Source organism: Oryzias latipes, chromosome 15 (assembly GCF_002234675.1).
Source record: "Oryzias latipes chromosome 15, ASM223467v1".
NCBI lineage: Eukaryota > Metazoa > Chordata > Actinopteri > Beloniformes > Adrianichthyidae > Oryzias > Oryzias latipes.
Window position 1 is genome coordinate 7,707,380 of NC_019873.2, and position 288,358 is coordinate 7,995,737.

At 39.7% G+C, this 288,358-nt stretch overlaps 2 protein-coding genes and 2 long non-coding RNA genes across 14 annotated transcripts; 2 read left to right on the plus strand and 2 right to left on the minus strand.

Moving 5' to 3' along the window:
* The first annotated feature begins 47,279 nt into the window (after positions 1-47,279).
* Positions 47,280-68,912, plus strand: LOC101158472 (serine/threonine-protein kinase VRK1). Of its 6 annotated transcripts, none has more exons than XM_004076968.4 (14): positions 47,280-47,402; positions 47,952-48,090; positions 48,380-48,435; positions 49,280-49,349; positions 50,147-50,234; positions 53,840-53,948; positions 54,121-54,213; positions 54,291-54,423; positions 60,845-60,965; positions 61,957-62,015; positions 62,938-63,098; positions 66,067-66,198; positions 68,022-68,153; positions 68,311-68,912. In XM_004076968.4, the coding sequence occupies exons 2-14, from the start codon at positions 47,964-47,966 to the stop codon at positions 68,629-68,631; spliced, it is 1,602 nt and encodes a 533-aa protein (XP_004077016.1). In that variant the 5' UTR covers positions 47,280-47,402; positions 47,952-47,963; the 3' UTR covers positions 68,632-68,912. The 6 variants fall into 6 exon arrangements, with proteins under 6 accessions (XP_004077016.1, XP_020564960.1, XP_011482407.1 ...); XM_020709301.2 differs by having other exon boundaries at positions 68,022-68,138; XM_011484105.3 differs by having other exon boundaries at positions 66,070-66,198.
* On the minus strand, positions 67,820-98,612 carry fancl (Fanconi anemia complementation group L). Of its 2 annotated transcripts, XM_004076940.4 has the most exons (14): positions 98,356-98,612; positions 96,767-96,825; positions 96,629-96,689; positions 96,094-96,150; positions 95,777-95,874; positions 87,880-87,976; positions 85,207-85,275; positions 79,672-79,822; positions 79,487-79,570; positions 78,173-78,218; positions 76,285-76,366; positions 75,478-75,594; positions 73,735-73,806; positions 67,820-68,747 (listed from the first exon to the last, which is right to left on the minus strand). In XM_004076940.4, the coding sequence occupies exons 1-14, from the start codon at positions 98,452-98,454 to the stop codon at positions 68,706-68,708; spliced, it is 1,134 nt and encodes a 377-aa protein (XP_004076988.1). In that variant the 5' UTR covers positions 98,455-98,612; the 3' UTR covers positions 67,820-68,705. The 2 variants fall into 2 exon arrangements, with proteins under 2 accessions (XP_004076988.1, XP_011482406.1); XM_011484104.3 differs by lacking the exon at positions 76,285-76,366.
* Positions 98,613-101,500: 2,888 nt separating this feature from the next.
* LOC110016489 lies at positions 101,501-231,619 on the plus strand. 2 transcript variants are annotated; one of them, XR_002874789.1, is made up of 5 exons: positions 101,501-101,841; positions 144,533-144,625; positions 223,915-223,996; positions 231,055-231,173; positions 231,252-231,619. It is a non-coding gene; the product is annotated as an uncharacterized LOC110016489 (long non-coding RNA). The 2 variants fall into 2 exon arrangements; XR_002874790.1 differs by lacking the exon at positions 231,055-231,173 and having other exon boundaries at positions 101,503-101,841.
* Positions 140,221-143,308, minus strand: LOC110016488. 4 transcript variants are annotated; one of them, XR_002874787.1, is made up of 5 exons: positions 143,022-143,308; positions 142,466-142,500; positions 141,808-141,897; positions 141,474-141,569; positions 140,221-140,455 (listed from the first exon to the last, which is right to left on the minus strand). It is a non-coding gene; the product is annotated as an uncharacterized LOC110016488 (long non-coding RNA). The 4 variants fall into 4 exon arrangements; XR_002874788.1 differs by having other exon boundaries at positions 141,808-141,965; XR_002874786.1 differs by lacking the exon at positions 143,022-143,308 and having other exon boundaries at positions 141,808-141,965; positions 142,466-142,980.
* Positions 231,620-288,358: the final 56,739 nt, after the last annotated feature.

Here is a 288,358-nt window from a genome sequence, read left to right on the forward strand (position 1 = left end):
TCGCAGGCAGGGAAGGTTGTTTTGTTACAGTGTGCGGTCCGGAGAATGGTGGGGCTGTAATGCACTAAATAATAATCGTGATGATAAAAGCAGGTTTAGAAGATAATCTCACTCTATGTCAGAGCTCTGTTTGTTTCTTCTATGGTAGTATCGTAATTTGTCCAGACCAATTACTACCTGACAGGTCATCAGACCAACGGACAGCCAATCACATAATGTGGCGTCAGCACTAGTCGTAGGACCCCGGACAGTTGTTGCTGGCTGGATGGTTATGGTACCTACAATGGTCGTTAACACGCTAATACAGTTCTCCTGAGCCAGAGCAGAAGGGAAATGTAAAATGAAAAAATATATAAAGAGAGCCCGAGCAGATATCAACACTAGGTGCATGTCCTAATTCCTTCACTACTCACTTCGCCATTTTTCTGCGTTCGCCATTTTGTAGTGGTGCCCAAATCCAGTGCCCTAGAAATTTCCCAGAAGTCTTGGTGAAAAACCAGTCTCCATCAATGCTCACTAGATTGGCGAATATAGAGCACAATGCATTGCGTTTGAACATTGAAGCGTAAAAAATGCTTTTAAATTTATTTTTTAATAAACCATCAATTTTTTCATCATCACAACACAGTGATTTCATAAATAGCTGTTTTAAAATACTCATATCCATTAGATTTTCACTTTGTGGAGACTGTGACGTCATTTTAGCCATTTAAACAAAAGAAAAGTAGTGAACATGGGGTCCGAATTTTTTTTTAAATCCAGGGCACTAGATATTTTTTAGTAGTTAGGGATTGGGGTGGGAATTCGGACACAGCCCAAGAAGTTTGTCTAAGTGGTGTTACTGTAGTGTGACGCCATCATTTGTTGCAAGCCCCCGTACAAATCTGGCAAGCCAAACACATATTGTACTTACACCGGTGTTTTAAAAAAAGGCTGACATTTTGTCATGGTTTCTGTCTGCTCTCTATTTCTCTAGCTGGTGAAGTTTGTGTAATAATATTGTCCCCTTTTTAATGGAAACTCTTCTAGGCAATCTAAAAATAAATGGTGAGCTGACAAGCCTCATAGCTGGACATGGGCTAAAATCATGTTAAAGGTGTACAAATCTTGGCTGGTCTAAGGTTAGTGCCAGAAAAAATGTTTTTGTTAATTGAATTGAATTAATTGAAAAATTCAATTCAATTAATTGAAAAAGCAAATTTACATGATTATTCCTGTCGTTGACACTAATGTAAGAATGTTATCATTTATCACCAAACAATTTTGAATAAGATGTTCTATATTGAGAGAATCATATGCACCACCTGATACCAGTAGACAAAGTAATTAATTCCCAGCCAAACGCTTTTTGTCCATTTTGCTACATCAACTTTTTCTTTCTTTTCATAATGTTTCTTGCAGAAGCCCCCTCCTCCACAGTCACACAAGACACCACACATACATCCAGATGAGGAGGTAACTTTTTTTTCGCAGGTTCTAGCTGTGAAAAGAGCCGTCTAATTAAAAAGGCCATGAATATTCATGGGACACTTGTACTGGCGCAGCTAATTACATATTCAGAGCGGCTCAGTCGCCGGAGCTGGTGTGAGTGGCCTGATTGGATTCAGACACACTGACAACTCAATAAAACACAAATAGTGATGTTCCACCGTGTTACATGTCATCAGTGTGTGGACCAAAATAGAAAAAAGATCTACTTTCTTCAGTTTTTACAAAAGCAGCAGTGACTCAGATCTCTTTATTGTATGCACAAAAACAGCTTCCTTTCTGTTCTGCAGCGCAGTAGAACAGGTGGACATTCTGCTTAGGGTTACATTTAAGTCACTTTTAAATGTGGGTTCATACAAAGCTAAAAAAAAAATCTATTTTTCATGTCTTAGTCGCCATAGTCATCTCTACCAGCTTAGGCCTCATGCCGGTTTATACTTCCCAGTGATCAGCCATTGCAATAGTATCTCCAATCGCACAGTCTAGTTCATACTTATGTTGGCTGGTTTTGCTTGTGACTGTTCGCAAGAACTGTGATAGACTTCTGAGTGGCGTTTGCACTTTTCATGCGATACGATTGGCCTCAGCGTTTGTTGTTAACACGAAGGACATCTTCATTATACACTTGCTGCGTCTGCATAAGCGCAGGTAGGTGATGAGGCAGAGGAGGAAGTGGTTTGTTCGTCCACTAAACAGAAGCAGGCAATACAGAAGCGAAAATGTAAAAAGCAGGTAAATTGCATTCTCTAGCGCTGCAATTTATGAGATGTATGACATATCTTTTCAGTACTTTGCTCTTTTTTGAAAATAGTTATCTGCCCTCTCTGTCTCTGTGTGTTTGTGTGTGAAGTTAGGTATTTCCTTTAAATTCTCGATTAAGTGTTAAAGAGCTTGCTCTGTCGTCACTCAAAATAAATTAATATAAAAAACAAAAAACAAAAGGGGTTTATACAAAATTACACCCGGGTTATCTGAAGATTCATAACCCCTTTTTGTAATAGTAAAACCTCTCCAACACAAAAGGCCGTCAGCTCTCATCTGTTCCTCAGTTGTTGGACAGAACAAGTCAAAAAAGAGAGAGTGTCATTTAATGACACGATTTGCACTGCATTGCACTACGGTTGTAGAATTCCAGTCGCCGTTGACGTAATCAGCAGGTGTCACATTTCCCAGTGATCGGGGCGATGCTGGTGCCCTTGCGACCAATGTGACTCAAGCGATCACTCTTTAACCCTTGTGCTATCTTAGATGACCCCACCCTTACATTGACGTGTTCTCCCTACCATGACAAAGGTGGATAAAGGTGGAAAGATTTCATGTAATTCATGGACACCAGTGAGGTTCACAAATCATTGGAGAAAAAAGGTTCAGCGCACTGTATAGTGAGTCTAGATGACCCAACTCCCAATATTAAAGTGCCTAGGATAGCACAAGGGTTAAATCACTTTAAAGAATAAACCAGGCCTTAATCACAACTGCCTCTGAAACGGAGAAAAACTGGGCATACATGCAGGTGCCCTGCATGAAATTTTAAGATCGTAAACCACCTGGTAACCCCGTAGAGCAAAAATATTCATGCACAACCTTTTTCTATGGGCGTGCTGCGGGCGTTAGGACATGGTGAACACTTAAACAACAGGTAAGAGTCTCGAAGGTTGAAGTATGTGAGACACAGGCACATTGTATAGATTTTTTTTTTTTTTCTTAACCTCCCCAAATCCTCCACATTGTGCTTTGGGGCGCCGAATTGTGGTAAAGTTGTCACATAATTTTCACGAGGTGAATTTTTACATTCGGCGTCCCATACACTGCGCTGGTTGCACACACACAACACGCTCTACGCATGCAGCAGGACATGCACATTAGACAACAAGAGTGCTGTTTGGGTAGTCATCCTACCTACAGGCGTCCTACGGCCACATACGTATAACTATAACGTACGCCCGTGCCTGCATGCAGCATTTGTGCGCAGTCAGTAAGAAACCAGTACTCGTACCTTACTAACGACTAGAATGCTGCGTAAAGACATCATCCAATAGCACCGCACAACATTAGTGCATGTAACTTATATTATCCGTACAAGTACTTCACAAAACACTTACCACATGCACAACATCACGTAGATTTAATTTTCAGAAAGTCTCTTATGATGCGTCCACACTTCTCTACGACCCTCCATGGGGCAGGACAACCAGAAAACTTGCAGCGCCCGTACAGGTGCATGTGACTAAGGCATTACTAAAGTCAACAATATGTTTAGCAATACACAATTTAGATTTAATCTGATATTCTTCATCAAACATCATAAAATGTTGATGCAAAAAACAAATATTGATGCAGATTAAGACTGAAAAGCATTTTCTTTATGTCTGAGACGTTCTTGGATTAATGCCCCTCCCCCCCAAAATTTTTTTAGTTAACAGTTCTGATTCAAAAAACTTAATGACATTTTGCATAGAACAATGTTCTTCTGGCCTTTTAAGCATTCATAGTTCATTGATGCTTTGTGTTTAGAAATATATAGTGGTGATGTTTGTTTTTCTAACAAAGAGATCAGGTTTTATCAGATCAGATGGACAACGAAGTAGAAAAATATTTTGTTAAAAATATATTTTCTTAAATCCAAAAGAGAACCTTTTTTATTCTTATTTTGTAAGATAGTTTTGCTAAATGATAACTGTGAAGATGTTTCCATCACACCCGTGTTGTGCTTTCTGTGAGCTGTTAGTGAGTGTGGACTGGGTTGTGGTAAATTAGTGAATAAAACATGTTCTGTTGCCATAGGGGCTCCACATTAGGCAGGGCAAAGTGGTGATTAGCCGACCCATCAGACTCCGATTTGTAATTCCCAACACCATATATTCCATGTTTCCTGTTTTATACACTCTGGATCATTTTGCCTACAGCCTAATAGTCACTTCCAAATCATTCAAAGATAAGATTTCAGATTTACCGTTATTTACCGTCTACTTTTGTGTTTTTTTTCTGACACCAGTTATCAGAAAGTTTTTAGCACAACTAATGCTTTGGGATTTTTTTTTTTAACTTAAATATCCCACTTCTATCATCCTTTGATCTTCAGTTAAAGTATTCCCATTACTCTTTTAATTATGATTTTGCAGTTTTTAGGCAAAAATAAAAAAATCTGTAATTTTTAGGCCCATGTTTCTGCAGAGTAGTTGATTAAAAATTTGCCTCCATCCTTTTATACCCTCTCCCACTAGCTTACAGCCCCTCAAACCATCAACCTGACATTAAAAAACTACAAAAAATATGATGAGCAATATTGATGCTATCCAGCAATGCAGGTTTGAACCAGATGCCAGCTCAGACAAGGAAAACAAAAACGTGCATGGATCTATTTGTCTGCAAGTGGATGCATCGGAATAAAGTGGAGCAGGGAGCCTATGGCTCGCCCAAAGTATTTCCTAACTGACAAATATGATCTTCTTCCGATGCCATTTTTTCATTTGATTCACAACTATTTGAATAAAGAAATTCTTAGAAACCAAAATTTGAGTTTACTTTTCTTGATATACATCCTCTGTCATGAAAAAAAAGCAGCAAACACAATTTTTTTGGAGCGGGTATTTAAAAGCTTTATACTTTAGTATTAAAAATCTCGAGTATAAAATGCCATTGCTTGACTTGTTTTCCCTCCCTGTAGCTTTAGCTGAAACTATGACAGCCATGTAACTATTATATTTCTTCAACAGACTTTGAACAAAAGAATGAAATCTACAAAGCTAAAAACAAATATTTGTCTACAACTGTGAGCTGCATCACATTTAATCTCTAACAAAAGCTTTCTGTGGTAATTTAATCCATGCAGTGTGAGTAGGTCTTACTCCTCCAGAGTTAACTTGATGTAAATGTTGGTTTCCCATTCCTTTCTGTTGCAAATGTTTGGTATTAGGCTTTTTTGCAAAGCAGTTATGAGAATGCAAAATCTCCATGACCTGAAGTGATGACGGCAGACTGAAAAGAAGAAAAAATGTTTCTTGGTAACCAATCTAAACTGATCTGATTTAAAAAAATAAACCACATCAATGGCTGAAGCGAGACTGTCTGCCCTGAGAGTGGCTGAGTGTGTGGATTTGAATCTGCTGTTGACATTTTAACACTCAACAGATCTAGCTAATTCAGCTAATTCTTCTCTAGTTCTGGTACATCGCCTGTCCATCCCGGCAGAGGATCCCTCATTCATGAGGACATCCTTGAGGTTCCTTCTTTTTTTTTTCCTGCCCACAATTTGGACGTGAATTTCTTAAGAACTACTGTAACTCTGCAGAAACTATGTCCTATTTTTTTTTATTTCAGCTAAAAACGACCATGACCACTGGAAACTCCGTGATAAGAGATCAAAAGATGATCAGAAGGAGACTTTTAAGGGTTAACTGATATTTCATGACAAAGAAAGTATTCAGTATATTTACTACCATTTCCAACTGTTGTTGGCATAAGATAGTTGCCCTGATGAGGCTCAGCAAATGAAATGAAGTTATTTTCTATGTCAGAATAATGAACTTTGATGGTCCAGGCATTTTTTTTGGGGGGGGTCAATTTCAGGGTTTGTTTTTAAACCCTCCTTTCTTAGGAGGACTAGTGTCTTTAATGTTTTTTTCTGTTGTAGCTAATCTTTAATACAATTGAATGATGGTCCTTTTCTGGACTAATTGCTTCTCAGAGATCATTGCTGATTTCCTTCTTGCTGAGCTGTTCTAACACAGACGTGAAAACTGCAGACATGGAAACTGCTCAAAATTCAGCTTTTATAGAATTGGTCACACCAGGTGATGACGAATTAATGAAGTGCATTTGATTAGCAGCACCTGCCTGACACTTAAACTCTTAATTCTAAAAGAAGCTGTAATGATGTGCTTAGTTTTTTTACACACTGCCTCAGAAATGTGCTCCAGCTTTTATTAAATTCTGACACATATGTAATATGTCATGTCTGACTATTCATCTGAGGTTATATTAACAACTAGAAAATTTTTTATTAAGCCGACACGTAAAGCCCTAAAACTGAGGGAGCGTGTTCTTTCTTTTTCACTTGACTTTATGTGAAAACACTCTAATTATTTTTGCTGTTAATGGTGATGTTTAAGTGTGGGTATGTCAGAGACTGCATGTCTTTGTGCTCACTGGGCATTTTGAGGGGGACATGCTGGCCATATGGAACCGACAATGAAGCAGAATAATTAAAACAGAACAAAGAAGAGAAGCGCCGGCACCATAATTAGAACAGTGATTAATCAGCTGATAATTTTATCTTGATTAATGTGACTGATTTTCTCTTGATTTTGACCCCAGCCAGTCAGGCCCGGTCCAATTAAATTTAAATTATGCGTCGGAATCTGTCCAGTCCACCTCCCCCTCTTCAATCTCCAAACACACAAACACCTCAATGCAAAACGACATGGAGGAGATTCAAATGAGCATATTAGCATACGTTTTTCCTTGTCTTTCCTCAACATCATCTGCTTGTCTCTTATGATGTTTCCAGCTCTTCTATTTTATTAGGAAACTTTAGTTAGAAAAAATAGTAATGGGCATCTTGACTGTTGCTTACATTTACTCATCAATCTATAGTGGTAATATGTCATTGAGTAACATGTTTTTTTGTTTTTCAAAAATAGATGTAAGGATGGGTTTATATACAGACTGATGGCAGCTCTGGTACCAAGAGTCAACCTGTAAGCATCATGACCACATACAGCAGATTTGGGCAGGCAAAGTGGGAGCTAAATCTGCAACCTTCCCATCAACCTCTTCTCCACTGCTGCTCACATTAGATCAAAGAACAGGATAAGTAGCCAACTGACCATGTTTTATTTATATTTTTGCTTTATTCTACCTTCTTAATGCTCATCTATCCATCTATCTTCTTCCGCTCATCCGGGACCGAGTCGCTGGGGCAGCAGTCTAATCAAAGATGCCCAGACTTCCCTCACCCCTGCCCCTTCCTCCAGCTCCTCTGGGGTGGGCCCAAGACGTTCCCAGGCCAGGTGAGAGACAAAGTCTCTCCAGCATGTTCTGGGTCTTCCCCAGGGCCTCCGCCAAGTGGGAAATGCCCAGAGCACCTCCCCAGGGAGACGTCCAGGAGGCATCCTGAGCCACCTCAACTGGCTGGATGTGGAGAAGAAGCGGTTCTACTCCTAGCCCTCTCTGGATGACATAGCTTCTCACCCTATCTCTAAGGGAGCGCCCAGCCACCCTACGGAGGAAGCTCATTTCAGCCGTTTGTATTCGGGACCTCGTTCTTTCGATCATGACCCAGAACTCATGACCATATGTGAGAATTGGAACAAAGATCTACCGGTAAATTTAGAGCATTGCCTTCTGGCTCAGCTATCTCTTCCCAACAATGGACCCGTACAGCAACCGCATAACTACAGACGCTGCTGCGCCAATCCACCTGTCAATCTCATGTTCCAATCTTCCCTCACTCGTGACCAAGACACCAATACATTTAAACTCCTTCACCTGGAGCTGGGGCACTCCACCCACCCAGAGAGGGCAAACTACCTTTTTCTGGTCAAGAATCATAGCCTTAGACTTAGCGGTGCTGACCCTGATCCCATCCACTTCAAACTGCCCCAATGCACGCTGGAGGTCCTGGCTCTATGAAACCAACAGGACAACATCATCTGCAAAGAGCAGAGGGGAAATCCTGCGGTCCCCAAACCAGACCCTCTCCGGCCCCTGGCTGCGCAGAGAAATTCTGTCCATAAAGATTATGAACAGAACCGGTGATAAAGGACAGCTCTGCCAGAGATGGACTCTGGCAGATACAGTTCAGACTATATGGTCCAAATGCGTTGCGTCTCTCTCGCGCTGCATAGGGAGTCTGTTTCACGGGTGTCAGCTAAGTTATACTGTCTCTGTTGCGTCTTTGGTCCGCCCCCTCCTCCTCCTCTGGTTTCCAGAGGAGGGGTTTGTCCTGCTATATCCGTGTCAAGTAGTTCATCCAAAACTATGGAAATCTGTCCCCTCTCCTTCCTCACTAAGTCTTTGTAAATTGCATGTTTCGTCTCATAAATGATTTTATGTTTATGCAAAATGTCATCGTCCATGCTCTCAAACAATTGGGTTATTTCTGCAACACAATTCTTGGGTTATTCATCATGTTGTATCAGTTTGGGTTACTTTTTGGAGCAATACAAATGTTTTGGGTTCTTGTGGTTTTCATTTTGACCCAATTTTTTAACCCAGTTTTTTTTCCTGAGTCAGAAAAAAAGTTACCGGTAGTCCCTTTTATCCTCAGAGTTGGTTTAAACAAACTACCCAACTTGGGTTGTTTTTAACAATGGAGTTTTAGTGTGTGGTGTTAATGTGCATTATGTGTGGGCATGTTACTTAAATATGAACTTTTTGATTTTTTTTTTAAGTATAACAAAAGTTTTTATTTAGAAATCTGATCCTATTTCCAGTTTCTCCATTTTGTTTGCTGCGAAATTGACGCGTCGACAGACTAAAAATACAACTCTGCGTAAAGCTTGCATTGCCCGATGTGAACACCGTGGCCTGAATATGCGCTCATGAAATCGTGCATTGTGTGTTCTTGAACATGCCTGGTGTGAATGTAGCAAAAAAGTGAACGAGCCTGAAATTCAACACAATATCAAAAGGGTTTGTTAGTACCTCAAAGATTTATTTTAATCAGAAAAAACACATTTAAGATTATCTGACATTTATTTTTTTTCCATATTACATTCTTATTGTATAAACTGCGACATAGTTCTTTCTGAATTCTACAGGAAACTCATTGTGATTCACTCTGAAGCAGCTGTTTGTAGTTGTTATGAGGCGTTAATGGGGAAGAAATGGGATGCAGTGGAGCAGTTGACCCTTAGTTTGTGCTCCTAAAGCCAACTTTTTTTTCCTCTGGCGTCTCTGCTGGCTCCACAACTCATTTCTGTGATGCTCTGTGATGGCAGGTGCATTTACTCTGTCAATTAAGCGAAGAGGGAAAAAAACAGTTGGAAGGTAAATGAAAGAGGAAATGTTCCTCTCCTCTCCTCCATCTTTATCCATCCCCCATTCCCTCACCTCCTCTCTGGCTTTCTTCTTATTTTTGGCCTGTGTTTAACTGACTGGATCTTTACCAGGGAGGGCCTGCCGAGCGTCTTTGGGCAATGCTGCCAACCTGCGTGGGGCGCTGCACCGCGCATCCTCATGTGTGAGGTTTGGCAGGTGAATGGTGGTTGGAGGGCAGAGCTGCTGTTGCCCATGGCTCGGGTCCCATGGGAGAGTATGCAGGGTGAGGGAGTTAATGCTGTTGGATCTTGTGAAAAGCAGGGTGACAGCTCTGTTACCTGGGCTGGAGGAAGAGGAGGACACATGATAGCAAAGATACGTGCACCCCCTTCACACACAACTAGCACTGACAGAGTCTGGCACACACATTTACTTACCATGGTGAGAAAATTTGTGTTTTATTTAAAAATTTAGTAGCATACACTGGTAAAAAAAACCCCAGTGTGACTGCACAAAGGAGTCAAATAATTTTAAACTTTCCAAAACTAAAGTATTGTCTTGTTTCCAAGTAAGGAAACTCATCATTCATGCATATGTGGTGACACTTAATGTCATTTTTTAAAACACCATCCAACCAAAGTATGGTTAACATCTTATTGGGCAAAAACGCACAACAATATGCAAATGATCAACTAATTTACTTTGAATCAAAATCAATTGATGTGGAAAGAAGATACTAAGTGAATTCTGGAGTAATCCTCCTCCAGAGTTTTCACATATATCCTGCAACACTTGTGAAGACATTCACAGAGCCTGAATGTCAAGTTATCAACCCATCCCTAAGTCATCCCCAATTTCTTACTGATAGAAAATAACTTAAGATGGATTTCTGATATCAAAGTGACATAAAACATTGGCTAAACTTTACATTTGCACATTTTTGACAAAATCAAAACTTTCAGGAATTCAAGAAAGAATGACATTAGCCAAAAAGGGAATTGTAATCCTTAAGGGAAGTCTTTAGTTTCTACTGTTGCAGAATTTGGAACATGTTTTTTATACCAAAAGGGAAATCAAAAAGCTTTGTTGCTCTCTAGGAAAGTTTCTGTAAAACGGCAGGAGTTCAGTGGAAATTGGCCTCCAAGTTGTGGGTGGGACTGTTGGCTAAAGCAAGTCTTACCCCACTCCCCATCATCCATTTTTTTACAGGCCCCCACAATCCCAACATCACTGGAGCAACAAAAATGGCAAGCAAAATTATAGCTACAGTTTTGAGCCAGATTCCAGTTCAGATGAGGAAAGCAAAGTACATAGATGCATTAGGGAGCTTGTGCCCCTAGTTGTATTGTTCGTGTCACAGCAGATGAAATATCTTTTCATCTCCTCCTGATTCAAGACAATTTGAATACAGAAATAGAGATAACAAATATTATATCCGTCCATCATTGGAAAAGTGCCACAAGAACATTTTAAAAACACCAAAAAACAATTTTTAACAAAGTGTTCTTTAATTGTTATTTTTCAGACCACATGGTCACATATGAAGTATTTAAAGACAAGGTGCAAATTTGTTTATTACAATGTGGTTTGTGACCTGAGGCCCACTCACAATACACCAGTTGGCTAATGCCACAATCCAACTTGCCTGGACATGCAACCCTTGGTCCCTCTGAGGAAGTTCCTAGGCTTTGGCCTCTGGGCCACCCAGCAGAGGTCATCCACAGCACCGGACGCAGGGCTCAAGAACAGGACAGTGGACAGAGCTATTACAGATCTTGCAGCTAATAAAACATCGCCTACTCTGTTGGCGTACATGTTAGCCATGCCTGGGCACTGATGGTAAACAGAGTTTGCGTGGCGTCAGGAACAGTCATCAATCAACCCCCTGTGACGCTGTTGGCCCCACAGGGCCTGACTGGTGTGGTGCGAGTGGGCCTTGAATAGACTCTTTTATCCCTGTTCTTCACAGCACTCTTGCGGCTGTGGCTTCCAGCACCTACCGTGTCTTTGCTCAGCATGTCAGTAAATAGAAATAACAGCTTTCAGTCACAAACTAAAAGCTCAAACCTAAAGTTTATGATAGAATTACAAAAAACGAAAACTGTAAAAATAACATGTGTATACATAGGAAAGGACATTGTTATTCAATCAATCAATCAAACTGTATTTATAAAGCACATTTCATATACTTGCTTTATATTAAAACAAAATGAATAGTATAAAAACAAGCATGAAAATAAAATAAAAGAAAATAATAATATGATGATAAATATATGTTTATTTATTTTATTATTTTAAATTATTTTTTAACATTTTTTTTCTTCTGTTCCTTATTTAGTCTTTTGAACATATTGGAAGCATCATGATTTTGTTGTACTTGCAATGACAATAAAGGAAATTCAGTTCTGATAACTATCGGATTTAATTGGAGACATGATGACATCATACAGTAATTGTAGATCTTGTTTTTATTTTTGAACTTTTTCAAGGACAGAAACCTTCCTAATGAGTTAAGCCTAATCTGTGAGCGCTGCCTCTGCTGTTGGTGCTCAGCAGGCATTTTTCTATGAACCAAACCACTGTCCTCTGTCAGTCTTTGGATACTTTGTGCTTGAGGTCCCGGTGTTAGTGCTCCAGACAGGCCGGGAGATAAATAAATGATGAAATGTGAAATGAATAAAAACATGAATGACTGTGGCAATGACACTGTGTGACAGCGCAGAGATGGGAATTAGGAGCCAAAGCAGCGCTAAAGCTGGGTTATTGGGCAGAGGCCCCGCTAATGAGGCGTGAGATTGAGTTTGACACGTCGAAGAACAGGTGCTCGTTTATTTTCACAAATAAAAGAAGCCAGCCAAACCTTGCCCGTCCAAAACAACCGAACAGAATCTAAGCTATACAGTAGAAAAACGAAAAAGCACTGGTTTTGCTTCAAAACCTATTGAGCGGAGATTGTTGTCTAGTGTGGTTAATTTAGTTTGGTCTTGTCTTTAGTTGTGTCATTTGCCTTATAGCGCAGCAACGGCATTTTGCCGGGCACAGGTGTGGCAATGTGAGCAATAACAAGCAATGAGTAATTACCATAGCCATTTCCATAACAGCCCTAAACCCCCAAAGTGTGCTCAGGGTACCTCTTCCTCCCTCCCTTCATCCTCTTTTCCCCGCTATCGCTCCTTCCAGCTAAATCATAGATCTGGGCTTGGGTCCAGGGGCATCTCTGCTGCTGCCCGCTTTCTGTCGGCGAGGAAAATGAAGCCGGACGGGTCTCTCGGGATGCTCTAATGTCTGCGTTAATTGTGAGTTATGGGGAAACATGGGGAAGGCGCAAGGGTCAGGTCTGACAGCAATCACACTCTTCAGGCAGAATTTGCAACAACGCTTTCTGTTTATCCTCCCATCATTGGGAAAACAAATTTTCCCCGGCTGAATGTTCCGTTTCTTTCACCTCCGGAACGTCACTCTCCACCTACTCCTCTGTTTATTTCTGCACTTCTCATTGGAATCCTTGCTGGCTGTCTGTCACCCCCACTGTTAGAATAGAGGTGTGAGCAGAACACATTTTGACAGCGGGCTCTCTTAGTTTAGGCAGTTTGGGAGATATTTAAGACTTCCTTTACCTGTAAACAGTTATTTAGACATATATGTATATTTGACTTGTCACAAAGATCTTATTTTGGTGTCTCATGAATAGGTTAGATAGACCATAAGAACAACCCTTAAAGCTCATCACAGTTTTTTAAATTAATAATTTTCTTGTTCTTTTTTATTTTTCTTAATTTAGCTACATCTTTGTCACCATTTTCTTGTTCTCTCTGTCCAGATGTGCTGAGTTCCAAAACTCTTCGACTTTGAACCCCCCCAAAAATGAAAAAAGCTGCGCAAAATGTGGGCTAACTTGGGCACCATTGTTCATTTAGGTTTATATTTTTAGATATGTGTAATAATTTATTTATGAAGATTGTATTTTATACTAAGCTGACATGGCAACATGTTTTACCACGATCAAAATCTAAGCATGTAAATATACACAGAATGCAAACCAGTTAGAAGTTTTGTTTGCAGTAATTGGTGTTACTTATAAGAACCCAGAACTATTTTTCCGTCAAAATAAAATTATGTGTAATATGCCGCAGACCAAGTGGACCATAAAGCACAAAATGTTCTGTGGTTCTGTATTTTAGGCCAGTTTCATAGATGAAAAGAATCCCAAACATTTGGAGATTAAAATGTTTTATTCTGCTTTTACGCAGATGATACAATCATTTACTGCTCAATGATCTCATAGTTTGATCAACAGCGTTTTTATGCTCTATGCTTGGAATTTTGTTTAGACTCATTGATAGACTTGTTTAGACTCACTCATTTATAGCGATCCCACGTGTTAACAATCCCACTTGTGTTAGAGAACCCTTTTTTTCCTGGGATTATAATTGGTGAGTAAATTGAGCTTGACACAGTCAGACATGTGTTGCTATTTGGTGTCATAACTGAACTGAGTTTTGTACCTTACAATAATGTACAGACAGATCAAAAATCAAACTGCAAATAACATTGTCTTCTGCAATCGTAACCCTTATGCCTTGGATTGGTACCATTCCGTGAGACTGTGCTGCAGAGGAAAAAAAACACAACCTATGTTTTTTTTCCATATTATTTATAATCTTATTCTGAAGGACATTTTGTTTTGGAGAACTACTGAATCACGTGTGAGTCACGTGTCAAACGTCCATCCGCTACTTTCTTAAAGCGGCTTTGAAAACTGCTAAATTAAATCCCCCAAGCTTGCAAAAGTAAAAAAATAAAATAACATTTTGGAAGATTTATTTGTGCAGAAAGAATCATTGAGGAAACAGAAGACTTAAAAGAAAAAGAACATCTGCATGTAAAACACAAAAACCAGGATTCTTTACTCCAAATATGGATTTATTGCTACAGCTCCCCATAATAATAATGGATAATGTTCAGCAACTGGCTGTCTAATGTTTCCAGGATGCTAATAATTTGCTCAAACGGTGGATTCACGTTTATTATTATATTAAGAAAATACCAGTTTTAGTGACTATATTTATCCATCGCACCTTGAAAATTGGACAAGACAAAAGTTGGCGTCTGATTTATTTAGCTTCCACCTTGACTGTTATTGGTTAGAGAAGACTTATATCCCCTTTTAATGGTTCCTCCACGAAATCTAGTGAACAAAAAAGTTTAAAACAGCTGCAGATATTTTATTTAGGATGGAACTTTACCTTCAATAGGCAAGGGAAACTGGAGGCTAAAGAAAATCAGTCCAAACTTCAACCTCGTACAGACTGGTCCGTGATAAATATTTTCAGTAAAACCGCTCTGTTACTTTAAAAAGGTAGACTGCTACAAGATTAACAGAAAAGAAAGATAAAAACAAGCATTTCCTTGCTTTTATTATATATAAACCATTTTTCTTTTAATTTTTGTGAACGGTACATTATATAAACCAAAAAAAAGTGAGTTCCACCTTCTTTTGTGTGGGGTCTATGAACCAGAAGGATCAGGCCCACAGACTTATGGGAAATTTATGAGCAGGCATTGAGAAAAAACTGCTCAGGCACGGTTTGGGAAGGACATTTTACTGACTTATGATCGTGAAAAATATCTATCAGCTGCTGCCTGGTGGTTTATCATAAAACAACATTATCCATCTATCCATTCGTCCTTTTTCCTTTGCTCATTCGGGACTACATCACGGGGGCTTTTCATCCTTTATCTAAGGGAGTATCCAACCTCCCTGCAGAGGAAAATCATTTCAGCCGTTTGTATTCTGGACCTCCCTATTTTGGTCATGACCCAGATCATGACCATAGGTGAGTATTGGAACAATGATCGTTTTGTAAATTTACAAAATTATCCATCGGGAAAAGTTTCTGAAATGTTCTGCTGTCTTTTTGCTGAAAGTGAAGGTTTAACAGTCTGTAACGGTTTTACAGCAACCAATGACCCAAATGTGAAGGAAACACTTGTGATATTCACCTAAAGAACAAGAAATATTTAGTATTAAACATCGCCATTTTAGAGGAAACACTGACATGTTTTTCATGGAGGACACTCATCTAGCCATTAGGAAATCAAACCTTACTATCGAGCTTCTCAGTTGCTTAAATGACCTCTTTTGTCATTTTTGACCACATTTTTTACCGTCTGTTCTTTATTTTAAAGACTTATGTTTCCAAAACTCATCATCTAAAGGTTGTAATTTGGCATTTGTGAGCCAGAAGACTTGGAAATAACCTTGTAATGCAGGACCAAAAACAGGATTATTTTTCTCAAGAAGAGTTGATTATTTGTTTTTCCCTTTTTTTTCATGGAGACACCTGCTCCATTTTTCTGTCCTCACCCATCAGTGCTGCCTGCAATCTCAGATAACTTTGTATGACTCTGTTTCTTCAGCTATTGCTAAACTAGACAGGCTTTGTTCAGTCATCTGGATTCCCTTGTAGCTGCTTTCCTGTGTTTTAATGAAAAACACAGTCACAGCTTTGTCTGACAGATTGAAAAAATAAATAATCTTTCTCAAAGTGAGAGATGTACGATTCTAAGAGAATGACTTTTAGATGATTTATACTTGAAATTATCAATCTATTTGGACAGTTTGTGCTTTGTATTCCCATAATAAAACTAAAGCCTATTTGCTTCCCAAACATTAATAGTTTTCAAAGGTCATCACATGAGCTGCCCCATGGGGGGCATAAAGCTACAATTGTCCCTTCCACATAACCAAGGTTGAAATAAAAGTGATTTTCTAAAATTGTGACACATAGCTGTTGTGACATGAGATGAAATAATTTTAGAATTTTGGATTCATAGAAAAATATGAAGCAAAGTCAGACTCTCACCTGCAGGGGGCTTAAGTGAAGGCTGTGTGACCCCCATTAGTCTAAAAGTCCCTGGCTCCTCGTCTGTCTTTCTGACTCTTCCTCACTGGTCACTTAAAGGCCTTGTCACACAGCCATTATGAACATTTTGAGCACAATGCACGGAGGAAAATTTGTCATATGTGAATGTGAGGATTTGTGACCGCATCCTTCCTAAATTGAGGTGAAAAGTGTCCATGTGACATTTTCTTTTGTTTTCTTTCCATTAATTCCTCTGTTTGGAGTTGTCCACCAGAGGAGATTGTTTGCATGAAGCTCATGGAGGCCGCCTTGGGACCCCAGCTGGGGTCCATCCTGCCATCAATCAGCTTGCCTGGAGGAACCACCAGCTAAAACTGAGAGGCGTTGATGTGGAGGCTTTTTTGTTTTGTTTTGTTCATTATTATTGTGGTTATCATTCATTTTGTTCTTATTAGTTTGTAGTTTTGTTAGTGACTTTATGGTTAGTTAAACATTTCATTTGACATTTTTTTTTTTTACACTTTTTGCAGTTAGTGAGGAACCCCCCTACTTAGTTTATAGTATGGTTCTAATTCCATAAGTGGTTGGTGTTTATTGTGGGAATTGTGGCTTGAGGGAGGGAGCGGGGGTCAAATGTTTGTACTTCTGTGCTGGGCTGCCATGTCATTCTGTCTGCATTTATAAGAAAATGAATAAACAGAAAAAGATCGGAAGTTCGGAAGAGTTCGGAAGATGCCCGTCTCTCCGTGGGTTTTTGGTCCACCATCAGCCTTCCACATGTTTTGAGAGTTCCCTTTTGGCCAACCTTCACAGTGAATATATAAGGAAAAAATGAGAAAAGTTCTGGTCTTTACGTAAAATTTTCACAGATGTATGACGAATGAACCACGTCAACCCTTGTGCTGTCTTAGAAGACCCCACCCTTACATTGACGTGTTCTCCCTACCATGACAAAGGTGGAGAAAGGTGGAAGGATTTCATGTAATCCATGGACACCAGTGAAGATCACAAATCATTGAAGAAAAAAGGTTCAGAGCACTGTCTAGTGGGTCTAGATGACCCAACTCCCAATGTTAAAGTGCCTATGATAGCACAAGGGTTAAAACCACAGAAGTATGAATAAAGCATTCAAAGAACATGTAAATCAACGTAGAGCATGAACCGTGTGTGATTTATATGCAAATTATTAGTGATTCGTGTGGCAATTACAAAATTTATTACATGGGCGGAATACCCGATACAAAAGTTATACATCAGTGGAAAGCCACAAATTTGCATATGCATCTTGTATATTTGTATTTTATGCAAAGGCATAAAATATACAAAATTATAGTAAATAAACTATGCAAAATACGCGTTATACTGCGTAATTCGCAATCAACCAAAAATTTTGAACAATTTAAAACCGAATCCATCCTGTCGACTAAAACCCTCGACTGATATCTGTGCACATCGATGTATGACGAACACAAGAAACACATACTAGGCATGATTCACAAAAGACCAAAATTTCATATGTGGAAAATGTGCAAAATATCCGTAGTGGCTGTGTGACACGTCCTTCACTCCTGAAGCCCGGAGCTGTCCAGTGCTGAACAGAATCTGTTTTCTTTATTTTTTTTAGATTCAAAACCTCTCTAATCTTCCTGCTAAGACCTCCTTTCTTGGTTTCTATCTATTTTTCTTTCAGTTCAAAGTTCACAGAAACACGAACGGATGTTTCACGTAAAACTATAAAAAAAAACAACAAAAAAAACCCCACAAACAATGAGACACAAGTCAAAAATAGAGTATGTGGATTCAGCCAATTCTTTTTCTGTGAAAAATTATTTTTCCATGGATTCTTTTTTCTTTTATCCCCTACTCATCTCCCCTACAGAGCAGAGGACATCAGTCCAGGTGACATGGCATTCCTTGTTTTGAATTTTTCCACAAAGGGGTTTGAACCGCACTAAGTCATTCCCTAGGATCTGATGTGTGCCTTGCCAGACCCTTCCCGGGGCAATTGCTCCAATCACTGAAGCTAAAGTCTATACGTGGTGTGTTACAGGCATTTGTTAATGTCTAACTTTAGCTTGCATGTTTAAAAATCAGGTAACGGTCCTCTCATGAAAAGAAATCTGCTAAATTTGGTATTTTTTTGCAGCTTCTTTCTATTTCCACCTTTCACTTTTTGAGGAACTAACACTAAAAAAAAGACATCTGCTAAAATAAATAATGTGAATCTAAAATTCTGAACATGAAACAGGGGGTGCATTTTAATTAACATGAAAGTAAAATCCAAGTTTAGTCAGGATTTATTGAAGATTTTGATCATCAGAAAAACATCAATTCAGTGAGTTTCAAGTTCATTAAGAGATCCACGAAAATACACAAAGTTACTACATAACACAAACTTAGTTCAGGCATAACCTTGTCCAACTTTCAGAACTCATACAAACAAATAAAACGGCTGGCTCTGACAGCACATCCTAACACACATTGTTGTTTTGTTCCAGCTTATTTTATCCTATTTTCTCTGATTTTTATTATTTCTTCCACTCCCCACCCTTTTCTCTTCTTTTACTCCTTCATCTACCCTTCTATCTCTCCCTCCCCCCTCTTATTACCTTAATTAGATCCAGCAGATGAACATCGTCTAGTCTGTTGGGGAGAAGGCGAGGCCTTGGTGATGCAATAAGGCTCATTTGCATTGCCAAAGTTAATTGCAGGAGCGGAGCAGGTGTATGGCAATAATTATCATCACACATGACACTCACCTGTGACCGGCGGCATACGTGACAAGAACACACACACACACACACACACAGAGTGGGGTTTCAAATGTTCACACTTACACCCAGATAAGATGATAAAAAAAAAATGAGTCCACACAGAAACACACACCAACGGATCTGTTTTCACCAAGTTCTGGTTTGACTATAAATTTCAGGACTTCTTCTGGTCATGTGAATGAAACTAAAGCCACAGACAGACCACAACAAGTCAGCTAATGACCAAAGCACTTTGACACAAAACTAAGTCATCTAGCAAGTTGTATGGCATATTGTTTCCTATGTTTGAATACTTTGAAATTTTGTGGAATGAACTAGCTCTCTTTAACTTCCAGATTGAAAGACCTTTGAAAACAAAAGCAACTAAAGCTGGTTGCTTCAAAAATCACCAAAATGCCATGATGTCCCTGTTCATCGTGTTAAAAACAATATCACTTTATAACAGAAAAAACACGTTTTCTGTCCTGACGTTACTCTTTTGACTTCAGTAGTAACCTTTGAAAATCATTGTGTAAAATCTAAAGTAAGCTAAATTTTCCTTTAACCCTTAGCTTTAGCTTTAGCTACAGTGTTGACATTAATTCATCAACCGTAAAACCAATTCATGTAATTCCAGGGGATTCTGAAGGGGAGAAAAGTAGCCTTGCTCCAATATTAAACACTATACAGTAGTAAAGTGTTTACGCTAGGGGTGTCAAACTTCAGGCCTCGAGGGCCGGCCACCTGCTGGTTTTCCAAAAACCCTGCCTTATCTCCTGCTGATTACTTGAATCAGGTGTGGACACCGGCCTTCGAGGCCTGGATTCTGCCACTCCTGGTTTACACAATCTAGGTGAATTGGCTGATTCTGCTGCAAATAAAAGTGGCTTTGCGATGTTATGTCAATGTGTTGAAAATCAGTGCAAAACCGATCTGAAAAGCCTTCTTCCTGCGCATCAGAATTAGCTGATTCACGATGATCGCATAAACGATTGAAGAGTTACGGTAAGTCATTGAGCGTGTTATATTTATGTGTCGCTGGCTACATCATGCGCTGTTACACTCAAACTGTTGTTAAATTGCATCTACTACAAATCCACTGAACCTTTATGCTCCGTCTGGGTTGGATCATGTGATCTACTTCCACATATCACACTTATAAATACTTTTATTTAACCCTTGTGCTATCTTAGATGACCCCCCCACCCTTACATTGACTTGTTCTCCCTACCATGACAAAGGTGGATAAAGGTGGAAAGATTTCATGTAATCCATGGACACCAGTGAAGATCACAAATCATTGAAGAAAAAAGGTTCAGTGCACTGTCTAGTGGGTCTAGATGACCCAACTCCCAATGTTAAAGTGCCTAGGATAGCACAAGGGTTAAAAACCACCTTTGTAGAGAAGGAAAACAATAGATGGAAGAAAATGAAGAAGAAAAAAGACAAAAGGACAAGCTCCCAAACTTGGTGTCATAATGGACTCAAGTTTCAGCATTCACAATAACAACTAAATCTGCTTTTTGCAATCAAACAGTAAAACTGAGAAGCCATGTTCAAACCAGATCAAGAGAAACTGATGTCTCCTGCAGACCACATCAGTGTTATTTCTGTTCCTCTAAAGGGGATGATTAGAGCTGCAGCCCCTTCAGAACATTACAGTCAGAGTTTTACCCAGATCCATGAGAACTAATCACATCACTCCTGTTCTCAAGTCCGTACACTGGCTACCACGGAGACATAGACTTGATTAAGCACTGCTTCTGGTTTATAAATCACCCAATGGTGTGGAGCCTAAACACTTGTCAGATTTCCTTGTAGTACACGACTGCAGGAAACAATCAGCTGGTAGCACCAAGAATCACAACCAAACAGCATGAACCTGCGTTTGCTGCCATGCAGATGGAACCACCTCCCTGATGCGCTCCAATGATTAGCTTGAAAGCCTGGTGTTGAACCTATTTAGTGAATTTGCTTGACATGCTGCAACTATCCTTACCTGCTACATTTGTCCTTTTTTTATATATACATATACGATATCTTTGTTTTTTTATGCTGCCAAAGATTTTTGCATTTGTCAGACAAATCTCTCTGGGTGTGAAATTTGCCAAACAAATAAAAATACCTTACTTCCGACATCTTCCTGCTATCTTATGTGACACATTCCCTTTTGCAATCAAGGTGCCTCTGTTTTCAATGTGCTACCCATATTTAACCCAATTCTTTTATTTCCCTGTTTTCTTTCAACTAAAGTTTTGACTTCTTAGAAAAAACAGGGAACTGATGTTGACCCCAGACCAACTCTCTTGATGGTGGACCCTCACTTCACCATCACGCAAAGCAAACTCACTGGTTTTGTCATTAAACCCCATGACCTGAATAATTCACAGAGCTCAAAGTGAGGATCACACCTTAGTGATGCCAGATTGAGGGCTTGGCGATGCGGCTCACACTCCAGGACTGCCAGGTTGAGTGGACAGGTTGGTGTTGGTTGCACCTACATTAACAGTGTAAGATGGCGTTCGCTGTGCATATTTCTCACAGCTAAGTTCAACACCGTTCTAAGCCATATTTAGATTCGCTGAGGTGTGGCATCACATGCACTTCAGAAGCTGATTTTATGCTTTAACAGGAACTGTGGGTAAAGAGAACACATGAACTGCTTTTTCTTCCTGCTTGTCGACATACCATTTTCCTTTGGGATGAAATTCTCTGGGGTTTGGACTCCAATCAACACTTTAGGTGGTCACATAAAAACACTTTTGAAATCATGGTTATTTATCTTTTTCAGCATTACGACTTGTTTTACTATAGAGATAAGGATAGTTTACCAATACTTTATTTAATGTCTAATTTGAGACAACAAATGGTCAATAGTGTAGCCTTTCTAACCTGCAACTGACGGTTTCTAATTAAGTTGGGATGTGTCTCTTGAGGGATCTTAGCCCATTCTTCCATGAAAAACTGTTTCACCTCATCAAATAGTGTGCTTTTCAAGAGTGGACATTAACCTTGAGATTTCCACACAGACTCTCTCAGATCAGGCGCACACTGGGACACTCCAAGACCTTTTTTTTTGGTTCCCTACCAACGGTCTCAGACCTGGGGGGGATATGCTTTAGATTTTAATGAAAGACCAGCTGTCTGAAGTCAAACTGCCAGTTTATTTAAACACGTTAGTCTTTGAAATTTGAACATAAAGGTTTTTAGTTGCTATCCGAAGGATGGTTCCATGAAAAAAACACAACAAAATGAAAGTTAATTAGAACACATTTTCAAAATGCAGTGTAATATTCTTTACATTTGCAGGTAAATCTTAAGCAAAATAGCTTTTTCTTGAAATTCCATACATCCATCCGTCCATCCATTTTCTGAACCAACTGAATCCCTTTTGGATTCATGGGGTTGCTGGACCCTATCCCAGCTGCTTTTGGGAAAAGGCAGGGTACACCCTGAACAGGATGCCAGTCTGTTGCAGGGACGCACAATCTCACACAAACACACTCAGGGATGTTTTAGAAAATCTTGAATAAACCTATGAAGCATGTTTTTGGACTGTGGAAGGAAGCTGGAGAAAACCCAGACATGCACGAGGAGAACAAGGAAACTCCACACCAGAAGAACCTAGCCAGGAGTCGAACCTTCTCACTGTGAGGTGAGAGCGCCAACCACACCAATCTTGCAACTGTTTAGGATATCTTGTCCTTTTTTGTTGTTGTTGTTTCAAAAAGTGGAATGCAAAAATTTGAAGAAGTAGAGACTCTGTCTTCAGAAGGTCAACCACTACTAACATACTAAGTTCCAGGATGGTTTTCTTTACTTTCTTGGTAAAATAAGTTCTTACCAATATTGTGGAATTGTTGTTTTTCAATAAAACATCTAAGAAGAAAAGTAATAATTGAGGTAGATAATGTAAGTCTTTTAGTTTAATGCTGCTTTGCTTAGTATTCAAATGATATATTAAGAGACTAAAAAGGTGTTTTTTTTATTTTCTTTGGGGTCAAAGGCTACTTTTTGCAAATTAATCTAAATAAAGATTCAAATTTTAGTAAAATTCAAACGTTTTTCTGCTATTTTGATTTAATTTAGAGATGCTGCACAAAATGACAACAGCATAAATGTTTCTGCAAAAGAGCCCATGTATTGTGTTGCTTTAGGCAACAAGCTCAGAAATCCTTACAGTCAAAGCCTGCGCAGTGTTTTAGACAGAGGGGAGGCTGAGGCAGAGCAGAGATGCTGCATGTGTTCAATTTAAGAGGGAGAATTCAAGGATTGTCAAAGTGAAAATGTGATGATTGTGCCAGATGGCAAGTTTTCAGCCACTTCAAAGAGGCAGGGACGCCGCTTTGTAGGCACTCTTCCGTTTGCGCCTCTTTTCATGTGCGGGTCAGAGAGGTTCAGCAGCGCTCTGTCTGAGCCTCTTCATTAGACTCCAATTCCCTTCATTATACTCTACGGTTTTAATTGTCTCACTACTGTACACATATTGCAGTTTTGGCAAAGTTGCGTTTTACTTTGCTGCAACACTTTTGCTTAAAAAAACAGATTGTAACATTTCCTTTAAACAGTCTTTAGATATTGTCCTCAGTAAGTTGAAAACACTTGAGTAAGAACAGACAAAGCTGTCAATTGCCCATTGTGGTTGAATGGGTGGGTTGTGGACCATCATTGACACTAGTGCCTAGTCATCAGAAATGCTTCGACCAGCAGTTCTGCCTTGGACTCTGTACTGGGGTCCGCCTAGCTGTTTTTAGAATTTACAAATGAGACATATTGTCATGAATCAAAATGAAAAAAAACACCTTGGTGTCTTACTTATATCTGAGAATGTGCAGCATAATGTCTTCTGAGAACCCTTTTATGAGAGCTGTAGAATTCCTGTTTGGATAGATTCCTGTTTTAGATCTCCACATGTAAATCTACTGCAACTGCTCACCATAAAAAGGAATCAAGTGAGTCAACTGGGCAAGAAATTACCAAAAAAGTACATATTCACTCGGTTGGGTCAGCTTTTACAATGCACTTTGGAAAGTAGATTTAAGAATCTAAATTTAAAAATTAAATTATGGCAATGCCACTCCAAAAGAAGCGGCTGCTGTCACAACTTGACATTTCCAGATGGTTTGGTCTATTTAGTGTAAAAGCGAACCACAATGAACTTTTGCCAGACTATCCTGTTTTAAAAGCCAACACCTCCACATAAGATTAGAATCAATAAAAGCACCTTCTGTTTTATCATCATAAAGCCTAGAACTGGGATTGTTTATATATTATATATATTTTTAACTTATACTAGTAAATTAATACTTGGTCTTTAGTTAATGGCTGTAACCAAAATCAATTTCATAAAAATTGTTTATTTCTACTAATGTCTGCCTTAATCATATGTGTCTATACAGCGGGTTGACCAGTACAGGTGCTGCAGGTTGTTGGTAGACCGGGTCCATGGAGGGAACGCAGGTGTGTCTTGCAGTTCTCTTGAGTTTGTATGGCCACCTGAGGGGACACCATGACAATGGAACGTACCATTGTCGTTGGTGATAAATGTATCATGAAGTATTTGTAAGCACAATGTAAGTTACTCGCACTTATGGCAATAAGGTGATGCTGTCATGGCTATAGAACACTTTTCGACCCAGACGCTGAAACCCGGAAGAAACACAGAGGAGGACGAGAGTGGCAGGTAAGAGGATTTAATAGGGAGGTCTGCAATGGAGGGCTTACAGAGTGAGTTGTCGTCTGCAGAGGTCCGGAGGGAGAGAGGAAATGGCAGAGGCTCGAGGTGTAACCGAGGAGTGAAGGCAGGAGAAGGCTCTCGGCTGAGACAGCTTCAGGCGACCACTTGTGGCAATGGTTTCCTGAGGGTAAGTACAAATAGGTATTAGGCGTAGAACAAACGTAGCGTGAGAACATGAACTAGACTTGAGGACCAACTATGCACCATCAGGGGTAACGGACTGGCGAGGAATGATGATCCTGGAGCTACTTAAGAAGGCAGAAGAGGCGATGAGGTAAGTTGTCGCTGCTGGGCTGAATCAGGAACCAAGCGGAGAGGAAGGGGGGAGGAGTCCGACAGAGGCACCATTTCAGATGCTGTCATACAGTGTCGTTACGACGCACTCTACTTGTTAGTAGGGTGTGCATACTGAATCCTTACTAACCACGCGCAAATGCTGCACGCACAGTGTTTGCAGGTGATACGTAAGTGGCCGTAGGATGCTCACATAAACTACACTCTGTCTAATTTCTAACAGTCAGGCACTAACAGGCCCCTTGGACAGTGCACGAGATTTACGCAGGTTGAAAAAAATGAAAAATCCATACGACACTTTTGGGTCTCACCTACTTCAACCTTACTTACTCTGACATCACATTTTGGTTAAGTGTTCACTAAGACCTGTTGCAGCCTCCCTGAAGAAAAAAATGGGCATGAACATTTTCTTTCTACAGGCTCACCGAGTGATCTGTGATCTTAAAATGTTGTGTGGGACACCTATGTGTCCGCACAAGTTTGCCCATTTTTCTCCCAGGCAGCCCATATCCACCCACATGGGCAGTTGTGACTAAGGTATGAAGGGGTTGGAGAAAACTTCAAAGCCTTTTGCCTTTTTAGCTTTGTTTTGTTGTTTTAAGTCACATTCCTTCATTCATTCATTCATTCATCTTGTTCCGTTTATTCCCCTTTCGGGGTCACGGGGCTGCCTGAGCCTATCCCAGCCACTGGACCTGCAGGCAAAGGCAGGGGACATCCTGGACAGGTCACCAGTCTGTCGCAGGGCCACAATCTCACACCCATTCATATTTACATTCACCTAGGGACAGTTTAGAGTAAACCATAAACCTGTGAAGCGTTTTTTTGGACGGTGGGAGGAAGCCAGAGTCCCCGCAGAAAACCCATGTATGCACGGGGAGAACATGCAAACTCCAAACAGTAAGGTCCCCCATTGGTGTTCTGTTTCAGGTCCCACAACAGGGACTTGAACCGGGGGCCTTTGAGGCAAGAACGCTAACCACTACGCCACCGTGCAGCCCTAAGAGTTTGATAAAGTACCCACTGTTCTTCTTTATTCCTCTCTTGTATTTAGGTCCAAGGCTTTTCAGATAGTAGTGAATCTTTGCCCCCTTTAGCCATATTTCCAATTCTTTATTCTTTCCTATCATATATTACTTACTTTTAAAAAATTAAGTTTATGTCACAGAGCCACATCGTAAAACTTCGGGCGGATCTTACATGACTACCATTCCTGAAAAAACCACCGGACGGTGCAAATTATCTGTTGGTAGACTTTCATTTACTGGCAAACACATTATAGATTGGCCCAAGCAACAAGAGAGATACTTACTGAGTGAATGGTAGCATTAAATAATGAGAGTTTTTTTCTGTATGTCTTCTTCCTCAAATAATTCAGGTTTTTTTGGTGCCTCCAACATGGGCCAACCTCTCCATCCATTTGGACTTGTATTGTGTTTGGAAATCTTTAAACCTTATTAATTGATGAAGTTTTTTCTTATGGAACTAAAATAAAGTCATTTTAAACCTAAAAAACAACAACAGATGTTGTCATCAGAGTCACAAAACAGACCAGAAATCTGATGTTTTCTGGAAGCAAAACGCTGTCTCCCACCTACAGCATCACAAACATGTCTTGAACCACTGGAGGCAGTCTGATGTATTTCTGTCAATATTTCACTAAAACGACACCCGTGCAAACAATATTTTGCTTTGTTGGCTATCACCTCCTGTTTTCACTTTTCAAGAAAATGATTTCCTGCTGAACACACTGAGCTCTTGTCCAATTCTGACAGATTTACTCGCATCGTTTTTCTTCACTCGTGGTTGCCAGATATGTTCTCGTTTTATCATCGTCTTTGCTGCCTCACCTAATACGCTCTGCGGTGTTATCATCAACCACTGCAGAGCGTGTTTCACCAGGTGGGGGTCTCATCACTCATCCAGTAAACAGGACCAAAAGCTCCTGCAGTTGCAGAAGATATCAGCGAGCATGCCACGCGAATTCGTGTTAAACATAGAAATATTCAAAAGGAGTATTATTTTTGGCCGTGTCTCCTTGCCGCAGCAGTCCTCTCCTACGGTTCATCCTCTGCTGGCTTTAATCTGACTAGCCGCTGCGGTGACTGATTGACCAGTGAATGAGCTGTTTATTGGATGCAAGGAAAACAAATTGCAGTTTGACGTGTTCCCCGAGTTGCTTAATGAGAGTCAGGATGAAGTATATCACCCTCTACTTCTACTATTCTCTCACAGCGTGTGCTAAACCCAAAACAAGGTTTGGATCTGTGCCAGGGCAATCTCAATCATTCAAATGAAACAAAACAGAATCAACCAAACAGAAGCCACTGCTGTGTGTGTGGGTGTGTGTGTATGTGTGTGTGTGCTGAGGAAAAATTGGAAAAATGGTCTGCAAGTCCTTTGGTTTTCCTTGCTCATGTGTTTAAGTCATATCACTATTGAAATGCGATTGATAGGCTGTGCATTCACTTCAGTCCTAAACCAAACCCAGTTTGATTGTTTCTGTTCATATATATTCAAACACTGACATGGAATTTGACATCATTTTTAAATTAAGAAACCCTTTAGCAAAAATTATTCAGCAGAGTAATTTTTTTTGTGTGTTGGCACTTATCCAGACAAATGTAAAGTGTTGTTTTTAACTGACACCTACAAAGGGTTGCATTCAAGAAAATGTAAGTGCTGGAATTCCAGCCATTGAGTGTTCGTAGTGATTTTTTTGTCATGGAAGATGTCTTTGAGTTAAAAAAAATAAAATAACCCAACAAAGACGGAAAAGATAAAAGACAGACAGAAAACAACTAAAGAATAAAAAAAAATCTCTATTTCATACGTGTTTTATTCAATTGTCAATAGTGAATTATGAGCATTTCATAGGTTTCCTCATGAGAGCTGTGGTGCTTAAAAATCAAAAACTCACTTCCTAATCATCGCTTTCAATATATTTTCTATAAATTAGAGAGAGTTGGACATATAAACCAGCTTTGTGAGAGGCTGACCTGGTGACCTTTAAGAGTAAACAACCAGTGGTACTCTTGTGAGCTGTCTCCACCGACTCAGGATTAAGGGATTTCAACCTAAACAGGGGGCTGTGCAACATTCCAATTACAACACTTCATTTTCATTTCTTGGTATTTTCCGCACTAAGGGGCGCTCGGTCAGTAAATGGTCTATTTTCTAACTTGTGTCATATTCACGACGCACCAAACTACAAGGCACATCAGGTGGTAAGGCACTCTGGACTGTAAAACACACTTTGAAGTGCTCCTTGTAGTGCTGAGAATAAAAAGAAATAATATTCCAAGAGAATTTGTGCTTATTTATGTCATGTTTCTACACACATTGGGTCAGTGGCTGTTCCAAACTAAGTTTACACAAATAACATAAACACAGAAAAAAAATTAAAAATATCTGAAACCAAAAGTTCTATAGATAAAAAGCAATGAAATAATCTGCTTTACAAAAGACACACGTGACTGAAAACTTAAGGTTATGTATGTAAAAGCACAAAAAATGGTTGAATTGATGTAGACATTTTAATCAAAATCTGCCATCTTGCCTGAATTATTTTTGCACCATGGTAAATTTAGTTGCTTTACCAGCAATAAATGCCCAAGATGCACTGCAAAACCTGCATTTTAAGAGAGTAAAAAGATCCTTGGTTCAAGGAAAATTGTCTTATTTTCTGTCTTGCAAGAAAAAAAAATCAGTTTTTCAATGGCAAAATGATCTTCATTTGAGAAAGCATTTCTTCGTGACTAAAATGTGTTCTTTTGCTCTTGGGAAGACCATTTTTCTTACCCCATTGGTAGATTTTAATTTTTTTTTTTGCTTGTAAAGAAAATCTGCCACTGCAGTACGAGTTTTTGACCTGTTTCTAAGGGGCTTGCTTTTGCGCTGAGCAACTATGATAAGAACCTAAAAAATATAGAAATTTTCATGGACAGTCACTTTTTAGAGTGATATCTTTGACATATACACTTTTACTAAACTAGGCTTCAATGACATCATTAGCAGCTGGAGCCATTTTACAATTTTCAAGAAAATGTGGTGGACTGAGTGTATGCACTTACCCATCGCCGTCTTAGCTGTTCTTCCATTGCCGCAGCCTGCTTCAGTCATGGTTGTTATTGAGCTCCTTAACAGTAAAGATTTAGTATGCATGCGGTGTGTGGCGGGATCGCAGCCCTCTCATAAAAAGCTCAGCGGAGTCCATCACCAAACAAATGGGAGCTGCATTTTATTTATTTTTTTCTGATGTATTAGTGGAGCTCTCTCTTTTTATTCTCCTCCTCTTAATCTGTCATTATTTTCTTTTCCCTTTCTCCTTGTGTATTGCGGCATGGGGCAGCCGCACAGCCATTGTGATGGTTGTGCGCGGCGTGAGGTGCAAACATGACGGGCGTGTGCGAGTGCCGCACATGACGTTCTTAATGACAATCTGTCTGTGATCTCACATTTCTCCCGTTAGCTTCTTCTGTTGATGAAGTATGATACTTTCCTTTTGTTGGCCTTAATGGAGGCTTAACGTCTCTACTCACAGATCAATATGACTTTATGAATTATTTGTTCCGCGGTTGTTTTCTCTTTTTCGGTGCTTCTATTTTTTTTTTGTTTCATGTCAGGGCTGTACTTGCTCATTAACATGCCATCTTTATTAGCCAGGGCCACCACTCTTGTCAACTTCTGCTCACGTGTGTGGGAACAAGAAATGTGTGCTTTAGGTGCTGTGTGTGTGTGTGTAAATTGTGGTGTAATTAATCTGCTGGCCCTCAGCTCTGATTAAGCTCAGATTCTTCCACACAGCTGAACACTCTCTACCTCCTGTCCTTTTGGCTTGTGCTCATCAACATGCTGTGAAATACTCAGTCAGATACGATGATTTATGTTTCTGTGTGGCAGAAAAATTGCGCACGGACAAAAAAAGCAAAAAACGGACGGGAAACTAGATATTGTTTAAGTTGGCGAATCTCCAGTTCCTTCATGTTTCACAAGTTCAAACACAGCGGCTAAAAGTCCATGAAAGTTGCACTGAATGAAAGATTTTTTGTTGTGTCCAAATTCCTTCACTTCTAACTACTTAGTGCATTATATATTGTGTTTGTTATTTTGGTGAGCTCTCCCAATCTACAATTCCAAAATCCAGTGCTCTAGAAATTTCCCAGAAGTCTATGTGATAAACCAGTGTGCATTTATGCTCGCTTTATTGACAAATATAGACCTCAATCCAATTTACATACACAAAAAATGTATTCTAACATGTTTTTTTAATAAACCATTTAAGTTGTCATTATCGGAATATAGTAGTTTCATAAATAGTCTTCATAAAATGCTTATATTTATTCTGTTTTTACTTGGGAAAATCAGTGACTTTATAATTGGCATTAAAAAACAACAACATGCTATATAGAGTTTTTAGTGGTTAGGAAGTGGGGGGGGGGGTTGAACATAGTCTATATTTATTTTCTGAAGGAAATTTTATAAAACTGTAGGTCTAACAAAAAAACAACCTTTGCCTGCACATGAAACAGACGAAATGAAGAAAAAAAAACCTTAGAAATGTAGTTCCTCCATTTCAAGGGTGTTGCCCTTTAGGTGAAATGAGAAGTCAATAAGCGCGATTGAACAGATCTAATAAAAAGCTGCTTTATATGAATGTGTGCATGCACAAGAACGCACACGCTCCTCTTCTCTCTGTGTAATCTGCAATAATTGTAGCTGTAATAATCTTGCAAACAGAGGAAAAGGTCAAGTCTGATGGGTGAATAAGAGAGGAATGTGGGGGGAAAAAGGAGAGCGATGAAGATGGAGAGGTAAACAAAAAAAAAAAAAAAAAAGAACTCCTCTGCATGCATTTCTGCCTTTTGTCACTAGTCTCTGCTCTTGTATCATAGATGAGGCATCCAGACAGGCCTCTCTTCCCACTCATTCCTTACTTTCCGCCTTGAAAGCCCAAGGTCTCTAAAGCGGAGCAGAATCCCCAACGAAGCACCGACACTGACAGCTGTATTGTTCCCTTGCAGGCGAATCAGCGTGTCGCTCAGAACCACTGAACGTCACTTACCGTGTTTCCAGTGGAGAACGCAGGTGCCACTCCACTTAAGGCATTATGTGGAGTATTATACACCGTAAAGTGTTGCATAATGTTGCAATACACTCATTATGTTCTCATAGTGAGATGGATAAGTGTGGATGGTGTGGGAGGATAAGTAAAGATGTCACTCACTCCATAAACACACGATTATTTAAACACTTTAATATAGCTTTTTTAAAGTGTTTACAAAATCCTGCTGTAAAATAGTTGCACTTGTCTTTATTAAACATTTTTCCCGACATTAAACCTTAAAAAATTGAATTTTGATCTGAAGTAAAGCGTCAAAACAATTGGTTGTTTTAAACAACAGAGACGTTTTCCATTTAACTCCTTGACGCCTGAATATATTTCCAGCTAAGAAAAACAAAATTCACTTGCTTTCAAATAAATACTAGATTAAGGTACTTATGGAGAGGAAGTGTTTTGATGCATATTTGCATCAAAACACCTGCCGCCATGCAGGAGTGGACATGAAACAGTAGGGAAGGCTTGGTGCTGTTGGGCTCTGATGCAACACAAAAGCCGGCCTTCTAGATTGCCTTTAAATAATGGTTTTAACACAGAACTACAAACTAGACACAGAACTAGAACCGATTTTGTTTCATCAAAACATTTGTTTTATTCACACAGGTGAGGAAGCTCATCTGAGCTCATTTTTGAATAAAACAGGCAAACATAGGGGCACTTGCAAGTGAACTCTGGTGAAATTTAATGTGTTTTCAATGCAAACAGAAGCACTGTTTATAGAAAAATAGGGAAAAAGTAGATATAAGCGGTAAAAGCACATATTTGACTAAAAATAAAATAGAAATCTTGTGTGGGTTATTGGACGAGGAGATCTAAATAGGTCTTAAGACACTTTTTAATGTCAACGTTCATTTAGGCAATTCCACCCTCAAACAACCACATGTACTGTAGTAACTGTATGACTTTGATCAGATGATTTAATCTGCACTCAAAAGTGTAATGTGAAAAAAAAAACAGGTTCACCAGATCAAAACCCACAGGATACTAAGATCTCCATTTCATCATTTGACCTTTTGAGCTGATTTTGAAGAAATCCAAACAAAGCAGTCGCTAGGTATTATTCTAAAGTGATCATGTATTACCCCCCAGTAAGTGCACATGTCCATGCATTTTTTTGTGTGTTAAATATGAACATTTTACATGTCACACAGGGCTTAAACCCAGGTAGGACCTCTGTTTTGTGTCAGAAAGGGTCAAGTGATCACACAATTACTTTGCTATGACAACCCTGTGACTTTAGAGCTACCAAAATGAAAGAAAAAAAAGTTAAAAATATATTGTTTTAGACTGATATCCTCAGATGATATTCATGTGAGGTAGACTTTTTTCATATGAAGTTGTATTTCATGAATTATTGATTCTCCTTTATGCAACAAATTCTGTAGCATAATGTCCTATTATTAGAAATAAGCAACAACTACATCGGTGAAAATCCGCATATTTAAAGCTTAAAACTTCTTTTTAAAATCAGTAGCAGTGGATATTGAAAGAAAGCAGTATTTGCTGGACTACAGCTACATTAACCTCTTTTTGCTTCACCAGAAATGGTTGCCATTCATCGCTCTTTTTGGCATGAACGTGCAGAAACTCTGCAACATCAGGATTCAGAAAAACACTGCAGCAAGTTTTCAAAGTGTTTCCTGTTCCAACTTTCCAAAAAAAAGTTGACTCCGACTAGATTTTTTATTTTTTTGGAAGTTTCCTTGTGTAGAGGAAGAGTCTGAAAACGGAAAAGTCATGGAAGGCAAATATCACACTGCGCTGATTCACTGTGTGACCAAACGCTGAGCCCAAGTTGAGACTAATGAAGTCTTTAATTTGGTTATAGTTTATTAATGTCAGAGACACTCCGCCATTAATCATATTATAACGCCCCTGAGTGTGTGTGTGTGTGTGTGTGTGTGTACAGCCTGCATGTGAGTATCACTATGTGCGGGCATGTCCTCAGATATGTCAGCCTGTGTGTGCGAGCGACTCTCCAGCAGCAATAATATCGCATACATTTTAGAGGGCCGTCATTATCGCCATGGGTTACCCCGCGGCCCCCCGTCACAAACCCCACAAACCATTTTCATTCCAAACTCATTAATATGCAAACTTATTCAAATGAGATTGTAATTAAGCATCTACTGAGTGGGAACCCTTTTCATGATAATTTATGATAAACTCCGCGCCACCTTTGATTGAGATTGATTTTTGGTGCAGGGAAGCCGACCTGAATACAAAGCTACACCTGAGAGACCTGAGAGAACACTTTTAAAACAGCAAACTTATTTCATGGCTGATTGTGCCACAATCATCTCGAAGGAGTTACAAAGATCTATTTGAATAATGCCATCCCACTGTGCACAGCCTAAAAACAAGACAAAAAACAGAATGAAAAGAAAAAGGCAGAAACATGACGAAGTGTCTGAAAGTTATGATGGCAGAAAAACCAGACTTTTATAATCATTAGAATCTAAAACCTGTTCGATTCAATTCACCTGCAGCGCTGTTTATCATTCATGCCGTGTACAATTCTGCATGTTCATCCACTATACAAACAGGAAAAGTAAAGTGTCTACTTTAAAGCTGCACTGCAGCGTTTCGTAATGTTTCCATTAAAACCTCAGTGACGTGCACTCACACAGGGGGTTGACCTGTGCGGGTGCTGCAGGTTTTTTGGATGTCAGGGCCCTAAGAGGGCCGTAGAAAGGAGCGGCTGCATCTTAAGGAGAGCGCAGGTGTGTCTTGCAGTTCGCTTGAGGCTTGTCCGGCCACCTTAAGGGACCTCATGAAAATGGAACGTACCATTATCATGTGCAGTAAGTGCATCTTAAAGTATTTGTAAGGATAATGTTAGTTACATGCACTGTAGACGTATGGATCATGCTGCTGTACCTTACACCCACTCCAGTCATTAGTGAGGCGCAAGTAAATTGGCTTCTTAATGTCTGTAGACAAATGCTGACTTATGGAGTGTGCAGGTGATACGTAAATTGCCCATAAGACTACTACAGAAACTACACTCTGAATGTTTAATCTCCTAATTTATAAAAGTCAGGCTTCAGACTGCACACTTACCACGTGAACAGCACTAAGGGGCGTCTTGCACAGTGTGCAAGAAGTGTTCCCTACGACCTGTCACCCACAGCATGCCCGTAGTAAAAAATGGGCATGACCATTTTTGCTCTACCGCTCACAACGTGGTCTTTTGTCTTATTTCATACAGGCCACCTGTGTGCTTCGTACAGGGTTGCCAATTTTTCACCCACTATCAAAAGAAACACTAGAACCTACCTTGCCCTCCATCAGTGACTCCATGAGTGTGGGAGTACTTGTGAAAACAGCAAAACACTGTTTCAGTGTAAATTTCGTGTTAAAAATAGTTTTGCTTCAGCTCTCTTCAGTTAACCTTGTTGACATTGTTTTTTGTCGTGATTAGGATTCTGCTTCTGTTTCCTGTTTTATTTTGAAAGTTCTCCCTACCTGTCTTAGTTTTGAGTTTGACTTCCCTTGTCCCAATCTCCCCTGATCGTTTTTGACCTGTGTCTTGTCAGCCCTGTTTGCATACATGTCTTGTCACTGCCTTCCTCTGGGCTGGTCCATACTGTCTGCTTCCATGTTTGCATGTTAACCCTGACATTTGGAGTTTTTTGGTTTCCCTGCTCGGCAGCGTCTTTTGTTTGGAAATAAACCCCTTGCCTTGGAACCGGGTGCCTTGGAATCATTTCTTCATCACTTTTTATTTCGATAAAGAACAATGTTTTTTTAGGCGTGGCTGGAAAAGTAATGGAGAGAAGATGTTAAAGGATGGAAACAAGACATGCACTAAAGTACTCCACACACATTTAATAAAACTCTTAAGAAATTTCAAACTATGTTCAGTTAGCAAAAATCATCCAAATTTGCCGAATATCATTCATTTCGGTTAAGGATGAAAACATCGTATTATTTTTATTGGATTGCGGCGATGACAGCTGTCCAAAGGGAGACAGTGTTAGGGATGTGTAATGTTTTGTGTTGTTTATTTCATGTTTCTTTGTGTGTGGGTCGATGTAGTGTGTTTCTATGATTTTTCAAGGGTAGGCTGCACATTCAAAAATCATTTGTTTTTCACTTAAACATAACTAAGAAAAGATGTCTGTAAAGAAGACATTTGACTTTCGACTATTACATGTCAAAAAGATTTTCAAAAAATGCACCAACATACCATTTTCCCAGGTATTTGAAGGCTTTAACCTTTGTTTACAGGCAACAAATGTTTACTTGCTCTAGAAATTTCAAGCACATCTCTGCGGGAGAAAACAGAAAAAAACGATTGGATTACAGCTTGGCTCGAAAAGAATCTGGAGTTTTGAAGGAGATTCCTATCATCGTCATTTGGTTTACTCTCACCTTACAGCAGCTGCTTGCAAAAATGTTTACATTACATTGGTCTGGTTCCACGTGTGAGTGTGTGTTTGTGTTTGTATGTGTGAGCTTTGGAACAAACTGGTGACCTGTTCAGTGTGTATCCTGCCTTCACCCGACAGTACCTGGGTTGAATGTCTAGGACATTGTACAATTTTGAGCCAAATACCAGTTCAGAGTTCAGATGAGGAAAACAAAGGCGTGCATGGATCAAGTGGATGCATCAGAATGGAACAGAGCAGGGAGCTTTTGGCCTGCTAATTATAGTTTATAATTATCAACTACAAGCTTTTTCAAACAATATTTTTGTCTGCTCCTGATTCACCACAATTTGAATAAAGGAAAAGCAGAAAAGCAATTTTAATCTAATCTACTTTTTTTTTAAATGTCTTTATTGTAACAGAAAAACGCCAAAACCAACATTATCATTGAGGTGGATCTTTAAGTAAATTTGTATAAGAAACAGTAATCTCATCTCTTTGGATAAATATAGGTGTCAAGTGACTGTTGGCAGCACTAGAATGGCAGCATTCTGAAGCTACCAGCTCCCTTACAGGATAGCAAACAAGCAATTGAGGTATAGCACAAACCAAAGGGTGTTAGAAAACGGCAGGAGAACTGTCACTGCAAAGTCCTAAACGCAGGTAGTTAAGAAACTACTTCTGCCTTAGTCAACTGCCATTACAGGTGGATATGGACTGTCTTTGTGCATAGAATGGGCAAATCTGTGTGGGGCACTTAGGTGCCAGCAGGAAATATCAAAGTCCTAGAGTGCATCAACATTTTGGGGCCTAAATTGATGGAAAAAATGTTCATGCATACTTTTTCTACAGGCATGCTGCGGGCAACAGATCATAGTAAACACTTAGAAACCCCTGTAAGGGGTGAGTACAGGTGAAGAAGTTGAGGCACAGACATAAAGAGAGCTGTCATCCTTTGGAAAGTTTGACTTTGTCTTTGTTTGGTAGATTGCTTATTAGTGGCACAGCACTTCTATGATAAAATCTTTTTTTGTTAAAAAAGTCTTTGAAGTTACCACAATGATGTACCCCAGAGAGGATTTGCTAAACCTTGTCAGCCATGTGCCAAAAAAAAGTAAATGATCTCTAGATTTTTCAACATGCTTTGTGGCAAAAGTGAAACTCTAGTACTTTGCAACTTTCCAACTCAGGTGACTATCGACAAAGTTTTTAAACCTTGTAGTTGTCATTATTGGCAAATGCAAGTGATGTGTCCATCACTTGTCATCCTGTTGCACTTTCTTCTAAACTTCTTGGTGTTTCTAAAAGTGTGTCCGACCTAAATCGGTCCTCACTTGGGATACAGCGTGTTGGATGAAGATGGTATTTGCTTTGGTAATTAACACTCCAGGAGCACCAGTGGGAGATCAGGAAGAAGAAAGCATTGCTGTTTGAGGAACAACATCAAAGAATAAAGGTAGTCTCCAACAATTGATAGCTGTGTAATTGGCCTGCAGTACCTAGGAGCTGTATGACTGTATTCTCTTAGCTAGTTAGGAACAGTGGGGCTGACTTGCTGCATCCCTTGTAATTATACACACACATGCAACATCTGTTTGCATTGGGATCAACATCTGAAACTAAGTACATTGTTAACTGAGCTGAGAATGATTTACGGGAAGGATTTGGAAAGAAACAAAAGAAAACCAAATGATTTTTTTTGCTTGCATAAAATATAGATCTATACATTAGTCTTTGCCAGCAGGGCTCCGTTGTGGTGATTTGTTTTTGTGTTAGAATCTTCTGGATGTAAAATGGGTGAGTCTTGTTAATGGCTTGCAGGTCCATAGCCCCTCTGCAGAGTAGGAGCTGTGTGAAACTCTTCCAAGTTTTTACAAAGACAGGGTCTGAAGAAAACCCAGTTTGAACGTTTTTTCGCATTTTTAGATTTTTCTTTCAAACAAACACGAACCTCACTCAACATTTTTACCATCACTTGTCATGATCATGGGCCACAGCTGCGGCAGTTCAATCAGTGTCAGGTCGTCTTCGCCTCTGTCCTGTTGCGAAGTCTCATGCTTCATTTTTATAATTAATTTGTTTGGTGCTCAGGCACGATTTTTGCCATACTCCTCTGCTCTTCATCATCTCACTTACCGTTTTGACTCTCCTGTACTTCTGTCCCTTCCTTCCTGTCTCCCCCACCTGCTTCCTCCAGTATGTGTTGCTCTCTGGTTCTCTGCACTGGCGCTAGATCTTTGTAGTTCCAGTCTTCCATTTTTATTTTTATTTTGTATTTTTTGCCAGGTCCATGTTACTGACCCCTTTCTGTTCAAAGAACCGTGTCTTCAGAACTGCTTTGCCTGGATAATCAGGTTAATAATAGGGGTTTTGCTTGCTAGACTCTTCGTGCTACTTTCTCCAAAGTTTCCTAACAATATTCAAAACAGAAGTGGGCAGATCGATTCTGATATAGATACCAACATTAGTATGAATAATGATCTATACCTTGCCATTAATATTGATACTGTGGGCGAACTATTACTTGTGTTTGCACTGCTTCTGCATCTTAGATGTATCTTTATGGGCATTGTCATATGTACAATGAAATTAAAAGTGCATTCTGGTCAGTGTAACATTCATACATTAAAAAAAAAAGCAACTTACTACTAAAATAATAAATAATACATAAAACTACATAAAAAGTGCTTCAATATTTCTTTGAAAAGGTGGCCTGGTTGTCCTGCCTGCATCTCTAAACAAGTTCTGGTCTCAACACAGCGCCCGCACCCCCCATCCCACTTTTAATATTGTGCCTAACATGAGTCCGCAGTACCACCCATCAAAAATGCAAGAGTCAAATCTGTACAATTGAAAAAAGTGTGACACCACCAACCTTTTTAGGCATATAAAGACATTTGTTGTCAACTCTACTGAAACGTTTCATATGATACACACACAGTGTACACTTACTTCAAATGAATCAAACATATAAAATATAATATGGATTGAATATCACATAAAGTTCTCAAATTTTCAGTTCATTTAAGTGCAATATATTTGCATGGTCTGATAGGACTGTGGTAATTGTAACGTGGGCACAGGATGGTCATCTACACAGATACAAAGACACTTTTTTAGATTGGATAATATGTAAACATGTATTTTATCAGCTGGAACATTGCTGCTCTCTTTTTAGACTCTAGAGTATCACAAGACATGATTGATGCTATTAGAAAATGGCAGTGGTGTTACAGTGGTCCTGATTTTCAGATCACATATTTGTGTCACAAGCTCAATGTGTGAGTCTTGAGAATCCTCTTATTACCCTTTTAAACTACAGTACAGACCAAAAGTTTGGACAAATCATGTTTGTGTGAATCCAGCTTTAGAGAGGTGTTGCTGGGAGAGCTGTTCCTGAGGGCAAAGGACTGTTTTAGGGGGTTGCTTAAAGTATTGTCTTTGGAATGACACTGGCGAAAGTTGGCTTGTAATTTCCTGCTTACTCTAAAATCTATGGAATCGACATCACTCAAGATCACAAACTCCTCCCCCGTAACAATTCTCTCTGTTCTCCCATGACACCTCCTGGAAAAGCAGGGAATAAGAGACTGTATGTAGTCTTTGCTGTCCCATGTTTCCTGTGATTCATTTATCTGCTTTCCTTCCAATTGCTCCCTGTTCTGCTGCCCACTGGCAAACTTACAACACCAAGTAAGGTCAATTCTGCCTTTGCAACTTCTCAAGGACTCTTATTCAGACCGGACAAGTTTTAGTTAAAGTAAACCACAGTTCGTTTCCACCAATAATCTGAAACAAATTAAGCATACTCAGTTCAAATCAATGAACATTTCTAGTCTGAATACACCCCACAACTTCTCTAATGTGACGTCATTTACAAGGTGAAGAAACAATTATTATTGTCATCAGTCCTGTGACTGAGTCTCATCTGGGTTGTCCATTATTTTGTCCAGACCAAAGCAGATGAAGCAGATGAAAATGCTTTACTTAATAGTAAAAAGATCTCACATGTAAAGTTAAATTGTGTTTTCTCTTTACTGACTTCTTCTGTTTAAATATTGTAAAGTGTTTAGTGCTGAATAATTTCTAAATCATATTCAAACCCCCGTTCCCCCCAAGAGCAATTAGTTTATAAATCATGACACGTTGTTATAATCAAAGATGAAGTTTGACTTGCAGGATGTTTTGCTTAATTTATAGGTCTCATGGCCTCTATGGACCAATAACAGATTGTGTCAATAACCTGCAAAAGAAAACAACCGTGCTTTACGTTCACCAATCACTGATGGACATTATACTGTCTCTGGGTGCTTTACTGACCTAAAAGCAGCCTGTAAAAACATTATTGGTCTCAGACAAAACTTAAAAGAACAAGTGAAGGCTGAAATGGAGAATGAACGGTTTTACAGGAAAGTCAAGCAAACTTTTTTCAAGGTAAAACTCATACAAAGTAATATTTCCAGTCTTCTTCTCAATTCCACACTATGGTATGTTCACACCGCACTCGGCATCACACATTCAAGCGACCACTTTCAATGAAAAGCCTATGTGATACAAATATTTTGGGCTTCCATGTTCAAAACACTCATTTTTACATGTCGCTATACAAGTTTCTGTCTCTACGTACAAAATGCACATCCATAACTCATCTTTGGCAGTGATGTTTGCGAGGCGTCTATTTTAATTCACAGGAGTACCAACCATTTGAAATTGATCATGGAGGAGGTTATAACAATTGCAGTTTGTCCCCAGTATTATATAACACCTAGGCTGAATGCGAGTTGCTAACCTAAACCTATGGCTTCTCCCAATCCCACTGTATATGTCGTGACTTGTACGATGGGTAGACCCAGATGCTGAAACCCAGAATGAGGACACAGGTAGGTAAGAGGTAGGTATGAGTATTTATTTTCCTTCCAGGAGAGATGATTGTGGCTCGGCGTAAGACTGATGAGGAATGGAGCTTGAGGCGTGCCTTGAGTTAGTAGCGCGGCTTGGCGGAGCGTGGTGTTTCCACAGGAATGCAGGAGGGCTTGAAATGACTTCCATTCAGGTGACACTTGGAGGCAGGAATCCTGAGGCAGGGAGAATAATATTAGATTCGAGGCGAGACTTGGTTACACAAAACATGAGACTGAGACAAGGTATAGTCACCATAAGGGCCAACGAACTGGCGTTGAATACTGGTGCCGGGTCTCCTTTTGAGCTGCAGCAGGTGATGAGGTGAGTTGGTGACATCTGGTGGAGTCAGGAGCAGAGCAGGAGGGGGGGGGGAGGAGACTGACAGGCACTATAACAGTATATGCCCATTCCACAACCCGCGTTTACTGTGTTCTTGAATGTACGTCAAATGCCCAGGGTGAACATAGCCTAACACTGAGCTTGCTTTGTCCTGTCCCGACCTGTCAGGTGAACTTTTATATATTGCCACCAAAACAAAGACCAAAAATAAAAAAGAGACGATTGATGTCATGCAACTTTTTCCCCTTTTGTTTGTTTGATTAAAAAGGCTTGTTGATGAATAGCTTCCAGTAATATGTGAAACACAGTCCTTATTCCACTGAGGGTCATGGCTGGCCTATGACCTTCATAAAGTAGAAGTAGGGTATGAAGGAAACAGATTCATCCAGGCTCATTTGGATAACAATGTCTTAAAAAACTTACAATACTAACCTTGTCTAACAGATTGTACAAAGTAAAAAAATAAAAGTATAACTAAAAGATATATTCAGATAATCTTTTGCTCTGTTTAACATTGCATTCACACACAAAATGAAAAGTCCTGAATGCTTAAACGTCTGAAGGGAAGCAGCTGCTGAGTGCTCACAGATTAGCAGAAATGAACTGTTAAGGCATCACAATGTAAATCCAGAAATGCAACCGCCTGTTTAAGCGCACATCATTTGCATGAAAGAAAGCAAATCACAGTCAAACAGACACATGTCTCCAATTTCCACTTTGCTGGGCCACATAAAGAAATGCAGCAACTAAATGATGTTTGGTTTGGGGGTTTTACATTTCAATTTAGCCCCAGGCCTGGGAGCCATTAAGGCCTAATCTGAATCCTGGTCAGTGCTTGCTCCTTGGAGCAGAAATGGTTTTATTAGCATCAAATCATACACAGCATTGAGAATACAGACACACACACAGGCAGAGACACAGCCCTTGCCCAATAATGGTGAAATAGCATCTCATTACTTGCCATTACATTTGTATTACTTTCATTTGAACTGGCAATACATCTCATATTCATAAAGGGAACAAAGTCAAAACATGAAATAGTGACACAACTGCATGATGGCAGCTGGGAGTCAAAGCAAGGAACAAATGATTCATAAAATTAAACAGTTTGAAAGTGTCATTTAGGATTCTGAGGCAGGGTGTCTGTAATTACTGACTGCATTGCTCACTAATGTGCTGACAGCTTTGAGTGCTCGAGGTAATTAAGTACATAACATTTCTGTCCAGCTTTTTTTTTATTATAAAGCTAAAGCCAAAATGGTAGTTTATGTGTGAGGAGCTGAAACAGAGCACATGATAATAGTAAACTTTCTCCATCTCTTTGGCCCAACATCCATACTGAGTGTCTCTTCCGAATGGGTGCAGCACATTAGCCAGCTCATTATCAGCCTCCCACCATATGGACTCAGGCCGGGGTGGGTCAAAGCTGCGGCCGCTTGGTTTTGTGTCCCTTTTCCTAATTAGGACGATTATTCCATCTCCATCACAAGGGCCAGTTACACCAAATGGTGTCGTGCCCTCTCCAGATTGGTGTCACAGAGCTCAGTCTATGAGAGGAAACTACAGCGTCATTTGCTGGTCGCTTCCAAACCCACAGAGCAATTACCCCGTTTGAGAGGTGTCAGAGTCAGAGACAGCAAAGAATGAGCAGGAGAGGTGGATGGCAGGTGAGAAAAGACTAATCAAAAGATGGTAACAAAGAGCTGGAAAGAGGTTGAGGTCAAAACCTGGATCACAGTGAGAGGTTACAGTATCAACGAAGTTAACACTGCTGACTTTTGGATCAATGGGGCTTTAGGCTGTAGAGCACTGAGACAGGGGAAGCACTGAAGAAGGACAAATATTTTATTCAATCATTTACCCCTGCTGGTCCTTCTGGGGTCAACTGCCTCTTTCTGTTTAACACCACAGTGGAAAAAGGGCTGGTTAAAAAAAAGATCTAAAGAGGAACAGATACTACTGAGCCCTATAGGTGCCAGTGGATAAAAAAATCGGATTATCTGTGCTCACGGATTCCTAAACGGTGCTGTTTTTGTTTTTTAACTAAAACAGTCATTACTGTTGGAATTGTGTACAAGTAAATAACCCATAAACAGAACTTTGTAGACAAAATTTCTAAATGTTATAATCTGTTCAAATAAAACAGAGGCCTGGTGCTGGACAAGTATAGCAAACACTATAATGAAATCATTTACTTTACCAACTTAGAAGAAATTCACAGAATGAAGGAAAATGTCTTTTGAGTTAAAAGCATTATTCCTATTTGTTGACTAATTTATAAATTAAATATCTTGACAATTCTGTTTTATAAATCTCCTGATTTTATCAACAAATGATTATATTACTAAAACTGAATTAAGTAATAAAAACCCAAATTTCTTTTAATTGTTTGCCCAGATCTGACATTATTTACACCCTATGTGTTCCTGTGCAAATAAAAAGCTGTTAAACCCACCATCTTTCTCATCTTTTGCTATTTGTTTCACTTGTATAAGCTTCCTGGAAATTATCTTAAAAAAAAATGATGTACATTTTATTATTCTATGTTCCTCAGTGCATGTTATATCTATATTTAAAAAAAAAATAAACAAAGTTAAAGGCATGATGACATTTCAAAGACGTTTGGTACCATTGGCTGCATAAAAGAACTGGACCAAGTGAGTCCATAGAAGATTACTTGCTTCTGGTTTCACTTAAATGAAATGAATCCAGTCTTTTTTTTAAATAAGAAAAGTACACAGCGCCCATGTAATAGACCCTTTATTGCACAAATTCTATTTGTTCATGTCTGTGCACACAAAAGGTTGATGAAGATATCATGTATGTAAACACTGTAAAGGTTGCAAAGTGCAGCAATCAACCCCCATAAAATGTAAATGTTACTTTGTTCTTCTGAAAACAGCCATGATTTAGAACTGATCTTCATGTGGAAAGAGGTCCCCTTTTCCCAAGTTTCCCCAACAGCTGCCTGCTGAAATGTTTTTATTTCTTCAATAGTGGAATCCCAGAGACTTAAATTAGGCCCCAAGGGTGTCTGCAGATCGATATGCTCACTGCAGGTGCACACAGGCTGGAACAACAAGAGCAGTCATTTTACCTTTCCTTTCGCTGCAGTAAAACATGCTTGATTGAGAGCGACAAGTGCAGAGAGATGTATGAGTGTGTGTCCTCCACCGGCGGTTTCCACCGTGGCATTCAGCTCCTGCAGCCCGTGTTCATTAGCTGGCCGAGGTATTGACCAGGTTGTACAGCAAAACGGAGATCAAACTGGGTTACAACAGGGATGCCCAGAATCCTCAAAACAAACTGTTATTGATTGGTGTAAGTAAGTTGAATAAGCAGTATACAAGAGGCTGTTTTCAAAGCCCGGTCCCATGTCAGACTCTGGCTCTGCTTCCATCTCACTGCTTATTGCTGCTTACACCAGATGCTCTTATCGACTGTGTGGAGTGTTTATCTATAAGTGGAGTCGTCTTTTAGTGGAACAAGAATATATTAGGCAGTGTAAGGCAAGAATGGATAAATGACAGCTTGCTACACATTTTTAATGGAGTAATACATGTGAGCTTTTTAAACTGATGATGCATAAGAGGTTAATATTAACTCAGCCACTTAAGGAGAGCTCAGCAATGCACTCCTGGCAGGAAGAAAACCTCTCTTAGACAGTCATTTTATAACACCGGGTGCTAAAACCAGCAGAGTAACACATCATTGGTTCATTCTCCATACCCACTTAACTATGGCTGTCTCAGCTGTCACTGCATGAAAGGGCAGTCTCTGGACAAAGCAACACTATGTTACAGAGCTACAATATCACTGTTTAACCATCCATCCATCTCAGGTTCATGTTATGTTGGCCGCAGTCTAAGCAAGGATTCCCAAACTTCTACCCTCTTGGCTATTTCTTTCATCTCACTGGGAGGACACAGAAGGGTCACTAGGTCGGCCAAGAAATTACACTCCCCAGCCTGTCTGGAATCTGCCACAGAGCCTCCTTTTAGTGGAAAATTTCAGGAAGACATCCATGAGACATTTTTGCCAGATGTTCATACCATATCACATGCTCTACTCTTAATATGCAAGAGAAATGGCTATAATCTGATTCCAAAACCGACGTACGCTACTTGTTGAAAACTGCACAATACTCTCTGACGCTGTGTATACACCGAGAATTAGATGCTCATTCAAAAATGTACTAAATGCTTCTTCTTCTTTTTTCTACTGTTTACTAGCGCATGTCTGCCACCTACAGTTGGACATTTCAAGTCTTTGGTTGTAACTTCAATTCAAGTCTTCAAGCTTCTAGATAAAATGAATATTTTACCGTCACAAATTGTCATTAAACTACCTAAAGAATGGTAAATGGCTTATAATTATACAGCACTTTTCTACCTTCCTCGAAGGCCTAAAGGGCTTTACAGTCACAGTCCCTTTCACACACACTGATGGTGGCTCCGCTGCCGAACACTGGCGCCAACCTTCCACCAGAGGCAAGGTGGGGTTCAGTGTCTTGCCCAAACCGAACTTGCAATCTTCCGATCAGAGGTCGACCGTCCTACCACTGCACCACGTGTTTTTGACATGTTCTTGTAGGATTTTTCTTATGATTGAGGATATATAAAGAATTTAGGATCAAAACTCAGTATTCATTATTTAAATCATGATGGATTGGGAGCAGATAAAAATTCATGGTTTGAAAAAGCTCAGGTTTGTGGCCCAGTGGCCCACCCACTGTTATGGGTGGGCCAAAGTCTCCCTGCAGACAAATCGATCCATGTATGTCTTAATTTTTCTCGTCTGAGCTACCATCTGGTTCAAAACTGTACAGTTGCATAGCTGAGATATTGCTTGCTGTTTTTTTTTGCCAATGTTAGTTTGTGGTTGTGAGGATCTGTCAGCTAGCAGTGGAGAGTGTAAACTAAGAAATGCTGGGATATGAACATAGTGTTACCTTCATGCCCACATTCCCACCCACAACCCAGAAGGAAAATCCTAATGAGATTATTCTGCACTGAAGAAAAAAATGACACAGGCTTTGTGATTTTGGCTAAAAACTACATGATCATAGTTAAAAGACCACTAGGAACAATTTTACAATAGATAAAAAATATACTTGGAGTAGGACTTTCAAATAACCTATGGTATACAACAACAGGGAATTGGCTTTTTCCATTCCTACTGAAAAGTAAAGAGACACCTGACAGTGATATCCAGGACCTAAAAACCCAAATTCACCAACATCAGGTCTCAAGTCATGTTTCAAGTCCTTGAAGTTGAATCTTAAGCAGTGTTATAAATTAGCCAATCTCTTTCTTTTTCTCTTAAGCTATGGACACAGCAGGCACATGACACACTGGAAAGCGTCCTGGACAGGCAGGGGGGCTTCTCCTTGTTTTTCTTTTCTACTGTTTACTACCACATGTCCGCCACCCACGGTTGGAAGAGGCTTGGCGCAAAGTGTCGAAGCGGTGCAAATCTCACTCCAGGCTTTTTCTTTCACAGTTCTCTTCCGATATATGAAAGACTTGGTGTCATAATCCGCCTGTGCACAAACCACAACTATTAATTTCTCCTTCATGATCAATTTTCAAAAGGTTGGCACTTTAAATGGTTTGAAAGGATGCTACCAATACATCACTACCATATCTGAGTCCCTGATTGGTCAAAGTTTGACTTGGTTTAACCTTCAATGCACGTTCAAAAGCTGTGCGTTTTGTACATGGTGCACGAAAACAGTCATAGACACTTATGTGACTATGTGTGAATGTGAGCGTTTTGAATATGGATGCCGAAAAATGCACATTTTTAAGCGTTTATAGACTTTTTATTGGAAGTGGTTGCTTGAACGTGCGTTGCAGAAGGTGGTGTAAACATGTTAGACTGTCACAGCAGATGGTTGCCAAAACAATATCCTGCTGGGGGATAACTTCCCTTCCTGACCTCTGTTGTCTTCACCACAAACGGTCAATGCTCACTCAAAAGCAGAGAGTATGCAAAGAAATATGTCTGAGACTTCTCTTGGTCACTTATAAGCTATGGTTAAAATACAGTTCAATAAAATACAATCTGACTCTTTTGAAGTGATGTGGCTTGAAATGTTTGTTAACAGATTTTAAAATAATCCAAACTGAAATAAAATAATAATATAAAATGTCTCTCATTTGTTTCAGGCTCTTTTTAAGTTTGAGATAACGCTCATTTGAAAGTGGAAAGAAAAAAGTAGTTGCAAAAAATAATAAATATTACAAATGAATTTACTCCTTTGGTTAAAAAAAAGAATTAAAAAAAAGGCATTTATAAGAATAAAAAGTGTGCAATAATTTGTCTTTAGATATTATAATATCTATAAAACTCCGGAAAAATCCCCCTGCCTCCCTTGTAGCCCCGCCTTCCTCACTCTTCTAAATTCCATTGGTTACTCGTCAAAACCTTCTTAAATCTGATTGGCTGTTTGTCAAATCTGGACGAGTTTCAGGAAGTAAACAATGGTTTTCCCCTGTAAAAGAGGTGAAAACCCGTGATAGATGGACGCCTAAACGATTTTCGGTTTGTTGAGTTTAAACTATAAGTTTTTTTTTTACATTTTATTTTAAAGTATAAAGTTAGCTTGTTCTATGCCCAGTGTTTTCGCATTATGCTCGAGTCATGTTTTATTACAGACGTTGGAAAAAGGCTAATTTTGTAGTTAGCTGAAGTCATTTTAAGTATTGTTAAAACAATATTCCCGTTTCCTTGATTATTTAAAACATTGCTATCAAAAAATTGTACTTTTGATGTTTGTCTGTAGTAGTTACGTTGAGTAGCGATGCTGCAGTTTTTTTCTTATTAATTAATTAACGGCTAATTTTTACATTTATCTAATGTGCTCATCGAAGAAACTCCTCCAACTGTAACTGTATTTAAATGTTGCGAACATTTCAGACTTAATCAATTTACAAATATAATCCCTCACTCCTATGACTGTTGTTTCAGTTTTGTTTTTTTCTGAAAGAAAAGTCTCAACGGCACGCGATCAGTTATTGATTAAACCACGTGTCCTCAGTTTAAAACTAACAGACCATGATCTGTATAGCTTAGCTTTTATGGCGTTTTCAGTCGACAGTGAACATGGCACCACCAAAGAAGAGCACCTTACCCAAACCGCTGCCAGAGGGCTTCATCCTGACAGACGGCAAGAAGAAGTGGAGGCTGGGCAAACAGATCGGGCAGGGTGGCTTTGGACTGATCTATCTGGGTATAAATGAACCGTCATTTTGCTATTTGCCACATTTGGACTAATTGATTTAATGTCTGCTAGATTGTAGAAGCCATATGATTAGATCAGATTGCTGGAAACAAGTTTTTTATTTGCTAAAACTCTATTTAGCATCATCCTACACATCAATAATTCACAATAGATTTATTTGTGTCACTTAAACTTTGTTATACAGTGTTTGCAAAATCCTAATAGACACTTTAAAACTTGAAAGTTTCTGTTTTCTAACTTTTAAAAGTCGCCTGTTTCTTTTTCTCTCATGTGAAAGCCTCCGAGAACATATACCAACCCACTCCAGAGGACACACAATTTGTCATCAAAGTGGTGAGTCAGCTTCAATGTTTTGGATAGTTAGGTCAGAATTTGCCATCAACAACATGATGCATGGATCCATCCTGCCATGTATCAACGGGTCAGGGTGGTGGTGGTGGTATAATGGTAGGGGAATATTTTTTGGGTACACTTTGGATCCCTCAGTATCAATTGAGCATGGTTCCAATGCCACAGCCTACCTGAATGGTGTTGCTGACCATGTCCATCCCTTTATGACTACAGCGTATCCATCTTCTGATGGCTACTTCCAGCAGGTTAAGTCGCCGTGTGAGAAGGCTGGAATCATCTCAGACTTGTTTCTTGAACATGATAATGAGTTCACTGGACTCAAATGGCCAGATCTCAACCCAAAAGATCACCTTTGGGATGTGGAGGAACAGAAGATTGGCATATGGACCAAACTCTCTGAGGAATGTTTCCAGTACCTTGTTGAATCTATAAGCCACCAAGGATTAAGGCAGTTCTGAAGGGGATGGGGGTCCAACCCGGTACTAAAAAGGTGTACCTAATAAAATTTTCAAAAATAAAAAAACTGGACCAGAACCAGAGAATTTATTTTTTGCAGACATTGCTGACAAAAGCTCAGTTTATGATGGTTATTGGCAAATAATTACCAACAAAATAAGATTAAAAAAAACTATTCATACATCTTAACATATTACCTTTTCTTTTGTTACGTTGAAACAGTGAAATTCACAGAAAGTGAGAAGGAAAAAAAGAAAAACCAAACTATGTAAAAAAGGTTGTAAGTTAAATTTAAATGTGGAAATTGAACCCTGTCCCTAGCTGTCTCATCTTTAGCTAGTAGGAATCAAACTTGTGCTTGTGTGTGCAGGAGTACAAGGAGAACGGCCCCCTGTTCTCCGAGCTCAAGTTCTACCAAAGGGCAGCCAAACCTGAGAGCAGTGAGTAGCACATCCTGTCCAGCGTCCCGGCAGCTTGTTGGAGCCCGACTGCAGCTGACTGATGAAGTGGATGCAGACATAGAGGTTCTGCTGCCTGCTTGACAGTAATTAATAAGAAGACAAAGCCAACACCTCAGTGGCAGTCTGGGCCTCCTCGTCCACGCTTGTCTGAGCTCTCCAGTGTTTTCAGATAGAGAGGAAGCTACTCACACGGAATGATGCCTGGGCCTCCACTGTGGCCCGGGCCACCTGGCTGCCTGGTCTAGAGCCAGTCAGGCCAGTTTTCATTGGATCCCAACACTCTTTAAACTCTCAACACTTGTGCTGCTTTTTTGTGTGTGTATTTCTCCAAAGTTTCACCTTTTATTCCTAACGCTCTTGTTGTGACATTTGCATGATCTTGTTCCACCGTCTTCAAGGACAAATCACTTGAAAGAAACATCACTTTCTGTAGAGCTGAACTTTTCCATTCAAACTGGAGGAGTGAAAGAGGGATGTGAGGAAGGTCGGGGTGTCTGCTTAAGACAATCATGAAATCATGACCTTTTTTAGAGAACTAAAGTAAAGTCTAGATGCCAGCCAGTCCTTCAGACTGCTGTCAGTGCGGCTGAATGCTGCAGGGCGGCGCGGGTTTGTGCCGTTCGCTCGGCTTTTGAGCTTTTACTTTTTTAATGGTTTGACTCTTTTTGATGCATGCCCTTTTGACTCAACAACATCAATGCTTTTGTGCACGGCTGAATGCTTGGCAGGACGGTAACGCTTTTTTTTTTTTTTTCTCTTTTATAATCCGTTTCCAGTGGGAAAATGGAAGACGGAAAAGAAGCTGGAGTTTTTGGGAATCCCCACATACTGGGGATCGGGACTTGCTGAATACTCTGGCCTCAGGTACAGACAGTGACACAAACTAGCAGCTTCAGGTTACATGTGTGTTTTCTCAGAACAGTGGATTCTAAAGGGGAATAAGTATTTGATACTGAAATAAGTACTTGATCCAATTTGTCATCTTAATGGTGGTTTCATCTGAACAGTAAGAGATAGAAAATGAAGAAATTTAATTTAAAGAATTTACATACATTAATTTACATTTCATTGAGAAAAAAAGTATGTGAATCCCAAGTTACCATTAATGCTACACTAACACCGTCCTCGGCAACGTGTGTTTAAGTGAACAATTTCAATGAAAAGTCTTTGTAAACGCGCATTTTGGGCTTTTGCGTTAAAAACTCTGGCGTTCGCACACAGCTATGCAAGCTTCTACGCCGGTTTTAAGGATCAAAGTACAAAACGCTTGGCCATTGAACGGATGTTAAAGGTCAACAAGGTCGAACTTTGACCGCTCAGGGTTTGTTAGTGACATATGGATGATACATTCCGTTAATTCATTGAAGTGTTAACTGTTGGAAAATTGATCACGAAAGAGAAATTTATAAATGGGGCTTTTGTCCGACTACAAAATTTATGACACCAAGGCTTTCATAAATTGGAATAGAGCTGAGAATGAAGAAAGATTTTACGAGGTTTGCACCGCTTCGGCATTTCGCACCAAGCCTCATCCCACTGTAGGTGCTGGACATACGCTAGTAAACGGTTGAAAAAGAAGAAGCCCCTCCTGCTTGTTCATTGTAAACACTGGGCTAAATGCACGTTCTAGGATGTCACATGCCCAGTGTGAACATCGCTTTAGAGTCGTGGTTCACACAGATCAGTTAGACCAGGGGTGTCAAACTCATATTCACTGCATAGTGGCTGTCCTCAAAGGGCCAGATGTAACTTATACATGTAATTTAATGTAATTAAAAATAAATGTAACTACTCCATGTTAAATAACTCATTATTTATTTATTATAACTTTTTAAAGTGACAATTACAGTTGCATAGAAAACATATGTTTGCTTGTTACTCTAGCATAAATCCTTTTAAATGTTGTCCTCTTATTAAAACCCACATAACTCCATTAATGAAGGATCAGTGAATAAAAAGAAATAACATAAAACTGAGCTGCAAAAAACATGTATTACACGTGAAACATTTGACAAAAAAAGGCTGCACACACCGAAGTTAAAATCTAATTATTATGAACGTTTTATGAGTCCACTGTCTTCTGAAGATAAAAACGTTGATGATTATTAAAAAAAAATGTAAATACATTTTTGCAAAAATTGTTCAGACGCAATGCATTGTGGTCTAAATCCGATCTAGTGAGCATTGATGCACACTGTTTTTTTGCAGATACCTATGGGAAATTTGTAGGGCACTCAATTTTAGAATCGTAGATTCGGACAGCACAGGGTGGGAATTTGGACATAGCCTCAGACTCCAAACTACGATAGACTAAAGAGCTTTCAGTCTATTTAAGAGAGAAGATTGTAGACCAGGGGTCGGGAACCTATGGCTCGCGAGCCATATATGGCTCTTTTGATGGTCACATGTGGCTCGCAGACAAATCCTTAATTATACTTTTTTTTTCATTAGACCAGTCCTTCTCGGGCGCGATGCCATGCCAGAGGCGCGCAGTAGTAGCGGTGCTTGGAGTGCTTGCAGTTTACTAGTATTATCTATTATTTCACAGAGTTTGTACCACCCAGAAACCTGTGAATTGCTGTGCCTAAAACTGCGCGCTCCCGTCTCTGAGGAAGAGCGCGCAGTTTCGGGGACGGGGTGTTAGAGGAAGAAAGCAGAGGGGGGGACCGGCAGCAGGTGAATCGCGCAGGGATGGTAAAAACGTAAAACCCGCTGCCCGTCACTCACTGCAGCGTGTGAGTGTGTGTCTGGTTCCATGTCTGTCTCACATCTAAAGAACATTCAGACTTAAGATTCCGTTTGAAGCAGAAACTCACCACGTATCAACCAGACCAGACCATCAGCAAAACTACCACGAGAAATACTCATCATTTATCAGCAACAGAATAACAATGTTATTAAAAAGAATCCACAGACCTATTGTACTTTGAAAGTGTTGAAATTACATCAAATGCACACATACACTTGTATATTTAGTTTTAAACATATTGTTGCGGACTGAGTTTAACTTGGCTGCTGGGCCGCATTAAAAGTTCTGGAGTTCATGGAACGCATCGATCAAGCAGAGATCTGATTGGCCCTCAGTTCTGTCGCTCAGCTTGTTGTTATGGAGTTTGGACCAATGGGGTTCAGCTATGGGCCGAATAAGGGAAATGGGAGTGCTGGAGCGGGAGGGGGGGATATAAAGTTGGGAGAAGCGCTCTCGTCTCGGCGTCGGCGGCAGAGATTCAGGAGTTGCTGAATTAATTTTACGGCGTTTGTTGTGGTCTACAGTACCTAGAATAAAGAACCTTAAAAGAGGTTAAGACTCTGTGCCTCAGTGTGGGAAAAGGACGCTACACTATTGTATGGCTCTTTCGAAAAAACATTTAAAAATATGTGGCGTTTATGGCTCTCTCGGCCGAAAAGGTTCCCGACCCCTGTTGTAGACCATTCCCAACAATGCAATAGACTCAAAAAAACATCAACAAGAAGCTGGGGGTAAAGAGGACAACTTTTGGTGCACTTGTGTGAAAAAGTGGGCAAACCTACAAAATCAGTAAGGGATCAAACACTCATGTCCTCCACTGTAAGTTTGCATGAATCTAGGTGGAGATATTTGACACAAAACAGGATCATTCTATAAAATGGGATGAAAAAACCAAACTTAAAAACCTTAAATTAAAACAAACTAAACTTATGTTTTATTACTCTACCATTGTTGATCCTAAAACCCACAGATGTGCTCCTTCAGAGCCCCACAGAAACCACATCCAGCAGAAAAGCTGAGACACCAAAATGTCATTCAGCTCACAGGTAAGGACCTTGGTTATGAAGCTGGAGTTTTGTTCTCCCGTGGGGCTTGAGGTACATTTTTAGGTGTGGCAAATTGAAATCTTCTCATTAAGAAACTGTCAGAAAATGTGAACACCTTTACAAAGGCAGAAGCTTTGGGGGTTTGCTCCAATAATGACAGGAAAAAAAAAGAAATCTCAGGGCACCTTTCAGTAAAAAAGTCTGCAGTAAAAAAAAAACAGTTTCAGTTCAAATGTGATCTAATTGAATTTCATAGGATCGTACATTTTAATTAAGAGTAACATATGATTCATATTACATCATAACCAAGAGACTAATGGAGCTCTGGACTCTGATAGTAATAAAATTGAAATGTTGGTCATATTAGGGTTGGTAAATACCTGTTCATAAAAATTGAGGCTGTCTCTGTTTAACCACTTATCTTTAGAATTTTGCGCATTTGTTAAAATTTATTTTATGCCCATATAATATGTAGGGGTGTTTTTTTTTTTTTTTTTCTGGTGATGGTTTTTGTAAATGAGTAGAGGGGATGTTTTCGCTCACTCAGCGTTTTGGACAGCATGGGAAAACATTTATTTCAACATCAGGGAATAAGATCTCTGAGGTGTTGGTGGTGAGGGCCTCTTATGTCTGTAAAAGTGGAGTTAGTAGACTGTCTTTTGTTTCTTTCCCAGCTATCGCTTCATGGTTATGGACCGTTTGGGTACAGACCTGCAGAAAATCTGTGAGGCCAACGGAGGACGCCTGAAGAAGACCACTGTTCTCCAACTGGGTCAAAGACTGGTTAGATCTGTGTGCCTTTTTATCTTGGTTTAATAATCTGATCTGATGCAGCTTCAGCACTAACCTTGTAGTATAAATGTCTCTGTAAGCAGGGAACGATCCCTCACGAGGAGAACGCACTTCCATTCAGATGTGTTCATTTTGACTTGGAGCGTTTTGGTTCCTTTGCCAGGTGGATGTGCTGGAATATATTCATGAAAACGAGTACGTCCACGCAGACATCAAAGCTGCTAACGTCATGCTGAGTTACAGAGACTCTGAAGAGGTTAGTTCACTGCATCCACCACCTTCTGCACCGACACCAATTCATCAGTAGGTTAATCTATGCTGTTTCTGCTTTAGGTCTACCTCGCAGACTATGGGCTGTCCTACAGATACTGTCCAGGTGGAGCTCACAAAGAATACAAAGAAAACCCCAAAAAGGGCCATAATGGAACCATTGAGTACACCAGCCTTGATGCCCACAAAGGCCTTTGTAAGCTATGCATCACATTAACAATATATGCTTATTATAAGAGAAAGTACTGTATTTTGTTTAAGTACTGTGTTTTTTAGGCCTCAACTAATATTCTTAACTTTTGTTTTTTTTAAATCCACAACCCATTTTTATCCGGTGATCCCTATGTATATTTTAGCTTGTGTTTACTGTCCTGGAACCAATTTTTCAAGGTACAGGGCGCTCAAAAATCGGTCAAAATGTTTTAGTAGGACTTTGATAAACTAACCATTGATGGATTGTGTGAGTATTAGTGCAGTGAGGAGCCTGGGGCAGTGATACGCTGTGGGCTTCAATGTAATTAACTGAAAAAATGAATGTATTGTTCTGTATTTCATGTGTTATAACTGAACATCACGGATCCTAGCCTTTCACCTGCCGAATCCTCAGATTCTATCTTGCCCCCAAAAGTCACATTGACAGCAGTCATGATGGGTGCATGACCACACAACCTTCTGGAGTCATGGAGCTCCATAGTTGTGGAAGAAGGTCATGTTAGGTTCTCTACAACCTAAAGAATCTAAAGGCCGTGTCACAGAGCCACTGCGTACATTTTGCTCATTTTCCACATGACATTTTGGCCTTCTTGATACATGCCTGATATACGTACTTCAAGTGTTTCTTACATTCGTCATTCGTGAAGGGTTTCGGCCGACGGGTCTTTACGTGAATTCGGTTGTTAGCTGTCCAAAATTTGTGGTCTGTTGAGAGTTAAGCTGTCGATGGGGATTTTACATACTTTTTACTCAATTATTACGTAGATCTTACACAATTGTTTGTGATTATTGCGAGATGCATACACAAATATCTTTTCACGCATGTACCACCAATGTACAACCTTTATACAGCGCAATGATCACGCACGGTTTAAGTTCTAAGTTGATTTACATGTTCTTTGCGTGGTTTATTCGTACATCTTTGGTACTTTTAATGGGACTCATTCATTCGTGATTCATCTTGGAGAATTTCACAGAGAATTTTCACAACTTTTCTGACTTTTTCCACGTATATTCACATATGACCAGTTTTAATTCGTGCAATATGCATTTAGATCGTAGAATACCTTCTCTGTAACACCCTCTTTTGGATGGCGGACGGTTGGTTCAATGCCAGACATTAATTTCAAAGACCGAAAATTAAAGACCAATGCCCATGTCACCCATGACCCTGGAGTTTTATTTTGATTCATTAAATGTCTAGGTTCATTAGTAATCATTTAAAATTCATTCATATTATTTCCTCCTCAGAGATGATGGTTCTCCGTCTTCTTCTGCGACCAGTAACCTGGTCTGCAGTTTTTAAGTTGATGATTGTTTCGGAAATCTCCTTAGATGATTTCTTTTCTTGACAAATCTTAATAATTTGACCTTTATGGAATATCTTCTCCCAAACTTTGCTCTTGGGACAGATTTTTCTTTTAAATACATTTTCAAAAAACGGGTAGTAAATCATTTACAGGTAAGAGACTTTGCAAATCTTGCCCATAGCGTTTTTATTTGTGTTTACAGCTTCAATGGTACTTAAAGAAAGGGATCTGTGGTGTGTGATCCTCTGCCTCTACCAACAGACATTGTAAACGGGTAGTTTGTCTACAGTGACCATCGATTACCCCACCTTCGGCTCCCGCCGTATTCCCAGCATCATCTCTGTTTAACAATTCCTTAATTAGCCAAAGTCATAACCTGCATCTGGAATTCATGCCTCCATTAATTAAAGCCTTTGATGTTTAGTTAGAGCCGGACTGGAGTCACAAATAACCCCCATGAACTCTGGCGCCTCCAGCTCCACTTCCTCGCAGCTCGATACTGTGAATTGGAACGCCCCATGCTGCCTAATTGCCTTATCAGAGTTTCTATCAATGTGATCGATCACAGAAAAGGAGGTGGGGGGTGTCCTGTCAGCAAAACCCTTCAAATGGAAAGTAGGCTAAAATTAAGGGTATTTTTTTAAAGGAGTAAAGGTAGAGCAGAAAATGTGTTTTTTTAGCTTTTTCTATCTAAATAAAACATATTTGAAAATGTTTTCTTTTTCTTTTTAAGCTGGTGTTTCTGCATGCGGAAGAGCATCTGTGGCAATTAGTCTAAGAGATTGGGTGGGGAATATGACCTAAAAATTAGGATTTTCTTTTTTTTTTTTATGTTTCCAGATACAGAAAAAATATGCAACTTTCATCTTATCTTGCAGGAAATAGCTTTATTTTATTTTTTGTGTTGCCTTTCTCCCTTTCTGTCTTTTCACAAATTTTTTGTTAAAAAGTCCCATCAGTGATTTGTAATACATATGTAGAAGTGGGAGATTCATTAGTTGGTTTGTTTTGTGGCAGTTTTGAAGAGTTTTTATGTCTTTAGTGAAGGAGCTGCTGGTCAAACTTCACAGTCTTATTCAGTCTTTTGATTTTCCTCACTAGTAGTTATCAGTACCATGGATGCAACAATTTACTTTCCCCACAATTCGGTTTGTATACAAAACAACAACCAAACACGAACAATTCCCCCTAAAAATCCTTCTTTCAATTTGCTACTAAGCAAGTAAGAATGATGAAAAACCTTTCTTATATTGGGCCTGGTGTAATGAACAATAAATAAGAAATTCTTCTTAAATTTAGCCAGTAGAGACTCATTCTGGTATGCAGTAAGAATGCAATGACATACTCTCCCCACGTTTGGGGTCAGTTGTGTAACATTTGGTGCGGTTTTAAACTGAAAATAATCAACACGATGTATTAAGCGTTTCAGTCGGGTCCAGTGGTTCAGAACTGTAAAAGCTCCAGCAGCGTTTGCTGCTTCGTCTGTGGTTGCACACGTCCATCGAGCTCCTGTAGATGCTGCGTCTGGACCACCTTTAAGCTGCCAGCACAGTTTTTGCCCTTTTGATCCTTTAGGAAACCAGAAAATGATCTCCTACTTGGTGCTCTGCATCTAGGATTAGAACTTTTAACAGTTTTGTGAGCGCGTCAGGGATGCTTGATTGAGGGATCAGTTAGTGTTCCCTCGCTATATCCTGGGTCAGCTTTTCACTGTCTCGCTGTTTCACAGCTTTTTTTCAGTGCAACATTGCCTCCTTTATCTATTTATTTTTTTCAGCAGCGCGCGTGTGCGTACTGATTGGCTGAAGGTAGAGCTGTGGGATTTTTGATCATGGCGGTGATGAAGCAACGATAATCGCGGTGTCGCAGTCAACCGTCCCCCGCCGAACACAAAATTCCCGAGCGGCCGCGTCGCAGATGAATAGAATGGAAATTAATAATTACAACGTAGTATTCTTCATTAACAAATAACAGTAACAACTAACTATCTAACTAATTACCTAACTATATAGGTGCTGTAGAATGAGTTTGTGTATGTGCTGAAACCAGTGTGTCAGCGCCCTGCGTGTGTCTGAGGAAGGAGGAGCGCGTGCAGCGCAAAAGTGTTGGGGGTGCGCGTTCATGTTTGGTGTTACAGAATGAAGGAGAACAGTAATAAAAGACGGTTTCCCCCAGAAGAACGGTGATTGATTCCCTATTATTTTACTTTATTATTTTATTATTATTATTATTATTATTATTATTAACTCGCTCAGGAGTAGAGCTGTGACGGTGTGGGATTTTTGATCACCGCGGTGATGAAGCAGCAGGGGCCGAACACAAAATCCCCCGGAGGCCGCGTCGCAAATGAATACAATTAATAATTACAATTCACTATTCTTTATTAACACATAACAGTATGTGTGGGATTTTTGATCACCGCAGTGATGAAGCAGCAAGAGTAGCGGTGTCGGGACTCTTGCGACCCCCCCCCCCCCCCCCCCCCCCCACCCCAAACACAAAATCGTCCGGCGGGCGGCGGCGTCGCGCACTCAAGAACGCACGCAGTTTGTTATGGAAATGAACACAATGGAAATTCCCCCAGAAGCCCTTGAAGTTTGAACACAGGACTTGCAGAAAAAGTACATTATTAGCAAAGATGGATGTGTTTATTATAGTTCAAATCACGCACCATATGCAGAACTTTCAAAATATTTTTTGTGTAGTGAGCAGTTTTACAGCTGGAAAACATCTATAATCCAACTTTGCAGATTTGACCTATCGCAGGTTATTTTTGGAGCGTAATCTCCACAGTAAATGAGGGAACACAGCTAGTGGTTCTTATAGAATAACAGCACAGTTTTCATTCAATATCGCAGGAAATTACAATTTGACACAAAATGAATGACTTCCCAGACATCCCAAAATATATGACACAATCCCTTAAGGCATTAGAGTCCATTCTAGTGGACATTTGATAGGAACGCAACAACCAAGCTATGAGAAACAAATCCCAGTCCTCCTATTAAGGTTTTTTTTTTTTTTTAAACTTCAGTTAAAAGAACCCATGTATGACCAATGATCCTACCTTGATGTAGCGCTCAGACCCGACGGCATTACCGTCTGCAAAGGTGCTGACAGGTTGCCATGGTAAGTTTTGAACGCAATGTCCAAATGGCATTTTTCCATACCCAAAGCTAAACGGTGTAATTATTGCCATTCGGTGGGCGGACAGAGAACTGATGACCGTCTCCAAACAACGAGACGGCGAGGTAGAAGGGTTACGAGTGTGACACTGTAGCTCGCTTAAGGGAATCTGAATAACAATAGCAGATAATTAAGCCCACAGCCTTCAGTGCGCACCCCCCCCCCCATCTGAAGCATGATACAAACGCAAGCCGGCCATGTGTATTTATGTAATATGCAGGCCCAAGTTTCATTTGAAAGTGTGTTAATATGCACAAACACACACATGTTGCGAAATTCACTTTATTGCTGTTCTTTACATTCAATTGCACAGAACAGCAGGCACATAAAAACTGTAATGAGCGACAACATTGTGCCCACAGCGCACACGGAGGGCAGTAACACTTAATGCAGTTGTTGATCTTTTTAATTGTTTATCCATAATAGTGCTCTGGGAGCTGGACTGCTTTTTCCACATGAGTCTTCCTGTCTTTGTTCTGACGCTGAGACATTGAGTCACAATCATTTAAACAAAAAGCCACTTCCTTGCTGTGATGTAAACTCAGAGGAGTCACTCAGACGTGGTTTGCATAAATGTTGTTGTTTTTTTTAAAACATATTTGTAACACCTAAATTAGATCAATGGTGTTTAACATATGTTTGAGATCCACTCTTTCAGTTTAAAGCCTATCTGCACCCAAGTTCACCACATAAAACCTCTTCTTAAAAAAATATTCAATATTCAATAATATTCAGGGTGGAATTATCTAAAAGAGACCTTTAGTTCCTCCGAAAAATGACAATAGGACCAACTGTCGTCAGGGAAAGTCTGCCAACCAACGTAATGCATTACTCCCAACTGCACTTACAGATAAACATGGGCTGTCTGCAGGTGAGGAATGGGTAAACCTGTACAAGGCACACAGGTGACCCACATGAGGTTGTAGACCGCTCGGTGAGGCTGACATTTTCATGATGTCCCTAAAAGTGGCCACATGAGCCTCAAGGGAACCTCAAGACACACTTGTGTTCTCCTTGAGATGTGGCCGCCCTTCCTTTATGACCCTCGACGGGCCCTAACAACCCAAACCTTGCTGCTGCGCTTGGATCATTGCTCAGAATCCATGAGGACCGGTAGTGGACATTCTCCTACAGGAGCTCAGTCAGACCTATCAGAGTACTTTAACCCTTGTGTTATCCTAGGCACTTTAACATTGGGAGTTGGGTCATCTAGACCCACTAGACAGAGCGCTGAAACTTTTTTCTTCAATGATTTGTGATCTTCACTGGTGTCCATGGATTCAAATCCTCTCCACCTTTATCCACCTTTGTCATGGTAGGGAGAACACGTCAATGTAAGGGTGGGGTCATCTAAGATAGCACAAGGGTTAACAAGAGTTGGCCAAAATGAAATCTTATTACTTTCCTCCCTCCCCTTTCCTTATAATCTGGTTCTAAATGCTAGAGACCACACCCCCTCTAAAGACCAGATCATTGGAGGACCAATGCAGCTCGTGGAGGACATTACCTTCTGATGGAGACAATCAGCAGGTGATTCCCCATGCGGTAAGCAGCAGCTGTTTGTGGTACTGAACCACAAACCCCAAAGCTCCAGCTGCCTGGATCCCTGATGGACTCCACCCATAAATGTAGACCAATGCTAATAAATGTTGTGCTTTTTACTTTTCTTTTAGTAAACTCCACAAATCATTGCATAGTATTGAGGTTGGCCACACAATCACTCACAAAAGTCCTTTCAATCCAACACAGCTGCTTCTTCACACTGAGGAGGTTTCCATGTTGCATCTACGGGATGGATCCCCATTCTACATGGTGGTCACAGAAATGGGGAAATTCCTCAACTTTGTTACCGTACAAACATTTTCCTTTCCTGTTTGTTTCACTGTTCTACTTTTCCTTTGTTTAAAGCACCATCAAGACGTGGAGATCTTCAGATTCTAGGTTTCTGCCTTCTACACTGGTTATGTGGGTCCTTGCCATGGGACAATGTTCTCAAGGATCCAGCTCTGGTCCAGCAGGTCAAGGCCAGGTGGGTGGGCGTGTCTTCCCCAAAAGGTTTTGGCATCAGGGAGTTGTCAAACTGCTGACTATTTTTTTTTTCGATCATTCCAACACCACATAAAGTCTGCGTTCTTCCCTGAAGGGCATCAACCCGTTGGTGGAATTGACACCAAAATGGGAACAAAAGCCACAATTTTGAAATAAGAACTCCAAAATGTTCAGTTTAAAGTAAATACATTTGTTTTTAATCCAAATTAAAGCATGTTTTCATCCAAATTTCATGTAATTTCTTTCTGTTTTGAGGTGGATTACCAAAACACTCAGGCATCTACTCCTGGTCCGACCCTTTTGTCCAATGTTGGCACCCACCCACAAAGCCTTAGTCCAACATTTGTTTGTTCACATTTAACCCTTTATGCTGCCAAAAACTATACATATCCCTTGTTCTATCTTGTGGGGTCCAGGTGACCCAACTCCCAATGTTAACGTGCCTCCAAGGCACGTTAACATTGGGAGTTGGGTCTAGTGGGGATGGATCTAGACCTAGTTGGGTCTAGTGGGTTCAGCGCACTGTCTAGTGGGTCACTAGACCCACTAGACAGTGCGCTGAACCTTTTATCTTCAGTGATTTGTGATCTTCACTGGTGTCCATGGATTCAAATCCTCTCCACCTTTATCCACCTTTGTCATGGTAGGGAGAACATGTCAATGTAAGTGTGGGGTCATAGGATAGCACGAGACATCTCAAAGGTTATTATTTTTTTTTGCCATTTCTAAAAGTAGTTTACAAAACTGCTTTTGAGTGCAGATGAACTTTACTGGGATTATTTTAAACACTATTTTAAAATGCGTTGTCAGGTAGACTTACAATGCTTTTAATGAAAGTATCAATACATATAGAGGATGCTGATTGGAGATGCTCATAATTTTTAATGTTCACGTAATGAAGTTTGTTTAGTTAGCAGAATCTTTGTTTATTTTGAACAAAAAACAAACCCCTTTTCTGCCCGTTTTTTCAGACTGATGGACGACCTGCCAGACTCTGTCCAGCGGCTGTCGGTGAGGGAGGCCAGCACAGGTGAGTGGGGCCCCCTCAGGTTAACAGGGTTATTGAAACCTCTGAGGTACAACAGAGAGACTGGGATTAAGACAGGTGGAAACTGGTGGGAAATATAGATTTTTTTCGTCCAATCAGACGCAAACAACAAAACTAAAATGCTTTTTTCTAAAAAAGACATTCTTTCTGTAGCAGTTACTTAACAGGTCATTACTCTTTAAAAAAAAACGTCAGACATTTAGAGATGTTTTATGAAATTAGATGGAGAGGTGTTTCTTTTTTTCCCACTGAAATTGCCTGTTTATATTTGTCGTCGTTGCCATGGAAATCACAACATTTAAAGAGGTTAAGGGATGGTTCAAGCTGCACCAGATCATGGCCGCCCCACAGAAAAACCCCGGAACCTCGCTCTTCCTTGTCATCATTAGACAGCTGTTCCGTCCAAATACCTTTCAAAGTTTGCCGTGTTTTATCTCGCCGCCCTGTGAGGAGAGGTCACAGCGCTGTGATGTATGGGTGGAGTTCTGTGCGCCTTTGCGGAAGAAGCCCGGCTGCCCGCCACAGATAAGAGCCACAGAATGCATCAAGCAGTTGTGTTTGTGTGGAAAAGAAACAAGCTCCATCTCAGTCTGTCACACTACAATGTGTGATGCATCAAGGCTGTCTGTGTATGACACATGCCCCTTCATATTTCTATGCGTGTCTAAAAGAAACATGACCATGCTATGAAAAGCTACACTTCAGGTTTCCTCCTGTCTTAACTGCAGGACTTGAGGTTGCCCCATTTCAGCATTTCTGCTCTTATTTTGCTAACTGACACCAAAGTCTGAGAGAAGTGAAACATTTGATCGTTGCCTTAGCTCACTGGCTTGATCCGGGATTTTCCTACAAGATTTTTGATTTTTACATTTTTTCTTGATGTTGATTCTGCTTCCATCTTCAGACGAAGTGGCAGCATTCCTGCTCCAAGTGAAGACTCTGGACTACCAAGATAAGCCTGATTACCAGCATCTCAAAAAGCTACTAGCCGGTTCTGTCGGGGGACAGCTGGACTTCTCGGTGCCTGAAAGACCAGCTGTCAAAACCTCCAACACCCGGGAGAAGGTAAGAACTCCCAGAGGAGTGGGCTTTTGAGCCCCTTTACCTGGCCACAAAAATCAGGTAGTGGGGAACAATCCGATATTTGCCATTGGATTTAGGAAATCTGTTCATTAAAAGATTCTGCTCTACAGGGTTTAGTCCATTGTCTGATTCCTTTTGGAAAAAATGTACACAATGACGCAAATTCTTTTTTTTTAAAAACCTTCTCAGTTGAGAAAGACTGGTGGTTCTACTACACAGTATGACCAAATTCAAGAATACAACGGAGAAACTAAAAACGAGGGCCTTCAGTCATCACAGTACCCCTCCACAGACCCTGCCCCATCACTTCCAGGGAGGGACTTGGAGAAGCAACACAGCGAAATCAAAACCAGGAAACGGTTCAGGTTCCTTCAGCCAAACGGAGATTGGTAGTACGCCGCGTCAGAAAGAGGCACGAGGAGGATCAGTCCCCACAACTGTTCTTCTCAGGACATGGAATATGATTAAGGTGGACAGGACAAATACAGAAGAGCGTCCCCGTCGTCCCTCCTCAGGAACAGGACACAAAACCTTTCATACAGCTTAATGTCCACACTTTTGAAACAGCAAAAATGTGCAACAGTTTAGAGATGAGAAACAACATTTTATTGAGATTCTTAACGACACAAGTAAAATGTAACTGTGGACAAAAATAAGGTCACATTTATGGATGTTTTTAGCAAATTTTTTTGCATTTAAAGCATATTAAATCTGTCTTTTTTAGTTTGATAGGTCTCCCAACTGTTTGTGTAAAATTCTGATTCAGTTCCAGAGTTTATCAAACCACCTAGCTGAACTTCAGGAAAGTTTTGATTTGAAATGAATTTGATGTAATTATGTAAGGACTGCTGCACAGAGGAGCAGTAGTTGGGGCTCCAGCCTCACAGTCAGAAAGCCCTGGTTTAAATCCCAGCTGGTACCTTTCTGCATGGAGCTTGTATGTTCTCCTCATGCATGTGTGGGTTTTCTCCATGAATGTCTTCATTTTCTGAGCTGCCGTCTGGCTCTAAACTGTACAGCTGGACAGCTCCAAGATTGCTCGCCATTTTCGTTGCCCCGCTAATGTTAGGTTGGGGTTTAAGCGGCTAGTGGGGAAATGGGCGGGCCTAATCCGCGCTGGCAACCCCGCCCACAAGTCGGAGACGTATTTCTGATAACTCCTGCTGCTCTGCAGAAACTATGTCCTACAAAACAAAACACATTTTTTGATTTTTACGACTGAGTTTTAGGGCCAGTTTACAAACAAAATTTTTATTTTGACTTTTAAGTCATAAATTTAAGAGAAAAAAAGTCATAACTGTCAAACTACGAGGTCTTAAGTTGAACATTTATGAGAGAAAAAGTCACAGATTAACGAGGAAAAAACTCCAACGTTGTCTGTTTGTCGGGGCCTAGCTTGAAGATGAAATATGTGGAGCGTTTTTGTGAAGCTTTATTTCCGGATAGGTTTAAAAACAAAGAGATTGTGAACATTTTGGCGACTCAACATCAGATTATTTTCAGTGAAGCCGGCTTTCAGGGGTTTGGTGTCGGTAAAGCGGAGTTTCATACGACAACAAGGAGCTCAGAGACACGTTTTGGTAGAGGACCGCTGCAGCCTTTATTCTCCTTTTCATTCACACACCCTGAAGTCCATTTGTCTCATTACGTCATGAACCTGTCATGCGCAGAACACCAATGTGTAATCAGTTACACACGCCCCCTCCTCTAGAATTTAAAGGGTTTTTTTTCTTGTAAATTTACTTTTTTTTCTTTTGGTGACCCTAAAATTCAGTTGTGGATTTTGGCTAAAAACGGCATAATTATAGTTTAGCGACCACTGGACCAAAAGATGATCAGAGTGAGTATTTAGGTTAAACTCGTGGCCCCTCCCACCACCTTTCACGTTCTTAAAACTGTTGGGAATTTTTTGAGCCCATATACAGTACAGACCAAAGGTTTGGACACACCTTCTCATTCAAAGAGTTTTCTTTATTTTCATGCCTATGAAAACCATAGATTCACACTGAAGGCATCAAAACTATGGATTAACACATTTGTGGAATTATATACATAACAAAAAAGTGTAAAAGAGAATGCCAAGAGTGAGCAAAGCAGTAATCATAGCAAAAGGTTGTTACCATGAAGAACCTACAATATGACATATTTTCATTTGTTTCACACTTTTTTGTTATGTATATAATTCCACAAATGTGTTCATTCATAGTTTTAAAGCCTTCAGTGTGAATCTACAATTTTCACAGTCATGAAAATAAAGAAAACTCTTTGAATGAGAAGGTGTGTCCAAACCTTTGGTCTGTACTGTACTTTCGTGTGTTTTTCCTCCTGCCAGTCCATCAGTTGACTTTAATGCTGACAGATATTTTCTCGGTTAAGTCTCTTAACCTCAGAGTGCAGTTGTGCAATCGGTAAAGGGGGGGGGGGATTTAACCTGCCCCTGATGCTGCCCCCTTCAAAGCGAGCACACTAACCAAAGGTGGTCAGGTCTAGATGGCTCGAGGAGGAGCTAAACTCTTCTACAATTCAGCAGAATCACTTCTTGACCTGCGAGACCCAGCAGGCGCCCCCTCAGCAGCCCGCTTTGGAGGAGCTGGTGACACACTCGGGGTGTCTCCAATTATGTTCCTGATTTCCTCTCCTTGTGTCATTTCATTTCCATTCCAAAGTGCCGGCCAGTTTGATCTCTTGTTAAACACAAGTGGCCATTTACTGACGGCGAGGAGAGTAAATGTCAGCGGAGATAAAGGCCAGCGAATGTTCCTGACAGAAATGGGATGGTTTTATGTGAGATCACAGTTCTGCAGAGAGGTACAGATGTACAGAACGGCTGACTAGAAGCTACAACTGTATGAATGTTTGTTTTTTTCTGAAAGAACAGGAAGAATGCAGCCATTTAAATCATGGGTAATGAGCTAAAACTGTCCTTTTGTAACACTAATTTCCATGTCAGCAGAAAGCAAGAGGGCCGCCCAGAGCCAAACCTGGGCCGGCAAAGGGGGACCATGAAGAACCAGAGAGGAGCAAGTCCAAACCAGTGACCACCCACTTCATCAGAGGACCACCCCCCACCGAATCCCAACAGGTAAAGTGTCCCACAATTCTAACAAGAACACAAACTTCTCGCTTTTAGATCACAAAAAGCTCATAACCTGCTTTTAGTGTTTGAGCTGACACCGGGGTTGACTAGAGACAGGTGGAAGAAAATGCAGCTCAGTTCTGATCTAAAATAGAAAAGTCTTGTGAGAATCTGATTAACAACGGTATTTAACCATTTAACACCACAGCTTTAGCTCCGGTTCACATTCTTTCGACAACCGCAACTCTTCAACCATTTACACAATTAACAGAATTCCAGCTGAACACAAACTGCAGTTACTCATTTCTCCTACATGGTCAATTTCAAACGGCTGGTGTTTCAGTGAATTGAAAGGCCTATATCATGCTTTTCTTAAGCCTTTCAGTGTAAACTATATTACCTTAGACACACTAAAGAGCATTATTCTATGAAAGTTATTAGTTAGTTTCCCTCTTCCTGCAGGGGGCTGTTTTGTGGATTAGAAGGGGCTGGTGCCTTAGAGATGTGTGAATGGATCAAAATACCACTGTGGGGTTGTTTTTATTGAGGAATAAACATTATAATACACTTAACCCTTGTGCTATCTTAGATGACCCCACCCTTACATTGACGTGTTCTCCCTACCATGACAAAGGTGGATAAAGGTGGAAAGATTTCATGTAATCCATGGACACCAGTGAGGTTCAGAAATCATTGAAGAAAAAAGGTTCAGAGCACTGTCTAGTGGGTCTAGATGACCCAACTCCCAATGTTAAAGTGCCTAGGATAGCACAAGGGTTAAAAGCTCACAAACTTGATTTTGCATGATGTAGGCCCTGTAACCCTGTCCAGTGGGCCATCTAGACCCAATGATTCAATGATTTGTGATCTTCACTGGTGTCCATGGATTACATGAAATCTTTCCACCTTTATCCACCTTTGTCATGGTAGGGAGAACACGTCAATGTAGGGTTGGGGTCATAGGATAGCACAAGGGTTAAAGAGGACACCATCTTTATATCCCTTATTGGTCAAATTTCAGCCTGCTTTAACTTTCAACATCAGTTCAATGTTTTATACCTGGAAAGCTGTGTAGCAAGGAGTGAACATGAGAGTTGAATGTGGAAGGCCGAAAAGTGCATTGACATTTCATCTGAAGTGGTTGCTTGAATTTCGAGACCAGTGTGAACGCGGCGTCACAGATGAGTCTTTCCAGAACTCCCAAATATGGAATCAGACACTTTCTCTAACATTGGATGCATGTTGTTCTAATGTCCCTCACATTCTGAAAACTTTCCCACACAGAGACCAGATTTGCTCTTCTAAATTCCCAGCATTAAAACAAGTGCAATTGTAAAATACAGTTTTTTCCCCTTTAAGTTTTCCATTTGAAACAACAGGAGATTTTATCTGTTAGTACAAACAAAGGGTTCGATAAGTTTGATTATTTCATTTATTTATGTATTCATAGGTTAATCTAAATTGTCCCTAGGTGTGAATGTGAGAGTGCATGGATGTGTGATTGTGGACACTATCCTGTGACAGACTGGCGACCTGTCCAGGGCGTCCCCTGCCTTCGCCCACGAGTGGCCGGGTTAGGCTCCAGGAACCCCGTGACCCCAAAAGGGAATAAAGGGAAGAAGATGAATGAATGAATGAATATTTTATTTATTTTTTTAGAACACATCTGACTCCCCTATGGTGGTAATTGTCTCTTTGCTGCACTCAAAGTACTTCTGGGTCAAAAAATAGTGCCGTTCTGACGTTTGAGCTCATCTTATGTTCCCGTTCCGGTACTTTTACGTTTGATGTTTGTTCTCATTGTGTGACCAAACCCTTCTGTTTTACAGAAGGAAGAGGCTTCACCTCCTGCCAGGAGAACTCTGAGGCCCAGACGTCCATGCACCTATGCAGAAGACAGTGGAGAAGAAGGGGAAGTGAGACCCAAACCCATTCATTTGGACCATGTAAGGGGTCCTCCTGTAAGTTCTGGTGCTCGGTCCAAACAGCTCTGAGGCAAAAAAAACAACAAAAGACGGGCGAGCAGACTTCTCAAGCATAACTGGGCTGAATATTAACCATCTTTAGTTGAACTTTACACACTAAAAGAACATGCACTTGAATTGCCCTCTTTGACAGAGAACTAGAACCCAATGGAGCGGCAGGAAAACAAATGATCTGGCTGTGATGTCAGGGCAACAAGGAAATCAACCCCAGCATCAAAGAGGAAAGCACACGAGGACACAGAGTGACAAGAAGATGCAAACACACACGGATTACAGAGAAGGGTGGGATGAAAGAGGACGCCGCAGTGATCAGGAGCTGTGGAAACACTCTGTTCACACAGATCCAAGACAAGATGCTGCTCCCACGCAGAGACACTCTCACATGTCCTGGTTCTTCTGGGTCGGCCTTTTTCTCCTATTGAGTGTTGTGTTACAGTTTGTTAAGGCACAATAAACCTCCAATAAACTGAAACTTTTTTTGTCTTTTTAGCAGTTCCCAGATGTATGTTTGACAGTATTTCTTCAAGCTCACAACTTCTGGACTTCACTTGGCATTTTCACAGTGATGGGCTGGAATGAAAGAAAAAAAATTATCTTTGAGTAACAGTGAAGAACATTCTAGAAAAAAAAAGATTAGACTGAATATTTGTAAAAATGCTAAAAAGATCAAATGTGTCGTCCTTCAGTGATGTCAGGGCTTTTGCAAGACTTCATAAAAGTAAAATGGGAAAAACAGCAAGTGTGTGGACTGACTTTTCACATCATCACAGATCTCATACCATTGCCGTATGAGCCATTTATTTTTTTAACCCTTGTGCTATCTTAGATGACCCCACCCTTACTTTGACGTGTTCTCCCTACCATGACAAAGGTGGATAAAGGTGGAAAGATTCCATGTAATCCATGGACACCAGTGAAGATCACAAATCATTGAAGAAAAAAGGTTCAGAGCACTGTCTAGTGGGTCTAGATGACCCAACTTCCAATGTTAAAGTGCCTAGGATAGCACAAGGGTTAAACGGGTCCAACAGCTGAGCAAACAGATCAGAGCTGAAAGCATCTTGTACTGGACAGATTTTACTGCTACAATAGAGGGTTATGAATCTTCTGACACAAGATGTATATTTGTACAAAACCCCTTCTGTAATTTAGGCTGAACTGTAACCCTTGTGCTATCCTAGGCACTTTACCATTGGGAGTTGGGTCATCTAGACCCACAAGACAGTGTTTTGAACCTTTTTTCTTCAATGATTTGTGATCTTCACTGGTGTCCATGGATTACATGAAATCTTTCCACCTTTATCCACCTTTGTCATGGTAGGAATAACACGTCCATGTAAGGGTGGGGTCATCTGAGATAGCACATGGGTTATTTATATTGATTATATTTGTAACCACCATTTCCCAACATGTCTTCCTCCGGTACCGACATGTAAGGAGCTCGCCACTCCATGACCTGAATAAGACGCCGGCGTCTCCTTTGATGGATGATGAGCGGCAGTGCAGTGTCAGAAACTTGAATGTATCTGCTGTAAATCAAAGTATTGATCACATCTGCTGCCCTGTTTTTGAATGAGTTATCCCTTGTGCTATCCTATGGGGTCCAGATGACCCGATTCTTACATTGACGTGTTCTCCCTACCATGACAAAGGTGGATAAAGGTGAAGAGGATTTCATGTACGGTAATCCATGGACACCAGTGAAGATCACAAATCATTGAAGAAAAAAGGTTCAGTGCACTGTCTAGTGGGTCTAGATGACCCAACTCCCAATGGTAAAGTGCCTAGGATAGCACAAGGGTCACAGTGCGAATTGGTTTGCGTTCATTCACATAATTATGATTAAATGGAAAATGTGTAATTGCGAAATTGGCTTAATTTTTGACATTTCTAGAATTTCAATAAAGTTTTAAGCATATCTGTAATGGAAATGCAGCTATTCTTCACCTGACAGTCTAAAGAGGTTGACTGAAAACATCGGCTTAGTCCGAATTCCCTCCCTACTACTAAAAAACTATGTATTTGCTGGACTAACTAGAGCCCTAGATTTAAGAACATACTAAATGCTGAATATGTCACCAATTTCACAAAGTTAACGTATTAAATACAAACATTTTACAAACACTTTTTTTGAACTTGCTGCGTTCATTAAAAAAAAAAAAACTTTTTTTTTGAAAAATCCTTCAATAGGTTCTGTAATATAAGTATTTAATCTCTATAAAGGATCACTGTCCAGAATGAACTGCATCCTAGAAACAAACTACTTTACTTTGAAATACACCATTCACCTTTTCTGGTCCTCATGAGAACAATCTCTTCATATTTGAACTGTTTTATGTTATAACACTTTAAATCATTTTCGGATTGTTTAACAGACACCTGTTTTTGCTCAGTGCAATTTTAACATATCCTCTTCATTCTACCCTCCTCTTTTATCCAATAATTTCATAATGCCAAAAGGTTAAAAGGCCGCTCCTTCATTTAGGCATAAACTCAGATGTTTAAATTGCACACAATCAGATAATATAAGCACTTTAGACTTTGAATAGTGAAAATCCAGTGTTATGAACATATTTTATGGTCCTTAAAAAAAAGGTTAAAGGGATTTTTTGGTTCTCATTCACCAATATAATACTGTAAGTGTGATCCAACAAAGAAAAGGGATTTTGCCTTTTGGATGAATAAAAATGCTTTAAACTGCAAGTTTTGTCTTCATTCAGAAATATTCTCAAGGCATCTCTTCTCGTGGACTGTTTCTGCCTGCTCTCTGCACATAAAGTTGATCATCAGTTGTACGTTACTAAGGAACAGGTTTTCTCTTTGTTCAGATTAAAGTGGTTTTTAAGAAATGTCTTAACCTGGTCTTTTTTAGGGTGACATGTTGTGAATTCTCATCTGAAACTAAGGAACTGGTGTCATTAGCAAAAAACAAAACAGTAACCAACTCTGATATTGTAGCTTAAATCACAGTCAAATAACTTAGGATCCTAAACTGACCCCTGGAGGACACCTCCCCCTACTTGTACCCTCCCTATTTCTCAAACTGTTGTCAGATTTTTGAATCTATTTGCAATTTTAAATTATACCTTCTATAGCTATGATCATATTTGCAAGTTATGATCTTTTGTTTATACAGCGGATTGTGTTCTGCTTCCTGATTGGGTGTAGACTTTGTCAATCAATCTCCCCTTGCTGTCCCCCGTACAGAATGTGTTCAGTTTGACGCATTTACAGAAATCTGTGATCGATATCAGATCTTTCTTTTCATTCTTTAATACAGAACTTACTTTTCAATTTCAATTCAATTCCGTTTCATATTTATATAGCCCAGTATTACAACACAACGGGCTTCATACTGGTAATCGTACAAAAGAAAGCCAGTTCTAAAGTGCAATAGCTGATTGCTAAACTAAACTAAACAGACTAAAGCTAAACTGGCATCCCTGCACTCAGTCCCTATTTCTCATTAAGGAAAACCCTAAAAAAAATAAAAAAATGTTCATGTCTGCTCTCTAGCTTTGTGGGCCCCCGTGGCGGTCCTGCTGGCCCTGGCCTGGGGGCCGTGTGGGCGTTGGGGGGTTCTGGTTGCCGCTGCTGCGGCGGGGGTCTTGGTGTGGGGATGGCTGGGCACTCTGCTTCCTTCTTCCCACATTCTACCATCCATTTTAGAAGAACATAAACACTCACTTAAGCACAGGTGTTAACTCACCTTTGCACTAACAATTTGCGTGATTGAATGAAATATTTCACACTAGTTGGTTTGAATGCATAGGTGTACGTGTGTGAACATTATTTGTATTGTGTACATGTTGACATGTGGACATTTTTGGAGCCAACAGGTATGTTTATCATATTTGGGTGTGTGGACAGGCCCCGCCCTTCTAGACGTGTATTACATCTAAACCTCACTGTAATTATTATAAATATCCAGCAACTTGTTGCTTTATGCTGCTTCATGGTTTTACCCCCCCCCCCCCTCTTTCTGTAATCACCCTCCTACCCCCCCTTCTCTAACATCCCTTTCTCTTCCTCCCTCCTTTCCTTTTCCGTCCGGTACAACAGATTTTCAAAAAGATTTTCAAATATGACTAAAATGAATAAAGTTTGGCCTCGATTACAAAAGGGTTTTTTTCCAGACATACCTTTGGTTTGTCTGAAGATTAATAACCCCTCTTGTTAAAGTAAAATATGTCCAACACAAGAGGCCCTCAGCTCTCATCTGTCTGCCCAGCTGTTGGACAAGTTAAAAAAAAAACCCACAAAAATACACAAATGTTCATGTCAGTCTGAGAAAAGTGTGTAGGAGTTTTACTGCCATAAAATATATATGAACTATTCTGCAGATTTCTCTCATTTGAATGTTATTAAAACAAAGTGGTTATTTACATGAAATATATTTATATAAATACTTTCATATAAATTGTGATTTTAGTGTGTGAATTTGCGTTTAAATGGGATATGGCCTTCTGGCTAAGTCAAATGTATATATATATATATATATATATATATATATATATATATATATATATATATATATATATATATATATATATATATATATATATATATATATATATATATATATATATATATATATAAACAAATTAGTTAACATTTTAATATACTTTTGAAATGAAATGAGGGAATTTTAGACCAATTATGACATCACCAATTTCCCGAAGTAAAAAGCAGTTTAGGAAAACAATTTATGAATCCAATGTGTTCTGATGATGAAAACTTGGGCAATGTATTGAAAATAAACTGAAATAAATTGTTTTTAAAAGAAAAAAACCTTCAAACACAGTGGATTGGGGTCTATATTTGCCATTTTAATGAGCATCGATGGACACTAGTTTTTGCCAAAATTTTTGGGTAGTTTCCAGGGCACTGGACGTGCCTCGACCGTTAATGTTGGGAGCAGGGTCATCTGGACCCCACAAGATAGCACAAGGGTTTTAGAGGACTACCTCAAAACTTTGTTATATATGGCGTTTCATGGCTGCCATTGGGTTGTCCGTTAACGTTTTTATCTGCGTTACATCTGCTATTTTTTTATGCTATTAAAGCCTCTAAAAAACGAAAGTCCCGCCCCTCTGTCTCGCTGGATTTGACAGGCAAATTTTGGCCAATCAGATCAACCAGGAAGGTTACCGCCCCCGAGTGACAAACACACCCCCTGAACACTCCTTGCAAACCCGGCGAGCGTGCAGGATCGCCGCTCAGTTAAGATTGCAACCGTGCAGTTGTAGAATGCGGGGTCGCCCGGTTGGCATTGAGCTTGCGCCGCTGCAAGGTTCGCTCACTCAGTTCCTGAATACACTCGCTCAGTTATCTTTGCGCTCATTCAATTAATGGCAGCCATGAAACGCCATAGATATCCAGATGCTGATCAGATGTTAAAGACAATTCCTAGAGATTATGAGCAACATGGAAGTCAGCTAATCTATGAACTGTTGCAGCCACACTATTTCAGAAAAGATTAGGACAGGGACTGCTGTGTGCAGCAAGCAGGCGCACTGATACACTGAGAATAGGTGTTCAAATGCAGACGCGTTACCTTGCTGCAGTAAGGGCACTCTCCAAAAATGATGCTGAAGCTCTGTCTGCAGGTGGGGAGCGCTCGCAGCCACTTAAAGAGAAGAAGAACCATTATTGAGTGTGGGAGATGTGTCGACGGCAGGTTTCACGCGCACTTCTTGATGCATTCGATGAGTGTATTCCAACACAGGGATGCTTTTCAGAGGGCTTTTAATGGAACATCATAATGTTGAGGTGCCACTTCATAAAGTTTTCCATATTTGCAGCGAAGGGAGGAGTCTAAAACAGGGAATCTTGTGAGAGCCTGCGCATCTTCTAGATCCCACTTCAGACTCATTTTTCTGAGCAACAGGGCCTTTTTGCACACTTCAGATACATTTCCACCAACAGCACCCGGAGCATAAAAGAGATATTTGTCTTTTGATTTTTTTTTAGGTGCTTGTGAAAATATGCAGTAGTCCCTAATGAGTGTAGAGGTTAGTTAGAAATGGTGCTCCTGTGTAGAAGTGTAGGGCCCAGGAGTACTTTAGCTTAAGGCTACAAAGTAGAAGGACGTTTTCCTTTAGGATCTTTTGGCAGACATAGAATTTCCACTTTCAGGTTTGGAAGCAGCCCCAACCATTACACTACCACCACATCCTTGGCTGCTTTTTATTCTGAAATTGTGCTACTTTAAGACAAGGTTTGATGGTATACACACACCATCAAAAAAAACATTTGATTGTTTGGCAATCGTCTTCTGGGATTAGAAAGAGACTTCCTAAAGATGAAGTCAGAAATGCAGATTTGAATGTTTTGATGTCCGTTTCTACCCCCTGAATGAGTGGATAATGACCTCTGGGGTAGTTTGGTCCACTTTATGGAATGGCTCATCACTGTGTCTTGAGTTTGTCATCTGTGTTCAACTAACTGAATGTATACGAGAACTGGACTGAGTGACCCCTTGCGTTTCAAACAGGAAGTACCTGCTGGTTCCTAGAAGTCAAAATTCCATAGACTTCTATAGAGAAATAAACAGCTATTACTGATTCTATTTTTATAGAATAAACATTCTTTCTCTTTTAACATGTTCTTGCTAATCAATTTTTTTTTCTTTACATGTTTTCTGTAGAGTAGGTCATTCAAGTTATAAATTGACCAATCAGATTCCTCAGTAAAAGTATGAGGTCTCGTGTCGAACGTTCAAAAGGTTTGATTGACAGATTCTCCCAATCCCGTTATAGGTTATGGTTGCCATTGAAACGTTGACCCAGAAAGGCTCAAACCAATAAGAGATTACAGTCGTGGTCTGGCTCCAACATTGCGGTCGTATGTATCACAAAAAAACAAAAAAAAAGGCGACTGTCTTAATGTCGTTACGTTAGACCTGGAAAGAAGTGATGTCAGACCCACTCAGACCAGTTCTCTTAAGTCAATGGTTCAACTGGCATTTCAAAGCTGCAGGAATGGAACCATGATCACTTCAAGACCCACAAATCTCGACGGACTCTTTCTCCATTTTTGGAATTTTTTGCGGGTCTTTGTTCTTCATTTTGTCTGTCAGGTCTTGTTGAAGGGTTTTTTGGCTGGAGAACCGGTGGGTCAATAACCAAACGTTGGTGTCGGCTTGGGTGTATTCTGTACCTTAAAAATGTACACATTTTTTCCCAACCTGCATTTTGTGTTTAGCAGTCCAACATTTCGATGTGTTTCATGATCTAAAACCCCACCAAACAGAAATGGGGTCGCAGGCAAACGCTGTCACGGCTCTATACGTGCATACCTCATACAGACAGGCCTGATGGAAGGGCTGGCCACAGCGGGGGTCATTGCACACTTGATCAGGGATGGCGGATTCAAGGCGATAGGAGTAGCAGATGCCGCACTCCACGCTGAAGCCCTGCGTTCAGAAGATAGGCTGCAAATTCCACGTCAACTGGTTCATGCCAACTTGGCCTTCGGTTGAAAATACACACACACACACACACACCACACACTCAGCCTGCTCACTACACACACACACACTGTCGCAATGAAAACTCCTGTTTTGCCCTGAAGGCATCCATTAAGAGCGAGGGTGGCAGGTAAAAAAACAGAAAAAAACCAAACAAATCAACATCTGGTCAATGCAACTTTTTTTGTGCTCCTGTGAATGTTAATGAAGCTGAAGCATTAATCACAGCAGAAGCAGCGAATAAACACAGCGCCCTTTCAACCCATCCTCAGAGAGGGAAGAGGAAAGTAAAAAAAAAAGGTTTAAAAACAGAGAGAAATGGTTTTGGATGATTAAAGCAGTTTGATGCAGTGCTCAGAATTGTGCCATCTTTGTTATTCTAATGATGTTATCTGTAAACAACCCAATTAAAAGGAGCATTTGTGCCCACCTCCTAGAAAAAACAAAACACAGAAAGATATGGAAACAGACAGAAAAGCAGACAACGCCGTCCATCCGCCCCCTTAAAAGCTGGAGTTCAAACAGACACACGGGAGGATGCATGGATGCATGCAAACGCACACTGACAGCTCCTTGAGCTAATCACCACGGCGGTGGACATGTTGGAAAGGAAGAGGGTGCAACTGGGTGACATACAGATTTCTCGTGGGTGGCAGGTGACGGGAATTCGATCTCCAAAACATCCCGGAGGTTGTGCAAGACGCTGGAGTCCGGGTTCCTGCCAGCAGACCACAGACAGCTCTTTCACACACTAATTAACCACATGCAAATGAGCGGGCAAAGACACTGGGGGGGACGAGTCGCAGGCTTCCACCAGCGATCCTCAACACGGGGAAAGAGGAAGAACAGCTGTGCTGAGAGAGACTTTCTTAAGGTGAGAGTCATGCAGGACGGCAAATTCAAAAGCTCTGGTGAAATCAGACTCAAAACAAGCCGTCACCATTTAGTCTTTGTTTCTCCGTGATTGTTCTCGGAAGATTTGAACTGGGTTTTTTTTTTTTTTTTTCCTGCTGTTGCTGAAAGTGCTGCTGGATGCAGAGATAATCCTAACTGGATTAGCAACATGTCAGCAAATGACAAGACGTTTTATACTGAGAGGGAGACGCTGGATGTGCTAACAGACGTCACTGAAATCCTTTGGTCCTGGACAAGACATTAAAACAGACTGACGAGCTGCAGCAACATTTAAATGCACACCAGATAACAAGTATGTGAGAGAAAATAGCAACAGGAATATTCCTGATTCTACGATTCCTGTAATGTTATCAACATGCAGCGAATGGGGTTGTAGCCTGGAACAGTCCTCTAGGTGACAGGACGTGACCCTTTCATCTGCATTAGGCCACTCTCAAGCCTTTTTTTAGGCTTTGTAGTTGTCACCATCTTGAATGAAATGGACAAAAAAGCACAGTAGGACAGTTCTGAAGGTCACATGCACCTTTTCTTCTGAAACATAAAATAAAAATTAAAGCTTTATAAAAGTTGTAAAATAATAATAAATCTGGTTCTAACTGAAAAAATTGCAAGTACCAGACCAGACGTACAGTGTTCTCTCACTTATAGCAAGGGTTACGTTCTAAAAGTAACCCACGATAGGGGAAATCTGGAAAATAGGAATAATAGATGTTTTAGGGCTGTCAAAAACTCTTCACTGCACACTTAATACACTTTTCTCTCTAAAGTTCAAACCTTTATAGGAAAACAAGAGCAGTTTTATTGAATGAAAACAAAGATCTGATCGAGATCAAAGATGTATGAAACTCTGGCAAACTGAACACATTCTGTACAGGAAGATACAGATTGACAAGGTCTACAGCCAATCAGTTCGCAGAACACGATGAACTGCTAAAATCTGCTGAAAAACAATCTGTGAAACAGCGAGACCGTTAAAGGTGAACCTGGATATAGTGAGGGAACACTGTACAGACTGTTTAGCATTGGGGGGAATAAGCACTGGTTTGTTGTAACACGGTGGTTATTTGGTGAACTCAGCTGGTTCCAGCTTCTCCAGGTTTTAAAAACGCTTCAATCCAGTAGTTGAAGGGCTGCTTTTTGGTCAAACCTAAAGGCTGGACACTGTATGAATGATTCTACTTCTTCTGTTTTAATACATGAGTTATTAAGGCACATAAACCACTCTGGAATAATATAGTTATTGTGTTGGAAAGTTGGTTTGGGGTTTTTACTTCCATGCTAAAATGGATTTAAGGAAAGTGTTGACATGAGTCCATTTAGCTTCCTTGTCAGGCCGTGAATGTAGTTTTGATGCAGGACATAAAAACTGAAGTGATCGGGCAGAGTTGTTGAGTTTTCCGAGTACGCTTAGAAACAACATTTTTTGGAGGATAAAATCAAATGTTTTATCAGGAGGACTTTTTCTAGAATAACTTCATGAACTCTTGTGATGCAGGAAAAGGGTCAGGAATACTAATATGACAGCTGCATCCTGACAGACAAACGGCGCCGCAGAATTACCACTTAGTCAATAACCCGTGAAGCCCGGTGATGAAGAGAGGAGCCTTACCACAGGTGCATGTTGGCATTCAGCTTATTCCTCAGAGGTGTCACTGCTGCAACAAAAGAAGGATTTGTCACAGGACAGGGAGAGGAAAAAACAACACAAACACAGTTTTGAATTTGATTTGATGCTGGTTTCAGTTCATTTCAGCCACACTAGTATTGTTGGTAAGCCCTGGGAAAATGAGACTGTCTCAAAGGAGCGGCGCTCTGGATATCCTCGAACACCCCAGTTCAGCTCAGACACGTGAACCGTCGCCGCCTCGTGTTCCACGGGGGAGCTCTGTCTCCGTGCGCCGCTCATCACTTTCACTATTCGTTATTCCTACATGCAAAAGCAATATTTCTGCACGACCCCCCCATATTTGAGGGTCGCGCTTGCTCTCGTCTTGGTGGCTGAAGTGTGCATGTGTTTAATATCTTTAGAGTTGCATTGCTAGGCAACAGGCAAGGAGTTGTACGACCTTGGGTTTACAGAAACAATGGCGGACAATTGACGGAGACTTAAATAGAAAGCCGGAGCCCAAAGCTGGCTCCCGGTGTCAGCGCGGTGAGAATGAAAACGTGCCGTTCTGAAAGCACGGTCCTCTGACAAGCAGACAGTAAACAGTCAAAACATGAGCGGAATGCTTGAAGACAAACAGAAACCTAAAAATGTTTTTTTTGCTTTTTCCCCTCTTTTGATGTGAAAAACTTTCCTGCAGGCAGAACTCTGCCAGCAGATAAAAACAATAACATTGGAGCATTTATATATCTACACGGCAACTATCAGGTTTTATTTTATGACATTAGTGTTTGATAGTGGAAAAAAAAAAGATTTGTTGGTATTTTTTAGTTTGAGTCATAGAAAAAACCTGCGGTTAACCGCGACACCGCGCCCCCTGCTGGTTCATCACCGCGGTGATCAAAAATCCCACACCGTCACAGCTCTAAGCAGTAGTTCATTAAAAATTCACCCAAGTTGTGGGCGGGACTGTTGGCGCAGAGTAAGTCCCTCCCCACTTCCCATCATCGATCTGTTTACAGGGTTTCCTGCCAGCTTACAGCCCCTCATAACCCCAACAAAAGTACTGAGAAATATTGAATCCATCCAGTTGTACAGTTTTGTTCCAGACACCAGCTCAGATGAGGAAGACGTACATGGAACTAGTCATCTGCATCTGAATGCATCAGATTGGAGCGGAGCAGGGAGCGTCTGACCTGCTCACTGTAGCTTCTATTAGTTGCTTTGGCGATAGCAATTTGTTGTTGCATGACCTAAATCTGCTTCTTCTCAAAGTGTGATACGCCAGTTATGTGTCGTGAAGATTTTATTACCCACCATGCTCTGCTCCAAGCAGGCAGCACTCTGGCAGCATCTTAGGGTGTCTAGGATCCACTTCCACCTTGATGGATAAGTTGTTTCCTGCTCACAGCACAGGAAGTTTCAACAAGACGGTTCTTTTGCACACTCCAAATATAAATCTCTGCATGTGCTGGGATTAGATGAGGAGTGTCATAACATACCAATGGCAATCCGCCTCATTGTGTCCGAACGGCTGGGGTTTTCAGGTTCGAGGATCCAGGTCTTCTCATCAATTTCATCCAGAACATCCCAGAACTCAGTCAGATACTCCAGAACCAGAAGGAACTGGCTGTAAAGCTGCTCCAGAGTACTCTGCAGAAGTATGAAAGGAACTGTTTTGTAGGGCCCTGACATCCATCAGATTAAGCTGATACAGACTGCAGGATCAAATAGGATCTGTCAAACACCTAGGTGTGCGAAATTGGTTCTCCGCATTGGACCCATCCCCTTGGGGTGCGGTGAGCTGCAGACAGAGCCGTGCTCGGGAACCATTTGGTGGCTTAACCCCCCAATCCCTCCCCTTAATGCTGAGCGTCAATTTTTAAAGTCTTTGAACCCACAACCTTCCAGTTACAGGGCGGACACTCTAACCACAAGGCCACTGAGATGGTACTTCACAGTACTTCACAGTACTTCACATGTCAGAGATTTTGACTCACACAGACGAACGTTTTTCAAATGTCATTTATCCATCTTCAGAACCCTGTGATTCCCTTTCGGGGTCATGGAGTTGTTGGTGCCAACCCAGCCACTATTGGGCAAAGGTAGCGCACACCTGGAACAGGTCACCAGTCTGTTACAGGGCCACACAATCGCACACAGTCACTAGGGGCAAGCTAGAGACACCTATCAACCTGTGAAGCGTAATGCATCTTCCTCTATACAGACACCTCATAGGAACGTATCCAGAAAAAGAGGATCAGGAGAAACCCATCTGACCTGCATTACAGCAAGACATGAGGAAGTCATTGAGGTCCAGAATATTCTTTAATCAGGACCCCACTCCAGGTCAAACTTCAGTTCAAACTGCAAACTCTGAAGAAGTATGACTATGCTCTTCTTCAGATCTCTCGAGTGCAGAAGAGCCCAAATCATCATTCCTCCACCACTGTGCTTGACAGTGCCTTTGAAATATTTGCAGATTTACAAACTGAAGTCAAGAACTATAATTGTTACAGCTCTAACTGCATGAGATGCAGAAGATGGGATTTTTCCACAAACACCAAGACTTGTTTGATAAAGAATTAACTATTTCTAAACAAGAATTACCCCTCTAGGACTATTGATGATTTTAATTTGAAAAAAAAATCGTATATAAACTCAAAGGCTAAATTCGCTTTTGTTAACAGGCGCAGTTATTCAAAAGCCTTCTTCCTTTTTAAATTTACCGTCTATCAGATAACATTTATAGCTAAAGTTTGATTAGCACGATGGAGAATAGAATGAACTGTTTTCGTTTGTTTTTCTACCCTGGGATGGATGTCATGCATCTAATTGGCTGGTCCAAGCAGCAAACCAATTGGGTGACAGTGAAAGGCGGATAATTGGTCGATTTATCGAGAAGCAGAAGAAATGGAACTTGGGGTTTTGTCATTGTAGCTCAACATGCTCACACATGACATTTCACACACGTAAGAAGCATTTTTATGCATTTTTTTAACATTTATGAAACAGTTTTACAGATGAGCAAATTCATGATGTCTGGCAATACAAGTATAAAAAGATTTTATGGATGGAATTTTTTTTTTTTTAACAGATACGATACTTTTTTCCAGACACACAAATCTCTTCTTACGAGTACGACACCTTTTTACAGATGGACAGTACTTTAAAAACAAACCTAACTTCCTACAAAATGACTTCATATCATCATTAGTTAATTGAATTGAAATTCTAATAGTTAGTATGAAATTATTTATTTCAATTTTTTTAAAAAAAGTACAGATATCAAATGACCAGTTGGTAAAAACTGAAGCAAATTAAGCATTAAGCACATTCCCATAAACACACACACAGAACAGAAAAAGAGAGGCTGATAGAGGCGTGGGAGAGCAATACACACAGAGCGAGAGCAAAAAAAAATTAGGGAAAAAAGTGAACCAAAAATTATGGGTCATTGTGCCAGCACAGTGCACACAATTAAGCATCGTCCAGGTGCTGAGAGCCTCAGCAATTACAGCCCAATTAATGCCAGTGGTATGATTACTGTTACAGCTCAGGATAACTACGCCAGGCCCAGTTCCCAAAGAAGGGGAAAAAAGGAGATACCCAGTTCCCAAAGAAGGGGAAAAAAGGAGATACTTGAGTTCCTGCTGCAGATGAAAGAAAGCATCTCTGAGAGTAAAAGGCTGCAGAGAACATAGAAGACACGAAGCTTACTTCCAGGTTACTTTATGTAGATCTGTCTCTCTCTGGCGGTAATTAAACTAAAAAAAAATCATCTAAATTTAGAAACGTCCCTTCTCTTGACATGGATTTTGTTATTTTATTGAGACAGTTTCTTAGCAAACTACTAAGAAAAAAGTCTTTTTTACTATGTTTATTTTGGAGACATCAGTCGTCACCTACATTTTTTACATCCAAATACAGAAACAGATAGCAACATATGACGCAAACTTTTAGCAAATCAGCAAAGACTGAATAGTTGGAAAGCAAGACCATAACATCTCTAAAACTAAAGATGAGGGATAAGCTCTGATCAAAAGCAGCTTCCACTGAATCCCTACAGGAGCCGACATAAGTTTGATTTGTTTAATCATGAAAAAAGAAGGCATAGAGGTTAAGGTGTCATAAAAGATCTGTTCGTACTAGGGGTGTAACCATCCGTCGACTTAAAAATCGATTCATATTCCTACGATCCAACCAGATCTATCTGTCTGGGGCAAGTTGTTGATCGGATTGACCTGTATCATTATAAAATCATTTCAAAATTAAATCAATAGATTATAGATCTAGGAAAGAACCATTTGGATGGAGATATGATAGGCTTATCATGTAAAACCAAGTACCATCACAGCAGACAACACATGTGTGATGTCAGCAAAAAATCAAACCATCAACCACCAGTCCAATGTGTGGAAACGCTTTGAACTTGGCAAAGTCATGTGACCATCCAGTGTGCTAGAATGTTCTAACCAAGTTCCCTTTGGGTTATTTGGATGTGGAAAAACAACAGTTTTTCACTAAAATGTGAATGGATTTGACATTCATTATTGTTTGCTTGTTTGTTTGTACACATATTTAATTTACACTTGATTAATTTGCTTATAATACAAGCTCTGTAAAACTTTATCGACTATGAATCCTATCAGCAACTATAAATTATGTCATGAATTGAATTGTTGTTAAAATGAATTGTTACATCCCTAATTAATGCTATATATTGTAGATCATCCCAGACACTAAAATCAGAAAAATAAAATTCAAGATTAGCTCACAAAAACAAAACAAAAATGCAGAAGAACGAGTCGTGTCGCTCACGTCCTTCACCATTCATACTTGCAGGAACTTTCTACCATCGTACGCGGGCACTTTGGAGGTTTAAGCACAGTAGAGCCTGCAAGGAAAAATGGACTACACACACAAACACACACACATGCAAGCTTTATTTCTCTTCCCATTCTAGTTCCACACAAATGGGCAGAGCGGCACGTCTTGGCCCTGCAACAGAGCAGGCAATAATTACTCATTCAAATGAACATGTCAGGACTGTCGACAGACAGGCCCTTCCCCCTGCCACACACACACACACGCACGCATCAGACAGAAACACACTTGGCACAGATGAAAGCGCGCACACATGTTTGTGTACACACATACACACACTTCATGTTGCAGTGTGGGAGAGATCCATCAACGGCCCAGCAGGCAGACAGGCTCCATACGGAAGCGCTGTTCTAAGTTGGTCCTCACTTTATGCCTGCCATGTATCAGCTCAGCTACACACAAACACACACACACACATGCTGCCTGTTGTTCATTTCAACACACTGTTTTTTTGCCCACACCATCACACAGCTCCGTATGTACTCCTCATTCTTTCTAACATCCCAGAGAAGAACAGCAGCAGCACACAAGTCAGCACAAAGCTCCATGACGCCCTGTGCTTTCACAAAGTGATGATAGTGAACAGCAATGACAAGGCGGCAGAGATGCCATGACCGTGCTGCTTGACATTAGTTTACTTTTCTGCCGGTTAAAGGGCCCATACTATGCAAAATCAACTTTTTTTGGAGTGTTTTCTAATGTCAAATCCTCTTGAAAAACAACCACAAAGCTGTGTTCACACATCTTTGAGTATTCCTCTAAAAACCTGCTCTCTGAGCACCAGCCCCTCCCAACCCACGAGTGGCTTCTCACATTGTGACATCATAAAGTAAAGAACAGCCCCTTCCAGGAAGAGTCTGCGCTGCCAGCACCGCCCCCAGACCAACGGACACGCCCACTTTCTCAGTAGAGCTAGTGGTGATTGGCCAAAATGCTTTCATTATCTATGCACTATATGCACATCCATCTTTGCAAAAGTTTGGATATTGTTTGTGTTTGTGGGCGAGACGTCGACATGCTGCCGAGGTCAGCTCTAGGTTGATGTCATGAAATGGGCGGCACTCACAAGAAGCAAAAGGCGGAGCCTCAGAGATCATCTTACTTTCAGTTAAGAAAGTGAACTGCGAAAATAACTCATATTTCACAAAAGGTTTGTTCTTTACTGTGCCAAAGGTAATATATCATCAAATATGTGGACACGTTGCATTAAATCCCATCCAGAAACAAGTAATCCGGTTTCTCTTTGACAACTTTAGTAACATCTACTTTAAAACTATCACAAATATTTATTAAGGCTTCAAAGAAATTGGTGTGCAACTGTAAAAACTAAAGGTTATTTTCCTATTTGTGTTCCCATAGCAACATCAGGAATAATGTATGGCATCAATACAGTTACCTGCTGAAAAAAATATGAACAGTGCAGCCATGGAGGAGTAAACTCGCATCACCACTGATGTACAGCGACAGTTGTGTTTTTGCCGATTATCATTGTTACTTTGAAATCCTTTTTTAAAACTTAAAAGTGTGGATGAATCAAAGTGGATTCCGTGTTCTGCTCACAAAACTCATTTCAGGAATTAACATTAAATCACATCTAAGAGAAACTTTCAGATTGCAAATACGTCTTTAAATCGCTAATATTTATTACTGAAAATGAGCAGTTCAGCGCAAAAAATAATAATAATTTCAGGAAAATGCCCTTTTTGCTTTTATTCTATGATCACAAACTACTGATGTGCGGTTAGGTTACAGAAAAACGTCTGTGACACAATGCCACACTGACAGAAAGGGCTACCAAAGCAGATCACATCTATCAGAACCTAATTAGGATTTAAATTACTTCAATTCAGTCTCTGATGTAGAAGAATATACATAAATGCTACAGAGAAAATTCAATTCAGTTTTATTTCTATCGCCCAATAGTACAACACATTTGCCTTAACGGGCTTCACTAAATGTACAAAACATAAAATCTGTTCTAAAATAGCTGATAGCTAGACTAAACTAAACAGACTAAACTAAACTGGGCATCGCTGCCCTTAGACCATAATTCTCTGTCGCAACCAACAGTAGCAACCAATCACAAAGCTCGTCAACAGAAAGCAGCTTTCCAGCAGCTGCTTTTCCAGGAGTCGTGCAGGTGTACCCACCTGTGGGGTCCAGGTGACGGACAGGGGGACCGGCAGGTCAGCAGAGCACTCGGGAGCCTCAGCAGGATGCTGCAGGTGGAAGAAACGATGCGGTCATCCTTTCCTGTAGTCTGCTTTATTTAGCAAAGAGAGACTTTGGCAAAATACAGAGATTTAATAGGACAACTTCTTGCATAGAATGACTGACCCTTAGGAAAATGTAGGTGGTAACTTTTCAAACACTGTTAAATAAATAAATAAAAGAGTAACCTGAATATGACAAAGTAACTTTGTTAAAAATAAAAAATGTTTTCTTTTTTTGAAGAATTGGAAAAGGAGCAAAGGTTGACTTGATTATTCAGCAAAATCTACAAAGAGGATTTCAAATCGTAGCTTTTATCAAATCATTTGGAATTGCAACGACCCTGCAGGTCATAATAAAGTGTTTGTGTCCCCTGTGTTGCACAATAATCAATATCTCCGTTATAAGTAACCAGGATCTCACAGGTGGCGTTAATCACATTGAAAGTAGTGAAGTTTATTGGATTAACACCCCTACAGGGTGTTTGCCAAACATCATGAACAGCTTCATAAGCAGCTTTGGTCAGCACATGAGGCAGACCTCCTTCTGTTCACCTTCAACATCTCAGAGTTCTGTCCTCCTCCCCAAGAGTCTCTGCGTCTGTGCCAGTGCTGCCTCCTTCCAAGCTGTTCCTGGTGAGGGATGACCTGGCGCTGGATCTGGTGGAGGCAGCTGGAGGCAGCAAGGACTCAGCGCTATTTTTACCTGGTGCCAAAAGGGGTGAAGAGGGCCAGGTGGGCACAGGATGGGCCTCCACAACCCTTTCCTTGTCCCTGGTGGATGTCTTCCAGTCTCAGCTGAGCATCACCTCTCCGGCGTCTACAGCGCCCCACTTCTGTGCTACCTGTACTCTTGATAGCAGCTGTCTAACTTTAAATGACTCCAAAACTAAATGAAATGTTATGTAAAATGCTTTTATTTGTTAGTGAAAAAAAACTAAATACATGTTTAAAGTACCGATCATCTTTTGATTATGATTAAGTCATTTTTAGACTAAATCAAAAAATCAGAGTCATTTTCTAGAACATAGTCTCTGCAGAGCGGCAGGAGTTCAGTTGAAGTTCACCTTTGAGTTGTGGGGGAGGCCATTGGAGGGGAGTAAGCCCGTCCTTGTTTCCTGTCACCCATCTATTTACGTGCTATCCAACTAGCTTACAGCCCTCCAACCCTCAACCAAGCATTACCGGTGCAACAAAAATGGTTTTTGGAAAAGAGTCCCACATTTTTTAGCCATTTTTTGCAACATTTCAATTAAAGAAATACTAAGAAATTATATTTTAAGATTAATTTCTTTATAAATGTCTTTCATCTTAAGAAAAATACTACAAGAGCATGTTAAAAACACCCACAAAAAAAAAAGAAATTCATCTTAGTTGGTATCTTAAAATGTGTTTTAGTCAGCTAATTTCTAAGATGCTGTTCAAAAGAACAACTGTCAGCTACAAAGATGTAAATATATCTATACACACCAACAAGAATTTATGCTGTTTTTTTTTTTTTTTTTACTTGTTCTGTCCAACAGCTGAGCAAACAGATTAGAGCTGAATGCCTTTTGTGTTGGACAGGAACAAGAATTTATTCTAATATGATCATACTTTACTTCATGTTTTTTCCCCAATATACTTTTCACGACAAATTGAGAAGCGTTTGTTTTTAACCCCGAGTCCATAAAGCGTCCAGGAGCTTCGGTGTGTCACTGATAAAGTCTGTTTAGGATTCCACATTCAAAAGATACGAGACAAAGTAGCCTAACCTTTCCATGCAAACACTCCCCTTTAAAGATGTGACGTGTCTGCAAGTAAAGGACGTTTGTCCTCGAAACTCTACTTTGTCTTATAAATAAGCAGAGTGTGTTGGTACTCATAGGCTCAGCAATGGAAGACGGTCTTACTTCTTTTAAATCCTCGTTTCACTCAAACCCTACCTGAATAAGTCTTACCTGCAACACAAAACTTTACTTCTAATCAAGTTGTGCTGTTCTACATAGTGTGAAAGGCCATCAGAGAGAGGAACACAACACAAAGACCCCCTCCTCCCTAAAATTATCATAATTTTTCAATATTTAAATTAATTGAAAGACTCTTCCAAAAACAGCAGAATCTACAATTCAATATCCAAAATCAAGCCGCAGCCTGGTGCGCTCCTGTTACAAAAGGTCATTAAACACAATCAATATGGAGATTAGTGCTCTCTGATCTACTTCCGTTGCACCTGCATGCGAGCACTCAGGTGAAGCCTCAGTGCACTTTCCTCTGTGAGCAGAGGAAGCAACCGTACAGAGGAGCGTGGGCGCCCCTGCTTTCTTTATGCAAAGATGAAGGCTTTCCATCACGCTGAGGTCTAAGAGGTAAGGCTTTATCTGTTTTACATCTGAGCCACAGCAGGCTCTCATGTCTCTCCACACCATCACCAGTTTGACCCAGATTTAAGGGCACAGATGCAAATCATAGATTTACTATCAGCTAACTGAACGCGCACAAATAACTCTGGTGAAGGCAGCCTGTTGTGATTTGGATTGGATGTCGGTTGATGTCACGTTGGGTTAAAACTGAAGCGGACTCCTTCTCTGGGGGGGAACTGTATCTGTGTGGCGGGAGGATAGAGGTTCTCACCTTTGCCTTGAGTCTGACGGTGAGCATGTGCTGCCTCCCAGACGAGTCCTCTGCCTTCAGTTTCAGTGTTTGGAACTCCATGTCTATGTGGACCATCCTGGGGAAAAACAACGGCGAAGCTTACATGCTGCCCGGGTGTCAGACTCCAGGCCTCAAGGGCGGCAACATGCTGGTTATTCCACAAATTCGGCCCAACCTGTTGCTGATGATCTGGATCTGGTGTGTTTTGCCAATAAGAATCTACAATGGCAGGTTAGTCAGAAAAGCTGTAGGACGAGGCCCAGAGTTTGACCCCTGTGGCATAGAGACTGACACAGGCCTCAATAACAAAGAAATCTGATCAATCACACAGTTGTTGAAGCAGTGTAATACGTCAAGCTAAGATTTTTTTTTCATTTCAAGTCTAGTCTAGTCTCTAATGGCTCTAGTCTAGCCATTAGAGAGTTGACCCCTATAGGTGAGGCTGGTTTTTTGGGTGTCCAGCCCATGGAGGGCCATAGAAGAGAAGTGGCAGCATCTTAAAGGCAGCAGTTACTTTGAGGCCACCTCGAGAAATGTCATGAAAATGGAACAAACGATTGTAATGTGTGGCAAGTGTATTGTACAGCATTTGTGAGGATAATGTAAATTGTCTGCACTTATGACCTACGTGTGATGCTGTGGTATGGTGCCCTAACGCTGCACTTTAGTGGTTAGTGAGGTGTAAGTACTGGTCCCTTACTGACCACGTACAAATGAGCTGGCACAGGATGTGCAAGTGATACGCAAGTGCCTGGGACTTGTGCAGGATGCCCACACAAACAGCGCTCTGTTTGCCTATCTTCCTAAATGTTAAAATTCAGGAGAACAGACTTATCACATGAACAGCACCAACAGGCCCTTTGCAGACTGTCCAGGGTTTGGAGGGGTTTAAAAATAGCAAATCTGTACCATGTGCCTGCATCTCACCTACTTCAACCTTACTTAGTGTAAAAGTTCACTATGACCTGTGGCCCACAGCATGCCTGTAGAAAAAATGTGTATGAACATATTTGCTCTACGGGCTCATCGAGCCCTCTAGGGTCTTGCTCTTTTGTGCCGGAAACCTGCATGCCACGCACAGGTTTGCCCATTTCTACTAGTACCTACCCAAAGGGCAGGTTTGACTAAGGTCTAAAACTCTCCAAGCTCCTTAACAATAAACCCAAAACCTTATAAATGAGAACAGATCAGTTAGAGCTCATGGTCACGATAATGTTGTAAAAGATGAGGACGATCACAAAAACGTTGACCTCTGTCTGGCAGTTTAATTGAAAGCCATTATCTATTTTTCTCTTTTCCTAAAACAGTTCTGCTTCCTGCTTGATAATAAAATCGTTAAATTTCCTAAAACGTAATGTACTTTGAAAACTCTGAATAAGAAATTGCTTGGAACAGGATCCATTGAAAATCAATTGATCACAGCAATATTTTGTCTTTAAAGATTACAAGTCTTTTACTTCCCAGTTCTGCTTAAAAAAGCTAAGAATCATTAATTGTGTATATATATTATTACATAGATCTATGTTGTTTTTTTTTATAACCAAGACTTCTGGTTATAAAAAGACTTCAGTTATTGGAAAACAAAAACTCAAGACTGATTTTGCAGCTAATAAAGTGGAGGTCAGTATAAGCACATTGTTTCATGCTAGGGTTGTCTGGAGAACTCTGAACATTTGGGGAACAGAAGGGAATATCTCAGGAAACAAACAACTTTTTAAATAATTCTAGAATTGACAAAGCGTCTTCCAGAAACATAGGTCAGTAATATTTTCCTGTCATCAAGCCCTTATCTGGTCCTACTTTAGGTGGTTCTTTGGTCTTCATTAGAATCACTTGATGTTTCCTTTAACTTTGAAGTAAATGTTATATTTCTTCTATGACATGAAAACGATATAGTCCACTTACACACTAGACTTGATGCTTTTATGTCTCTACTTACTGTGTGCAGAAGTAAAATAACGCTGCTCCAAAGTGCCTCTGACAGTTATTAGAAAACAGTTTAAGGCTCTCCAAAAAAAAAAAAAAAAAAAAAAAAAGCCTCTCAAGATGAAATCAGACTGAGTTCAAATTTGCAAGCTTGCGAGAGTCAACTTGTAAATCTGACTCTTTTCTTTATGAGCCAATTATTAGCTATTGAGGCTCAGGACACAACACAGATCTCAGGCAGTTGATCAGCAGGCAGATTTACTGCTGCAGCGCTACCACCAGCCAAGAAACAAAAGACTGATCTGAAATGTTCTCCTCCAGATTTACAGTACACTACAAAGGACACAGGCTGACAAAGCCGCAGAGGATTTATGCAGTGTGTTATGGAGGAGTGATGTGCGCAGTGTGCTCAGAGACACACTTAGGGAAGTGATGGAATGATGGGACACGCTGTCCAAAGGGCCCCAGCTCATAAAAGTGTCTGCTCGCTCACACGTTTGCAATCAAACTTCCAGGGAACGCCAATAATTCATGCAATGTCACATGCACACTAACATCTACCAACACAAAGTCATGATCACGCCAACTCCGCATACACAGCCTCTTCCTTCTCTTACATTTTAATACTCATTTGAGAATCAATACAGAACTGTTTCAAAACACAAATGCTACTTTTATTGATTTGACACACAGATGTCTACTTCTTTTATTTTAAACTAACCAAGCATACAATACTGTACATACAATCCTGCTCTATTTCTATGTTTCTGTCTGTAATTCTGCTGCAACAGTGGACTTTACCCATTGCAGATTGAATAAATGACGATTTGATCAGATCTGATCTGATCTTATCCTATATTCACTACAACGAGTGTAGCATTGTAGATGGAGGACAAGAATCAAAAGACTTTCAGAATAAAAAAGCTGCTCATCTTTAAAGCAATATTTCAAGGATTGGCTCCTTAAAAGCAACAAAGCATTATGGGATGCATGAAAAACCCATTTTGATCATCTTTTGATCTGTTTTCAAAGCCTTTCCAGTGATCTTTTAATGATGATTATGCGTTTTTAGCCAAACCCGTGTTGGACATAGTTTCTGCAGGGCGGTAGTAGCTCATCAGAAGTTTGCCTCCAAGTTGTGGGTGAGGCAAACCCGCCACTTTCTCTTCCTAATTACTGAGAGCTCTCTGTTTACACTCTCTCCCACTGGCTTACAACCCCAATTTAGGATTACCGGAAAAACATTTTTAAAGCAATATCAGAACTCTCCAGTCGTAGAGTTCTAAGCCAGATGCCAGCTCAGACCAGGAAAACAAAGACGTAAATGGATCTATTTGTCTGCAAGTGGATGCATCTGAATAAAGCAGAGCTTTATTCAGATGCATCCACTTGCAGACAAATAGTATTTTCTACGTAACAAATCCAATCTTATTTTAAGCAGCATTTTTTGTCTGCTCTGGATTCACAACAGTTTGAATAAAGAAATACTCAGAAATGCAACTTTGATTATAAGGATCTTTATAAATGTCCTCTATTATCAGAAAGATGCCACAGGAACATGTTAAACCAACACTTTCATTGGAGTGGGTCTTTTACACTTGAAAAGTGCAGTAAAAATCATGTTCTTTCAAACAAAGTCCTCCGTTTGGATCATGCCTTTAAACATCTAGAACGAAGCCTGAAGGCAAAACTGCATTGTTAACATCCATGCATCTATCTGCGTCCTCTCTGGGGGGCTATGTCTGAATGACCGGGGCACTAGCTGCTGGGTTCGCCTCTTCATGGAGGAAACAGGATGATGTCGGACGTCAGTTTGCATCTCCACAGCCAAGGGAGCTGCTTCCAGACCGAGCACAACATGGCGTTTCTGTGTGCACTCAGCTCTGACTGCATGATGGCAAAGTAACTGGGAGATGGTGGCATCAACATATGTTGTGCAATTCTACTTCCAAACAGCCTTTGGAAGTGGAAACCGGGAGTTTTTTTTTCTCACATCGACATGTTGAAAAAAAATGTTGATTTACTACATCTATGGATTGAGCCCCCTTTAAACCATTTCTTGTATTTTTTTCTGGCCAAATTTTAAATGTTGCAAACAGTTTTTAGTTGTTAAAATTCATTTCTCAGTTTCAGCCACTTAATATGAGAATTTTTCTTTTCTGTCTGGTTGTATTTTGCGAGATGTATGGGTGCTTTTTATGTACTGTAGAGAAGAAACCGGCTGAAAAACTGTTTTAAACGGAGTCTGATTTGTTTTTTAATCTTTTTCTGTTTAATAATATCAAATCCAAGCAAAGGAAAGCAAAATAAAAACAAAACAAAACAAACAAATTGGTCTTTAATGAAACTTTGAAAAGTGAACTGATATTTGATTGAACCATGTTGACTCAAACATCAAAGTGTGGACTTATGACTGAACCTGGACCGATTCAGTGTTTTCTGCAGTGATTGGGTCACTGTCATCAGAACAACACAATCATGATTTGTGAAGTTTTTTTGGTTCATTGATGATGCTTGTTATCCTTTCATTCTTTTGTATGTATGTGAATAATGACTACATACTTAAGGTATAAAACTGTATGCATAGATAAAGTTAAATTGGGGAGGGACTTTATACGATTTTTCTTCTATTTCTTTTTCGAGTACTGTCTATTAAACGGTTTCATTTTGGGTTTGACTATAAAATATCCAAATCAAAACATGGGGAATCCTTAATCAGCATATTTGCTAATCTCACTACAATCCACCAGAAAGAAATAATCAAAGCTGTTTAAATTTTGGTAAAAGTCTCAGGTTGTTGCTGTCATCGCTCTGCCTCCATAGAAGACGGTGAACTGAGTGAAGACATCAGAAAGGCTGAAGACCCTGATTTCCAACTGGGTGTGGACATGTGACATTAGCGGTGGCACCACTAAGCGCTGGAGCACCCACGGCCGTGTTTTTGGACAGTTGACCTTCCCGACCCGGTTTTTACATTAACCAGCAAAGTCTTTTCATTCCCAGCCTATTAAGATGACCACACTCTGAAACGCAGAGACGGAGACATGCTGGGAGAAGACTCATTTATACCTGGCCCAATCAGCAGACAGAACCGCCGCGGATATCCCTGGTGGCCATTAGCACAGCCCATAGCAATTAAGACGCTAAGCGAGTCTCGAGTGCTTTGCAGATTGAGGCCCACTGTGTGTAATGTTTCCTAACCTTAACACCATGCGAGAAACGGTGTTGGTCCCGTTTCCAACATAAAGCATACCTTCACCCCCTCCGCTCCTATTAAAGCCTAAGAGTCTTCAATTAGAGCCATTTGCATTTTACTAATATCATAATTGCAGCCGTGGTCATTAATAGGAAAGTGGAAAATGAGTGTAGTAGTCAAGGCTTAATCCATGCTGAGGGAGAACAAATATTTTCATCCTAACCACCCCCTTCCTTTATACTGACGAGAGCTGGACCTGTGGGCTGAGCTTTATTAAAGATGACCTGGATTTAACCATAACTCAATAACTCAAAAATGGGACTCATTAGGAACCATCTATTCATGTTAAGTTGCATTGTTGCAGACTCTCTAGGCAGTTTAGTTTGCAAAAGAGAAGGGGGAAAAAAAAAAGGAGGATGCGAAAATCGTGAGGAGGCGACTTCCTCCATTGCACGTTGCTATGCAAGTTCTTGAATGGTGCAAGCGGAGGTGCTTCGGATGAAAGAAGAATGAATTGCAGAGCTGATATTGGGATCATTGAATAAAAGAAGAAGATCCATCAGTGAGCTATTGCGCTGCTAAATTACTGCCGTGGTATCCAGGGACCATGAAAGTAGAGAACAGAAGCATTTGAACAGGCTGATCACTAGGAGAAAATGATTCTATTATCATCACTTAGTTTGCTCTTAAATGCCAAGACGGTTGTTTGAACCGCCTATTAGCACAGAATTAGTTAGGATTCTGTTGTGTTTACACCACAAGCCAATTGTAGCTCTGACAAAAAACTACAGCCCACCTTAAAGCTACGTTCACACCGGGCATGCGTGGCGCGTTCAAGAACGGGCTAAACGTGGGTTTTTGAATGTGCTTTTGTCAAATGGAGTACACAGAGGACTGTGGCTAGCCTTCCGTGTCTTGAAGAGGATGGTACCAAAACGTCACCACCAAATCCAAGTCCCTGATTGAGAATTCTGAACGTGGAAGCCCGAAACACACACATATGTGCATCTACATGAACTTTTTATTGAAAGCGGTCACTTGAACACACGTTACTGAGCCCGGTGTGAATGCAGCATAACAGGTTCCCCCTAAACCAGGATTTGAGGTTTTGTGATGGTCAGTTTGGGAGAGAGCAACTTATTTGTAAGTGGGAAAATGAAAGCAGCCCACTACACAAATCTAAAAGTATGAAACCCTAAAAGATGAACAATGTCTGGTGGAGCCGTGTTTTCTCCTTGTGCTATTTCCCCATCCTGGCTAGAACTTCATTTGGGTGTTAGTAGATTTTTTCAGGTGTTCTGGTTCACTTCAAGTCTTTTTTATGTCTTTGTTTTTCTTCTCTTGAAGACGATATCTCAGAAATACCACATTAGGCCACATAGTTCGAGAGCGCTAACGTTAAATCAGGTCTGAGCAAGTGTGTAAAGCCTTTAAGACTGGAACTGTCGCTGATAAAACTTAAATAACACACGCTCTTTGAACCACCGTAAATCTTCAACTGTTCACACGATCAACAGGAATCAGCTGATTCTGAAGCGGCTTTTCATGTGGCACGATTTTCTCTGCGACAAAATCTGCTGACATCCGTGAGCATTTCTCCCCTATAAAGTGCTGCACATCAGCTCAAAGCTGCTTTTCTCCACTTCAGAATCCGCTGGAATTTCATTGATTGTGTAAATCAGCCGTCCCCCAACATCCGGGCCGTGGACCGGCACCGGTCCATGGGTGATTTGGTACCGGGCCGCACAGAAAGAATAAATAACTTACATTACTTCTGTTTTACTTATTTCGGAATCTGAAAGATGTTTTATTTTGAAAACTTGCCAGATACATCTGTGTATATGACTCTTGACGCTGGCCAAGCCGCTCTTCTCAGTCACGTGATAGGTTAGGGCTAAAATAAAACCCAGTAGCTCGCAAAATGAGTAAAAAAAAAACATCTGGAAAGTTTCTTTGCCAAGGGGAAAACGCCCAGCCAGGAGACAGAAGAGGAGCCTTTGACTTCCAGAGAAAAAGAAAGCTACATTTAGTAGACAGTGCTTCTTTTTTGCACCATGAGTGCGGGAAGGGGAGAGGACGATCAGACTTGTGCGATGTACAATGACGTGCCTATCAAAATAAAAGCTCAGAGTTCGTCTTGTCAAGTCTCTGTTCGTCCTTCATCGTAGCATTGCTACAACAATCGTCCGCCACATCTTAAAGACCGGTCCGTGAAAACTTTGAATGATCCGTGGCGTTAAAAAGGTTGGGGACCACTGGCGTAAATGACTGATGAGTTACTAAACTGGAATGTCAACACTAGAGCTAAAGCTTTAGTGTTAAAGGGTTGAACTGTAAAGGTTATGATTTAGACCCCTGTCCTGTTAAAAGGCAGAGACAAAACCAGAACAGAGATCTGGCTCTGAAAGTTTTCAGAACTGGAATACACCTTTCTTTGAGATTACTGTAAATTATTCTCTACATTTTCTGTAAAGAATTAACATGACCTGTCAGGGCTCACATCAATAAAATAATTTGATTGAACTGCACTGAATATATTCTAGTTTTCAGGGTAAATCACAAACTGAAATGGCTTCGCCTGCACTTTGCTCCACAGTTACCGGCATGACCTGCTGAAAATCCCGTTTATATTTGCACACACAAGTCAAGTGACATGTGGAGTGAACCAGCGTGATGGTCACAGCCACCTTTCCCCACCGTCGAACAGCTTAAGGTTTTTTCCCCAGCGCGTGGCGCTCCTGGTGACCCACTTACTTGTCCCACCCAAGGGTCTCCATCTCAGAGATTATCTGAGCGTAATACTGAGGAGGAGGGATGGAGCAGCACTCAGGACGGCTCTTCAGACCCACTTCCTGCAACAACACACGGAGCACTTCTTCATTTAAGCCCTTATTTGGATGCTAATCATACAACTGTGTGACAACCAGCGCTTTTGGACTTTCTTATGTGTAGAACAAACAGATTGAACTAGAATTAGAAACATAAAGTTCAGAGCTTTAGATTTATCAAGTGTACAATGAAGTTCTTCTTTTCCTCCCTGTTCCTAACAAACAGGTCGTCTTTCTACTTACCAGCACAGTCTTCAACTCTAGAATGAAGCCGGAGAGATCGGCCGACTGCTGGAGCCGCTGCAAGAAGCAGAGAGGACACCCTTGAATGGTGGGATAATGAAGTGACAGTGTGATTTTTTTCTTCTTCTTTCCTTTAGCCAGCCAGCCATTCAAATCAAACAGCATTTGTGATTAATAGGGGCTGCCAACTGCTTTAATAATTAATGATAGCTTAAAGGCTGGGAAAATAATGAACTTTGCAGCCCAGGGTAAAATATCAATCTCATCCACATAACCCAAAGGGGCCACATAACAAATAGGGACATTTTCCTGGCCATGTTAATTGAAGTGGAAAAAATATATATATAAATATTCACATATGTTTTTTTTTCTGATTTGGAGTAATGGTTTATGAAACAGCTGCCAGACAAAAACAAAAAGGAGGCAAACAGGACCTGACAGCAAAAGTCTAAAACGGCTTAAACAGAGCGATCCGGATCAGGGGCAGAGGGTTCAAATCCTGAGAGGCTCATTCAACAAGTCGGACCTGGTTTACCTGCTTGACAATGGCCTCATATCCCCGCAGCAGGTGTCTTAGCTCCCAACCGCAGTGCAGTCTACAAGGGACGAAGTCCAAGATCAATCCCAGTTTGACAAATACAGGCCTATGACTCTTCAAAGAAATCGGTCATACTTGGCCTTCTTCAGCTGCAAATCTGGAGGCAGAATTATCCGGATTCGTAGATCTTTGTCCTGAAAATGACAAATATTCAGAAGCTTACATCATCGTTACTTTAAAAAACATAGCGGAGAACATTTAAACTCAACGTTCTCAGAGCTATAACAAAGTAATGCTACTTTAAATTCATAAAATGTGCATTTAGAACAAAGCATTACCAGAACTATCAGTCTTTTCTTCAATATATGCTCCTTAAGGACTGTATACACCAGAGGTCAGGAGCCACAAGTAGCTCTTTATCCCTTTATTGTGGCTCTTTGGCTTAAAAATGCTTTCAATAAATGATCAATTAGCTAAGTTTTGTGTAAATTTTCACATGTGAGATTGCATTTAAATTATGGATGGGTGATACTGTGGTACCAGCATAGTATCAGCCGATACAGCATAATTTGAGTTGATCGGTATCGGTCTGAAATAAAAAAATCTATCAATGTTCTTCTGACTTTTTTCAGATACACTTTATTTTTTAAATGTATTCTTGTTCCTAATAGATTCCTGACAACGGGAAGCTTATGGTTTACAGTTATGTCCAAAATTCAATAAATGGTCTGACTGTTTTCAGATATATTTTCAAGGTTTTAAAGTGATACTTGTTCCTATGAAATCCATTGCCGTTTGATAAAAAGGTCAAGTACAATATGATTGTACTGCTGCAAAGACAGTTGTGCATTTCTAACGAAGAAACAAAAAGGAGCATTGTGTTTTTCTAGACACCTAAATATCATTTTTGGCTAGGCCTGCACAATACATCAAATATTTCTCGGTATCGCGATATCAAGCTGTGCAATACGTGTATCGCAAAAGATCGCAAAAATTGCAATAAATGGTTATCTTAAATGTGCTAAAACAACCTTATGGCAGCTTGAAGTATTCAAATCAAATCCCTTTATGCATTTGACCAATCGGATGGACGCCTTCACGTCGTTGACCCATCGGATGAAGCTCTTATGTTAGATGTTCCCCTCCTATGTAGACGAGGGTCATTTGGAGTATAATTTAAGTTATTTTTGACTCGTATTGAAATTAAACTGTTGCAGTGAAATGATGCATTTAGTTGTTTAGGTATTTGTTCATGTATCGCAAGTTATATAGTCATTGCAATATTGATCACTAAATCGGGGGTTTTCCTCATATCGTGCAGCCCTAGTTTTAGCAACAGCCACAGTTGTATTGGCCAGAAAAAAATGATACTGACCAGTCTATATTTTACATGTAACTATTTTTTTAAATGATTGAATTCTACACCAATGTTGCTATGTTTGTATTTGACAGCAAACTGAGGAAAAGGGGAAAATATTGCATGTTTAAATTCGCTTTCATGCATTTTTTGAACAAGAGCAAATGTGCTGCAGCAGAGGATGACCTTTTCCGACACAGGATGTCTTTTATTTTGAAAGGAACTCCTACGTGACGCTGTCAAAAGTAAAAGAAATTAGTGGTAAAAACATTAAAGGGACATAACTTTCCCGAGTTTAACATAAGTCGGTTTAAAGAGTCTTGTAAATATTTTCGTCTGGTTAAAAATTATGTTATTCAGACGGTACCTGCACAGAGATGAATCCATCATAAACCGTTTTCTGCTCGTTCACAGGCAAAAGAAGCGGGTTGTCTTTAAACAGCGAGTCCTCCATGAACGTAGACATGCGAGCGTTTCAAGCTAACGCCACACGCGGACTACGATGGCGCTTCTCCTGAACTCCAACCGGGAACTTCACTTCAGTTGGTTTAGTTTGACTGAATACACGCAGGAAGTAAACAAACAGCTCGAGAAAGGAAGTGTCTCCCGCCATAAGAAGAAAAACTGCCGACGTCACGCAGCTGCGTTCAGGGACCGGGCAAATCATAGGATCTTTTAATGTTAAACTGTGAAGAATTCCGATTAGAAAAGAAAAAAAAGTGAAAATGTTTTAACCTTTTTGCTCGTCTGCCATGTTTGATAGATAGATGTGAGCAGTGGTTCGTCAAGTTGAATACATGTGGAGTCTTGGGCAGTGGTTCCCACCTTTTTGTATTTTATATATTTACTTGTTTTAATAAAGGAGTAAATAACAAATTAAATTAAACTTATATGTATAACACTCTTCCTACAACACTCCATAACTGCTTAGAAAAGAACTATACAACCAGTTATTCAGTGTGGATTATTTAAGTGTCTATGCTAAAAGTGAGGCAACATACTCGATGCTATTATATAATATCTGTATGTTGTGAACTTAAATGATCCAATTTAGACTGATGAAGTATTTAGTTCGTATACTTCTTACACTACACATAGCTACATGTCTGGTATACCTTCTATACGTATACTCAAGTATACTTAGTCAAATTAAATGCAAAGGTATTGCTTTTCACAAAAGGACTTTGAAATTTAAGTCATAAACTTAACTTCTTAAAATATTACACCACCTTTTTTTTCTTTAACGTTTCAAGCACATCTCCAATCTAAAAAATTATATATTTACATAAATTACAAATTTAAGTATTTTTTCACTTCTTTTTCTTTTCTTTTCTTTTTTTTTTTTACATTTACTACTAAAACCCAAAAAACATTTAAAGACCTGGACTTAGCATTCGTGGGTTACATAATTTTCTTGCAGATGATTTGGCATTTAATGAACACTTGAAACCCAGTTTACATTGTTGGGTGCTTTTTTATTTTATTTATTTTATTTAATAAAGAACTCCTTTAATGTTTTTATTTATCTATTTTTTGACCATCAACCTCTTAATATAGAAAATATATACCAGACTTTTTTTTAATCTTTGATTTCTCACAGAAATTTTCTGTATTGCCAAATTATTTTATTTTTCTTTTAGGATAAACATGTTTTGTCTTTTTTGTTGTCTGAAATGTTTCCTGTAGTTTTTCCAAGTAGTGGGGGAACATGCTAAACTTTATGAAGAAAGGTATGAATTAGGCTGGAAAATGAATGACAAAAAGTATCAAAGAACAAATTGATTAACATTGAAGCATCTGATTGGTCAGTTTATAACTTGAATAACTTGTGCTACAGAAAAAATATCATGAAAAAAAATAGGGTTAGCAAGAATGGTTATTCTGACGCACATACTGACTGAGTAACAGCTGCTTATTTTTGTTTACATGGGATTTTGGCTTCTTGGAGCCAGCGGGTACTTCCTGTTTGGAAACGTGAGGGGGGAGGGGTTGTTCAGTCCAGTCCTCATATACAGTCAATGACTGAAACGTAAAATTTTGCTCTAGAAACAACGAGCGGGGGAACGAGAAATGCAAAAATATACAACACAGGAGCTATTTTGTATAAACATTTTTTCTTTCGGTAACCGTTTAAGTTTAACAATTTTTTTTAAGTCTAATTTTCAAATTTAAATTTTTTATTTCCTTTAAGTTTACAACAAGTACTTTCCAGGTTACAATGGTTTTCACATTTAATTTTTTTATAATGCCTTTTTTCATTCACTTAAAGTGAATGAAAAATCTGCTTTTTCATTCACTTTAAGCTGATCCCAACTTGACTCCATAATAAGCATCATTGTTTAAAAAAATATGTAAGTAAAACAGTTTTAGATAATTTTGAAATTTAGTGGACTAAAACGTTTAAGACATTTTTCACTTGTCACCAGTTTAGGTTTATAGTTTTATAGTTAATTACAGTTTTAAATGTACATGTTTTCAAATTTTCATAACTAAAGTTTAAAATATTATTTTCTTTTAATTTGACCATTTAATTTGTTGGATTTTCAGTATTTCCTTTGAGTTTACAATACTTTCAAGTTTAAAACTTTTTTGTTTTTTTATAGTGTCTTGTTTTTTTACTTTTAGCTGATCCTTATTTGACCTCATACATCCTTACCTTCTAATTGTGTACATAAAACACTTACAGTAATAACTGGGGTTCAGGTGTTAGGATCCAGTGCTTGTGATGGCTAGAATGTTTTAAATGGTCATTCTAACTCAGAGAACCTCCAGAAATATTAACACTTATTGGTTGGATGCTATAAAGCATTCAACCCATTGTTTTCCTGTTTCTCTATTCATTATTCTCTTCTTTATTATATTTCGCCATTTTCTTCCGCTTTACTTCTACAATTTTTCTGCTATTTTAACCATTTAACTATTAAAATGTTCAGCTTTTTCCAGCTAGGACTTGTGGCCCTTCAAATCCTTAAACTTTTCAAGATATTCCGGGATTTCCAGGACTTTTGCCTTCATTGAAATACATGAGGAGTCCTTGGTGTAGAAGCTCGCTGGTTCGAGACCCGGCGCTGGCATTTTTCACATAAATATCTCTTTTTTCGTTATTGTGCTGTTTTACTTTATTTATGGTCAACTTTGATCATTTATTTATTATAATTTTTTGCCAGTTAATACCCTTCAAGTTTCCCTTTCCTTCAGCAATAGAGCATTTAACCCTGCTTTTCTTCTGTAAACGCAGCTCCTTCTAGTTTAATGTGACACGTGACCTTACTTGACCTGTAAGTAGGATCGGTTTTAACGCAGACCACAACAGAACAGCTCTGCCATTTGAGTTACATACGTAAATATGTTGGTCACACACAGACAAAAAGCACCAAAACTGATACTTAAAAAAGTTTTGAAAGATTCAAAAAGTCAACGAGTCACTTTCAAATGTCCCTTTATTTGTTTCAAATGTGTGAACAAAACGGACTCAAGAATCCTGCGGAAGCCCCAAAGTTCTTCCTCTCATCCAATGAAACTTCCAGTCATTCTTTCCAGTGAATGCCTCTTCTGCTGGTGGAGCTGTGAGCAGAGACAGGAAACGTGTGATTACACTGTATGGAGCCGGTGAGGGGAGTGTGTCAATGCCACACAATGTGCCTGCAGAGATTGATGTTTTTGTCATTCACCTGCTTCAAAAGCTGTTAGCCGGCTGATGCAAATCGAGAAACCTAGCAAGGCAGGCTCACAAACAAAAGAGGGAGAACCTCACTGCTCCTCTTTGCACATGTGTTTTGGAGGAATTATCTGAGGTTTCTGTGGTGACGCACACTGAGCTCAAATGAACACTGAGTCTTGCGCCTGGATGTGGGTAAGTGTTCAATGCCCTTTTTTTTGTTGTTTTCTCGTAGAAACTGGAGCAGTTAAATCATTTTTGCCCCCCCTTTTTTTTTGGCTGTGTAGTGCATCGGCACTGTGACAAAGGGAGGCAGCTCTCCTCCCTCTTTCTCTCAGTTTTTTTGCCTTTTGACGCGGAGCGCAGACCTGCAGTAAACCAGGACGGTGGGCTTTAGCGGCTTTCCAGTTGCAAAAGGGCGTCAGAAGGCATCATCATCAGAGGAGAGCAGGGGAGACAGATGTGTTTGAGCTGGGCGCTCTCCTGCTTCTCCCTTCTCTTTGTCTGACGGCTCTGCCTTCCGCTGCCGGTGCTCCGTCTGGGAGAGGAATGATCTATGGCGCTTTGTTTATCACTGGCCGTGGTCACTTCTCTGGAACGCAATTGGCTGGAACGGCGCTGTGTGGGTCCTGCACCCTGCGTCTCCCTCCCTCTCCCTCTCTCTCTGAAGCATGAGTCGAGGTGTCTCGTCCAACATGCTTTTTTTTTTAAAATCTCTTCTTCTTTCTCTTTTTTTTTTTAACCTTGTGGTGTTTTGCATGCATCTGAATGATAATGGGACGCATTGTTCCCTGGACTGCTGACTGACTGAATGGCTTGACAGCTAAAGGGGTTTGATGATAACCAGGAATTTGTGCATGCCCAGCTCCAGATTATCTTGCCTTTTTTCCCCTTCTTTTTGAGCACCTTTTTTTTGTCTTTCATGTCTTATATGAATAGGATATTACATGATTTTCTAAGCACAGTAGGATGGTTTGCATCTTTTATTCTCATTCTTCTGTGAAGTCTTTCATGAATACAATTGTGGCGGTTTTTTCTTTTTTACAGACAAAGCTTCTTTTATTTATTTTTCTAAGTATACAAAACATAATCTTTGAGTCTTTTCTTTTTAGTAAATGCATCTTTTTTTTCCTGAAAAAAATTATTTTCATTGTTTTCACTTTCAGATCTACCTAAATTCTGCCTAGAGTTACAACAATTTCGTAGATTTAAGTGACTTTCAGCACTCCTGCATGGTTTTGCGTGCCGCACAATGGCAGACAAATTGATTTAAGCTGCTAAAAACTGTTACTTCCTTCTCCTTTAGGAGTTTGTGTGTGTGTGTCTCCAGATAAGTGCAGTGTGTGAAGACTTAACCCGTGGATTACAGGCCTACCTGATAGGCTTGTATCCAGACTGCTGTTTGACACGAGTTGATGGGATTACAGGGGCGGGCGTTTTTCCCGCCCCCTGCACCCCCTCACTTCAGTGGGTGGAGGAGTAACTAAGTGGAATTTAGGGTCACGGTTTTATCCACACGTGGCTTTTAGTATTATTATTATTATTTATATTTTAAGGCCAATTTTATTTTTTTATTAGGCTAAATTTAACTAAAATCGATTGTGGACAATATTAAAAATGACATTCCTTTGCATATATTGTATTAATGTAAAAGTGGAAAGTGTGTTTCTGTCTGAGCCGGGAAAGTAAATGTTTTCAAAATGTTGCTTTTCAGGTAGAAATAAAGAAACGTAAAACACAAATGGTGCAGAAACCTAATTGGGGAGGGATTTATCACGTTATATAAATGAAGGAAAGAGCCCCCACAATATTGTCCCAGCCAGACTTGTGTGCATCATGTTGATCTGCTCAGTGATGGAGAGCAAAGCCTGTAGAGATCAATGCAGATTGTATTGCAGTTTGCTGACAAAAAGTCACAATGTGTGTGCACTTTCCTCTGATTTGGATTGTCTTTATTTGCCACTTAATCATCTCAGCAACTTTTTTTTTTTTTTAAATAAAATTTCCCTGAACCAGCCCCGATGCCATTCAGATAATATTGCGATCAGTAGGAAACCAAAACGCAGAGATGCGACGCAAGTCCACTTGAGCTGATTAGTGTTTGAAGTGTGCTTGTTAGGCAAACTGTGAAGTGTGCTTGTTATACATCCAGCCTTCATGCTTGATTACTGCCGGCACTTCACGACCGCAGCTGTGTACATAGACACTGCTGGGATCTGCTGTGTCCGCTGACCAGTGGAAATATTAGCAGCTCTTCTGGTGAAAACAAAACAAAAACTGTTAAGGAAAGTAAAATACCCCACAACCAGCTTTCTGATATGACTTCTCCTCCTGTTACATCCAACTAAAATGGTGTAACTTCCTCCTGCTTTCTATCTTTCACACCTTCTTCTTCTTTTTGCAAATCCCAGACGGTGCCAGCTGAATATGTTATTCCATATGCTGCATTACTGGACATGCTCCTTTATAATGCATGCAACAAGAATCCCTCAGTAATTGTGTGTGTTGAATCTAATACTGGTTTGAAATACAATGTGAACATTTGGGGGAGGGTGAAATCGCCTGCTGTGATTCTCCATCTGCTCTGTGCAGCTTCGGCACAGACCATCCTCCTCCTCCTCCGAATAAAGCGTCACTTTAAAGGATCGATTCTTTTATTATTGAAGTTGGTCTCAGTATTGCGGGCTAATACATTCAACATTGATCCCCCCCCCCCAACTTTCATTGCCATTCCTTCCAGTGAGGCCTGCAGTTACAGGCTCATTCGGCAGATTAAAGATTTTACAAAGTGACTTGAGGAGAAATAAGCCCATAAACTGGGGTGTTCACATTTTGGTGGGAAGGGGAGACTGGGGAGAATAAGGAGTCGCAGTTGCCAGCAGGCGTTTTGAATATCATTACCGGCTTTGCAGGGAAAAATTGAAATCATAAGCATAAGGAAAGCGCCGGGTAATTAAAAGTGTCTTGCAGCGCTGAGGCTTTTGATACCTGCTGCAGAGACTGTATGCAAGTGTGTTTCCTCCCTGGATGCAGATGCTGAACAAATGTCTGAGGGCTTTAGGGTGTGCACGTGACAGCCGTACTGCCGTGCACACTCCTTCCGACTGAACCCCTTTAGTCTGCGCGTGATGTTTGGCGTGAGTAACCTGGCTTCAGATGCTCTGATTTCAGAGAAGCAAAACAAAACAGTAAAACCCCACAAATTCTTCTTCTATCATGCTTCCAGAGTTTCACGTTTGTGTATCAAAATCGAACCCCGAAGCGTGCGTGCCGGCCCCTTATTGAACACATTTGCACCAGTGAAGCCAGCAGTTGAGGACATTAATGATCTGGACCCACTGGGGTCTGCTGCTCTGCGCCCACAGGCTATCTGCTCGATCCTCAATCAATACCTTTTTATTAAAATTGTTTGCAGGCAACACAAATCCATACTGTTATGCCTCAGACGGCGGTGTGAAATATGTCGCACACATATATATATATATATATATTTAGATGTAATTTTTTTCTATGTGAAAGCAGAAAATGATTGTTTGATATGCATGAAGAAAAGGAATCAGCAGCAGTGCTTTGGCCTGATTGGAATATCCATTTCACCATTGATTTTCATAAAAGATGCATTTGTGATTATCTTATTTTCTCTTCCCTCAACAGGGTTGAATTACATATCGTATTATCCTGGTATTAAGGCAAAATTAATAACACAAGTAATTATAATACTTATGTCTAATGATATGCTGCAAGGGTCCTATTGATTCAATCGAGATCCATCTAGGGGAATTGACTTGGAGCTTTGCCTGACAACAGGCTCTGCCAGCCACAGCGCAAAAACCATGATCCACAGCTGAACATGACAATTCACTCACAGTCACCTTTTTTTTCTCTCTTCAAATCTGCTCCCAGAGCAGGTTATTTCTGTCTGTTCACACCTGTTTTCTGCAAGTTAGTCCAGACCTGAAAACGAATCCTCCTCGCCTTCTGCACAGACAAAACCTCACTGTTCTCCATGAGCGTTACAGCACCCGCCTACTTTTTACTCTGCAACGAAAACACAAGCCCACTTCCCCACAAACTTACTTCTAACTTAAAAAAACAAACAAAATTATATATAATAAAAGAGATGCATGTAATACAATGTATTTGGAAGACAGATTGACACATTTTGAAGACACTAAACAGACACTTTGATTTATTTTCATTTTATTGTATGTGCATGCAGTAAGCTGGGGTTAAAATAACAATGTACACTTTTAAAACACTTCAACCCATTTCTATTCATGCTGGGATGTATTTTTTTGTTACTTTGTGGAGAAATACTATTTTTCTAGGTTATAGTGACATCAATTTAACCTAATTTTTTTTCCTGAGCTTTTTTCTGAGTTCAATACCCTGGAAAAAAGTCAGCCCCTTTTTTTTCTTAGTTGAAATAACCCAACTTGGGGTAATTTGAACTATTAGGTGACAAAAAAGACTCCTTAAAAATAGAAAGGATAACAGCCTTATTGTTTGCAAAAAGAAAGACCAAAAATGTAAACTGAAACCGTGACACAAACTATAAACTACTTTCTATGAAATAAAGAGGCATGTTGACTCGGTCCTGCTCCAAATGAGGACAATTAGATCAGTCAGTGACTGAAGTTGAAGCATAAAATATTTCTGATAAAAAAAAGGCTTTTGGCTCCACTAAAACAAAAAAGATTTTTTTCTAGAAGGTAATCAGTAGTTTAAATCCTCTCACAAGATTGGGTTTTCCATGCTTGATTCTTGCTATTTTTTGGTTCAGTTTTGAGTTTCTTCTATTTTTGTCTATATATATACAAAATAGGAAATAGAACCAGACAGTGGCACAACCGTCCTTAATCAAAATAATTTAGTGTTTATTCAGAGACACGAGCTATTAGAAACAGGAACATAAATAAATGTGTTTGGTGTGTAAAAAGGTTTTTTTTTTCTTTAAAAATAAATGTGTAAGAAGTGGATGTTGCCTTGAAAAACAACTAAAGCTCCGTGAACCCTGAATCTAGTCTAACATGCGACGTTAGCCACTTCAGCGGGAAAAATCTCAGCTACTGCTGGCCGGCGCCACGCAGCAAGGCCTCCGAGGCCTGATTGTCACTGTTGTTTCTCTGAATTTATTGGACGCAATGTCAGAATTTTGTGGGAACTGGAAGGAGCAGTGGCCTGCAGTTACAAATCCTCACCAAAAGAGGGCAACACAATGTCACCACCATCATTTCTCACAGTGGCAAACCTTCTTCTATTCACCTGAAGTTCCCTGAGCAAATGCAAAGCAACTGAAAACAGTGTGTGCGCACACACACACACACAGATATATGTCGGTGTGTATCTGCAGGAAGAATTACATTTATGTTTTCCACTGGAACATCAATCAGCAACTTAAAGCCTTTAGATTTGAAGGCTTCTGGTGGAGAAGCTGTGTGCATGTGGAAGACATCAGAGTGCGGAATAGTGCTTGAAGTTCCTTCCAGTCAAGGTGTCATTATTATAAAAGACTTTCCTTTCTTCCTGTGGTTCGTTCTGAGAAAAACAAAAATGGTTGGTGATCAGGAGTAAGGACTGAAATTAAATTTACCACTCTCCTGTTTTCACTTCTCGCCCTCGCTCGCTCTGCATCACAGAACTAGTTTTGCAACACCCCCCCCCCCGTTCACATTCACAATGATGAGCCGGTTTAGATTTGTATATTTGGCTTATTTGCATTTTCCACTTTTCTTCTGCAAAAACACAGGCGAAACGGCGCCAAAGAGCGGTAATACATCACACTCTGACACCTTTTGCCATCCCTTGTTTTTGGGGCTGTAAAAATCTCACAGCTCATTTGTTCTTTGATGTGACAGCACTGATGATAAGATGACAGATGCCTCACTGGCCCACACCCCAGTGCCAACAGCTACCCAAACTCTCCCTGCACCCCAAACACACCAGCGCAGAGGCAGTTGGCCCCCCTGTTCGTCTGGGGGTGGACCACAGAGCTCCGCCGTCGAGCCCCACCAGCCCCCGCCTGGAAGCTTCCCCTCCTCTCCTCCCTTCCAGAGGGGAGAGTGATAGGCCTCCTTGGCACAGAGCTGCCTCTTTGTTCCCTGCCAGGTTGGCTGCAGGAGGCAGGGTCAGCTGTAATTCACCCTCTGGCCAGTAGAGGACGACGAGCCCTTGGTGGCAGCGAGGGCAGCAGGGCCTTCATATTAAAACAAGCTGCTATATCTAATATTAGCAGTTATTAATAATGACGAGACCTTATTACCTCCATTATAATTAGTTTTACATAAAATCACATTGTTGTAGCGCCTACTCCAAAGATAATTAACCATGCAGTGATATCACACTCTGGGAAGAAACGACTGCAAGACAAAATTACAAATGAACATTTTAATATTTTATTTACATTTTAATTTATGGAATAAATATTGAATTATATATTTTATTTCTAAAAGAGAAAAACTTGAGATTTATTACAAAGTTGTGTTTAGAAACCACAGAATCACACCCTCTACTGCAAACTATTTGAGTCTTTCAAAGATTTAAAACCTTTTTTTAAACATTTAAGACATTTGACCAGATTTGAAGTTGTTTTAACTCAGCTTTGCTCCACACGTTTCCTTATTAAAATGAGTCCAAATCTGTTGGGGCCATCTTCTTCGCGATAGAAAAACTTGATTAAAGACTCAAATATTTCAAATTTCTTATTGGTAATGCTTATTTCACACTATTTCATGCATTTTTTTAAAAACAAGAATGGTTAAATTTAGTTGATTGTTACGTTATAATGCAGAAAATCTAAAAGCCATCTTATTTACATTTTGAAATGATGAAATTTTATTTATTTTCTGAAGGTAAGAAGAAGAACCATAACTTTTGGTTTAATTTTAATGGAATTTAACAATTTCATAAATGTTGACGAGTTAAACAGGCATTATAATAAGTGGTAGAGTTAAATTTTGTGAAGATCCATTAAGCTGGGCCAACTTGCACTAGGGTCTTATTCTCATTTTGCTTTTGTCCTTTTCCCTTATTACCCTAATATTTTGTCACTGTAATCAAAATAAACCAAAATTATGTTACGAAAAACTCAAAAATACAAACCTTTACTTAGAGTCTTCAAATAATCTGTGTTATTGGGCTAAATAACATTCAGTTTGAAATCATTTGATCTAACAATTAGATCTTTTAGTTTGTTTTTCCCTTTTTTAATGCTTGTGTGGAACTCTTTGTTTCTCGTTTCTAATATCTTTTAATAGGATTTCTTGTAAAAATGAGTAAAAAGTAAAAGTGACTTGCTGCACAGACACATTATTTTACTAATATCTAGTGATTTTCTTCTTAAGATTAGTGCTCTTTTCCTATATTTGGGCTTCCTCTTTTTCCAGTGTGGAGGCATGACACACTGTGATCATGTGATGTTTCAGCTTCAGCCGTTTTCTGAAAGCAGCCTCAAAATGCAAACCAGGTGAATTTTGGACTCTTCCTATTTTTTTTTTGCCCAAATCTGAGCTAATGTTGTGCTGTTGACTTCTGCTGCATTCGTCCCCGAATGAGCGTGTCTGCGCGCATTTATCATTATTACGTTTCCCTTCTTGCCAGGTTTTTGTACAACATTAAGCTAATTGATTATCACATGCCTCGGCCTTATCAGCAAACTGTTATGTTGTAAATGAATATTCAGGAGAGATTTCTCCCCTCTCTGCCTTTGTAGTACATTATTTGTGGACAAAATATGCAAACGTTGAAAGAGGAAGCTTGCTTCTCTGCCTGACTGCCTAATTACATTTTTGTGCTTGCACCTATACAGAGAGTATATTTATGGAGGATGAGAGTGAATTCATGCACTCCCCCGGCTGCAGTCTTATGCCAGGCATCTGCTTGTGAAGAAGTGGCTCTTTCTTTGGGATGAATCTGCAACAATCCCCCCCCCCCCTCTGACACCACACAATATCTTGAAAAGAGGGATCTAGATGGGGGGGGGGGGGGGGGTGAAGAAAGCATCTAGCCGACATACTACAAACACGGGTAAAAACTGTACCAATATATAAAACCAAAATAACTGTCTGGCTCATCTTTAGTGGGATCAGATTGACCTGTTTATGCGCCGGCGCCATCTTTGTGGGGAGCCCTCGCTGCAAGGAAAAGGAGGGAGAACGGAGTGACAGGTGGAGAAGGTGGGGAGAATCAAAGAGTGACAGATGGGTGGTTTATCTGTGACATGCCTTGTCATCATATATGTAGATGCCTTTTTTTTTTTTTTTTTTTTGAAGTTTGCAGTGTGTTGCCGGTAGTGCAAAACTGACTGGAGAAGCCCCGAGTGCCTCACTACGCCCAGTTAGTCTGCAGCCGCTAATCGTGCCTGGCTCTGCTTTAATTTTAGCCATAATGAGGATGAGAGGGGCAGAATGATACTTTAAAGAGAAGAGGACAGTGGAGGGAAAAATGAAAAGAGTGGAGGGAAAAAAAAGGAGAGGAAAGCTGTGAAGGTGATTAGTTGTACTGGCGGATCTTTGCCGTGGAGGAGGTTGGAACACTAATCCTTGCTTTGGTTGGAGACATTTTCGCGCAGTAGGTCCCTTCTTTCCGCCCCCTCTCAATTTTAAGCCCCGTGTCAAGCTCAAGCCCTTCTTTTCCAGAGCTCACTTGCTCTCATTTCCTCTGCCTTCTGGCAAGCCCTGCTATTTATAAGAAAAATCATTTTTCTTCTTCTTCTTCTTCTCTCCCTCTCTTTCTCCTTTAATTCTTCCCTGGCGTGTTTGATTTTCTGCCCTGCTTAGAGAAGGTGCCCAGATGAGTGGCAGCCAGCCAGGGCTCGTCTCCTCTCCGCTCTTCCTCCCTCGCCATGCTGTCCTCCTCTTCCTCAGTAAATGTGGCTTTTCACAAAGACTTCCTTCACCGTATGTGATGCCACAAAAGTACAGTAAAAAATAAGAAAAAAGGACGCTGCTTTTGCATATTAATCAGGAGCTCTTGTGTCTTTTTGGCCCCCTGCCTGGTTGATGAACCTCAGACTTTGCTGTATGACATCATTTATCCTGTGCATTATTTGATTGTTTTGGCTGCTTTGGTGGATCTGACTGCCGTCTCCTAAACTCATCAGCATCTCTTCTTCTACGTAATCTGCTCAGCTGTAAGGCAGAGGAAACGCTGTGTCTTCAGCTCAATACTCCTGCTGGGCCGCCTCTCGAAGCTTTACTTCTTCCTCAACTGTTTGAGATGCAGTGAATCATGTTAATCAGGACAAAACAGCAGATATTGTAGCTGAGGCCTGCATATAAATAAAAACAGCACTTTTCACATTTACATTCATGCCAAACACTTCGGGGCCTGTCAGTGTTTGAGGCCAGATATGATCCAAAGTGCCATTGATTTGTTTGTCCTTTGGCTTTTTTCCATGGTTCGGGAAATGAATCATGGCTTTTTGTTGTTGTTGATGCTGTTCATCTTGGCATCAAGGACTTAATCCATACAATCCTCGTTTTCCATAAATAACAGGGAGGAACTTGGCTTGGACCGGCTCGCTGTGGCGAACGCTTTCGTTCTCAAAAAGATGACAGCCGCTCGAGGTGCTTCAAGCAGAAACACACACACGCACGCACACACACACACACACGTCCTTAATCACTGTGCAGGAGGTAGATTAAATTAAGGGAATGTGCCGGAAAGATCCATGTCCGCATCTTCAAGGCTACAAGTTTAAATTTCACAATACAGACGGCGGTAATCAGAGCACACATGAATGTTCGGGAGCTTCTTTTTCACTTTTTGGCAAATATACTGAGGGAAAATCAGCTCAGAACCGGTCCCCAACCTTTTATTTTTAGCTTCCAGTTTCCCTTAACTTTTGAGGGGGTAAAGTTTATCTTCATCTTCCATAAAATCTCTGCAGCTGCTTCAAACTTTATTTGCACTCAATATTTCATGTAGGAATCCTTAAAATGTGATCTAGATTTTCCTCTAACTCATAACTGTCAAAGTGGAAGCTAAAAAAATCAGACACCCACTTCAGCTTTCTCCGGATTTCACGGTGCGCTGAAAAGACAAAAAAATGGAAAACAAACACTAAAAATTGTATTTTCTAAAAGTAATAATAAACACAAATCCACCGTTTGACAACTTTATTAGCAGCATCCTCGTAACATAAGACAGCCATTTGCTGAATATTATGCATTGTGTGGGAACAACTGTCCTAATAAATCCATAATTGAGTTATTTCTTTTTTTATTTTATTTTAAAGTCAAATGCTCTTCTTCTGTTTACTCACTGACAAATTTCTGGCAAAATACATTTTCTAAATACGTTTTTTTAAAAACGTTGCTAGCTTGAGGGTTTCAATTTAGCGGTCAGCGCAGCCGCTTAAGGAAGTAGTGGATGGATTTTGGACACGTGACAGAGTCACTCCTCATGCTTCAAAAATTAGTCAAACTGGGAGGGGGAGAATCCGGTAATTTTCAAAAATAAAATTTCTTTCAGAATAAGAATAAAATAGAGGGAATGTAGTTCGTGTTTTTCTCTCTCGCTGCGGCCAGATGCCAAATGTCCCACGGTCTGCTACCGGTCCACGGCCCTGAGATTGGGGACCTGGAGGACGTCTTATTGTGTTAGTATTCTGTTTCTCTTTGGGTCATGTTCTGTCTTCTGGGTTTTTCTGAACAATAAAGAATAAGAAGAAGAATAACCCAGGACAAGAATAACCCTGGTTAAAAAATGTTCCGTGTTCAACATCATATCATTTTGCTGCAGAAAAAGAAAAAAGCACAGTGAAACCTCAACAAATCCTTTTAAATAAAGGAGAATAAGCAAAGGTCTTTTTTACTATTCAGCTTAAATGCAGATGCAGGAAAACACATTAATCTTCTTGATGAAGCAGTATTAAATTGAGGCTTTGAAGTAGTTTTTAAACAATATTTGATCAAACTTCTGTGTGATTTTCTTCCTTTTCCTTGTATTTTTCATGCTAAAGTTAGCTGTATATATGTTTGCAGACGCTGGTTGATCCACTAATGCATACTGTGGCAGCGGTGCCAGGTGTGTGCCATGGATTTAAGCACTGTGTAAGCACCGTAATTGTGCCACTTAGCAAACCCAAGCTGGGTGGGTTTACCTCCAAATAACCTTTCCCAGCGACAGACTCTGTGGCCAACAGCTGCCATACAGCAGCGTCAGGACTCACAGCCCAGATTCATCGAGTTCTAGTGGGCTTTCTAGTGGGAACTCTAGTGGAATTCTAGTGGAAAATCAAGTAAAGCAATCTTTTAGTATACATTAGTTAGTCCTCTGGATATTATTGTATTGGCCATATGGTGCTAAGGAGAATTATTTTATAGATTCCACATGAACAACTAATTTTATCAGATTGTATCGACTACAAGTTTTAAGTTGGTATCTGCAGCACTTTGAAAAAAAGGCCTCATCCTGAAAGGAAAATGCAATAAAAATCTCAAAAACGCTTCTTTGCAGACATCTTAAGCATTTAAAAAAACAAACAAAGATGTCATACGAATTCAGAGCTTAAATTAGTAAATGTCATCAACCTGTCAGATTGTGGAAAAAGGAAGAAAAAGAAATCAACACACAAAAAGAACAACCGATTGTCGACAACAGAAAATCTTTCAAAGCAAATGAAGGTGCTAAAATCTAATGAAAATACAAAAAAGGTTAATTTAATTCCTAAAATGTTAAAGATTGTTTCTCTATAATGGATGAAACATATTCAGGTCTCAGATCAAAATGCTGTAACTAAGCTGCAGCATTAATCATAAGCTCACTCTCCTGTAGCGATGCCGTCCGTCCATTTCTGTGAGAAAATGAAAGGAGTGTACGTCCTACGAACGGCAGAACTGCATGAACCGCATCAGAACAGTCCAAGTGTCACTGCATCACTGCAACTACAGTTGGGTTCACTGGACTGCAACAGCATTTGTGAGGGGCTCTCAAAAACGTGTCAAACATTTGCAGAAGTTGATCATTTCCTCATCAATCAAAAAGCTCCTCACCCTCATCAAAATCAGCAAACTCTTCTCAAACTACAATGAATTAAATGTCGATCAGTCAGAGACTGAGACTTTCTTTAATGTTTGCAACTTTAAAACTAAATACTTTACGGGGAAGACAAAAATTTAAATCTGACTTTTGTAACTCTCCTGGGATGTTTGCATGAGAGTTAAAAGCTTAGAAATGTGAATCCTGATTGCATTTAGAACACATGCAATGTTTGGGCCAGAATATCATTTTGTGCTTCTGTTGCAGCCATTGTCTTTGCCCCAACAGAAAATCCAGCCCCATCACGACCATAAAGAGCTTAAAGCAGATGTGGTAAATGGTGTTTGTGCCTATGCCTGTACCTGACAAATATTAAAAAAATGACGTACATTTCGCATAGAAGATCTGGGTCATACAGGTCAATTTATGACCTGTTGCCAGTTTGCATGGTCTTTTCCACAGTGCTAGTGTGATAAAGTGGGCTAGAATGTGGCATTGAGCTGCATCTCTTTGGCTTCTGTGACTGAAAGAGTTGTATAAATCCACATTAGGTCTGGTACATCCAAAGACAAGGACTAAAAAGAACGATTTTTAGCTAAAGTGGAACAATTTTCCAGACAGAATCTGGCTTGTTTGCTTCCGTGGGTGACTAGCTGGAGATATCAGGAAGTCTCCGAACACTTTGCACTACAAACATTTGTGTAACTCTTCTGTAACTCAGGGCTCAAATACACCTGGCAGTTCTTTATCCAAAAGCAAAAGGCCCACTGCATTCTGACACATTTTGTTTCATTGGTGAAAACATACATCACTATGAATAACCAGTATTCAGAAGCAGTATGGAGGCCTCCATTCAATCAAATATAATTTTGTGTTGAACTACTTGATATTCAGCCAAAAACCAAACAACAATCGCTCACACCAGATCAGTTCCAGGCTGCACATGTGTAACAACTTTGTTAATTCATTTATATTTGTTTTGTTCAGGCAGAAATTATCTTTGCTGGAAAGTTGAACTCCAGGTTTTTTACGACACAGTTTCACTAATTCATAGATTTTTATGATGTACTAACACCAAACATAGCAAACACACTGCATATGTTAATTCTAGAAGGATTAAACTGCAGGTTGTGAGGCAAAAAAATGAGAAATGTATATTAGTCCCTCATATTTTGAGATCATTCTTAACAAATTTGTACAGGTTTCAGGGGAGCTTTTGGAGACTCATTCGTGAATGCCGTTCACAATTTGTCGTCAGCTGTCAAGTCCCAGTGAGGAGCAGCTGGAAATCCTGCAATAGAGTCTGTAGCTGTCACTATGGACGTCTGGGCCAGACAGTTCAAGATGGAGGGAATTTAAGGGATGCAGGTTTGTGGAGGAGTCCAGTAGGTGCTGACTTTCATAGATTATACTAAATGATTAAGGTCTAATCCTACGTGACTCTGACACCTATTTTTACCCATAACCTTTTACCTTATCTAAGCCCTTACCTCATACATGAGCCAATAGGTAGCATTTTACCCATTAACTGCTCAAGTATAAAACAAGGCTTAATGATCCCCTATGAGGTCAACGACCATGCCAGAAATCGTTCTATGATGCACCATTGACTGCATAGGAGAACTGGAACTGAGAAACCCATCTCACATTCCAAACAGGAAGTAGCTGCTGGACCCATAAAACAAAATCCCAAAGACTATTACTTAGTCATTCTATTAGTCAGAATAACTCTGATACCTTTTTTTAACATGTTCATGCTAATTCTAATACTTTTTTCCTGATATTTTTTTCTATATTTTAAGTTATTGGAGTCATAAGTTGTCTAATCAGACACCTCAATAAAAGTAGGTGCTCTCACGTCCTACATTCAAAACCTTTAATTGACAGATTATCTCAAGGTTGCTTTCAAGTGGTAGGGCTGTGGACTTCCAACAAGCTCACTCGTGATTGGTTAGAGGGATTGGCATAGAAATGATGGCTCGTATCGACTCTGACCATTCACTGCATATTGTGTCGTCTGGCTCCAACAGGGTGGTGTCCAAAAATGTTGACTGAACTGACTTCATGCGGTTGGAGCCGGAAAAACACCATACACGGGTGACGTCACACTCGCTCCGTCCAGTTCTCCAATACAGACAATGAAATACACACTCCTAATCTTATCACATTTTAACCTGATTTCTCTTTTTTCTATCCTCTCTTTTAAAAGTTTGACCATTGTTTGATCACCCAAACAACCCAACTCCATCAAGGTGGAGCTTTGGATGAACTCAGGAAGTGAATGGAAGGAATCCGTTGTGGGGGATGACTAGATCAGGAATTACATGAGGAAGCAGAAAGGGGACTCGAGGCTTTATCTTTTAATAGAAAATGTGCAGGGGGAGAATGTGGAAAGACGAAGAAAAAAACACAGGGAGTGTTTGGTTCTGATAGATATTGATAAGGATTGTAATGAATGTGGCGAGGGCATGGCACCCCAAAGCTCTGTAGTGGTAATGCAGGGTGACAGTGTATTTGTACTAATAACCCCTTAAAAGTGGTGATAAAATACTCCACTCCCCTACTGGAGCCTCTGATGGATGTGCTGGGAGTAATTAAACTCCATTAGACTGCAGGTCCACTTATCCCGCGTCTATGCGAGAGAGTGTGTATGTGTGAGTCTTCAACCACCCCTCCCTTTCAGGATCAGGTTATTCCAGGTAGGAGGGTAGGGGCACAGCGGTTTTGGGGGGGGGGGGGGGGGTATGAGAAGACATATGTTGCTTTAAAGAAAACTGCATAACAACGCCGTACATCATTCTAATGTGTCACGCACAATACCCACCAGCTTCTCACTCCAGTGAATTCCCAAAGGTTGGGAGTGCACTGTAGGTGCAGTGTCAGTGTTGTCATGCGGCGCATTGCCGTGTTTTGCTGTTGACAGGAAAACACTCTCTGCCATGCCGTCCCCCCCCCCCCCTTCCTATACCACAGGAGATGTTTTGACTCAACATTGAGCCAGGGGAGCAGCCTGCGGCAAGACCACCGCACCAAGCTCCGAGGGAATAGCAGCGGTCCTGAATCCACTGTCATGTCTTCACTTGGCAGTCGACTGCACACACAAACACAAGCAGAAATGAGTAAATGCAGACGTGTGCGAGCGGTTGGCGGTTCAAAAGACTTTGAGGCATAAAACTCTGAACCTGGGTAAGCTGGGGGGAGTAAGGCATATGTCGTGGCATGAAATAAATAAACTCTGAATTGGAGGTTTGGGATTTAAATAGAGATTAAACAATAATAACTAAATATAAAAACAACAACAACACAGCAATTATTAAAGGATTTTTTTTTCTGTCAAGCAATGAGTTTAAACAAAAAAAAACTGATTATTGTTTGTAGTTCCGTAATATTGTTCTAAACTTTGTATGTATAAAAATCAAATCCTTTGTATGCCTTAAAACCAGGTGATTTTGTATCAATAGAGCAACATTTAGAAGGCACCTAAACATCCACTCCAGTGAAAACTGTTTTTATTTACATGTTCTTGTGGCATTTTTCTTATGGTGGACACATATATTAAGAAAATTAGCCTTAAAATTGCAATTTCGACTGTTCGTTGATTCAAATCGCTGTAAATCTGGAGCAGATGTTAAAATGTTATTAGAAAAAACTTGTAAGTGTGACATCAAGCCACAAGCTTCCTTGCTCTGCTCCATTCTGATGCATCCAGACAAATATTCCGTCTTTGCTTTACTCGTCTGAGCTGGAATCTGGTTCAACACTGTACCGGATCCGCTGGATAGCTCCAATATTGCTGGCATTTTTGATGCCCTAATGTTAGGTTGGGACTGTAAGAGGCTGTAAGTTAGTGCGAGAGAGTGTGGAAACAGATGGATGATGGGAAGGGGATGTGCTTCCTCCACACCGGCGATCCCGCCAACAACTCAGAGGCAATTTATAATGAACTCCTGCCGCTCTATATAAACGGTGTCCAAGAAACCAACACAGTTTTTTTTTTCCATTTTGATTAAAAGTGGGATCATTAGAATTAAAAGACCACCGGGGATGCTTTTACATTAGATCAAAAGTTAATGAAAGTTTGTTTAAAACAAATAATCTAATAATCGATTAAAACTTGCAAAAATTGTACAGTTGAAAACCAAAAAACTTCAAACTTCACAAAGCTAATAATATCATTCACCTTTTGAGTGCTTTTTGTTCCTTTATTTGTTTGCTTTACCACTTTGGAGTTTTGGACATGATGATTCTGAATGTTTTCATAATTTGTTGAGCTCTATCTTCAATAAAACAACATATTTAAAGGTGTATTTCAACTATTTGGACCAAGAATACGAGAAACAGATCACAAATTTGATCGCCAAACGACATTATAGACACTTTAGTTATGTATAGTTTTAAGTCAATAAAGGTTTTTTCCAATAAAATTTAAATAACAAAAACTAATACAATAATTGTTAAATTGCATGACTTAGTGACAATGCATTACTTTACACAATTAAACTCTAGCTTGTAATTCAGGGAAGACATTTATTAACTTTAAGGCCCCCTTTCAAAATCTTTGAATCTATTTTCAAAGCCTACCCAATGGTCTTTTAATCATGAAATCATAACATTTGTTAGCCAAAATCTAAAAACCTGTCATTATTCTAGGACATCGTTTTTGCAGAGTGGTGGTAGTAGTAAGAATTCACTTCTGAGTTGTGGGCGGGACCATTGCCTCAGAGTAAGCCCTCCCCTTCCCATCATTCATATGTTTACACACTCTCACTGTAGTTTACAGCCCCTCGCATCCCCAACCTAACATTACCAGTGCAACAAAAATGGCGAGCAATATCAGAGCTGTCCAGTACAGTTTTCATCTAGAGTCCAGCTCAGAAATGAAGATGTACCTGGATCTATCTGTCTGTAAGTGGATGCATCAGAATGGAGTGGAGCAGGGAGCTTGTGGACCGCTGATTGTAGCTTCTACCTCGATACCACAGGCTTTCGTCCAACGTCATTTTTTGTCTACTCCTGATTTGCAACAATTTAAACAAAGAAAAACTCAGAAATAATCAGTAATGCAATTTTCGGCTTACCGGTACATTTCTTTATATATGTCCTCAAACAGAAAAATGCCACGAGGGGTTGGTCTTTAAAACTCAAACTTGGATGGAGGTACTCCAACTAAAACTTGTCATTATTCAATTTTCCAGTATTCTTAACTAATCTATATTTTCTAATAGGGAACTATTATCATTGTGTAAGGGAATGAGCTTCTTTTGATGTGCGTGCATCAGTCTATCTTCGCAGCGTTTGTTTCAGGAGGCCCATCATCACGGCCGACACCCAGACAGCTCCATTGGCTTTGCTGCTTTTAATGACCCTCTTGGGAACCCTTACCTGAAGGGCCGTCTCTGAGCCAGTGTGTCCAGGTGCTACAGCAAAAGCATTGAATTAAAAATTGAAGCCAACGTTTTGAAGCAAATCTCTTAATCGCTGCTGCTTTAAAAAAGACGGATGAACTAAAAAAGAAAAGAAAAAGATAGACACATTTTGGTGGGGGTCCAAAACAGGGATGTATGTGAGCCGCTTCTTCCTCTTTTATTTGTCTGTCAACCCCACCATGAGCCACCACCACCACCACCACCCCCTCTCCCTTTCTCTCTGTAATCACACTCTGACTTTACTTGACCTTTCTGTGGCTAATTAGTCGGCTTGTGGAAAGGATTGTGGGTAGTGTATCTCCGGCAAAGATGATGATGATGATGGTGGAGCTCTGCTCTTTGTACAACTTGCAAATGTGCGTGTGATTAATTCTGAGAATTTATTTTCTTGTCGCTGTTGAGGAAAAACACAGTCTGGGAAGTGCAGAGTGTTTTGGTGACCCAGAAGTGCTGCAGGTGAGAGCGTGGCAGTCATCCTGCATTTCTCAGATTGGATTCAGTTGAATCAATGCTTTCAGTTGTCATTGTGTATCTTTCCAGCAGCTTAAAATCCAAATCTTTTTGGTAAAAAAAAAAAGACACATAAATTTCTTTTTTGCTATGATGGTGCTGTTTAGATTAAGAAATAATTACAGCACCAGCATTTATTTGTCTCATGGGAGAAATCACAGCTGATTGTGTTAGTTGGAATGAGTGGGTGGAATAGCCTTGAACATGATACATTTTCAGTTCTTTCCTGATGTTTTTTTATTCATCACAAACATGTTTTCTTGTGTGTTTGTTTGCACCAACATGCAAAGGCGTTCTTCCTTATTTTGAGGGGGGGGGGGGGGGGGGCGCTAAAAAAATGATTTAAGTTCTAAGCTGCTGTCTGTTGTATGTGTGTTGACGTGTGCCTTCAGGTGCACATCTCTGTTTCACAGATAACAGAGTTAACTTGCACACAGTGATTCATATATGATGCGCACACACACACACACAGAAACACACACACACACACACACATGGAGGGTGCAGGTGAATGTATGCCAAACATCCACCCACATACGCAGACACTCCGGGATAAAGGAGCGGTGAAAGCAGCTGTGTCGGATGCTCAAAGGGAATCCTGCATGATTGTCTGTGCGTGTGATGTGTCAGAGTCCACTGCCTCATTATAACTACTTGCATATGTTGTATTTTAGCTTAATAATTCATCTGCTGTTGCCTGGGAAAAATTAACATTCGCAGATCCAAAAAAAGAGTTTGAACGAAAGCTGGAATAGCAACTTTGTGCTGGCACTCATAAACTATTGCGGTGACTTGTAAAAATGCCGCGCACCATACACAAAATATATTTAGCAGCACAGTACTGCTAAAACAATTTAAAAATGTATTAAAAAAATCAGTTCATAAAAGAAATACTCAAGAAACTATTTAGTAAATCATAATAGCGCTTTTTTATAGTAATGCATTAAAGCTCTGTCATATTTAGGTTATAGAAGGTATTTGTTTTGAAATAAGGTCATCATAATTTATTAAGGTATTTTTAATAATTTTACTGTTACTTGTACCGCAAAATTATGCATGATAATAATAATCATATTTATAGAAAATATCTTTGCTATAAATGAATTATTGTATTTTTTTAAATCTATTAAATAACAATAAATACTTTTTATTTTTTTTACTATATGTTAATTTATTTTACAACAACTCTTCTACTTTAGTGTGAAACCTTATTTTTGGGAGTAACTCTTTTTTCTGAAGCATCTGAATTTCATATTTTCTGTTATCCCCAAAGTTTCGAGGGTATTTTTCTTTCTCTGTTGCCTCTGGTGCTCTAATGAGAGGCACTCCCTCATCACAAAGCTCAATCAATCACCAAGCAACCGTCTTTGCATACAGCACCTCTCACTCCAGCTGGTACAGTACGCTCTGTTCCATCAAATCACAATTCATCTTTCTCCACGGCTAGCCAGGTGCCTCAAACAAGAAAATGCTTTTTTAGTTTCTCACCCCGGCGCTCCAACAAATACCTGCTACTCACCATAAAAACTGCATCAGTTAAGTGCTGATGTGAGGAGAAAGGACAATCTATAGTTTGGAGGATTTATTCAATTTGCATCCATAATTGCGTGCAATTTACAAAGTCATTATTTTACAATTTAGTGCATTTAACGGCAGCTGGAGGGCAGACGATGGTGGGACTATAGGGGGCTTACACAGGCCCCAGATGGGCCCCCCAAAACACTATGCAATGCAGTAAAATGATCGTGTTCATTTGTCTGACTTTAAAAAGTAATATTTCAAAATAAAGCGGTTATAATTAGGCTAATTGAAAAGAAAAGAGGAAAAAAAGAGCTGAAAAGGTATAGGTGAGTTTTTTCCACCCTCATAGAGACTTTTAAAATGAGGAAACATTAGGTTTAAATCTAAACATTTGTTCTAAAGGTTAAACGATGAGGGTTGTTACGGGAAGCCCCCACCAGCTGAATAAAACTTTACAGGCACACGGTAAAATTTTCCAGCACCTTTCAGTGAAACGGCTTAAGTCAGCGATGCTTCCAAGGTGACAAACTTCTCCTTTGTACCTTTATTACACTTGGCACTCTGACCTGAGCCCATGAAAGTTGCTTTTTTTCTCGTTTTGAGCTGAAGGTGGGGCGTCTGGATTCAGGGGTTTGATCTGCGGGCAGCACGGCCTTGTGAAGCTCTAATAAAGTCCAAGGATTTTTTTTTTTTAATACTTTATTTAAAATTGGATTGAGTGTGCTGCAATGTGTCTGTGATGTCTTCCCCTTGTTTTTTTCCCCCTCATAACTGATTGTTTACTGAGTGCTTTCCACCTTTTTTTTTTTCCTTTCCTGAGCCTGTAAGTATAAAATTTTAATTAGGAACGGTGACAGGTCTGGCGCATGATCCACGGCCGTGCATCCATCACAAGGAAAAGAAGAGGAAGAGTTGAAGACGAGAAGAGGAAACGAGACACTTCCTTTTCATCTCTTTCTGGTTGCACGTCTGTCCATCCCCTCCTCCTCTTCCCCCTCGATCTCCTCTCTCCTGACGCGAGCGCCGGACTTGAGCAGCAGGTGCCATATTACTGTGTACAGAAAAGCAATTAGGCAGCATATTGGATGAATGAGGAGTGCATTAATATTAGCAAGTGCATTTGTCAGTGGCGTTTGATGCGAGTCCTTTTCTTTTCTTTCTGCAACATTAAGATTGTGGCGCTCATAAATTCACTGCTTAAACCACCATCTGCTGCGCTGTCAGCCCACACCGAGGAGAGAGGAGAGGGGAGCCATTTATTCCCTTCTGTCGCTCTCACTGGGGAAACAGAGTGAAAGACAGATAGATAAGAAGAAAATGCATTCATTCCCTGCCTTTCTTTGCCTTTGTCTCTTTTTTTTTCCCACAGGGAATGTGGAATGTATATTAGGATTTATGGGGATGCTTGGCTCACACCAAGCGGCAGTGCTCTTAAATCTGGCTCGTCTCCTATTGTGGGAAAAGCTACCTTCTGCTTACCGACACACGCGTAGACACGTCGCTCCTCACTGTGCTCAACAAGGAGATAAATTCAACCCTGCAAGCCAAGTGAAACAAGCCCAGAGAGTAACTTACCATAAACAGGTGGAATTCATCAGCATAACTCAGCCAAGTGTGGGACCGGAGAGGTCGGACCCCTTTGTGACCTTGGCCAACTACTTTTGGGTGAACTTTTAGTTTCCTCAGCGAAGTGTTTAGAATTTTCACAAAACCCCAAACTAAAGCCAGGAAACTCATCTGTATTTGAAACAATCTATGCTCTGCGGGTGACTGGTTGTATGTGTTGACATGCTCCATCACGCTGGAGAAGAAGATAAATTAAATGTGTGACACTGTGTTTGGCATGATGTTTCAAAAAAATACCTGATTTTTCTGTTGTTTTACCTGATTTTATGCACCAAGAAAAGATAAACAACCATGTTAAAGTTTTAGTTAGAAGATTTTTATTTGTCTGTATTAGTTATTTTCAGGAGGACATAGGTCCAAACATCAGGCTGACAGAACAGGAAGTCCTGGACCAGAAACAAAAGCAACCCGATATCACTAAAGAACAACAACTTTATTTTAACTAGCTACCCTAACAGTTGGGGTCTAGCATGCTTTCTTAAGTCTTTTAGTAAATAATATTAATGTAAATGATAATATGTTACCTTTGGCACACAAAGGAACGATTTTTTAAAATTAAATATTTGTTATTTTCCCGAGTTAAATTCCTCCCTGGGAGGAAGAGGACTGGATCTCTGAGGCTCCGCCTTTCACTCCTTGTGGGTGCCGCCCATTTCATGACGTCAACCTAGAGTCGGGCTGTCTCCGTTTCACCCAAAAAACAAACAACACCCAACTTTTGCAAAGACGAATGTAGATATTGTGCATAAGAAATAAAAGCGTTTTTGTAGATCTCCGTGTGCTCTGTGGAGGAAGTGGGCGTGTCTGTTAGCCTAGGGGCGGGGCTGGCAGTGCAGACTCTTCCTGGAAGGGACTGTTCTCACTTGTCTATGTCACACTGTGAGAACCTGCTCGTTTTTGTGGCTTGGGAGGGGCTGGTGCTCAGAGAGCAGGTTATTTTTAGAGAAATACTCAGAAATGCATAAATGGATCAAAATAGAACTTTGGGGTTTCTTTTTGAGAGGAATGAACATTATAATACACTAAAAAGATTTTAAAAAATGGATTTTGCATAGTACAGGCTCTTTCATAAAAAATGTTTCTACAATCCTGGTCACTTCAGGGTTACATTTAGGGTTAGGGTAGGTTTCTGTAAATGTTGCTTCTGCTTTTCCAATGGTCGACAAAACGTTTTGGTTTTCCCCAACATTTCCAATCTTTTCCCATCAGCTTAAGTGGCAGTTGGGGATGTTGGGGTGGATGCATCACCATTCACTGGTGCATTATTGCATAAACCTGTTATCACATGCATTATGTTGAAATATTTTTAGAAGCGAGGAAGGCAAAAACGTCTGTGCTCTGGGCTGGTAGCGCCAGTGCTGGCAACACGGCATGGTGCCCTCCGGAGGCAATCGCATTGGCGTCATGTTACCTATGGGTAGGGTGTGTTTAGTGGAGGGGGTTTGTCGCTGGAGAGGGTGTTGATGACGCTCTCTCATTTTAGCCAATTCCCTTTATAGAAGAAAAAAACAGGAATTGTTGCAGAAAGATTACTGTCACACCACTGTCACTGTGATGCTGCCCTGCGGGCAGTACGTGGGCGAGATTGGCGCAGGTCGGCTGAATAGATGGATGGAACAAGAGGTGGGGGGCAGTTAAGCATCGCTTCCCTCCTCTTCCCCTCTTAACTCCCCCCAACCCCCCATCCCTTTGCTGTCCTTGGTGATTAGCTCACCCTGCGGTTAGCGCTAAGCGGCCTAATTTGCAACTGTGAGGTGACAAGTACAGAAAACACACGCAAAGAGATAGACACACAGAGAGTGACTCTGTGTAGACATACCCCGTAATTAATAAAGTTTTACTCTTGCTTTTAAGAGACTTGCAAAGCTATTTCTCCACTGTTTGAAGCCATCAACTCACCAGCTTACTTACAACCTATTGGGACTTGCCAGCCAGGTTTTTAACTAATAATCAAGTCTGAACATTTCAAAGGGTTAATTCAAAGGTACATTTTGTTTAAAGAACTAATAATATAAATCTTGTATAGTTGATGGTCGAGGCCTTTTTAGACTAAGGTAAAAAAAAAACAGATAAAAAAATCTCTTAAGGGTGTAAAACTACACACTTTATGCACTTTTCTCAGGCAGACATGAACATTTTTTACACTTTTCTCATTTAAACTCTCAAAGTTCCAAACTTCATGGAAAAAAATCAGTCCAGGATTGTAGAATGAAAAAAAAGATCTGATCACGGTCAAATCTTGATCTAGCAAGCTGAACGCATTCTGAAAAGCAGAACGGAGGAGATTGATTGACAATGGTCTGTAGCCAACCAGGAAGCAGAACTCAATGCACTGCTAAAAACAACAACAACATGGAAGTTTAAAAAAGTGTCAAAAGCATGTTGTGCTAAATTAAGGAAGGACTTACAATTTATGTTTTTTCAAAATTCATCAGTTTTAGTGTATGACAAATGAAAGGTTGTTATTGTTTATTAGCAACATTTTTGAAAGGGAGGATTTTTCTAAATTTTGAGTTTTTTGTTGTTTGTGATACACAGCTCATAAATCAAACTGAAACAAAACTGTGACCCAAAAATGCATGTTTTAACCAAATCATTAAGGGGAAAATCTATTGTTGCATCCCTATTTGATATACGTCAAAAAAGTGGGTGTTAATTTAAACTTTTTTTTAAAGAAAAACACCAAAAGAAGCACGACCATCTGTCAGATAAAAGCTATGATGCAGCTCTTATCATCTGGCCCTCAACTGTTCAACTAAGCCTTACCTTTTTAAAATGTGGCTCAAAAACTCGATTTCTTTGCATTTCAAGCGGTTTATTGCATGTTCTTTCATAACTTAAGAAACTTGTAAAGCAGTCAGAGTGGTTGCGACTGTTTCAAATGCATCTCAAACTGTTTTTAATTTAGTTTCAGTGAATCAGAAAAAGCAAGAAATGCGCAACAGCCTTTGATATGACATTGTAGAACTTATTGATTTGTGAAAAACGAATACAATTTAAATTCTTCAGTATATACAAAATGAAAAGTCTGTCATCCATAGAAACAGCACAGCTATTTTTCAACTATTTTTGTCACATTTGTCATTTTTCCCATCATTTCTTTATTTTGAATCCTCGGCCATTCCAAGAGATAAAAAAAATAAGACACACAAGTACAAAAACTGACTCCTGTTGTATTAGAATTTAAAGAGGGCATAAACGGGTTGTGGACTCAATATAATAATGCATATTCATGATTCAATTGACATTTGAACTGCAATTACACATTTTTGAAACATGCATTTTCATACCCAACCAAACCCAGTTATGTATTTAATGATAAAACTGTCTGCCATGCAAGAAGAAGTAAGCCTACCCTTGTTACTCTTAAGGTAGTTTAATCACACCCAGCTCAGCTTCCAGCCACATGATTCTCTTAAATCAACTCATCTGGATGCCATCATGGGCATATGGACAGCATATTGTATCTGACAGCAGCGACTGCTGGCATGTGGTTTGCACCGGTAAAGTGTAGCTCTTGAAGTGTTTTCAACTCAGCACTTTGCAGGTGTAGACTGTTTGTCTGCGAAAGTCCCAGTGGAAAACACACCACTCACACGGTGTATAATCTGTGTACACAAATTTTGTAGTCAGCCCTTAACAGCTACACATGCAGACATACTGTACTTGCTGGTAATATATAGAGGTATGCAGGAACACGTGTTATTTTATGAAACGCACAACAGCCATGCGAGAGCCTTACATCTGCACTAAATCCTGACTGATCATGCTTCCCAATCAGCCCTTCTTTGTCTGAAATGTTCCGTCCCTACTGACTGTTAGTCACAACAGCCTCCCGAGTTTTTTCTTTGCTTTTCTTCTGCAGTTCTTTCAAAACACTGCTATTGCCAGTTTAGTCAGCCGGTGTCGATTTAGCCGCCTTGTCATTAGTGCTGCTGTCCTAATCTCTATCACAGCCCCAACTCTGGCCTTCAGGGAATGATCAGAGAATGAAAGAGGTTGAGTGAGAAGCACATTATGTACCAGAGTTGCTTTTTTCCCCCCAAATAAGCAAATGTTTAATGTGGCAAGAGCCCAGCAGAGGCCCTACACTTGAGATGACTAGAAAGTGGCAATGTGCCCTCTCAAAGAAAAAGTCTTAGCTTGGTGTGAAAGACTGCACAGATATTCCTTTCATCCTAAACTTCTTACAATATTCTTGCGCTTAATAATTTTGTTGACATTGAATTTCGTTAATGTTGAATCAATTACCTACTCTGAAAATAGTAAAGATGACATGAGAAAAGTGAGTAAACTGTGACATTGTGACCTTTAAGGTTGTATTGTGCAGTTAAAAAAAAATCAAAAAACAAACCCTCAGGGAATGACTTCAAACAAGTCCTGCCATTTACTATAAACTGCCAAGCATCTGTTAACATGGTCAGTCCGTAAGAATTGTTCTTGGAAGGAGCCGCTAATCCTGGAAGGTTTAAGGTTTAGTGACAGATTTGCCATTTAACCCTTTTACGCCAAAGCTTTAGCTCCAGAGTTTACAGTTTTCAACAAGCTCTTCAACCATTTACAGGATTAACGTAACTCCAGCAGATTCTGAAGCAGAGAAAAGAAGATTTGCGCACGTGAGGTGTTTACGCAATCAACGGGAATCAGCTGATTCTGTCGTGTAGAAAAAAATGGAGGTAAATGGCGTAAACATTTTATTACCTTCTTAGAGGGACTAAAGTGCTTCACATGCACACACTAATGGCAGCTCTGGTGCTGAACACTGGTGCTAACCTATAACCACCAGGAGTGTTGTGGGGTTCAGTGTCTTGCCCAAAGACACTTCAACACATACTGTAGATGGGCAAGACAGGAACCAAAACTTTTGATCTTTCAATCAGAGGTCGATCGCGCTACCTCTGCACCAGGGCCACCACCTAAAGTAGCTTTTGCTCCATTTTGCAACACTTTACGCAAAACCGCATCAAAATCAGCAGATTCACATTAATCGCGTAAACAGTTGAGGGGTTTCGATATGTCGTGGAGCGTGCATTATTTAGGTGTCACCAGCAACATCTCCAGTGTTTAAGCATTAAGAATTTGGTTTAAATAAATGCAGGACTGCTTGTGGTTCCTGCTACTGCTCCTACACTTAACTGTGGATCCTGTCTCTGGCTCGACTCGCGCCCCCGGCCATCCACCCCAACTCCGTCTGGATGAAGCTCATCTGCTGGACTTTAAATATGTGGTTGTAGAGTTTGATTAGTTAATTCTTCTCTATGAGTTCTGGTACATCGCCTGTTCGTCCTGGGGGAGGATCCCTCCTTTATGTGGGCAAACCTGAGGTTTCTCCGCTTTTACGAAGGAGGGTCTAAGGGCAGCGATGTCCAGTTTAGTTTGGTCAGTTTGTTAGTTCAATTTAGTATTTTCTCATTGAATTCTATGTATTCATGATCCTTTTGAGTTCATGTTTTACTTTTTCAATTAAAGCCCATCGAGATGACTGTTGTGAATTTGGGCTATACAAATAAAATGTAATTGAATTGAATTTTAGTAGAAGTTTTAAACAAGTTAGAAATAAAGTCAGGATCTTTAGCTTTTAGGATGACATCATAGCACCACCAAGCTGTGCCGCTTAACGAGACACAGAAAAGCATGTAAGAAGTGTTTTCAGCTGTGTTAAAAGGAATGTTTTAACAAATTAACGTTTTTTTTCCCTGTTCGATAACATGACAATCGTTGCTTTGAATGTGTTCGCGGCTCCCCTGTTGCTTCATTCCTACTTTGTTTAGTTCGGCTACGGTGGCCGTTCTGGTTCAGTTGGTCCGAACCGAGGACAGATTTTATTGAGCCCCAGGAATCTTAGAGCGAACTGAAGCTTAGTCCGATCAAACCGAGACCATCTCCAAAGATGGTTCAGAGAGCGGGCACTGGTTCCGAACCAGGGTCTATTTGGATTCAGACCGAAAATTTCTTCCGGATTGTCAAGGGAAAACAAACTCTGGTTCACTTTAAGTGAACCAAATGTGTCCAGTGTGAATACACCTAAGCTTGTCAATTTGAACACATGGATACATTTAACCTTAGATCTGTGTTTCTTGTTCAAAGAATGCATAAAAGAGTAACAAAAAAGTAAATAAAAAATGACCAATAGGTGTAAGTTTGTTTAGATGCCATGCCTTATTCAAATTTACATCCAAAGTATTTTTTATTGCAAAAACTAACTTTAATTAATAATGCACTCCAATCATCTTTTAATCTATTTTAAAAGGATTCTAGGTGATCTTTCAATTATGATTATGCTATTTTTAAGCCAAAATAAAACAACCTGTGTTGGCACCAGTGTTCAGCACCAGAGCTGCCATCTGTGTGTGACTATGTGTGACTGTAAAGCACTTTAGTCCCTCTAAGAAGGTATAGTTTCTGCATAGCAGCAGTAGTTTATTTGAAATTCACCCCTGAGTTGCGGAGGGAACTGTTGGCGTGGAGTAAGCCTGAACTTATTTTCCATCATGCTTTTGTTTTTACTCTTTCCTGCTAGCCTACAGCCCATCACAACCCTTAGCTAACACTAGAAATGAAGACACAGTGAAAATGGTGAGCAATATTGGAGCCATCCATCCGTACAGTTTTGAGCCAGATGCCAGCTCAGACGAGGAAAACAAAGACGTTGAGGTCTGCCTCCTCTCTCCAGCTTGTTACACTCCCCCGCTCGGCTCGTCACTATGGGGCTCTGGAACTCACTTCCCTCAGGTCTGCGGAACACGAACTCACTCCCGCAGTTCGCTAAAAATCTGAAAACCCACCTCTTCAGACAAGCATACCCACCCTAATTAATTTTATGATTCCATTTTTTTGTTTGTTTTTAACTAATGTGTCTGTCTTTTAATTGTATTTTATTTTTTTCTATCTGTAAGGCGACCTTGGGTGTCTATAAAGGCGCCATATAAATAAAATTCATTATTATTATTATTATTATTATCTGTTTGCCTGCAAGTGGATGCATCAGAATGGAGAGGAGCGGAAAGCTTGTGGCCCACCTAAAAGCTTTTTCAATTGTCGTGTTTTCATCTGCTCCACAAATTAAATAAATAAACACTAAGAAACAAAGTTTTAATCTTGATTTGTCCTCCATCATGAGAAACATGCTTCAAGAGCATGTTAAAAAGACCAAAAACATTGGAGTGGGTCCTTAAATTTAACTCTGCGTTCAAACATTAAACAGATCAATCTACAAAACATATCCTTCAAAGAAAGGAAAAAGTATCAATCTAACTACTTGAAGCTTCTATCAAGTGAGAACACATTGCATGTGTCTGTCTTGCTCAAGGACACTTCATCACACAAAATGGCTCGAGTTTAGGATCAGTCACTTAACGTTGTGATTGAAGGTTGACCTCTTTATTTTATGAACTGTAACAAGAAAGCTACAGCACATTTGTCTTCTTACATGCAGTCTTCAGAAGATCCATTCATTTGTCTTCTGTGCCAGCTTTGGGTCAAGGGAGCTGGAGCTCGTCCCCCTTTGTCACAATAGTGAGTCAGAGTCCTTTTTGGGTGAGAACAATCCACTGACACATGTAATCATCAATGTCTAGACGCTTAAACACCCTTGTACAAAAGGCAAACCTCTTGATTTTGATGGAAGATAAATTAATGAAGCAAAAAGACAAAAACCACAAGCAAACGTGAGCTTTAATGTGTACCGCACTCTGAGAAGACCCAATCAAAGACCTTGAGGCCTTCCAAAGTTTTAGGAGTTTTGTCACTTTCTTAGAATTCCACAAAGATACACATCTCCACAAAGAGATTTACACTGCACATTTACACTGCATACTTTCTCCACTCAGACTTGATGCACGGTTTTTTGATTGTAAAGGAAAAATTCAGGTATGTTAATGTTAGATTTGAGGCTCAAGTGTTCCATTTGAGTCAGAATTCAAAAACTGTCTTGATTGCTTTGAGAGACGTTAATAATGCACCTTGCAGCTCTACTAGAATGCTAGAACTTATAAAACAATTTTTCAATAGAATCTTCTAATTAACAACAGTTTTCACTTGTTTTCAAATTGTTTTTACATTGTACAAATATCAAACCTAATACTGGGTATTTATATCATCCCTTCTTGTTATGACAATGTATTTATGGTCAAGGAAGTCTTATAATGTACAGAAACCCAAGAGGACCTGGCTGCAGACAACAAGATGGCGCCCAGACATCATTAGCTGGAATCGGACGTCCTCGACTGGAACTGGAAGTTCATGTCCCCCTACTCCTCACCCACCACCACAATTTTTGTCGAAAAAGACTAATTTAACTTTTGTTTTTTTATTTAACATACCTTAACTCCTTATGCGAGCAACATGCATCGAGTTATTTATAAAGAAAAGCGTCTTTCTGCCAGTATGCAACACTTTAAAGCAGTTTTTCACTAATATCCAACACATTACTAATATAAAGTGTTGCATACTTGGGCAAAGCAGCATTTCTCCACGACAGAGTGAACTGATTCTCGGGGATCGCGTTAAGGGTTGAAAAGTTACGTTAGTCAAAGGAATGTAAACACTGGAGCTAAAAATTCAGTTAAACTCGATGAGTCTTCTAGTGGTCAACTTCTGCTCTCAGCTACAGTTGTGGAATTTCCGCTTCTGGCTAATGATGTCGGGACGCCATCTTGTCTGTAGCCAGATCCCCCTCCAGAAACCCACAAGAAGTGATAGTTTTGAGAAAAATATTATTTGACGAACCATTTAAAATTTTCAATTTAAGCAATATAATAAGAAGACTGTTCCCTTAAATAGCATAGAGAGATATTTCGTCCTGTTTTTTGATCAAAATTTCACAGATTAAAGTCACATTCTAAACTTCATCAATGGGTGAATCTGGACCACCTTGCCTGCAGTGATTTCATGTTACCTGAAAGAAATACACAAACATAATGACAGTTAATAAACAAAAACAACAAATGTGTCTTAAGGACAGAGATATAATCCACTTTTTAAGTGGATTATATAGTTAATTTCTTTTAACTGCCATAACAGTTGAATGGGAAGAAATGTCATAAAACCTTAATGAAGGGAAAGAACACATGAACTACAATTGGCTTAAATGTTATTTTATGTTTCTTTTATGTTTATTTGAAAACTTGTGGACTTTAAAGATGGAAGTTTATTTTACAAATGGAAATTTCCAGAAGTTAGAGCATTTATCCAGACTGTAGATATTCAGGATTATTCTAGACTTTCAGTGATGGAGGCAAGATTGGATCTGCAGAAAATATGGGTTCTATTATAATAATAGGTCCAGAGAAGAAGTGCATGATGTAAAAGTCAAATTGTTCTGCAATAATAGACCAGTGTTCTGGATATGGATCATGTTAAGAATCTTAAACTGAGAAGGAGAAACAATGCATCTCTCTTGTAAAAAATATTCACAGTTTAGGTGGAATCTTTGACACCTCACCTTTTCAGCTGCTGTTGATGCTTTTCCAATGAATGCAGATACCATGATACGGATACATTCAGATGAAAGTTCTTACAGTCTAGCAAACAGCAAGGTCACAAACAAAAAAAGGGGAAACCATGTCCCATACGTCTTGGATTTTACTTAGACATAGATGTACTCTCACCGAGAAAGCACCTTCTCCTCAGATATGCAATTTTCTCCAAATGTACCTTTTTGGATGTGTCTGTCTGTATCTTTTGCGCCCTTTTTCTGTCTGAGCTGCCAACTCATTCTGTCAAGTCCCATCTCCCACAAATCATGCAGCGGCAGGGCTGCAATCTGAGAGCGACAATTTGTCAACTGTATGCATGAGTAAGCAACTGATGCACCAGATTCTCCATCTAACAGGTGGAGAGAGGGACGGAGAGCACAGTGACTCTGTCTAAGTATGTCTGTCTGTGTCTTTCTTTTCTTTCCGAACAACCATTTGGAAGACAACATTTTGTTAGACCCTCAGAGTGATGACTAAAATCAGGGTATTTTGTTTATTATTTCACAAATATCTGCCATTGTAAAGAGATTTGTGTTGTTAGGATTCAACCTAACGTTTGCTGGGATAAGCCTGACAAAATAAAAATAAAAAAGGAAATCAAATGAATCCACAAAAAGACAGACCCATTTTTCCTAAAAAATAAAATTATGTGGAATTTACCAGAAACCAAGTGGACCACAGAACACTTCCTGATGTTTTTTTTTGTTACACTGATATCAACATGGATTCTTATGGGTTAAATAACAAAACAAAATTTCCTAAAAGGTTATCGTTTAAGGATTTATATAACTGAGTTGAAACCATCTACATAAAATCTGCAAAGTAGGGGGACAGATGTTGAAGGGTGTAAAACCCCTCACTACACACTTTATACACTTTTTTTCATGTTTAAATTCTCAAAGTTCAATCCTTAATAGAAAAATAAATTCAGTTTAATAGAATTAAAACAAAAATCAGATCGCAATTAAAAATGTATGCAAGTCTGTCAGACTGAACGTGCTGTGGCTGTACAGAAAACACGGCGCGAAAAAGACTGATCAAAAAAATCAACCGGCACAGTTAAAGTGAAAAAAATCTGTGAAACAACGAAACCACAAAAGATTAAGTATGTTAAACCTTTTCCCCTAAAGATGTCATCGGCTAACCTACATAACACACTATTTGACATTTTGGAACCCTTCAACTGAATACCCACTCAACGAAAAATCAGCTGATTCTGTCGTGGAGAACAGTGGCTTTGCACATCACCTTCCTACCGATATGCAACACTTTACATACTTAAAGTGTTGCGAATAAGTGCAAGACTACTTCTCTGTGCTTCAGAATCTACTAGATTTACGATAATTACGCAAACGGTTGATGAGTTATGGTAGTCGAAAGAATGTGAACATGAGCTAAAGCTACAGTGTTAAAGGGTCAAAGCGATGTTGTTTTGTTGAGGGAGCATCTAGGGATTACTGTTGATCTTAAAAAATAATTAGTGCTGGCTCTAGTGATGCCATTGTTTCAGTGTTTTTTACTTTCTTTTCTTAAATTATCTTTTATCAGAAGCTGAATTAGTTAAAAGAGGATCTGAGCCGAGTTTAGTTAAGCATAGAAGCCGGGTAACTTGTGTGTTTCAGAGAGGATTTTGGCAGGAACAGAGGAGCTCAGAGGCAGGATGTGTTACAGAACGCAGGAGCAGAAGAAGTGTTTAAGAAAACAGAGACAAAAGGTCAAAACTGTTGTGCCGCTTTTGAGATCTCCCTGGTATGTTAAAAGATAAAAGCAGTTCATTCCATCCATACTGTGAAGGGGATGCATGTAAATGCATGAGGTTTTGTGTGTGTTACAAGGACACATTGGTATTGTTTGTTTGGATTCAAGTGTGTCTTTGAAAGCTGTTTGATGCAAGGCCCTTAAGGTCCTGAACATCAGAGAAAGTGCATACATTCACTTTTGTTATCGCTAGAAAGAAAAAGAGAAGGCTAATGTGAGCGTTAGCATGCGTGTGAATGTAAAAAAAAAAAGATTAGCTGCATTTTTATAAAGCTTTTTAGGCTTGAAGCAGAACAAAAAAGCTTGAAAAGCTGCAAGTGAAAGCTCAAGTTTCAACATTGGAAGTTTAAACAATGTAAAAAAAAAAAATCACTTCCATTGGTTTTGAAATTCCCAAATGGAAGGGTTTCCAAAATCTGTTTTTTTTTTTTTGCTCTTTGCTCTTCAGAAGTTGGGTCACATTGTATTTTTCCCAGATGTTAAGGCTACCTGTTTTGTGAGTTTAGTCACATACAGCAGTGTTTTTCAACCTTTTTTGAGCTGGTCTAAAAAATTAAAAAAAGCAGAAACTCATATTCTGTATTGATATACAGCCCCCCCCCCCCCCCCCCCCCCCCCCCCCCCCCGCCACAATCTCACATGCACTTTTGTGATAATTGTGGCAGAAAAAGCAGGAAGTTGCAGCTGAAATAAAAGTTGAGTTAGAAAATGTAAAAACTGTTTGATGTGTTCGTTGTGGTTTCAAGACGTTTAACAAGGACGACTCATTGTACGCTGAGGCGCTGTCGCTTTAACCCAATGCATCATGGGAGATGTAGTGTGAAAACTGCCGCAAAAAGGTAGAAAGACTAGCGTCCCTGAGCTTCATCGTTTTGTTCACTTTTTCCACGGTCTGATACCGGATTTTGTGGAAAGCTACACCGCTAAAGACGAGCTTTAGCTAGTATTTTTGTTAGAACTGAGCGACTTTTTGAGCTAAATTGGAACAAGGAAGTTAAGACTTTAACCACTTCTGATTGGTCAGATTGCTGACATGTGATTAAGCCTTCAAGAATGATTGGCGGAGACAGTTAAAGGGGCGGGACTTTTCCGCAAACAGCTCTAGATGCAACTAAATCACGGTACCGTCGTTCTAATCAAAATGTCTTTGAGAATCAAATAAACACAAAGAAAATAAAATTTTATGATCTTTCATATTCCTAACTTCTCAGTGTTTTATCAGGGCCTGTTTGGATGAACAAAGAGCTGATTTCCTGGAGATGGGAAATGTTTTTAGATCAGTTAATGAGGGCAATTTCCCACGGCACACTTGATCATCTCCTGCGGCACACTGGTTGAAAAACACTGACATACAGTATGTAAGACAAATACAACACACACTTTTACAAGTGTGATGTAAGTTAGCTTATCCTGTGAATAAACCACAATACCTTCCACCACACAGATATAATAAATGAATGTTATAGATGAACCTATTTAAAAATATACAGTATTTACAAGTAACCGAACACATATTTACACTTAACACGCAATGGTAAAGTAATGGTGAAGCAGATGAGACGCAGGCGTATTGCACAACTTTAAAGAAAAAAAATGTTAACCCCCAACCCTGTGCACCACAAGAGGCCTGTTAGTGATGTTCAAGTGATAAGTGTACACTTTGTGCAACAAGTTAACTGTAATAAGAACTATAAAGTGCAGCACGTCCATCCTTCTCTTGTTTTGACCCGCCCTTGTAGTTCCTGGCCAATGACAGAAGAGATCTTTAGTCACTTGGTTTTGTTTACAAGCTTTGGTCCATCACAGAATGGACGGCTTGATGCCAGTCTGAACACAGACCAAACGCAAGGTTCAGGACTCGAAGCTGACTCGATCCAGAACAAAGGATTTTCCTAGTCTAAACACACCAAAGTGTGGTTTGTGTGGACACTTGCGTATCACTCTCACACCCAGCATTTGAGCTCAGTCTAAATGACGGCCGCTTTTAGCTGCACTTCCGTCTGTCTGTGACTCATTTTGACGAATTGGTGTCCTGCAATATTCTGAGGAGGGAAAAAATAGAGAACTTTTTAATTTTTGTCACTTTTCATAAAAGAACAATATCATAAAGGTCAGGAGGAGAACGATCAGATTCTCCTCCATGTTGGTTTTGGACTCCACATGCTGATAGTGCCATCAACACTCCAAAGCTGAGTCACTGATTGGTTGCTGGGACGCGTCTCCTTCACCAAAGTTCAGATTTGTCAACTCTTGCTGTGCTGTAATGCCAAAAATGAGCCCAAACCGTGCTGCTGCAAGGCTTGACATACGTTGACCGAGACTCAAATTGCGCTGCAAGCCCTCTAAGAGTGTCTTTACATTGACTTAACTGAAAGACACCTGCCCCATTAAAGTGCGTCCACACGTTTCTATGACCCTCCACGGGCCTGAACAACCCAAAAACGTGCAGCACCCATGCAGGTATGAGTGCATGTGACTGAGGCTTAAAGAAGTTATGGGATACGGGGATTCTGGGAGAATATTAAATGAAATGTTACTAGAAGTTCACTAAAATTCATGCAAACCAAAACAAAGCCAGAGGAAATAGTCTCTAAGTGATTTAGCTATTTGCAGTGTTGTGTCTCAAGGTAGTCACATGCTGTTTTATTCCCTCAAACTCAAAATTGAAAGCGGAAAGGGTCACACTAGAGTCCACTCTGTGATAAGTTATTGTTGCAAGAAACAGGACAGGATGTGGGACAAAATCCACAGTGTGAGGTAAGTGGGAAGATAGAAAACAACAAAAGGCTCACATGGAAAGAGGACAGTCTAGTCAAAAGAGCTCAGTGGACAAATTTACATGTGAGCAGTTTTAAAAAAAAAGCTGTTGTGGTAGCTTATTGGAGCCATTTTACACAGTATTTTGTTTGCACACTTCAGAGCTAACATACAAGAAAAAACACACACTTGTGTGCACCTGTGCTTGTTTATTTTTAGCAAGATTTGAGTTGACACACTGGCTTCCCAAACACACACCTCTGGTTTGAATGGCCGTTGGCCACGAGCAGAGTTTTCACGGTAAGCCAACCTTGATCAATAACCTACTATGGACCTCTGCAACATCCACTGTTCTCCCTATTGCTGGATTTTAATATCCCGGCTGTTTGAACGCTTTAGCCACAGGCCAACTGTGCACACAAATGTGTGTGTGTGTGTGTGTGTGTGTACAACTGCTGCTGCATTAATTTACAGGAGCCTGTGAGCATGTGCAAATGTATTTGGAGCCTTCTGTACGTCTTAGCAAATCCTCGTGTGCGAATTCCTGCCTGTGAGGGTGTGTGCGTATGTGTGTGTCGGTGTGTTTGAGTGAAGCCGCAGGGTCCGCTGTGAACGGTGCTAACTGGCCCTCTGAACTCTTCCCTGTGATGAGGAGAAGAAAGCCACTGGGCATGTGCAGAGGACAGCATGCCATTTACCTGGGCAACGGATGGGTTTTAAAACTGGCAAGAGGGACCTCCTTGCACACACACACACATACACACCCAAGCATACTCCTGCCTTTTGCCTGAAACGCAAAAGCGCACCTTTGCTCCTTTGCCTCAAACACAAACACACTTCAAAAGTTTTTTCCTTCTATTCCTCCTCTTTTTTTATTTTTGGAAACGATACAACTAGTCTTTCCCCTGCGTTTAAGAAGCCTTACCACCCTCTTCATGTGCCCTTTTCCCACTTTCTACCTCTTTCAAAAAGCCCCTCTGCGACAAAAATTGTACAACCAGCGCTGCAATGCTTCTTTCTCCGATGTGCCCTTTTTTTTAATGGTGAAGAGGATGGATTTGATCCCCCGCCATTCTCAGACTGGGCCTTGAGAAAGGTCAACGCTTAGAGGAACAACTGCTGGTGAACTCTGGGCATGCAGGAGTACATTGTTGCCACATTACTGCGCAGATGCCTCACACGTTTGCTGCCTTCTCTCAGTAATGAGTGCTGCATCAGCTGCAATCTTTCCTCTGGAAACAGAGTACCAGAAAATAATCTACCTTTGCTAAATGTGGATTTGTGGATTCATTTGTCTCTTTGCACCTGGCCATGTGTGTGTGTGTGTGTGTGAGAATTGTTGGTTGAATACAGCTGACCCAGATGTCTAAAGTGGGTCATGGGAACACCACCGCCCACACACAGGGGGTTATGGGTAGGCAGAAATGTGTACGTGTGTGTTGGTGGATGGGGTTAGGACACTGGGGCAGTGCCCTGATTAACTCAGATTAGTTTGGGGAATACTTTGCCCCTCATTGTGCCAACCCCCCCCTCCAACCCACACACTCACCCATCTTTTATGTTTTTTCAATTCACTTTCCCTAAACCTCTTTTTTCCTTTCAAACTTTGAAATTTAAATGGTCAAATAATTTATTTTTTTATTTTTAAATTTACGAAAGAAAAATTTAGATTTAATATCGTGAATATTATTATTATTTACTGGTAACTTCTTTTGCATTGATGAAACAGTGCCACTTTGTAATTCTGAGCCACATACTTTTATAGATAAAAATTGTACTAAAAAAAACGAAAAAAACAACAAAAGAGTTCATGTTTGGAAGTTTAATTTTGCATTATATATTTCAAATGTCATGTTCACTTCCTTTTCTTTGTAACTTTGGAATCCCAAATGACATGTTCTTATTCTTAAAGTGTCTTTGCCAACATGGCCTTTTGTGGAAATAAGAGATTTAACATAATTAACTCTGAAGTAAAATAGAAAAGGCAAACAAATGGAACTAATGTGCAACATTTTGGAAAAGCTGGTTGAGGAAAATGTTTACATTTAAATGTTTTTAACATTTGATGTAATAAAAAGTTTCACATAAATGTGTATTTTGTTGCGAACTGTCATCTACACATCTGAGATTTATCCAATAGAGTCAAATCCTATGCTCACACCGCCATGTGTCAATGTAAACACGTGTTCTTGAACGCGCTTGAGCATTTGGTGTTCACACTCAACTGTCCCTACAGTTGACAGAGGCATGGTGCAAATCTTGCTCCAGACTTTTTGTCCAGACCAGACCAGACCAGACCAGACCAGACCAGACCAGACCAGACCAGACCAGACCAAACCAGACGTTGGGGTACCAGAAACACAGGATTTCAGACAGTCAGTGAAACGACAGCATGGACCAGCACAAGAGGAATGCAGAGACAAGACTTAAATACACACATAACTGACAAGACACAGGTGAAAATGATCAGGAGAGATTGGGACCAGTGAAGTAAAACTCAAAACTATCACATACAAGAAACCTTCAAAATAAAACAGGAAACAGAACTCAAATCATGACAGAACAAAAACAGAAGCAAAAACTGAGGCAAAGAAACCCAAACCAAGACAGTTTTACTTTCACAGCTCCATTCTGACACATGAAAGACTTGGTGGCATTAAATTCCAGACAGTCAAATGGTTGGCATTTCAGAGAATTAGGGTGTATTCAGACTGGAAACATTTGTTTTACCTAAAGTGAACCAGAGTTAATTTCCCTTCGGAACACATTTTCAGTCTGACTACATCTTTCAGACCCATATTTCGAGGTGGTCTTGGTTTGTTTCCTCAGTCTGAAGAGGGTCTGCGCTTGGAGTAGAACGGCTTGATCACACGGCCACCGGGCATTACGGGATGTGAATAAAGTAGGAAGGAAGCCACCATAACCACACTGTAAACCCGAATAAGTTCAGTGAACTCAAAATTTTTGAGGAAACAGATTACATAATAATTTTTAAGTTGACTTACTTAAAAAGTACAAGTTATTTGAACTTAAATTTTTGAGTTGAATAAAATAAAACAATTTAACTAAACTTAAACTATAACTTTTTATTTAACTAACTTAAATATTCTTACTTTACTGAACTAGAATATTTTGTTTTTATTGAACCTTAATACATTAGTTAATTAACTAAAAAACTTTAATATATCTCAACTCAAAATTAATCAGTCTAAACTAGTCTTATTTATCCTTCTTAGTCAGGGCCATTCTTACAAAAGAAAAACTGAGGCAGAATTGTAATTGCAAGTTTATTTTTAAACCACCTTACACAAGTACATTTGAACAACTTGTGGTACTAGAAAATGTAAAACACTGCACAATTTGTGTAAAAAAAAGTGCACAAGCCATAAAAAAAATAAATCAGTCTTCAAGAAAAGCAAAAAATGAGCACCAATCTTTTTTACACCACTTCCTTATACAACTTTATAAAAAAAGAACATTCTTACATTTTAAGAAAAGCAAAAATTGTTTATCAGCCCTTTTTTTTTTTTACACTTTTCCCACATAAAACAGCATTTTCTTAGGCTGCCCTTTCCCTATAAACATTAGCGCTCAAAAAAATACCCATTTGGGAATTTCGCCTACCACAAGCTCATCTTCCACCACAACTGCTGTACGGAGCGGACAGAAATGCACTGAACTTGTATTGTTGTTGCTGACGGTCAGAATGCCAACAGAGGTGCTGCTGATGTCTGGCTCTGGTGACTCTTTAATCTGAAAAGGAAAAAAAAAAAGTGCTTATTTAATACAAAATCAAATGAAATCAAAATAAGACTATTTGTAAGAGTCCTCATGATTCCATAAGGCACTGTAGACAAAAAAATAAACAAAAGCTTTTGTCACATGACAATCTGAAAACAGGATCACATTTATTCACCCAAACCCCACCCCTCCCTCCACCTAACCAGTTTCACCAACATAACTCAGCTTGTGCTAGATGGTCAGCACCTTTCAGGACACGTCCAGGAATTCCATCCGGCCCAGCTGCTTACCTACTATTCACCCTCTGGAACTCTTTCCTGATGTCATGCTCTCACAGTTAGCACTGGTTACTCTCCACCAGGTTGTGTCTCTGTTATGGGGCAGTTTTTCAACTACAGCACAGAACATCTCCATAAAAATGACACAACCTGCTGGAAAGAATGTCACCTTCTTGCCAATGCAACTTAAGAGCAAAGATTCAGTTCAATTTTGTTTATATAGTCCTATGTCACAACAGAAGTCGTCTCCATGGGCTTCATAACGGTAATTGTACAAGAACATGAAATCATAATACATTAGGTATTGGCTAAACTAAACTAAACAGACTAAACTAAACTGGGCATCCCTGCCAATAGACCCTCTTACACAGTTAGGAAAAACTCCTTTATAAAAAATAAGAAAAAGACTCCTCCCCCAGGACGGACAGGCGATGTACCAGAACTCTTAGAGAAGAATTACATTTTCTAGCTCAACAACTGCATTTTTAAAGTCCAGAAGACTGGCGTCATCCAGATGAAATAGGGGACGGCTGTGGGCCCGAGACGAGCCAGAGGTGAGGTCCACGGTCAGGTACAGGAGCACAGATGAGCTGAAGTGCAATATTTTAGGAGACTATGTGCTTTGCCACATAACATTGCTTTGGCACGACTTTCTGGTTAAGTTGTATTACCCACACAGCTGGAGTATTAACCAGCACACTGTCACTGGTACTATATAGTGAATAAAACATTATCCATCATAAAGTACTTACATTCCAAACTTTGAAAAACTGTGGGTCCTCCTCACGTTTGTATATGGGAAGCCAGTACAGGACAGGAGTACCTTTGACATCAGCAGTCTGTTCTTGCTGAACAGAGACAGATACAAATTAATATGGCAAACATATTTCAAATGACTGCACCCTTTGGTCTGGCTCAGTTCAGTTCATCTAGTCTTTTTAATTATCTTAAAATTGTACAGTTATTTCAAAAAATACAAACATAAGATGACATTAAATTCATATTTACAAATGCATTGGGATCAACAGTAATTTTTTTAGCTATACTAATGCATAATGTTGATCATGCCATGCAGTTACACCTCACCTGTTTATCATAGAGGTGCAGAATGTCGCATAGAGCCTTCCGGTTCGTGCTGCCTTCTGTCTCAAAAAGATCAGCATCCTCTGCGTCTGTCTATCCAGGTCAAAATAAAACTGTTTTCGCAGGTTGACATTTGTGATGTGATGAAACTCAGCTCACATCTAAAAAAAAATAATTAAAATTGTTAAACACAATTTAAAGCTTTTTCAAGCTACTGGTAGCTTGGAAAAACCACTGCATTTTACAATAGCCTCAATACTCTGTCCACAATATGTAATCTAGGATGCATATTAATATTTTTTTAATATTTGTGCATTAGCTAGAATGACATATTTCAGAGGATGTTTTAGGAAGAGAAAAAACAGTTATATTAAAATATTTGACATTGTGAAACACAAATCACAACCAAACCATGGGCCAAAATACAGTTTTTGAGTATTAAGCAAACTTTATGATACATTTAGTACTTTAACTCGAGCCCAATTCAGGACAAAGTTATAACTGCTACATAACATTAAGGTAGCTTGAACATTTTTACTTATTTATAATTAATTTAATTTGTCAATAAGGTCAAATGTTCTCCATAGCCGGAGGATTCATTGGACTGGGAGCTACTCGTGTCTTAGATATTGCAGCCATGTTAATTACAATCAAAACTTACCTCCGCTCTTATTTTTCAAACGCACCGCCGGTTCACTAAAAATAAGATACGAGAACATGTTAGCGTAAGGCAGCTAGCTTAGCCCACATTTGCATTTATTAGGTTACTACGTGAAATACAAGTTACACAAAAAAATAACGATTACCAAATCACAGAGCCTGTGGTAAAAAGTAGTAGAAAAAAAGGCAATTCCCACTGAGTCATATATGTGGCTGTGGCAGCCGCTCTGCCAGAGCTAGCGGTTAGCTAGTAGTAACGGTTAGCTAGTAGTAACGGTTAGATCATTTAAAATGTGCACCAACCAACTCGGTAAACGTAAAACTTGAAACTTTGCCCCAATAACTTCTTTTAACAACAAGCAATAATTCTCTGATGACATGATACTGCAAAACATACATAATTGTTGAATTCAGAACAAATATTCGAATATACAAACTCGTGGAGCACGTCATGAATACAAAGGATATACTAGAAGGAACATCAAAAGAAGCAACAAATATAAAATACAGAGGTGAAAGTCATAAAATACAATAAAAAATAAAATAATACGACTTACCTAGACGTATATGAGTTATCAACTTGGGCCAGCTGCCACTCGCATCAGACCTCCGCCATCTTGAAGACTTCTGTGGCTGAGTTCACGTTCATGGGCGTACGTTATGACGTCATCACGTCTCATTACTCATAAATTTTGACTCCAAGGTTTCATTTACTCAAAATGTTTTAGTCCAATAAAGATATAACTGTGGCAAAAGTTGAATCGGCTTATAGGTTTTAAGATGACTCAACTTGTTTGTTACTTTTGAGTTCAGTGATTATAAAACTTTTGAGCTCATTGGACTATTCGGGTTTACAGTGCATGGAACAACATTGATACACAGCAACTCATTGAAATTTAGTCATTTGAAATTTTAATGGGATACACATTGCTTCTCACCCCGTTTTCCTGAAAATCTATATGTCATAAACACTTATCGGCGTACCTTCTTAGCCATTGTCTCCCCAGTAACCACCTTGCAGCATGACTCAACTGTACAAAGTGCAAATAAAAAGGGTTGTATCTGACAATCGAAATTGGTCGGTGAAGTATAACATTTGAAAAAGTGAACTATCCTGACAAGGAATCCAAAGCCCCTGACTGCCATTATTCTTTCTCTGAAGAGAACTTTAGTCACTCGCTTTTGTATGCAAACAAGCGTTGGTTCAAAACAGAAATGTCCGGGTTGAAAGGTAGTCTGAATACAGATCAAACACAAGACTTAGGACTCGATCTGGACCAAATTAAGTGGACTTGGTCCGGACCAATGGAATTTTCAAGTCGGAATGCACCCTTAGAAAGAATACATCACTCCTAAATGTGCGTCCCCAATTGGTCAAAGTTCAACTGGTTTAACGTTCAACACACATTTAATGGACCCTTGTTTTTAACGTAAAGCCTATAATACCCCTAAAATACTGGAGAAAATGACAGCTTTTTCTAAAAGAACTTTCATTTTTACATCGAAATCACAACAAACTAACAGATTACCCTTAAAAACATCACAAAGACAGTGTGAAGGAAGAGACTGACAATGACAGATGCCTAACCATTGAAAATAAATGTAAAATATTAAAAAATGATAACATTTAATTTTTAAACGTCACTTTTTAAAGCATGATCCCACAGGTTTTTAGATGAGTGGCAAAAATGACTGAGACAAAAATAAAATAAAGACTTTGAAAAATAAATATCTGGCAAATATGCAAAGATCTGTTAGTTCCCATAATGGAGCTCAACACTTATACAGTTGTTGTAATCTTTAGCCCTGTAATGAGGTCATCATGTCACTTATTCTGATGTAATAAAACCCAAAAAAGATGGGAAGGACAGCTGATTCAGACCAGATGCTTTTGCTTGATTGCTCTCCCTTTTTGCTTGACTTGGTCATTTTGTGCTCCCGCCTGAAAGATATGCTGACTGACTTTAACTTCATCAAACAAAAGCCATCTTTTTTTGTTTGATGACTATCTGATTGGGATTTGTGCTTCTTTTGTCTCTTTTTGCCGTTTTCCTAATTGTGTCCCCAGTGAGTGGAAATGGGGCATGCAGCCATGAGCTGGAGGAGAGAAGGCAGCCGAGGTGGCACGCCGACGGGAGGATTGCCAGGCACTCTCAAGCAGGTAGGGATTCATGCCAACTTTGCCTCCTTATACCCCCCCCCCCCGCTCGAGTCAGTGGCCGTCACGCTCGCTGACATTCAAAGTTTGTTACCCGCAGAAAAGATTCATCGCTTTGTTTCCATTTCTCCACCCGTCATCCCCCAGAACTGAGTAGATAATCCAGAGCACTGTTAGTCAGCTTCGATGTGTCAGTTAATCCATCAGTCTGTTTTGAGTTGTTCCAATAAGCTTTCACTTCACCCAACGTGGATAAAAAAAATGAAAGTTGAGTTTTATAACTAGACGCGCCTCAAACAGGTTCCTGAATATTAGTATGCATGTTTTAAATGAAAATGGTGGAGAATATGACCAAAAATTAAAATAAAATGTTCACAAAACTGAAAAAATAATTACTTTGTACTTCAGAAAAATTGATAAATCTATCATTTGTTTTCGCAAGCCTATTAATAAAAAAATTCTAGACAATTCAGTTTTTTTGCTTTACACAAACACAAAAAACAAGTATTTAATTTCCTTTTATTTATTATTTTAAAGAAAATGAGTAAAAAAATAAAAGAACAGGTATAGCTTTTCCTGAGAAATTAAAGTAATAATTTTTTTCTTAATGTAATTATTTTGTATGAAACTACAGCAATTTCCTTATTAAACATAATATGACGTTTTTAATAAATATAGGAACCAAAGAATGTCCGCCATAACAGCTTTGAAGGTATCTTTCTCTGCATTCAGTCAGTCATATACATCTTCTGACATCCTTCATTGGTTAAAAAACTCATCTGGACCATGTCTAGTCTTTCAGCTGTTAGATCTGGGAAATGAAATGTGTCTTACAACAGGGATTGTGCAGCCACTGATTGTTGTATGGTCAAGTTGATGATAGGTTCTAGGTTTGGCTCAATCAAAGGCCCTTTGAGACTAAAAAAACACATCCAGCACATACTTATACAGTCTTGTTACAGCAGACATGACACAACTGAAAGAGTGTATGTTTTTGTTCTTAACCTAAAACACATTCACACGAAATACCTCTGTTAACAGGAAGTACATCGTCACTTAGAAATCTTAAAGCATGCCTTCCTATTTTATTTGCTACATGGGATATAGATGTGAGATACATCCCTGAACATTTATTTGTTAAGTATTGCCTTATGTTTTCGATCCTAATAAAATTTATATCAGTATTGTTGCAGTGAGACACAGTGTTCATTCGTTTAACGCAGAAGATACGTCCCATGAATAACCAGATGGTGAAATGCGCAAAGCAGGATTACAGATGTTTTAAGGCTATAAAGTCCCTCACTACTCATTTTCACACTTTTCGTTCTTTTTTTAAACTCTAAAAGTTGAAACCTTCATAGAAAAATAAGTCCAGTATTATAGAATGATGCCAAAGATCTGCTCACACTAGAAGATTTATGTTTAATTGGCAAACTGAACCGATTCTACAGGAGACACGGCAAAGAGGAGATTGAAAAGGTCAACGGCCAATCAGGAGGAAGAACACACTGAACGTGCTGTAAAAAGAAACATGCGGAATTCCACTGTAACCAGCGAAACAGCGACTTCATGAAGGTGAACTGGGATACAGCGAGGGAGCACCATATAGCACAGCCCTTTATGAGCACCTTTGGAATGGGCTGACATTGTCAGGGCGCTAAAGACACTGAACAGGTCTGTTGGCAGATCAATTACGGGGCTCCACAATTTGGGGTAAACAATACATTTAATCAGGTTTGAACAAAAATGCAATTCTTTTTTCACTTCGTAATACATCAAATTCTAGACTCAAGTTGTGTGCTGTGTAAAAGTTCAATGCAGTTCAAACTTTGCATCAGATTATGATAACTACTCAATCATTTTTCATTCCCACATGCCATTTTTAACTGAAGTTTGTTGTGTTTGCATCAACATTTCACTGTAATAAAAAACAAGTTTTTAATCTAATATTCATGTCAGACCAAAAAAAAAAACCCACGTATATTATTATTATCAATGCAATAGATCGTTGATTATCATTTTTATCATTTATTACCATTGTCACTATTTAGTTAATTATTTTTATTGACTAGGAAGGATATCTGCATTGCTGTCATTTGTTAAGCATGCAAATGAGGCTATATGTTCGGTAACTTCTTCATGAAAGTCATGTTGAAAAACAATGCCATTTGATTCGTTTTAGAAGCAAATTGTCGAGAACCAGTGGTGAGAACGCATTATGACGTAAACCACGCTTGTGGCAGAAATTCAAAGAACACGTAAATCAGGTAGAGCATGAACCGTGCAGGATTATGGCATTATATGCAATTCATTAATAATTCATTATTAATTTATGCATCGGTTACATCATTTTAATGCTATATGTGCGACATATACTCGATATAAAAGTTAAACATCCATTTTACATGCGTGAAAGTTCAGTTGAGCGTATGTGGAACGGTCGTGGAAAGCCACAAATTTGCATACGTATTTTGCAATATTCACGCAAAATTGCGTAAGATTTACATAATAGTTAATTATAAACTGTGTACAATACGCATAAACTGTGTAATCCTCAACCGACCAAAAATTTGAAACAGCTCAAAATTGAATTCACGTAAAGACCCGTTGGCCTAAAACCTCAACAGACATCTGAGGCATCGATGAATGACGGACGCAAGAAAAACTTATGAAGTACGTGTATCAGGCATGTATCGTGAAGACCGAAATGTCATACCTGGAAAATGAGCAAAATGTTCATAGTGGCAGTGTGACATCTCACTACTTGACACAAACCATGCCGATGTATTGGGGAACCAAAACACCAAATGCTTCATGGTGCAGCTCTAAATGCTGCTAGCTCAGAAGATGGGTCAATGATGCTAGGTTTCAGGTTTTCCATCTAATGTCCTGGCCCATACATTTAAAAACCAGTTAAACTGATTACATATCTAGGAGTGGTTTATTTATTTTTTTAAGATTTATTTTTCATAATGCCTAAATATTTAAATGTGCACAGCCAGATTGAGTATGTGTTGCACTCATGTGGTGTAACAGGGCATCAGACTTCTGAAGCAGAGTAGCTCTTACTGGTGTAGCGACAGATTGTGAACATCAGGTGTTTTAACTCAACCAGTGTCAGCCTGTACAGCAAGGCAGCTCAGGCCAAACTGCTCTGGGCGACACACTCCAGTGTTCATATGTTTCAGCTCCTGCCAAATCCATTCCCTCAACATGCAGGTCAAAAGCTATGAACTCAGGCTGGGCTTTTGCCAGAGAACATGGAGCACATGGCCCACCAGTCCCCACAAGCCTGTGGCCAGACAGCCTGAGCACTGAGCTCAGGAACAGCCAAGAGTTGTCCAGTGAGGAATTCCCGGGTTTAGTATTGGCCAAACAACGCCTCCGGGCTGGATGGAGGGAAACTCTAAACTGTTGCGTGGATCTGAGTGTGTAAACTGTGGGACTGAGGGCTTAGCTTGTCCACTGTGGATTGGCATTATAATTCACTGGTCAGAGTGTGTAATTAGAGGCCTGCCTCAGATCCTACTCCAGCTGTGGACATTCCAGGTCGTAATATTTTGTCAAACAGCCCTGATTTATCCTTTTGCATCTTTTTTATGATCTGATTATTTTGGGAAAATCCTTCAGGTAGTAAATGTAAAATGTATTAGTCTTATTTTTATTCATAGTTTTGTTTTATTTCATCCTGAAATAAAAGTAAAAAGCTCAACAACTCCTAAAACAATAAAGAAAATCACCAAAAAAGATTTTTTTGATGAATGTATTAAATATGTATGCACCAAATATATAGAAATGTGATGTATACAGTTTATTGTCAATAAAAGATACAAAAAAATGGGGTATCGATAATATATTGAAATAATTTATCAGCACTTACAAAAATAAGATACAGCGCTTTAAACGTCATATTGCCTTTTGTAAATAATGCAATGACATATGACTAAAATGTTATTAAATTTTGTTTTTCAGTCAGATGGTTTCCTAGACAGAGATCCATTGTTCCTTTTAACTGTTTAAAGGTTCTTTTTTAAGGGAAAAAAGTACTTGTTTAAACCCTACAAACATTTTTTTCAAACATTTTAATGTATTTTTGAAATATTTTTCCTTTAGTGTTACCATAGGAGATGTCATTCATTTCTGGTTTTGTGTAAATCATTCCCTGCTGAAAAGCAGGCTGACATTTCTCTTGGTCAGCGTCTGTCTTTGGCAGGATTCTGCTCTGTAAATGCTCAGTCCTCCAGGTAAAACTGGCTAAGACCTGTTTTTGGCACTCGAGCTGTGCAGTGGCTAATGTCTCTTAGGGCACATTACAGAAGCCACCAGCACTGACACGCACATCAGCTAAAAGGGAGAGGCTTTAAATGGCTAAAGCTGAACCTACAGCCAAAACCACTTACCACAATAGAGGATAAATCCTCATTTTGGCACACTGCACAGAAGTGTGGCCAAAACTAACTTCGACCTCTCTGTGGCCAGAGGCATGTTTCAGTCCACTCAGCTGCTCTGAGCACTGCTTCTCTCGGGGCAAAATTATGAGAAGGAAAACAAGAAAGTAACGCAGAGGAAAGTGGGCTGCTGAAAAGCTGGACCATCACATAATAAAGTGTTTAACACTTCACTTTCATTCCCTGCCGATTCCTTGCATAGTGAGTGTTAATTGCTGCTGTGCGACCTGCCACCACTGGTCTTTTTATGAAATGAGTTCTGAATTGAAGCATATGGACGGATAGACTCGACAAGATCGACTTGAGGAAGCATCCCATTAAATAACAGTCGGCTAATTACTTTGTCCTCCCTTTTGTCCTGCGCTATCCGGGCTCGCCTGCCGTTCATACATCTTACTGTAATGAGTAAAGCCAGGGCCTGGCACCTGCGCTCGGTAATTAAACATATAAATTCTCCTCTTACAGAAATATGTGCGCTCTCCTGGATTGATTTATAAGCCTCTCTAAATTGCACTGTTGAGCTTATTTTCATTGGCTGTGTTTTTTTCAAAGGAACTGGAGAAAGGAGAGTCATTTATCAGTTCAAAGGTGGAAAGCAGGATTTAAAAAGAAAAATAGAATAGTTAATGTAAAGGAAAAATAGCTGTTGTTTGAAGTTTTTGTCCTCCATAAAGATAGGACACCCCTGTAGCTCGTTATTTTTATATCAAGTAAACGTGAGCTTTTCTGCAAAGAAGAGTGGAAAAAACACGTAATGCTTTGTTCACACCGGGCCCATAATGCAGGTTCTTGAACGTGGGTTTTAACACGCAGTGTTCACACTAGACTATTGCTTTCCGATACCAGTGCATGTCCACCACCTGCAATTGGAAGAGGCTTGGTGCAAAATGTCAAAGCGGTGCAAATCTGGGAATCTAGCTCCAGGTTTTTTCTTTCACAGCTCTGTTCAGATATATGAAAGACTTGCTGTCAAAGAATTCCAGCCAGGCGAAAACCACAATTATACCATGGTCCGGGTGAATACTCGATTCTGATTGGCTGCTGGGTGAGCATTAAAAAGTGATATACCACAGTGATAACCGCTAGATACAAAAAAAGAAGTTCCAGTCAGCTAGCTTAAATGTTTTGTATCACTGCGCCAGCTTCTTCAAAACAACCTTTTACTTTATCATTTGGACAAAAACAAGCGGTAAGAGGTGAAATTTCTCTCTTTCTCTCGCCGAATCCTGGAATTTCTTTTTGCTGCAAAAATATAATTTTATAATTTTATAATTTTTCCCAGATGATTACACTACCTCCATCATACAATGGTTTTATGTCAGTGCAGGAATCCGTCTAGTGCTCTGTGTGACCTCTCTCCCTTTCCAATTGCCATAGGTCAAATCTAAACCCATGGAGCCCGTGCTCACTGGTACCAGAACACCACCTCCCAACAGTAAAAGAAAGTTGTTGGAAGTGACCCAATGGAATTGGCAGAGAAAATGTAACAGCTTGGTGTAATGGGTATGATCCACCTACTCAGCTCTGGTTCTCGTTTTACAGATTCCGCGTTTTTCCAAATTTGGAAAAATGGAAAAAACAAACTTTCCGTAAATCTGCATTTTTTTATCCTTTAAAGGATTTTTGCATACTAAAAACGCCAACCGTGTTACTTTTTGACTTGCAAAAAATTGTATAACCAGTTGGTAAAATTACAATTACAAAAACATTAATAAGTATTGATTATTGATCTTCCAACAGAACTTAATTTTAAACCAAATTCTAAGGTTGTTTTAAAGGATGGGTCTTTTCACAGATATATCTGCTATATTTTTTGCATATTTGCTGGTTAATGTTATCTTTTTTTCTACTGTAACATTTTAATGTCTAACTGATGTTGAATGTTAATATGCTGGAGAAGAAAAAAAGGAATTTTCTATCTCAGCAGGACATCGTGAAATAAAAAAAGGAAACGTGGAATCCACTACATCAGAGTTTGTAAAACATCATAATGAACAGTTAAGACTCTGTCTTTTCCACGGCTGATGGAGTTCCCTAATAGCTGCCTGAAGATTGTTTCCCAGCTGGACGTCTCAGTTTTAATGTGCTGCATTAAATGAACAAATGTCAAAATTAACTGGATTTACTTCACATTTAGAGCTGGATCTGCTGTTTTAACACTTCTCGACATTTTACTCCTGCTCTATTCTTGTCCCTTCACCCTTTTGGCTCCCTTACTATTCGTTTTCTAAACTGACATTTATTTGTCTGCTTACTTTTTTTTTGTTGTTAATTTTTTCGCTCTTTTTTTTGGCTTGGGCCAAAGCTTACAGTTTTCGCTGCATTCCTGACATTTTTGGTAATAACTTATTGGAAAGTTAATGAAAAACAGCACTCAGGCATATCCAAAATGATTGTGCTTTTTGTCATGCTAATAATGTGAAAGATGTTCATCCACTGGGTGATTGAATGCACATTACCCGCAACTTCTGATTATGTTGGCGCCTGTTGCCCCTCTTTTTTCCCTCATAACATTTTCTTTGTTTCCCACCACCGCCATATTTTCCAAGAAACAAGTTCTTAACATATGTGTGCTATACGATGTCTCCTTCATTTACATAGAGCCTCACTTTTTGATGTTGTGACTTTCTCAGACGAAAAGGATTTTCCTGTTTCTGCTTACAATCTTTGTATCACGTTTTACCTTTCAGGGAAAGCCATGTCAAATTAGTCAGAATCAAATCACTTCCTGGTCATTTATTGGAAAAAAAAACATTGTTTATATGATTAAACCAACTTATCCCTATGTGGTAATGAATGATGCTGTTACCGTGGCTTTTTAACCCCAGTGGATAACCACAATGAAAAGGTCAAAGCTGTTAGCCGCCACAGATCCAACATAGCCTCGTGGAGAGGACAGGAGAGGTGAGAAGATATAGGACTATATTTTTGTTCTCACTCTTTTATTTCCTAAGTACGAAAGAGTTTTAGGGCCACCCAAAAAAAAATATATAAAAATTACGAGATTTCCAGTCGTTAATTTATGAAAAAAAAACTCGTAAATTTACCAGATTTTAAGTCGTAAATTTATGAGAAAAAAAATCGTAAATTTTTCAGAATCTCTATGTTTTTTAAACAGATCCGGGAATGAATAAAGCTTCACAAACGGCTCCACATATTTCATCTTCTCGCTAGGCTCCTATGAACGGAAAACTTTGGTGTTTCCTCTTTAATCTATGACTTTTTTCTCGTAAATTTACGAGATTTTAATTTATGTAAATTTATGAGACATAAACTCGTAAATTTATAAGTGTTATCTCGTAAATTTACAAGATAATAGTAGTAATTTTAAAAAAAAGTACACTATCCCTAAAACTCCGTCGTACCTAAACTTCGATCAAAAAAAAAAAATCTAATTGAGCTTTATTTATTGAGCACCCCCCCCCCCAAATGCTTTTCATAAAATAAATAAATAATAAAACTAACAGTTAAATAAACATACCCACATTGTACAAAACAAAAAATTCATAAAATCCCATTAAAACATGAGAAAATGTAAAAACTACATGAAACCAAAAATATGAGTTTTTGTCTTAAAAACCTCCACTGTGGATGAAGCCTTCACATACTTAGGCAGACTGTTCCACAGGCGAGCCCAACAGTGCTGGAATGTGGCCTCGCCGTGGGTTTTTGTTCTGACCTTTGGGACCAGCAGCAGGCCTGCACCCGAGGACTCTGGGAAGGGTCATGAACCAAAAGTAAATCTGATTAAAATGAAGGTCCAGTTCCATTAACACATTTTTAGAGTAACAAAAGGATCTTAAAAGTGATCCTAAAGCTGACTGAGAGCCAGTGCAACGATTTCCTAATTATAGATATCTGCTCCTTCTTCCTGGTCCTGGTTAAGATGCCTGCAGAATAGTTTTAAACAACCTCCTGCAGATTAATAGTAGTTTATTATTAATCTATTCTAAAAGTTATAAAAGCACACATTAATATTTCAGCAGGAGTTTAATCTGTGTAACTTGTTAAATAACCTTTATTTCACCTTAAAGGGCTTATACCATGAAAAATCTATTTTTTTTAGGGTTTAAGTGTTTCATATTGTTAATTCCTCACAAAAACAAACAAACCCAAAGTTGTATTTTGATCCATTCATTTCTGAGTATTCATCTAAAAACCAGCTCTCTGAACACAGGCCCCTCCCAAACCATGTAAATGAGCGGGTCCTCAGCTTGTGACGTAGATAAGTGAGGAACAGCCCCGTCAAGGAAAAGTCTGTGCCGCAAGCACCGCCTCCAGGCTAACACACACATACACACCTTCTCAGTGTAGCCAGCAGTGACAAACGCATTCATTTTAAATGCACTATATGCACATCCATCTTTGCAAAGTTTAGATGTTGTTTGTTTTCGTGGGCGAGACGCAGGTATGCTGCCGAGGCCAGCTCTAGGTGGACATCATGAAACGGGCGGAGCCTCAGATATCGAGTTGTCTGACTTTCAGGTCAGAAAATGAACTTTGAAAGTAACTTAATGTATATTTCATTAAATAAATGTTTCTATAGTGTGCCAAAGGTAACATATCATATATAGATATAGTTTACTCTGAAAGGCGTTAGAAAAGCATGATATAGGCCCTCTAAATACAGGGAAATTTGATCCGAGAGATACTGTCATTCATGTTTTGGAGGGATTACATTTCTGCACAAGTAAAGAGAGGGTTTTTAGACAGTGTTAATGACCCTCTGCAGTGCCTTTTTGTGTGCTGTGGTGCAGCTGGAGACCCGCACGGAAACGCAATAAGTCAGCACACTTTCAATGGAGCAGCGGTAGAAGACGGACTGTCTTCTACCGCTGCTCCTTCTTCAGATGGCTCTTCCTGAGAATTCTCAGAAAGTGGAGATGCTGTTGGGCCTTCTTCACAACCTCAGAGGTGTTGGAGCTCCACTGGAGGTCTGCATCTATGTGCACACCTAGGAACTTGCAGCTGGGCACCCTCTCCACACATTCCCCATTGATGTAGATGGGCTGAAGGTTGGACTTCTTCCTCCTGAAGTAAATAATTAGTTCTTTGGTCTTGGAGATGTTGAGGACCAGGTTGTTGTCTGCACACCACCCCATCAGCTTGTGGACATTTCCTGTATGCCGTCTCATTTCCACCAGAGATGAGCCCCACAGCGGTGGTGTCGTCTGCAAACTTAATGACAGTGTTGTCTGGGTGGATGCTGACACAGTCATCTGTATACTGGGTGTACAGAATGGGGCTGAGCACACAGCCTTGTGGTGAGCCAATGTTGATGCTGAGAGCTGTGGAGAGATGGGGACCCACTCTGACTCTCTGGACACAGTCAGAGAGGTCTTTGTGACCCAATAGCTGATGTTTAGGGGACGTTCAATGTCCAGCAGTTTTTTTGTCAGTCTGTCTGGGAGAATAGCATCGAAAGCAGAGCTAAAGTCAATAAAGAGCAGCCTAGCGTAGTTCCCCTTGTGTTCCATGTGAGAGATGGTGGCATGAAGTGCTGTGACAATGGCATCCTCTGTCCATCAGTTAGCTCTGTATGCAAACTGAAATGGGTCAAATGCCAGAGGGAGGCAAGGGATGATGCGCCGTTGAAACAGATTCTCTAAGCACTTCATGATAACAGGAGTCAGGGTGACTGGTCGGTAATCATTGAGGCTGCTGATTGAGGTCTTTTTGTGAAGCGGGATAGTTGTGGCTGACTTCAGTCATGGTGGGATGAAGGACTGGGACAGTGATGTGTTGAGGATCCCATTTATATTAGACCCTATGAAAACATTAGGGATCTCATTGAATTCTGGGGAACCTTTCTTCTTATTTTCTTATATGTGAATCCTGAGCTAAACTATTGACTCTATATGTTTATGAGAACTGAACTGAGTGACCCCTCCCCCCTGGCGTTCCAAACAGGAAGTGCCTACTGGCGCCAAGAAGCCATAGACTTCTATTGAGGAATAAACAGCTACTACTCACACATTCTATTTACCAGAATAACCATTCTGCTATTTTTTTTTTTTTAGGTTCTTGATAATCCCAATTTTCTTGTGTTATTTTTCTGTAGTGCAAGTTTTCTAAGTTGTACACTAACCAGTCAGATACCTCAATAAACATGTGTGGTCTCATGTCGTACGTTTTAACAATTTGATAAACATATTTTCCTGAATTTGCTGTCAAGTGGTAGGGGTGTGTCCTTCGAACAAGCTCACTTCTGATTGATGAGAGTGGTTGCCATAGAAATCTTGACTTGGACTGACTGACTGCTTACTGCTTACCAGCAATTTCTGGTTCCAACATGGCTAACTTGACTTCATTTGGTTGGAGCCAGAAGTAGTTCATTTTCTATGGGTGACGTCGCACTAACTCAGTCCATCACATTCAGTCAATGGGCTAAAATGCTTTCAGCTTTAGGTACATTGGTCTAATTCTCATTATTCCAACCAAAAGCTGAGTGTAAAATAGGAATATCCTCCTTCTCCTTCTTCTCATCATCCTCATCTATCAGCCAAAACCTTTTGGTAAAGCAGATTTACCCCTGTTTTACCTGCATTTTGTGGCCTGACTGTGTTCCAAGAACATCTGTCATGTCGAGCCTCTAATGCACCTTCCCCTCACTCTATAATGGCACAATCACAAATGAGAGTGATTTAGACCTGCATTTACTCAATGCATGAGTAAGGATTGGGGAGCTTTTTTTTTTAGGACAGATATACAAAGGAACATTATTTTTTAAGCAGCTACAGAAAATGCATTTTCTACTGTAAAACAATTAAAATGTTTTTGTGTCAAATATTCCGTAGACACTCATGTCTATTTCTGGATGTTACCTCTGTCTCCCACAACAACGCTGGATAGACATGAAGTAAAACTGACAAACAAGTCATCCTGCTTTGAAGTTGTGACTTTTTTGTGGCAACCTTTATAAAGCTGTACCCCAAAATGTTAGGAAAATAGAAAAAAAAGGAGAGTGGTCTCAGGTGTATGCCACTCGGCTTTTGTCTTTGCAAATGCGACACATATTTTGAGCTGCGATTGTGTGTCCTTGTAGTAAAACTACTTACCGGGTTTCTGTCACATGTGGGAAAAAATAATCACAAGTGTGAACAACAGAGCCAGACGGAGGACTTCATTTCTTTTCGTGAACAGCCTCAGATGTTTGTGTGTGCACTGGTGTGTAAATGTGGACATGAGCTGGAGGGGTGGGAGGGGAGGGGAGGGGACATCTGTTTGCCTGGAGGTGGAAGCGCACTGTCACGGCGCGCGTCGGTGTGTGTCGCAAACACACCCGGAGCCCAAATGGCAGCAGGACCGCCGGGTCCGCGTTGCAAACAGGTAACTCCAGGCAAACAATAGAGGGCTTCAAGAAAACAACAACACTTCACTTATGCCTAATTAGTGTAGTGGCAGGGTCAGAACAAGTGCAATATGCTGCAGATCCACCTCTGTGGTTACAGAATTGACTCTGGGATACTTGACTGGAGGGAAACAGAGGCTCAGAACTGCTGCAGTCCAGACTCATAACAAAAGAATTGGCCAGATTAAATTTAAAAGGTGGATTTTAAAATTCTAGAAGCCCTGAAGTGCCAAATGCACATACAAAATGGTATGTCTGACTCAGTTCACAGTTCTTAGTAAAAATTATGAAAAAAAGCAGGAAAAATATCTCCCTATACCAACTAGGCAAAGAACAATTTGTCAAAGTGGGATTTTCAGTTTTTTTCCGTGTTGCGCAGTAAAGCCACTGGGTGGCAGATTTAAACACCAAAACTGGCTTAAATTACTTTATTTTTTGCATTATAAGATCTCAAGTATAAGTCGCAGCAGAAAAAAAATGTATAGTAAAGAATCACATATAAATCACACTGGAGTTGCAAAACGGGGAAAAAACTATTTAAGAAAATTTTAAAACCAAAAACGAACATTTCATCTTGAAAGCCAATCATAATAAGGGTATAGAAAATAATGATAACATATGAGCAATTGATATTACTATTGTTGTAAATATTGGGCTATATAAATAAAACTGAATTGAATTGAACAATCATTCAGATAACTATAGCATAAAGAACATGCTAACAAATCAACTAAACTCTTTATATCACTTTAAATTACTAAATCCATTCAATCTTTAATTGTCTGTGTCGCTTTTGAACAACTCCGCTGAAGTCGGAGCTTCTTTTTCTGCATTTGTTTGAGTATAAGTCGTACCCCCAGCCAAACTATGCAAAAGAAAAGCAACTTGTACTATGAAAAATGCAGTGCATGTAAATGACCACAGAGAACCAACAAGATCTCTGCTTTAAACTTCTACATGCTCTCAAGACACGATTTGTGAGATTTTGATAATTCAGACCATTTTTCGAATTCAAGTCATGGCTATGTTCCAGAACTAAGGAGCTCTTGTAGAGTGAGGTCACAAACTGGTGTCATTTAGAAGTTTCTAGTAGAAATTAGAAATGTGTCTCATGTAAAGATGTACATAATTAATTCAGCAATCGTTCATTCATTTCTAGATTTCAGATCAGTCTTCCAGGAGTCTATGTTGGGTTGAAATCTTCCAGTAGTAGAGTCCAAAAGAACACCCCCAGAACCAAACCTGTAAAGTTGCACATTAGAAACTGTGTGGGCGATAACAAACTTGGACTCCTTTCAAAGCCTACTGATGCAAATACCTAGTTATCCTTTAGTCCTTGTAAGGAACATTGACACCTTTTAAATGTCAAGACATTAACAAGCACCAACAGCTCAGCAAAATGCAGTCCAGTCCCTCCGTAAGATTATTTTCATGACCCTCAGAGTGCAGAGAGGGCCGCCATAGTGTCTCTTTCTAAGCATCATACAAGCTATTAAAAAAAAAAAAAAGTTAAGAACAAACGTCTCAGATCAGACAACAAAACCCTAACATCTGTCTTTCCAAGTACACGTGATACTGCAAACCCAAACGGCTTTTTTGAGCTTTGATTTATTACAGGGGTTCTCAAAGTACGGCCCGGGGGCCAATGGCGGCCCGCGGGAAGATTTTTTATGGCCCTCAATAAAAAAAAGCCAGAGCAGGTTCCTTTGAGGAAAAACGTTGTGTTGAAGAAAAGGCGCTTTCAAGCTAAGTGGACAAATGCTTACTTTGTCGTTCCTCATGGGCTGGATAAAGTCATGTGCCTTATTTGCAAGCAGGTAAATGCAATGCTCAAAGAATTCAAAATAAATCATCACTATGTTACAAATCATAAAAACCATGACAAATTTAACGGTGAGGAGCGCACGTTGAGGCTTTGGAAATGGCCCGGAGTAGCAAGCCCTTGAGTGACGGGAAGTTTGTAAAAACAGTGTATGCTGAAAGTAGCTGACATTGTTTGTCCAGAGCAAAAGAAAGTCTGTCAAATGAAACAATTACAAGACGAGTAGAAGATCTGTGAAGCAACCTCCGACCGCAACTGGGAAAAATTCCGGAGGGTCTGGTTAATTGTACAAATGACACTTGGTCATTAAAGTTATTAAAAACAACCATTTTCTGTTTATAAATTTTCACCAAAATTGGCCCCCAGTCTTATGTCAAGTTCCTAATTTGGCCGTCTGCGACAAAAACTTTGAGAACCCCCAATTTATTAAGATGGAATCTCACACACTCACACAATAAGAACGTTGACCACTAGAACTCCCGGAATAACTGTTTCACTCCCTTCTGCTGTGAAAGTGACTTTTCCATACTCCACAAGCAAAATCCATTGATTGTTTGGTATTATTTTGGTCTATTTTCTCAAATTCTATACTTCCTGTCAGGATTTCTAATGATTTTTTAAACACTTTCAATCTGCTGTGTCTGTCTGTCAGTTTAAAGTCAACTAACATAAATCCTTTCAATTATAACTAGTAAAGTTTTATGGTTTACAGTATTTACTGCACTGAAAGGTGCACTTAAAAGCCTTAATTCTTAAAAAATTAAGCATAACAACAACCGTTATAATCTATCGCGCCTTTTTATATGAACAAATTCTGGTTGAAGCGATTTTGAGAGGTACACGGTGCTCTGTCAAAATGTTTGGTTGGGTGGTAGTGTGACGCCACTGACATGTAGCGATGTCGGACTGAGCATTTTTTTATGTGTTACTAACAAGTTTGGGAGTTAGCTTAGTCGCAATAATATTTTTTTTAGCGCTATCAGGTTTTTTTTTTTATGTGTTGCAAACCAAGTTGGGAGGTAACGATGTTGTGGATATGCTAAAGCTCGTAACGTGAATTACGTGTAGCGGGTTACAAACAAATTTTAGAGTTACTTTGAATGTGAATACATTAGCAAACTCTGACTTATTTCTAAATCTTTTGTCTCGCCTAATGTGCCTTATAGTTCAGTGCACTTTACATAGGACATTGGTTTGACAATAGACCATTTATTGACTTTATAATCCGGTGCCCCAGCTAGAGCAGAAAACACGATAGATTAAAATACCTACAATATTTTGTTTATAGATCTGGATGCATGTGGTTTGATTGCCCATGCAAATGCCCCGTTGTTTTCCACATGTATATGTCAACAGACTCGAAAATGCAAAAATGAATGGGACAGAAATCTTTTGCTTTAGAGTCATTAGTCAAACATGTAGAAGGACTCTCCTCTCCATCCCATGTTTATCTTTTAGCCATTAACATGCCCCGAGGTTCATTAGTAATGTGTCATAAGAATGACTCAGATGTACAGGGCTGTAATAAGTGTACTCACGAGCGTGCAACACAATCATATCAAACAATTTAAAAACACATTTACCATTACCATGGAGCTAATGTCTTCAGAGTGAACTGATTTATCATGTTAAAGGTTTTAATGTGTAAAAAAAATCTGACGTCTCCATTTATCAAGATGTGCAGGTGAAGGAAGACCTATTCAAACACCTTTTTCATCCATCTACAACACTGAGCTTCTGTCCTTAAGTAAACAAGCCTATTTCTAACAATTTGTGCAGAATAAGATTTAACTCAGAATAGATCTAACCATTTTCCATACAAGTAAAGCTAAATATAAGATTTCATGACAGAATGACTCCTTAGTCGCTCCTCCATCACAATTTATGACTGCAAAACTGACAAGGTCAAACTCTGTAACCTACACCATTATGTATAACGTTCAAGTGTATACTGAACTGCAGCACTTACAATGACAAGTGACATAGAGGCCCAGCAGTGCCGGGCTTATCTGGAATCTGATCAGATGTTCACATGAATATGACAGATTGCATCGTTAAATAAATGACCGTTCTGTCAAAACTGTCCTGCACTGATATTTTTACCTGCAGTATTTAAGCACAGCATCAAATTAGCTTTTTCTTTCAACCGAAAAGGAGGAAAGTATCTGAGTGGAGGACGCTTATGCTTTCTGACTACAGATCAGTAGTGCCAAATGGTTCCAAAATGGTTTATACTCTTTTAAGTCTTAACCATTAACTGTATCTGAGAACTGATTTGAGTGTGATGTCGTTCATAGAAAAGAGTTTACTTCCAGCTCCACGAAAATTAAGTCCATTTAGTTGTCATTTTTTTGCAATGTGGATGCCGTTGTCTTGCCAGACGACGTCAGTTAGCATTGGTCTGAGATTGTAGTTTTTGTTTGCTTAAACTATTTTTTGAAGCAGGATCTCTGAACCAAAGAGAAAGAGGAAAACTGGGTTCTCCACACGCCTCCCTGCAAACTTTGAGCTTTCTGAGGGAAGAAGCTAAGCTAAGTGGCTAAAGCTAACAGATATATTTCTGTGTATTTCATCTGGATTCTGAAACTAAAGAATCGGACAACGTGTCTGTTTAGGATTTGGAGCTATTTTTTATTTTTGAGCTTGTTTGAGACCCACACCCCTACCACTTGAAGGGTTAAGGAGAATCTGTCAATCAAATATTTTGAATATTTCATGTTTATGCCAGCGGGCACCGTATACTTTTATGGAGGCATCTGATTGGGCTTGTTTATAACTTGAATAACTTTCAGTAGAGAAAAAAAACACACACAAAAAATTATGGACACTAAAAAAGGTAGCAGAGCAAGAATAGTTATTCTGACCAATGGAATGACTGACTATAGACTCCCATAGGAGGAAAGTGTCTGAAAGTGTCTGAGTGGAGGACGCTTCTTCTTTCTGACTACAGATCAGTAGTGCCAAATGGTTCCAAAATGGTTTCTTTACTCTTTTGAGTCCTAACCATTGACTGTATCTGAGAACTGATTCGAGTGTGATATCATTCATAGAAAAGGGTTTACTTCCAGCTCCACGAAAATTAAGTCCATTTAGTCGCCATTGACTATAGACTCCCATAGACTATAGAAGTCTATGGAATTTTGGCTTCTTTGAACCAGGAGGCACTTCGTGTTTGGAACGCAGGGTGAGAGGATGTCACTCAGTCCTGTTCTCAAGCCTAGAAAAAAGAAAAAGAAAATTAGTCCTACAACTTAAACTAAAATTATTTTTTTTATACATAAATAAAAAAGACATGCATCAAAGAGAAGTTTTTTGACCAATGAGCTCCTTTCCTGTATGCTAAATCCCCTCCCCCGTCTCTATTTCTCCTGTGGCCGCCTTGATGACACCTTAACTCGTGCAGGAGGCTAGGTTAGGATGCTGAGATGGAGTTTGGATGGCGTTTGGGTCAACCCCAAAGCACTCCGATCCAGGCCAATTTCCACTCCCAGCGCTGCCTTCAAGTTTAGAATCGAGGTTAGACAGGGGGATCTGCCGGCAAGGGCATTACCTGCTGCTTAAGGCATTTTAACCCCCCAGACACCAGAGCCGGAAATGCAATAGCCGGGCCAAAATTTAGGCTCCAGGTGTCGAGCAGGAAGTGAGAAAAGGTCCTCAAAGTTCTTCAAACTGACTACAAAGGAGTTAGACATCGCCCCGAACCACTCAGGAGAGGTCAGCTATTTTTTTCCGGTCTCATTTCTCCTCCTCCTTCTCTCCGTGAGGGTGAGGTTACAGCATGGAAGGGTGAGCCTGAGCTGATCCTGAGAAGGGGAGGGCAGATGCTACCCCGAGCACACATGGGCTCCAGTGCGGCCAGGATGAAAGGCAGTTGGAGGGGAGTGAACTGTACCAGCTCTGCAGTATTGATGTCAGGGAAAATGAACTTACTCCCCATCGATCCACAGAGAGAAAATGTAGAAATAGAAACGGTAAATCTGGCCGTCTTGACTAAAAGCTCAACGGCCACAATTTTTCCCTTTTTCCCTTCCTTTACTCTTTCATGTAAACCTGGCCAATCTTTCTGCATTGATGTTTTCAAGAGGGCAGTAAAGCATTTGAAAACTGTATTGGCTTGTTTTGTTCTCATCTACATAAAGGATGCAGCGTTTCCTGATCAATAGGGCAGGCCTGAAAGACTGCAGTTATTAGGAAGCACGGAGCAGTTGCACAGGTTTGGCATCTGTAGCCACCGTCACATCCGATATCTCGGGTTAGGACTTTGGCTCGGTCCAGCGCCAGTTTCACTGGAAGTATATGGGCACATGGATCATTTAAAAACCCATTCCGATCCTACAAAACTAAAGTTACAAGTTACAAAAGATAACTTACAAGTGCAGAGCTAAAATCTCAATTCTAGCTCCACAGATTTACTTTTATTTCACAGGGAACTCTTTTTCTCTTGCTCTATTTTTCTGTTGCTTCAGTTAAATGGGATTTTTTGGTGTTGAAAGCTTTCTAAAGTTGATTTGTGACAGACTCTAAACTTAAATAATTTAGCGTTGAGGTGTTTGACGTAGAAATAGACTAAAGCTGTGCGAGTTTTTGTCGGCAAAATCCATTGGTTTGGGCCACCAGCATGCAATGGCATGCATGACGAGTGACCTCATCAATGAAGTTTCAGGAGGAGACAGGGTAAAAAGTTTTTTTTTAATGCAATTGCAACGGACAATTCTTTGTTTAAAACACATTTATGTTGGACATGAATATAAAGAATCAGCATGACAACTGAAAAGCAATCAACAGCCGTTTGATTGACAGGAAGCCAGGATGTCAGGCAGCAAAGGCAAGACTTTATGTTCTGAACACAACTACAACTAATAATCAAAGTTAATCAGTAATTAAAAGGGGCATATTGTGCTGCATGTGTCTAGGCTATGCGATTTAAATCTTACATAATATTTTGGCAGCATTATTTCTGAGTTGGTTCAAAAAGCAGTTATGGAATACTGATGTTTGTACCTCCTCTTTTTATTATTATTTTTTGGGTGATACTCCGCCCACCTCAAGGCCAGTTTTCTTGGCCTACCTAGTCCCATGTACCCTTACAGGACTTGACATGAACAGCTGTTGCAGTCTGGGCCCGTACAAGGACATGGAGAGGAGCGGCCGGTTCCAGACACATCTTTAGGAGAGTGCAGGTGTTTCTTGCAGTTCCCTTGAGCTTTGTTGTAAATGTAATGTACTAAGTGTATCATAAAGTATTCCTACGTTTATTAGGCTAAACACGTTTGACATACAGATGACACTCTTACGCCAAACTCTAGTTGAAGGAAAGCATTAGTCTCAACCGCCTTTATGGTTAGGTACTGTCTGCTATGGGCAAAAATCGGCAAACCTGTATAGGCACTGATCACATCAACAACACTAACAGGCCCCTTTTGCAGTCCGCAGAAATTAGGGATGGTCAAAAAAAGGAAAAATCTGCACGACAAACCTGCATTTCAGCTACTTCGCCCTAACCTACCCATGTTGTTAAAGTGTTCACTATGTAAGGTAAAAAAAATGTGCACAAACATTTTCGCCTTAGGGGCTCATTGAGCGGTCTACAACCTTGATATTTCCTGAGAGCCACCTGCATGACCCATACAGGTTTGCCCCTTTTTCACCCGCAGACAGCCCATATCCAGCCGTAAGTTGTAACAAAGGCTTTAGTTAAAAAGTTACTTTGCAGCAATTTCATCCTAAATATTATTTATATTTTCCTGTGCCCTAAAAAAGATACACACATCCTTCACAGTTGAAGAAAAAAGGCAACTTCCTGGTACTGACGCTACAAAAATCCTTGAAGTTTTTAGAGACAAAAAAAAAACTCTGGGAGTTGTAGTGTGATCCCCCATGTTAACTGGCTAAATGCTTTTAATAAATAAAAGTTGTGTAATGTTTTTTTATGCAGTAAGCAGGGCTGTCATGAACAGATGAATTTTATGGTTGAAAAAAATGTTGATTATAGATTTAATGTGCAGGAAACAACCATGGCGAAAATCAGTGCCTGTGGTATTTTCATGTCACAAGCTATATTTTCAATCATGGAACATATTGAACAATTTCTCCAGTGCACAGGGGCTCTGCTGGAATATTCATGTCCAAAGTTGGAGGAAAGTGGAAAGAGGAGGGAGTGAGATGTAATTGTAATTAGTGAGGGACCTGGTGCTGCCAAATCTCAAGGGGGCATCTGAGTCACCTGCTGTTTTTGTGTGTGTGTGCATCTGTCCAGCTTGGCTTAAGGTACCTGGACACACCAGGGAGTGTGAGGAACTTTCTTGGCTTAACTAGGAGATGTACCTGACTGTCTGTTTGCTCCGGGCTGAAGTAGCTAGTTAGCATATACGCTGCCACGGCTGCGTGTTTACCCTACATGGGGTATGTAGGGTGTGTGCCAGTTTATTTATGTGTGTGTGTGTGTGCAAGTGAAGGCCTCATCTCAAGTCTCACCAGAGACTTGTTGTCTAAGATTAATGAAGGTCACCAGAATCCTCCAAAGTATTCCGATAATTAAGGCTTTGTTTATCAAAAACAAGTTATATTAAGAGCAAAAAGATTCATGGTAATTATTCATAATCTTAACAATTCAAGTGTAGCCACCTCATTTGTGCCTTTAATTCTTCTTGTTAATGTTTTGCATAAATCTGCATAATTACTTGAGATGCCTGTTGTATTTTTGACAGCTACTCGTTTCGTGTGCACTAAAGGGTATCGAATGTGCTGCAAGCTGCATACTTAAAAAGGGCTTGTATGGCTCGAGCACCAAAGCATAGTCCAAGCATCATGGGCAGTAATTCACTGCCACTGAGAATGGGCTGTTTTCTATCAAATTGAATAAATGAATGCTTCTTGTAGTCAGAATGAAAGCCTTTAAGTGCAGGAGTTTTCCCATTGCAAACGAAAAAAAAAAAAACCCTTGCACCAAACAAGCAGTGCAGGTGCTGTTGTGAGTTCTATTTTGTGGATTAAATCTCATCCATAATTTATAATCAAGACAATCAGGAAATATTGTGTGTTTCTCTGAACAACTAATGCGTGAACAGCCCATCTGAAGTGTAATATTCTGTTATATTATCATATAACAGCCTTTTGTAACTTAGTCTGATGAAGCTACAAGAGATTTTTCCTTATTTTCCATCACAAAGGGCTCTAAACTTGCTGATGCACAAAGTTTGCATCCTTACATTAGTGAAAGCATCTGTGTGTCTTGTCCACTGTGTCACATTTCTTTGCGTAGCCGTCCTCCATGTCCTCCTTGTGCTCCTGCTCAGAGAGACATGTGGCTCAGATGCTAATTGAAATTTGCCTAATGAAGTAAAGTTACAAAAAATGGAGAAAGAGCAGTAGGGAAACAAAGAGAGGGCAAGAAAAAAAAAAGAAAGAAAGCTTCAACTTTCTTTAATTATGTTTACCCAACAGGCTTTGCTTCCTCATTTAAATAGCATAAACATCTGGCCATGGCGCGCCACGAGCATGGTGGCAGTACTCAAGCAAATCTTGTGGAAAATAATGAAATTAGATCCCTGGTGCTGTGACAGTGGAAGGGCAGAAGACATCCGCTCCATGTTAATAAAATTGCCATGAATGAGTGAATACAATTAGGAAATTGTCAGTGGCGGCTGTGAACTTTTGTAACTCACCGATGTTTGCATCATTCGATTAAGGTAGCAATTTGGACTTGTTTGTTTGTGACTGTTGTGGCTTTTATTAATTGTGACCCAGCAGTGATTGGCCTGCGATTAAACCAGTCATATATGATGTGGATGAGAGTGAAGGATGGATTTGTGGGCAGGCTGATGGGGGACTTTCTCCCTCACTTTTTTAAATTGTTGTTTATCCCCATGAAAGCATTCGTGGGGGCTTGTTGCTGTGTGAGCACAGTCAAAATGAGCATGTGTGGATCCTCAACCTCTGAATCAAGGCAGTGCCAGTGTCTGCTTTTAATTAAGGTTTTAACATTAACCAAACAAGCTCATTAGAAATGTTTTGTTTCAAAGCATTTTGTTGTTGCATCATATTCAAACTACTGATAAAGGACTGACAAAAAAAGTTATATAAATTACAATTACCCAAAACACAAAGAAGGATACAATGTTATTTAAGACCCACTCTGATGAAAGTCAAATTTTCCGTGTTTTTTTAACATGTTCTTGTAGCATTTTTCTCACGATGAAGGACATATATAGGGAAATTTAAGTTCATTCTTGAGCATTTTTGTTTTTTTAAATTGCTGTATATCAGGAGACTGCAAAAATACACTTAAAAAAGCTAGTAGATGTGGTGTTGGCGCTACAACTGGCGGGCCACAAGCTCCCTGCTCTGCTCCATTCTGATGCATCCACTTTTAGACAAACAGATCCATGTATGTTTTTGTTTTTCTTGTCTGACGTGGCAGCCGTCTCAACATTGTACAGCTATAACTCCGATATACTATTTTTGTTGCACTGGTAACGTTAGGTTGGGGGTGTGAGAGGCTGTAAACTAGTGGTAGAACATTTAAATAGATGAATGATGGGAAATTAGGGTGGGCTTACTTTACACCGCCAACTCAAAGGCAAATTTCTAATGAACTACTGCTGTTCTGCAGAATGTTGTAGAAAACAACACAAGTATTTTTTTTTTTTTTTACATTTAGGCTAAAAACGTCTTATCATCCAAAGACCACTGGAAACGCTTTTACAATAGACCAAAAGCTGATCATAATGGGACTTTAAAGATTAAATTTGCTTTTTTGAATTCTACATCTCACCAAATACTGATTGCATAGCAAATGGTTAGGCAGAGTGTGAACTATGGGATGTTTTCAGTGACACAAGCGCAGATGCGTAATTCACAAACAAATTTTCTTTTTAAAACTGACATTTTGAGCTGGAACCACCTCCTCCCCAAATATATACTGTATTTACTGCACAGTCTATCTATGCAGACTGCGCTTCTGTGCAATAAATCCCTTCAAATGCTCTCAGTCTATCATCATTACTCCTGGGGCGTGGAGTTCTCCATTCTGAGTTCCCTTTGCAAATTTGAAGTCTCGTTTTTCTAACCTCCATGCTCTGTGCTTCTTAGAGGAAAAAAAAACGGTGTTTACTTTAGAGCTTCATGCAGGCAAAGGAAAGGATTACATTTGTGGAAATGAGTTGTCATTTCAGGAGGTAATAATGGATTTGGGGCTGAGAGCTCGACAAACACAACATGGAGAGAGCGCAAAAAATAAAACATGAGGGTTATGGAAGAGATATGTGTGTGTTTGTTGTGGATTTGTGCTCACAGGATGGATGGGTCATGCACACGCTGATGGTCTGCTCATCCACTAAAATGTACATGTGCTTTTGCTATATTGAAATTGTTGGTACAAAGGCACTTCTTTGAATTATAGTGATATAAGTGTAGCCTCTTGGTCTTCTTTCAAGCACCAGAATCGGTTTGTTTTTGGCTTTTTAAGCCAGGTGTGGGGAGGTAGATATCCCACCACTAAATTTCTTTAGCTGTCAAAGCTCCAATCTAGTGGCAAGTAATGGTTTGTAGTTGCGTTGCCTGAGTGGGTTCATCTTGTCAACGCTTCAGTATTTACAGACAATCATATAGTATGTTGAGTCTTGGCTGGCCTCACAGCTGCCTCTGTAGCATTTAGCTCTGATTGAAATGTCTCGGGAGTTTAGAAAAGTTCCATTCTCACTCGCCAAGCAAAGAAGGCCTTCTTGGCTTTATCCTCATCCTCAAACGGTGACCTCTGGACTGCACAGCAGCATACTGAATCCATCAGCATCACACAGACTCTTTTGTCCCACAGTTTATCCCATATGTGTCTGTGCATATTGTGCAGAATGACTTAGAGTTCTGCTCCAGACAATTTGTTATTCTAAAGTGTCTGTGCACATCTGGCATTTGTGCCAAGAGAAAGTGAAAGCAAGGACCATTGTCAGTAAAAAAGGCCTCATGTGACCCTGACCTGGACGGTCTCCTTTGATACTTGGGTGTAAACCATCTGTGACTGAATTTAAAATACTACTGTCACAATATCATGCCATTTAGGTTTGGTTTGCCACTACTTAGGCATGCTGCCTATGCCTTAGCCACATCTGCCCTCACAGGTCGAGACGGACAGTCTGCGAGTGAAAAATGGGCGGGGTATGCAGGATGTCTGCACAAAATTTTTGAATTGTAGACTGCTCAGTGAGCCCGTAGAGTAAAAGTTTATGTACATTTTACCTACGGGCATGCTGCAAGTGACAGGTAATAGCGAACACTAAAACATCACGTATGGGTAAATAAAGGAGAAGTTGATTGTTTTTGTTGATTTTTCCTTTTTTCAACCCCCCTGAAACTTGCACATGGTTTGTGGTGTTCAAGTAAAAAGTTGCCCACTCCTTGCATGCCGTTGTGCACTCTTTGCTAGCAGCCTGACTGATAGAAAATTTGTAGTTGCACATTGCACGCACCTCACTAACGACTAGAGTGTGGCGTAGCGGCACCGTACAACTTACACTACCTTTACAAATACGATACTTCACACTTATCACATCCAAGACAGTGGTTCCATTTTTTTTATTGTCCCTGAAGGCGGTCATCCAACCCTCAAGGGAACTGCAAGATACACCTGCACTCCCCTTAAGATGAAGCCACTCTTGTTTACGACCCTCCATTGGCCTGGATAACACAAAAACCTGCAGCCTATCTACGGGTCAACCCTCCATATGGGTGCCCGGGACTATGGCATTATTTACATCCAGTTCTAAACAAGGGGTTTCTGACCAATACATTCCTTTGTTGACTTGTTCCTAAGCTATTTATCAAAATCTTTTGTTTTGTTTTGCTTAAATAAAGGACTAATTGATGGCAGGTCTTATAGTCGCAATGTATAGTTGCATAATTCACATACTCTGTCAGGATCTACATTTACAATACAATTATATTGTTCTTGAGTCCAAGGAGTGGTTCAAACCTCTGTAAGCAGGCCAGGCCTAAAAACAGAATGAGAGTGATTACAACAACCGAATGAAACATCATTAAAGTTAAAGATACTCTGGCACAGAAACAATAGCAAGCTGTCACGAGGCTCTTAGAGCCCGGTCCCACTGATCACGTTTTGACTTTGGTCGTGCAGCAGCGCAGATTCACAGCAGTGGCACCTTAATTGGATTTCATTATAATCAGTCAGAACAGCCCCAATGAAAGTGCAGCTGTGGGGTATGGGAACAATGCTTAACTGATGATTACACTGACAAACAGGAAGCACAACTTGCTTTTACCTTTTAAATCAAAGGGTTTATAGAGAAAAGTGTTATAATTTTTTAAATTGTCAAAAAAAAATACTATAACATTGTTAAAATGGTGCACGGACAGTAAACAATCAAGTTTTATTCTACTATAATCTGATTTGATTTTGTTAATAAATGAGCTCATACGAATTCTTATAAAATCCTTACTCATTCATCTGTTGTAAAACAACCAGAAGGTAGATTGTAGTGGTTTTCCTCGCTATACTGTACATCAAAAAGATTCTGCACTTCAATGTTTAATGTGTTTGATGTTGCAGGATTGGTGCTCGATTGGTGGTCTTTGTGCGATCCCAAAGAAAGCTTGACAAGCAGTGATTGCCACTTAGCTAAGGTGAGCTTTCAGTGAAACACTTATGCTGTGTTCACACCAGTCATGTGACATGCGTTGAAGAATGCGGTAAATGCACATTCATGAATGCACATTACGCATGTCGTGTTCACACGACTATCGCAACCCGATACTAGTGCATGTACTAACAGTTGGAAGAGGCTTGGTGTGAAAAGTCAAACTGGTGCAAATCTCAGGAATCTTGCCCCAGGCTTTTCTTTCATAGCTCTATTCCGATATATGAAAGACTTGGTGTCATAGAATTCCAGCTTGACACAAATTGCAATTATTTGTGTCAGGAAATTTGAAAATTTCATGATCAAACTTTCAAATGTTTGGCAGTTATATGAATTAAATGTGACGCCATCTATCCATACATCAATGCCAAATGTAAGTCCCCTAATGGTCAAAGTTCAACTGGTATAACTTCAACAAGTGTTCAGTGGACACGAATTTTGTATGTAGAGCCCAAAAACAAACAAACAAAGCATAGCAAAGCATGACCGCAAGACTTTTGAAAACGGAAGCACAAAAAGCGCTTACATAAACTTTTCATTGAAAGCAGTCGCTCGATTGTGCAAGGCAGGGGGGTGGGGTAACATAGCTTAACCGTAAGGGCATTTGTGACTAAGGCCTATGATGCAGATTAACACTTTTTTTTTTTTTTGCATAAAACACAACATCAGCAAGACAAAGAGAAGTCATCCCAATTATTGGGGTTCTTATGCAGAAATTTCAACACAACTGTACTTTCTACCTAGTGTTGGAAAACATGCACGTACTGACTGAGAAAGCTTGTTTTTTTTTCTGATGAAAGTTAACCCAAACCCACATTCTAACAAAGGTTGTTTTCCATATGTGAAGCTGTGAAATCGCAAAGCTTTTTCCAATTACGGACACTCGATGTATGAAAATCTGCAGGACTTAGCAGTTATGCCATATTTAATTGAGAAAATCATTAGGCTGGGCTCTTTTCTTCAGGTGAAATTGTGAAGTAGCCGTGAGCCTTGTGTTTGTGCACAAATCAGAATGTTCGTTATGTGTGTGTAAGTATTTACATCTGTGCGGATAAAGGAAATGCCTATCTTCTTATTCATTTTCGTAGCTGCATGAAAACATGCGTGTGTCTGCATGAGTGTGTGTTGTGTGTGTCCAAAGACAGATGGGTAATGGCCCCTGTGCAGGGAGCGGGGCCCTGTGTAACGTGCAGCCCTGATTGCAGACCTGATTACCTGCCATATGCTAGCTGAAGGGTTGAGGGCCGGACCAAATGAGAACAGTATGCAAACGTTAAAGCAGCGTTTTTATAGCGCAGTCATTATACCCCCACTCTGGCAAATGAAAATGAGCGTGGCAGGGAGGGAGAAATAATGAAGTCGTAAAAAAACGGACGGGTCACGGTACGTGGTCTTCGCTGCAGCCGCCACCTCCCAGATGTAATCCCATTGGCTGGCAGGGAAAGCGGAATGGTCCCCGACAAAGATGAGAGAAAAGAGACATTCAGACCACAGGATGGCTCTCTTCCATTGAAAAGTTTCCAGAAAGAGCAGGTGCCACTTAAAGTTGCGACTGAATGTGTTCCCGAGTACGTCACCTTAAGGTGAGAAGTTAGGGCGAAACGTGTGCAGGTTTGTGTGTCAGTGCATGTGCCTGTGTGTGATGCGATTATGTTCCTATTAGCCTTTGCGTTCTTCATTATGCATGCAGCATTCAGGGCTAAACTGACCTTGTAAGATGATCATTGACTCTCCTTGGAAAACACTTGTTATCCCAGGATTAACATACACCAATTACTGAATGCCACAAGAGCGAAGAGAGAAAATTCAATCTGTGTGTCTTACAATAAAAAAAAAAAATCTTTTCATTACGGTATTTAGACTGAAAAAACATATTAATTTTGAAAGTGTTTTGGCCAACCTGTGATAGAGAAATAACTTTGACAGCAAGTCATTGTGTGATTTCCAGGACCTGAAGAGCTCAATCATTTTCCATTAAAACCTCAGCTCGAACACCTCACTTAGCTTACATGTTTGTTTGTTTTTTGGCTAAAAACTGCAAAGTCATAATAAAAATCCCACTGGGAATGGTTTTACAATACATCAAACGGTGACTGGGGTGGGACTTTAAGCATTAAACCTCAGAATTGTAGAATTTTGCACAAAACTTGACATCAGATTTTGTTTTAGTTCAATCTGCGTTCTGAGTCAGACTAACCCCTGACACCTGCATGAGGTCAAATATTCAAGTTGCTATACAGTTTCTTAAGCTTCTGTTGTAAAACTCAGATAACAGCGAACGATTTGTATTGTAAAGACTCCACAGAGTTATAAAATCAGCTTCAATACTGGTCAAATTCATTCAAGGAATTAAGATCTATTTGGTGTTTCAAGACCTTTGAGAGCTTCCCCCAAGTTTTTTCTTTTTTACTTGACAGATTAAGTTTGATCAAATTGTTAGCAGCAGTCTGTTAAAATGGAGTTTGGATTGGTGGCTCTTAAAATGCAAAAGGATATATGGAGTTCTGTAACTGTAACATTGTAACATCAATAATTATTTTTCCAAAGTTGAGTTGCTCTGCCCTTGTAATTTTTTCAGTGATTGTCCCTTATAAGACGTTTTTTTCTCCACTTGCAAATATTTCATTAAGAATGCAAACAGATTACAACGAAAATGACATAAAGTCCACATTCAGGCAAATAAAATGGACCAACTGACTTTCCTGGTCTGACTATGCCCTAAGAGATAGATGTGAGCCTTTGAAGGAAATATAAATGAGGTTTAACTTTTCTTTTTGATCTGTGAAAGTAGATCTCCAGTCTGAGTTTGCGTTCATAATCAACACACACACTCCTGTACAGATCATCATGTCACTTGTGTGCCTTTGGAACAAGCTCAACAAACAACAAACCTGCAGTACGTCCCAGAGATTCCTGATGTTGCTAAGTGGCTTCCCATCGCTTTTCCTATTTCCCTTCATCAGGACAAAAGAGGAACTTGTGCATAATCCTAAAGCCCATTGTGGCCTACTTAGTGAGGAGAGGAACATGCCTTTCCGACTGGTCGTGGCTTTGTATGTGGGTCAGCTTCATTCAAATTCTCTTTCATTCCAGTTCTTCTTCCAACACTGTGGCCCATCATTAGCTGTAATATAGGTCACCCCAGGCTTTGTAAAGCTCCAGCCACATCTGCATTGTTGATTCACATGGAGCAGCCATGGAGGGGCTGTAGGTAAGGAGGTGGGAAGCTGGGGAGGATGGTGGCATCAGAAGTAAACGCGAAGCTTTTATCACTTTTGATGAAAGGATGGGGTCAGTCTAGATACATGCTTAATAGGAAGAAGGTGTTTCCCCTGTGGTGGGAGGATGAAACTTCTATAGACACAGGTTGAGACGGGGCTCCCTGCTTTCCCTTTTCTCCTTGTTGGCAAAGGAGAAAAGGCATTGAACTCATTATAATATGCTTCTAAAGCTAATCAAGTTCAAAGAAGAAATCAAGGCAAAACCATTCAGTTGTTCAGTAAAACTACTAAGCAATGCGGACCTTGAACTAAGCAACACCACTTGAAGGCTTCAGAGATACTACCTCCCTCCTGCACTGAGTTTGACTTGAGATGAGTTTTTAAAGCCAATGCTCGTCCTGTTCTTTCAATGTGTGGATTTAAAAGACATGATTACAGCGTTAAAAAACAAAAAGCTTGAACCAAGTGAAGCTTTTCACCGGATACTTGATGTCTTTGGAGTGGAGGAACAGACGTAAGGCGCAAGAATGTAATATTTTGTGTCAAGACTGAATGCTCATTGTTTCCTATAGGAATTGGATACTACTTGTAGTTTGAAAATTTATCAAAGGGTTTCAATGAATCGTTAAAGTATAGGTTTGATATCATCAGACACCTGAGCAAAAGAGCTCAAAAGTCATTAATATTCTTTCATAATCAGCATCATGAAAAAGTACTATAAAGTGTATAAGCCACATCTTTTTTTTTAACATGTTCTTGTAGCCTTTTTTGATGGAGGCCACAAAAATCATTGTGAATCAGGAGCAGATGAAATAATATAGTTTAAAAAAGAGCTTATTTGTAACATAGACAATACACTGGGCCTTACTCCGCTGCATTCTGATGCATCCACATCCAGACAAATAGATCCATGGACGTCTTTGTTTTACTTGTCCAAGCTGGAATATGGCAGGATAGCTCCAATATTGCTCGCCATTTTTGTTGCACCAGTAATATTAGGTTGGGGGTTTGAGAGGCTGTAAGCCAGCAGGAAGGCAGGTAAACAACTTAGTCATGGGTGACGGGAAGGAGGGCAGAGTTGCTCTATGCCAAGCTGGAACGGTCAGTATCACATTTTCTCAGAAGTTACATCTTCCGAACTGCTTTTTAATTTTAGAAATCCAAATTCGTATTCAAAGTTCAAATACAGTTAGATAAATACATTTCCCATAAAACCATCCTAATGTGTACTTACAGTCCAAAATGACTGAAAATGTCTTTGTTAGACATCTTTATCATTATTTCATTATTGTTGTTAACTAACTCATCCAAAGTAATAAAAAATAAAATGGAAACAGACAATATCAAAGACAATATGTCATAGTTTATTTGTGGTAACTTCACCCTCACGCTGTTGTCACTAATTTGCGGTGTACCATTTGATGCAGGACTCCACTTAATTAAGCCACAGCCTGAACTGAACTGAAAAAATTGAGTATTTTTTTACATAATTGAAAATAAATTCAGACATGAAGGGGTTAAAACATTTACATTTGAAATAAAAGTACTTTTTTTTCATGAATACCTGTTTAATTGTGCTTTAGGAGTTTTGTTTTGAGAAGAAACATTCTCCTATACTTCACACTTTTACTTCTTCTTTTGGGATTGTCAGATTTACGTTTGATTAAATACAAAAAAAGCCAACATTAATAGCTTGAACAGAAACTGCAACCTCTGTGTTTAGTATGCAAAGACAACAGAGGTTATTGGCAGTTTCTCTTTTTCTCCTCTGCAAATTACATGTTTCCAGCTTAATTGTTATTGGAGATGTTATCAGGAAGCGGATGCAGCCCTCACTTCTTCACCTGATGAAGCCTGACAGTGGTGTGAATGGGGCATGGAAGGGGACTTATGCAAAATAAGGGCTATGTATAATTAATGGCCGCTTTTCCTCCCGCATTCCTTTTCCCCTCGCACACAACTCCTCTGTCCTCTTTAGGATGGACAGCTGGCGCCTAGTGTCTTTTTGACCTCTAAGGGTTGGAGTGTTAAACCGAGATACTGAGAGTGAGCAGGGAATGAGGATTGGTGAAGGGCAGAACCTGAAGACAAACATGCAAACACACAATAACGGGGAAAATTTAGCAGAAAGCAATTGTTTAATGCGTCATCACTACGCAAGAGTTGGTTTTCTAATTTTAGCCTCATATTTTCTTAATTAGTAATTCTTTATTTGCTTACTAAGTAATTTCAATGAACACAAACAGAATTTTAACATCCCCTTAAGGCCTGTTCACACCGGGACGAATTTCGTCGGCGAAAACGCCTCGTGACTAAACAAAGGGCACCAATGTGAGTGTGCACACCGACGCGAAAAAACGCCACGCGCCAAAGCGTCAAAAAAAAAAAAACGCCTCGGGTTCGTTTTTTTTTTTCGACGCGTTGCGTCGAAATCTATTCGACCAATGAGAATGGCGCTTTTGCACACGTGTCTGGAGCTTCTGAAGTTACAGTAAAACACAACTTGGGGGTGCTCAAACACAAAACTGCCTTTCTGAGCACACATACCAGCGAAGAAGATAGACGCCAAGTAGCGTCTACACTGCCGCGAAGAAATAATGACGGACATTCTTAAATATCCCCGAACCAAGCACCAGTTGGAGCTACTGATGCTTGAAATATTCATGTTTTCTTTGTATGATTCTGACAAGCGCGTAAATACTTACTCTCTTCTTCTGAGTGAAAAGCGAGTTTAAGAATCGTAAAGTTGCGCAGCGCCACCTTGTGTACAGGAGTATATCTGTTTACATTAAGCGCCATCTAATGTCAGGGAATGAAATTGCATGTTCGCTCGGCTCATCGTCAGCGAAAATCGCCTGGGTGTGAACACAAAAGACGTGGCGAAAAACGCTGGCGAATAACGCCTGGCGAATATTCGTCCCAGTGTGTACGGGCCTTTAGATCACTTGAATAATCTGGATTTACTAAATGTTTCTATTTAACCCTTGTGCTATCCTATGGGGTCAAAATGACCATTGACGTGTTCTCCCTACCATGACAAAGGTGGATAAAGGTTGAATGACTTCATGTAATCCATGGACACCAGTGAAGATCACAAATCATTGAAGAAAAAAGGTTCAGAGCACTGTCTAGTGGGGTATAGATGACCCAACTCCCAATGTTAAAGTACCTTAAAGGATAGCACAAGGGTTAAGTCAATATTTTTTTCCATTTTCTACATGTAAACTTTCTGTTCTTCACTTGGAAAATCAAGCATTCGATACGTTCAGATACAAAAAAAAAGTACTGGCAAAAAATGCAACAAATGTACATTTTTGTTATTTCTTTTTTGAAATCTTAATCATTATGGCAACAGGCATTCCTGTCCTCTCTTTCAACTTTTAACATAATGGTGCTCAGGCTGGGGATCATTTGCTTCTTTCCAACACAGTGCTCCCCCAGGGAACCTTGTCCTACATGCAAAAATTGGAAACACTCTTGAGACTTTTCACCACAGCAGTGTGAAAATATTGGTAAGGCTTTTGGCAATCGAATGTATCGGAATTTGTATTGCAAAGCTTCTTCATTTTGTTCAATCCAAATGTCTGCTAAACCTACTAAGTGAAAGTGAAGGGAAGACCTGGCTCTTGCATGGTTGTTTGGTGAAAGTAGGTTAAACCAAAAATTTGGTTCTTTTATAAAGTGTGATCTCTGGAGTTATGACATAAAGCAATAATGAGTTGAAGAAACTTTAAAATCGCAAAAAAAATATAAAAAAAGACAGATTGAAAGTGTCATTTAAAATTAGAAACACACATGAACACTTTGTAATCATCTGCAAAGTGCAGATGATTTTTGAACTTGCCATAAGGCACACCGAACTATTAAGCGAGACAGAAGAGTCCGAGATAAGACTTTGTTTACTGCGATCACAGTAATTCTAGAACTTGTTTGTGACACGCTACATGTTATCCACATTAGAAGCGTTAGCCACGTCGGCCACGTTAGCACATTCACAATACCTGTAACACCCAACCGTGTTTGCAACACATAACAAAAACAGACTGACACTGCATAAGCCAAAAGAATACTGTGACGACACTAACTTACACGCTTAAAAGTAAAAACAGTCAGCTACATGTTAGCTGCATCAATGTATTACAAAACACCTCACCTAGTTTGCAACTTTTAAAAAAAACAGACTGACATTTTGACAGAGCGCCGTGTACCTCTCAAAATGGTTTCAGATTAATCCATTATCCTTTATATCCTCCGTATTATAACGAACACTCTCGTTTTTGGAAAATAAAGTAATGCTTTAAAATGCACCATATAATGTGGAAATGCAGTAACAATGTTAACAGTGTGGTTGGATGACAGGAGTGTCCTGGATTTTAAAAACTCGATCTGTGTTCAGGTATGGAAAGGCAGAAAACAGACCCCTGCGCCAGAACCCACTCATCAACAAGACCCCTCCACAGGTTACTAGTGTATCATTTCAGTGTCGCAGTAGGTACTGTTGTAGCTTCCCTAAAATTGCCATGGACATTAGAACTTGGCATAAAAAAAAAAAAAAAAAATTAAAAAAATAGCATGGTATGCTCAAGCAGTAAGGAAACTACTAAAACGACTTCAGCATCAGCAAAGCAAGTGGAGCCAGGCTGCGTGGCAACGAGAATATCAGCTCCGCCTCTGCATTCTGCTGCGCACCATTTGACTCAATGTGTTTGGAAAAATCTAAAAAAAACTGTGTGATAACTACCCCCCTCCAAAATTGAGTAAATACCCCCCCCCCCCCCCCAGCTTAACTCCTATGGAGCCGGAGCTGGAAGAACACCCTTTTAGTGACAACTGTGGGGTTAATTCTACCTTCTTTTCTCATCCGTTTGTTGGTACAGTTGAAGCACACTGTGCACACTCACGTGCACTTTGTACTCCCTCGTCACTTTCTGTGTCGACTCCTCTTCCTCTCCATTAATTGATCTAATCAGGCTCGGATTATCTTGGCTGCAGTGTGAAAAAGCCAGAGTCACTGGCATCTCTTTCGAGATAGCAGAAGGTGAGACAAACACAACTTTGGCCGAAACTCCTCCTGAACTCTAATTCCTGACATTAAATCCGTTAATATTATTCAACCTTCCCCCTCTTATCCCTACCCTGAGTTTTTTTTTTTTTTTTGATGTTCTAGCTGTAATCAACTTGTCCGGGCAGACGGGACAATCGTCAGAATCTAAATCGTTACATCTCTCCTGACATTACGGTGGCATTTTTGTCATAGCAGAGGTAAAAAGAGGGAGAGCGCAAATTCCTTCCAATGGGGAGGGGGAGCTGGTGAGATGGGTGGCATATTCATATTAGTGTGGAATTAGACCCCCTTTTACGTGTGCAGGAAATCCAGTGTTTGCTGGGGGAGTGCTGGAGTCCACACGTCCTTATCAGGGCCGGCGGAGGTTCTATTCATACCCACTGTTATCAGTATAATTCTTTTTGACATTTCAGATATGCATCTTAACAGAAAACTCCCAACTAGGGAGATGGGGGAGTTGTCAAACAATGAAGGAATCGTATATGTTTACCACTAAAATATCAACCTTTTATATGGGTGTCTGGATTTGACTGTTATCAGGAAATCTGTGAACTCTTATTCCCTCTGTTCCTGTATTTCTTCAGTGGGCAGAAGATGTGAGTGCAAATGCATGTGTGTGCAATGTGTCTCCTCATTTATTTTAGTGCCAACACCATACCGTGGCTACATCAAAAGTTAGACTCATGAATTAATCCCATCCACTTTTAATCTACCAACGTTTTCTGGAGAATTAGCTTCGTTTGTGCATTGGTTTATTTGCAAGTTTGAGGATGATCAGTGCAAACAAGCCCCCTAAGATTAAAAATCTACTGTTTACCTGCTTGTGGAAGACTATGGATGCAAGCAAACACAAGGTAATTATCTCTGGAGCAAAGGGCCTGATAACAGACTTACCTTATGAACAACAGATTTTTAAATGCACTTTTTAAATTCATAAAAACAATTTATTGCTATGAGCACCTTCACACAGCCTGGCAAACTTATCAGTGCTGGTGGTGTAGAAAATGGCTTTCCTTCATTTGGCTTGGTCAACTTTAGCCTTAGTCACATGCATCCATGCAGGAGGGATTTGGGTTGGCCAAAGGGTCACAGTGAGGAGTGGCTCCATGGTAAAGGGAGTCCAGGAGTGTCTTGCAGTTCCCACGAGGCTCGTACGGTCACTTTAAAATAGAATGTCCAATTGTCCTGCTCGTGGTAAATGTATATTGATGTATTTGTCACTTATGGTGTACAAGTGGAGCTGTCATACATACATACTCACTTATGGTGTACAAGTGGAGCTGTCATACATACATACATATGTCATACTGCTCTACTCCTGATTGGTTGAAGCCGTTTTCATTTGGATAACTCTTGTGCTATCCTAGGCACTTTAACATTGGGAGTTGGGTCATCTAGACCCACTAGACAGTGCGCTGAACCTTTTTTCTTCAATGATTTGTGATCTTCACTGGTGTCCATGGATTACATGAAATCTTTCCACCTTTATCCACCTTTGTCATGGTAGGGAGAACACGTCAATGCAAGGGTGGGGTCACCTAAGATAGCACAAGGGTTAATTATGTCACAGGTATTTGGGTGGTCCTGTGGAATGTCCTGCTGGTTTCCTGTGTGTTATGGCTTTTGATGATCAAAGTATCTTTTGGAAACTCACTTTCCTGCATTTGGGTCCTTGGGGTTTGCTGTCACTAGTTGTTAGAAAGGTGCGGTGGGAGTGAGTCCTTACTGACCGAACACAAATGCTGCACGCAAGGGGTGTGCACATGATATGTAAGTGTCAGTAGGGCACCCACACAAACTACACCCTGATCATCTAATTTTCTAAATTGTAACAGTCAGAGTGCATACAAGGAGCTTGCACTTATCACTTTAAATAGCAGTAACGAGCTCCTTGCAGTGCACAGGATTTGGAGGCGTTGAAAATATAAAAAATCTATACAACACACCTGTGTCTGACCCACTTCACCCTTACGTACTCTTATGTGTTGTTTGACTGTTCTCTATTACCTGACACCCGCAGTATGCCCGTAGAAAAAAAAGGGATGAACATTTTGGCTCATCGAGCGGTCGACAGTTGTAAAGTTACGTGCGGGTCACCTGCCTGCTCCGCACAGGTTTGCCCGTTTTTAGATAGCAGACAGCTGGTAGCCACCTGTAAGGGCAGCAAGACTAAAGGGTAGACTGTTGACAGACAGCTGTGGGTCATTAAGAAATATTTGTGAAGGTTTTTAGACTCAAAATTATCGTGAAATTTACAAGTTAGGAATAATTCTGAAGAATGAAGAACTGTGTAGCTATTTTCCTTTTTTATTTAGAATAGTAATAATTATTAGGGCTACAGGGGAGAAAAGCAACAAGAGACTGGAAGAGTACCAACCTTACAGTGGAAGATCTGTGAGAGATACCAACAATTTCACCGGCAACATGAGAGATACCTGTTTGATATGGTTCTGGTTTGCTTGCATGTCTGTTTGGATAAATAAACTGTAAATGTTCCACAAAGAGTTGTGTTCATTTTTCTGTGTTTAGAAAGATTTATTGGCAAATAAACTCTTCAGTTTTACCTTTTCAATAAAGAGAAACAAGGAGATAAATCAAACATGAAATGAAATAAGACAATGAATAGAGAAGCACAAGAAAGATTTTGTTTTGCCAATTTATAGTTTTATGAATAAATTGGTTAAATTCTTGTAATGTCACTTTTTAGATCAGACGTTTAGCATTTTTCTACCACTCTCATGTTTGCTGTTTGTCTGGAAGCAACAGTGATTATTGCTGATCTTGTTGTGTCACTAAAAAAGACCCGGTAATTTAGACGTATTGTGTTTTGAAAATTATTTAAATTGAAAAGCCCAATCTTATTATTGACATAAACTAAGAGCCACCCACATAAGACAGAAACGCCTCAAGAGAAAACCGACAACAATGAAAAAAGTCATAATAACATCCTAAAGGTGACAAAAATGTTAATTGTGGTAAAATGAAAATCACATGCAATTAAACTTTTCGTGAACAACTTTTCTTCTCCAATACAAAGCGGTTTTGGACAAAGTGGAGAAAAAATATCTTTTTTTAAAAGTGCATTAATTCTTTTGAAGAAGAGTGAAGGATGCCACTAATAGGACAGAAATAGTCAGCGGCGGTAACAGCAGAAAGCCGACACACATGCATGTTCATATGTTAGAAGGCTGTGGCCAGTCAGCCACATAATAGAACAATCACTCTGTCACTCATCCTCTGCTATTCCTGTGACTGCTACTCTGTTTAAAAAATTACATAGAGAAAAAAAATCATGCATTTTATCTTCTTTTGTCCTTTTTTCTCTTGTCACTTTCGTCTGGTTCTTCTGTCTCATTCTCTCTTGTGTTTCTCCCAGATCCGTCCTTGGTCAACGTCTGCCTTTGTTCACTCATCATGAAGCATTGTGTATTTTTGGCACCCAACCGTTTTAACGTGTCTTTTCCGACTCCCGAGCACATTCTGTCCCGAGAACACCTGGGTGAAAAGACGCGTTCTGTTACAAGAACGACATTCGCAAAGCAGCTAAAAAAAAAACAACAACCCAAAAACGCTTGTGCTCTTGTAATTTCAACGCAGATAAACGCGTCAAGTCAAGGTAAAGGTCATAAGAGAAAAAAACCACATATGTAAAATTAAAATTGAGAAAAAAATATCGCAAAACTTTACTTTTAAAACGAAAGGAAGAGCCTGCAATTGTCAAGAAGCAATGGCCCGTCTGACTTTTATTAGTGAGGGAAGAAATATAAAGTTAATTGGACAACAGTTTAACACACTCTCCATATGCCATGAGAACAGTCCTCATTTAATTATAGTCAACAATAATTGATTTGTTACTGTAGACAAGCACTAAGACTATATATGTAAAAAAAAGAATTCCAGCTTTTAAACAACAAATAGAAAGCACAAAAATGTGTACAAGAAAAATTGATTAGGACAGTAGGAATTCTAATATTTACTAAATTGAAAAAGAAGACATAGCTACAATAGTATAATGTTCTAAGTTCAAACCTTCATAGAAAAACAAGTCCAGTATTAAAGAATTAAAAACAAAGATCTGATCAAGATGGAGATTAATGTAAACTTTGCAGACTGCACGCATTTTGAACAAGAGACGCGGCACAGAAAAAGATAGATTGACAAGGTCTTTAGCCAATCAGGACGCAGAACACTGCGCGCTGTTTAAAAAATTATTTGCAAAGAGAAAAAGTGCAAATTTGCACTGAAAAAAAATCGTATAACAATGAGGCTAAAAAAGCGATATTTTTGAAGATTCCACAAAATTCAAGTATTTATGTAGGTTATATCATCTTTGCTTTACTGATTTTTGTCACCTTAAGAACCTTGAAATAATAAATAATAAGGAACTAAATCAATCGCATTTTTTGTAGAATATTAGAATTTAGATGATAATGATACCCATCTGCCATCTTAGTTTGTGATTTGGATAAACAACGAACCCTAATTTTGGGCTTTGACAGGAACGGACAGTCATGTGAAAAAAAGAGGAATAAACAGTAGCTTGCATTTCCTTTGACATTTAAACACAATTTTCATATTGTTTATGCATGAGATATTTATTAGCGAGTTTAAGAATAAAGTATCCACACAACCATGTCTGAACATTTTTTTATACAATCAGTTATTATTTATTTCATCCCTTTTTAATACATCTTACATTTCATTTTTTATTTGCTTGTATTTTTATTTGCCAAACATTTATTCTAGGAAATGCAATACTTTCAAAATAATCCACCAACTTCTGTTTTTTTTTAAAGGAGCAGCTATTCATGTTCAATGATGCATGATTATTGCATTTCACATAAACATTCCTACATCAACCTTTCTAAGTGCCCAAAATGAGATACTTTGGAAGTGTCTGAGTTTTATTAAGGTGGAATGAACATTCAAAGTGATCCCAGATCCCAGTTTAGCCTCTTGTTAGTTACTCATAATTACACATTTTTTTTACTCACAGGCACCGAAACAGTTTTTCTGGTGGAAAGTGATCCCAGATAATTTAAGTGACTATTAAAAAAACAAAAAAATGTTTTTTTGCTTTTTTTCCACTAGCATGCCTGCTCATTCTAGTCATATTTCCAATCACTATTAAAATGCCAGCAGCAAAGGGTTTGCAGGCTTTAACCTCTGCTATGTTTGGTGTGATAAAAGCCGAAAGCACTATCAATCTTTATTGTCTGGTTGGGACGCTGTAATTGCATTCAGTAGTCCACTGATTCTCTTGTCTGCTCTAATGTCGGGGAGCAGAGGGAAACCAGATGCTCTGACGGCATCAAACATTCGTGCAGGTAGACGTGACTTCAGGCTTTTATTGTGGTTGGAGCTGCTGCTGCTGCTGGGAGTATTAAAAGAATGCAATAGTGGAAAATGCATCAGAAATATGCATAGTAACACAGTCAGTAGGGGGGCGGACTTGGCCCACTGTTGATGTATTGTTGAGAGCATTGACTCTGAGCAGCTGTGCACAGAGTGAGGAAGCTGCGTCGTCTGGTTAGATTTCCTCTGTATGTAATGTACAGCATTTCTGCGTGTGTGATGGTGGTGTCACCACTATAGGCTGGGGCATGTATTATTCTAATATAAGCCAGCCATAGGACGGAGTACAGAAAGAAAAGAGGAGTGGCAGAGCTGGAGGAGTGCCAAACACTCAATTGGATCTCAATGAATAGTAAGGAGGCTGACAGGGGGAAAGAGGCTGGAGGAACCTGCAGAGACAGCCAGCAAGTATAGGAGCCGATAGGAAAACAGCTGTGTGTGAGTATACACATACATATTGTAGACGCAGTTGTTTGGATTTTCTCATCTAATACTTCAAGCACCCTCTAATGAAATCCAGCTGCTGCCTTTTCCTTTGTTATTCTAGAAGCCTTTGGAGTTTAGTGGAAAGTGTGTTTGGAGGTTTTCGTGGGTCTTTGGTTTTTCACTGCCTACTTTCACAGAGATCCTGCACGTGGCTGTTCATAACGCAGAGACTCACAGTGCTGGCGGCCATGATGAGATCCAACGAGCCAGGCCTTGGGCACCTCATCAATTTTAACACAAATTAACCTTGTGAAGCCACAAACATGAAAGAATGGGCAGAAATGTCAAATTCTTTGGACTGAAGAGATTTTTTAAGCTCTTTAATGAAATCCACAAAAAAAAAAACCATTTTTGCAACACAATTTTTTGGTATATTGGGTGAATTGCTGCAACAACCTTTCCAGGATGTCCTCTGCCTTCGCCGGCAAGTGACCGGGATAGGCTCTGGACGCCCGTGACCCCGAAAGGGATAAAACAGATTTAAGAAATGAATGAATGATTTGGTAAGTTGTTGCCAAAAACAAAATTAGTTTAAGATGCAAAAATATTTAATAAGTGTTCAGGAAAGAAAAAAAATAACCTGCTGCCCAGAAGCGGAGCTCCAGAGGGGCAAGGTGGCAGCATATTGCCCCTGAGAACTTGATCCAGACATTTTAACATGGTGTAACTGTATTGTAGAGAATGAATCAACAAATTTAGCATTATTTCAATAAAACAGGTATTAATTTAATAAAATTAATAAGAATAGTTGAGTTATTCTCACCATTAAGTTTAAACAATTAGCAAACGTTTTCAGTGTTTTTGAGGTTTCATGGAAGTAGCCGTTTTGAAATGAGTAGAAAAGCCCTTCTACTGCCCCTAGAGGAATGATAATGAACTACAGGGTAGAAAACATAGATAACGTTTTAATACACTGGATTCCTAAGGAAAGTTTGGATGATGCTAATAAGATAGGGATCTCAGAAATGCATGTGTCAAATGTTGTTATTCCGTCGTCAATTTTAGATTAAAATCAGCTTATGAGGTTTAAATAGTGAGTTTAATATTTTTGGGGTGATCTGGGAAGTTTTAATTGGAGCCACTGTGGGCGACAGGCAAACTATCTTGAATTAAAAAAAACGTCTTTGACATGTTGTTTACTGCTATAACTTCTTTATGCAGCTTATTGCATGTGCATACATTTGCATGATGCTCACATGCAGTCAGTGAAGCATGCTGCTTGCACTCTACATACAGCATTACATCGCTGAATATCAAAGGAAATTACCCTTTACCTCAGTGCCACGTATCTTAGCGAGTTCTTTAACCAGAGGAATGGGCTTTGAACGAGGCAGATTCCCCCAGGGCACGTATCCTGGCTCCTCCCTGGAACGCCGAGCTGGATAAGGCCCGTAATTCCCACTTTTAGGTTTCCATTAATCTGATCCTGACACAGGGGAGACGGGCTGCTTTGCATATCGCCTTCCCAAGATGGAGGGCTATTTACATGATCGCCTCCAGATTGAATATGATCAGTGGCCCTCCTCCTCTGCCATCCTCTGCAGCTGAGACTGAAAAAATGCAGATTCCTTTTTTTTCTTCTCTTTTTTTCAGAGGGTATTTGCTGCATTATCACAGATGAAATATTATTCACTTGCGTGTAGTCGCCATAGCGTTTCGATACATCTCCAGTAAGGCTTGATGGATACAGGTTGCAGATATTACAGCTCCACGCTTGGCTCCCTTGACGAAGGCCAAATTTCTTTTATGAACGTGACAGTAGAGATGGATATATCAACCCATTTATCATCACTCACTGATAGCGCTAATGTGGTGAGCCCCCCCCCCTTCCAAAACCCTTCTCAACAAATGTGAGGAACACCAGTGAACAGCGCTGCATTTGAAACCATGAGGGCAAACCCCCATGTAAATGTATCTGTAATGAACGCCGCGAACAGGAGGTGCATTATTCTCTTTCTGCTACATTTATTTCTGAATATCAAATGAATATGATAAATGTGGAGCGAGGGGGTGGCGGCGGGGGAAGCAAAGTAAGCCGAGGATATGAGATGAGTGATACTGTTATTACACCACCAAAAGATGAGCTGCTGAAGTTGAGATGCCGTGAAACTCTGGTGTAGGGGGTTTATGCTCTAAACTCTGCATACTCCTGGATGCTCTCTGCCATGCAAACACCTCACAGCTTTGTTATTTTTCATCCCTCTGACTTTCTTTTTTTATGTCCTGCAGCAGTCATGGATTGCATGACCAGGTTGTTTTTGCAATTCTTAAATGTTACTGTGCCTTAGAGGGAAAATTTGACCTGCGTGACATTTGACATTTGATTGACAACAGTTAACGTGTTTTGTTTAAAATATAATTTCAACGTGTTTTTTTTCATATACAAACTGCAGCATAGAAAAAAGCACAAACGTTATTATCATCTTACCTTTACTTGTAAATAAAGTCCATACGCCACTCCTTCTGAAGAAAATGACTTGCCGCTTGCTATCACTTCTTCTAGTATTTTTTAGCGTCATAATCTCAGGGCTCACCGGCGCCCCCTAACATGAGGCACGAGAATGTCTGGCCTCACCCAGCGGCTTTTTTGCCGGCGTTTAGCGCTCAGCACAAGAAACACGTCCCTCACATACAGTTATTTATAAAAACAAACACTGTACATCATATACATCTGTTAAATTATGTAAACTCAGCTCATATAGTACAAGTGATTGAACCAACATACAGAGAGACAGCAGTACCGTCTGACTGCATAGGTATTGCGCAATCCAAGGTGAGGCTCAGCGGGCTGGTGCCTCATCGCACGTCACTTAGTATCTGAATGGCAAATGCGGAAATTCAGCGATTTTGAAAAGAAAAAACACCCAAAAATGGTACATTTAAATGGAAAATGATTGCAAAGCACAAATTACTGATTAAATATAATAATTGAATTTATTTTTTCTCTTTTCTTCCCATAATGACAGGTGAGGCACAGCCTCACCTGCCTCTCCTGACTGCACGTCACTGGACTCCACCCCCAAAAATGTGATGATGACACAATCAAAGAAATTAATTTGGCCAAAATTTCTCATAGAGTTAACAAAAAAAACAACAAAATCCACTAAAGATACCAAAACACACATCAGGAATATCCAAAGGAAGTGTTGAAGCCCGTTGAGATGACTATTGTTGTGATATTGGGCTATATAAATAAAATTGAAATAAAATTAATACAGGATGACCACAATGGCAGCCATTCTGTGGTAGAGTGTCAAATTTGCCGATTTTCACATTTTCTATTAATATGGGAAAAGAAAATCTTTTGCCAGCGCGATCTTTCCGAGAATCCCCACACACGCTATCTGGTTAGGTCTGCAACCACAATCAAAGTTTTATTTGCCTTTGTCCACGGAAAGAATAATAAAAAAAAAAACTTTTAGTACCTTCTACCAATTTCGATAGGATTTCGATATATCGCCCCAAAAATCCTCACAAAGGATTTTGTGCTCCTGTTACAAGCACATTTTTAAGTGGAATATTGTAAAAATGTACAACACGAATCCCTGGCTCAAACTAAATAAAAAAAGTGTATTGGCAATGTGGGATAACAGAAAAAAAGTTATTTGCCAAAGAAATCCATCCAAAAAAACCAACGGAAAAGCCGCCATTTTAAATGAAAAAAAGTTTATTTTTATTTTTATGAATTTCTCACATTCAGCTCTGACCAATGTGTCAGTTAGAGTGAGGACAGGAAAAAAAAAGGGGGTGGGGGGGGGGGGGGTTAACCCCTGTGGATCCAACTGTTCACAGCTTTATTCATTTATTTAGTTCGTTTTTTCTTCTGTCAACCAGGTGGTCAAGCAGAAACAAATCCAGGTTTGTGGCTGTGAGACAATCTGCACTGCAACAACAGTAGTGGGCATGAGGAAAACATGGATTATTCCTGTACAAATATCACAGTTGCTTGGAGTGATAAACAAGCAAATCTGTGCTCACATAGTGTTGCTGAAACATCCTCTTTGCCACTTGGATTACATGGGATTTGTTAATCAGTCCAAACAAAAAAAAGAAAAACAGAGAAAAGGAGAAAATATCTAAATGTTCTTAACTGCCTCCTTTTTGGAGGATGTTACACAAGCAGGTATTCTCTGGTAGGTCTGTCACTTCTGTGCGACTGCATGTAAACACTGATAAAGATCCATGCTACATCCCTGCTCCCCTTTTCTCCCACAGTTTCAGGAGCCCCGAAAGCACATGGGCTTCGCCCTAAGTGCATTTCATGCTTTTAATTGACACCGTTGCATGTTAATTCAAAGCATGTCACTGATGTGTCACACCCGTAAGCCGCTGGTGTCTGACCTCATGTAACATCAAATTACATTCCTGCTGCTCAGTGCCGTGACAATAGATAAGCTTCTTCAAGGCAACTCTTAATGTTTCAATCCTGTGTGCCGTCTGTAGCTGTCTTTAACCATTGGTTTATGCTCACATAAACATAAGGATATTCATGTTTGGATCAGTCACTGTAGTGTTTTAGGATTACTTAAATGAGACAAGGTGATTCAGAAAAGTGGAGTTATAACATTTCTAAAGTGAAACAATCAGAACCATTGACTGTATATCAGAACTGAACTAAGTGACCCCTCCCCCTGGTGTTCCAAACAGGAAGTAAACACCAGCTCCAAGAAGCCAAAATCCAATATACTTCTATTGAGAAATAAACGGCTCTTCATTATATTTGTCAGGATAGCCATTCTTGCTTTCCACCTTTCATGATAATCCAAATTTTTATTTCCATGTTTTTGCTTTATTGCAAATTCTTCAAGTTATAAACTCACCACTCAGATGCCTTGATAAATAATAGGTGGTTTTACAACAACTGTTTGAAGCGTTTGATTGACAGATTCTCACAAGAAGGAGTTTTCCTGTATTAACATCTTCGTTCAGGTCTGATGATATTTTTTGGAAATTTTATTCTCATGTTTTAATGGAAAAAAAATCTAAGCACATCCAAATGGGAGATATTTATCGTTGGGAGTCTTAGACTTCTGTTCCCCTATCAATCTCTACAAGAGATGCTTCAACATTTAGCAGCTAAGTGCAATTTGGCTTGGGTGACAGTCGACCACCTCCTGTTTCTTTAAGAAGTCATTTTTCTAAGTATTCATTGTTTCGGGGGTCATGGGTCTGTTAACAGAACGGAATAAGGTAGATAATAAAGGTTGGGTTGGCCTTTTATTATAATATTTCTGAATATTTTTGTTTTTAAATGTAAAGCACTTTGAGCTGCGTAACGCCTGAGAAGCGCATTTTATAAATAAAATTTGATTTGACTTGATTTTATGTATTCTGGTAACTAATGAGTAGGATATATTTTGCACCAGTCTGTTGTAAAGGCTAGTACAAGTGAAAGTGAGAACACTTTCCTTTCTATGGTAGCAGGGTTCTCAAAAACAGCAGTCCTCCAAACTTGTTGCAACATGGACCGGTTTATTAGTTACCAAAAACACATTTAAAAGAAAAGTATTACTAAAGCACACTATTTTTGGTATTTAAAAAATATTGTAACTGTAACAAAACTTTGGACAACTATTAAATTAACAAATTTTTGGAATTTCTGATTGTCAGTTTTTGTCTTAAATCCGTCACAGCCTGTTTTATCGGCTGTCAGTCCATTACACGGTTGCTGCATTTTTCTCTCACATTTTGATACATCTAGACTAGATCTAAAATGAGTCACTACACTGAATATTTTGAGAAGAGATTTGTTGTTCAAAATGTAAGCAACAGCAAAACAAGAATCTCTTAATGTGAGGGTAAACTGAGATCTAAAATAATTTTCATGACATCTTAAAAATTGTCACGTAAATTCTTAAGCATTTAATTCCCAACAGTCTATAATTTTACAAAACAATTTGTTTCTTTAGTTTCTACCTTTAGCTTGTAAGTAAAACAATATAGATAGATATTGTTAATAAATATTTTTCTACTGAATCTGCCGTAGGACTAATACATTCTAAATAAAATCTTTTCTCATATTTGTCAATAAATCATACAATTTAAAGGCCTATCCAGCAAAGTTCTAAAACTAGGGACAGTTATCTGAATTTTGCTAAAGGTGCTGCGTTTCCTTTACCTATGAAATTCCACAAATTGGGTGTACGATAATAATTTCTCTTAATGGAAACACCAAAATAAAATAAAAATAAAAACTTTATTGAAAACATGTTTTTGCGCCTGGACGAGGTGGTCTTTGGGGTGTCACAAAATCGACATATTTTGCAAAACTGCAATGGAAAAGGCGCCACAGAAGGTCCCACAGGATCACACGGCTCATCCGCAGTTCCTCTTTAAATTCCCCAAAAACCATTTCCCAAAATGGCTTCATCTGTAGCCAGTCCCACATGTAAGGAGCTCGCCGCTCCGTGGCCTGAATAAGAGGCCGAGGTCTCTTTGACTGATGATGATGAGCGCTAGTGTCGTGGCAGAACTTTGACTGTATCTTGTCATGTTATCAAACAGGAGAAAGGGTCCAACTGCTTACCAGTTAGAACGTTCATTTTTTATTACTGCTGAACAAGGCTTCTCACATGCGTCTTTGTGTCTGGGTCATTGACATATGCAGGGACCATTTTTGCAGACCTGAAGTGAAACTCCAGTAAAAAGCTTGAAGTCTATATTGTACATCAGATCAAAGGATGGAAACCTCAGGAAAAAGAGCTGCTCTGTGGTGCAAGTTGAACATATTTGGTCATAAATTCCTGTTGGACTAGAAATGGTTGTGTCTACAAATGTTATTTTCTCCTCAGTATGTTGCGTTTAGGCAGACGAAAGTAATCAGTCAATCTACGACAAAGGAAAATTAACTTTTACTGCTCACTGGACAAATGGAAACACATTTTACTCTGTAGGGAACTCAAGGAAGCTTTTTTCTTTGGAACGTTTTCTTTTTTAAAGGATTTTTATTGTGCTTTGTAGATGTGCAATCTTTTTAACAAAGACTGTCTGAAGGAAAAGCCGCACTAAGTGATAATTGGCAAAATAAGCCATCGATCATCATCCTTGCAAAATTCTGCTGTCATACAAATCCATCCATCCATCCATCCATCCATCCATCCATCCATCCATCCATCCATTCGTTTTCTTACCCTGCTGTATCCCCTTTGGGGACACGGGGTTGCTGGAGCCTGTCCCGCCTACTATTGGGCAAAGGTGGGGTACACCCTTGATAGGTTACCAGTCTGTTACAGGGCACACAATAACTCCCACATGCACATGTAGGGACACTTTAGACTAATCAATCAACCTATGAAGCATGTTTTTGGACTGTGGGAGAAGGCCGGAGTTCCCTGAGAAAACCCACGAATGCACAGGGAGGACATGAAAACCACATGGAAATCACCCAGCTGGGATTTGAACCAGCGCCTAACGACCGCACAGCCCTCTTGATTACCTTCTAATAATAGTAAACTTCAAGCTTTTACAAAAAGTTTTATGATAAAAAATACTAAATTTAGACGAAGATAAGAGTAACTAAACAGGGTTTTATGTCTCTTATGAACATGAGAGAAATCTTGCACAAACAAGCAAAAAAAACCTTCAAATCTCCAAATGTCAGGACTGTGCTCAGATCCACATACCTTTGTCCTTTTGTAGAGTCTTTAGATGAGTTTCTGCTCCTCAGCCTGTGAGGTGTGTTCAGGTCAATGGATAAATCTCCACAAAATGATGAGATGATGTCTTTCTGAACAAACTTATCAGGAACACTGGCTATAAAAAAGAAAAAAAAAATCAGGCTAATTAATTAAGAACAGTATTAGAAGTAATGGGATATTATAATATAAATTGCTACATTCTGGAACCAATTTAATCCAATTACTGGAACCCCTCATGAATATAATACCTCCAAAATCACTCCGTCAGAGTCCGAGGGGAGATGTGTCTGACTACCAAGACTAAAAGAAAAAAGAAAAATACTGTTCCCTTTTAACAGCGAATACCAACAATGATTTAAACGGTTGAGAGGCACTGTTAATTTGAGTAATAAACCTAATGATGACTTTTTTTTTAATTGACATCTCGACCACTTACAACCCGAGTAGCTTTTTTGTTTGAGCTCCCCTGTGTTGATAAAGACAGATGACGGTGAAGACTGATTGGGGCTTTTTCTCTTAATGGCCCTTGCCCAATTTAAAAGATGTCTTAAAAGAGACAAAAGACCACTATTCCACACCGGTTAAAGGAAAGTGCGATTTGGAGGAGTTCATAAATTGACATTAAGAACGCCAGTAACTTTGAAGACACTCAAGTGATTTCATGGGAAATAAATCTGCTCTGCAATATAAAAAAATATATGGAAATGCTGAGGAAATGATTCATAGTTTAGTGGTAAGGCTGAAAGTTATCAGTCTGTAAATGAAAATGTGTTTAGGTGGAGTTAGAGGGACTATTTATCGGTTTTTGAAAAAGCGTAATAAAAGGAAAAAATGCTAAATTTGAACTATGTTTTATTTGTTTTAACTACTGTATTTTCTGCTCTATAAGGTCCACTTAAAAGGCTTAGACAAGTAAACAGCACTCTGTCAAAGTGTTAAGTTGAGTATTATTGTGAATATGCTAATGTGGCTAACATTTATCAGTGTCAAACTGTGTTTCTTTAACAAGGTTGGGAGTTAGCTTAGTCACAGTACTCTTTGTTTTGGTGATGTCAGTCTGTTTTTTTTTAGATTTATCCAACCATGTTGCAAACAAGGTTGAGAGTTACAGGTATTGTGGATCCTCTAACGCTTCCAACATGGGAAACATGTAACATAGTTAAAACAACTTCTAGAGTTACAGTGAATGTAAAAATGTTTTGTTTTGAGCGGTTCAATTCCACCAAACTCATTGTAGATATTTAATTCGTCAACCCGTGTACCTGTATTTTTATTGGCTCTGACCAATAGCTGTCATTTTGCGGGAGCCGGAGGTAAGGTATTATCTACGGGTGACGTCACACCCGGCTCTGTCCATCTCTATATACGGTTCTATGGTTGGGACAGCTTTTGACTGTTTTAGTTTTGTTTCAAACACAATAAAAGACCCATCAACACCAACCTAGAGTCACCTAAATCAACACCGGAATACTGCGCAAAGGATAGCAGGAAATGTGATCCAGTTACATGAACATACTTAAAGTCTGACAGACTTATCTCTGACTCTTTTTGTCTCACTTACTGTACCTTATGGTTTGGTCGGCCTTATATATGACATGGGTTTAAAAATAGACCAGTCACTGACAGTGCACCTAATGATTTGGTGTGCCCTATAGTGTAGAAAATATAGTAATAGGTTGCTTGCTTGATTAACTGTGTCAATGTAAGATTGTCTTTGACTTAACGTTGCTTTCAATGCTAATTTCAGGAACAGTTTTACACAAATTTGCAAACTGAGGTTATGTTTCTTTGGGTTAGGACTGTAAATGCAGTATATACAGAGATACTCTGTATGATGAGGATTGAGGAAAGTGATGAGCCTCTCAGCAGACAATTTTCACTGTACTACACTCAAAGATCCAATGTTGCAATTCTTCAAAAGACCACGGAAGGCAGGTTTTAGAATGAAACAATTTACCAATGACTTACATTTAAAAAAGTTCAACTTTTCTATTTGGCTTTTTTTCTTATTGATGACAACTTTAGGAAGGGGGAGTAATTTTATGCTACTGTTTTGATTTTTTTGGGAGGTCAGTTTTGTTAAAAATGTAGGACCGTGCTTTTTTGTGTTTGGATTGGCAGGTGGGAGGACCCAACAAAGCATCAAACTTTACTTTATGAGTATTAGAAAGTACTGCAAAAGAGAGCAGAGGATGGATTCCAAACTCCAAATGGTGGAGGTGTCGGGGAAAGGACTGCAGCTTCTCAAAATACACAGTTTTCCTTCTTTTTTTTTCACTCTGAATGAAAATGTATGAACAACTGTTTTTCCTCAGTCCTCTTATCAAGCTGTTCTTTGCAGTTAAAACATTTGCTAAAGCAAAAAATAACAAAAATAATTTAATCTAAATAGGGGGATGTCAAGACCAAAATGAAAATATCTTTGGGGAAGTAATCAAAATCAATAATCCAATAATCATCACATATAAAGAATACGTGTACATATATAGATATAAATGTGCAAAAATGAATACAACTCCGCCTTTTATTCAAATTGTTCTAAATCTTTGTTTGAAACTGTTTTTGTAGTCTTTTCTATATTTCTGAATGAGACCAACCAATAAAGGGATCTTTACCAAAACCTCTGACTGCAAAGGTTTTATAAACATACACTGTGATAAAAAAATATAATTATATGATCTGGTGTAAATTAAAATAAATGTAAATACATTATTTTGGCAAATCAATAAAACTCTTTGTGGAATTACAAAATATAGCATCATTCACTTGCCTCCTTCCAACAAAAGCTAATTTAGTCACCATACTTTCAGTAAGCGTGCATAAAAAGCGTGGTACTACTGGACCAATGATTTGGCCAAGTAGTAAAGATGGAACCAATATTGTGAGAGATTTATCTAACAGACATGTCACCACAAATCAAGTGGCTTTTTGTGGTGTCATTGGAAACTTCTGGAGAAAAACGAACCTGCTCGTTCCACGGTACCTGTGCTGTTTCCCAATGTGAAGCAGAAGCTGTTGTAGGCCCCTCCCACATTCCACACCAATCAAAGGTGGCCCAGTCTATGTGTAGTAGGCTGTGTATGATGCAGTCAGAGCAGTAGGTTCAGCTTCTTTGTTGAAATGTTGAAAAATATTCTATTCATTTACTGCTAAATATATTGTATAGTAAGGATTGTTTAGGTCAAAAAAGTTTTATGTTACCCTGTGACCGGGGTTGTGACATTTTGTTTAGATGTCTGAATTTGCTTTTCCAAAATCGCCAAATTTTACAGGTGTCTGTAAGAAACCTTTGTGTATCAATGCTTATTTGACTGGCAAATTTAGACCACAACACATTGTGTTTGAACGTTCTTTTGCATGAAAAAACTGTATTTTTACTTCATTCATTCACGAATTAAACCATCTAGGTTTTTATCATCAGAACGCAGTGGATTCATACATACCGGTAGTTTTCGTTAAATGTTCAAACTTATTTGGCTTTCACTTAAATCTCTGATATCATGTTTGCTGTGCTATCCTAGGCACTTTAACATTGGGAGTTGGGTCATCTAGACCCACTAGACAGTGCGTTAAAACTGTTTTCTTCAATGATTTGTGATCTTCACTGGTGTCCATGGATTACATGAAATCTTTCCACCTTTATCCACCTTTGTCATGGTAGGGAGAACACGTCAATGGAAGGGTGGGGTCATCTAAGATAGCACAAGGGTTAAAAAGCAAAAAACGGAGCTGGTGTCTGAATTGTTTATAGTCCCGCACTTTATCTGTTTTTTTTTTCTTTTCTTTTTTGTATTTAGAGAGTCGGGAGGGAAATGGGACATATGCTTGGTGTAGGTTGATAAGTGATGAGGTTGAAAGGTCAAAGCAAAAACAAAAAAACACATTAAGTGATTTTGTTATTCATTGTCTGTTTATCTGAAAACCTCAGCTGATCCACAGCAGGTATGAAGTAAATGAAGAGTTAAAGGTGAAGCATTTAGGAAAACAATTTTTGTAAATATGTTGTTCATTGGTGGTATGAACATCATTATTTTAATTTTTTTTCTTCCCCCCTTTTTAAGATCCACTACAATTCCACAATGACCACATTTATTTTCTGCTTTTTTCTTCTAGCCTTTAATGCTTCTCTGCATCACAAAAACGGGCAGTCGTTTTATAAAGTTGTGCAGTATTAAAGCAAATTTGAATTCACCAAGATTTCTTTGTCTTTTTGAAAGCTCTATACGGAAGCTCTTGTCAAGCTGAGGCATCTGTGTGAAATACTGAAAATGGTGGGGAAGAGCCTCAGACTGAAGGCACTTAATGCAATCAAAAGAATTAAAGGATTTGTTGTTAAAAATACTCTGAAAACCACTTAGTTTATTATCCCATACATTCAAAATACATGTGAGTCAGTTTAGTTTCCTTAAAGGACACCAGAAGAATTTAACAGGTAGTACTGGTGAGGACATGGAACAATATCTTTTACACCCAAACTGCATATTATGTCATGAAACTGTTTAATAGATCTGGATGAAGGGGGGAAACACAAGCAATCAGAGAAACTTTGGTGCATTTTCTTTGTTTTGACTTGCAATCTTTGGTTTTTGGAAACTCTTGAAATCAAAAAGCTTAACTGGCAGTACAAGAAAAAAAAAAAGACAAAAACCTGAAACCAAAAAATTTGGCAAAAAAAAGATTTGGTTATTAAAACGTTTAAACATATTAAAACACTTCACAGGTAAGCCTTCAAAAAAGTCATCTTAATATTTATTCCCAGGTATTCCCCTTTACATCTTTTCATAATAAATGTTTTCTAAATAAAAAAAAGAACAAAAGCACAAACATCAACTTTTTTTAAAATTGTGGTTTAAATCCAGTTTTCCATTCCAAGAGAGAAACACATAAATGTGAAAGTAAGAGCCTTCTCACAGCACAACAGTTGGGCTGTGCCGTACTTACAGTGCCACAGGACCATCCCAGCTCCAGAGAGACACTTTGTTTACCTTTAATACCCATTCGTGGCTAACATGTCTCCCAAAACAGTAAAGGACGCATTTTTTCCTTCTATTTGCTTGGAGACACATAATGACTTGTTTACCTTCAACTACAAGTAACTACTGTACTTAGATTAAACGTCTATTTATGGTAGTTTTTACTAATTCTTTTTTGCAGGAACAATGTTTTTTCAGTTTTTTTGTTGTATTTTTTGTTTTGTTTGTGTATTTAGTGCTGCGTGGTTTAAACTGGGACGGCATTTGGTTCTCTGTTGTGCATAAATTAATCTGCTATGCAGCAAAGGGGTTCTAGTATATTCTTGCGCAGTCACCGTTGTCTGCTGTGTCCATCTTAGCCCAGCCTCACACCCCCACTTTCACATGATTGAGTCCAGGGCCCAGTGGCACACCTTTGCAAGAAAGGCCAGCACCTGGGATAACACCAGAACAAGTGACCAGATTGGCGTTGACACGGTCTAATACACTGATGCCTTGTTTCCACTAAGCGGTACGGTCCAGTCCAGTTTGATATCTTGAGCGTTTCCATTATAAAGTGGACCAAACCGTATCTTTTTTGGCCCCCTGTTGATTTTAGGTCTATAGAAAAATGGAATGGTCTGGTTAGTGTGGAGCTACTGTTGAAACCCATTGATTGGCTGAAAATCATTATGACAAAAGAAATCTCCAAGAAAGCTGCTTTATTTCTCTTTGCCACCCGCAATCTTCTCTGAAACAGCATTAAATGCTTTTTATCTATGAAGCACCAAAAGCCAAGAGGAAAAAATAAGCTATTGGATGACCTCCATTGTTGTTGTTAGCTTCACCATGCATGTGCAGTAAAGGTCCAACTTTGAGTGAAAAAGGTCACCTGAATTGTCTTGACCATTTTAAACCGGATCTGACTGCTCAGTGAAAACGAGGCTAATGTGGTACTGGTATGGTTACCTGACTCATTCGCCATCAATGTTCACTTAGTCACAACTGCCCTTTGGGGTAGATACAGCCTGAATTCAGTTTTTCCATTTGTTTCCAGGCAGAGTACTCGACTTTACCGGCCAGCTGTTCAGAGCTGAAACCTGAGGGCCCGTCAGTCCCTGAGGTACATCCTCTGTTGGATGCTACTTGCACACAAAAGTTACACCCAAAAGTGGCCTCTAAAACCAGAATGATCTCCAGTGAACCTTCTACAGATCAGTTCATTTTAGAGCCATATGCTGTTCTCCTAACCTTGTTTGCCAAAACAGCTCTGCCCCATGGAGGCGTGGCCTCTGCAGTATATCTGAAGGTGCCCTCTGCTATCTGGCAAACAAGACACAGCAGCAGATGCTTTAAATGCTGTTTTAAACAGAGTAAGTACAATGACCTACTCGACATGCCTGTATCACTTTCTAGTGCGTCATTTTGACATTAAATAATCTAAATAGGACAGAAATACACCACAAAGCGCCTCTGGGGGTCACGATAACTAAAATCTAGAATTTTTAGATGTTGGGGATAAAAACACAAGAAAATATGCAAATAAGATACAGTCTCCCATTGGAATCACACTGAAATAGAATTGTTTAAATGTTCTCTGACCTTCCAACAAAATTTGAATCGAAACTTGTTAAATGTTCCCCTCACCCACATCGTCATTGAGTGAATTTTAAGGCAAACAGCATAAATATCAAACGCTATTGTTCTTTTTTACCTTTGGAGAACTAGCGACCTGACACCCAGGACCTGTGACTGATGTGAACCCCTACCAATTTTTAAAGGGAGTTTGAAAACTGTTTCTTCAATACAAAACTAAAAAAAAATTCTGATAAAACCCATTGAGGTTTAACTCAAAGAGGTTCCAAAAATGAGAAAGTAGTCTGAAGATAAACTCTAACCAGTTTTTAATACCTCAATGTTTTCAGAACATTCATGTAATGTACGTTATCAAAAAGTGGATTCTGGGTCAAATTTCCTTGGAAATTCAGAGTGGTTTAAAATTGAACCTATCTATGTATTTTTCTCTCACCAATGAGATAAAATCCAAAGGCACCACAAGCTTCAGGAAGGTCCTTTCTTTTGCATCATATTCAGAACTTTTATAAGATGCATAGCTAATTTGTTACTCACATGCTATGTTCACACTGACTCAGCAATGACCACCACCAATGAAAAGTCTATCCAAACCCACGTTTTGGGATTCCACATTTTAGAAATATTTCAATGTTATGTCGCTTTGCAAGTTCTTAAGTCTGTTTATGGGCTCTACAACCGAAGCAGCCACTGAACACGCGTTTCAAGTTAAACCAGACCAAACTTTGACCAGTGAGGTACCCTGATTTGGTAGTGACGCATAGGTACATCTTTTGTAATTCAAAGAAGTGCCAACCGTTTATGAAAGAGAAAGGAAAATTATCAAGTCTTCCATAATTAGAATAGAGCTGCACAAGAAAAAGCCTGGAGAAAGATTCACAAGATTTGATTCAATATTAATTGGACCAAACGTCTTCCAACTGTGATTATACATGCTAGTATTTGGTAGCGAGAGTCCAATAGGAAGGCCGTATGGTTGGTGTGTATGTAGCAAAAAGTTCAGGGTAAAGGAATTTACAACAGGTTGGACATATTGTAAATTCCTTAACTCCACTTTTTTGTGAGTCCAATTTGTCCTAATTTATCTTAAGTCTTTAATTTCTCTATTTTGGCCCTGATGTAAACCTTCATAGAGGATTAACCTGTTAGAAACCTTTTTTAAGGTTTCACAGGAAACAAAGAGGTGAATCTGTGCTGGAAGCTGATGATTCTTGGCCATCTTCTTAAGAAAGCAGCTCTAATCACACCAACACAGGTTTTTGATTGCTGTGTACATGGAAGCGTGTGTGTATGAGAAAGGTGTGTGCGTGTGTAACATTTCCAACGATTACTCATGTTTTCTCACAGGATGGATATAGGTAGCTCCTCTAACAAAAGCCCTGTAGACTGTGTGCACAGGGTGGTTTACAAGTGTGTGTGGGAGTAGATTTGGCTTCTTCACCTCTGTGATTGTGACTTTATTAAAGATGTTTGTTGTTCAGGATGGCAGAAACACAGAAGTAGCTTAAATGGAAAGCCCATAATCTGCACATTATACACATCATGTGTCAAAATATAGAAGTGGTTTATAGAAAAATCCTAATCCGTGACATTCTGCTGCGTTATAGGACCAAAATATAATGATAAATATCATTTATTACAAGCATAGCATTAAATTACAGGCATCTGCTTGCCAAAGACCAATGAATCGGTTGTTAATCTTTTAGTTGTTTCATTCCAGAGATCATTGTAAAAATATCCAACTCATAATTTTAAGCAAACAGTGAATACAGAGGTATGGCATTTCCAGTTAAAAGAATTAAAATGACTCAATGTGAATACTTTTTAGCTAAAAGTTTTCTTCTAACAATTTTTTTTCAGCCCTCACCAGTGTTTGACCTTACACTGCAAATGGAATCTAAATAGCAAAAGGAAAGTATAAAAGTATATACTTCTTTTAAACATTTAATGATTGCTGATAAATAGGTTTATAGGTTCAAAGTATGGGACTTTATGTAAAATGATGCTGAGTATTGTTTACAAACTTTGTGGGAATGAGTTTAGGGTTGTTAACAGGGGTTTACGACCCTGAACTCACAAAGCGTACACAGAGGAAATGTTGAAGAGTTTGTCAGTCATCTTGATCATAAAGACATTATCTGACATCTTCATTTCAATTTGTACAGGAAGAAGTCGCTGATGAAGACATGGCACTTTGGTCCCGCCTCCTGCTAAGCTCAGCTGTAGGAACAGTCGGCACGTTCCGCAGGTTTACAGACCAGATCTACATTTTTCGTTAACGCTTTCTTTTGCAGTACAGTACTTACAGTGTACTTAAGTGCTATTTACATGGTACTTATTGTGTAACTACTGGGTACTAACAAGGTGTTTACATGGTGTCTTTTATGGAATTTACTGGGTACTTACAGGGTACTTTTTTGTGTCTACTCTGTACTTACATGGTACTTGCTTTGTATTTATGTTGGGCTATTTGGTTCATACTTATGTGGTACATACTGGGTATTTATAATATACCTAGTGGGTATTTACATATTGTGCAAAGGTGTTTTTTGTGGTACGACATGTAAGAACAATAAAAAACAAGAACAATGCTGCAGAAGTGTATCATATTAAAGATTGTTGTTTTCACTGCTGTCTTGTTTTTTTTTAAATTTGCCTCATGTTACAAGTAATCAGGCCAGAATATGTTTTTAAAATGCAGTTACTTCACCTTTACCAACAAGTTAGCATTGTCTTATTTGGTAAGGTCAGAAAACCAAGTGTGTATGTACACTGTACGGTAAGATAATAAGTGAACATACCCAGCATTTACTACTGAAGAGTGGAAATAGGGCTGACTTGCTTTTACAGTCCATTTTAATTACAGGCAGTAAAAAGTACCCTGTAAGTACCCATTAAATTCCATAAAAGGTATCATGTAAACACCCTGTAAGTACCCAGTAGTTACAAAATAAGTTCCACGTAAATACCACTTAAGTACACTGTAAGTACTGTACTGCAAAAGAAAGCGTTACCGAAGAAAGTAGATCTGGTTGGTAAACCTGGGGAACGTGCTGACTGTTCCTACAGCTGAGCTTAGTAGGAGGCGGCACCAAGGTGCCATGTCTTCATCAACGACTTCTTCCGGTACAAATTGAAATTTTTCTTCAGGTTTTTTGACCATGGCTGAAGCAAAAGGAAATATTTTAGCCTAAAAAATATGGGAGTGTTCATAAAAAACCTTAATGACCTAAAGCAAAATCTTCAAAAACACATTAGACCAGAATTTCTTGACAATGGTGTGACGCGCCTAGATGGAGAACAAAAGCTCAAACCTTTTGCTGAAACTTTACAAATCATAAATGGCTGAAACCGTTTGTTTTAACTAAAGACTGTTGATCAACTCAACATTAATATTAATTAAATTTTACATTTGTTCTGTTCTTTCTACAGACCACTGAGGTTCTTTCTATGGCATCGGACAGACAAATGAAGCCATGTAATTGAGCTGCTGTAATTTGTAGACACTGACCCAGAGGGCTGCCTATTAGCAATTGTCAGGAGTAATGATAGATCCCTTCTGCATTGCAGTGCTAAGGCCATCCACACTGTCCACACCCGCTTAACTTGATATTTATAGATCATGTCAGGACCGTAATAAACATAAAGCATAAAACTGCAGCTAATGTGCTGCTAATGAAATCTGGACACGAGTAACTTTATGAATGCAAATAATTTACAGGGCTCTTTTGATGTCGGTGCCTTCCTCTGACTAAAAACAGCGGTTACTTATGTGTCCTCATTTGCATGAATCTAAAGCAGCAGAGCAACAATACAGCCAATGGAACTAAGTGCACATTACTAAAATGCAAATCTGCCTTTGGATAACTAGTCCAATAAACTACACTTATGTAGTCATGTTTTTAGCTAAACCTGCTTACATTTAGCTTCTTTGACAAAAACATGAGGTGGTAATGTTGGATTGATTTTTTCATATATTAGTTTCAATATTTTCTGCTCAAGTATAGCACTGTTACATTCATAAAGTTTAAGCTTGATAAAATAAACTAAAACATACAGAAAATAGAACTTTAGCAATCCTTTATTAACTCGTGAATTTGGGGGATTTTAATTGAAAAGAAAATATTGGCCCTAACTGTCAATTTGTTTTATGTGCAACGAAAATGTCTGTACACATTTCAAATGAAACATTATTTTTACATGTAAATAAAATGAGAAAATGATTTATAAAAGTAAAAAGAAATCCATTCCAGCTTAGTTTCTAACTTAAAAAAAAGAAAACTGCGCTGGCAGTAGAAGGGTTCATTCTGTAAGGATATTGTTCTAAACAAGTAAAAGAATATCACAAAACAGGTAATTTCCTTTCAATAAAGTCAACAGTCTCAAGGTAAATTTATAAACTGATCATAATTAAAATATGACAGTCAAATATAAATGTTTTAAAACAGAATTAGGACATTTAAAATAAACGTCATTATATCTACATTTTTTTCAAGAACAGTGGTCGATATATCGCAGTTCACCTTCTAGTCTCGCTGTTTCAGTGCAACTTTGCATTTGTTGACCTTGTTAATCAATCTTCTGATTGCCGTGTCTCCTGTACAAAATCCATTCAGTTTGCCAAATCTACATAGTGAGGGGTTTTACATGCCTAAAACATTTAGCACATTATACCTATAGTTATGTTTACAACACAACTCCTGCAAGAAATGAGGGGCTGCTGGATGACACAACAATAGTATACAATGTGACTTTGTACATCAGAAACAGAGCTACAAAGGTATCTGTTTAAATATAAAGGTGATATTTTCCAACATCTGAATTATTTAAATTTGGTAACATTTTCATTTTATTTCCGAGTTAAACGATCTATAGGAGTTATAGATCTTCAGTGTATGATTCATGCCGGTAGATGTCTCAAAACGTTTCTCACGTAAAAATGCGGTTTATTGGTCACACTCGTTTTTTTTTTTTGACAAATTGTATGAAACATTTTAAAAAATGAAGTCAAAAGATCACAAGAATAGTAAACTTAAATATTAAGACATTTTGAGAACATTGTGAAATGTCCCCAACCTTTCCTTGAGCTTTTTTAGAACTAGCCTGCATACAGTAGCCTGTCTGTCTGTTTTGTGTCTGTTGTGTATGTGTGTGCTCAGAAAAGTGTGCTTTCTATCATGGTCTGCAAAAGCTGCTTGTCTAAGCTGCTATGCATGCTGTCCTGTATTTACTGTTTGTACGTGGGCCAGTGTTAGTGCACACATGCATACAACTGTGTTCATGCGTTCCGTAAAAGCGTGTGTGATCCTTCAGCCACCCCTTATTGCTTTCTTGAGCTTCTAAGGGAGAAATCCTCTAAATTTACAGAGTCCCCCAGGCTAGAACCCCATACATGGCAGATGTTCCACTGAAAAGACCATGAATGTTTAATCATTTGTGTTATTGATGCCTCCTTTTTGTATGTTGGAAAGTGTGAGCGACTGGTAAGGTCTTATGTGTCTATTTTTTGCGCGTTATGCATCCATCTGTTGCAAAGAAAGGACAAACATTGGTCTATTTAATCCATTTCATTGAGGTGGAAAAAACACAGTCTTTACCTTCTATGCCCTGCAATGAATGAATAATGAGGTCTATTAAAAATGTTATTCAGAATGATTACTGAGTGCGCTGTGTCAAATATCACATCAGTGCACTCAAACAAAACAAGACAATTTTCTCCTTTTTCTTTTTTGTCAAACAGAAAGTTAAACCCTTCTTTTACCTGATTGTGGATGAGCAGCCTGAGCTCTCCCTCTAAACTGATTTGTTGGGCTTAGAGCTGCTGTTTTAGTATTTCAGCTGACAGCCAGATTTGATCATAATTAGACAGCATGCCGAGGGCTTTGATTGGCACGGTAATTGGATTGTCATTGGGGCTGAAAAGCTATTATCTTTGGATCATGCCCCATGAAATTTGTTGTAAAAACTTCTGTGGCTATCATTAAGTCTGCCATCTTGGGGGGTCTTCACAAATTAGCTTTTTTTTTTGTGCCAAAGAAAGAGGTAGAAAAAGGGGAGGGGGGTACCTGTGCACCGCTGGGACCCTTAGATCCTTTCAATTGCAGCAAAGACAATCTGAGCTCTATTGATTAATGATATTAGCATAGCAGGTAGCACTAAGTCAAAAAGAGGAGTGCTGGGTTATTGCCCATCGCTCTCGCCTGCTGGTGGATAACGGGGTTGGGCAGAAAGTGATGGAATGAGATAATAAGAACGAAGAAAAGTTGGAAAGATTGAGAAGGAGGGAAGCGACAAGAGTTAAAAAAGAAACAGCATGTACTTGTTTACAAGCATCAGATGCAATGCTGATTTTAAGATAAAATAATGTGAAGTTAAGAAAATGAGAGTTAAAGACATGATGTGAAGCTTTACTGGCAGTTGATGGAAAGCGGCAAAAACAAAAGATTTTTTCCAGACTTTTACCAGAGCTGGTCAGCAGTGTGTTAATATTTCTTTTGCTCTTGATAAAAAAAATAAAACCATCATAAAGGCTTTTTACTGCACCAGACTTTGTAATTTAACCTGAAAATATACAGTATATAATGAAAAAAACATACTTACCTTGTAACAGTTTTATTCTTGATTTAATAAGGAATAAGACACATTTTTAACAAAATAATGTTTTTTTACATTACATATATTAAGGTAACATTATCTTGAAGTAACGCTAAGTAGTTGTCTTTACCCATTTCTGCCATTTTCACACAGATGATGAAAAACAAAGTCAAGAGTCATTCTCTTTTAACTGTCTCTATCATCCCTAACAAAATAAGGTAACTTAAACTATGTCTTGTTGTTTTTTTTTGTCATTGTTTGCAAAAAAAAAACAACACTTTTAGTAATGCTAACAGGAAAAGAAAATTGTTCATGTAACCGTTATAGTTAGTCATGGAGTCCAACAGGGTTCTATAAAGGAATCCATATTTTTTTAATATGAATATAATATTTTAATAAAAATATTATAACATGTTGATCATGTTTTGATTTTTGAAAAAAGTAAGAAAAGTTGCGGTCTTTACATGAAATTTTCACAAATGTATCACAGAGGAAGCATGTTAAAATCACAGAAACAATATGAATAAACCATGCATAAAACATGTAAGTCAACATAGAACTTCAACCATGCATGACTATTGTGATGTTTATCTACAATTTATTAGTGATTCTTGTGTCAATTACGTAATTTTAACGTGATATGTTCGCCGTATACGCGATATAAAAGTTATACATCAGTCGTACCTGTGTGAAAATCTGTTAGACATTCGTAGAATGGTCACGGAAAGCCACACATTTGTGTGTGCATCTTACAAAAACCACTCACAATTGTGTAAGATTTACATAAAAGTAGAGCATTAACTACATAAAATACATGTAAACTGCATAATTCTCAATTTTCTTACCAAATATTTTCAACAGCTCAAAACTGAATTCACGTAAAGACACATTGGCCGAAAACCTTCGATGGACATCTGTGCACATGGCTGAATGACCAACGCAAGATACACTTAGGAATTACGTATATCACACATGTATCACGAAAGGCCAACATTTCATATGTGGAAAATGGGTAAAATGTACATAGTGGATGTGTGACACGGCCTTTGAGCTGCATGGTATGACAGCATCTTTTCACAGTGACTGAGAAGCTTATTACAGATAAAACCAAAAGAAAAACACATAAAAACAAACAACAAAGAATTATAGACACTACATCCACTCAGAAAATCAGTGGCATGAATGTATTTTTGAACACCACATTGCCAAATATTATCTAGTATCATTTTTCTATAAAACATGAGCTTTTACGTATATTTCTATCTTTGCAAGAACTTCAACTTATGTTACTACAACTCAAATAAAAACAGCTATGTGTTTTATCAGAGAGATGAACTGTAGCCAGAAAATGCTCCTGGATGGAGGTCTCTTGGATTTCTCTCATTGTGTCTGAAAGTTTCCATGAAGGCACTGTTGATCATGGCCTATCAAAGCCCCATCTGATTTGCATTCAGCGGGTGCATCATTTTTCACAACATTTGATGTCCACAAAAACACATTAGACCTCTTTTTTTTCTTCGGCGCACAGTGGCGTTGTTCATGACCACCCAGAAATCATTTCTGCACCCAAATAGTCAAATGTAAATTGATATAAAGGAAAATGCCCCATTAACTTTTTCATTAATGGTTATAATGCGTTCTGAGTGTCATCCGCGGGGCGGTGCGCTTCTGTGAGCATGGCCACGCACACGTGTGCAACACGCCAACGACACACTCATAAAGAAGTGGGAGAAAGGGCACAAAAAACATGAGACTCTGTAAGAGACACACATGCCTCCAACAACAAACTTTCTACATTTATTCGCATGACTAAGACGCAATTGCACAATTGATACATTTTTCAGTTCGTCAGTAATTGTTATTACCAAAGCTACAGGGAAACATGGAGGTCATCTTCAGACTAAATCATCAGTTTCTGCACTGTCAAAATCACCTTTACATTTGCAGGTTTTTCTCTTTCATTGTTTCATATTCATAAAGAGTTTAAATAAATTGTTTAATACAAATATTTATTTATCTGTAAAAGAAAAAAATGGATACAATACTCATTTATTTTAGCTGGGATAGGCTCCAGCAACCCAGTGACCCTGACAGGGATTCAGCAGGTTCTAAAGTTGGATGGGTGGATGGATGGATGGAATTCACAGAACACATATATATGTGTCATTTCTCTGTGGGAGAGCGGTTTAATAAACTTTATTACATCTGTGACAATTCTTTCTTTTCAGTGAGAAATGTGCAAAATTACAAAAATTCTTAAAATCTTGATAACATAAGGGGTGTTTGGAGGCAACATTTTTATTAGAAACCTCCCAAATCTGCAGTCCACATGAAAATATTGTGGTTGTTACTATTTATTCAACAAAGAAAATCCTGAATGCGTAATGTCGTATTTTTGATCTGTTGTAAAATTGTGTCCAGTTGTCTTTTAATTGATGTTAGCTGGTGTCCATGATCTTCAGGTTTTTTGTATTGCCCTCTGATACATTGTTATATAACTACAATATTTTCAGCATTGAGGTTTACCTAAAAGCCTTATTAAAAAAACTAAACCAAAAAAACAAACAAAAAAAACAGTGTGCCTTACAATCCAGAGCTCCTTATACATAAGGGTTTTCCAATTCCAATTCCAATTCCAGGCCGAAGCGTTCATGCTTCCAGGCAATTCCAATTCCTGCTGGTTTTCCAGAAATCCTGCCGTAAGTGCTGCTGATTACCTGGATCAGGTGTGTTAAGCCAACAAGGAGCTTCAATGGCAAGTTGGTTGGAAAACATGTAGGACAACGGCCCTCGAGGCCTGGTTTTTGACAACCCTGGTACATATGGATTAATTCTAGTTGTGCTTAGTGATGTCAGAGCGATCTTGAGAGATTTACGGCACTCTGTCAAAATGTTAGGTAAAGGGTATTGTGCTGAATATCAGGGATGGAGCTACAGGAGGGCAATGGGGGGGCAGGTGCTCTCCCAGCGAAAAGCTTTGGCCCACATTTGCCCCTCCCAATTATTGAGTCAATAGTAGTATCATTATTGACAAGAACTAAGGAAACATCAATACCATCTTCTTTAAGCATTGGAAAAACAACAAAAGCAACATTTCTAAATGAAATAAAAATGTGCATTTTTGATCCTTTTATCTATAATGGCACTCCACTCCGATGTTCAAAGTCTTCTGCCTCACTCCCACCCCTATATAAAATATTATTGCTCCGCCCCTGCTGAATATGCTTACCCGGCTAACATGTAGCAGTATTGGACTTTTTTTGTTTTTTACGTGATTAACTAGTTTGGGAATAGGCATAGTCACATTCATTTTCATTTTTCGCTGTATCAGTCTAGTTTTTTCCATGTTGCAAACAAAATTAGGAGTTACAAGTATTGTTAGTATGCTAACGGTTCTAATGTGGCGAAAGTAAAGCGTGTTACAAACAAGTTCTATAGTTACTCTGAACGCACTCCTCGTTGAGTGACTAATAGCTACAGGTTTTGGGATCAGACTGGGTTGGATGGACTTATCTCTGACTCTTTTGTCTCGCTTAATGTCCTCTACAGTTTGGTGAACCTCAGACATAACACAAATTCTAAAATAGGTCATTTATTGAAGGTGCACCTTACAATTCTATGTCCCTATAGTGTGGAAAATAATAATTAGTCATCCATAAAAATGCATCAGATTCACCTGGAAAGAAAGAAAGAAAGAAAGAAAGAAAGAAAGAAAGAAAGAAACGTTTAGTGTCACAAGATTTTTTGAGGTCTAAAGCATGTTGTTTTTTTCTTTAATTTTTGTTTTGTTCCAATAAATCCCACCCATCATTTCATAACTCTCCTACCCATTTTTCTAAGTTTGCACACATGCACAGACACACATTCACACACACACACCTACACACATATACACACATCCACGCGCACTATCAGTTAATGTCTGATGCTCGGGCTGCACGTCAAACACTTGTCCCAGTGTGTTTGCATGGAAAGATTTAAAGGTGAGTTTGTGACCACAAAATCTTGCACACACAGAAACAGAAAACACACACATGTGCATGTCATCAGGATGCAAAACCACAGCAACATTGAAAAAAATCTACACTGAGTAGCAACTGCGAGATTCCAGTATGGTCTGGTGTGTGTATTTGAACATGTGGAAGCTTGGAGACTAGATAACTTTGCACAATTATCAAGTTGGCCACGGAACAGAAGACGAGAGAACAATGCTTGAGATGATAAACGGGAGGCAGCTACACGCTCCTGTTTCTGTTGACTCACATGTCAGCAGAAGTCATCGTATGGTAAGTAATGCCTCTCATCACAATGGGAGTTTTAATAGATACTTGCATCATAAGTGGTCATTTTTATCTAAAGTATTTAGACTTTCAAAGTGTATTTTGTCTTTTAATCCTCAAAAGTATGGTTTAAGCTTTGCATCCCATTATTCTGGTAACTGCTGGGATACAGGGAAGAATTACTGTATTTCCCACACTATAAGTTGCACTAGAGTATAAGTCCTAGACGCATAATAATACATAATATAGCAAAAAATAAAAGAAAATTAAACCATAAGACAGGAATAGATAACAATAATAGATTGAATATCTGCACACTTCACTACCTCGCAACACATTGAGAATTACTTAGTTTGATGAAATGTAAAAGAAATCTAGTATATTATCACAACGACTGAAAAAATATTCAGATAACCATAGCAAAAAGAACATAATAAGTCAAGTAATCTTTTTAGTTCAATTTAAATCAGTAACTTAGTTGAATTCTTCATCATCTGTGCCGCTTTGGAACAACTTCTGTGTAAAGCGCTTTCATATTGCAATCGGCAACACACGTTTAAGCGACTATTTCCAGTGAAAAGCCTACATTCGTATGCGTTAACGAGTGTTTTGGTCTTTCACATTTAATACTTTTCTACAGCCGTTTTTGCGGTAAACATACAAAACGCGTGTCCACTGAATGCAGGTTTAACCAGTTCGAATGTTGACCAATCAAGAACTTGTATTTGGTAGTGATAACTGGATGGCATAACTTGCCAACTGATCTAAAATTGATTATGGAAAATAAATTAATATTTGCGCAAAAGCTGGTCACGTACCTGGTGAGAACGTAGCTTAAAACTGAGCAACGCTTCTTCTTCTGTGTTGCTGTCAGTAGCGAGTACTGTTATGCAGTGCCCTCTAGCGGTCTTTAGTGGGAAAACAACAAACATGTGAGCCTATTTCCTAAAAAACAAACAAAAAAACCCCCACAAAAGTAGCACCTGAGTATAAGTCGCACTGCTGGCAAAATTATGCAACAAAAAAGTGACTTATACTCTGAAAAAGGCAGTAGAAAAAGTTTCCTACTCTTCAATGTTTGACATATTACTATGCGTGTTCTGTAAAAAAAGAAAGAAAAAAATGCATTCACGGAATTACTGAAAGGAAGATTATCTTTAGACCATAGTTGGTCAAATAAATTAGTGCAAAAACCCAACATAACAATGAAAAATGCCTGATTGCTCTGTTTTTCTCAAAGAGAAAATTATGTCACATACAAGCACATTTACATGTGATTGAGGTGCGAATAGTTCCCTAAAACCCTGTGACAGCCTGGCGACCTGTCCAGGGTGTACCCCGGCTTTGCCCAGCGTTAGCCAGGACAGGTTCCGGCAAACCCATGAGCCTGAAAGGGATAGAGCGGGTTAAGAAAATAGATGGATGTTTTCTAAAGTGAATGTAGTCTGGCAAAAGTAGCATCTTCTGCAGGTCTGCTGAGAGTAGAAGGTTAAAAGATAAAAAATGTAAAAAAAAAACCCGTACATTCATTTATTTTTTACCTTTGCCAAAGCAGCAAAGCAACTGAAACAGCTGCAGTTCTGACTCTTTGTATTTTCATCAACATGAAGGAAAACTGATTTCTTCACCGTCCATGTTCGTCTCACTGGACAGAAACAGAGACATTAGCTGAAAAGCGCAACAGATAATGCAGACATTTAATGTAAGATAAGAGATGAGGAATGTATTGAAGGGGTGTGGGGGGATTATTGTGCTTTCATTTACGGCTTTTCCTGGCATGTTTATGCGATTTGGCTGTGGCCTGTCACGGCGGGGGTCCCTCTCCGCTGACTGATGAGCGCCCTAATCTGCTAACGCTAATCTCGAGAACCGAAGCGAAGGTGGGTTCGAGCTGGTGGTTTATCTGACGAGCTCGACTCACCGCTCCCTAACGATGGCCAATAAAATTAAAGAGCCGGTGCGTGCCCAGGCGCCGGAGGAAGACGAGGGAGGAAATTAGAGATAGATAAACAAATAGAATCATAAAAAGGCAGGGCGCTGGTGAAGTGGTAATTCAGTGGGAGTTCATTAGGGGAGAGATGGAGGAATGAGGAGCGGAGGGCTAAACTGTGGATGACATTACCTCTAATGTGGCTCCCCTGCAGAGTCTGTGATAGGGTGGCCCTTCCCGGTGAAAATAAGGTTTTTAGCTTGACGCCATGTTCAGAAAGACAACCCCCCCTAACCTAATAGGATTTTTTTTCTTAAGCATTGTACTATTTTAGCTCTAAAACAGCTCCAAATGGGATTTTAAAATGTGCTCAGGCTTAACGCTAAGTTTAGATGGTTATGGTGTTGCAATGTGTGGAGCAGAAAGTCTAAAGCAACAATTTTCTGACAAAAAAAGGACCAAACTATCCATCATTTAAGTACCATCTAATGGCAAATATTAGGTAGCAATTTATCGATATCAAATGCATTTATTATTTTAGTTTACGGTGAAACATTCAAAAACTACTACAAATATTGATGGAGAATATTTGTCTATTTTGGAATACAGATTTGAGTATTGTTATGATCCTGATCCTGTAGCTCTACCCCACTGATTACTCTAATCAGACAACATTCAGAATATATACTGAAGGGGAAGTAAATAACTCCATCTTCTTGTTTTAGTATTGTTTTCTGCCTCCAAGCATTGACAGAAAGCTGAAAGCTGACGTGGCCTTAGATTTCTTAGTTTTCAAACAACAGAAGGACATACACAGGAAATCTGAAGCACAGTCAATGCATTTTGTGTGTGATTTTCTGGCATCACAGACTCTATTAAAACATGGTCAAAGTGTTTTTTAGTGACGCGTTCATGCTCCCACCAGCTTGGACTGCCGGGCTGCCATCAGGGAGTGCTGTTGTCATGGGTGGGAGGGTTTGACTTGTTACAGAGTTCATCTCAAAGCAAAGTCCATAACTATGTGTTTACATAATTAATATGCTTTTGTCTAGCATGATAAAACTAAAACATTTGTGTTATAGAAAAAAGTTACAGTTTAGTGTTTGAAAATCCAGCACGTCTGTTTTATATATATATATATATATTTTTTCAATCTCTTCTTGTTTAATTATATATTGCTTTGATACCTCCTAGCATATCAGAAGTGTACAGCTTTGTGCTGATTCAGATTTTTCTATTTATTTATTAAATAATTAATAATTTTAACTTATTTTAGTTTTAAAATCCACTAATTATTAGTCCTCTTTAAAATAGAGTCTCCTTCTGTAGTTGAAGGTACTGGTATGGACATCTTTTAAGACCTAATATATCAAGTTTATAGTTATTGTTTTGCCTGTATTTGAATTCTTCTGTATGTCTTATATTTTTTTTATGGTATTGATATTTGGACCTCCAATCTTTAATTCTATTCTATTCCATGTGTGTAGCTTTACTATAACATCAATTGGCTGAATAATAAATGACAGGGTAATTTAACCTGCAGATTTTCATGGTGTTTATTGCTAAATGCTTGAACCTTTAGAATAACCTTGACATGCTTAACTTGTTGTGGTAAACGGTATTCCGGTTGATTGACATCACCACCGTTAAAGCCCCAGATTTCCACATAAAACATGAAGAATCCTGTTCAAATGAATGTAAAAAAGAAAGAGGAAAGCATCACCTCTTTGTGCAGTTTCTTTTTCTTGCATCCTGTTTTTGAGTTAATTGTTGCCAAAGGGATTACAAGTGAAAGAAGCGTTTTGGGTGTTACAGTATCTGTCCCTGTTATCTGCTGTCTACCTCTGGATGTCTTTGTCAGACGTCTCTGCGTCTGGGAACAAATCTGCGCATCTTTTAGCGTTCAGGTAGATTTGTTGTCTGCTAGAGCATATTTAGCAGATGAAACATGTTGTTGTGACACACAGGATGGAATACGCGTGTCGCCGGGGGCCATCGTTGCCGCTGCTCCTGTCGTGGGTACTTGAACAACTGATTGTGTGTCGGCTTTTCGGAGAGAATATGCGTTGATGAATTTAGTGGCTTCCATTTGTCTTTTTTGTTTCTCGTGTTGCTTTTTACTGCTAGGAGCCCTCTGCTTGTGCGAGAGCATGTGTGTGCTGAGAAGAAAAAGAAAAAAGGGAGGTATATACCTTTCTCCTTTCCTGTACTTTTGTTTTTTGAAACTGGCATTTCTGCACCTCTCTTCCTCATTCCTTTCCCTGCTGCTCTCCTCTCCGTCGCTGTAATCCGGCACTCCAGAGTGGATGTAATTGCTCAGACAGAGCACGCGTTCAAAGCACTGTGGATGTAAATGCTGCTCCATGGCGGCGGCTGACTTAATGAACAGCAGGGCTTGCAGCCCTCTGGCAGCACTTAAACTTTAAAACATCTATTATTGAGGTGTGAGAAAAAAACAGAGTGGCCAGCGTTGACCTCTTTCTCGTCCCTTTCTTTTTGTATCTGGAAACACGGGGGCGGAGGGGTTGATGTTCTTGAAAGATGAAAGGATTGCAAGTAGCTTTCTTTTTTCTTTTTGGTGCATCACCGTCACATTGTGTTGTGTTACCTTTGCGTGAGGAGAACATCACATCCACTTTTTGCTTAACGTTTAACTTTGTAAAACCTGGCTTCAACATTGTTGGTAAATTTTGCACAAATCTCCTCATAAGACATTGCTTGGAAATAAAATATCTCCCTCTTTCCGTTATTAAGTAATGTCTCACTTTTCTGCAACGTCTCTGAGACAATACAGTAATGCAATTATTTTTTTTTAAAGATTTGTTGTCTTATAGTAGTTTTTTATTTGTTGCTAGCAAAGGTCGGGAGTTAAAGGTCGGGAGTTCTCAGAGGCATCCAACTTTCTAAATCTATGACTGTGGCAAGCCAATTGGGTAAATAAGTTGTAGTTTTGCAGCAAATACCAACTGCAGGCCTCTCAGAATGTCTCAGTTTAGGTTGTTACTGACATACACGTGTGTTCTGCTCTGAGTCCTACTTTCTTATGGCTGCATTAAGGTTCCAGCACATTTTTTTTTTCCTTTTTGGACTCAGAAACAAAGTATTTTCACAAAAACAGTGACAAATAAATTATAAGATGTGCATGCGCCATAGGGTACTCATTTTTTTTTTATTGTTCTGTGCATTTAGCAAACATGTGACACAAAGTGGATTGGACACGTTTAAAAATCTTAAGCTCCTTAATTAAATAAAAATGAAAGATTCTCTCCTTGAAAATAGTTGTTTGTGTTATTAACATGTTCTTGTGATTTTTTTTTTCTTTTGACAATGGAGGACATTCATAAAGAAAATGAAGCCCAAAATTGCTTTTTTGAGTATTTCTTTTTTAAATTGTTATGAATCAGGAGCAGAAAAAAATAAAGACAATTGTAAAAGAGCTTAATTGTGATATGAAAATATCTCGGGCCACAAGCTCCTGCGCTTAAACAAAGAGCTGTCTGTAACAGGAAGGGGGGTGGGGGGGGATTACTCCATGCTAACGGTCCCTCCCAAAACTCAGAGGGGAATTTCTGATGAACTGCTGCCACTCTCCAGAAACTATGTTCTAAAAAAACACTGTTTATTTTCATTTTGGCTAAAAGTGGTTTAATCATAAGTAAAAGACTACTGGGAACACTTTGAAAATAGATCAAAAGATGATCAGATCGGGACTTAAGTGAAAAATGTTTGGGCCATGTCTCTTTTTCTTCAGAAAGCCTAATTATGTTGAAGATTTAGATAAAAATGATGTCTTAAACATAAAATGCATCCTTTGTCACCAAAAGTCAAATGGAAGCTATACACTCCAAATTCCTTGACTGATCCGTATTTTTATATTACTAACTTTTTAGAGATAATAAGTCAAAGTCAAAGTCGGCTTTATTGTCAAATGTACTGCATCCATAAAGACATACAGCACAGATGAAATTGCTTTCCTCTCACCCCACAGTGCAAGCAGCATATAAAAAATAAATAAATAAACGACTTAAAAAATAGATAAAAAGACAGCAATAATAAGAAGAATAACAGTAGTCTAAACAGTGCAGAGAGCAATGAGATGGTTAAAGTGGCAGTTTAAAGTGACAACAGTGCTGAGAACAGTAAGTGGATGAGTTAGTGAGTTATGAGTTAGTGATGGCAGTCTTTGGTGAAAGTGGTGATCTGAACTGTTGTGAAAGTTTTCAGTGTGGGCTTGTAGGACGGAGTGGAGGGGCCAGAGGGGGGAGGGCAGGGAGGGAGTTGAGTGTCCTTATCGCCTGATGGAGGAAACTGTCTTTTAGTCTGCTGGTTCTGGCCTGCAGACTTTGCAGCCTCAAAGAAACAAAATAAAAAGTGATTTAGTTTAAAAATGTCTTCCGTGACAAGTTTGTTTAGTTTCAAAGTTGAACAGTTTTATTATTACATAAAAAAGGAAAAACGTAAAAAAAAGTCATGTCAATTTATTTTAAATAAAGATTACATTGTACTCTAAAATCACCTGATCAAACAAGTTTGTGTCCTCTCAAATTTAATAATCCCGGATCTGCAGGTCCAAGCAATGGCTGTCTTAACCTATGCATAGAATATAGTTCACAACACACCACTAAATCCAGAACTTCACTTGATTTATTAGGAAATGATGAAATAAAACCAGAAGATATTTTTTCATATAATTGGAAACAAAATCAGGGTTGAAGGGTTAAACAGCCACTAGACTGCAAAGTATTTGACACTTGTAAAGATTTAAAACCTCTTAAGAATTTCAAGATTTTTACCAGGTTTGAAGTTGTTTTAACTGTTTTTTGTTCGACACCTTTCCACGCTTTTCTCAAAATCAGCACAGTCAAAAATAGTTTGTCACATTAAAATGAGTCAAAATCCTTTTGCTCCATAAAACTTAAATTTAAGACAATAAATTCCCAAATTGCACTGTATTTTTTGGTTCAATTTTAAAGGTGCTATTTCAACATTCAATAAAGTTAGACTGAGGATTTATTAAGATGGGCCAACTTGCACGAAAGCATTTTTCATATTTTGTTCACATTTTTATTTTTAAAATTAGTCATTTGAACTTATTGTACTAGTTTCTTGTCAAAATAAACTACAATTAGGTTTATAAAAACTCAAAAAATAAAAACTATTTACTTAGAAACTAAGGGGGAAAATGTATTGGGCCATAATGTGAGTCTATTTGAAGTAATTCTGTCTAACAGTTAGCGTTTCAGCTGATTTTTCCCTTTTTTTGAATGCTTGTGTGGAACTCCTTGTGTCTAAATTTTGAGGTGTTATCATATGATTGTAACAGATAATTTGACAACTTTCTACTTTCTAGATTAGAGTCCTTCACTATTTTTAGACTACTTACTTTTGCAGTGGCCAAGACATGAACAGGTCCTGCAGACTGCACTAAGTAAAAGTAAAAAAAATCAGGTAGTAAAAAAAGAGCCACCAAACCCCTAGTAATCTCTAGTCAAGGTCAAGCAGATTTAGTAAAGTGGGAATAGGGGGCATGTAGCACATTGACAAACCTATCTTTTGGTAATATTTCAACCATCTTTAAAAAATAAGTGTTTTAGGACTATTTTGTGTATAAAAAAGGGATCACTAAAGCAGAAGCCTCGAGCCCTCATTTAAAACTGCAGTGTTGTTGAGTTTGCTCTGGATGTAAATATATCTTACACATAAAAATGAAGTCGTAATCTACCTCGCTCTCGCTCCCTCTTTGGGAATACAGATTTGAAAGGCCATTATACTTCATCACCTCCACCATGCAATGTCAGTGCCATCACTGCTGTGTCAAGTGTCTTATTTTTGTATTAAAGCGGCAGAGATAAGAGTGTGTATGTGTGAGCAAGCAAACTTTTGCCTAATGCTCTACCCACTGTGTGTGTGTGTGTGTTGTATGTGTGTGTGAGTAAAAAGATACACTGAACAAGAGGTTAGCTGCGAGCGTAAGTGGGCCTTGCTCTGCTCTGGACGCACTTATCTCTCCTGCTTTGTAATGGATCTCTCAGGATATTTGCATATGGTATGGAGGTGATGTCATTTGCTCCTCGCCGCTGCATTTCAGTGATGATTAGCTATTAGCAAAGTGGACGCGCTGAATGACTTGTACCATTTCCTTTCCTTTGGATCAAAAATTTTATCCAGCTGGACTGAAACTGAAGTAAATTGGAGTTCCTCGCCGAATAAAGCGATTTAAATAATCACACTCTCTGTTCATCATGGGCAGAAGATGAGTTGCTGTCCTCATTATTGAACAGAGGCACAGATGTATTGTTAATGTCTGCCCATTCATGGAAAAGGGCGAAACCAAGAACATCTTGTACATACCGTGATAAGATCCTCTCTTAATAATAAGTTTGGCAGAATAAATAAGATGCTAGCCACTGCTGTCAAGAAAAGACATGGAATTACAGGGCAAGTTTAGCATGGAGGGTCCAATCAGAATAAAACAAGAAGGGCTGGATCCACTAGTGGAAGATAATTCAATTTTCTAAATGATGTTTTTTTTAAGGAAATAATCCGATGGGACTTTTTGCATTGATGACAATTGTTAATTATGTGACGTGGAAAAAGTGAGAAAAGTTGTGTTCTTTACGTGAAATTTTCACAAATGAATCACAGAAATTATACACCGGTGGTACATGCATGAAAAGTCTGTTAGACATCTGGGAAGCGGTCATGGAAAGCCACAAATTTCCGTCTGCGTCTTGCAAAAACCCTGCACAATTGCGCCAGAATGAAAAACTACCTAAAATACCTACCTAAAAAACTGCGCAATTCTCAACCAACCAAATATTTTGAATAGCTCAAAACTGGTAAGACTCATCGGCCAAAATCCTCCACGGAAATCTGTGCACATCAACAAATGACGAAAGAAAGAAACACTTATATCTTGCTTGTAAAACGAAAAAACGAAATTTCATATGTGGAAAATACACAAAATGTACTCAATGGCTGTGTGACACGGCCTTTGAGCCACTGCCCTCGGCAAGAGGCGTTTTAGCAACCATTTTTAAGTCTATGTAAGCGCGCACAAATCTGTGTACTGGGATTTTGCTTTCAATAATATCACGTTCATGCGCATCTACGCAAGGTTATGTGATGACATGTGGACTCTACCCACAAAATGCCCGAACATTGTACTTTTCATTAAAGGTTAAACCAGGTTAAACGTTGGCCAGTTAGGGACTTGGATTTGGTAGTGACGTTATGCATGGCGAACCCTTTTAATTTACTTGATCACGAAGGAGAAATGAATCATTGTGGTTTGTGTCCGGACAGAATTATACGACAACGGGTCTTTCATGTATCGGAATAGAGCTTGTAAAAGAAGAAGTGTGGAGATAAATTTACGAGATTTGCATGTTGCACCAAGTCTCTTTTAGCTGTAGATGACGGACATATGTTAGTAAAAAGTAGAATAGAGAAGAAGAAGCCCCTCCTACTTGTTCACTGTGAACAACATGGGGTATACTGACGTTTAAGTTGAACACTTTCTTGAATGTATGTCACATGCCTGGTGTGTCCATAGCTTTAAATTCTTACCTTTATGTCCAGATCTTGAACACAATGTACCGAACGCAAAATGACTGTTATGTGTTTAAGTAAAGCTCAGTATTTTTTGGTTTGGTCAAAAGATCTCTGTTTTAGATATCTGACAAAGGCAAGCAAAGTTTGTTTTAATGTAAATGTATTCTGTGTTGCGTCCCCATAACTATGCAAAACTGCAAACCCTTACTGCACTATATACTATGAGGTGCCCAGAGGTCAGTGTATTCCCCCCTTCTGCTTTGAATGAAGAGCACAGCAACACACCAAGCCAAATCGCCTTAGAGTTTGTGGTTTCCAGTGTCATTGTTCAAATGTCAGCAAGGTGGAAAAACTTGCATGTTAAGCAGTTCAAGCTGCACAAAGATCACATCCAGCCAGTCCACCAACATCCGGCTCTCTTTACGGCTTTCCTCCAACACCAGCCTTGGTCTTTTTCACCAAAATCCAGTCACTTTGAGGCCAAATTTGTTGCGGCAATGACATTTCATTTCATTAGCGACATCCCAATGTGGGTAATGAAAGATACCAGGGATAAGTTGCGTGCTTGCATGGTGAGTGTTTTGTCAAAAGTAGGTGAGTTTTGCTTGCCTGGTAGATTTGTGTTCTCCCAAGGGACCCATGGCCCAGTAAGAGACGGCAGTTGCTCAACATAATTAGACCGGTAAGGTCCTTGTAAACTCATTAATATCTCACCCAGGCTGAAATGGCTGCTTTGCTGGTGGATCTTTAGCAAAGCGATTGGAAAAGCTTTTTTCTTTTTTTTAAGTATAGATTCTCTAAAACCGGATGGATTCCTGGTCACAAAAGGCTACAATATATATGGGCTTGCTTCAGTGGTGCAGTGATGGTTTCCCCAATTTCAGTGATGATGGCCCCCTAAAAGACATTTTCTCAGCAATTGAATGCTATTCCTTATAGTCAAGAAGGCTATGTGACAGACATATTTTTAAATTGTCTTCATAGGGTACCAAATAAGCTACTATTGCAAATTTCATGTTTCACTAAATTCAAACTATAATATTTAGTCTTTTAACTTAAACAATAGTTTGAAGTTTTTTATTTTTTTACATTTTTCCAAAATAAATAAATACATACATTTTCAGTTCACAATTAGTAGTAGAAAACCAACTCCTAAAGTTGTATCTGTTTGCACAAAAAGCTGTTCCAGCGCAAACTGTTCTGTCTTTTCCACTTGTGTGGACCAAACTCAAAATGACAGTAAATGGTAAACAGTTCATTTGCTTTGACATATTCTGACAATATTGTCTTTCAGGGATTCAATTGAAGATGAATTAATATGATTCTAAAGACCTTAGAGATGCTGAGTTCACCTTTTTCCAATCAATGAATTGGGCGGAATAAACTCAGTGGAATAAACTCAGTTCAACATGTACTTTCCACGTCAAGCTTAAATTAGTGCATACCCATCCATAAATACACTTCTATGTTTTCAATACATGTGACAAATTGTTCACATCACTGTGAAAGAAAGTTTTTGTGTGTATTAGCTGGGACAACAGAGCTTAATACATTTGCAGGTTGAAATTGTTCAGCCAGAAGCAACTGCTCTCCTGATGCTGGGATTTTTCTGCACCAACTGAAGCCATGAAAAACAGTTTTATTTGTCTGCAATCGACCTGCTCCAGTGCTGATTGACACAGACTCAGTGCATGGACATTTTGGAGCACAGATCACAAACGAAGGCCAAACAAGGTCAGGGTCATCCCAGAATCCTCTGCTGCTCTGGTTAGGTCCTTTGGTTGCACCGGCACATTTCCTGACCTTTCTACTCAGTGGACATCATCTCACAGATTAAAACAATTTAATCCACTAGGGACAGGTTGACTATCTCACACACAACTATCAACCAGCCTTTTCTCTTTCACTTTTTAAAATTAATACCCATTGTTTTTGCTAAGCTGAGGATGTCCTGGAGGCTGCCTCCCGGGGTAGTGAGTGTGTATGTGACTGGGAAGCACATTAGATTCAGGAAAGAGCGGGCTTCAGTGGATTACTATGGTCCCAAAGTGCTGTGCCCTTTCATTAACCTTGCCTTTTAGTTGTCTCATTTAATGCAAAACTAATTTCTAATGTGCAGTTTGTTAAACAGTTCTGCAACTAATTCTAATGCAGTGATTGTGTGGGTGTATGTATTGTTACTCTTATTGCCAAAGGTTCGCTGTGCCAAGCCCCCTAATTACTCCCCAAAACAGGCAGCAAGGTTTTCTCATATGTGCTATCATCATTTTAAATTTATTTTGATTGATTTGTGTCATCTTTAACTATGCTTTGGGCTGAGGTCGATAAATAAAGATCAATACTTTAATGTTTTCCTCTGAACCTTTATTAAAAAATAGATTGGCTATAAAGAGGGTTGAATTACAAGGAGGAGTGCCTACTTCCAATGCATGTCAACTGGAATCTAATTGAACAGCATTGAACTAGCAGAGATGAGGCCAGGGAATGTGGGCTGTGGTGTTACAGAGATGAGAAGGGCAGGAATGTGAAACTAAGAGTAAAGTGAGAGAGAAAAGCTGACTAGCCTTTAAGCTCAGCAAGATGTTGATGCTATTCAGGCTCAACATCTGGAGGTATTTCTTCATTTAAGAAGCACAAGTTTGACTACAAATAGAAAGTTAAAATGAATTATGTTAAAGGTTAACATTGGTGTAATAGCCATGTAAGTTACCGCAAAGTCCAAGTTGTGAATTCACACCAAAAACATCACAGAGGCATTGCTGCTAGGGGTAAAGCAAACATATTCAGAAGTGTCAGTTCACTTACTTAGGTAAGTTACTATGTGCTTTCTCCATGTAGAAAGTAGGTACTATTGCAATTTCCATATATGGTTGCACTTGCTGAGAATCACTGCAGATGTGGGATCTGGTCAGTTCCGAAAGATTATTATAAGTATTTCTGCGTTTCAAAGCACCATTTTTGGGGGAACAAGTTTATTCAATGCAACGCCTTTATACCATAAATCCCAACGGACAATTCCTTTGTCAAATAATCCCAGCCCTATTAACTTTTTAAAGAGCCACTCCAATAAAAATTGTGTTTTAACATATTCTTGAAGCATTTTTCTTATGATGGAGAATATCTATAAAATTTGAGGTCAAGAATTGCATTTCTGAGCATTTCATTATTTAAATCATTCTGAATAAGATGAAAACTTGTAGCTGTGACATAGTTGCTACAATCTGCAGGCCACAGGTTTCATGCTGCGGTCCGTTGTGATTGATCCATTTGCATAGAAACAGATCCATGAACATCTTTACACGGGCAAAAGTAATCGGAAAGAACGCCTGATCGGAAGGAAAACGCGTCATGTAAACACGCCGTTCGGAATACTCTGCCCCGATCAGACTCGTTCGAATCAAAATTTCTTTCCGATCGGGATAGGAAGTTATGCCGATTGTTAATCCGATCGTGGTTCATGTAAACAGTTCATTCCGATCGTGTGTCACTACTGCTCTGGTTTAACGTCATGCATAGAGGGTGTTTCGCTCCAGAGAAAGCTTTGGAGCTCAAACAGGACCGACCGGCTGCTCTGCGGAGGCCTGGTGCGAAGCGCCGCTCCGCTCTCGCCCCGCTGGCTCTTCGCCTCTCCCCTCTCTTACACCCCTCACTATTGGGGTGCCGGGGAGGAGCCCTTCGTGACCCGTGACGTCTGGACCCTGCGTGGTCCTGGCTCGTGTGCCGGTGGACCGAACGAACTGTGTCTCTGAGCAGAGCACCTGGATTAATAACTTTGTGTTTGAGGGGAGGGAGAATGCTTTGTTACGTGTGCGTTTTGTTGTTTGTGTGACTGCGATCCGTCCCACCGCTCTCGGTTAGCTGCTGTCAGGAGAACCGTGTGTCTGAGCAGAGCTCGGACTTCCAGCTCACACACAGGCTTTGGGGCAGTGTACGAACTTTTCAAAGCAGAAATATCGCTCAGTCCTTAGAAACCGTTCAAACAATCACGTGGATTTGTGTTTCCAGTTGTGTCCCGACAAAATAAAGGCTGATGTTATTCCCACATATTTACCAGAGATGCAGATTGCAGCATATCCAGCATGAGTTTATGTTCATCACACAAGGCTAATGTTGTGAGTGCGTGTTAGCCTCTCTTAACATTGGCTTCTTCTAGCTCCGTTCTTCCACAAAAAAGCACTGACCACACGGATTAAATATAAAACGATGAGCGAACAGCCGCTTTATAATATTCATAACATTAATAAAAACACATTTAGAAGATCGTCTCGTATATTACCGAGCTGCTGCATAAATTTATATGACAGCAAAGGTTTGTTTACTGTGGGACTCATTTCCTTTTTCCGGTATTTTCAACACTACTGCGCATGGCCAAATGATTTATTCCGACCGAAAGTGAAACCATGTGAATGTTTGTTCTAATCGGAAAAAGTTTGTCTGATCCCATGTTCACGGTTGAATTTTAATCCGATCATTGATCGGATCAAGATATTTTGCCCATGTAACCGCGGCTTTTGTTTTCCTCATCTGAGCTGGCATCTGGCTCAAATCTGTACGGCTGGATAGCTCCAATGTTGCTCAAATTGTTTTTTGCTCTGGTAATGTTAGGTTTGGGGTTGTAAGGGGCTGTAAGCTAGTGGTGGGGTGTGTGGGAAATGCCGGTGGGCTTAAAAACCTACTTCCATTGTATCCTGTGTCTGAATATCTCTCTGTGACACTATAATGCAAAAGTCTTATTAAAGGAGTGACCTAACTTGGTTGTGAGGGCAGGAAGTAAAGGGAGGAGGATGGGATTAAAATGCCATTGTAATGTGTGTCAGAGCTGTGATGCATCAGATGCTTTTTCAATCCAAACTGTGATTAACCTTTTGTACAGGGCACAGATTATGGCCTAGAAGTGGTCTGCACAGACACACAAAAACAAACTGGTGGACGCCGCTGCAAAGCTCAGTGAGGTATCAGTGAACTTGACTGACTATGATTACAGCAGTTAAATGACTCTTACTGTAATGTTGTTGCTCTTTTGTAAATTGCTTTATGGAAGTTCACTTTTGGCACAATCTTTTTTTTTCTTTGATCAAATATGGCTGGTACATTGTATTGTACTGTTCATTAAAATGTCCTTGTTTTTACCATCAAGCCTGGTCTCCGGGTCTTACTCTGCCATGTCCTGACACCCTAACGTATTCCTCCCCTACCCCTACATTTAGCCCTCCAAATGGAGAGTTATGGAGAAATAATGTCATGATATTACGTAATTTCAGAGTGACCCAAATGCTGGAACCCGGAAGGAGACTCGGAGAGCGAGGTAAGTTTAGATGGTTTAATTTCACATAAGGTGTGTAATGGTTTCTTCCAGAAGGAGGCGCGGCGGCTGGCCAGAGGAGGACGGCAGTGGAGATCCAGGGGCGAGACTTGAGAGACAAGAGGACAGCGACCAGGTGAGTACCAGAGGAGATTCTTCCTGCGAGAGAGCGAGAAGCACAATAAGTAAAACGAAGCTTGGCAACACACAGGAGCATGAGCAGGCCAGACTAAGCACCGTGGGAGGAACAACGAACTGGCGTCGAATGATGATCCATGCGCTCCTTAAGAGGGCGGCGGCGATGATGAGGGAAGCGAGGCCAGCTGGTCGCGTCCAAAACAGAGCAGGCGGGGGAGGGGGAGAGTAACTGGCAGAGGCACCATGACAAATAGTGTCTTCTAATTCGGACATCACTCCCACTTGATGACGTCATCAACAATTGCCAGTCATCCATGTTAGCACCTAGCTGCCATCACTTGGAAATACATAACGTCAGTTTCATAACTTTAAAAAGTCGTGCTAAAACAAAAAAAGTCATGACTTACATATAAATGTAAACTGCTTCAGAGCACACCAACGATAAGGCACGTGCGGCGCAAATTCATAAAAACGGGGCTCTGTATCCCTCCGCCACAAGCGTTTCCCCTTCCAAAAACAATTTCGGACCCCTATCCCTCCAAATGTCGCTACAGTTGGAGGGATAGGGAGGAGCCAGAAGGGTGGGAGAAGAAAAGAATTAGGATTCGACCTTAGACATTTTTATTTAATACTTTTGAAAACCTTTTTTTTATGTAATTTAAATAGATGAAATTACCTTACAAATACTATGAACATGGGGGCTGGAAAACCCCCACTATCTTTGGTGAACATCTACCAGAAGACAGTAAAGAGAGTGACCTCCAGTGGGGGCAATTAAGGTAAGACTCCACCTTCTGTTCCTGAATTTAACTTTAACCTGAAATGCTGAATGTTACTGTTCCAAAGAGCACTGGACGTGTGCTTTAGAAGAGAGTAGTGATGGGCATGTGAAGCTTCATGAAGCCTTTCATTCAATTGTTTCGCTCCAGTTTCATGAAGCTTCATTTGATCTAGTGGACGCAAAAATATCAGTTGGTATCAATTTTAGGTGCGTGACATTTTGTAGAAAGCCTATCAATAAAACCGTTAGAAAAATAAAGAAGTATGCAAAGCATGTATATTGTAGCATTCTATGTGTGTAGACTGGCTGTATGGAAAATAATAATTTTGACATGATGAAAATGATCAGTTATGGTAAGGTGATGCTAGAGTCCAAGAACTGCTCTGCCAAAATGATATTTGATAACATTTGTCAAATTTTTGTGACAAATGACATTTACACTAAAATACTAATTCAAGAGGTAATATATTTAAATGTGAATTTTGGGCGTTTGCGTTGCTTGTCCAGTGTGAACACCATCCTAAACACATGTTCAAGAACTCGCATTTAGTGAATCTGTAGTGTAAGGATGAACTCTTTGAGCCTCTGTGATTTGATAGAACCTTCCAAAGAAACAGTTTAGTTAATGTTTCCATAAACACCAACAATGATTATTAAAGATGATGTCTTTGTCTTGAAAACCCAGAAGTCAAAGAAATCTATTAAGGCCCGGGCAGTGTTAAAAAGAAACTGCTTGTTCTTAACAAGTAGTTAAATTTAAATCTTTGTCTATTTATGCATGAGTTTGTATATTGCAATGAGTCATGCATTATATTAATATGGAACCTTTCCATTTGGACACCCCGCAGAGCAGAATGATCAGTCTCTGAAAGCAGGTTGTTAAATCCATAAGAATCTTTACAGAAAGCCAGTTAAAGAGTGTGTAGAAATAAAAAAAAAAACAGGTATGACATTTTAAAAATGTATCCTGCGCTGTGTGCTTTTCATAAATGACACCAAAAAAGATTTACTTGAAGCATTTACTTAAAGCCACACAAAAATAATAATTAAAGAAAGCAAAATAAAGACGTAAAACAGAAAGGGTCATTAAGATGCATTATTTAAACTAATTTCTTTTACACCTTTTTAAACAAAAAAAATACAATTTTTTTAAGACTAATAACTTGACGGACTAAATTGCTTTCTGCTCCTAAATGACAATGAGTTTATGCGTGAGTGTTTCCATGTGCATGACAGTTAAACCACAATTATAACTTGCAAGTTTTGACTGTTTGAGAGTGCTAAAAGGTGAAATCCTGTTTAAGTAAAGGTGCAGAAAGATGTGAAATGAGGCAGGACAGTGATGACTGTGGTGGTGGGCTCGGCCAGCCATAGTGCATTTTGTTGTAATGTTGTCCCAGTTGTCTCGTCGGAAATCAATAAGAATCAAAAGTCTCTGCAGGCACATGGAGGTCAAGGCTTTGTCTGCTTAAATATTTAATTCTGGGTAAAACATCATGAACTTTTAAAGATGAACACACTGAGCATGCAGACCCACATAAGGAAAAAAATACACATTAAAGAAAAAGTATGTCATGAAATTCTCAGGGAGCTATAAGGGAAATGCTGTCTCAAAAACACAAAACTTTTATTTGTTTTTGTTGAAAAAAAATTGGGAATAAATTTACTATCCAAGAATATTTTTTCCAACAAATCGTACATGTTTATTTAATGTTTAGACCTTTTGCCATATTTTTTCTAACCCCACTGTTAAAGATGGATTGTTTAGTGTTTGTGGTGACTGTTTGTATCTGCGTTCTGACTTCCCTGCTGAATCTGTCCATTCTGCGCCAGGTCAGGCCTAGGTTACCATCAACCCTAATCAATTATTGAAACTCTGGGTATCCTGGCAGTGCTAAAAAAAGAAAGAAAGTTGGGTGGATAGAGGTCACTCTTTATATAACATTTTCTTGAATATCAGGGTGTATTCAGACTGGAAACATTTGGTTAAAGCCAACTAGAATTCGTTTCCCCCGATAGTCCGGAAAAAAATTTCAGTCTGAATCCACCCAAGTAGATCCTATTCAGGGACCAGGAACTGCTCTCGTACCCATCTTTCGAAGTGGTCTTGGGTTGTTTCCAATTGGACTGAGCTTCGTTTCACTCTGAGATTCCTCAATCTGATTACAATTTGTAAAAATATTTGTACTCAAGAGTTTAAAACATGCATTAGTTCATCTGATCTTTTCAGTTGTATCTTTATAAATGTCCATTGATTTGATCATTTTTGCAATTCTTGCCATCATAGAAAGACTTTATACTTCTCCCACATGAAAAGTATTACATAAGTACATAATCCTAAAACAAATAAGAAAACTAAAAAGCATTGGCTTTATGGTTTAGTAACTCTATTTGCTTATGGACTTTGTGTGCTAGACAAATAGTTTAGGATTCATTTGGGCCAACCGTTTTCATCACCTTTTAGGTCACATTTCCAACTTTGCTCTTAAACTTTAAGTTTCATATGTGACAGGAGTTTAACTATTCATTCATTCAGTGGAAGAGCAGAAGTGCTGTTGGCTTAATGTGGAGACGGTCACGGTAATGGAGGACGATCATCTAGACAGGAATGTCTTGTCCACCTCACACAAAGGAGAAGAACCAGATCATACATCACAACTGTACCACAGTAAAATAAAAAAGTCCATCATGAGTCCATGATTGTATCTCAACACTAAAATCAGACATTTTCTATTACGTCTAGTTAAATGCAATTTGACATAAGTCTGATGTGTCATGGCTGGACCATGAAGTTCACTGCCCAGCACCACATCTGTTCTTTCCACCAATAGAGGACATGTCAGAGTGGAACCAAGGTGACCCAGATGGGCCCATATCCAATCAATGTTGGCTTGTCTTAAGTGTAATCACTAAAGACAGACAGACAAACACACACGAAGGCACGCACACACACAGACAGGATTGCCCATGCCTTGGTCTGAAAAGGCGTCACATCTGAGAAGCATGTCGTTCCAGCCTGATGAGCAATCTGCTTCATCAAAAGACCTTTATCCCAATCAATAAGGCTTTCAGCAAGGGAGCTCTGTGCCTCCTGTCCACAGTTTTTACCCCTGTGTCTCTGTGTGCGTGCTCGGCGGGGGGCATGTTGGTGTGTGTACACTGCCCATGCCAGATTTCAAGGTTTTCTTTTGATGCTCTACACTAATATGAAGAGATGCTGTTTTCCTCTTTCATTGCTTGTTTGTGTGCATATGCATCTCGCCGGTGTCACTAAGTTCAAGTGTGCACGAGTTTGACAGATGAATTGTTTTTGTATCCCTGAAAGCCTTTAAGGAATCAAAGTGTCATTGTTGGTACATGTTTGTCATCGATGGATCCAAGCATGAAAAACAAATCATACACCTGAGGTGTGCAAGCTATGTGGTCAGGGCCCTTCCAACTTTATTTTTAGCTCTGCCCATCTCTTTTGTTTTTTACTTTTACTTTCCTTTCAAACAAATGCATCTCCCATTTAAAATAACAAAAAATGCATCTGTTCTTAGTCACAGGGAGCCAAATCCAACGTGCCTATGTGCTAATATCAGCAATCAAATGCAAGGAGCATCATTCTACAGAGCCTAAATGAACCAGTATAATACATTTCTTGTTTATCCTGAAGGAAAAACTGGGTTAACCCTTCAACACATAAGTCTCAAAATGTCTGCCTGGACTTTTTTGTTTAATTAGACTATAAAAGAAAAGAAATCCATTCCTGGTTCTCTTCCAATGTTCTCCATCTCAACAGTTCCAAACCTGAAGTCCTCCTTGTAGGCACTTCATCCACTATTTCCAAATCCAATAGCTTCTCCATCTCTATCAACGACATCTCTGTCCTTCCCACCCCTCAGGTCAAGAGACTGGGTGTCGTCCTCGACAGCTCACTTTCTTTTCAATCTCATATTAATAACATCACCCGTTCTGCTTACTTTCATCTCCGCAATATATCTCGTCTCCGCCCTTCTCTCACTCCTCATACAACTGCTGTACTTGTTCATAGTCTTGTCACTTCTCGAATCGATTATTGTAATTCCCTCCTGTTTGGTTTGCCCAATAAAACTCTCAAGAAACTGCAGCTTCTCCAAAACTCTGCAGCCCGCATAATCACCAGGGGCCTCATTTATAAACGTTGGGTATGCACAAAAGAAGGCGTACGCCACTCTTTACACAATAATTGATATTTATAAAAAGCAAACTTGACGGGAAAATGTGCGGTCCTTCACGCAAGCTCTGACCCAGGCGTACGCACAAAAACGGGTGAAATGAGAAATGGCGACACCGTCGGCAGATGGAAGAAACACGTGAAAGTGAAAATGACAATACTGCCTCTCAGAAATAACATGAAGACTTCACAAAGCAAGTCTTACAATTAACAGCCTACACGAACACCCGTTTGATCGATCAGCAGTGAAACAAAAAAAAAAAAAATCAAACGAAAATTACAACAGAAATTCAAATGAACACATATTTGCAGAAAGAAAAGTGAAATATGTTCTGCAATATTGGCATGTTGTGCAATTCATCCTCATAAATAATATAGTTAACAGAACGAAATAATGTACAAAACTGATATTTTTGTCATTGTGTCCATCTGGCGGAGCAGATATAGGTGCAGATAGATAGATAGATAGATAGATAGATAGATAGATAGATAGATAGATAGATAGATAGATAGATAGATAGATAGATAGATAGATAGATAGATAGATAGATAGATAGATAGATAGATAGATAGACGCACTAATTGTCCACTGGGGAAAGTTGTTTTCATAATAAAACATTTCTTCATAAGCTACGGAATTATGGTACTCATGCATATGCCTTTAGTTTGTTTTATTCTTGATAAAACCATGTATGGCGTATGTCTCAACCATTCAGAAAGCAACAACAAATTACATTTGCGCTGATCAATTTCCCATTTCCACGTCGATTATTACCAACATCTGTAGCTTGTCAGATGCAGTTAAATGGATGGAAATAAAATCCCCCATCACAATGCGTAATGACGCACAATGGCTGATCTTGCACTCTTAGAAGATGTGGCAAATGGAAGAATTCGGAGAGAACGCATCTTTAGACAGCAAGAAGACTTGCTGGCAAACGAAACGAGGACGAGTGGCTTATGAGCCGGTTCCGACTTCCTCGAGCCGTCCTGTTTGACCTCTGCGGGCTTTTGGGCCCCGCGTTACAGAGGAGCACTCGGAGGAACCACGCCGTGCCTGTGTCACGGTGTGCCAGAGTGTGCTAGCCACGGGTGGCTGACACACTCTGGCGATGGAGCGCTAGACGTTTTATTGCCTCGACTTTGATGCCTGACCATTTCTTTTTTATTTCGGCCACGGTCCGAGGTTGTGAGGCTACAGCATTTTCGGCGTCTGCCACCGTTTGCCACTCAAGTGCCATTTTGGCATTAGTAATGCCCACACTGTGCCCTCCAAACAACACTTTTCTCCTCTTTTCCACCTCGCCAACGATAACTTCTACTTCCCATTGAGTGAAGTTACGTTTTTTTTCATTTCCTTTCGGTGTTTGCCATGGTTTCGCAATCAATGAATATTAATTGTGGGCGTTTCACGGACTATTTATGGGCAACTATGGGCGTGTCATAAAGCCGCAAAAGCTGCGCTACATTTAGAATTGATTGTGATTTATTAAGGGAAAGATCCGTGGGATGTGCGTGCACACGGTTTTATAAATCCGAATATTTCTGTGCGCACGCACGTCCTATGTTTCATCCGTACGCCACTTCTGACGCAAATCCTACGCAAAGTTTTAATAATGAGGCCCCTGGACTCTGTTATCCCACCACATCACACCAATTCTCCAAAACTTACAGTGGGAATTAGTTTCATCAGGATTAGTTTGACAAGGATTAGTTTCAAGATTCTCCTCATAACCTTCAAAGCACTCCATAACCTGGTTCCACCCTACATATCTGATCTTCTTCACATTCCATTCCCTCCAGATCTCTCCGCTCCTCTTCCTCTCTCCAACCCCATGTCCCACCTGCCGTCTTGCCACCATGAGGAGCTTTCAATCGCTCCGCAACCCAGCTATGGAATTCTCTTCCTCCAAAATTATCCAATCCTGACTTTCTGCCACTGTTCAAATCCAAACACAAGACTCATCTCCTCAAACAATCATTCAGTTAATCCATTCAGCTAACACAACTTCATTTGTCTGTTTTTCTATCCTGTTTTTTGTCCTGTTTTTATGTCTTTGTCATGGTGGCCTGTCAGACTTCTCCCCCTCCCAGCTCTGCTCCAGACTCGCAGCTGTGACTACTCACCTCATCGCCTCACCTGCTATTTAAGGAGACTCACCTCAAGCATTCTTCACCAGTTCTTTAACCCTGATGGTGCTTACCTCACCTCATGCCACGGCTGGCCCTCTATGTCAAGTTTTGCTTCGCTTACCTTGTTTTGCTGTGCTTCAGGTCTGCCTTTCCCACAAGAGTCACCCGAGTCCTCATCCACCTCGAGCAGAAGCTGAACCCCTCAACGTTCCTCAAGAACTCCAGCCACGCCACTGTCAAGATCTCCAGTCACGCCACAGCCGAGTACTCCGGTCACGCCACAGCTAAGATCTCCGTACTCACCTTTGCCAAGAATCCTCGTCAAGCTCCAAGCCACGTCCCACTCCAAGATCCGCTGGCTCCTACAAAATATGACTAATTACTTACTTACCACTTACCTGTCTCTTCCTTCCGGGTTACAGCATCTGGGTCCATCACGTGATCAGGGGCCTGTTTCAGAAAGGAGGTTCAACCAACTCTGAGGTTAAACTTGAACTCTGAGTTGGTCAATCGAGAGATTAACAACTCTGAGTTTTCTGTTTCAGAGAAGCTGATCGGAGTTAGGTCAATCAATTCTGAGTGGACTGATTCGGAGGTAAGCGTCCGCACCGCGACTCTAAGAAGCCATTATCAATGGAGTGCAGATATTACGAGTCACCATGGCAACCGTGGAAAAAAAGAGGTCTGCATATTTTTCGCCAGCTGAACTTGACGTGCCGCTGCAGAGTTACAGTGAATATGAGCGCATATTCCGGAAGACAAGCAACACCACTACATCTGCAAAACAGAGACAGTTAGCGTGGGAAAACATAGCTGCTCAAGTTAATGCCTAAGTTTGCATTTAAATCATTGTTATAAAATATTGGCTGTAACAACTTTTTAAATAGTGTAAGGTGTGAAATAAAAAATGGCGATATTTAAGTGTACTTTTGAAGTGTTATTCCTGGTGTGATTGCATGAAATGCTGCACAGTGTACAGAACCAATCGGGGGGGGGGGGGGGGGGGGGGGAATGCATTTAATGTCGATAATGTTTAGAGGACTTTTTTTATTAACCTTCCCCTCTTGCAAACGTTGGTCAGTTTAATATTAATACATGCAATTGTGTTTTTAAAAGTGAACTTTTGTCTACCCTTGTATTGATCAAGTGGTATAGGTTTATATGGGATTAAGAAAGTAAGCAGTACTAGCAAATTGTGTTTCCTAAAAGTAATTGTTACATTAATCTAATTCAATGTCTCTGATGCAGTCCTGCAGGAATTAAAAGAACATTGCAGCAGCTAAAAATGAAGTATAAAAACATAATTCAATCAGGTCAAATTTGAGCATGTGATGGATGTAGGCTTTGTTGACAATATTTGACATATGAAACATCTACATAGCAATACATATCTAATGTTGTTTTCATTGTATATATGTAATTGACTGCAACGCAAACGGTAATGCTCAAACAAAAACATATGGGGAAATGACAAAAAATCGAGTCTAGGTCTCAAAATCCTCGCACGACGTAAATGTAATTCTCTACGAATTAATGCAGCCTCCTGGTCTATTGGGACAAGGACAAGCCATTCTTGTCACTTGTCTCTGTGTGACGGAAATCTGGGCAATGAAGGTTAAAGCAAAAAATACCGCTTCGTCTTTAAAAAGGGGAGGGGACCGGCAGAAACCTTGAGTTTAGGGAATAAAACCTGCTCCCGACCAGGTTAGGTTCACAGCGCAAGTAACCATGGACACTGACTCCGAGTATAAGTTACCTCTCTTTCAGAAACGGGTTTGACTTACTCTGCTTTCTCTGGTTTAACAAACCTCCCAATCTGAAACGGAAAACCCAGGGTTTCCCTGATTTCAGGGAAACCCTGGGTTTCCCTGAAATTGATGTTTATCTTTATTTAGGTTTTACTCTGTTAATTTCTTGATGTTTTATTCTGTTTTTCTTATTTTTTACCTTGTACAGCGACCTTGGGTGACCTGAAAGGCGCTTGAAATAAAATGTATTATTAAGGGTCAGAGAATGCCCTGTTAATGAATGCATTTGCCCCTTATTCCAGAAAACATGTAATTTTCAGTATCTATCAGTATTTCACAATATACTCCATGTCATAAGAGTGTAAAAATCATTTAAAATGAAATAAACACAAAATTTGATTTTAAGAGTTTTAGTGAGAAAAAGAGTGCAATTGAATATGAACTACAGGTTTTGCATGTTTAAAGTTTAAACCGGACAAGTATAAAACTGCTTACACCTAAATATCCTTATCTTTGTCTCTAGATGTTCAAAAACATTACATTTTAAAATATCTACAGGCAATTTTGGATCACACTGGGCCGTTCTCTCCACCTTGGCTCCTTAAAGGCCTTGGTGATGCTGCCAGTGACAGTTTCTGTCTGGCTGCAGGCATAGGCCAACATCACAAGTCTGACACTTCCAGGGATTACTTATGGAGCAGAGTTTACAGCATCAGTGGGAAAAGATTTCCCCTGGTGATGGGTTTCCAGTATTTAGAGGTGGTTGGACACCTGGGATGTGTCTGGGGCGGAAGCTCAGTGGGTGAAGGACTCCATCAGTCTCTGCATCTGTTTTCTACCGTTGTTGATGTGGTGAACAGCTTTGGTCTCTGACCACATGACCAGAACCACCGGCATCCCCACATGTTCTCCTTCTTTGGCCCTCCAGCCCTCATCAGCTCCAGCCCACAGAATCTCACAGCAGACAGGAAGCTTGAAGAAAACTACTATTCATTTCAAAGCATAGCTTATCCTGAAAAAACGTTAATATATGCTTATATAAAAATATGACTTAATAAGTCAAAAATAATGTAACTTACATTTTAATGATATTTCTCTCATACACTGAGAAATTTCTCTCATAAGTATTTGAGAGTAAAGACGGGCTAGCCAAGGCATGATACATCCAGAAAAATTTACCGGGAAATTCAGCTCCTAAAACGTTACTTTTTCTCGCCAGAAGTAACTCCTTCTGTTGCTCCTTTGGTCTGAAAATCTTCTCTGAACCTCCATGGAGGTTTTATTACCCAGGAGGATCATCTTGCTGACATTTTTCTTCTTTTTTTCGCTGTTGTACAAACTCTTTTTTTATTGCCGCTCCACTCTTTGCTTCTATCCACCGCTCTGTCTTTCCTGTAAGCAAAGGAGCTACTCGCAGGCTTCCAGGTGAGATGTTGCAACTTTTTGGAAGTTCAGTATTAAAAGTGAATTATTTTTCAGTTTAACGGCTGCCCTGCGTCAGACTGGCGACCTGTCCGGGGTCTACCCTGCCTTCGCCCATGAGTGGCTGGGATAGGCCTTGGCAGGCCTGTGACCCCGAAAGGGACAAAAACGGGCTTAAAAGATGAATGACTGAGTTTTATGGCAAACATATTTTGCCGAGCTCTTGTCACATAACTATTCTGATTCTCTGCTGTCGTTAGATGAGGCTTAAAAATTCAATTAACAAAAACTAAATTTACAGCTGGGCGAAACGTTTTTTAATCATTGAAAAACAGGATAGTTGCATTATTTTTTAGGGAGAAATAAACATTATGTACTATTTTTGTTGGGTAGAGTTACAGGTGTCGGAAATGTTAACTTTTGCTAAAAAATAATAATAAAAGAAAAACCCTTAAAAGTTTAAATCGAGAATTTCCGCCTGTGGTTTATGTTTTTGAATCTGTTTTAACTCTAACAAGATAATAGCTCTGGTTAGTGTTACAGCAGAGCACTGAATTCATCTCTTATCTTGATCATCCCACAACTCCCTCAGGGTGCTGGCTAATTAACCTAATAAAAACACTAACCATTTTCCTAAGGTAAATTAAATTGACTTGTCAATGGTGTACATCAATACACATAAGGAGCATTAGTACTTTGTGGGAAGTGCGTTAATGGTACAGAGAAGAAAGCACAATGTAAGCCAAAGAGAAAAATGATTTGCTGTTGATCAGATTTAATTTAAGATTATTCCTTTTTCTTTTCAAACCATTTTCAGTTTAGGTCACAAATGCAACTTGATTCATTTTTAGCAGTTAGTTGCACAAAATTCCACAAGTTGGTCAGCAATGAATAAAAACAAGCATTTGAAAGACAAGCACATGACACATAATTAAATATAAAAAGGCAAACTTCCATAAGTGTTGTGAATAAACTCAGATAAAATAAGACTGGATGATTTTGGGGCTTAAAACAACCTTTAAGCTTCTGCTAAACTTCAGCAAGCCTTTATGTGACATTAGAACAAGATGAATTCAAATTAAATCTTAGGTTGTGTCCAAATATTGTAGAGCCGTGCGAATCTACAATTCTAAAATCCAGTGCCCAATAAATTTCCCAGAAGTCTCTACAAAACCCTACGTTCGTTGATGGTCACTAGACAGGCAAAAATAGACCACAATGCATTGCATTAGAACAATTGGAACAATTCATTTTTTTAAATCCTACAAGTTTTAATAATCAGAACACACGGTCTTCACAAAATGTTCATATTTATAAGAGTTTATTTTGAGAAATCGGTCCTTTAACATTAAAGATCCACTCTCGTAAAAATCGTGTTTTGTGCCATTTTTCTGATGATGGAGGACATACAGTATATAAAGAAACTTCAGCACACAATATGATTTTCTGAGTATATCTTTATTCAAATCATTGTAAATCATGAGCAGATGAAAAAAGGAAAGATCTCATTTGTGACGTAGAAAATACGTATGGCGGGCCACCATCTTCCGTTCCATTCTGATGAACTGTTGTGATGACTAAATACATGTAAGTTTGTGTTGTTTTTTCTCGTTTGAGCTGCCATCTGGTTTAAAACTGCACGGCTGGATAGCTTCGGTATTGCTCACCATATTTGTTGCTCCAGTAATGTCAGGTTGGAAGTGTGACGGTGTCAGGGTCCGCTTGGCAGAGATTGAGCCACAGGACCAAAAAAAAGATCTTCAAATCAGGTGTTTTATTTTACCCAACACAAAAATGGCATGGGCCTAAACTAAAATCTGGTGAACTCAACAAAAATGTAACTGAGAGAATCAATAACAAAAGCTCAAACCAACTGAACCAAAACTGACCCACCAACAGGAAACATTAGGGAGATTTTATACTGGCTGATCAGACCAATGACACAATAGGGAGGGAACCACAAACACAAAACATTCAAAACCTAAATATTAACTAAAATTACTTGTAATTTAATCCTTTAACTATAAAATGAGCTTATACTTCAATACAAGTTTAAAATATTTCAGAAAATAAAAACAATGATTCAACATAAGAATAAACTTTGTCTTCTCCCTCCATCATCTCCAGATGGAAGTGTTCAGGAAGTTGTCCATGCTCCTCCCACTGCCACTTCATCAGGAACTTCTTCAGCTCCTCCCACTGCCACACCAGGAAGTTTTCTAGCTCCTGCCTCTGCCCCAGTATCAGGCCTCAGACAGAACTCAAAAGAAAAGAATTACTCAAAACAAAATTAACTAAGTGTGTGCACAATTCCATTTCGTTGTGTAATGTGTGAAATAAAATAAATGGTTTATTCAAAGAAATATAACAAGTGAACTTAACTGTGGGGCAGTGGGTTCTGCCCGGACACAGGCGCTGTGAGCTTGCAGTAGAGCGTGTAAACTGATGGATGATGGGAAATGGGGAGAGGCTTACTCTGTGCCAACTGTTGCGCCCACGACTAAAAGAGGAATTTCTACTAAGCTACTGTCGCTCTGCAAAAACTGTCCTAGAAAACGACAGATTTTTGATTTAGCAAAATAAAACACATATTCATATTTAAAAGATCACTGGAAATGTTTTAATATAGAGCAAAAGATGATCAGAGATGCAGTATCATTGGATTTCTATACAGACTGAAAGAAAGTTTGCATTAAAGTGTGATAAAATTATAATTTTTACCTGTAGAAAGTGCTTTGACTTTGACCTTGGTATCATAAAGCGGCCCGTCTGTGTCTCTCCGCCTGCTCCGCAGCTCCTTCTGTCTCATCCTGTTATTGTTAATGGTCCCTTCTGATGTTGTAATGAATTAGCCTTTATTAACTAGATTGTCACCATTTTGATTCTAATGGGGTCTTAAGCAAACTCTGCTGTGATGGAATCATCATGTACTCCAGGTGCTGCCATGGAGCAAAATCTCGCAGGGTGACTGCGAGCTCTTACAGTAGCCGTGCTTGTTAAATGAGGACCAACACATTAAGACGTAGCTCAGATATTCAAGAAGAAAAAAATTGCAATTGTTATGTTTGGCAAACAAAAAACTATGACTCATCTCTTTAGGAGGACATTTTTTTTCCATGACTTTTACTCTTATCCTATACAGAATGCAAAACAACGGCAGCTTCTTTGATCTTGGCAGTCCTCTTTATTCATAGTCCGCTCCATTGTTGTTCGAGATTGAAAGAAGTGTAAATGTATGCATTGTGGATTTTTGATCCCAATGACAAAAAAAAACTACAGTAATTTCCAATTGCACTGTTGCCATTAAATCCTAATTATGCAAATAAACACAAAAAAATTCAAACGATAAGTCATTCAAAAACATGGCGACAGATGTAAACAATACTTTGATTTACAGCAGATACAATCACATTTCTGCCACTGAAATGAGGCTCATCATCATCTATCAAAGGAGACGCCGGCGTCTTATTCAGGCCATGTAACAGCGAGCTCCTTACACACGTGGGAGCATTTACGGATGAAGCAATTTTGGGAAATGGTGGTTGGGGACTTTAGAGAGAAGATGTGAATCCAATAATTTGGTATAATAATAATAATGGATTGGATTTATCTGCGCTTTTCAAGACACCCAAAGCGCTTACATTATGTCCATTATTCATTCACTCCTCATTCATACTTGGTGATGGTAAGCTACGGTTGTAGCCACAGCTGCCCTGGGGCAGACTGACAGAGGCGTGGCTGCCATTTCGCGCCTACGGCCCCTCTGACCATCACCAGGATCATTCATGCACATCCACACACCAGTGGAGCCACACTGGAGGCAAGGAGGGTGAAGTGTCTTGCCCAAGGACACAATGACATTTTGGCTGGTGGGGGCGGGGATCGAACCGCCAACCCGGCTCAACCACCTGAGCCACTGTCACCCCTATGATACGTATGATACGCTCAATGTAGGACCTCTAGTGGCACCCGCTGTGCAGCCAGTTTCTACCAAGAAGCGCATGACCTTCTGGTTGTTGGTCGCGTGACTCAAATAGAAAAAAAAGTGTTTTCATTGCAGTTTTGCAAAATATGTCAATTATTTTGTTCTTTTTTTTTTTTACTTGTCCTGTCCAGCAGCTCAGCAAACAGATGACAGCTAAAGGCTTCTTGTGTTGGACATATTTTTGTCATGATCTCGTGAGATTTGGCAGACCCAAATGCTGAAACCCGGAAGAAAACTCAAAGAATGGTAAGGTAAGTAGAAGAGATTTAATTCACAGCCAGTGAATGAGTAGACTTGAGGTAAGAAGGATCTTGATGTGTAGGCGCGGAAGGCTGGAGGGTCTTGAGGCAGAAACCAGAGAGCTCAGTTGGAGCTGGATCCCAGGACTGCGCCCAGAGGAGCACCCGTGGAGGTTTTTTCTGTAGAGGAACAACGAACTGGCATTGAATGCTGATCCAGGATCTCCTTAAGAAGGCTGCATGCTGATGAGGTGAGTGGAACCAGCTGGTCGCGTCCAGAGCAGAGAGGGGGGGGGGGGGGGGGGGAGTAGCTGACAGAGGCACCGTGACAATTTTACTGTTACCACTGGGGTTATGAATCTTCTGAGACACCAGAGGTATGTTTGAATAAACCTCTTTTGTAATCTAGGCCAATTTTATCCATCTTAATCATATTTGTAATATTTTTGCGTTGGACTGGTCGGAGAAGGAAAGGAGGGAAAAAAAGAGAGGGATGTTAGAGGTGTGTGTGGGGGGGGGCAGGAGGGTGATTATAGAACTTAAAATTGACTTGAAAATGTCTATTTTGTAAACCACGATGCGTGTAAAAAAATCTTAATCATGTCTTGGTATTTTTTTTAGATAAAAAGGTGATGAAAAAGGGTTTAAGTTGGAAAACTGGTAACTTTAAACCCCTTAAACTGGTCTTTTTTTATTTTTGTGAACTTAAACTGCACCATTTACGCTTCAATTCTGAGCATCACCAACAGATTTGATTGAATTCATTGCTGGATAAAATAGTTCTTAGTGAAACTAAAGTTTGCCAAGATTCTTTAGCTAAGAACCAAACTGACAATAACAACTGAAATATTACTTACATGAAAGGAGACACTTTACATGCAACTTATCTAAATAAAAAAAATGTATAAACATTTCTTTATTACAAATCTTACCAACGTTTTCCATTGTTTCTAGGATACTGCTGGGTGTATTTTTTATCCCAAACATAAAAATACATCACAACCATTTCACTAAAGTAGATGCAAAGTTGTTTCAAAACAAGGAATAAGTTCTCTTTAACATATTTGCAGTTGTGGACATATTTTTTATTAAACAAAATAACATTGTAAGGGAATAAAAGGAAACAGCATTTGATGCACACGTTGTGCATTAAATGCAACTATTGCCATATCAGAAATATTTATTAATAATAATAACTATTTCTTATAAGATAAGAGGTTAAAGGTTGTTGTCAGTCACTAGCAGCTCCATAAAATACGAGAAAAAGCCAAAATACTGAAAAAAGCCATTGGAAAATATATTTTTCCACATCACACATTTATGAGTCATTTATGTACATTTTTTAAAACTGTCTGAAAAGTTTGATAAACATTTGTACTCTATTACCGAGTAAAATGATCACCTCTTCTAATAGATACAAAAGAGCCACAACAGCAGACGGGGTTTAGAGAGGAAAAACTGCCTTTTGAAACATGTTCAGATCTCACGCAAACACCACCAACCACAGAATTGAAGTTGATTCAAACCTGTGTCTGTGGAAAAAACAAAACAAAAAAATTGGCATTTTGGCTTGGCACAAATCATTCCGTCTCTTTCTGTACATCAAATTTAACTCTGATGGTGTGTGTGGTGGTAATAAAAACTGACCTAAACAGTCTGGACAAGCAAAACCAGTAATCAGCTGGAGGAAGTGGTCCATGTAAACCCAAAAAGAGCCTGTTTTGCTGAATTTAGATCAACATGGGTTTTTCTACACCGAAGACTCTTGAGGACTCATGTTTTAGTTTTTTGAAGAGCTGTGTGTGTAGTAGTTTACGCACTCTTTCCTATCAAAGCCAGCTCCAACTGCCCCTTGCTTTCTTTTGACAGCCTTGATGCATTATTTTATTTATATTTTGCAAAACAAACTATTTAAGTTGAAAATGTATTCCATGTCGATATTAAACGTTTTTTTAGAACAGACTTGTAAATGTACATGATTTTAAAACTTGACATTTGTCAAAGAACTACAAAAAAACTCTTGTTTTGAACCCTTAATTTCTTGATTTTTTTTTAAACATGATGTACAATTATCTGAAGGACTGTTTTGATTGTAAATTACTAACTATGCTATTCAAAAAAGAAACTGTGCAATGCCCCTTTGATGAGTTATAATGCGTAACACAGAGATTTGTAAAAATAAAAATTGTATATATAAACTGCTAGAAATAAAAATAAAAAAACACAAATTTGCGTGTGGTTTAAATCCATTTGTAAAGTGCTCTAGATCAGCCATCCCCAACCCCCGGGCCACGGGCAGGTACCGGTCCATGGGTCATTTGGTACCGGGCCGCCCAGAAAGAATAAATAACTTGCATTCCTTCCGTTTTATTTATTTCGGAATCTGAAAGATGTTTTATTTTGAAAAACTGCCCGATTCTCTGTTACATCCGGCTATGTCACTCAAGACGCAGGCCAAGGCGCTCTTGTATTTTTTCATTTTGACTGAAATTTGAGGTTAGATTGGATAGTACAGTAAAGGAGATGGGATTATATCAGTTTGTCACATAATGAGCTTTAGGTCTTGGAAGGTGTCATTTAATTAACATACCAGTAAACGTTTCTTAATATTTACCTTTTGTGTTGTCACTCTATTTTCACAGTTTTTTCACTTAGGAATTGTCAAATTCAAAACTTAAAAGATTTAGTGTTTACTGTAATTCCACATACTCACTGAGCATGTGATGCATGTTTAACGTGCCATTAGCATACGGTGTTCTCACTGGACTGTTGCTGCCAGATCCTAGCTCTTGTACTTACAGTTGAAAGAGGCTTGGTGTGAAAAGTCGAACTGGTGCAAATCTCAGAAATCTTGCTCCAGGCTTTTTCCTTTCACAGCTCTATTCCCACATATGACAGGCTTGGTGTCATATAATTCAGGTTAGGCACAAACTGCTAAAATGGATTTATCCTACATGATCAGTTTTCACACGGTTGACAATTCTGATTCCCTGATTGGTCAAAGCTCAAGTTTAACTTTTGATGTGTGTATGGACATGCATTTCATACGTAGAGCTTAGAAATGATTTTCAAAACATATGTAGCGATGTGTATTGAACATGGAGACCTAAAACGCACGCGCATTTACACAGACTCCTCATTGGAAAGGGTTGCTTGAACGCATGTTGCCGAGCCCGGTGTGAACATAGCATAAGAGAAAGCTAGGTGCAGCTTCTTTGCTATGTACCATGTCGCGCATGCTCACAAAAGAAGAATGGGATCGGTGTTACTTGTAAAGTAGATCTAGTTTTGTAAATTCTATAGGCCATCATGTTGTAAAACCTCATTTGGAAAAGCAGTTGATTCACTTTGTCTTCTGTAAAACCTTTACCAAAGTGCATTTGTGAATGGATGGTGTTGAAGTTTTTCTCAAAATGGCTTGGAGTGCTCGATTAAATAAAGGATAAAAAATGACTCCCACTCGCTTTGATCGCCCACGCCGTCTGTCTTTTTTGTTTCTCCCTTCTGCTGTGATTCTTTCTACTTTGTCACCTTGTCAGTTTCTTTGTGTCTCTGTGTGGATTGTTGCCATTGTGCACATGTCCATGCACAGCTTCAAACCACGTGTGTGTCTGTCTGCAAAGGTAACCAGCATGTCTGTGTGCTTTGGTCTGGATCTACATACGTGTGTGTGCGTCTGGTGAGTCTCCTGACTCCACCTGTCACTCTCGTCAGTGCAGCATGGAGCCGTGCACACATCACTTTAAGCTAAGATGAACGCACACACAAAAACACAACAGACCAAATAAATCTGTTCTGTTTCCTTTCAATCAACACAACCAATGACTGAATTATTATTCAAGGAAAAGGTTTCCAGCTAAATCAAAGAGAAAAAATACAGTTTTCTCTACACTATATTCAGTTCTCAACTTAGGTGTCTTACCAAAAAGTGGATTACAATATAAACGTACAATAAATTAGACAAAGTTCAACAATATACCATTTTATGTGTGAATGGTCACATTGCAAAAACAGGATAGGTAGAATTAAGTGAAAACATTCTTACCCCATTGTGAGATTGGCAACTTCTGCTGCAATTGTGTGCAGACTAACCTTTACACCTGCTAAGGTATCCTAAAAGAGTTAAAGGTCATGTCACGCAGCCACTACATACATTTGGCACATTTTCCATGTGTGACATTTTGGTATTTTCTGATACATGCCTGATTTACGTAATTCAGTGTTATTTGCATTCATCATTCATCGATGTGCACAGATGTACGTTGAGGGTTTTGGCTGTTAGGTCTTTATGTGAATTTGGTTATGAGCTGTTCAAAGTTTTAGTGGGTTGAGAGTTACGCAGTTTAGACGTATTTTACTAAGCTTATACGGAATTTTTTACGTAAATTGAATGCAACTGTGCATGACTTTTGAGAGATGTATACACAAATTTATGGCTTTCCACGACTGTTCCATTATCGTTCTACTTATCTCTAAGAGACTTTTCTCGCATGTACCACCGATGTATAACTTTTATAGCGTGTCCCGTGTAACTGACACACGAGCCCTAATGAATTGCATATAAACAGTGCAATAATCATGTTCCACGTTGATTTACATGTTCTTTGCATGGTTTATTCGTACTTCTGTGATTTTAACATGGTCCATTCGTGATACATCTGTGAGGATTTCACGTAAAGACCAAGTCTTTTCACACTTTTTCCATGTATATTTACGCATGAGCAATTATCATCCATGCAAAATGCGCAAAATATGCATAATGGCTATATGAAATTGCATTAGGTAAGGATTTATTTTTAAACATCTGCTTTCCAGGCCTCTTTTGTTTCATCCTCTTTACAGAATTGCATACCTGCTTTATTTAAAGTGGAATGTGCAGACTTTCCACTTTAAATAAGTGGAAAACAATTGCATAACTTTCATTTAATAAAATTAGTTATGCAATTGAAGAAAATCTCGAGCCTGTTTTTAAACTATCACGCAGCGTTTGAGCTGGTGTCTTCAGTTCATACTTATCAATGTTCATGAACAGACTGTCTGATCCAAGGATAACAAAAAAAATCCATGTGGCTAGCAAATATTGCTCCTGATTTCCTCAGTTGTCGCTTTCTTGTCTTTCAATTTAGCTTTACATGGAAACGATGATATGCAGTCAGACGCTTTCATCTTCATCCTGTCTGTATTTCCATCAGTCAGTGCATGTATGCCGATGAGTCTCCCCATGAAAGTGTTTGTGCGTCTGAATGTGTATTTTTGCAACTGCCACCTCCCTCTCCTGTTTCCTCTCACTTCAATAAATGCTCTTTCTCTCTGCTATTCCCTCTCCATCTCTCTCTGATATACATAGCAATGACCCCTGTCTCAGTCACGCTGGCACCATGCTGTGAATTCCATCTAAGCAGAAAAACAAGTGGAGATTGTTATGCAAATGGTTATGTGGTGGGCCAAATGGTGATGTTTGCATCTTTATGTGTGCGGAGAGGTGGCAAGAGACGAAAGAAGATGCAGAAAAAGCAGGACAGAGGGAGAAAACGACAAGACAAAATGGACAAATGAAATAAAATAAAAATGCAGAAGAAAGTCTGACAGGTAGCAGAAGATGATCTGTTGACATGTTTAGGTTTAAAGTCCCACTCCGATCATCTGTTTATCTATTTCAAATTGTTCCCAGTGGTCTTTGAATTATATGCTGTTTTTAGCCAACATCTAAAAACCTGTCATTTTCTAGGAGACAGAAAAACGACACAGCCACATTTGTCAAACTCAAGGCCCGGGGGCCAAATGTGGCCCGCCATGTCACTTTATGTGGCCCACAGAGCATAAAAGTTTTTAATTTCTTAAAAGATTTTTTTTTAGTTGATAACATATTATTTATGTGTGGCTGCAATTGTAATTATTCAATGTTTGCAGGTCTTATGTGTGTATGCAGAGAAATTGTTGTCATCAAACCATCAGTTGGATGCAAGGCTGTGTGTAGCCTTTTTTTGTAAAATGTTACACTATAATAAATGTTCTTTCTAGCTCAGTTTTATGTTATTTTTCTTTGTTCACTTGCACAGTTTGATTGTGGGTTTTAATAAGCGGACAAAATTTAAAAGGATTTATGCTAGAGTAACAAGCAAACAAATGTTTCCTATGCAACTGTAATTGTCACTTTAAAAAGTTATAATAAATAAACAATGAGTTATTTAACATTATGAAGTAGTTTCATTTATTTTTCATTATATTTAGTTACATGTATGTTATTTCTGGCCCTTTGAGGACAGCCACTATGCGGATGTGGCCCTTAGTGAAAATGAGTTTGACACCCCTGCTCTTAGTTATGGGTGTGACCGTGGAGTGACACCTACCTCACTTCCCATCATCCTTTTCTCCCGGTAGCGTAAAGCCCCTCACACCCCCAACCTAACATTACCGGTATAACAAATGGTGAGCAATATTGGAGCTATCCATCCGTACAGTCTTGAACCAGATTCCAGCTCAGACTAAGAAAATAAAGACGCCCATGAATCTATTTGTCTACAAGTGCATGCATCAGAATGAACCAGAGCTGGGAGCTTGCTATTGTAGGTTGTCCACTACTCAAGCTTTTTCAAACAGCAAAAATGCAATCTTAAGCATGATTTTCTTAAAGTATGCCTTATTTCATCAGAAAAATTCCACAAGAACATGTTAAAAACACCTAAACCACAAATATCATTGTAGTGGGTCTTTAAATATAGTATTCACTCGACAGGTGGTACAAATGTGAGGTACAATTTTAGATCAGCTCGGAAAAAGTGTTTGTTGAGCATTAAATGTCTTCCTCATTGTGAAAATGCTGATACCCTTCTGCTGTAAACATCTAGTAAACACACTCAAATGCGTACTCATGGACACACGCAGAGCAAGAAGAGCTGAGAGGTAATGAAGGAAAATAGCAGGTCAGTTACTGTTTAATTGTCATTCCACTTCATTGGTAAAGCATCAATCCAACACTGCTTCAATGAGCAGAAAGAATTGGCTTTACACACAAACCCGCCAATGTTTTGTACAAACACATGTGCTGCTGAATACATTGTTTTGATAGCAGTTTTTTTTTTTTCATGTTTATGTGTTGTTTTTTTTCAGAGGATATACAGCACTCCCCAGGGGATACTTCAATTCGCCTGATCTACTATGGTAAACTGGATACTAAAATGCAATTATAAGTTAGTTCCCTCAAAACAACATGATAGAAAAATCCTTGATACATCCTCATATGACTATGTCTATGAAGACTCTCATTCATCCAGGTTGATTACATCATAGTAGTAGGTTTAGGGGCTGTCATCTGGACTTAGTTTTTTAAAGTTAGAAGATGTTTCACCTCTTATCCAAAAGGCTTTTTCAATTCTGAATTATTTAGTAAAAGAGCTGGTATATATGCATGCGCTCATTGGGGAGGAGTCAGACCTGAAACTGGATGGTATTGTCAACTTAGCCTACATGGTTTCGGGTCGTTAAGATTCCTTTTTAGGAATCGTTGGAGCTGGGGGTTGGGGAGCCAGTGAGTCCCTCCCCAAATTGGTCAATTCTTTCAGCTGTTAACGACCCAGGTGGAACTGGTTCGGTTTGTTTGGGTTTGACAACACAGCCGTAGATGGATGGAAGAATAAACCTGAGACCACCATTCTTGTGAAGAGAAGGTTTATCCTTCTTAACAAAGATAGCTTCTTTCACTCCTTGCTCAAACCATCCTTTCTCTCTGGCTAGAATTCGGACTCCACTGTCCTCGAACAAGTGGTTTGTGGCCTGGTGTGAAGGTCCCAGGCCGCAATCTATCTATCCATCCATCCATCCATTGTATAAAAAAAAAACGCCCCTCTCACCCTCCTCGGGTGGTTTCTCCTAGCTTGAGGGTCCTGCGCAGTATCTTAACTGTTCCTAGCACTGCGCTTTTCTGGACTGAGAGGTCTGAGGTCTTTCCAGGTATCTGTTGTAGCCACTCCTCCAGCTTGGGGGTTACTGCCCCGAGTGCTCCAATTACCACAGGCACCACTGTCACCTTCACTTTCCAGGCTTTCTCCAGTTCTTCTCTGAGTCCCTGGTATTTCTCCAGTTTCTCATGTTCCTTCTTCCTGATGTTTCCATCGCTTGGCACTGCCACATCCACCACAACGGCTTTCCTCTGTTCTTTATCCACCACTACAATGTCTGGTTGGTTTGCCATTACCATCCTATCAGTCTGGATCTGGAAGTCCCACAGGATCTTTGCCCTCTCATTCTCTACCACCTTCGGAGGTGTTTCCCATTTTGACCTTGGGGTTTCCAGTTCATATTCTGCACACATGTTCCTGTATATTATTCCAGCCACTTGATTGTGGCGCTCCATGTATGCTCTACCTGCCAGCATCTTACATCCTGCAGTTATGTGCTGGATTGTTTCAGGGGCCTCTTTGCACAGCCTACACCTTGGGTCTTGTCTGGTGTGGTAGATCTGAGCCTCTATCGCTCTGGTGCTCAGGGCTTGTTCCTGAGCTGCCAGGATGAGCGCTTCAGTACTGTCCTGTAGGCCAGCCCTTTCTAGCCATTGGTAGGACTTCTTGATATCAGCCACTTCAGTTATGGTCCGGTGGTACATCCCATGCAGGGGTTTGTCCTCCCATGAGGATCTGTCCTCCAGTACTGTGTCCTCTGCTCTCCATTGCCTGAGACATTCACTGAGCACACTGTCATTTGGGGCCTTGAGCTTGATGTACTCATGCATCTTGGATGTTTCCTATCCATGTAGAGGAGGTGACTGATGTTGGCCCCATTTCTGAGTCGGTATCCATAGCCAGTCTTGTTGACTATTTGGCTGAGGGGACAGAGCATCACCTTGGTATATCCCACATTTGATGGACACTTGTGCAAGTGGCTTCCCATTGGCTTCAAGGGTGGTTTTCCACAGCTTCATCGAGTTTCCTATGAAGGCTCTTAGAGTCCTGTTGATGTTGTACAGCTCCAAGCATTCAGTGATTCATGTGTGTGGCATTGAGTCATAGGCCTTCTTGTAATCAATCCAGGCTGTGCACAGGTTGGTGTGTCGTGACTTGCAGTATATATATATATATATATATATATATATATATATACATACATACATACATATATATATGCGGAAGGGTGGCCCAGTTGGTAAGGTGCAGGACTGTCACGTTTGATTCCCAGGGGCGGAGTGAACAACAAATGGCAATGGAGCTACTCACCATAACAATGGAAATGTGGCAATTACCATAACAATGGTGAGCAATTAACATCACCCAGTGATGGTTCTTGGGCAAGAACCTTAAAGCTACTCCCTACCTCACAACATGACAATGAACTACATGTTATGCCGGCTCAGACATCGCACGGCCAAACAAGGTCTGCGTCAGGTGCTGGGGTACCAGAGCAACCTGATGGAAGTGGGCTACTGGAACAAGACGGAAATGGACTAGATGTAAGAACAAGGTTCTGTTAGGATCCTACTACTCAAGTAATCCCAACCGAAAATGTGGAATTAATGGATGCTTCGAAACCCACAATCAAGGCTAACTTCCAAAGAACTGGTAGCCCAATGCTCTAACATCCACAAATGGCAACACCTATCACAACTTGAGATTGAAAGGGTACAATACAATTGCTGTACCACGGGAGAGCCAGAACAGCAGGTCAGAGAGGAGGCTATACCACACCCTCACCCTTAGCTTGGGTACACAGCCCCAAAAATCAGAGATACGCTGAGCAAGGCAGCAACTGACCTGAAAGACAAGATCATGTCTAGAATGAACACTAGGCAACTTAACAACGGTTAAGTGATGTACTGCCTGAAAGTCTCCTGGAAACTAAATGAAACATTGAGGGCAATTCCAACCACAACAATCACAGAAAACAATGATCTTTTCACGGTGAGGGGGGCTCGAGAGCAGGTAGGACCCAGACACAGAGGCGGGAGGCAAACGGTTCCAAGGCCAGGGGGTTTAATAAACAACAAACAAAAGGCGCTGCAGAGCAGGATGACAAAACAAAAACTTACTGTGGCGTGGCATGAAACATGGCGTGAACGGACGAAGACACATGAATACCTTAATGGACCAGCACAAGAGGAAGGCAGAGACAAGACTTATATACAGACAGGGCAGACAAGACACAGGTGAACACGATCAGGGCAGATGGGGACCAAAGGAAGTAAAACTCAAGAAACATTACAAGACAGGAAACCTTTCAAAATAAAACAGGAAACAGAACCAAACAAGACAGAACAAGAACTAAAACGAAAAATAAGACACAACAAACTCAAACCATGACACTACCCCCCCCCCCCCCCCTCAAGGAACCGCTTCGAGGTTCCAAAAAGTCACTTGAGGGGGGGATGCCCGGAGGACAAACTTCGACGGGCAACATAGTTCAGGGAGGCCAGGCTTGGCACATCGGTGAGGCAGAGAAGAGTCCCGAGGACGGCCGGGGGGCCGAGCGGTGCGCCGAGGCAGGTCCGGAGGACGGCCGGGTGGCCGAGTGGGCCGGCGAGGCATGTCCGGAGGACGGCCGGGAGGCCGAGCGGGCCGGCGAGGCGAGTCAGGCGTGGAGTCAGGCGTGGAGTCAGGCGAGGAGTCAGGCGAGGAGTCAGGCGAGGAGTCAGGCGAGGAGTCCGGCGAGGAGTCCGGCGAGGAGTCGGCCGGCGGGTCAGGTGTGGAGTCGGCCGGCGGGTCGGGCCAGCAGTCGAGCTCTGGCGGGTCAGGCCAGCAGTCGAGCTCTGGCGGGTCGGGCCAGCAGTCGAGCTCTGGCGGGTCGGGCCAGCAGTCGAGCTCTGGCGGGTCAGGCGTGGAGCCGAGCTCTGGCGGGTCAGGCATGGAGCCGAGCTCTGGCGGGTCAGGCGTGGAGCCGAGCTCTGGCGGGTCAGGCGTGGAGCTGTTGGAAGCGGGGACCGGTCGGGGTGCAGCCAGCAACCCCCTGGGAGCAGGGACCAGGCGGGGTGCAGCCGGCACCCTCCTGGGAGCCGGGACGGGTCGGGGTGCAGGCGGCACCCTCCTGGGAGCTGGGACAAGTCGGGGCGCAGGCGGCACCCCCCTGGGAGCCGGGACGGGTCGGGGCGCAGGCGGCACCCTCCTGGGAGCCGGGACGGGTCGGGGCGCAGGCAGCACCCTCCTGGGAGCCGGGACGGGTCGGGGGGCGTCCGGGACCACCACTGGACGTGGCTGTGGTACGTCCAGGACCACCACTGGACGTGGCTGTGGTGCGTCCGGGACCACCACTGAACGTGGTTGTGGAGCGTCCGGGTCCACCACTGGACGTGGCTGTGGTGCGTCCGGGATCACCACTGAACGTGGCTGCGGTGCGTCCGGGACCACCACTGAACGTGGCTGTGGCGCGTCCGGGACCACCACTGAACGTGGCTGTGGGGGACGGCGGGGACGACGGCGACGTCGACCCCCCCTCATGGCGAGACGGCTCCCAGCATAATCTGGGTGGCTCCCACTCCAGGTAGATGACGAAAACTGGGCCTGATCAAAAATCCAATAAGTCAGAGTCCTTTCAGCTTCCTGGCAGTAGGCCTCTAGGAGCATCATGTCCCGCTCCGCTGGGTCCAGAAAAAATGGCTGGTCCATTCTGTCACGATGCAGGGGTGGCTCGAGAGCCGGTTGGACCCAAATGCAGAGGCGGAGGCACACGGTTCAAGGGCAAGGGGGTTTAATGCAAAACAAAAGCGCTGCAGAGCAGGATGACAAAAACAAAACAAAAACTCACTGTGGCGTGGCAAGGGACATGAAACGAGGATGCGATGACATGAAGACATGAACACCATGACAAAAGGTAAATGGACCAGCACAGGAGGAAGGCAGAGACAAGACTTAAATACAGACAGGGCAGACAAGACACAGGTGAACACGATCAGGGCAGATGGGGACCAAAGGAAGTAAAACAAGACAGGAAACCTTTCAAAATAAAACAGGAAACAGAACCAAACAAGACAGAACAAGAACTAAAACGAAAAACAAGACACAACAAACTCAAACCAAGACAGATCTGGTTTACACTTCAGCAGTAGTTATCCTTGAGATGCTTGGCTATAAGAGCAACCATGGAAGAAAACAATACCCATCATGGAAGCAACGGTTAGAGGCCAAAATCAAGGCAACTTGGAAGGATGTGAGTAAGCTGACAGAGGCTCAAAGAGGTACAATGAGAAAGCAAGTACCTAAGAGATATAGCCAGATGGCCATACCTGAAGCACTGGAAACTTGAGCAGCCACCCAAAGAGGAACACAAAAAGATAATGAAGCCAGACGAATAAACAGGCTGTTCGCAACTCAACCTGCGAAAGTGTACGCTCAGTGGCAGGGTCAAAACAGCCGAGCAGACCCACCAAGGCTAGAAACTGAACAGTACTGGAAAAAGTATATGGGAGAAAGAGACAGCACATAACAGGAATGCCCAGTGGGAGGTCTCTCTGAGAAAAGAACATAGCAACCTCCCTGAACAGAATCCAGTAACCATCACAGTGGCAGACATCCACGAAAGAACGTGGATGTCTGCCACTCTTAGTTCTCCATGCCTCTGTTTGGTGCAGTGCGATTCATGTATTGTCCCTCTTTTCCTCTCCCCTCCTGGGGAGTGGGAGTGCTTCCAGACTCCAGTTGGCTCATCCGTGCTCCAGTTCCTGACCGTTTGCCTCGCCTTTGCTCCTGCTCCTACACCTGGCTGTGGATCCTGCCTCTGGCTCATCTCTGGCTCGTCTCTGCTCTGTACCTGACCGAGTGCCTCGTCTCTGCTCCTGCTCCTACACCTGGCTGTGGTTCCTGTCTCCGGCTCGACTCGCGCCTTTGACTGTCCCCACAACCACGGCTGGATGAAGCTCGTCTGCTGGACTTTTATATATGTAGTTGTAGATTTAGATAAGTTAATTCTTCTCTAAGAGTTCTGGTAAATCGCCTGTCCGTCCTGGGGGAGGATCTCTCCTTCATGTGGGCACCCCTGAGGTTTCTTCGTTTTTTCCGGAATCCGGTTTTTTTGGGAGTTTTTCCTTACCGCGAAGGGGGGTCTAAGGGCAGGGATGCCAGTATAGCTTAGTCAGTTTGTTAGTTCATTTTAGTATTTTTCTATTGAACTCTTTGTATTCGTGATCCTTTTGATTTCATGTTTTACTTCGAAGCCCATCGAGACGACTGTTGTTGTGATTTTGGGCTATACAAATAAAATTGAATTGAATTGAATTGAAAGAGTCGCAGGTTTGAAGACCTGGACAGCACCTGACATGATACATGCCTACTGGCTAAAGAAGCTCACTGCACTCCACGAACGCCTGGCAGCACAAAGAACCAGCTGCTAAGAGATGGGACTCACCCTGAATGGCTAAAAGAAGGGCCAACGATCCTGGTCCAGAAGGATCCCTCAAAGGGTGCAATCCCAACTACCGGCCAATAACCTGTCTCTCCACAACATGGAAGCTCATGTCAGGCACCATTGAAACAAAGATAAATAGGCACATGGATCAAGACATGAGCTACACACAGAAGGGCATTGGTAGAGACTCCAGAGGAGCCAAACACCAACTCCTGGTTGACAGAACAGTCGCTCAAGACTGCACGTCACGAAACACCAACCTGTGCACAGCCTGGATTGATTACAAGAAAGCCTATGACTCCGAATCCGAATCCTTTTATTGTCATACGCACAGCTTTTACACTGACATACGATATTGTTCCAGTGCAACCCGAACAAGATCAGACATACAACAAATACACATACAGTTCGAGTTTTACTGAGGTAGCTGCAGCGACTGCGCACCTATTTCTTAGGATGGGTAAAGATGGTTACAATAGGTGGGTAGGGTGATTGGTGACAAAAAAAGTCATATCTCAACACTGTGATACAATGTGTAGATACAAGAAAAAAACACCGTCTGAACACAGAAGCACATATTCTCACGGCCACGCAGTACACAAGGATCACTGGGAAGGTTGGATAAGGGGGTGGGGCCCCCCCCTGTGTTACACTCCGGTCGCAGCTGCTCCTCACGGGCGCTCGCGTCTCCAGGAGTGCTCACTCGGGGGCGGGGGGTGAGTTCCGAGGAATGTCGAGGTCGAGGGGGGGGTTGAGCAGCAGCATCGGCCTTCAGCACAGCGGCGGTTTTCACACTCTGAGAGCGAATGATGTTTTGGTTGGAGCCAAGGAGTCTCAGCTCAGGGGGGGGGGGGGGGGGGAAGTCCGATTAGATTAGATTTTCCGGCGCCAGCAGGTTGTTTTGCTCTGCTGGCTGTGTCCTTGACTGGTCTTGCACTGAGAGGCAGATTTGATTCAAAATGTGGGCAATTCAGACCAGTCTAGCCTCCATTCGGGCAGAAACGCGCTCCAAGTTGGTATCCATCTTCTGCACAAGTTCAAAGATCGAGAGCATCCTGCTTAAGTGGGCAAGACAAGCACAGAGCTTTTGATCCACTTGTGAAAGTTTCTCGTACTGAGTCTCTCCTCCCCGAAGAATCCTTCCACAGAGCTCAGACGAATCGCCTCTCTCCGTCTTCTGCTCCCAGACTGCCTGATAGATCAGAAATCCTCCGATCCCAATGATGAGGAATCCAATTATCATAAATCCAAAGAGGTACACATCCTCCACGTCTTCCACAGACAGCTGGGCCAGGCACACCAGCCTCCACCTGCCCCATGGATCGTTGGTGTATCCAGCCGCGTGGGTGCCGTCTGGGCAGGAAGGGTCCGCTTTCCCGTTCCTTAGTGTTGAAAAAACTTTGTCGATCGAATTCAAAGACCAGCTGATCAGATCCATTTTAGAGTGTAAAAAGAGCAGGAGTAGCAGCAGGCAGAAAGATGCAGCTCCGGGGAAGACAGACAAAAGCTGGGGGGGGCTGATACAGGAGGAGCGAGAGGAAAAGCGTCCGTCCTCGACAAGAGCAGGAAGAGTGACTCAATGCCAATGCCACACACGTGGATCACTGAATGCTTGGAGCTGTACAACATCAACAGGGCTCTAAGAGTCTAAGAGCCTTCATAGGAAATTCGATAAAGCTGTGGAAAACCACCCTTGAAGCCAATGGGAAGCCACTTGCACAAGTGTCCATCAAATGTGGGATATACCAAGGTGATGCTCTGTCCCCACTGCTGTTCTGCATAGGTCTGAACCCCCTCAGCCAAATAATCAACAAGACTGGCTATGGATACTGACTCAGACATCAGTCAGCTCCTCTACATGGATGACATCAAGCTATATGCTAAGAGCGAGCGTGACATTGACTCCCTGATCTACACCACCAGGATCTACAGTACTGACATTGGGATGTCATTCGGGCTCGAGAAATGCAGCCGGATGGTGACAAAGAGAGGCAAGGTAGTCCACACAGGAGGGGTCTCACTCCCAGAAGGAACAATAGCAGACATTGAGGACAGTTACAAGTACCTTGGAATTCTGCAGGCAAATGGCAACCTGGAGCAGGCAACAAGGAAAGCTGCAACAGCTATATACCTCCAACAAGTAAGGCAAGTCCTGGGAAGCCAGCTCAATGGCAAAAATAAGACCCGGGCAATAAACAGCTACGCACTGCCAGTTATCAGATACCCTGCAGGAATAATAAGATGGTCAAAGGAAGAGATACAGACCACTGATGTTAAGACACGAAAGCTCTTCACCATGCATGGAGGGTTCCATCCCAAATCCAGCACCCTGAGACTGTATGGTAGCCGCAAGGAAGGAGGCAGAGGACTAGTGAGCGTAGAAGCCACTATCCAGGATGAAACATCCAAGATGCATGAATACATCAAGCTCAAGGCCCCAACTGACAGTGTGCTCAGTGAATGTCTCAGACAATGGAGAGCAGAGGATACAGTCCTGGGGGACAGATCCTCATGGGAGGACAAACCCCTGATTGGGATGTACCACCGTAACATTACTGAAGTGGATGATATCAACAAGTCCTACCAATGGCTAGAAAGGGCTGGCCTACAGGACAGCACTGAAGCACTCATCCTGGCAGCTCAGGAACAAGCCCTGAGGAGCAGAGCGATAGAGGCTCAGATCTACCACACCAGACAAGACCCAAGGTGTAGGCTGTGCATGGAGGCGCCTGAAACAATCCAGCACATAACTGCAGGGTGTAAGATGCTGGCAGGGAAAGCATACATGGAGCGCCACAATCAAGTGGCTGGAATAATATACAGGAATATGTGTGCAGAATATGGACTGGAAAACCCAGGGTCAAAATGGGAAACACCTCTGAAGGTGGTAGAGAATTAAAGGGCAAAGATCCTGTGGGACTTCCAGATCCATACCGATAGAATGGTAATGGCAAACCAACCAGACATTGTAGTGGTGGACAAAGAACCGAGGAAAGCCATTGTGGTGGATGTGGCAGTGCATAGTGATGGGAACATCAGGAAGAAGGAACATGAGAAACTGGAGAAATACCAGGGAAATACCAGTAACCCCCAAGCTGGAGGAGTGGCTACAACAGATACCTGGAAAGACCTCAGAACTCTCAGTCCAGAAAAGCGCAGTGCTAGGAACAGCTAAGATACTGTGCAGGACCCTCAAGCTCCCAGGCCTATGTACCATAACTTTCTGTTCTTCTCCTTTTTCAGCCTGGGTCACAAGGGTAACAGTCTTAGTAAAGATCCCTAGACCCTTTACTCCTCTTTGTCTCGCAGTAATTATGTTTCAATTGCTAAGCATGGAAAACCAAGAAAAGAAAAACAATGTGCTGTTGTTAGTTTAGGAAAGAATGTCTGTTTTCACTGATAAAAATATTCCCCTTTGAGCTCGTACCAACTGTCAATCACATGTATATGAGGACAATTTAAGAAACTGGCAAACTTTAGATTTGTACATGTGGATTTATGTATAAAGTGGCTCTGCATATGCTGATCGTTCTCAGCAGACTTACTAAAACCTTCATCAACTTTCTATTTGCTGTTACACTGACTCACACACTATCTTCCAGTATTATTTTTCACACACATAAACATTCTTTTTCATATCCGTCATTTGTTTGTCTAGTACAGGGGTCACCAACCCTGTGCCCGCGGGCCCGCAGGGAATGCACCCAAAATTTTTTTTTTTTTATTGAAGCAAATATTCAACAAACAACCACCGCATGTCTGTCAATGACAACAATATCAATTCTGAGATAAAGGTAGACAAAGAAAACCCAAATATGTAAACAAATATAACTTAAAAAATAATCACTAAAAGTAAGGGTCTATTACAAAAGTTTAAATAGATCAAATAAATTACACAATTTCTGGACATTCTTATGATTCATGTAATGTAAAGATTTTGAGAATAGGTTGAGGTGGTTGAGTAATCCATTAATGTGAGGATTAATATTCCTGTCTGTTTTTATTTACATTTATGTTTAAAAAGTTAAAATTAAGTTAAAGTTTTAAAGGTTTAAAAGTTTAGCTTTAGTGTGTTCAATAAATATTTATCTTGTTCGGCTGCAACCTAAAGTCTGTTTTGAAATTAGGCTCCCTCTGCAACTGAGTTTGACCCCCCCCTGTAATACGAGTCTAGAAAATTCATGCATGTTTTTGTGTGTAAAATGAGCAAATAAAAATAGGGCACACAAAAGGAAGTCCTCAAATTGTGTTGTTTTTTTTTTTTTGGGGGGGGGGCTAGGAGGTTTTTAGTGGCGCCCTTCATACCACTTGGTGCCCATGAAATAGCCCTCGGTCTCAAAAAGGTTGGTGAACCCTGGTCTAGTAGATTAAAAAAAAATCAGATGATTGATCACTGTCCAAATGGATTTCTCGGGCTTCATCTAGAGCAATTTGTCTCAGTGAGCATTGCCGTTTCACATGGACACTGATGCCACTCGCTTTTTTGGTTGCTTTGTCGTGACCACAGGTTGCATCACTTTACATCAGCAACAGTTGCACTGGCAGGCTGGACCTCCCAGAGCCCCTCACAAAGCGGTTCTCTCTTCTAGCTGTGAGGGTGGATTCCACAAGCAAATAATCAGTCCATGTGACATCTAAATCAGTTTCACGGATTTAGATATTTTTATGCCTATAACCTCAGGTATGGTTAAAATGAGCCAAAATGGTTCTGGTGGTTTTTTTTTTTTTCTGATGCTGTACAAAATTTTAAGTTGTTGATTTTTTGATAAATTAATGTTGAATTCAAATAGAATTACAGAAAAGATAAATTAAATTGAAATAAACTCAAACACAATCAAATCTAATGGCTTTATATATTTTATACAAAAAAGTTAAGTTACAAACTAGGCAGTAAACAAAAAAAAACGAAGACTTTGTAAATATTTGAATGCCTCAAGTTTAATTTCTGTTGTACATCATATTAGACCGTAATAAGACAATGCTCTCAGAGGTAGAACCACATAATGAGAAATACAACATTAATGGAAAATGTGATGTTGTTTCGAACCTTAACCAGAACACAGGAGCGTACTTTTCATAAATTGGTTTATTAATAGAGGAAACTTTCTAAATGGGAAAATAATACAAAAATCCTTAATTGCAGAAAAGAAATGTATGTTTATGTGTCTGATTATTAATTTCTCTCTATATATTTTTTTCTTTTTTAGTGATATATCCCAAAGAAAAAAACATTTATTCTAATCTAGTGTTTTAATTATTCACCTGTCTAAGAACCTTCTCAGCAACCATAAGTAAAAGTTAAACAGTAATTTGCCAGTTTGTGTTTGAAACTGAGACTTTGCTGATGTCTGTTGTACATCTGGAATATTGTTCCCTAACGTAAACATACTTTTCAGAGCAATGGATGTGTAAACAGTTATTAGTGTCTGACATGCAATTGACTTTTTTAATAATAATTCCAAAGAATAGAAATTAAAGGTACATCACCACTGATAGAGGTAGCCTTTGCCCTCTGAATACAGGGAATTAAATTGTCAAAATTGACAGTTTAATAATTTTCTTTTACATTTTCCCCCCTTTATTTCACAAGCAGATCAACTGAAAGCAAAAGTAAGACGATAAGATGCAGTTGGCCATCGTTTCATGAGGTATTTTGCACCTTCAGCTTGAAATTATGTCCCTGACCTGCCGGGTTTACGTTCTTTACAAGAGCAAGAAGAAGCAGGTTGACAATGTTGGGAAAACTGTCATGCTGATTGGGATCCCATTTCCCACAAAGCTTTTTCAAGGACTTCTAAGAGATGTGATGTTTGTGGCTTAACCAGTTTCATTAAGGGATGAATGGAAAAAAAAGAAAAAAGAGATAAGAATCACCAACAGCAGGGATGGAAGAAACCAAGTTTTTGTTGGCTGTAACCCTTGTGCTATCCTAGGCACTTTAACATTGGAAGTTGGGTCATATAGACCCACTAGACAGTACGCTGAACCTTTTTTCTTCAATGGTTTGTTATCTTCACTGGTGTCCATGGATTACATGAAATCTTTCCACCTTTATCCACCTTTGTCATGGTTGGAATAACACATCAAAGTAAGGGTGGGGTCATCTAAGACAGCACAAGGGTTAAAAAGAACTGTGACGTTCATTTAACCGACTCTGAGAGTTGTGTTTTTTTCTATTTTAAGCATTATATATAAAAAGTTATTTTTAACAACTCTGAAGTCTTTTGGGTTAGCGTAAATTGTATAATTTCTTGTTCCGGGTGATCATGTCAAGTGCCATCTTGTCTGCAGCTAGGTCCCTCACCAATCAGCAGACTGATACAACATGTCCTCTCCTTTTTGCACAACTGGCCAAATATTTGTCGTTTTACTTCAAAGTTACAAAGAAATTAGTAGTGGATAAGGTCACACTAGTGAAAGTCCCACCATTAATACATGAATAGCTTTTAGCTAGCTAGCTTTTAGAAAATATTAAAGCTTTTGTTGTACTGGAGACTTATTCCCTTCTGTTTACTTTGACTAGAAAAAAAGTTAATGGAATGGAGAAAAGTACAATCATTGAGTAAGCAATACTCATAAATCTTGGTCTTTCAGAGTCTCCTAAACCAGTGGTCCCCAAACCCTGGTCCGCGGACCGGTACTGGTCCGTGGGTCATTTGGTACCGGGCCGCACAGAAAGAATAAATAACTTACATTACTTCTGTTTTATTTATTTCGGAATCTGAAAGATGTTTTATTTTGAAATGCTCTGAAAATCCGATTCTCTGTTACATCCGTCTATGTCACTCTTGACGCAGGCTAAGGCCCCTTTTATCGTAGCATTGCTACAATAATCATCGGCCCATATCTTAAAGTCCGGTCCGTGAAAACTTTGTGTGAATGGTGTTAAAAAGGTTGGGGACCACTGTCCTAAACCATTTATATTGCTAAAAATAAATATTGGAAAACACTCCAGACATTGAGGATATGAGTTATCGTTCTGCAAATAGTGAAGTATAGCATTGTTGTCAGATGTTGGTCTGACTTTGTTATGTTTCGGCTTCAGTTTTATTTTCGTCTTTAACTTCGATTAGTTATAGCAACTATGTCAGTAACGCTCTCCAAATGCAAATACTCCCAGTCCTGACAGGAAGTAATACTCTTAAAGGCCATTAAAAAAGTGTTTCTGCCACCCTCCTTTCACTGCCACACACATGCCCACGCACACATATGCCCGCCAGCCAGTTCTTAACTTGCCCCCACCCTCTAGTCAGAATTTTTGGCAGGCCTGGGCTTTTGTAATTGGCAGCGGCCTTGCCGTGCTGATAGACTCCCCTCAGTCCTACAGGTCAAGAGTAATTTACTGAGCTGCTAAACGGCACTAGCTTCCCTCTCTTTCTATCCTGTCCAGCATCCACATTGGAATTCCCATCCAGGCTGTATTACAAGCTGAGATGATGGCTTAATCCCTTGTTAATTAGGGACAACATCTCCAGCAGCTGAGGCTAAAGTGGAGAGCAGCTAAACCTCCAGAGAAAAGAGAGCTCTGGCCAAGCTTGTGGCCTCGTCAGGAGAGGTTGGCTCAAGCTCAGAGAACTGGCAAGGGACTGGAGGAAGAATGAGGAAGGGGGGGCTTGGATGTTGTGCCAGATGAGGACTGAAAGGGCCGGCAGCCTAATCTACTATTGATGGCTCTTCTAGGCTAATAGAGCCTGGACAACTGGGCAAACAAATGCCGCTGTGGGCTTGCCACTTGTGTGCTCCACTTCAGAGGGGGTCAGGAACCTTTTGTTGTTCTGTCCACTTGTTGTTTCCCAAGCTAGAAGTGTGAGTACATGTGTGCAAAAGTACACAGATTCACTCCCTCATCTATATTTTTTGACAGCTTTGAATAATATTTCTTGAGCTATGTACAAAGCCTCAGTCCAATAAAAGGAAACAAAACAACCTTAATCCCAGCCATGGGTGTCTTTCCAATGCATCATCTTTTGTACAACTGTCCTAAATTAAACAGTCAACAAGAATAAACTCCAAGTAAATAAAGAAAGACGCAGCAGGGGGTGAAGAGAGAACAGGTAGATGAGAATCCGCTTTGTAATATAATTTTTGTGAAAAAAAAACAAAGCCCATCTTCTTCCATTTTCTATTCAAGGGCAACAAGAGCTCCTTTCTTCAGGTCCACATTTCATCTGGCTAGGTGTTGGGATTATGTTTACCGAGTGCATTTTAGATACAGTCACCCCCCTCCCTACCCCCTTCCCCAGAAAGCCACAGGCTCCCGGGGAGCTCCAAACACTTAGTAATTATCCAGCACTACGCCTCCTGCTGCTTTGCTACCTGGGTGTCCAGCACCGGAAGAAAAAGGATGGATGAATAAGGGACTGAAGTGGACAAGAAAGAATAGAAAATGGACAGCGATCAAAGTAAAAGGAACAGGAAATAAGAGAGAATGAGCAGAGAAAAAAAGGAAAAAAGAAGTAACAAATGCTTACCCAAAACGGTATGAAAATCAAAGTCAATTTACATGCATTTATTTTAGTGTGAGTCAAGAGCTACTTTGGTGTTTGTCTTAGCAAGTGTTATATCACAGCAAAATAATTTTGAAGTTGAATTACAACATTGTTTTGGACTTAGAAATACTTTTTTCACTATGTGAAGTGGTAATGAGTATGATCATTTATGTTACCTTCTTTGAGGAACAAAGAAATAGAAAAATATGAAGTCAAACTACTGAATAAAATTCATGTTCACTCATCACCTCCACACTTCTGTTTGTCTTTATCTCAGTTCTAGTTTTGATGCTCGATTATTTTTTGGCAATAATTCTATGGTAAATGCTGTGTTCTTACAGTATATGGCGCTTTACAGTCCCGTTCAGCAATGCACACACACATTCACACAATGATAGCCGCTCCTCAACACTGGTGCGAGCCTACAACAGCAGGGGCAATGTGGGGTTCAGTGTCTTGCACAAGGATAGTTTGATACGTGGGCAGGCAGGACAAGACCAGCTGCCTCATAATACTATCACTTTTAGTAATTTCTATTGAGGATGCCTCGGAGCAAATGGATTTTCCCACCAAAACTAAACTAATGCCATAATCCAACCATCAATCGCTTTACATGTTCAATTCCTGGTGTGCTGCGTTCATACTAGAATAGAACTGCAGACTCGTACCAAATAAGATAAGATAAGATAAAACTTTATTAATCTCTTGATTTAGACCTGTCCTTTTAGACCAAATAGGCTGGGTGGGTTTTCTCTGGGAACTCCGGCTTCCTCCAACAGACTAAAAACAAGCTTCATAGCTTCATTAGTGTCTCTGAATTGCCTCTAGGTGTACATGTGAGTGTGTGTGATTGTGTGGTCCTACAACAGTCTGGCGACCTGTTCAGGGTGTACCCCATTGTTGCCAAACCGTAGCTGGTTTGACTTCAGTGGCATCAGGACCCCATAAAGGATACTTTGGGTTCTGAAGATTGATGGATGGACGGATGGATGGATGGATGGACAGACTGACAGTGCTCTCAGAAGTGAACCAAAGACTGAAAAGGACCAAATGGAGTGGACCTGACCAAGAACGATAAAAGTACATAAACATGCAGAAAAAAAACTAGTCCTGCTAATCCTCTAAATAGTACGTATTGATTTTTACCTGTATTTCCTTATTTTACACCATGTTCACTCTGTTAGAGGATCTGTTACACCTTTTACGACTTTTTTTGAGAGTCTTTTCTTCAGTTTTGCACTGTGGGCAGTTTATTTTGCACCTCACAATATGGTGCGCTTATGTCATTTCCCTTAATTATGGATCTTCACTAAATTCTGAAACAAGTGAAGACCCTCACTCTCAACCTGACAAGGTTTGCATGTTTGGTCTGCAGCAGAAATCAGGTGAGTTTTCACACTAGCCAAAAAAAAAAAAGCGGACTATCTAAATCCAAGATCGCTGGTGCCAATCAAACATACTATGTAACAGACATGTATGTTAAAATGACAATAGATGAGAACCAGAGTGGTTGTAAAATGATTTAAAATATAAACAATTGTTTAAAAAAGCACAATTAACTGAAATGGAATGATGTTTGAAAATCACTTTTAAATAAAGAACATAGACAGTTTTGTGATCAACCACTGAAACTGAAAACAACTAAATTTGGACTAAAATAATCTCTTCTGCACCTTTCTTTAATTCCTTCACACTAATTGTACAAAGCCTCATATCACACCTGTTTGTCACCTCTTCATTTACACCTTTGTTCCTTCTCTGCACAAGCTATTGTTTTTTGAATAAAGGAACCGTGAAATATCTTATAAGCATTTCGTCTCTGTAAATGAATTTGTTTTTTTACATTAATCAGTAAAAACTTTCACAATCTTTGTTCCATACTTCCATTTTAATGTTGGGTTCCTTCTGGACATATGCATAAGTACATTTATCTATTTATCCATCCCTCAATGACTGAACAAGTCCTTATCAGGAGTCAAGGACAAGTCGTGAGGTTCTGCGGTTACACAGGTACAGAACAAAGATGACATGCCACTTTGCATTGTTTTTTTAAAAAGCAGGCTGCATTCATCTTAAGCATTTTTAGTATTCTTCATCACAGGCTTAAGAGGTTGTAGTTAAGTTATGCTAGCTAATAGTATGATTCATTAGTGCATAGCGGCTTCAAGCATGCTGTTCTGTCTAAAATTATAGTTTAGTTTGGTAAAATAAATAATCCAAACAAGATAGAGATATAACTTAATTTAGATATGGATAGATCTAAAAGAGGACCAAAGTCCTTAACCTTTTAACAATGGACATGTCGCCGGCGACACCTGAATAACACACGTTCTTTGACATACCATAACTCTATGTCCGTTTACGTGATCAACGAGAATCAGCTGTTTGTGATGTGGAGAAATAAGGCTTTTCATGTCAGTCTACACCAATAGTGGCTTTGTGCCGTTATGCAATGCTCTAGTAACTTTGCTGCAACAGAATCAACTGATTTACGTCAATTGTGTAAACACTTCACTCCTGTAAGGTCTTGCTTTTCTCTGCATCTGAATCTGCTGGAGTTACGTTAATTGCGTAAATGGCTAAAGAGTTACGGTAGTCCAGGGTTAAACTAATTTAAAATGTCCCTTTCTAGAACAAATATGACCCACCAAAAACGTTGTGTTGGTTGAACATTGAATAATTGGAGCCAACCCAGATGAACCAAACATTGAAGTGCCTTAAATAACTACTTGAAGCTTGTTGCAATAATTTCCAACTCTATGTGTGAGTGTGTGTCTACACCTTAATTTCGTACCATTCTGGATTATTATTTTTAGATTCACTGGGCAAATTGATTGACTTTCTTATCTGAAAACTTCAAAAAATGTGTCCTTTCTCTTTTTAATCTGAAGAAGATGTAATATTATCATTCACAACTGTATCAGCAGCGCCAGTTTCACCAAGAAAGCTTCACTGATGTGAGTTAATCCTTCTTGTAGATGACAAGCCCTATCCAGCCTCTCTTACTTATTAATATGCACCTTGTGAGAAGGCCAGTGGCAGATTCAGCAAACCATTGTTCTGCCACAATCAAATTAGCTTGGTTGATGAGGCCTGAGCTCTGTGACCTTCATGGGCCTAGTGGCTTCCCAGTCCTAGAAAATGACAAAGAAGATCTAAGAGTCTGAATCTTCAGGGACGATGGAGGCTCACGGACTGATTTCTGATTATGTCGGCTCTGGTTTTATTTATATATTTTCCTTCTGGAAGAAATTGAGATGAGGTGATGACTGCAATATGCGAAAAAGGTGCCCCCTGCAAGTGACATGTGAACTTGGCATTGATATGTGGCAGAGACAAAGGGAGTTCTACAATATATGTACGTCTATTTTTGTGCAAGAGTGTTTCTTTTGTTTAGCCCTGGCAGCTAGCGCAAATTTCATGCATACGCTGACAATCAGCTCATCCCTCCCTCCAGACCATGCTTGCCCTCCTCCTCCCTCCTGTCTCTCCTGTCACCTCTTGTCCACATTTGTCTGATTTACTGTGATCAGATGTGAGGGCTTGACGCCTGCTGCTGCTGTTAATACACCACGGGCTCTGTATAATAGAAACTCATACTGCTTCCACACCAGCTTTGCTGAGTTTGTAAAACAATGGGCCTAGCAAAGGTCCCTAATAAAGACCCCAAACTATATCCACATGTAAATATATTAACCTATGGTTTTATTATGATTTACAAGTAATTAACAATAGACACAGGAGAAAAAAAAAAGCATTTTAATGAGTATTTAAATCAATACAATAGAGGACTGAGGATGAGCGCACAGAATAGGGCATGTCTAGATTAAAGGAAAAGGGCTGCGGAGCATTATGGTTGCTCTTATGTCTATTACTCACAAAGAGTCTGCTGTGTTTACTTTGATACAAACGCTGAGCCACTGGAACACAAACGGCAGCTGGTCAGCCTGTATAATAATTATGCCCTTTAATGATTGTGCAAAAGGGATAAAAAATGAGGTACAGGCAAGAGGGTCAGGGTTCTCAATGTCAACTGCCCTGGAGTCAAGAGCCAGAGAAAACAGCAGGAGTTATGATGGAAAGGAGCAGATTCACATCCAAGGAAAAAACATTGGCAAGACGTCAGATTTCACTACTATGACTGGTTCCAAATCAGCCCACAGCACATCCAAAGGCCCTAAGATTGTTTCACAAATAATATGATAGCCTATGTATTAACAGTCTTTGCTTCTGGCATTCAAAAGTTATTACATGAGTTGAGAAGATGCACTGTTTTTGTCATCTATTGTGGCATTAACGTCTTCTCTTTGAAACAACGACTGCAGCCATTCGTGTGTCAAGCTTTGCCAGTTTTCACCTGGCTGTGGGCACCCAAAGCAAATCCAAAACAGTAGCCGTTTCACGATTGAATATGAATGTTGTTTACTAAACTGATCTTTTGCATCTACTCCTCCTGCTGTTTCTTAGTCTTTTTTTTTTTGCAAGTTCTGCTTAAAATTGCCACATATACAAATCAAATGCTCATAATGAATTGCAAGCAGTATTTTGTCCAGTTAGTAACTTAAATGCAGTTAATTAAGGGTTCTCAAATAAACGTTTGTTGATCATGCTCCATGTGTATTAAGTGGAGATGGGAATGATTCCTGCATGGAAGGGAGTAGTTACAGTATATTGCATTAGCTTTTTAATCAATACATTTATCCTTTCTGTTACTAAATCAATTTATGATTAAAGTTGGCCCTATGAATCATTTGAGAATCAAGACTGTTGAAAAGCAGCTTAAATTGTGTTTCTGTTAGAATATTATGATGCACTTAATAGTGATATTTTTGGAAAGGTGATACTCCAAATAGGAGGAAGAAAGTGGCATTCACTATTCGTTACCTTAAATTCTCAGCTTGTTTCGTTTGTAAGGGTTTTGACCTTTTTCACCATAATTTGACTGGTACTAAAAGTAGAGACAAAAGGGTAGACAATTACAGAGATCTTGCACCAATCATGAAAAGCCAAAAAGAAAAAATCATGTTCATATTTGACTGATGACAAGTTCGTGTTTCTGTTCAGACTGCTCAAGTAAAACAACAGAGTTTCATCTAAAAAATGTAAATATAACATGATCCATCCACTGATTGATCCAGCTAACCTTTGATCCATCCATCTATCCACCCATTCCATCCATTTATTCATCTATCTTTTACTGCTTATCTCGAGCTAAGTAGCAGCTTAAGCAGTGATGCCCAGATGTTCCTCATCACAGAAATTTCCTCCAGTTCTGCTGGGGGAAGCCCAAGTTTCTCTCAGGCCAGCCGAGAGTCTCTGTCTCTCCATATATATATATATATATGGAGAGTCTCTGTCTCTCCATATATATATATATATATATATATATATACCTGGATAACCTTACTGGGGAGGCATTCAGGAGGCACCCAGAAGAGATCCCAGAGGCACCACAACTAGCTTCTCCATCAATGTGGAGGAGCAACAGTTTTACTCTAAAACTAAATCCAGGGCTGGAGCCAGGAGTTTGCAAAGGGCCGCCCCAATACTCTGAACCCCCATCCCAGCAGTAACCTAAAAAAGTTTCTTTCTGCTCTTCCGTCTTTCAAAGTTGTTCATTAATTCATCAAAGTTGAGCGGCCGAACAAACTTTGATTCCATTGCAAGAAGGGAGAGTGAATTCAACCGATTTTGGCACATTTTCATCCTGAGCTCATTTTTATTTTTAAGCCCTCCTGGAGAGTGACCCTTCCCCTTCAAAGTTTGTAATGGAAGGGTCAAAAACAGTCTGACTGCTATGTATACATTTGGAAAAGTGGACTGTAAATCAAAATTTACCATACCAGACATATGGTACCACACCATACAATACAATTTACCATTTACCATGGTATTTGGGATTGTAATTGGGCATTTCTGTTCGTCTGAAAGGAATGATTTGTACTGAACAAGTTCATCTGCCAAGCCCAGATCAGTGGTGTATGCTGCAGCAGGCAATTTGGCCCTTAAAGTAAGCTCACTGTTGGACATATTGTCAGGTATGAAAAGAACATGAAAAATATAGGTCAACTGTGTGAATGTAGCTAACTGATGATTACAACAGGACACGTGTTTCTCAGTTAGAACATTGAAGATTTTGATCCAAAGCTTTTCTTTTTCACTAATGTCAACACCTGTTCAGCACTTTCATCAGCCATACATCTTGCACTAGAGGTCATGTCTCTAGTCTTGGGGGACTGAATCGGTAACATTTAAAACTGACCCTTAGAAAAGTCACAAAGCTGAGTAGCCGTGTGTATGTTAATGTCATGTTTTTGCAACTGCAGTCTCTTGGCTTGGAACCACTGCTGTGTTGTATCCAAAAAGTGTGAAAGCTTTCTCTAGTGTGTCGACCTAGCTACAGAATGTAGAGGCCTCGCTTTCTCCTGTGAATCTTTGGAAATATTGTGCAATTCCTCTCTCAATTGTGAATACTATTTCCAAAAAACCTTTGTTGACTCAGCTCTTGAACTCCAGCAATTATCTGACAAAGATTTCAGTGTGAGTTTCACATCTGTATCATGGAGCACCTTTCCCTACCTGTGTGTTGACGAGACACAAAATGTGTACATTGATTACAGAAAGTCAAAGAAACAGCCAGCTTCTGAGCTACTGTCAATAGCATTGACACCAACTAAATTCAAAGAATGTGCTGCACAGGGGATAAAAAAAATCAATGGGCCCCTGATCTTGCTCGGCTATTGGACACTTGCTTCACAATGTAGTTCCGATGCGCGACAAATTTGTTTGAAGTTCGAGATTTCTAAACTTTTGGACATGTCGCAATGAGAGTTTCGATGTACTCCAAGTTCATGTCGTATCGTGTACACACAATACTCTGCGGGAGCGAAATCCCTTCTCATAGAAAATATTTCAATCTTCTACCGAGAATCTCTCTACTGTGGCCAGCGTTAGGCCCAGGACATGTTTGCCGAGTGCTCATTTCATGCCCGAATGCCTTTCCATGTGTATTTTAGGACAATGTTACACATGGTAGCACACTTAACCACAAGGTACACAGACATGTGCGCATGTTGCAATATTGAAAAAACCGCGAGGGGCGATCTTCCAAACTTCCATGTTGAGCTCGCGGTATAGTCAAAGAATGGTGCAAAATTTTAATGAGAGCCCAGTTGGCTATCTGCCCCCTACATGATACCGCCAGTATCCAATGTTGTCAATTTACCGACTTTGTTGCTGGATTTAGCAACTTTTGGCCGTCTCTAGTGACTTAAACCTCGTGCGTGACATTATGACATCAAAGTAACGACATGATGTAATCTAGTGACTTCTTAGAGAGCTAATAGCGACCTTAAGGGGTTTGTTCTTGGGAACACTACCAGTGTCGGGCATAGTGCTCTGATCATTCTGCTATTAGTACGTGCGGTTGCACACAAAAATTAGGTTACACAACTAGCATATCTTGGGCCTTAGGGCTTGCTTAAAAGGATTTTCTTTCAAAAGAGGCCCTTTGTAAGAACATTTGTAATAAGAGGTTGGGACTGTGACTGTAAAGCATTTTGGGCCTTCAAGAAATGTAGTAAAGCCCAATAGAAGTGCACGCAATTTATCATTTAATTATCAAACAAAGACACAAAACTGTGACATTCACTAAGAGAACATAAGATCAAATATACATTTATATTTTTCAAATAAATCTGTTTTTGCATCAATTTTGTTTATATAGAGTTTATGTTATTTATCAGTCTCTGGCACAAATTGGTGTGGTTGTATTATACTCTGCATCTTGTGTCTTTAGCAGCTCAGCCTTCTTCTGTTCTCTTCCTTTATGTCTTGGTTCATTTATTCTTTCTTTTCTTACCAAGGCTGGCTTAAACACTGATAGATTTCACTCTGGAACTGATTAAGTCTTCGCTCTGTAGAATCAGACAGTAGACATAAATATCTGGGGGCATCTGAGATGGAGTCGAGTGAGTTAAAGAGGACTAAGTGTAGATCGGCTTTCTTCCCCTGATGAAAATCGATGCGACTTGACTGGTCACAGAGTGACTCAACATGTCAGCTGTAAAGAGAGCAATCATTATATCATTATGTTTAATTTCATCTTCTTTTTGTGTGTCTCTATTGTTATTCAGTCTATGAAGATGTGTATCTGGATTATTCTCAACTTTCTTTAGCCGTTTATTTCATCTGCTGCTCTTCATACACAAACATTCAACTTTTTAAACTAGCATCATCACCCAAAAAGGTATTATTTTACATTAACAGTTCAGTCAGGACAGGGCTAAGACAATTCACAATCAGAAACTAAAATATTAGGTCCTATTTGTGGAAACTGTGAAACATATTGGCTTTAACTCGTGCTACATTGCAAATCCCATGAATATGTTTTTTAGGGTAGAAAATGGCCATATGGGATATCTAAGAGAACTGAATCCAACTACACACACCAAATGGAAGTTGCAGATTGTAATCATTAGCTGTAGCTTATCAAACCTTCTAAATTAAATCAATGTTTTGTGACTTTATCAAAACAGGTGTCACACATCTAGTCTGCCATATGATTAAGGTTTCTGCTACTGTTGTATCCGTACCAGATCGTAATAGTTGGTTACATTTTCTAACGTGACCTTCATGTCCGAGTCAAATCAAGTCGCAAATTTCTATATGCCCTCTGACCTCGTATTTCCTATTTGGTATCCAAAGTAAAGCTTGTCTATCGTTCTGGACCTTACTCTGTTCCTGAATTCAACCTGTCACGAGTCTCTGTCATCTCATCATGTTCCTGACCATCTCCTGTCCCTGACTTTGAGTCACATCTCATGGATTAACTACTTCCTGACAACAATTTTCAAGGAAGTGGTGCCTGCAAGCACTCTCTTCTGGACTACAACACCCCCATCCTACATCCCTCTATGATCATCCTGTCCACCATCGCCACTCTTTCCTAATCACTATGTCCACATAGGAGTACTATACCCTCATGTTTACAAAGACTTCAAATTAAAAAAAACTGACTCTGTTATCTCTAGTAACTGTCCTGTTCTGTCGGCCTGGCTCATGATGTCCATTAAAAACCCACAACGATGAAAAAAGTGTTTTTGGTGGTTTTAACATGTTTTTGTAGCCTTTTTCTGATAATGGATAACTGTATAAAAAATGAAGCTTACAATTTCTAAGTATTTCTCAATAATTTGACAAAATACGCTGGGCAGGCTAAAAGCTTGCCTCCGCTCTACTCTCACTTGTAAACAATTAGATGCATGTACAACCTTTGTTTTCCTCGCCCGAGCTCAAAACTGTACAGGTGGATATCTACGATATTGCTCACAATTTCTGTTGCACCACTACTTTTAGCTTAGGGCAAGGGTGTCAAACTCATTTTGGTTCGGGGGCCACATTCAACCCGTCTGATCTCTACTGGGCCGAACCAGTAGCGTAAAGGCAAAATAACAGCTTTTTTTTGTTTTTTTACCCAATTGGAAAACATGCCTCAACTTACATGGTAGCCTAATCATTTTTTATTACACATTCATTCACAGAGGCCAATGGATCTTAAATAAAATTAATTTCACTTTAAAAAATATTGGTTTAAAAGTGAAATTAATTTTATTTAAGATCCATTGGCCTTAATTCATTAATTAATTAATTTCACTTTAAAAAAAAAAAAAAAAAAAAAATATTGGTTTAGGCTGCACGGTGGCGCAGTGGTTAGCGCTCTTGCCTCACAGCAAGAAGGCCCCTGGTTCAAGTCCCGGCTGGGGGATATGAAAAATACATCAATTGGGGACCTTTCTGTGTGGAGTTTGCATGTTCTCATGTATGTTGCATGTGGGTTTTCTCCGGGATCTCCGGCTTCCTCCCACTGTCCAAAAACATGCTTCATAGGTGAATTGGCAACTCTAAATTGTCCATAGGTGTGAGTGTGAGAGTGCATGGGTGTGTGACTGTGGACGTTCTACCCTGCGACAGACTGGCGACCTGTCCAGGGCATCCCCTGCCTACGCCCAAGTGGCCGGGATAGGCTCCGGCAGCCCCGTGACCCCGAAAGGGACAAAGCGGTACAGAAAATGAATGAATGAATGAATGAATGAAAATATTGGTTTATTCAATTTTATACGGACTGAATATTTTAAATCTGACACTGAAGCAATCCCGATAATAAATTCAAGAGGGGCTACAGAAAAAAATGAAACATCTTCCTAAAATATAAACGTCCAAACGATGACAAAATTACACTAAATTAAACTTGCAAACATTTGTCAACATAAGAGTTTGGAGTTAACCTCCTTTCTCTCCTAAAACTTCACCAGACCGTCAATATCAGGATTCCAGTCCTGTGCAGAAACACATTTACTGTCATTCAAGTGTGCAAAACACAATGAAATGTTCATTATTATTATCATTCATTATTATAAGAATCTTTTCCTGGTTTCTGCCTGAATTTTTGTGGTAACACCTGCCTTCTTCCTGACCTTTGATGGAGCGCCATCAGTGACCAAAATTACTTCATGTGACCAGTTCACTTCAACATCGTCCAGCGCAGTAACTAAAGAGCTGACTATGTCATCAGTTGTTGTTGTGTCCATCAACTCAAGAAACTCCACTGTGACGGTCTCTTCAACACCTCTAATAAATATGCACAGCTGTACATATCTGTGATGTTGGTGCTTTCATCAATAGTGACTGAAAATACAATAAATGACTGGATTCCTTCATATGGCTGCCCATGTTTCTTCAGAGATGTTGTGTCTGGAGTCGTAATTCTTGACAGAGTCGTGTTTATGGTAGACTGCTTTTTGGGAACAAGACTTCTGCAGCCTTCTGCATTTTTCAATAAGTTCACCATCTGAAAATGGATTGGATGTTTGCTCTAACTTGTTTGCAATAATGTAGCTAGCTTTCCCTGCTCCATCACTGACGTCACGGCTGCAGTAAATCCAGATGGTTATTTATCGGTCCAGCTAATAGTTGCTAAATCTTTTTTTTTTCTTAACTGCAAATGGTGAAACTTTTCTTTGTGGAGAGTCTCATAGTGGTGCTGAATGTTATATTCTTGGAGAACCTGTTGATGACATACCAAGCATGCAGGTTTTCATTCAGCTCCATTTACAAATAAAACACTTTCCATTTTCCTGGAAAGCTTAGCACTTCACTTCAACCTTTTTTTTCTTTTTGACAACATTTTGGTCATTAGGGTGTCACTACTGGTCATCCTAATCGCTACGAAACAATGGCGAGGCTCACAGGGAACCAAACTACTGCCTACCCAGACACAGAGCTGTTAGGTTTCGTTTTTGGCACATGCACAGTTATGTTGTTTCACCTGTTAAGCTTTTCCTTTGCTCCCCCTAGTGGCGGAATTTCGCATTTCGGTTATTTCTTTAAAAAAGAACTCGCCACAGGAATGGACTAGAAACTTGCTTTCTTTTTTAAACATCCCTATGATTTTTACTCTTCATGTGTGGGCCGGACTAAACCACCTGGCGGGCCGGATACGGCCCGCGGGCCGTATGTTTGACAGCCCTGGCTTAGGGTGTGAGCGGGTCGCTAGATAGCAGAGACCACGTAAGCAGATGGATGCCAAGAAGTAGGATCACGCTTACTCCCCGCAAATGATGTCGCGCACAATTCAGAGGCAAATTTCCAATGACCAACTGCCGCTCTGCAGAAAGTATGTCCTAGAAAACATCAGTCAGTCAGTTTTTTCTATATTGACTAAAAACAGCATAATTATGATCAAAAGACCCCTGGGAACGCTTTTACAATAGATAAAAAGATGACCGGAGTGGGTATTTAAATTAAATGTAGGTACATGTGTAACCGGGATAACTTTTATCTTATTTTATAATAGCATAAAATCTGTTCAAGTGTTACCATACCTGAGAGATCTCTAACAAACTGCTGCATTACATTCCAAGTCATAGCCCCTCCTTCCTTTTTCTTCTTCTTCTTTTGATCCCCCTATATTTTCCAAAGTCTACTGTTGCCCTCCCCTTCTGTACAATCTCTTGTCAGAGGGGTGGGTGCCATCATCCTAAAATAATTGTTTTATCCAAATCCATCAAATTGTTTATTGTCCTTTTTGGTCTTAATTTGTATATTTACAACAATATTTGTTTCTAACTTGTATTGATGTGTTAAGGGAGAAATTTTGGGGATTCACTGTTAAAGCTTAAATTTATTGTTTGATTTGTTTGTATAGGAACTGGAGTGAGCAGGATCATACAGTGTCTTGTTTATTGTTTGTTTGTTACCAGAAATAAAGGGAGGCTTTTCCCCAGGAGTTAACACTCCTGATACACGTTTGCTCTGAATATTTACAGGGTTGCAAGTTATTTCACTGTTTACAAAAGAGCTTTTTTCTGTTTGGACTAAAAACGCTTTAAAAAAATCAAAATGTTCACCTTTTTATTCCTGCTCTCGATCCCAGCAGCTCCTGTCTGTGCTGCAGGCATCTTTGTATCAATGCTAAGAAGCACAGATATAGAAATACTCTGTCAGGCACACATTTGCAAACTTCATGTCCTAAGTTAGGAGATGAATTGCACTAACAACATCTTGAACAACAATCTTTAATAGTGAACTTTTTAACTTTAAATTTTAACTTACAGTACTTTAAAAAAAAAAAAAAACTACATTTTTACTTTACATCTTGTAAAGTTATCAGGAATTTGTGGGGTAGGGCCCAATATGCAGGAGAACAGAAACATGAACATTTAATAATAAAACTAAAACACGACAAAGGCCCATAGAGAAACAAAAATAAGGCAAAGCAGATGACCTGGCCGTGAAGAAGTGAAAAGCAAACACTAAGGCCGCCTTTACACTGCATGGTTCAAATGACCCAATTCCGATTTTTTCCTCTCATGTGGCACAGATCGGATATGACCGGTGAACGTGTAAGCAGGAAAAAAGCGCACGGATTCCGATTTTCTCAGATCGGATTCAGGCCTCATTCATATGTGGAAAAAAATCGGATGCGAATCGGATTTGTGCATTTGCGTGTGCCATGTAAGCAGACAAATCGGATATTAACCCAGTAAAGGAGATTCGTACATCAGTGACGTCAACTCAGGACACCAACAACTGAGATCACGTGACTTATTAAGGTGCTTTTGTGCGCTGATTTTGCTGTTCGAGGACAGCTGAAGCCCCATCAGCATGTTACCTTTCAGCCTCAGGCTTCAGACCGTAGTCGGAAACCGCTGTTATTTCCGTTCCGGTCAGGACGCAAACAGTAACTAATCAAGTGAGACACCGTTGCTCAGGAACAGGCTAGAAGCCGTTTATTTCTACTGCAAACACTTCCTCATTCAAAACTCAGAGAGAGCACATAAGCCGGCCGAGCAGCCCTCCTTTTTCATCTCCTGCGCATCCCCTCAGGAGCGCCCAAGGCAACGGCTCCTTCCGTCGCTGCGTTGCCTCCATGACAACCGCAGTCACACAAAAGAAACACAAAAAAACGGAGAGGGTTTTGCCATGCTAAACATTTGGACAAACACACATCTTCTAAATGTGCTTTTATTACTGTTATGATTATTATTGAGGGCCTGCTCGCACATAATTTTTTTAATCCGTGCGGTCAGTGCTCTGGTCCGCGGAAGGCGGAAATGCTGCTACGTTACGTAGTCCTCAGACAGAACGTCTACGTTTGATAGTTTCAGCATTGTATAATGTAAATGCAAAATCGGATATGGGTCACTTTTAAAAGATGATGTGAGCGGGTTATCAAAAAAATCGTATATAGTCAGAAAATCGGAGTTGGGCATTAAGACCTGCAGTGTAAATGTAGCCTTAAATATACTGAGGGGGATTAACTATATGAAGATAGCTGTGGATGACAAACCTGAACCTGGTGAGACTGAAAAGGAAAACAAAACATGACAAAATCTGAAGAAACATCACTTAATTACAACCGCAGAATTCTCACAAAAGTCTTTGTTTGACTCTCAAAAGATTTTTTTACAGACTTATAATGATGTTTAACGAACAGTAAGAACCACAGTAAGATTTTTCAAAAACGTAAAATAATTTATATTTTTAACACAAAATTAGCATTTGTATTGGACTGCTAAGCTAGCTACACCAATTGTATAGTGCTTGCTAATACCCAAGTCCAAATGGATATCACTGCTTAAAACACTGCATAATTATATCCCCTTTAACTACAGAAAAAAGGGGTAACACTTCACAAGTAAAATGTTAAAGCAGCACTAAATAAATAAATGAATAGAGCAAACAAAGAAATATTTCTACCTTGACTTTTTACATCAGAGGAAATGTAAAAATTAAATCTTCATTTAAAAACAATTATAGTCCCACTTTGTTCATCTTTTTTTGAAAGTGTTTCCAGTGGTCTTTTAATGATTATTATGCAGTTTTTTGCCCAAAAACAAAACCTGTGTTGTTTTGTAGGACAGAGTTTCTGCAAAGCAGCACTAGTTCATCAGAAATTCCCCTTTGAGTTGTGGGCGGGTAAGCCTGCCCCTACTTCCCGAAATACATTTGTTTACGCTCTTTTCTACTAGCTTACAGACCCTCACAAACACAAGATAATATTACTGGTATAACAAAAATGGCGAGGAATATTTGGGCTATCCAGTCGTAGAGGTTTGAGCCAGATTCCTATGGAGTTATTTCAGTCTCAATAATCAGAAATGCACACAACCGGTTTTACAAATACACACGCTCCGATTCACAAATGTCATTTTATGCAAACGTGAAAAATAAATTCGGAAATACACACCCTGTGTTTCACAAACACACAGATTATGTTTCACAAATGCACACTAAATGTTTTACAAATGCACAATAAGTGTTTCTCACAAATGTGCACACTGTTTTTCACATAAACATTTTAGGAATTCACAATAAATGTATCAGAAATGCACAGTAAGTGCTTCACAAACGTGACTTTTAGGTACACATGTGATGTGAACTCACAGATCATTCGAACTGCAGACTGTGCATTCAAAATCCCGTTCTCGTTTGTGAATCTCCCCGTGTGTGTGAGAGATTTTTCTACGGTGAATATTGAGACTCATCTGACGGAGCGGGTCAACTAATGTCACCATTGGCTAGTGAATCTGTCAATCAAACTCATCGGCAAAGCAGGCGGGTTCGCTTTTAGCCAATCGAATGGCCCCTTACACTCTTCACTCTCAACTGACGAGGGAGGGAGCTGTTCAGCACAGCAGTTGGGAGGACGCGGGCGGCAAACATGGCGGAGAGGTCTTCAGAACGGGAACAGTCTCAGCCCGTAAGTAATGCACTTATTTGATCATTCCCTCGTTGTACATCTTGTAATGTTATTGAATACTAAGTTGAAGCGGTCTCCTTAGCCAAGTGACATGTGTGAATGCTTTATGAACACTGCAGCCGAGTCGTTTGCAGAGTACCCCCACCGCAAATTAGCTTAGCTTAGCCTGTGCGGTCATATTTTTTATGAAAGCGGGGGAGGACTTATGATGGTTTTGTCAAGTTTTATACTTGGCATACCAGCTCTTCACACAACACGAGTAACTACAACCAACCAGGGGCCTCGAAACTAGCCGGCTTTCGACTCAAATTGTGTCTGCCTGCCCTGTGTGAGTGTGAGGGAAGTTTAAGCTAGCGCGTCGGTTCAAGCTAGATATACAGCCAATGTAGGTTCTTAACATGATTCATAAGGAGCCAAGGGGAAAACATGCCGGATTTACAGCAGCACAGAAAGTTTAATAAAAAGTATTGATTTAGAGACGGGGATTTGTTTAAACACTGATGCTATGCTAACTAGCTAGTAAGTTAGCTGTCCCGTGTGCTGCCTTTATGTAAACGCGATCCGGGTTAAAGTTAGACAGTCTTTTCACAACCCAGACTTTAAGACGGGGTGGATATGTGCAACAAAGTTAATTCATATGACATTCATGAAAACGGCATTTTTTTAAACATAACATACATGAATCCACTGAGAATGAAAGAAGCCTCATTAACGTTTCTAACGTTAGAACCCGTATTCATTGTGATGACCAGCCCTATGAGATTGTGTCAGAGTGACAGCCACTAAATTCCCCGTATCTTTACTTCCAATGACAAAATGACAAGAATCCCAAACATTGTGTTTTTAGGCTGTTTTGTAGTCAATAAGTAGTCACAGAAAGGGCGGATGGGAGAAATCTGCTGTCAACAGTGATTTGAGTAGAAGTTACTGTAAGTATTACACACAGGCTTCCTGTGATCAGTGTCTTGTCTCTGATATTTTTTTAAAGCTGTTCTTTACTACAAGCTCAAGTTATCATAGCAAGAGTGTTTTAAAAAAATTCCCCTTTCTAATATTTGAAAATTATGTAATTTAATCTCAGACAGCTAAATGATCCATCCATGTTTGTTGTGTTTTTATTTATTCTCTAGAAATTGCTGAAGCGTGACATCCTAAATACCTTTCTATTCTATTCTATTTCATATTTTATCATCCTATTGTATTACTTTTTTACCTGTCAATTGGGAATTTAGCATTTTTGCCCCTGTAAATATCTGTCAGTTGAAAGTATTTGTACTTGTATTCCATAGATCTTGTACCTGAGAAGATAGCAGAGAACAACTGTGCAGACACCCACTTGGCCTTCTTCAGTGACGCTGTGAACGTTTATGGCTTACCTCTGAGGTATTCATGTTTTTCATAAAGAAATATTTTATTCACATATCAGGCAGTATAAGTACTTGGTTATTTGTACAAAAATAAAATCACTTTTTTAGACTCCTCTCCATAAACAAAGGCAACTAAAACTCTTTCCCCTCATGAATAACATTTTACCCCCCCTTAACAGTCTCTCTCACCTCATTTTTTTCCCCAGTGATACATGTAACCCACTCCTGCAATTTATCTAACCTAGAAATTCTACTTATTGGCATCATACATAAGAACATTACATTTTAAGTTGATGTGTACCGTATTGGCGATGCATTTGTAATTATGTGTTTGAGACTTGATTTTCATGTTATTGTCAGGGTGAGAGGAGATCACGGAGGAGAAAACGTGGGCATAGCCGAGTTAATGCTCACAGTACGTACAACTGACACAAACGGCTTCATTGTGGGAAAAGTGTACACACAATCAACGGTGAGTTGAACCTAGTTTTAGATGCTTTAATATATAAATAAAAGTGAATGATGTATTAAAAATAAATCTGACAATATAATATTTCTTTTTGCTTTTTTCCAAATACAGGATTGAGCTCCTCTGGTGTGATGTCTTCATGACTGTTACTGGTTTATATTACAACATCCTGCACTCTCCTGAGGACCAAGACTTGCTCAATATCAGTAACATCACGTATTCTGCTGCCATTACATCTTCCTACCACGCATTCAGGCCAGTTTGGATGTCTTTAGTGACGCGTGGGACAGCCAATCAGGACGGAGCAAAGCATGACACCAAATCAGCTGTGGCATTTGGGCTTGACCCAGAACCCTGTTTCTGATCCCCGGGTAAGTGCTTTATTTCAGTGTTTTTCAACCTTTGTTCTCTTGTTCCACGGTCTGACACCGGACTCTGTGGAAAGTTACACCGCTAAAGACAAGCTTTAGCTGGTATTTTTGTTATAACTGAGCGACTTTATCAGCAGAATTAAAAACAAGGAAGTGAAAACTTTAACCACTTCTCATTGGTCAGACTGATGACATGTGATTAAGCCTTCAAGAATGATTGGTGGAGACAGTTAAAGGGGCGGGACTTTTCCTTACAAGGTTATAGCTGCAGCTAAATCACGGTACTGTCAAACTTATCAAAATGTATTTTATAGAATTAAATAAACACAAAGAAAAAGTCATTTTAAGATCTTTTATATTCCTAACTACTCAGTGTTTTATCAGTGCCTGTTTGGATTAACAAAGAGCTGATTTCCTGGAGATGGAAAATGATTTCAGATCAGTGAAGTAGGGCAATTCCCCACGGCACACTTGACCATCTCCCGCGGCACACACACTGGTTGAAAAACCCTGCTTTATTTAATCTCACTGTACTGGACAACTGATTTGTGTGCAGTTCGACTAAAGTGGAAAGTATCAAGAACAGTATGATGAAATCACAATGACTACAAGGAATTTTCATCAAAAATGAATGAAAAGTATTATTGTTGTGTGGTGCAAACTATTTCCCTAAATTGTTTGGTTTTTTAAATCAAGTAGGAAGAATAGCACATCTGCAAGTTCAAAATGCATCACAATGTTTGGCATTATGAGCCATCAGCTGTACTAATCTCACTACTTTGTTAAGAGTCACTTATTTGCAAATTATAAACAGTTATGGAGATATTAGGTCTGCCTGCTAGAAACAATATAAGTCATTATTAGTGGGTCTCTGTTCCTACATAATCTAAAACATTTAAAAAAACAGTGCTGTTCATAAACAGTATCTTTTTTTTTTTTTTTTTTTGTCAGGGTATGCTGGTTCCAGAGATTGAATGGGAGGAGAGTGGATCCATGGCTGAATCTCATCCTGGGATCAATGTCCTGGAATGGGACAGTCCTCTTTTGGGTCCACAAATGTTGGAACTGCAAGACGACATCAATCCATTGTTTAATTCAGACCGTGTGGGAGTGGACCTACATCTTTACTGTCCAGTGTGTTTAGAACTTAATTTAGGTGACATAATTACATACAGAAGAAGAGAGACTGAGGGGAGGAAGACAGAGTTCAAATCAATACTGCTGTATTGTTCAAGGGACTTAAAGGGTGAATGTTTGCACTTTGTTGTTCTATGACCATCTTTTGTTGTGTAGTATTTAACCAGCTATAAAACCCAGAGAGATGAGGATCTTTTTTGCAAGGGTGACCTGGCCAAGAGGTGTATATGTATATGGTTACAATATAAAATCAATGACATTTGAGTTATTAAAAAAATAAAATTAAGGTCCATCAAAGTGACTTTGGGCTGAGCAGGGGAGGTGTATATTGGGCGTCTGTGATTGACAGTGAGATGAACTTGAGGTAATGTAGTCCCACTGCGTGGTACGGAGCAAAGTGATGCCAGTTTCTCCACAAAACCTTCTGTGGAAGTTAAAGATTTTTCTCCTCCACCTTCAGATGATCACGACCGAAGGGAACCGTGTCTGAGTGTTGAAATGACGCTAGCATGAAAGCTAAGAGAATAACGTACAAACAATCCCGAGTGAAACATTCATTTTAAATCTCATGACCAGTACAGAGTTCGATGGATTCTATGTCAACTGCATTCAACCACTGTTGCCTTGCTCCCAGGTCCACTGAAAAGTTGCACAAGCCAGTAATTTTTGACAACCCAAGGCAAATAAACCGACAAGCCATGCTAAGGCTAACACGCTAACGACCGACTGGTACAGAATCAAATATGGGCGGAGCTTTTGCCACCTGCAGAAAGCGTAGAGAAAGTGTAAGGGGCCATTCGATTGGCTAAAAGCGAACCCGCCTGCTTTGCCAATGAGTTTGATTGACAGATTCACTAGCCAATGGTGACATTAGTTGACCCGCTCCGTCAGATGAGTTTCAATATTCACCGTAGAAAAATCTCTCACACACACGGAGAGATTCACAAACGAGAACGGGATTTTGAATGCACAGTCTGCAATTCGAATGATCTGTGAGTTCACATCACATGTGTAACTAAAAATCACGTTTGTGAAGCACTTAGTCTGCATTTCTGATACATTTATTGTGAATTTCTAAAATGTTTTTGTGAAAAACAGTGTGCACATTTGTGAGAAACACTTATTGTGCATTTGTAAAACATTTAGTGTGCATTTGTGAAACACAATCTGTGTGTTTGTGAAACACAGGGTGTGTATTTCCGAATTTATTTTTCACGTTTGCATAAAATGACATTTGTGAATCGGAGCGTGTGTATTTGTAAAACCGGTTGTGTGCATTTCTGATTATTGAGACTGAAATAACTCCATAGATTCCAGCTCAGACGAGGAAAACAAAGAAACACATAGATCTATTTGTCTAAAAGTGGATCCCTTAGAATGGGGTGAAGCAGGGAGACTGTGGATTGCTGTAGAAACGTCTATGTCACATCTACAAGTCTTTTGAAATGCTATTTTTGCACCTGCTCCCGATTCACAATGATTTCAATAAAGACATGCTCAGAAATGTAATTTTAAGCCTAATTTACCTTATAAATATACATATGCCCTCCATTGTGATAAAAGGCCACAAGATCATGTGAAAAACACCCAACACCACTTTAAATGGAACAGGTTTTCAAATAATTTCACTATTAGAGGGTTTTTGCTTAGTTCATGGCAACCACATGCTTTAAATCACATTAAAATGGGAAGAGAAATAAAAAAACAGAAAACAAAGATCCCCATCTCTGTTTCCCATTCTACTGCAACATGTTTTCCTAGTAGCAAGTGAAGTATTCCAGCAGCAGGGGAGATAATTTTCACAGTTTCGTGTTGCTGAGTAATTTTAAGATCTCATTTCTCCAGCACTGACTTGCACTACCTCACTGTCTTCGAGCAATGCTCAAATATCCCCACTAGAGGCTCCCTGTTGAGTGAGACGCACACTCACTTATCCTGCAGCCATACACAAACTCACACACCCACTCTCTCATACATCCCCTCATGCTGTTCTCTCAAACAGTCCTGCAGAGCAGCGACCAGGGCGGATTGCTATTTGGCGTTGCAGGGCATTAGTCGCTGATGTCTTAACACTTGTAAATGAACCTTCCACCCCATCTAATCTGTCACTTTAATGCACTATAGATTTTATTTCAGCCTCTGTAGTATCACTTTCTCAATAATAATCATCAAGCCAATGCCGCTGTCCCCTCCTGCAGAAATTAAATCTCGCTGCCGAGTGCACAACTAATAAAAGATGTTGCCGGAGGAAATAAAAAAATAAGTATGATGAATCATAAGCAGCAGGGATTTGTATTCAGATGCAAAAGACAATTACACAAAGAGTTTGAATTTATCAGCCACTTCTCCTCTCAAAGGCTCAATAATGGGCCACCATTGGCCGGGTGCTTGGTGCTGAATGCTCAAAACACACATGAGCTCACCCGTGCATACCCACACTTACACAAGGACATCTGCATGCACAGTGTGCCCACATAAACACGCTGAAGTGTTATCAAAACCGCCTCTAAGCACACACGCCCACTGTACCTGTGCTTCCTGCCTACCACCGAGGTCCTTTATTTTGATACCATATTTTTACAGCTTAAAATTTGTTCATTAAAATGTTGTATTACTGATTTTAAACTAAATTGCTGGGGTCCCATCGTGGGGTGAATATTATTAGATATCGGAGAGAACGGCTTAGAAAAGAATCTGTGAACTTAAAAATGCTTCTATCAATTTCAAGCTTCAATCTATAGGGGAAGGATGCATTATTGTGCAACTTGATGTGGGTAAAAATAGGTATAGGCTTATCAGATATGTGTTTGACATTGCAATAGGTAGGTTTTATAGGAAAAAGGTCTTGCAGCTTTTAAAGTTAACCCCTTAAAGTGACTTCAGGCCTTTAAAAACCCACTGTCAAAGCAAAACCTATTGATGACGTTTTTAAAATTTTAATAAAATAAATAAAATGAATACTTATTGGGAAAAAATGCATTGATATGTGCAGGTAACCTTCTGGATTTAACAAATTACAGTATTTCAATCCAAGCCTCAGTATATTGCCATTTTGGCCTGTTCTTTACCAATGCTCACACTCAATGGAAAACTCCAGACGTAATGACTGAAGGCAACCGTTATGCAGACCTTCAAAAGGTCAAATCCAATCATCAAATCTAATCCTTTTTCAAGATAAGTAAAAAATAGGGAAAAGTTCACTGACCAATAATAATAAGCATTGCTAAACATGTAAAATAATACTGAAATCGCAATAAAAAATTCCAATATGTATTTATAAGAGAAACACACACATGCTTTTGAACCTAAAACCTTAAAGATAGTCGTATTATAGATAGATAGGAAAAAATACTAAAATTTCAAATTTGTCAGTTTCAATGCCATAAAAAATGTCTGAGGGGTTGCAAATTTTAAATACAACCCTATTAATTTTAAAATGATGTCAGAAATCTCCTGATGAGGCCAAATTGTTTTCATTGCATCATAAAAATCCAACTATGCAAGTAAATAACAGGAAAAATGTGAGTTTTCAATGTAATTCTATGTACTGAAAAAGGATTGAGCGACTGTGGGGAGGAAAGTCCCTCTAAGGGACCATCACTCCTCCGTTCAACTCAGATGTTTGTCCCCTTTTTGTCACTAGGCGGCTATTAAACTCAATGTAAATTAGGTGTAAAGCACTTGTTCCAAACCAAGACTCTATAAGAACCCAAGCAGGAAATTGCTAACAGCAGGATTGTTCTGAGTTCAAGAAAGACTGAATTCTCCATCCTGAAGAAAATCCATTCACTGGGGATTTCTTATGCTTTTTACAATACATAACATATACAAAATTAGTGAACAGTAAGTTTATCAAAGTAAAAGGGAATAATTACTGTGGAAAATATGTGATGTCCTATCATAAATGTAAAATTCAATTTTTTAGGATATACCAAAAATGTTTTGGGCATATGTTTTACATTTCAAAAACATTTAACAAATATTTCAAATTATAATGTTAGGTAACTTGAACTCTTTTTTGGATTAAAATATCTAAACATGCAAACTTTGTCTTCCACATACTGAAATCACACCAGAACTCTCCCTTTGGTTCAGTTGTAATCTGTTTTTAAAGTTGAGTGGCACTGAATTATTTTTTTCCAGGTTTTATGTTATTGTTTAGCATTAACTGCATATTTTCAACCTACAGTTCAGTCTGCCCTGTGTAAATGTATGAGGTTAAGCTGTGGCTGAATTCCAAAATACCACTGCCTCTGGGGAAACACAAGCTTCTACTGGGTCAACAGATTTCCCAGAATGGCTGTAAATACAGATATGGAAAAAAATGAAACATAAAAACACTTAACAGCAAATAATAATAAAAAAAAGCTCAAAATTAAACCTTAAACAACAGAATCATAGAAAAATCACTAATGAAACAGGTCTGACAGAAAATTGATGGAACACTGAGAAAAGATTGACACCATTTCACCAAAGAAACATGTTAAACTAAGGTGTGAGCTCTAATCAATACGACAGGTGTCTTCAAACCTGGAATCAATCACTTTGCCTGTTTAACCCTAGAGCACTATTTATCGCTGGTTGATTGTCACCCGAGCAAAACTGTTTACATGAATTTCAATATAAGATAAAGTAAAGATAAAGATATTCTTTATTGATCCCACATTGGGGAAATTCAATTGTCACAGCAGTTCCAAAAAGCTGAGAAAAAGTGAGAGTAATGTGCAAAAGTGAGGGGTGTTCCCAAATGTGCAAGTATACAAATACAAAAAAGTATACAAATACAAAAATTAAGTAAGTAATAACTTATGTTCACTATTACAACTTAACATATGTTATGCCTAATAATAAAATTAAATAAATAAAGTAAAAGTAAACTTATATGTCACATGTTAAGAGTATGTGCCTTCGCCAGGGAAGTCTCACATGTCCCAGGAATGGATGGAACAAAGACCAAGTTTCTAGTACCATTTTATTATTTTTTAGGAATTTTCTGATCTCAAATTCCCAATTTTTCCGTACTTTTCAAGCATGTTTTAAGGGAGTTCCTATGTTTTTTACTTTTTTATTTTGTTACACATACCGAAGTTGAAAATAACAGGAAACCACTCTAATTCATCATGTGTTGTCGTCTTTTGATCTATTTTTTATGACAAGTACATTTTGTTGGGTATATTATGTCGGGTAAAAAATACCCGGCAAAAGTGATGGTGTTACTTTTTTTAGCAAAAGTGTTCTAGGGTTAACTGTGACATACAGTAGAAGCTAGAATTGTCTAGCCTCTAGGTTAAGTGTCTAGCACCATCTTTCAGAAGACACAGCTTCAGATTTAGTACCTAGGGTAACGTAGTTGTCCCTTCTAGTCAGAAAGTGTCTCACTTTCCAGTTGGTGGATTGTACCATCTTTAATGTATTTGCAAGCTGTTCAAAGATAATAAGACATTTTTTTACTCTTTAAATACGTTAAACAAAAAAGAGGAAACCGTGTCTCATGTGGCCTGTGGTAAAAACACAACCCACTGCAGCTGCAGCAGAGGATTTGCATAGTGACATTATTGTCACAACATTTATTTAAGAACATTTGGCTCAGCTCTGTGTTGTGACTTCAATGAGGAGCCCTGGCAGTAAGTGAGATGTTTGTGTGCGCCGAAAATATGTGAGGAGCGGTGATTTCTACAACAGAAAATATGGAAAATTGCTTTAGTAGAGACATCTGGCCAGCTTAAGTAAGGGATGACTTAAGCATAGAATGTCACTGAAATGTTTTGATGTTGTTTTTCTCAAGAAGCTGCTGAAAATTTCAAATGAAAACAACTTTAATGAAGTTTTTCAACCGTGTCAAACTAAAATGGGTTGATAAAAAAAAAAAAGAATTTACTGTAAAAAACGAAAGACAGAGAAGAAGAACAAGCCCCATTAATCACTATGAGAACAGCCAGCTTCTTCTCTGAGCTGCTTCACACCGTAGAGCTGCCGGACAAACATCTCCCTGGATAGCTCACACCTAACCCCTTGTCATCCATCTCTTTTGTGCCTGCTCCTTCTCCGCTCTCCCTGTGTCCTCTGTCACCCCTCTTCTCCTACGCACTGGCTGGCTCGCTGACAGTTGGAGCAGGTCAAGGTCATTTCTCCACTTCCCAGGGGCTTGAAGGAGTGTAGCACTGGAGCTGAAAGCCCCACGCCCCAGCAGCTTCTTGACTTGCCCCCAGCGAGAAGCCAGTGAAGTGCGGGTTGCCGTGCCGGGAGAGCCGGCTCCGGGCCAGGAAGGAAGTTTGGCCTCAGACTGGAGCTCCTCCTGCGGTGAGAGGAGACACAGCCTGCCAGGAGATGACACGACCTCCTCAAACTGATGCTACACAAGCTGGCAGGACTCTTGCTGCTACTGCTGAGCTCGGGCCAAAAACTTTGCCCCTTTATCACTTGGTCACTGAGCATATAGCTTTACTCTTTTTCCATGACGTGCTTTTTCTTTTTCTTACAGAGTTTCGGAAAACAGAGAATTCTGCTCTGAACGTAAAACTTCTTCCAACTCTCTTAATCCATGTTTTAAACTGTAATGTGCTACATTTAGTGCAGTTTTTAAACCTTTGTATAATTTTTAAACTTACAGTTTTTTTTCTAGTTTTGTATGTAAAGCAAAACAAATAAAAACAGAAATAAAGTAGAAAACCTTCCCTTTTTTGTCGCTTGCTGTAGGATGTTTTGAATTGACTGGAAGTTTGCAACCGTATGAAACTTTAGCATAAAATCAAAAGATGTTGCATCATTTTATGTGTGATTTATTGTTCAACAGTCTTGGGTGCATTAAAAACAGTTTGATCATGTAGTATAAGTAAACATCTCCCTTAAATGTGATGCACAGTTTATAACAATCAATTGACAGCAAAATCCTTTTCCTGTTACTTGACTCCTAATAAATCAATGTGAAGTTCTGCAACAATGGACATCATCATAGTCTGGTCAATTTTGGATTATGCTCCTTAGTCCAGGCTTTAATACAAAATAAAAAACTAAATATTCTGCAAACTCCATGATGCTATGATACAGAATAAGTCAGCTGGACCTGAGCAGAGGCGGAGTTTGCACACGTTTGTGGTTTTGTTGTACTGCACGACTTTAACCTGCGGATAATTCTGGTCATTCAGTACATTCCTTCTTTTTTGTCACTTCTTTCATGCTATGTGGTTAATTTATCTGCCAACACTTAAAACAAAGTAAAGTCCCATGAAGTCCAGACTCATCCTTCTCCTGAATGCCAGCTTCCTTCCTTTATCTGAATCTGAGAATGTTTTCTGGGAAGTGTCTTTTCTTTCCTCCACCTTGAGCTCGGCTCATTTGTCGCATTCTAGTTTGTTTCATTTAATGCCTTTTTCAGGTCTAAAAAAACATTAAACTCATAGCAATCAGAGCACACTGTCAGAGTGTTGTCTCAAAAATGCGATTTGATACTCAAGTGAGGGAAAATATTTTTTTGATGCTGAAAAGATCCTTCAGAATTATGTGAGGTGGTCTTGTACGCAGTTGAATGAAGCAGGTGTTCATGGATAAAAAGAAGTTCTTTTGAAACCACCTTTAGGTTCAGTATAAAAGCAGTACAAACCAACAAAATAAAACCCATATTAATGAGTTCAGTGGATTATAATCAGCTAAGTAATTTTAATTGTGTCTTGTTTGACCTTTTTCTTGCATCCTAGCGTCTTGGTGCAACCTTGGTTGTGAATCGACACTGTCTAAATCCACTGAACTAAATTAAAATGTGTATTGAGACTGAAGTAAAAAACCATCCTCCCAAACATTTTGTACTTGAAATTTTTTAAGTTTGCTCTTTTCCGGAGCCTTTTTTTTGGGACATAATGCTCCACCTGCACTCCTAAGGCTTAGACACACCGCCTGTGGTCATGTGACAAAAGCGCAGCAGCTCCACGAGCATTTGGCTACATTTATGTGGAAGCGGGTTTACCAAAAGCTCTTTTCATGTCCTGTTTTATTTTGAATTGGATTCTTTCAGGATTAGTGCCTGTAGCTGTCTCTCTACCTTGAAGACTGTGTTTATATCTTTGTGTTCTGCTGATGCTGGTGTATGTCTGGGTTTTCAAAAACCCACTCTTATCATCTTTTGATCTATTGTAAAAGTGCTCCCATGGTCTGTTAATTATGATTATGCCATTTTTAGCCTAAATAATAAAAAAAAATTAAACATAGTTTCTGTAGAGCAGCAGGAGTTCAGTAGGAATTCACCTCTTAGTTGTGGACGGCGCCGTTGGCCCAACACAAGAGCCCACCCCCAATTCCCATCATCCATATGTTTAGAGCCTCTCACACCCCCAATTCAAGAACATTTCTTGCAAAAGGTGAACAGAGTGAATGCCCAAGACCCCTACGGCACCAGGGGCACCTTACTTGATTAAAATAAGCGCTAGCTATAAATAAAACAATCTGCAATAATAAGGTGTGGCTGAAGTTTTTCGTTTTTTGCATTATCATGTCTTTGTCTTGTCCCATCAGCAGGGGGATTAAAACAACAAACATCATTACGTGGTATCAAAAAGAAGTTCTCTGAGCGGCGCGGAAAACCCGAGAAATAGCAAACTGATGAAGAAATATGGGTTAGTTGTCAATGATGTGGGCTGTAGAGGTGCAGAGTAAATACTGTTTTCCCACAAAGTTTGTTGTCTAACTAGTTAGCCAGTTGGTCCAACCTAACATTAGTGATACATCAAAAATGGCGAGCCATATCAGTGTTATCCAACCGTACAGCTGGCATTTTTTCCTCTGCTCTTTATTCACAGCAATTTGAATAAAGAAATAGTCGGAAATGTAACTTAAGCATGATTTTCTTATGTCCATCATGAGGAAAAAAAGGCCACATGAACATTTATACTGTGTCATTTATTTTTTATTGTTTTTTTAAGTTTTAATAAAGTCATCTGTGAAAAAATTCCTATACACACAAAGATGTCTGTATTATAAACTGTTATATTTTTGCTTTTGTATTTTTGTTGCAGCGATGAATTCTAATCTGACTTGAAAAGCAATTTTATTGCTGTCCACTCCTATTGGTTAACTTTCTTAGGAACCAAATCTTTTCTACAATTAATACATTTAAGTGATTTTTCTTTTTTTTTTAAATGAACTTTGGATGATCACATACTGGACCCGATTTGAATTTCTTTGATTTACACGCGAACATCTGACAGTGAAAGAACTGCCAAACAAGCACATCTACCATCTGAGCATGTGAGAGGTTGAAGCACAGTGCGACCCTGCCTGGCCTCATTGCTTATTACCCTGAAGAGACCGCGGCGTCCTGCTGATAGCTAGTGATGGCTCATCATTTTTTTTCCCTTCAGGATCGGCTGACAGAGACAGCATCAAAGGTCCAGAGGTCTGCTTAGAATGGCTGCATCCTGGGAACACATTAGTAAGTGCCTCTGTT

What these genes read in the sequence shown, in the direction of transcription:
- LOC101158472 (XM_004076968.4), top strand. Translation starts at nt 47,964, where the DNA reads ATGGCACCACCAAAGAAGAGCACCTTACCCAAACCGCTGCCAGAGGGC. An exon ending in GTTACAGAGACTCTGAAGAG is followed by an intron (nt 54,214 to 54,290) that starts GTTAGTTCACTG and finishes TTTCTGCTTTAG; the next exon opens with GTCTACCTCGCAGACTATGG. An exon ending in TGATGCCCACAAAGGCCTTT is followed by an intron (nt 54,424 to 60,844) that starts GTAAGCTATGCA and finishes CTTTGTTTAAAG; the next exon opens with CACCATCAAGACGTGGAGAT.
- fancl (XM_004076940.4), bottom strand. Translation starts at nt 98,454, where the DNA reads ATGTCTACGTTCATGGAGGACTCGCTGTTTAAAGACAACCCGCTTCTT. An exon ending in CTGCCACCCACGAGAAATCT is followed by an intron (nt 75,595 to 76,284) that starts GTATGTCACCCA and finishes TTCTGAACGCAG; the next exon opens with GGCTTCAGCGTGGAGTGCGG. An exon ending in ATCAGGCCTGTCTGTATGAG is followed by an intron (nt 73,807 to 75,477) that starts GTATGCACGTAT and finishes CTTCTCTTTAAG; the next exon opens with TGGCTGCGAGCGCTCCCCAC.